The 209,767-nt window shown below is 38.7% G+C and overlaps 4 protein-coding genes and 1 long non-coding RNA gene across 5 annotated transcripts; 2 read left to right on the top strand and 3 right to left on the bottom strand.

Moving 5' to 3' along the window:
- Window positions 1–13,031: 13,031 nt before the first annotated feature.
- LOC139716327 (uncharacterized) lies at window positions 13,032–15,312 on the bottom strand. The gene is made up of 3 exons (XR_011709889.1): window positions 15,197–15,312; window positions 14,656–14,771; window positions 13,032–13,195 (listed from the first exon to the last, which is right to left on the bottom strand). It is a non-coding gene; the product is annotated as an uncharacterized lncRNA (long non-coding RNA).
- Window positions 15,313–22,931: 7,619 nt separating this feature from the next.
- LOC139716366 (uncharacterized) lies at window positions 22,932–29,012 on the bottom strand. The gene is made up of 3 exons (XM_071627911.1): window positions 28,935–29,012; window positions 26,796–26,929; window positions 22,932–24,014 (listed from the first exon to the last, which is right to left on the bottom strand). The coding sequence occupies exon 3, from the start codon at window positions 23,949–23,951 to the stop codon at window positions 22,932–22,934; it is 1,020 nt and encodes a 339-aa protein (XP_071484012.1). The 5' UTR covers window positions 23,952–24,014; window positions 26,796–26,929; window positions 28,935–29,012.
- Window positions 29,013–44,450: 15,438 nt separating this feature from the next.
- On the bottom strand, window positions 44,451–45,503 carry LOC139716364 (carbohydrate sulfotransferase 3-like). The gene has a single exon (XM_071627910.1). It carries the CDS (start codon window positions 45,501–45,503, stop codon window positions 44,451–44,453), a length of 1,053 nt encoding a protein of 350 aa, XP_071484011.1.
- Window positions 45,504–47,751: 2,248 nt separating this feature from the next.
- LOC139716326 (mitochondrial intermediate peptidase-like) lies at window positions 47,752–65,999 on the top strand. Its single transcript, XM_071627882.1, has 17 exons — window positions 47,752–47,963; window positions 49,328–49,532; window positions 50,025–50,198; window positions 50,489–50,577; window positions 51,630–51,780; window positions 52,983–53,165; window positions 54,161–54,366; window positions 57,012–57,072; window positions 57,397–57,449; window positions 58,163–58,316; window positions 59,220–59,383; window positions 60,367–60,406; window positions 62,044–62,086; window positions 62,781–62,926; window positions 63,911–64,105; window positions 64,933–65,128; window positions 65,872–65,999. The coding sequence occupies exons 2-17, from the start codon at window positions 49,359–49,361 to the stop codon at window positions 65,937–65,939; spliced, it is 2,097 nt and encodes a 698-aa protein (XP_071483983.1). The 5' UTR covers window positions 47,752–47,963; window positions 49,328–49,358; the 3' UTR covers window positions 65,940–65,999.
- Window positions 66,000–74,891: 8,892 nt separating this feature from the next.
- Window positions 74,892–177,011, top strand: LOC139716363 (ras GTPase-activating protein 3-like). The gene is made up of 8 exons (XM_071627909.1): window positions 74,892–75,050; window positions 112,856–112,955; window positions 124,608–124,809; window positions 128,641–128,714; window positions 144,832–144,912; window positions 156,181–156,253; window positions 172,360–172,436; window positions 176,879–177,011. Exons 1-8 carry the CDS (start codon window positions 74,990–74,992, stop codon window positions 177,009–177,011), a joined length of 801 nt encoding a protein of 266 aa, XP_071484010.1. The 5' UTR covers window positions 74,892–74,989.
- The last annotated feature ends 32,756 nt before the right edge of the window (window positions 177,012–209,767 follow it).

The raw sequence follows: 209,767 nt of genomic DNA, 5'->3' as shown, positions 1-209,767 counted from the left end.
TGTCTGTCTCGGGTAAGGAGGTGGATGTAGTGTAGAGGGTGGGGAGGTGGTTTAGAGATGAGAAGGACGTTTTTTTTTTTTTGGGGGGGGGTTTAAAGTTTAAAGTTATGAGTAGTTGAGGGTTGGGTATGGTGGAAAGGTGGGAATGAGGGTGGTTTATGTTGTTGTTGTTGTTGTCATCGTTCTTTTGATATAATAGAAATTTCATTTCCTGTTTTTTTAGTGTTTGGCTAAATTGCTCACAAATGCATATATGCATTCTGCTTGTTTGTTTTGTAGTTAAAAAGGAATGATCGGATAATTCATTCTATTTCCTCTCTTCTGTTTGATATCTGCCTTAAAATGAATTGAATGATTATTCTTGTTTTATGGATTATGGATTATGTCTCATAACTGTAGGAATATCTACATGATTTATGACAGATGTTATGTAGAATGTGTGTAATTTTTTTTGAATTGTTATATTCTCAAAGGAAATGGAATTAATAAAAAGATCACTGAAAACAAAAATAGATTACTAGTGTAGCTAGCAGTACAATACTGATTCATTATAGTTATCAATCAATTTGATGTGTGTATAGGTCTTACCACATACGAGGGCATGCCTCGACAGTAGTTCCAGATGAGTGCAATCGTCAGAACAATATGAACAGAAATCTTTTTCACTGTAGCCATGTTTTCTGTCCCTGAGAATTTAGAGAAAAACTATATTATATCAAAAGAAAATATTACAACCTGGATCATAATGATATGAAGACATGAAAAGGGGACACGATGAGGACAATACAACCATGTCAAATCATGAATAACTAAAAGAAGTTTTCCCATATTTTATTGCTGTTACAAGCCTACAATTATCATCATGCGTCCACACTACTCTTCCAAACTACAAACTGAAGATTCTTTGTTGTTGTTGTTGTTGTTGTTGTTAATAAGTATGATAAGAAATCAATATTTGGCATTAGCCAATACTATGCTCCAATGTCAATTTGAAGTATATGCAGTTGTATATATCCAGCACAGAGATTGCAAATACATGTACTAGTAAAGTAAAAGCTATTCAATTTTATTATGTTCAAAGTCCAGACACAAATATGTGTTACCAGTTAGGCTCTAGCCAACATCTAATATAAATTGGTCTATTACTAAGTAATTTATCTATCAGACTGTCTAATCACTCGTTTGTCTAATATTCGATTCGTCCATTCCTCATTCGTCTAATATTCCTTTTGTCTAATTACCATTTCGTCGCTTGGGTTCCACCAACTTGAGGTAATATCCATAAAGGCAATTCATCACTACTTGTCTACCACCTTTTCGGCAGTTTCATTTAGTCTAATACTACTAACCAGTTGGACCACTTATTAAATAGTCTGCTGGACGACCGTTGGTCTAATGGCCAGTCTACTCTAATGCACTAATGATCTAATGACCATTTAGTCTCAAGCACACTTTGTCTAATGTTCAAGTGGTCTAATTCAGTTGTTTAGTGCTGCCATCTTCAACAGATGAAATTATCGTATCAGAGACTGAGAATAATCGTTCTTGGAGCAAATTTTTGTACAACCGTGGATTATTGTGATTGAAACGTGTTTCAAAAGCGCGAGAGAGAGAGAGAAAAAAAGGGCGAAATAGTAAATGATTCTGAAACGATGGTGCATTGCACAAAATCCTGTTAATTTAAGTATTCATGCTATCAATATAATGGCAACAAATAATGCAACGCAAAATAGAACTTTACCACCGCAGTGGGTTTATAAATCAGACCACTTTTGAATTATGGTGCCGTGCTCAAAATAAAAAGTATATATAAATATATATATATAAATATATATACAGTGTGAAAAGAAGAGCCAGGTGGTCGATACCCCTTCTCACAGTCTCTCTCTCTCTCTCTCTCTCTCTCTCTCTCTCTCTCTATATATATATATATATATATATGTATATATATATATATATATATATACACACATAGTATATATATATATATATACACATAGTATATATATATATATATATATAATAATGTCTTTTGATTGAAGAAGAAGAAGAAGAAAATAAAACTTACTTAACACAAGTGTATGTGGTCATATCATATGAAGATGTCACAAGTAATATGATGGGACCTACATAAAAGCTATAACGCTTGTAAAACTGTAGGTTCCCGAATTCATAGGCATATAATTATACGGAGAACGGATATGTTTATCTTGACCAACTAAAATTATACAAGTACAAAAATCGATATAAAGAATAAACTAATACACCACATGGATATCGCTCAAACCAGATTATACGGATCTCAACGTGTTTGAAAAAGAATGCTATATTTGATGTATCGGTACCTTTAAATAACTTGGTGCTGCGGACAAAGACAAAGACTGGGAGCATTAAAAAAAGTTGCTAAAAGCTTGGTAGTTTGTATCCACTAAATAATAGCTGTTTTAATTTGCGTTTGAAGGTGAATAGAGATAAGAAAGAAGTAATGTCTTGAAGGAGGTCATTCCAGTATCTAGGTCCAGTAAATATAATGCGAGCACGGGGAAGGTGACAGGCGTCACTCTGGCGAGTGGGATATTTACTATGTGAAATAGTTACTATGTGAAATAGTTACTATGTGAAATTGGGACATTTCCCCATAAATCACACTGTGTGACTGTGTGTTTGTTCCATAAGGGTAATGGCAAATATTACAAAGTTCAGTTCTTACACCAGGCGCAGTGCAATGCAGTGATTTCACAAATCCAAAATTGTGAAGAAGATATACGACATGGCCCTCACTTCGTCAGCTTACACAGAGCAGGTTGTCATTATAAAACAGCAGCGCATAATTTATATTATGTGCTCGATCTAGTAAACCTCTTGCCATGATTATACTTAGCAGTATTTAGTTGTAAGAATGTTTTTGTCGTCTATGACATAGCATCGGCTTTTAACTTTTAACAATAATAATTAGTAAGTCTAGACAAAGGCAAATACTGCAAAGGTCATATCAGCCGAAGTGCAATGCAGTGATTTCACGAAGCAGAAATCGTCAATTCAATTCAATTCATTTCAATTCAATTCAATTCAATTCAATTCAATTCAATTCAATTCAATTCAATTCAATTCATTTATTTTCATTCTTCTTTTTCCAACAAAAACATAACACAAGATAAATCAGGTATTACATCATAAACAAAAACATTTGCCTTTGCAATAGATAAATGATATCGATAAACATAAGAGCGCATACTGGCAAAAAAAAAAAATAATACAAAGTCATGCTTCAGTTGAAAAAAGAAAGAAGAATAGAGAGGTCCACTAAAAAGCAAAGCTTGTATATTGTGAACCACTCATAAAACTTATGAATTACTTATTTACAGACACTTGATATGATATACGACAGGACGGGACTAAAGAGAAGAAACACAACAACATGACACAACTTGCCAGAATAGATGAAAAGAATGGAAGGAAAGAAAGAAAAAGAGAGAATGAGAGAATGAGAGAAATCATCAACACAAGGTATGGAATAACTGGCCTTCACCTATAGACCACTTCGGTTTGGGTAATGTTTTTAATGGTAATTTCTAACAGGGGTTTCGGGTATGCCTCACAAAAAGCAAAAGCAAAAAAAAAAAAAACCCTTTATGCACTGACATAGCGACGCACCTGGCTCATTGCATAACCCATTGAAAGTGTTTTTGTTCTTCTTTGGAGGCCCCCAGTTATGGCCGCCATGATAAGTTACAGTGCTCTGAAGTCGGATTCATCTATACACAGTAATGTGTTAGGCGTAAACAGAACAGGTTGTGATTATATACATAACAGCGTATATATCCTGTGTTCGGTCTAAAACAACTTTTAGAATGAGGACAGTTAGTAGAATTTTGACAGACAACGGACTTACCAATTCCTCTGAAACCAGTATACGTAGAATGGGCTTGATGAAGGCTCGCATAAGAATGTGAATAATTATAATATGAATATACGTGACATACCAGCTCCTGATATTACGCACGCGCATTTTCTCCTTCATTAAGCCCTATACACAAGCACTCTCATAATAGAATGAGCTGATAAATATTGTGTGATGTATACATTATGCTACGTTCCTTCTATCATGATCGGAACCGAAGCTGAAATCGCGGACTTCATCCTGGAGCAATCGTGGTGTTCTGATCAGATCTTGAGGTCAATCGCGGCAATTGCGTTGATAGTAGAAAACTTTTGGACCGTTCAAACTTTTCTATGATCAAAATGAGAAACAATCGTGGCCGTGCCATCAGTACGTCTCGCATCGTAAAAAAAGCAACAAATCATAATCTATTCAATCATGGTTCTTAATGCTTGTAATCGGAATCAACTTTTTTACTTACAGATTTTACACTTATACTTACTCAAACTACAAACAGTTTGTTTTTCCGAGGCCGCTACACTATTTGTATAATTCAGTCGCCAATTTTGAAGTCTATAAGCAATTTCCTTTGACATTCTTTTCTTTAGAACACACAGTCATATTGAATTAATTGACCCCATAGCTTGGATTTGATTGTTGACCAACTAGAGGCAGACACATGCGCGCAAACTATTTCGATACACTCTGTCAGAAAATACACTACTAGTAGTCCAATTTTTAATGACGCCCTTCCTTCCTTTCTTCGTGCTGTGGCTGTTTTTCGTGCGAGTGGGTGGTGTTCATGTGTGAATTTCGTATTGCATGACCAACTGTGTGTATTTGTATGTATTGTTGTTTTTGTCACCATATTTTCCTGGTACACACGGATATAGCATCTGCGTCGCAACATGCATAATACCTTATTTTCAGTATGTATTTCCTCTTTACTGTGAAATAGATAATTTGTATAATGATAATAAATTTGTTCATTACCTGCATCATATTTTGTTGTGTTTTGCACATTGTTTACAATGTGAAAGAACTTGTTTGATTTCTGTATTGAAATAAAATGAATTGAATTGAAATTGAAATTGAAATATAAATCACTAATCAGATGTTCTACGTGTATAATATATTTTCTTAAAATGTATATTGACTGGATTGTGTCATACGCTCAATTATCATATCAGGAGAAATAATACCAACATAGCCTAGGACAGGTAACTTATACACCGACCATTCCTCGCACTCTTACATTACTATAAATAGGCCTGCATTATTTCATGGATTTCCATATTTTGTATATATTACGATATATCTATATACATTTATTTACAATCAAATTATTTGTAATGCATCATTGGTTTAACATTTTGATTCCCTGTTATGATTATTTTGCTTGTTGTCAAACACAAGTCATACAGCAGCAAACAAGGTCAAGTAGGCCGAAAACTTGGCAATCAAAAGCGCGGTATACAGCAATGTCATCGGATGTACCAGCCCACATTATTGGTACACTTATTGAGACGACATCCAACCTTCGAGTAAAAGATGTTGAAACACTTTACCGGCAATATATATATATATATATATATATATATATACATATATATGTCTTGTCATGATACATCGATTCAATTAAACGATAACATAATAGTGAATCGTGAACACTTAAATCTTTATTGGAAATTGACAATCTGACAAAAGCGTTTTCCACATGAAGCTCAAGGTGATAACAAATAAATGGAATAATTGTTTTGCCAATCAAGCAAGTCTAGATAGAGATTTTTGAAAAAAAAAAACTAGCTTTATTTATTTCTCACTATGAAAAGTTCTGGCAGACAAATCAATTTTCTTGCTATATTTCGATTAGATGTCTTGAAACGTGTTAGGAAAAAACATATAAGAAACATCTGATCAGTAATTGTATAGAATGTCCGTAATCAATGAGTTACTTTGAGAAAAACAGAGCCTTTCACGTGTTATGATTTGTAAATCTTTGGCTGAAGAGGAAGTACCAAATAAATTGAAAATTGCAAAAATGATAGAGATAAAAAAAAGAGGAGCAAGAACACAATATTGATTTTATCACTGTATTGTTCTTTTCAGTTATAGGGCTAAAAAGAGTTTTTCACCGTTTATTACTCGACTACTCAATCTAGTCCACTGCTTGCCCGAAATCGGTCGAGATACATCTGTACTTTCTACGGATGACTGGTTCCAAAAAAAAAAAATATTTTCAACTTGGAGGCGTGGAGGATTGAAAACAAAACTAGAAAATTATGAATAATAATGAATTGGTTGCGTGCTACATGGAACAGATGAACTCTTAAAAAGGCAGCTGCATTATATTGTCAAAATTGAATAGATAAATACTATATATAGGTGAAAAGCTTGAAATATCCTGAAGTCACTGTTGACGACAGATGGTATTCGAATGCTCACATTCAAAATACTATGATAATCAAGTAAACGGATTAGCTCTATAGATCGGCTTAGACAATTTGTAAACATAACTGAAAGGAAGGCAAGGCACAGCTGTAATGTGTTGCCTCATTTTGATTATGAAGATGAAGTGTCACAATTCGCAAATTGTATCTGTCTTTCTCCAACTTCCAAAAACCTAAAGTAGAGTCAGGAGAACTAAACAGAGAGTTAAGCCTTATTCTCATACCTCAGTAAGTGAAGTTCATTAGCGTTTGAGTTGGAATACCATTTATCAGAAAGACAAAATATCTATTTCAATTTTTTTTCAATTCAATTTATTTTTCATGTTTCTCGATGAAAAAAAAGATACAAGAAATATAACAAAATTAAATGAAATACATGATATCCAGCTCTGTTAGGCATACATAGAATATTGCAAATATATTTATAAAACATATAGTGGTCGATCAATGAAAGTTGGAATCTGAGAATGAATGCTAAAGAAATATGATGAAACATACTTAAAATCTAGGCCTATATTTCATTACATATGCATATAAGAAATAAATAATATGATATCAAACTACATGAAAGACATGCTCGAATACAAACATCGCCATAACCCCTTCGCAAATCGAAATTATTTATGTCCATCTCAGCCTACAAGAAATAATTCCAAGAGATTGTTTATACGCAAAGCTGTATCTGCATTATTTTAAAATCCTTATATACCTCTGAAAGTGAAGTTCATTAGGTTGGAATTCTATTTATATCAGAAAGACAAAGTACCTACGTCTATAGTTTATCATTTACACACAAGAAATCGAATAACATGACAGCAAAACACATGAAAGACATTTTGAATACAAACATCGCCATATTCCTACCACAGTCAAATCATTCGTCTCCATCTTAGTCTATACAGCAGATAATTGCAAGAAATCGATCACGCACAAAGCTGCTTCCACACTCACAATGATATATCTGACTATTTGAGACACCTTTCAACTGTCACCGCCATAAAGTTCAACTTTCAGGCCCTCATACCTCTTCAAGTGACGTTCATTAACTTCGGTTTGGAATACCATTATCAGAAAGACAATAGATTGTTATTTACATAATCTGTAAGAAATTACATTACAATAACAATACTGATGACATGAAACTATCACGACTATATGAAAGACTTTACAAAACATCGGCATAATCCCTCCACAATCAAGATTATCTGCGTCTATACCTCAGCCTACAAAAAAATAATTGGAAGAGATCGTTTATACACACAGCTGCATATACATCATAATATCTGATCATTTAGGCTGCCACTCCCCTTCCACCGCCTGAACGTGCGTTCAACTTTAAGACCCTAATACCAATGCAAGTGAAGTTCTAGTTTGGAATACCTTATACATGGCTCGACACTAACTTTTTTGTTTGGTGGCCCGATGGGGCCACCAAAATCCTAAATTTCAAATTTTTGGCGGCCCGAGAGAAAAATTTGGTGTCCCGAAAAAAAAACAATAAAAACATTAAAAGTCCTTTTTTTTTTAATGAGTCAAATATATAAGTTTTATGATAGTAAGAATTAGAAGTTGGACATAATTATCTACTCATAAATAAACTTCAACAAACTAGCAACACTCACTCTCAGGCACTCATTCAGTCCTTTTTATCCATCCTTTAAACAAATTTAACTGCTAATTTCCGTCGTAAAAAGTTGCGAATTTATTGACATACTTTTCAAAAAATTTTGGTGGCCCGAGGCGGGCCACCAAATTCGCCCTTTTTTGAAATTTGGTGGCCCGACTTTCATTTTTGGTGGCCCCGGGCCACCGGGCCACCGTTAGTGTCGAGCCCTGCCTTATATCTAAAAGACAAAATACCTAAAGTTTATCATTTACATAAAAGACGTGTTTGAATATTGATACAAACAGCGCCATATTCCCTCTACAATCAAAATTATCTCTTTCCGTTTAAGCGAAAATTAGATGTGCATAGATGCATAGTACATAACTGCAACCTGGATTGAATATATTTCAAAGAATTGTGTATCTACATAAATTATACCGGTAAGAATGCAGAAGAGCGGACATAGAAGGAGAGAATAGACACAGTGGTATATACAGTACACTGAAGGAATATCTAAGGAGGACTTGTGTTTGACAGATTATTTTTGTCTGATAAAAAAAAGATTTACATGCAGTTGTTTTATGCTTAAAGAAATGATGACTCCATTGAGATGATGAAACGATCCCAATTCGTTGTATATAATAAGATTCCAATAAAAAAGATTTTAATCTAAAGAACTCAAAGTTTTAACTGTTTTAACTGTTATTATATCACTATGAAGTGAGTTCCATTACTTTGGCCCGTGTATCGTAAATGAAGGTGTTCTGAGTCAGCAAAGTTCTCAAAAACGGCAAATGGAATTCATTCGATCACCTTGTTGGATAATTGTGAATGGATTGATTTCTACGAAACATTGTTTCAAACATATTTGGAAGATTATTTTTATTCTAATCATACACAAAATTGTTATAATTAAACAAATAAAAATTTTTAATTCTCAATGTTTTGTGTTAAAAAACAACGGGTCAGTATGAGACAAGACTGCAGTATGATATATGATACGGAGTGACTTCTTTTGTAATAGAAGTAATTTAACTAAGAGTGTTAATGATATGTATTTTCCCACACGAGAATACCATAATTTAGATAAGGCAATATCAGGGATTAATATAATGTAAGCAGCGACAATAAAGAACGAAAAAATTTAAGTTTGTTAATTATATCAATGTTTCGTGAAGTAGTTTTGCATATACTATCAATATGAAATTTCCATGAAAGCTTAATATCGACTGTTATTCAAGAAATTTAACATGGGAAACATTTTCCAGTGGCGTACGATTAAAAACATTATCAACAGGTAGCTGCCTCTGTAGAGTTGCTAAAAAGCATAACAATTATATTTTGTTTTTTGAAGAGTGGGATTTTTTTTTTGCTTTCATCCATTGGGCGACATTTTCTAATTCAGAGTTTATTGTATAAGTATAGGGTAAGAGGAATATTGTGCGAAAAAAAAAATTGAGTCACTCGCAAAGAAAATAAAAGAAAGAACATCTTATGATCTACCAAAGTCATTTATATAGACAATAAACAAGACAATAAAATAATGATAAGCTTTCCAGTGGGGCCCCACATTTGACTTTTAACATTTGTGTTACAACCATTTAAAGAAATATATTGCTTTCTGTTCATGAGGTAGCTCCTGAACCACTCCAGGACCTTCCCATGCACTCCGTAATGATGTAATTTATTAGGTGAAATCATGATTAATGGTGTCGAAGGACTTGGATAAGTCCAGAAACAAACCTGTCAGATGAGAATATTTGTCGATAGCATGTGCCACTTTTTCTATAAAACTCATTAATGTATGTGTAGTGCTATGTTTTTCCCTAAATCCAAATTGAGAATCCGAAAATATATAAAACTTGTTGTGCTCCGTTTCACAACCTAAAACTTGGTTTCACATTCGGCATCCGGATTAGGTTCAAGCATGGCCTCATCCAGCTGAGGTTAAAGCACGGCCTCATCCGCTACTGGTTCCCCATTAATTGCTATCAAGTGTTTCATTTCCTCTGGAGTAGGCCTACTGGTACTCGGCAGTGAAGTCAGTTCTATCTCATTTGCCTGGACTTCAGAAGTAGTATCTCTACTTTTGTCACTCCCACCGCCACTAGAGGAAGCCCCGGCGTTCCCGGGGTCCTGCCGATGAATATGACAAAGTAAAGAGTGAAATGACATGTTCAGAGGTCTCTATCGGTAGATACTCGGAAATGGCGGCAAACTTTTTTTAAAGCTAGAATAACCACCAAATCATCTAATCTGCATACCACATTTCGATGAAACTCATTGACTGATTATCGTTATTGCATTCCAAAAATCCATCCAGCCAGGTTGATCTCTTACATACAATGCAAACAGATGGATCAGTGTAGGCAATTACCTATCAATGCTTTTCAATTACCCATCGTTCACGACTATGCAAAATTTGAAGAATACAAAACTCCAATGAAATCTAGTCAAAAATGCTTTTCCTCCCCATACATTACACGATAAAATTGGAAGAAAATCAAATAAACGATGCAAAATTTGCAAATGCATTTCCTACTGTTGTCCACTTGTCGACCATCCCCTCCCCCCAATTCCCACTTGCCTGGCCTGCATTACCCACTTACCGGTCGTCGAGTCTCAGCATCACCGTCACCGTCCCTGCCGTCGCCACTGGATGAAGCTTGAGGGGTTCGCTGATGAAGATATCATTACAAAAGTAACAAGCAGAAAGACATGAAGGTTCCTACGGATTTCTCTATCGTTTATACTTTGAGACAGCAAGAGATTTAATACAGCTAGAATTCTCAAGGAGTTACTAAAGCGAGCTATAATAACTCCTTGAAATGCTCAAAACATTCAATTAAAAAAAATATGAATAAAGACCATCCATCCATAACAAAGTTGTTGCATTTCAAACTTTCATCCATTCAGGTTGACCTTTTTAACCCTGTCTCAGTCGGATCAATGTGTACAGCCTACAACATGACTGTTCATCACCACTGTGCAACACCACTACAAAAAATTTAAATTAAACCCAGTCAGCAATGTCTTTCCCTACCCATTGTACAATGATATAAGGCAAACAAACAAACAAACAAACAGACTTTAAAAAAACAACAACAAACACCGGAAGATAATGATGTATATAATGCAACATTTGGATGAAATCCATTCCAAAAATGTCTTTCCTCCCCATGAGGTGCACCACAATACAAAACTGAAAAAAAATTGTATACACAATAAGACCCCTTTTTGCCCTTAAAAATCGAGACAATACAGGAGCTATCACAATGAACAATATAGGCTATTGAATTGTCCTATGGTACACATCTACACTGATCTCTAACTCTAGTTACGTAAAGATCAGTGACACCTTCAGCGATATCCGTTAAGAAATGGGACCGTTATCATGTCCACAAGATTGAAGAAATGTGAGGCGGCGTATTGCCGCTGAATTCAAAACCTTTCGTGAGACTCTTCCGGGGATACGCTAGAGAAATTACCCCAAAAACAAAACAAAACAAAGCAAAACAAAACAAAACAAAGCAAAACAAAACAAAACAAAACAACCAGCAAACAAAGAAACACGAAATGATAATGAAGTTTTTCGTAATACGTGTAGCGAAGTATTCCATGTCAGATCGGTTGTGTGTTCATAATCAAGTGCTTGCGACCGCAAATATGAATTTCTGCTTTGGTACAATTAATTATTACTGATGACACGCGACAAACTGCAGAGTGAATAAGCAGAGTACACGAACCTTCGTGCGTAAGGTAGATTGGATTCATAAGTATTGATATATACTTGCGCTGAATTCACTTTCGTTGATTTCGTACTTCATTGTTTCTCTGTATCAGATGACGTAACCAGCTGAAAAAATTAAATTTCCATAGAAGACACCCCATCAGTGCCAGGCACACCACAGTCAGTACCAAGCAAACCACAATCAATGCCACATGCAGAGAATCGAGAGACGAACCTGTCAATGTCAAAAATAGTTTGGGTAGGCCTATCAATTTACGTAGTAATCAACGCATTCATTATGACATATAGCTATTTAATGCTTATAACGTATTGGTTTTAGTTGCAGTTGCTTTGGGTGATTGGAAATTTGTGTTAAGGGTGGAGGTTTGTCTAACCTGCACACCATGTATTCTTGTACACTTGGAACAGTCTTAATCACATGTGTCCATTTCATTGGAATGGTTTTAACAGTGATTTCACATTCATCATGTTGATAATGTCTGCATGCTTTAAACTTTACGTAGTATCTAAATCAATGCTTTCTTTATTTTCAGCATCCTTTATCCCCCCCTTCTTGATCTCTGATTTTTCAATCACTTAAGCTAGCTTGCACTTAGTATATTCCTGCAATCCTAAGAGATTCTGTCACGAATAACCACTTAAATCCAATGTTTGACGCAGCATTTGATTTCTTGTCGGGCAATAACACTAATATTTGAAAACTCTCAATTCTATATTTTTTTCAGTTTCTTGTCTCTTGAAGTTAATTGCAGTAGCAAGGTATTTAAATTGTTTACTTTATTCTACACAGCATTTGCATTTCTTCGAATACTTAAGATTAAGTGGTGGGTTAATTTCGTTTAACTTGTGCTTACAATGTCCAGATAGTGACTATATTATATGCATCCCTCGCAGTATCTTGCCTAAAGTCGTATATGGTGCGGCTTGACGACTCAACATTATCACTTTCTCAGACAAGGAACAGATAGAAAAGCAAGCGATATACACACTTTTGAATTTGTGGGGGGCCACCAAAACATATAATTCATGAAACAATGGGTTCCGACATCTATTTCTGGTGGCCCTGGGCCGCTGGCCCACCGCTAAAAATGTCGAGCCTTGTATTAGACCTATTACGTGATAGATATAAAAACTATTCCTGGTATTCACCAATGGTCATTGATTTAGTATACATTTTCCCTCCGATAAACACAATACCTCGGTCAGGAACATTCTTCTGTCTAGTCTTTTCGGTAGTCACTTTTAACTCAGCTGCAGTAGTTGATTCCGCATAGAGTTCTGTGGTTGATCCAGCACAGAGTTCAGCCGTTGATCCCGTATAGAGTTCTGTTGTTGATTCTTGCGAAGTCGTCGTTGGTTCGGTGTTGATACTTTTACAGACTGTGTTTGACGTATCGGTGCAATGAGCAATGAGTCGTTTGTTCGTTCCACAGTCCGAACATTTGTGGCAAATCGTGCACCGATTGAAATGCTCTTTGAGGAAAAATTTATCCCCACAAGCGTTACATCTATACAGGGGAGAAAAAAAAGACATGTCTATCCCTCTATACACTTAAAATAAAGGAAAGAATTCGATTGACATAACAATTCATAATACGCAAAAACCCATGCATATATATAATCTGTGCTGCAAAAGCTTTTGATATGACAATAACGCACAGTTACAAAAAAAAAAAGTTACAGTTGAAAAATATGCCTTGAGTCTTGATAGAAAGATTGCTACCAGTTGGGGATTTAATCAACATTCATAACAAACGTTTGGAAACTATCCAAATGCTACATCAAGATCAAGATCAAGATCAGTTTTCAAGAATTATGATCATAATCCTCCGCAGTGATTTTTTACAATGTTTTATTCCCTAGACATTTGATACAAAATGCTCTATACACGCGACTTTTACACTCTTGTTTTTACAAAAAGGCCCTACCGTGGGAGGGGGTATCCCCCTCCCACACCGTCCCCCGCTCGGTCGCTTCGCTCCCTCGCCGAGGTTCTCACACCGTCACATAATGTATAACCCCGTATATGTTATAATCATAGTCCTCCACAGTGATTTTCCCACTATGTAAAATGAATAGTTTTCGTAAGTTATGATCATAGTCCAAGTTATGATCACAGTCCTTCGCAGTTTTTTTTTTCACTATGTTTAATTCCTTAGAAATTTAATTTAAAATGCTCTATAAACGCGACTTTACACACTTGTTTTTACAGAAAGTCCCTCGCCGAGGAATCTCACACCGTCACATAATGTACCCTCGTATGTTATAATCACAGTTCATCACAATGATTTTCCACTATGTGAAAATGAATAGTTTTCGTAAGTTATGATCATAGTCGAAGTTATGATCATAGTCCTTCGCAGTGATTTTTTTTGCTATGTTTAATTCCCTAGAAATTTGATTTAAAATGCTATACAAACGCGACTTTACACACTTGTCTTTACAAAAACTCCTTACCGTGGGAGGGGATATCCCCCTCCCACACCCTCCCCCGCACCCTCCCCCGCACCCTCCCCCGCACGGTTGCTTCGCTCCCTCGCCGAGGATCACACACCGTCACATACTGCATAAGCTGTTATTTTCGCAAAGGTTTAATGTACGCAGAAATAACAGCGTACACAGTAATGACCCCCCCCCCATACAGTAATGTACCCCCATATAGTCCTTCAGATTCGTGTATGTAAAAAAATCTCGCAGGTTACATTTAGTGTCAAAACGCACCCCCCCCCCCCTCTTGGAAAAAAAGCTGATGACGCCCCTCCAATTGATTTAAAAAGTAAAAGAAAAGCTTTATTCTGCTTGTGGAGTTTCCTTTTTGTTGTTCTTAGTTGGTTATCTCGTGCGTCAGCCTAAGAAAGTTTAGGAAAGAACCCAGTCTCCGGACCGGCAAGTACCCGCTTGCTTATGCGAATATTGGCGGTTGGACTAGGAATAATGTAGAGTCCAGTGGTAGTTTAGGTTTTCTCACGTATTAGTGTCTTCATCGGCACTGAGACATGAATCGATAATGCTCTGGCTCAACTTGCAGAGTATGAGATGAGTGGCACCGTCCGGGCATTTAGAACTCTCGTTGTTCGTCGATTCCTGTGAAATGAATTCAGAAAAACATATCAAAGAATACCGCTAAGAAGGTTTGAGAATATTACACCATCTTATTTTACTTAAGCTTTATAAGTCCATCGTTAAGCTTCAAGTATTAGTATTGCATTCGTATCCGTGTGTTGTAGCTTACTTTCGAAACTTATCATTGTATTGGATTTATTATGTAATATTATAATACACACACACATACACAGAGAGGAGAGAGAGATATTTCTTTACACACACACACACACACACACACACACACACACACACACACACACACAAGGGGTCTCGACCATGTGGAGAACCAGTGTAGCTTATATATATATATATATTTATGTAATATGTATATAAATGTATGCCATATCACATATTAATTACTTATCAATCAACAACGATCATTTGACATTAATACGTGTACTTACCGCATTCGAAGCCATGCATCTATAGTTCCAGATGAGTGCAATCGACAGAAGAATATATACAGTATTCTTTTTAAATGTCGCCATGTCTTCTGTCTCTGAGATGTTAGAGAAATGTAAATACATTGTGTATATGTATCATAATAACCATAATATATCAAAAAATATCAAAATGACCATATTAATATATCAAAGAATATCAAAACCACCATGACAAGACAATAAAAAAGGACATGCTGATGACAATATTGGTCACATTATGGACTACTGAGAAAGGTTTCAAAAATTGTTATTTCTGTCACAAAACTACAATCATCAACATCATGTTTCCACAATATTCTTCCAGTCTTTACGAACTGAAGCATTATCAGTTATTTACACGGCATCAAAATCGGTCATGAACCAATGTATTGCGTTTTAATGTCAATATGAATTTATCTAACTTGGATCCAGCAAATGAACTGCAAATAACGTAGGATGCGTAAATGTTGCTAAATGAAAACGTAAACACCAACAGTGATGATTTGGGTAGTCATTGGAAGCAGAAAGTGCTAGACAGAAATCGATCACAAAAACATTAAAGAAATTCACAAGAGCCTTGGATACTCATGTAATGTGATAGGACACGATCAAAAAACACACACAGGTCTATACACGCAGTTAAAGTAGCCAGACTTGTGTCGAGGTATGAGTGCTCGCACGAGAATTATTTCAAATAGTCTTTCGCACAGTTTTATTGTTATCATATCAGTTCAAGGCCTGTGCAGGAAATGTACAACACAGATACATGGGCAACACCATTGCTCTGATAGAGTATTTGCTTTTCTCAGTGTACCCAAAATACGACCATAAATGCCGAGCGCATGTTATCAGCCTATATCTTGTACAGGACTTATGTAAGTCAACAACCTGAATAGACGTAGTCCTTTATCATCCATGCTTAAGGAAAAACTAACATTGTATACAAAATATATACGGAATTGGCCTTCACTTCGTTAAAGCTTACTTACGACGGGTTGTGATTACTGGTATAATAGCACCACATGATTTATTCTCTCGTTATGGATAGAACAACGATCGGAATTAGGACATTGAGTAGGATTTTGTTCTAAGAATGCTTTTATCGTCTATAACAGCTCGTGAAACTAATTACTTTACTTTACTTTAATTTACTTTAGTAATCAATGTAGATAAAGGCAAATATTACAGAAGTCATTACTCACATCAGGCGCAGTGCGATGCAGTGATTTCACAAAGTTGAAATCAAAGTTCGTCACATCAGGCTCCCTGCGATGTTTGAAATGCAGTGATTGATCTTCACAAACTTAATGCTCGCATTGTGAATGTGACATGTACACTGATATTGACAATCAGCGTACTCATTCTTGCACAAAAAGAGTCCTTACTTATTCAGACGGAGTAACACTTTGAGCAACATGGACCTTGAACGATGGTACTCCAGCGAGCTAAAGCTTTCTCATTGTATAGCAAGCTAGTGGTGGGAAAGAATGCAGAATACGTTAAGCCAACATACAAAAGATATACACAAAATACGCTATATAGGTTTAGGAATGTACAACTGATCAGCGAATTTGACATCAGTGACTGCCTAGCCTTGTTGATGGGCAGCTGAGAATGCAACGTACAATACCCTTAAATGGCATTTAATTGTCCTATTTATAGTTAGGAAATAACAAAACAAAATGAATGTACCTTCTTGAAATACAATAAAGGATTCAGTTATAAACAGAATACTGATGTCAGATTATATTTGTATCTTATCCACATCACAATAAGCACATAATTATAATAACTGGCTGTCTTTAAGTTATTCTTTTGACATTACTTCCCTTCATGTCGGAACCTATTTTTGTGATATAGAACCCCTAACCGGCGATAGAAAGCATGCAAAGTAAAAAACAAAATCCTTCTTTCGGGAAAACGTCGGCGACGCCATTTATGCCTTCAAACATGTCCTTATCGACTTCTTTTGACATGGGTGCGTATATAGTAAAGTGCAGAGCGACCTCACCGGGGTCAGTTGCCTGGGTAACCATTGTACGAAAACGATATACTGCCACGGAACCCTGTAACATGTCACGCATAATGAAGACAATGCACATCACGCACTTCGCATTTTTTGCGAACATTTTTGTTCAGCTCAGCCCATGCGTGTTCGGGGGGGGGGGGGGACATACAAAATAAGATAAATAAACCTACTAATGTTGTTATGGCGACTGTATGACTCCGCTATATTGCATTATTCTCTTAATAGTTCTTGACAATAGTTGCCAGTGTCAGTCGACAGTTTTCCATGATTGGCAAATAATCACTATTTGGTATGGTAATACATAATTACCTACACACGAATTTTTATGACAATACTTCGAGCCGTTTTTGAAATGTGGGCAAAGATGATTTTTTTTTTTTCACTTGACCTTTGCCAACATGACCCAAATCCCTCCCACAGAATCAATATGCAGTAATGGCATATTTATATAGCCATGCAGTTTAAAAGGTAAAACGTAGTTCTGTGAAGGGCTCAAAATTCATCTCCAACTATTAAGAATTTGCTTGCAAATGTCGAAAGGTTCTACCAGGAAACTCATCTGGTTCATGCGGCTTGCCAGGATATCGAGTTGTTTGGAAGTGTAAAATCGTTAAGATCGGAACAACCAACTTTTATTCCTGAATGAATGTCCAAACGCCCTCTCTGTTTAGTTCTGGGTATTACCAGAACGTCACGTGATAATCGATCGTACCCAAGTAGTAGTCGGGGGGGGGGGGGGGGGGGAGAGCAGGCCCTCATTGGAAGATTGGAAATGGCAATAAAGGAAAAGATGTTAGATAGCCGAGAAAAGGAAAGAAATTAGCAACGAAACTAGGTACGCTGGCATAGCACAGCAGGAAATAGAACCAATTTTCAATATGGATAATAACACGATGATCCTTTACTCGAGATTTGTAGCAACCATTGATACTGCATGGTTGTTTTGTTGCTGTATGGGGTTTTTGGGCAGGTATTCTGTGTGTATGTGTTTGAGCGAAATATGGCTGTATACGGTGTGATGTGATGTGGAGTGCTGTAGAGTGGGAAATGCTGGCAAGGTAAGCGACTGAGGGGTAATGTTCTGTAATAAGTTACGGGCATTGATTACATGCATTGATAACGCATATATATTCTCTCCGTTTGACCCCATATCAATAATTGATTTCATCATTCTATAATTCTTGCTGTGACGAGTATAAAAGTAGAAGTAATTGCTAGATGGATCACCTGATTATTTGCAGTGAATGATGATTAGAAGATTTGATATAGAAGAACCTCATTTGTGAAGGGCTGATAATTCATTTTGTATTATGCTATATTTTATGCAATGCTTGAAATATGTTATGATACTTTTACGTTCACATATATACATCATGAGGCTGAAAGGGTGCAGATAAGGAGGATGGGGCAGATATAAAGATCGGCATCAAAATAATAATTTCAGGGTTTTTTTGTCAATCACTTTTTTTTCAAATAATATTTATTCACTTCCATTCAAAAAATATAAAAGATGTCAATTCACTTTGGTATTACTGTACAAACATAGAATAATAATTTCTTTAAAGGTGCATAGTCCCGGTAGTGTAGAGGGCGCTGTTGATGATACTGCCGATCACCGTTAGCATTGATACGAAGATTACCGAAGTTGAGCTGTCATCAAGAGTAAAGTGCGTATGTGTTGCTAAGTAACGTTGCCTTCGTTGTCTTCTGTGCGCATCGCGCAGTCTGTAGTAATGCCAGGGTGCGTGCATATGTGTTTCTTATTATGACATCACAAAAGAAGTTTGCTGAAGCTGTCATCCCCCTCAGCCGAATCATGAGCCGAACTGTGATCGGATCACTTCTTCGGACTCGGGGAAGTGGGCCAGAGCGTAAGCGCTAGAAGAGTCGATAGCGTAGGTCTCTATAGGAAACTTGCACCGTGCGCCCGCGTACGCATTTGACTAAAACACCGGGACCATGCACCTTTAAAGGTGCATGGTCCCCGTGTTTTAGTCAAATGCGTACGCGGGCGCACGGCGCAAGTTTCCTATAGAGACCTACGCTATCGACTTCTTTTGGCGCTTACGCTTTGGCCCACTTTCCCGAGTCCGAAGAGGTCCGATTCACTGTAGTCAGTGGTCTGATCACAGTTCGGCTCATGATTCGGCTGAGGGGGATGACAGCGTTAGCAAACTTCTTTTGTGATGTCATAATAACAAGCACATATGCACGCACCCTGGCATTACTACAGACTGCGCGATGCGCAGAGAAGACAACAAAGGCAACGTTACTTAGCAACACCTACGCACTTTACTCTTGATGACAGCTCTACTTCGGTAATCTTCGGCAGTATCATCAACAGCGCCATCTACACTACCGGGACTATGCCCCTTTAAGATTATACCCCTCGTCTCAGCGCGCGTGCGCGCGCGCGCACACACACACACACATTTTCCCAATCAAATTTCGTTTTATTTCACCTCCGCCATAACGAATTATTCTTCCGATAGGTCTGCAGTAAGGCCTACAACGTTTCACATTGTTGGCGAATAGGCATTATCTGGTATTAATACACCAATTTGCATGACAAAACATGTACTTTGGGCCAAAGTCAAAATATGGAAAAACATAGTGAAATTGTTAGCATTTTTCTTGACCTTTGACCCCGCTTCTCTACCTAAGTCCAGTCTGGATTAAAACAAGAGAAATATGAGAAAACATGAGGAATGTAAAAACTATATGCACAGGAAATAATAAGCCTCTGAAATCAAGAAAATACATGTGCAGTTGTAGTACATATTGGGTAATCATCACTCAAGCAATTTTATTTGCGAAATGCGAGTACTTTACGAGAAACAGCAAGTATTTAGGCAGGTTGACTCAAGTTACACGCATAACCTTTTCATCTCAGGGTCAAAGATGGCTGCGTTTTCATACGTTTTATCAATCTTTCAACTGTGAAGAAACGAAACTAGACAAAGCATAACCCCCACCACCTACAACAGTTGTTCATCCCTGCACTATAGCCTTGCGTAAAGGCGGCTCACAATGGACGCGAATACGGCGGACGGTGGACTCGCGCGCACACAGCGATCGGATGGAAGATCGCTACTCTCGCTGCTCGCCGGTCGCGCGCTGTGGGTGCGAATCCATTAACAGCAGTCAAAACTATATCTTTGTCCGCCTCAGCCTACGACAAACGTTGATGAATTGCAAGAAATTATACACAAAAACCGCGTTTGCATATAGATACATTATAAAAATCAGTTTGCCTCTTCAAAGTTCACATTTGAAATTGAGAACCTGATGCTGAGTGAAGTTCATTATGTTTGAATATCATACATATAAGAAAGACAAACGTATACATGGTATAATTTATTATTTACATATAACGTGTATGATATGTCATGATAACGGAATACCTGAAAGACATCAGTATTCGAATGCAAAGCTTCGCCATATTCCCTAGCCAATCTAAGTTATCTGTGTCTACCTCATCAGTCTATAAAAGATAATTGCAAGATTTCGTTCACACACGTTTGACGATATCTGACAATGTGTGACAGTTTTCGTTTTCGTCGCCTGTAACTTCAATTTTAGAACATCTCCGGTAAGAGCAGTCTTGCCATCATCCCATTCTTATTAACCTGCAAAAAATTATCACTTTTATAATCACAATGCGAGATATGTTGTACAATTCACGGCTTCGATCACAGTTTCCTCAACATTATTCTTATCTATGCAATTATGTTTTGTAAATCATTGATCTGGAAACTCATTAAAAAAAAATCAAACGAAAGACGGCAAGTATGCCATTATGGTTATATTTCTGAGGATGGCCTCCAAATGTCTACATGTAAAACTTTTTATCTTACATGTACATACAATCTGATGATTTACTTCTTTATATACAGCAGTATAAACGTAACAACAAAATCTAACTTGAAAATCTCTCCAATACAAAGTTCTCTGCAGGTTGGTATAGGAAACATAGATACTTTCTATTTTCAATGGAATGCAATATGATACAACTGTTTTTTGAACGCTTGCAACATAAGTCTTAGAATTTGTGTAAACTTAAAGAAATGAGCTATTCTACAAGTGCAAATAACAATTTTGAGTAAAACTATATCTTCCATTTAGACATCTCACAAGTACATGCATATATCCATATATAATTATCTACTACATGATATATTCTATTCCACAATAATTCACTTTCCAGCATAAAAACAGAGCACTTGATTAATCGCTTTCAGAAAACAGGAGGAATGTAATCCATACCTTATCATCAAGTTGATGGAATGTGTCATTTACATAAAAAATAATTTTTTGTTGAATTCCCATTGTATTTTCGTTACATAGCTGTCCGCACCTGACGCCATAACCTTTAGTAATCTCCCCATCCAATGGTTTCAACACCAAAACTTGAAAAAGAAAATATTACTTTTAAATCGATTGCCCGATTTTCCTTCAACTTTCACTAATGTGTTCTGTACTTATGTTGCTGCTTTCACTCAATCCACATTTTTCTTTCGGTTTTGGTTTCCTTTAAGATTTGAGAGAAGAGGATTTGTAAAGGTTCCTTGATTTAGGGACTTTGTCTGTTTATCTGCCCATCCCGCGGGGTATTGTGCTCCAAGGGACCCTCAAGTGGTGGATGGTGCTCACTTGTGCAAATAATATACTGTATATTTATTTTGTTTGTTTGTTCATTTCCATCTTAGAAGATGGCTGGACAGCCTATATTTACCTACGTTAAGCTGGTCTTCCATGGGGTCCAGTTGGATGTGAGGTGGGACCACTTCACCGGGTTAAACGCCCTGTTCTTTGCGATGAATGAATGAAGTGGGATTTTTTACGTGCATGAGTTGTTACTCGCTCATACACGGGACCTCCATTTTATGTCCTGTCCGAGGGACAGAGTGTTTTGACTCTTGCTAGAGGGGACGGTATGCTTACACACAACATTCATCAGTCCAGACTCGGGTTTAAACCCGGGCCCTTATGATCGTGAGGCAGACGCGCTACACCCTCATGATAATACATGCCAAGTTTGGTAAAATTTTACCTTGCATTAAAAAAAAGAAAAAAAGGAAGAAAATGTAAATTTAGGCCACAATGGACCCCACAGGGCTCCAATCCAAGGGGGAGGGGTGGTAACTCTGGATTCGTCAGGAACAAGCATGAAACTGCAGTCATCAATGTACTTTAGTATAGTATAGTATTAATTTAGCATTATAACTTCTGGTTCTTAGAGAAGAACTTTTTTAAAAAAAGATTCCTTACGTGCGGGGACGGGGGGGGGGGGGGATTTGGGCGCCTCATTGTAACAAACTGAGATCCTATCCCCCTACAGGGATGCTACCTTTCAAGTTTTGTGAAGATCCGTTATAGGATTTTGAAGAAGGAGATGAACATGTAAAAAGTTCTAGTACGACGCACGACGCAAGACATAAGACGGACGCCTGACTTAGGAATTGCTCATTTGAGCCTTCTGTTTAGATGAGTTAAAAATGAGCCCATTATTATCACCACTGTGCACAATTAATTACATCCACTTTTAGGTTTCATAAGAAGAAGAAGAAGAAGAAGAAGAAGAAGAAGAAGAAGAAGAAGAAAGGATATAAAGAAAAAACACACAAAACAAAGCAACAACATTAACAGGTTGGTGTCACAGTCTGCATCCGTCATTCAGACTGAAAGTCAATCATTCGCCTCCGGTCTTGCCGCTGCGTCTCCATTTCTTGGCACTAAGGGAACTCCTTCCGGGTCATTGTCAGGAGGTGCCCCATCGTCCCGAGCGTTTGGCTGTTGCTGGATATTTATTGGCATTAAGGGAACTCCTTCCGGGTCATTGTAAGGAGGTGCCCCATCGTCCCGAGCGTTTGGCTCTTGCTGGATATTTCTTGGCACTAAGGGAACTCCTTCCGGGTCATTGTTAGGAGGTGCCCCATCGTCCCCAGCGTTTGGCTGTTGCTGGATATTTGTTGGCACTAAGGGAACTCCTTCCGGGTCATTGTAAGGAGGTGCCCCATCGTCCCCAGCGTTTGGCTGTTGCTGGACATTTATTGGCATTAAGGGAACTCCTTCTGGGTCATTGTTAGGAGGTGCCCCATCGTCCCGAGCGTTTGGCTGTTGCTGGATATTTATTGGCACTAAGGGAACTCCTTGCGAGTCATTGTTAGGAGGTGACCCATTGTCCCGAGCGTTTGGCTGTTGCTGGATATTTATTGGCATTAAGGGAACTCCTTCCGGGTCATTGTAAGGAGGTGCCCCATTGTCCCGAGCGTTTGGCTGTTGCTGGATATTTATTGGCATTAAGGGAACTCCTTCCGGGTCATTGTTAGGAGGTGCCCCATCGTCCCCAGCGTTTGGCTGTTGCTGGATATTTCTTGGCTCTAAGGGAACTCCTTCCGGGTCATTGTTAGGTGGTGCCCCATCGTCCCCAGCGTTTGGCTGTTGCTGGATATTTATTGGCATTAAGGGAATTCCTTGCGGGCCATTGTTGGGATGTGCCCCACCGTTCCTAGCGTTTGGCTGTTGCTGGATATTTATTGGCATTAAGGGAATTCCTTGCGGGCCATTGTTGGGAGGTGCCCCACCGTTCCTAGCGTTTGGCTGTTGCTGGATATTTATTGGCATTAAGGGAATTCCTTGCGGGCCATTGTTGGGAGGTGCCCCACCGTTCCTAGCGTTTGGCTGTTGCTGGATATTTATTGGCATTAAGGGAATTCCTTGCGGGCCATTGTTGGGAGGTGCCCCACCGTTCCTAGCGTTTGGCTGTTGCTGGATATTATTAAAAGTAAAGGGTGAAATGATCATTATGAAGGGTCATATGGACTTCTCTTTCATTATCTATACCTTATAACGCTATATGACCAAGAAGTCGTTATTGCGAGCTTCATGATATTAATAATAGTGATGATAATAATAACAATAATCATGATAGCGATAATCATAATAACAATAAGGATAATGATAATGATGATGATGATGATGATAATAATAATAATAAGAAGAAGAATAAGAATGGCATTTATACAGCGCTTTATATACCGGTGTTTTAACGCACTGGTGCTATTCATACAAACAACAACAACAATAAACAAACAAACTAGAAAACATTTAGGCCCGAATTCACGAAGGTGGTACAATCTTTGTCCACGGATTAAACCATGAACAAAGACCGTAGTTTTGCATGGGGCGCCAAATGTCGCATGGCCTATTTCGTTACGAAATCAGTCATTTTGTCAACGAAATGTTCATTTCATTATTCATTTCAGATCCCAAAACAAGAGGTGCTGGCATGCTGATAATAGAATAGGGAAGAAGAGAGAGAAAGAAAAAAAAAGAACTGATAACATGGCTTTAAAAAAATACAATGTCGATAGTGAAGACAAAAAGTGATGGGTGAACGGAGCTGCTAATGATGTTTAAGAAAACTAAATTAAAATGAAACGTTCCCATACTTTTAAATTGAAGTAATCCAGAAACCCAGAGGAAATGTTTTCCCTTTCCTATGAGATCTAGATCCTATATCACGATTCAAAACTGGAATAAAACTCTGCATGTAGACAATGCAGAATTTGAATGAAATCTATTTTTTTTTTCAAAAATACCTTCCTTACATATGGTACACCACTTCATAAAACTGGAACAAAATCAAGTATAAATGAGTGCAAACTGTGAATATAACAATTCCATCAACAGTGATCAAAGTTGCATTTCCCGCCAGATGCAAAATTGGAACAAAATATAGTCAAAATGTTGCTTACATGTTGTTTACATTGCAGGCCAGGCACAACTGGATCTTATTTTTAATCTAAAGTTGAGGCGCTGTTACACAGAACAATATTGGTGGTTAAAGGAAGCCATAAGCCAAATATAAGTGTCTATTGAGTAGAAGTAGCATTATAACACACATCAGCCAAAGTTTGAGGAAAAACCGGACAATCGATTCAAAAGTTATGAATTTTTAAAGTTTTGGTGCTGTCATCACTGGATAGAAGACTACTACATAATATTATGCAGTTCATGATGCCATTATGGATAACAATCTTTATAGAAAAAATAAAGAAAATTCAACATATTTTCGCTTTTCTAGCATATTACGAAAGAGCTCATGACTTACCTCCTTCAGACAGCAGGGGGAATAAAGTTACCCGTAATAGTTATGTCAGTTACAAGTTTCTAGAATGTGTCCTTTTCGTGAAAAATGAAATTTCGCGGAATTCTTATTATGTTCCTTATATTGTTGTCCATAATGATGTCATGAACTGTTGTCTTCTTATCCCGCGATGACGGCACCGAAACTTAAACAGTTCATTACTTTTGAATCAATTTTCCTCAAACTTTCACTGATGTGTTCTATTTGTATTCCTACTTTAACTCAATCCACATTTATATTATTTTCACTGTATTTGGGATGTGGCTTTCTCTAAATTATCCCATAGCACACATCCACAGCAAAATGTGAGCGAGATCCTGTCAAGAAATTAGACCGCGTTCACGTCCACAAGAAATAGCGGGCGGCGTATAGCCTTGTGTCAAGGCCCTCTCGCTGTATGGTGAAGAGAGTCCAGCTTAGTGGGGTAGCGCGAGGCTGTCACGCTCGGCTGGGCTCGCTTCGCTCGCCCGTTACAGCGAGAGGGCCTCGACAAAAGGCTAGGTGGCGTATAGCTACTGATTTCAAAGCATCCTCGGGAGATATTTGAATTTATCTACCGAGGGAAGTAAAAACGAAGTGAGAGAAAAAAAAATCAACTACGCAAAAATAATGAAATAGGTTGTTCGTATAAAACGTTCGGTTAAGTGGTCTGTGTCAGATCGTAATTGATTTTGTTATAATCAAGTGGTTGGGATTTTTTTTCTTTCACTTTGGTAGTTACCCGACCACTGCAGGTGTAGACGCGCGACAAACTGTATGAAGTGACATAATGTGGAGAGTGAACGATTGATAAGATAGATCGAATACTCTCATATTGATATAGGTTTTTTCCACCCAATTTCATCACATCATATTTATGAAAAGTTTCACACTAAATATAGCCGCCAAAGTCGAATATAAGTGGATATCATCATAATATGTATGCATGTATATGAGTATGAAAGTTATTTCAGATGACTGTTTGTCGAAGAACGATGAAGTTCAGGATAAGTCAAAGGCCCCATTTCAGAGTGCATTAAGTTTGCATTGTTTGTTCAAACAGACGAAATGCAACAAAGAACATATTACGCAGTAATGGAAAAACACTGCCCATATGCTGTAAATGTTTGCTGTTTGAATTTCTTATTGTTCCTCATGGCAGTGCTGATACGAATTTTAATGCATTTCTCGCCCAATTTTAATTTGAACCCGCTTTTTACACGGGCATGTGAGAAAATCATGAAAAAGAATGCTGATGAAATCAAATTTGATGAGCTAGATAGCACTTTTGAATGTTGATTTCGAAGATCGTTTAAATTCGCTCGAATTTGAATGATCGCACCTGTTAAATCGAACGCAAATCTGATGAAATTATACGGGAAAACCTATATTACGTAAAATATTTTTCTTCGAATTCTTACGTTATTGTTCCGCAGTGGGCAGTTGACCTTCCGTAGAAGACATAATACCACCAGCACGACCACGACCAGTCCCGGGATTACGATGACACAGATCACTACAATGATTATCGTTTTCTTATTACCTTGCGACAAACCTGTCAATGTGAAAAAAAAAACCCAAACAAACAATAAAATGGAAGGTATAGACTGTAAGCCAGTGGAGCAGATGCATATTCCCACTAGAGTTAGATAAGCTGCAGTGCCGTGTACTAGTTTACATGCACGGCAAAGGTTTGTTTGTTTGTTTGTTTGTTTTTTTTGGATAAAGTAAGGTTTTCCTGGTCAATTTCATAATTTTGCCATTCAAGTTCCTATTTCGAGCATTCAATTTCAATATCGGAGCAATCAATATTGATGTTGATTTAGTCATTCAAATCTAAGATAGGAGCATGCATTTCACTGACTGACTGAGCAATGAGTTTTCAAGTTCATTTCAAGCAGGCGCTTGGCAGCAAGAAATATTGTCGGTTATTATGAGAAGGCAACCATAACTTGTTCCAAATAAGTGCATTCAATTCAAAACAGTTTTTGCATTCATTTAGCTTGGGGCCACGCTTGCGTGTCTTTTCCACCACCTTTGAATAGATTGATCTTCATGATGATAATTCATTTTGCCCTATACGCCAACCATGTCATTCTAAAATTGAACATCACGATGTTAAAATGGCAGTCGTATATACAGCCACATCAAGCACTATACTCAAGTATATACAAACGATCATAAACTAAAGAGAGATTGACTGGCATCTTTGAGAAAAGCGATTTCTACTTCATTGAAACTGATAACATAAACAAACGTCTTGCTTGTTTTGTGATATCTTATTGGTTTACACTTGCGGGACTATGTGAGATCTGGATTTTTGTTTTAGTTTGTCTTTGAATTGATGCATTATGTGGTTAGTGTTGGGGCATTGTCCTTTTTTAGTGCATGCAGTGTCACCAAGGAGTATGTTTAAATTGTCATTGTGTTGTTTGGATGCACTGCTGAATGGGCCTTATAATTCAAAATGTCTTGAAATGAATAATAAACCACGAATACAACAGAATAATACAACAACACTGAACATGTTATAATTTAATGCACATAAGCCTTGGTTGCGTATAAACCTCTTTGCTTGTTTTGTAAGAAACTTTCGCCCAATATACTGATACTGTTTGCCCCAGAATCACCCCATTACCCCATTCTTCAAAAAGCTGTTCTATTTACTTTGTTAACAAATTGATTGCACGAAGAATGAAACTGGTCATTTGAAAATGAAATTGAACGCCCCAAACAAGCTCATTGGGACTACCGCGTGAATTTGAATGCACGAGTAGGAAATAACGTGTGTGTAATGCCCGCATTCGGAAATGGAACGCTCATGCGTGAATTTAATTTGAAGGAAACGAAATGGAGCTTCCTTAAATGAGATTGATTGCTCGGATTCTAAATTTGAATGCCCGAATATCTTTGCCTGCGTGCGATGCGTGAATTTGAATGTGCATTTATGAATTGGAATGACAAAGGCATGAAATTGTCCGGAAAACCTATTACTATATATTTTAGGGCGCCCTCTTCCGCTATGTGTATTTGAAATCTATAGATGTGAGGATTAAAAAAAAAACAATTCCAGTGTTGCTTAATGTTAGTCAATCGTGCATTATTTACACTTTGGGACTCCCTAAGTGCATAAAGTTTAGCATCATAGGCATATCTCTATATACTTCAACTTCATAGGCCGTGAAATTTAGGTGAGAAATAAAATGGTTTGACTGAATTTGGCTGTCCGTTTGTCCGTTTGTTCGTGAGGACTCGCGGAGATCTGGAAACATATTTGAAATGCACGCGGTCATCAAGCACTTTGTGATATAGTTCTCTTTGTTCTATAGACCGGGAAAACACATAAAAGCAATGCAGGGAGCCTGCCCACTTTCAAAATTTTGGTGGCCACCAAAACAACGTCTTTTCTTAAACAACATGGTGTTCCGACATCTATTTCCATCACTAAAAATGTCGAGCCTGTGTTAAATAACTGGTATTCATCAATGGCCATTCATCTATAGCGCATTTTCCCTTCCAATCACCGAAATCTATAATGTAACCGAGTAAACTCATTGTACCGTTTTCAGGAGCACGATTTCCAGACCCAGTTACAATTGTCGTCTTGTTACTGCTCTGTGTTGTCTTACAGTTCTCACAAGTTGTCATGGCAACGTCACTTTCGTCTGTTTGGCTGTCCCGGGTGGACACTGACACTCTTGAGGGTGTTGTGGTTGATTCTCGTGAAGTCGTCGAAGTTGTCGTTGTTTCACAGACTGTGTCTGACGCAATAGTGCAAGTAGTCATGACATGCGTTCCATCACATTCCGAGCATTCGTGACAATTTGTGCAATTATTGAAATTAGCCAGGAAGAATTTTAGAGGACAATCTTCACATCTACAGGTGGGAAAATGAAACAAGGTGAGAAGAAAAAAGGAGATAATGTAAACACACTCATAAAGACGCTCATAATTCATTTCATTTCATTTATTTCATTTCATTTCATTTATTTCCACTTTCATAATTGGTTTACAAACTTATGCACTAAAAACAAACAGACAGACAAACAAACAAACAAAAATACATGGTGTCAAATATGATAGTGGCGGAATCATGAGAAGCACAAAGTAGGCTTATTGAAAATGATCCCTTAAGAAATATTGTGATGTAAATATATGTAATCATTAAATTTTATAATCATTGGTTTGTAACTGAATTGAAACAAACATGAATGCAAAATACGATAAGATTTACAACTTGAATCAAGAAAAAACGGATACGTGTAGATATGAAAGTAGAGAAGAAAAGAAAAAAACTCCATATTTAACTATTCGTCAACTTGTAACTTAATTACATCAAAAAGATGTTGTTTATATAATCTTTTAAATTGTCTTACGGTCTTACTGATCTTGAAAACTATATTCAAATTATTCCATAAAATAGTACCTTTGTAAAATATTGATGACTGCCTACAAGATGTGCGATTTAATGGGGGATGAATACTCGGAGCATTTCTAGTATTATAATCATGAATTGAACTATTGAGGGTAAAATAATCAGAGTATACATCGGGGAGAAAACTATTATTAAGTTTAAACATGAATTCTAAGGACACTCTTCTCTTACAAATCCCAGCAAGCAAAATAAAAAGCCCAAAAGGAAAAAATTAGAAAGAAAGAAAGAAAGAAAGAAAGAGAAAAGAAACAATGGGAGACGAAGCAGTATTTTGCCTGCGCAGATCCCAAACTGTGGAATGACGTCTTATCATTAGATGTCAGGAAATCTCTAACTCAAGACACTTTCTTTCTTTTTTTCGTTTGTGAACTGTTCATTATCATCAAGTACATCAGAAACTTTTGCAATGCAGAATATATGTATATAGATTTTGCGCTTTGTAAATTTATATCATTATCATTAAAAAAAAGTTTTTTTTTTCTCCACAGTGGAAACGATGGAATGGAGTCATAACAAAAACCTTTAAACTGTCCCGATTCCACAGCAATATTCCTTTTTACTCTGTTTCAGGAAATTAAAAAAAGAATACGCAACCACTTATGAAAGTCATGTTAATCAACGGTGTCGAGATAATTTGGAACTTCCAAACATGTTATTGGTACCATGGTCACTGTTCGATGATTGTATCAGAGAACACGAAAACGTAATTAAAAATCTAAGAAGTATACAGGGCCTACTGATTGTGGGGTTTCCTTTTTGTTGTTGTTTGGTTATCATGTACGTCAGCTTAAGTTCCTCGAAAGTGCAGGCTCTGCCCCGGCAAGAGCCCGCTTACTACATTTGTATATGCGAATATTGGGCTTTGGGGGTTGCACTGGGCATGTAGAGTCAAGTGAAAGTTTAGGTTTTCTCACATAGTTGTATGTTCACTCGCATTGATACATGAACTGACTTTCTTCTGGCCCGGCTCGCAGAGCATGAGACCTGTGGCACCGTTCGGGCAATCAGAACTCTCGTCGTACGTCATTTGAGAGTCAAACTCACAATCCCATTTCTGTGAAATGAATTCAGAAAAACATATCAAAGAACTCCGCTAGGAAGGTTTGAGAAAATTACATTGGCGCCATCTAATTTTACGTAAGCTATATAGTCCATCTTCAAGCTTCACATATTGTATTCGTATACATGTTGTAGGCTACTTTCAAGACTAATCATTGGGCCGAATGCATAAAACAAGCAATTGCTTCAAGCAAAAGCACAAGCTCGTCTAGCAGAAGGTCTAGCTCAAGCAATTGCTTAAAGCCATATGCATAAACTTTTGCTTGTGCTTATACCTTTTGCTTGACCCGCACAAGCAATTGCTTGCGTTTCCAACAAAAGGGACGTCACGCCTGTGCGAACACAAGAACAAAGGAGTGTGGCAGCATGTATTTGAAAGGGCATGTGTGTGCGAAAACATTTCCTGACATAGCAGAAGAGCTATGAAATGACACTCATAAATGCACACACAGAAGCACACACACAAGAATACACACACATGATTCCCATCACTGTTTTACAGCAGCCCGGATCTTCCAGATCGCACGTAGAGCGGGTCTATTTGCTCTCCACCGAAGTCAGACGTCTTACCTCTTTTTCATCACATTTTGCGTGCTAACCACTAGACATTCCCGTTGTTGAAATAAAAAAGTTTTTTACTCTACTTATGAGTAATTTCTTGTAGATTTATACCACTCCTTCACAAGTGTGGTTTTTCTTTCATGAATATGAAAATGATACTTAAAAGGGAACGTCCCAGCTAAGCAAAAGCTCAAGCTCATTTTACAGAGCTTGGAAAATTGTAAGCAACTGCTAGCAAGATCTAGCAAAAGGTATGTTTTATGCATACGTTTTTAAGCAAATGCCTGGTCTCTAAGCAATTGTTTGAGGGCAGCAAGCAACTGCTTGTGCTTGCTAGCAAGCAACTGCTTGTGCTTGCTAGCAAAAGCTTCTGCTCGCAAGCAATTGCTCGTTTTTATGCATACGGATTCGAGTATTCGAGTATTGTTATGCAAATGAGGTGAAACTGGAATTAATGTCAATTTATAGAGGACAAATAAGAGTAAAAATCTAACACCCAATCACTATTACTCATCCTTCACTTGTAAGAAATCTGCTCAAAACTAATAATTTCTCAGGGGTATGAATAATTTTGTTGTTAACTGTATATAGAGACATATATCCGGTATATACTAATACATTGCATTTGCTCTGCGTATTGGCAGTACTAGAAATAGTAACGATAATGTCTCAGTAGAGGAATTTGAATCAAAATCAAGGCAATTGCCATTTAATGCATTCCTCTATTATGACACTATCATTACTGTATGTAACATACATTTTTATACACATAGAGAGAGGGAGAAAGACACACACAAGGGGTCTCGACCGTGTGAAGAACCAGCGTAGCTTATACACAATATATACACTTGTATGTATATAATATATATATATATATATATATATATATATATATATTATACATATATATATATATTTCTTATCAATCACCAACGATGAATTTGATAGTTCACTTACCACATTCGAGGCCATGCTTCCATAGTTCCAGATGAGCGCGATAGACAGAAGAATACAAATAGTATTCTCTTTCAATGTCGCCATGTTTTCTGACTCTGTGATTTTAGAGAAATGTATACATCGTGTGTATATATCATAATTGCTATAATATATCACAAAATATCAAAACGATCGTGATAATACAAGACAAGAAAAAAAAAAGGACATGATGATGACAATATTGGCCACATTATGAATGATTGAAAGAAGTTTCAAATATCTTATTTCTAAAACTACAATCATCACCACGTGTCCACAATATTCAATATATCAGTCTATGTGAACTGAAGTCTTATCAGTTATTTACACGGCATCAAATTCGGACATGAAATAACGTATTGCGGTTTAATGTCGATATGAATGATATGAACGTGAATCCAGCCAACGAACTGCAAATAATGTAAAGGATGCGTAAATGTTGCATAATGAAGACGTAAATACCTACAGTGATTCGGACTGTCTTTGGGAGCAGAGAACATGATACAGAAAGCAGTCACAGAGACGTTATCGGCAGAGAAAAATTCACGAGGATCTTGGATATTTATATAAAGGCCGTGTCACACCTTTCCGGGCAAGCCTTGCGTGCGACCTACGAAGAACAATTTTTACAACCCGAAGGTCCCCGCAGATGACCCGCGCAGGACAGTACCTAGCACGAATTTCACCCGCAGTCTTCCGGAGGTGCGCGCGCAAATCTTTTTACCTGCAACCATGTTAAGGCCCTGTCACACCTTTCCGGGCAAGCTACACGGGCTTATTGCGTGTAGAGATTTTCCAGCATACCGGACAATTTCTGAGGGCGGACAAGGATTTGGGCGAGTCAGTGCATGTGTCTTACTTGCTGGACGCGTTCTACTTAAATTCGACTTGCGGATATACTGTGTGACCTGTCTACCAGTCGCGTGGGGGCTGACAAATCAGTGAAGAAATTCCTCTGAAGGAATGACAGAAGTCACACAGAATGTCATTATCTTGGCTGCATACGGGGTCTGCAAATTACCTGCGTACGAGTTGCCTGCGAGATGCTGCCGCTAGGGGCCTCCTACTGGCGTTCTGCGTGGACCTCTCCGGGCATCCCAGTGACTCACCCGGAAAAAGTTTTGGTCATGCTCAAAACTTGGCTGCGGTTAAATCGGACTTGCGTGCGCACCTCCGGGCAACTACAGGCAAGATACGCGCTAGGTACTAACAGGTGCGGACCAACTGCGGAGAGCTCCGGGTAGCAAATTTGTATTCCCGCAAGTCAAGCCGCAAAACTTCCCCAGATACGGTATGACAAGGTCTTGAGCATGCTCAAAACTTGTTCCGAGTGAGTCGTGGTTGTTTATTTATTCATTTATTTATTAAAACATCTTTATTCAGGATTACATGATCAGCAAATGTACTGATTTTCATCAAGGTCCTGAGATACAAATATCATATAAAATCATTTACAATATATACAGATACATACTGAAAAAATTCCAAATCAGCTACAGTTTCATCAAAATAAGGAAAATGGGAATTAAATACATAATAAAAATTTTCATTTTATTAATTTACAATTAAAGATAAATCAAAAATTTTTGCACTTGAAAGATGAAACTCTTTTTCAGTTGAGATAAAAACTACCACACATACATACACACAACACACGTACGAGTACATATGTACACACACACACACACACAACACACATACGTACACACAACACACACACACACACACACACACACACACACACACACAAATTGATACATAAAAGCCAGCACACACATACATACACATCAGTCACATCACATACAAAAAGTTGAATGGAAAAACATACTTCGGCACAGCATAACCATTACAATGCAGACACACACTCGCAACATACAATAATAAGCACAGGTTACTCACTGAAAAAGAGGGGAAACCTTTCAAATAATCACCAAACAATGATTAATGATATAAATGAATAATCATATGTATATGAATTGAAAACAAGGATCACAAAGAATAATTTCCTGTAGCTGAGATGTTTACAAAGAGAATAACAACGAAGCAAAACAATACTACACACAAAAAAAAATATAATCAGTCAAAACAATGGTCAAATTATATATAATTCTGACCAAACAGAGATAGTTAAATGTAACAGTCAGTTAACTGACTATGCACCAAAAAGTCAGTTAAAAACACTAATTTGTTTGGGCAACAGATTAAAAATATCTTTTTTTATGTAACATTGTAAAACTGGTTAACGACTGAGCATTTTGTAAATCTTCAGATAAATTGTTCCAGACTTGCGCACCTACATATCTAAAAGATCTTTTAAAACACTCCAGATTAGGGGCAAGACCATGAATACACTTGAACATCAAAGTAGCCAAGAAATAATCCCGTCTTTGTTCAAAAGATTGCCAGAAAAGCTCTTTCACTAAATCTAAACCATGAGTAGTAAGAAAGTCAAAATTCCCTGTAACAAAACGGGCTGCTCTCTTTTGCAATCGAACAAGTCCGGATTTATAGCCAACACAACAATTTCCCCAAACAGAGCAACAATAATCAGTACAAGACTGAATAATCGTTTTGTAAAGGATATTCAGCAATGTATTGAGCATTCAGAAATTTACGTAATATACCAAGAAAATTGATTTTAAATGAAAGAGATTTACAAAGTTTGTTGACATGCTGTTTCCACGACAGGTTCTCGTCGACTTCAATACCCATATATCTTATACTTTTTACTTGTTCAATCTGATGATTTTCAATAAATATATTAAGCTTTTCAGACGAAGAAGATTTCAAAAGCATAACTTTAGTCTTATCAACATTGATTTTTAATCTATTATTTTCATACCACTTGCATAATTCATTTAAACAATTTTGCAATGTAACAGTAACCTGATCAAGATTTTTGTGGGAAACGTAAAATACAACATCATCAGCAAAAATACAATAGCGAGCTGAGTTCAAACTTGTTATGATATCGTTAATGAATACAAGAAATATAGTGTGGCAAAGTGTGCTCCCTTGGGGGATACCTATTTTCATTTCTCTCATACTCGATAAAACACCATTACAAAAAACGACTTGTTTTCGACCCGATAGGTAATTTAAGAACCATTTCAATTCAGTATCCGAAACTCCATATTTAGTCAGTTTGAATAATAAAAGATCATGGTCAATACAGTCGAAACATTTTGATATGTCTAGAAAACATGCTGCTACCATTTCATGTTCATTGAATGCTTCATACCAATCATCTGCTACTTGATGAATGCAAGTATTTGTGGAATGATTAAGTAAAAATGCATGCTGATCAATCGCAATAAAGTTATGTTTTCGAAGATAAGATAAAAATTGGGAATTTACTACCTTCTCAATTGTTTTGGCAATAGGCCAGCAATAGGTCTATAATTAGATTTGTCAGATTTATCACCTTTGCCCTTATAAACTGGTGTAATTTTTGAAATTAGCCAGTCAGTTGAAACATCACCTGTTTTTAAACTAATATTAATTATCTGCATTAATGACTCAGATATAAGCGCAGCTGACATACGCAACAGCTTAGTATCAAATGAAAGTACATCGAGTTTACTATATTCATTCAGATTTGTAAGCTGTCTGCATACTTAATCTATTTCAACACCACTGAAAGAAAATTTATACAGGCTAGGTGGATTATGCCATACAGGAAATTTTCTTTGGAATGAATTAGCTATGGTTCTGCTAACATTTATGAAATAATCATTCATTTCATCTGCAGTTATTTCACTAGGCAAGGTATTAACAGATTATGTAATACCAGTAACTTTATGAAGTTCTTCCCAAAGTACTTTGGGGTTGTTTACGTGACTCTTTGAAATATCATCAAAATAACTTTGGTTTTTCTTCCTAATACACGTTGTTATCTCATTTCTTAATTCACAATATTTTACTAAATCAGATTTACATTTCGATCTCATAGCAACTCTTTAAAAATAATCTCGTTTATGGATCATTTCAATAAACTGTCTTTCACTCAGTCTCTAGATTGTTTCAATGGGGCATGCTTATTACACATATCCAAAAAAAAAGCTTCTTTCCACATACGCCATTGTTCTTTGGCTGAACGATTGGTCTTTTCCAGTGGATCAGTCCCAGATAATATATCAGATTTTCTTATATCATAGAGAAAAGAATCTTTATCAAATTTCTTATAACTACGATAGATTACCATTTTATGTTTACTCGATGGATTTTGCACACCTATCACGGTATAGATAAGATAATGATCACTGAGGGCTATTTGACCAACTTCACTCAATAAGTGCTTTTCAGGAATAGAGCATAAAATAAGATCAAGACACTTAGAAGAGGAGGTGGGGACTCTAGTTGGCTTAGTGATTAATTGAGTTAATATGAATACATTTTCAACTGTTTCCTTGAAATTATTTCCAGACAAATTGGGGGATATATAATCAACATTAAAATCGCCCAAGATTACAACGGCTTTCATTTCAATTACGGCTTTCTCTAAACAATTAATAAAATCATTAAGAAAAATACTCTTTGAGTTTGGAGGACGATAAAAGCTTGCCAATAACATCTTTTCATTTTTACTTAGACTCACTTCAATCCAAATCGACTCACGTGTAGGGTGTTCTAAATCACATCTTGAGTTACATGAAATTGATTTTTTTTTACAAATATGCAAACACCACCACCTCTTTTCTCTTCCTTCCTATCCTTACGGAAAACTGAATACTCTTCTGTGCATAATTGTTCGTTGCTAAAAGAATTATTAAGCCAAGTTTCCGAAAGACAGAGTACATCAAAATCCAATTTATATAATAAAAATCTTATTTCATCAATTTTATCGACCAAACTTCTAACATTTAAACGACCAACTTTGAGACCACTTACAGAATCTAAATAACTTTGACATTTATCATAATCATTCTGAATGGTTTCATCTACAGGGCAAGATTTGTCAGAAAGAGCTTCAGTTAGGGGAAGGTCCTCAGGAAAGATTTCATTGGCACTCTCTTCCTGGCCCAAGAGCTAATACGGACAAGATTTGGATTTTTGACCGTATTGTGAACAGCAATAACATCGTAGATACATTCCATGCCTGCACACAGCATGAGAGCGATGGTTTGGTTCATTACAGAAGTAGCATGTTCCAGTCAAGCTGTTTGTCAAGGGTGGAAGTTGTACAACGGATGCAAACGACTTTCCCTCCGGATTTGAGAAGTAGTTACTCTGTTGAAATGGGAATGGAGGTGGAATTCTCGGGTGTGTGTGGATTTCATTGCTGAACGAGCGAGGCAGGCCAGGTGAAATGACAGGTAAGCTCAGCGATCTGGAGCCAAAGGTTGGTTTGAAGAGGGTGTTCGCTAGCAGAGGTAAACGCAGAACACCAGTGGGAGACCCTTAGCGGCAGCACCACGCAGGCAACTCCAACGCAGGTACTCTCAGTCCCTGTATGTCGCTCTTCAAAACTAAGGCCGTGTCACACCTTTCCGGCAAGCTAATCGGGCTTGTTGCGATGAGGGATTTTCCGCACGCAGGAAAATTTTCCGCGGGCAGACAAGAATGTTTGCGAGTTTCGCACCTGTTTCTTACCAATTAGACACGTACTACTTACCTTCTACTTGCGTGTATTCCATGTGACCTGCGTGAAAGCTTTGAAACCGATCCGTTTTCTGTTACGAGCGACTTACAGGTACTGAGATGTACCTGCTTTGGAGTTGCTTGCGAGGTGCTGCTGGTAAGGGTCTCATACTGGTGTTCTGCGTGTACCTCTGCGGGCGAATCCCCATGACTCACTCTGAACAAGTTTTGAGCATGCTCAAGGCCTTGTCATACCACATCTGGGGAAGTTTTGCGGCTTGACTTGCGGGGGAAACGAATTTGCTACCCGGAGCTCTCCGTAGTTGGTCCGCACCTGACAGTACCTAGCTCGTATCTCGCCTGTAGTTACCCAGAGGTGCGCACGCAAGTCCAATTTAACCGCAGCCAAGTTTTGAGCATGACCAAATTTTTTTCCGGGTGAGTCGCGGGAATGCCCGGAGAGGTCCACGCAGAACGCCAGTAGGAGGCCCTTAGCGGCAGCACCTCGCAGGCAACACCCACGCAGGTACTTCGCAGTCTCGTATGCCACCAAGATAATGACATTCTGTGGGATTTCAGCCATTCCTTCAGAGGAATTCCTTCACCGAGTTGTCAGCCCCCACGCGACTGGTACAAAGGTCACACAGTATACTCGCAAGTAGAATTTAGGTAGAACGCGTCCAGCAAGTAAGACACATGCGCTGACTCGCTCAAATCCTTGTCCGCCCTCAGGAATGCCCGGTATGCTGGAAAATCCCTACACTCATCAAGCCCGCGTAACTTGCCCGGAAAAGTGTGACAGGATCTAAACATAGTTGCGGGTAAAAGATTTACGGGCGCACCTCCGGGCGACTACGGATGAGATACGTGCTAGGTACTGTCATGTGCGGGTCATCTGCGGGGACCTCCGGGTAGTAAAAATTGTTCTTCGCAAGTCGTACGCAAGGCTTGCCCGGAAAGGTGTGACACAGAAAACGAATCGGTTTCAAAGCTCTCACGCAGTTCACATGGAATGTACGCAAGTAGAAGATAAGTAGCACGCGTCTAGTAAGTAAGACACAAGTGCGAAACTCGCAAACATTCCTGTCTGCCCGCGGAAAATTCTCCTGCGTGCTGGAAAATTCCTCCTCGCAACAAGCCCCGAAAGGTGAGATTATATACGGCCTTTAGGTTGGACACGATCGAGAAACACACAGGTCTACACACATAGTAGCCAGATATGTGTCGAGGCATGAGTGTTCGCACGAGAATTACAATGTATTTTTTAAAAGTCTTTCTCACATGTATATTGTTATAATAAATTCAAGGCTTGTGTGCGAAATGTAAAGCACACATATAACATGAACGACTCATTGCTCTGATAGAGTATTTGCTTTTCTCAGTGTAGTAGACCCGAAATACGACCATATAAAACCGAGCAGCGTCAGCCTACATCTTGCACAGAAGTTATCATTTCGATGGAAATAACAGCCTGAATAGAAGTATAGTTCTTATCATCAATGTCGAAGGAAAACCGAAATTATACATAAAGTACGGAATTTGCTTTCACTTCGTTAAACCTGACACAAAACGGGTTGTAATTATTGGTATGTAACAGCGCATTATTATTTTCTTCGGAATTACAACATTTTGTTCTAAGATAGCTTTTATCGTCTATGACAGCGTGTGAAACTTTGCTTTAATAATCAGCAGACAAAGGTTAATATTACAGAAGTTATTACTCACATCAGGCGCAGTGCAATGCAGTGATTTCACAAAGTTGAAATCAAAGTTCGTCAATCAGGCTTCCTGATGTTTGAAATGCAGTGATTGATCTGAACAAACTTAATGCTCGCATTGTGAATGTGACACGTAGACTGATATTGACAAGAGCATACTCATTCTGGCACAAAAAGAATCCTCACTACCTTATTTAGACGGGGTAACACTTTGAGCAACATGGACCTTGATCGATGGTACCCTAGCGCGCTAAAGTTTTCTCATTGTATAGGAAACTGATCGTGGGAAAGAATGCAGAATAGATATTACCAGCATGCAAAAGATATACAAAAAATGCGCTACGTTTACAGAAGGTACAGCTGATCAGCGGAATTTGACATCAGAGACTGCCTATAACCTTGTAAATTGGCAGCTGAGAATACAACGTACAATACCCTAAAAGGCACTTTGAATAAATGTATCTTGTTCTAGTTAGGAAATAACAAAACAAAATGAATGTACCTTCTTGAAATACAATAAAGGATTCAGTTTTAAAAGATGTCACATTATATTTGTATGTTATCCACATCACAATAAGTGGTTGTCTTTTAGTCATTCTATTGACCTTACTTCCATTTAACATGTCGAAACCTATTTTTGTGAAATAAAACCCCTAACTAGTGATAGAAAGCAGAGTAAAAAAACAACAACAACTATATCCTTCTTTCGGGAAAACGTCGACGACGCTGTTTATGCCTACAAACATTTCCTTTCGACTTTTTTCGACATGAGTGCGTAGCAAAGTGCAGCACCGTACACGTGTGCAGAGAGACCTCCCCAGGTCAGTTGCCCTGGGTTACCATTGTACGAAAACGATTACCGTCACGGAACCCTATTTCATGTCACGCATAATAAAGACATGCATATGATATTATCACGCACATTGCATTTGCAAACATTTTTGTGCTGCTCATTCTATGCGTGTTAGGGGGGGGGGGAACACACACACACACACACACACACACACACACAAATGAAATAGAATAGATAAACCTCCAAATGTTGTTATGGCGACTGTATGACTCCGCTAAAGTGCATTATTCTCTCAATAGCTCTTGACAGTACAATTCATGCTGCCAGGGTCAGATTTCACAATGCAATTAGAAAAGAATTAGAATTATAGTCATGTATCTCTGAGGTAGAGTATCGTTTCTTTTGTTGTTGTTGTTGTTGCTTTTCTCTAGTGTGACTTTAATTCCCATCCTATAATGTAGACTGAAAAGCCAATTCACGTTTCTTTTACGGTAGAATATAGTAATCTCACATCAACAGATCTGTTACCGCTTCAGCAAGTTCACACATGGAAATAAGAATTATAGAATGATAAAGATACGAAATTCTAAAGTTTGGTGAATATTATCTGACGTGTAATTTCACTTCAGTATTATATTGCCCACGAGGAGACTGCAAACTTCAAGCAGTCCCCCCCCCCCCATTTCCAAAAATGTAAATTCTAATTCGATATAATCAGAAAGGCCACATTTACAATTGGTTCACAGCATTTTGCTTTGTTACAACATTGCAGGCCCACTGGAATGTGTTAGGAGCCTACTATGTGTATGTAAATATTTAGTGTTGTTGGAAATGAAAAACAAGTGAAATGAAACGAAATGAAATGAAATTGAACAAATGATAACATTTACAAATGAAATGAAATGGTGTTGTCACTGCTGTGCAGGACCCCATCGGCTTAATATGGAAACTAAATTATCTCTTTGTTTAAAAAAAAAAAGAGATAAAATCAGAGAGATTTAAGTTTATTATGAAGATGAACATCATTTGCCTCAATAAAACGCGTATGATTGTATACAATATTCACTATTTCGTGAGACACGCAACACCTTAGAATTCAGTACGATATTTCGAGCAATACACTCTATAGTTTGAATTAACATTCAATAACACTGCGTCATATCGCCACCTACATCTGTTATAGTCATTGTGTCAATGTATCATGGCACATTTTACGTGTTTTGTCAATCACAAGGTGCTAAACGATTGTATAATATCGACTGCAATAACAAATGATGAAAAACACGCCCGAAACAGTTGCATATACATGCAGCGCACACATGGAAGCAAAAAGATAACAGATGTGACGACGATTGGCAACGAAGCCCGTTTGCATTTACCATATAATGCAAACATATAGTTGCTCTTGTCATATTTGCCGTATGAAATACTATCATTTCAGCAGATGAATTCAGTATTTGTATTTGTATTTGCCTTTATCAGTATTGGAAACAGGTCTGCCCAATTTTCGCCCCTCGCACCCATTTTGATTGAAATTAAATGATACTGATGATATTTATATTTATCTCCTATTGGCCTATGACATTCTTCTCAACCTGGTGGCCTGTGTAGGCTATTATAGGGATTTCAGAATTCAGTATGGAACAGATATGTTGGAGGGACTTTTTATCCACTCCTAGATAGTCCAGGCAATCCGTCCTTCCTTGATTTAAATTTGAATTTGAATTCCTCAATCACACACACACACACACATTATACACACACACACATTCATACATGTATATATATATATATATATATATGCGCAGTTACATACACACAACACACACAACACCACACACACACACACACACAAACAAACACACACAGACACAGACACACACACACACACACATATATATATATATATATATATATATATATATATATATGAAATAGAGCCTATTTATACATGTATAACACACATACTTCTTGATATAGAGCTGTGATGTTTCTCAGTAGTTGGGCGCGAGTTTCTCGCATGTGACCGCAAAAAATAAAAATAAAAAAGCTAAAAAAAGATTGCTATTTGATCTAACTAGTCTTCAAAAAAGATCGCAGGAGCCAAAGTGGGCCTCTGGCTAAAGAGAAGAAGAAGAAGAAGAAGAAGAAGAAGAAGAAAAAAGTGTGTGGATGAATAGTATGATTTGTGAGGGTCCATTAGTATACTCAATAACACTCGAGATAAACACAATCAAAGTGAAGACAAAGTTATAACTTAGATACATTGCATCAGCCTGTTACACGAGTCTAGGATCATGATTGTCAACTCTTTAGATTACATTCGACATTGTTGGGGGGTATTTTTTAAATTGAAATCAGGTATTCCCTGTCAACAGCGTATAGATTACAATCGACTTTGTAAATTTACTGATTTAATTTTGCCAAAACAGAAAGAAACTAATGTCCATGTCACTAGAATGCTCAACACAGATCTAAAAAGAGAACATCCGGTACACTTTTGAATTTTGAGAAATAAATGTCCCTTCGTGGTAAAAGCAACAGAATGACCCAAACTACGTTTATAACTCGTATATGCAATTGCCACTAACTCAGAAAAGGGAAAAGACGATTCATTTACATCTTCGTTTCAGTCAGTTTGTACCATTTGTATCATTTATCTTTTACAAAGTCGAATGTTTATGTTTATGAAGTAATTCCAAATATATTATGCGTTATGTTTTGTTGGAAAAAGAAGAATGAAAAATAAATGAATTGAATTGAAATTGAAAAGTTACACATTTTGGACGCGCGCACCTCGAAAATGCTGGTCATTTTATTATCATCACGTTATTCGGCTGCTTAAAGATCTGTATGAAAACAACGTCATTGAAAATTCCGGCGAGAATTAAAAGCCACAGGCAACCAAAAACGATGCACGATCAGTGGCGGATCCAGAGGGGGGCGCAACCGGCGCACGCCCCCCTTTAATTTTCGTAAAAAACAAAAGAAATAAAAAGAAAAACAATGAAATGAAACCCGGAAGTGGCACTAGAAATATTAGTCACGCCCCCCCCCCCTTTACCGAATTCCTGGATCCGCCCCTGACGATACTTAACAGTAACAACTGGACTTTCCTTATTTCAAGTTGTTTATCCTGGCCATTCCGTATGCCTTGGAGCAAGCCAAGAGCTCATCAAAATATCGCAATTGGTCGTGTGATGGATCCTTTGGGGTGAAGTCACAGGCGTAATGTGTAATTTTTAACTTCGTTATCTACAAGAGGTTAGCAGAGAACTTGGTCAAACTAAACGCCGATGAACAGTTATAGCGGGTTCGATGCCTACAGAAGGTCGATGGCACCCGAATGACAAACGCATCATCGAGCTACATGAAGATGTGAATAATGGACACACGAAGGAAAAGGGATGGTTGTACACGAAGATTTTGCATTCGCCCATGGAATTTGCTGCTGGAGCATGAGAAACTCCACTGGCGGTCATACGATGACTTAAATTGCCCTCACAGATGATCAGCTGTTGATACTATATCGCAGCCGAATCGGAACATTAAAATTTCTTTTATCGTATATCCATCTTTGCTGGACCTCAGGGACACAGTGAGGCCTGCATTTCTTACGTTCATGTTTCAGGCTTCTTCCTTTAACAATGATATTGAATTCATGAATGCACTTCGGTCATAATATATATATATATATATATATAAATGAATATATATATATATATATATATATATATCTTAACCTTATTCTGAACAAACAATTTAGGGCATACAATTCTCATAAATGCATTTAATAAAATAAATCGGAACAATCTGCAACGTAAGTTTTTATTTTCTCCATCTTTAAAAATTGGGTTTAAAAATGAAAAATGTTGGAAAGATCTTGTGCAATAACGGCATGTTTCCAACAGCGACATTATTAAACACAATTAAAGATGTTGATAGTTCACTTTAGTCAATCTTGATCACCCTTAATGATATCATCATATCTTTTGTAACCCAGGATAGACATCATATCCATACATTCCTCCTCCACTTGTTCGATTTCCAGTTTGTTGAGATCCGACATCCATTTCCTAGCCGTCGCGCTGGAATCCTTGTTCGTTTCGAAAATTCCACTCCCGGAATTATTTGAAGCAGTAGTCCGCGTGACCCAGTCGACCACATTGCTCGGAAGAGGGAGTCCGGTAAACTTGTACAATCTTTTCGTCACCCCAACAGGATCATCCGCAAAGTCATCGTATCGGACGAGGTAGTAACGGCCTGTCAGCCAGTCTGGGAGCGGATAGGAGTGTTGCACATTCTCCCGAAGCCACTTACACATGCCGGGAATGGAGTCTCTCTCCTTCAATGTAAAATTTAGAAGACCAAGAGCTTGGAGTCGACTGGCCGTGTTGAGAACTTGATCAGGGTCCCCTTTCCGCGCATACTCTATTGTGTAGTGGATGCGTGAGGCAGCCGACCCACGTGGATCACGGACAAGGTGAATAATCCTCAAGTCTATGTTGTCCTCGACGACTAATGTCTTCAGTAGATCTAGATCGACTCGGAGTAGCTTGGTCACCAAACGGCCGCGAAACTTCAAGCAGAGCTCGCGGGTCCATCTTGCGCTGGGCATCAGGCAATCTTCGGCTGATGAGCGGCATATTGCTCCGTTACGTTCCCTGCCACCCCATCCATTAATGCTATCCACGAATCGCGGGCTGAAGCGACACCTCGCGTACCCGCGGAGGAATTTTAGAGATTCTTCGCGCGCTGGAGTGGAGAATGTCCCGCCTGGTAGTCTGCCGGTGCTACGCAGATCATCCACCATCCAAAGGGGCTCGTAGAGATAGAACAGGTCCAGGTTTTGGTTGAAAATCTCTCCGACGATCGTCGATCCGAATCTCCACTGCGTCATTATGACGATCACGGGCCATCTGTGTCTCGACGTCCCTGCCCACAGTGGTCGCTTGTGTCTCCCCTTTTCACCAATCACATGGAAATCCCGTAAGCTGCTTTTGTTCATGACCGATATGAAAGAGGCAACAAGGCATAACAGTCCAACAAATATAAGAAACCATCCCCGCGAATTTCGTAGTCCCCTCAACATGGATGCCATGTTTAATTCCTTCTCGAGTCAGACACAGGCGTTAAAAGTGGCTGGAAGATGAAATGAGATTCTATATCCCGCTGTTTGCAGTAATGATGGAATCAATTCATTTGTCGACACGTCACATTCATTGTTACAACACGACTTATGGCGAATTGTTTGAATAACGCATATCAGTATTAGAAACAATTAGGCCGATATCGATTCCTAGTATGTGCACTGGAAAATGAATATTTGAAGAGTGTGGAATGAGACCGTAAAAACAAATTAGATAGGTTTGACTTTGTTTGCTTTTCAAACTGGAAAGGAGAAAAGAGACAAAGTATATGCATGTGTGCAGTTCTTAAAACGCAACATATCTATTGGATTCTCTCGTGTTATGGTTAAACGACTTATCTCTAGTTACATCCACGGCGCCAGACGTACAAAATTCATAAGATGAAACGTTTTTACGAGCTATAGCTGGTCTGCAGTCTGCCAGATCCTATGGCACTGCAATCGTTTCCATGGAGACGGATTGGACAAGCAAAACTGCCTATCTCAAAGTAACGTATAGTTTTGTCCAGATCAACTGCAAAAAAAAAAAAAAAAAAAAATCTTTAACCCTCCTGAATCGGTTTCCCCATACTCAAATATCATTAGATTTCAGTGTGTTTCCTCTATTTTCTTCTAATGAACATAATGCGTGTGGTAAGTTGATATGTTTCATTGACTGATATTTATTCAATAGTTCATGTATCTAAATCATTTATAGGGCAATGCAGCAATATAGCATTAAGGAGCTCTTGCCGCACAGAATGTATGGGTGATGTTCGTTATTCCGAAGGTCTCGTTAATTCGAAAATGAAATAGAGTTCCTTATTTTAAAATTGAATAGTCTGCATCTGGCGAAAAGGAGAAATAATTGTTCCACAGTGATAATTGAAAAGTTGTATAGACTCCAACGACCAGTTAGGAAGATCGCCCGAGAGGTCACGTCGTTCAAAGCTAATCAACACATGTATATAAAGAGGGTAGACGAATCAGAACAATTGCACAAAGACGTTATGATATAACAGGAGGTTGTGGCTTCTACCAGTGTCATATATAACCTCCAGTTATATCATCGTCCAAAACCGATGAAAGTTTTCTATATCATTATTTATTTATATAATATACTCTATTTTCTAGGTCAAGGTGTTATAATGATGGAACCTATAAAAAGCAAGCTTGTTGAGCGTATCATAGCTCCCAGTATCAAAATCGAGTGTAACGGATTGAGATGACGATAACTGGTATAACAGATGACCAGAACTAGTAAATGAATTTCAGTTTGCTTGACTTTTTAAAGGTATTTTGGTGCAATTTTGAAATTACCCTTGTAGTCTTTTTACTTTTGCACATTCAGTGAACATATTTGATTACTATAGCGTGTTTCACTCATACTTAAATTTTAGCTATCAACTGAATTTCCTTTAGTCCTATTATTGATAACATTGATCGTCTAACATGAAAAAAAAAATGTCCAGGATACCAGATTTTGTTGCAGGTCAGGTGTATCACAAATCGTCCTACCAAGTAAAAAAAAATTGCAGTAAAGCCTAAAATATAAGGAGATATCGCTATATTTATCACTAAACCATAACTCTAGACGGTTTAGTGTAGAAACAGTTTTATTATGACTATTGTTGACATTTTGTATTTGTAACAATACTTCACATTAATTTTACTGATTCAAAATTTTGCATTGGTTGTTTCTATTCCTAACTCATATCTTACAACTATTTTGAAGCACTAAAGCTGAGTTTTCTATCCGCAAATGGTACATAATACATTTAAAATGTGTTTGTAGTTTCTTTCTATCACTTTTCCCTATACCCAGTAGTGTCTTATGATGGGGTCTATAGCCCCGCCCCTCGATTCCCCTCTGCTCCTCCTCTGCTCCATGTGTGTCTTCATAGATGCAGAGATCACTAACAGTGGTAGAGATGGATCAACTCGTCCTCCGCACGTGCTGTACGGATGTGCTAAGATCTTTGATGCGTTGATCTTTGCAACTCCAGCGCACACGGTGCTCTCCCTGCCTGGCGCGGCGCCAAGCTTGCACTTGTGTGCGCTGCATGCGCTGAAGGAGAGCCGAGGATCGAGACGTACACACTCTACATACAATAGCGAACAGTTGTTGTAAATGTTTGGTGCTATTACGAGTACTAAGGTCTGGAATACTAGAATTTATACTCTGTTTTGACTCGTGATCGGTATTTGTAATTCTAAAACCAAATTCTGTCCAATTTGGAACCGTTCTTTCCGTCAACAGGATTCGAAAACAGAACAACTTCATTTTCGTGTGAGTCTGCCTACAAAGAATTACTCGTGTGGGACTATGGTCTTCGGCAGGTGAGCGCTAGCCTAGCCCGACCAGACGCTGTTAGTACGTACAGCGACTGGGCTGTGTATACTAAGCGCAAGACATTATATTTACAATGTTAAAGTACATAAACGTTGAAGAGCGGGTATGGTGCTGAAAGGAGAAACAGTATTGATTTTTGTGAATCTTCCTACTGCTAAATGCTGTTGAGTGTCAATTAATAATTAATAAACTTTAAATCATTAAATATAGAAAAAAAAAAACTCGGCGTGGTGGACTGTGAGTGTGAGTGTCTGTGAGCGTGTGACTGTAACTCGAGACTCGAGAGTGTAACAGTACTAACGCAGTGCAGTGAGAGCAGTTCTTTTCCTTTGCACTCTCATAAAACTACGCATACATCAGTATAGTATCAGCACGACTGCCTCAGTATCACAATTCTTCTGCTGTGATGATCATAAACAAAGATAAGTGCACTAGAGTCGGGGCAGGTCGGCAGAGAGCACGAGACTCCGTTCCAGACCTTTGGGCTCGTGCTCGAGACTGTATGTGAATTATCCTTGACATTAGTTGCGTCACGTGCAAGTGCATAGCCTTGGGGACCAAGGACAAGATTTATATTCATTCATGATTTTTACATATTTTTGATGCAACATGCAAAATTTCAAATTGTAAACCGCCTCTTGCCTTACATTCCATTGAGCTTCTCCAAGACATTTTCCTAACGTGATCCTTAAATTCTCACTATCACTCTCCTTACTAAAAAAAAAAAAGGAAAAGGAAAAATATTAAGTAACAAAGGTAGTTTAATCTACATTGTAGTCCATGGATCACATTGTACAAAGTGGTCCTGTGCACAAGTTGACTGCATGAATATGCATCTTTCATAAACATCTCATCAACAAACACCCAGTACTGAATCCTGCCCAGTGCTTTAGCTGACATCCTTGGAGTCGGACAAGATGCTTTGACCCAGCAAGGTCTCCCTGATCTTGACCAAGGTGTCAACATGAGTATTAACTGGCAGTGCATTGGTAATGATATTGGAAGGGCCCTTTGAACGAACAGTGGTATTACTGAAAAGGCTACCCTGGGTTTAGAAAAAAAGAAAAGAAAAGAAGACTGTAGCATTATATCATAATATTAATCCTTTTCAGCTCAAATTTTTATGTAATCATGCTCACAAATAAAAACAGTCTCTGGGCTGAGAGGTACTTTGCTGTGTGAGCTGTAACTTGCTTTGCATCTTGCTGTAAAGCATAAGATCCCTGAAAAGAATCATTGTAATTGTAGATTTTGTAAAGGTATTGGTTTGTGCAGATTGTATACTTGGAACTTCACTTCAATTTTCAAATGTCACATGGGTCAACTGTATACCCTTTGTCTCTGAATGCAGTCTGTAGCATGTCACACAGAGCTAAACGACAATGGCAGCTTACAGACAGCACATTACAAGGGTTATCAAAAGATTGACCACAGCGCAGGGACTCACTCCTCGCAATGGCAGTACTTCTTCTCGGGGTGTTGCAACATGGTCACCACTGGGATCTGCCTTCAACGCCAAGGCCAGTCGGAAGCTCGAAACATCAGGGAAGAATGTGGTAAGGTGGTGTTTAGAAATCAGTACAGTACAAAATGTGATAAGGAGATGGAGAAAACGTACATCGTCGCAGCTTTGCTTTGATTTACAATCATGCGAAGGATATATCACATATCACGGAAAATGATTGAAAGGAGACTCCTAGGGCACCGCTTTGAAAGGGAAATTATTATCTTAATATTCCTTACTGTGAATGGAGATTATTTCCTTACTCCCATTCCCGTATATATACTTATGGCATATACTTGTGGTTTATGTCAGTGTGGACGAGCACCTTCATTCTATCCAGCGCTGAGTGACCATTTTTGCAGCATGAAACTATTGAGACTTGGCAACTGGCATTCAGTGCATTGTGTAGATAAAACTTTCACATGTTTCAGATCATGGCTCCTCGTGAAATTCCCACAAATTTCTGGTTGTAGAGAAGTAGTTCCTTGTTCCCTTGTGTATGCTGTAATCTTTTTTCTAATTCATAACTCTTCACAATTTTCAGGGCCTGTTTGGAATGCCAGAACTGACGCGACCAGAGGGTTTCTTTGAAGCGCAGGAGAAGTCCTTGGCAGAGGTCAATGACCTTTTGCAACAGGTCATTCACTCCCAGCCATGTCCAGAAATTGTGGTCATCTTTGATAAACTCTCCGATGCCCTGTGCAGGGTCGCTGACCTGGTGAGAAAAGTTTGTGTTTGTTTGTTTTTTCCTTGTCCTTGTAAGACATTCAAACACATATATTAGGTACATTGGGATAAGAGTGGGTATGAATGAGATCGTTTTCGTCAATGATCGTCTTGATAACTGTTGTCTGAGATATGATCGAAGTATTAATAATGAGAAGAATGAGAGTTTTTATTTGCCCAGGGTAGCCTCACCAAGGATTATCACGCTCTTTCAGGGACTCTTACCATTACCATTAATGCAAGCATTGCTGAATTAAAGACTTGCCTTGAATTCTTTTCCAGTCTGATTTTGTAAGGATAGCACACCCAGACGAAAACTTCCGGAAAGCTGCCGAGAGTGCGTGCATGGCAGTCAGTGCCACCGTTGAAGTGTAAGTATAGGCTGCTTGCCATCTCTGACCAATACAGGATACTCTGATAGCCTCTGTAGTGATATATTCCCTTTGGTTGCATTTCATATCGATTCCAACAGCAATATTTGCATAACACTTCCAAATTGTTAAGGCACATTGTTTTTCCTGTAGACAATAGAGCATTTTCGTAATGCTTCCATGATGACAGGTTCAAGTATAGTCATTGTGAATCATCAAGCTACATTTAATTTCTGGTACAAGTATTGGTTGCAGAAAGAGAAAAAAGGAAGAAGGATTGTAAATTTATCCCTCGACTTTGACCCCACACAAAGTCAAAATTTTTACTTCTAACAAACTTCATTTGCACTTGAATTAATTGTACCTGCTGTAAATGCTGTCTGTATGCTGACGAATGCAGTTCACTATCTAAACTGTCTTTGCAGGGAGATCTTCTCGAATCAGAATCATCTTGCTGAATCAAAGCAGAGCTGCCAAGTCTCCCAGATTCTGCAGGAGTCTCCCTGAAAATGTCAAAATCTGTTCATGTCCGAATAAGAGAATATTAAAATCTCCCTGATTTGGAAATTATTTTCGCCCATTGAAATGCATGTAACACACAGATGATATCTCTCTGATCACTGTGTGGAATCTCCCTTATTTGGATGTGGGAATGTTGGGAGACCTGTAAAAGGAATCATACACTGATACCCAGGTCTAGAGTCTAGAAATGGCTAGATTTTTAAAATGACCATTATTTCCCGTGTGCAGGGATGTCTTCTGTCAACAGTAGTAGGGAAATATTGTCATAGCTAAGGACAGGAGCAAAATGACTGGGTAGTCTTTGTACTCCAGTATGAGAGCTTGCTCTCAGTACTATAAAACGAGGAATGCTTGCATGCATTTTAATTTCGCGAATTTTGCGAGAGCCAAGATTTGCGAAATTAAAACGCATGTAAAAGTTCTTGTCTACACTATATGCATTGAATGTTAGAGGCAACTCGCGAAAATTTCATGCCGCGAAAATATCGTGTTGTACAGTATTTTCATCTGTCATCTGTTCTTTCACGCAGACTCAACACGAACGTGGAACTGCACCGGTCCTTGCGTCGCCTCCTGGACAGCACGGCGGTGATGTCGTCGATGGATAAGGAGACTCAGAGGGTGACCCAGCTGTTCATGTTTGACTTTGAGCAGAGCGGAATTCACCTGGAAGAAAGCAAGGTCAGTTGTCCCATATACCAGCTTCTCAATACTGAGTTGATCCTTTAGCAGTAACAGTGACAGTTCATCATGTGCAAATCTGTAACACCTATTTTACCAAGAGAGAAAAAAAAGATGACAACAATAAACAGGCAGATGGATCCAAGAAGCTCAGCTACAATTCTTTTGACTTTGGCACTTGCTCTGTCTGTCTAAAGGTGTGTGTACCTAACTCAAGAGAGAGAATCACATTTTAAAATGCGTTTTAAATGGCATTTATGACCGTGGTTTGAAACATGATTCTCAGGGTGTCAATGCTTATCTAAACATCATATAATCACAATTTGTGTCTTGTTACTGCGGAGCTGCTTTGTGCTGTTCGACCCACGAAGTAGAGGTCAACTGATGGGCACGCCTTTTGGTAAACGACAACGTGTATACGGGAAGTTGACCTTACTGATTGGCAGTTCGAAAATATAAACACACTTCGAAACTGCATTGCATTTATCTACTGGCAGAAAGGCAATCACGGTCTTAGATGCATTTCACATCGTCTTTGAATGGCATTTCAAGTTGGAGGTTCTAAATGCATTTGATAACACGGTCGTGTGTATTTATCGCCGGAAAATACCTCAAATGCCTTAATCGCGTTTAGGATTGTGCTTCTGCCTCAGAAAATTTTTAGATAAATGCATCCATTCTCACATTTGGACTGAAACATATGCCATCTGCTCTGCTCACAACATCAGTTGAATGAAAGGAAACACCTTTATTTTTCGATCGGTCAATAGTGGTGTCTGTGGAAACTGTCACATCTCAGTCCTATCTTGAAGTTATCAACATTTGTCGATACAATACAATTCTGAACTCATCCGGTAGAATGATAGTTTCATGTATGCATAACCTTATGAGTTATGAAAGAGTTTTGACTTTTTCTAATGAAAATATTATGATTTTCCTTTGTACCTTCATGTGAGTTTGCTTTGACAAGTCCAAAACAGTTTTTATGTTCTTTTCCCAATCAACAGAGCACTATCTACTAAAAAAACAAACAGCAACGAATGTATAGAGTGATGCAAGTGTGGGCCTTATACATTAGGAATAGTAATGCTGAATTCACTAAAGATCACATGCTAGCTTTGACAGTGTTTAATCTGTTGTGGCTGAATAGGAATAAAGATTCTGATTGTCCTATTCTATATGTCTGTTTTCTGTCTTTGCAGAGAAAGCAGTTTGTGGCGCTGAACGAGGAGTTGCTGACACTTGGTAGCCACTTTCTCCACAACACCCAGGTGGGGCACAGTGTTGCCAAGAGCAAGCTCCCACAACACCTCCACTACTGCTTTACAGTGGATGGAGACAACGTAACAATCAATTCTCTCAACAGCGACAGTCCCAACGACTTCGTAAGTGGGTGGAGAATCTACTCTATGTGACAAATATTTGGCGAAGTTTTTATTTTTCGCGAAGTTTGTGAGTCGGGTGCTTTTTGCGAATCTAAAAACACACAAAAGCATTAATTCTCATCCTGACATGAATGTGACGTACACACACACATTTCTACGTACTGTACTCCACAATTGCAAATTTTACCACTCTCAAGATTGTCGGGAAGTCCTGACCCGCAAAAAGTTAGAGTCGCTAAATATATGGCATATGCAGCATGTACTTTGGCTTGATTTCTTGTAGAAGATCTTGTGCAATCACAAGCAACTCCCATTATAATGAGGTCCTCAGGACCAGTAGTTTTCTTTTGTTCTACAGAAATTGTGTTATATTCAAATGAATTAGATACATAAAGATATTTAGAAAATAATTACACCTGAATTTCCAATTTGTTGTAATGAAATTTCTTGATAACCATGTTTACTATAATGGGAATGCGCTGCATATGTCCATTTGTACATGGCAACATGTTTTTGCTCTACAAAACTTGTCATACAGAGCAACCAACTTGTCTGTTGGTACCCCATAAATTTTGTTTCTATGTCCAAAATAAGAAAACATAGTGTTGACATTAAATAAATTAATCCAATTTTGTGTACAAAATTTTTGTGACTTTGAAGTATTCCAGTTTTTTCCATAAATTGTATCCATATCACCACATTCGCTTCAGATAAATTGTGAGGAAGCTCTTCTTAAAGTGGTCTGTTTTCTTCTCTCTTTTTTGTTATATTTGCAAAGCATTTTTTTTCTCTTTCTGTTTGAATTCAAATTGTCACTGACAATAAGTATCTTCATATGCAGCTATATTGATATTTATGCAGTTTGATATGTTTCTAATGGATCAGAAAAAGAGACAGAACAAGTACGTATATGAAATGGAACTCATTGATTCATCTTGCAAACTGTCCACCCAAGCCAGACCTATGATAATTTGTGCCTGTTTGGTGCTGTATAGGTGCGTGAGGCAGCCTACAAGATCTACCTGCACCCAAACAGGGACCAGTCACAGATTCTGGACCATCTTTTGTCAGGGCGCCATCGCCTGGCCAACCTCGTGGGTTTCCCGACCTGGGCCCACCGGGCCCTGAGGGGGACCATGGCAGGCAGTCCAGAGAATGTCATGGCCTTCCTCTCTTCAACTTCTCAGAAGCTCTTTGACAGGTCAGGCTGGGGAAGCAAAACTTATGTCTTTCCCCCTCAGTATTTTTTCTAAGTACTTTTTTTTCCCCTTTTATAGCAGGAATCAGTGCATTTTGTATGAGGTGCAGTATTTTCTGGGTCTAGGGCAATTGCCCCCTGGGCAATTACCCTTCCCCTTCCCCTTCTCCTTCCCCTAATCCTAATCGTGAACCTAACCCAAACACTGACCATAATCTTTACTCTAACCTTATCACTAACCAGTATTTAGCCGGGATGGGGGTGGGGGGGGGGGGGGGGGGGTGGGTAATTGCCCTGATATGGTATTTTCCCTGCGTATGAAGCTTGTGGTGTACAGGGACAGATCTAGAGATGTTCCGCAGGCGAGGGCAGGATCAAAAGTTCTGTCTCCCGGAAGCCCCCAGTGAAATCCATTTAGTGGGAGTCAATGGCAGTGTGGGTCACAGTCTAATGGTGGTGGTTACTGTTCCCGACAGGGGTATACCATTCAGACTGTTACCTCAGTAAGTTCAGATTTTTAGATTAATGAGAGGGGAAGTGAAAAACATCGCACATGCCTCACCAAAGGCATGAAATTGAGTTGGTAGGTTTAGGAAAGTCGGTTTTATTTTGTTTTAATCGTTATAAAAGTTATGAAAAATCTAGGTTTATCTATTTATCGGTATGTGGTATTTTGTTGAAAAGACAACCATAAATATGATTTGTGACCTAACGCAAATGATGACAATAAGCTTGCAACAGTAGGGAAACAGTGTTTTACAATCAAGTTATGGAACAGTATGTGGTGCATGAAATGTATAATATTCGGATCTGTCGCCTGCTCTTGAGGTTGTGATAAACCGCTTCGAGTATGAGATGATTCCAAAATTAAAATGCATTAGAACCAGACTGTTGAACATCAAAGTCATAAATGAAATGTTAGCTGTGTATCACTCATTATAAAATGGGTTCAAGAATGTAGCCAATTGGAAGCGCTGAAATGAGTCACGTGTGCATGCATTATTTTCTTCAGGTAAGCACTAAGAAGAGTCTCTCTTCCACCTCCCTGGCCTGACGTACGTCACAATGTTTTACACTAGCAGTGCGCACTCAATCAGTTGTTACAAGTGCGTCACGCGCTACTATACGCGCTGTCAATCCTGTAAACAACTTCTAGTTCGGGCCGCGGGCTGCCACAACAGCCGGCGGCCTTTCTTGTGCATAACAGTACGTGGCGTACGTACGTACAGTACTTAGTGTGCGGGATTTCCGAGTGCAACGTGCGTAAATGTTTGGGACGAACATCTTCGGACATCTGGACTTTCGAGCGAGTGCTACATGTAGCTGACTGGTATTGACCCACAAAGGTACGTGAATAATGCTCTTAGTTTTCGACCCATTTTATAAAACTAATGATGCACAGGATTATTTCGTGGCGTTAGTGAAGGTGCGGCTCACTCTCGAGTATTGACAACGGTTGCAAACATGCACTCGGCTGCGCCTCGTGCATGTCGCACCATTGTCAATACTCTCGAGCGCGCCGTACCTTCACTAACACACTCTATCCTGTGCATCATTAGTATATTACAAACTCGTCTTTGCATTTCTCAAAAATCCTGCAGAAGCAATATTTCATAAACACTATGGTGACATTTACCAAAAAGTAAAAGGGCAATTCCGCGGTTAGTAACGTTACATTTGAACAAATTTAGATATTTGTTTTTACTACTAAATTACCATTTATTCATTTCAAGCCAAAATTATGTCAAAAACATGTTCATCATTCCCAGGTTTATGATACAGAAAAGAATGAATACAATCCAAGAAATAATAGCATTGCTATGGCAACTTAAAGGGCTGGTTAGTAACGTTACGAAAAAAGGACATGACAAAAAAATCAATGTCTTGTAACAAAAAGTTTGCAAAAATTCAAGTTACTTCAAACAAAGTGTTGCATTAATTTCAATTATTGCATCATGACAAATGTTCACACAATGTTTTTTAGCAGTTCGACCAATAATTTCTTAGCTAGACCCCCAAAAGCATGGTTAGTAACGTTACGGTTAGTAACGTAACATTTGTCCGGAGTAATTCCGCAGGTCATTTCACCCTTTTGTAATTGACAAAATGTCACATGACTTCTGGAGTATTTAAATGTATTTATCTTTTACCCTTTAGCAAAACTTCGAGGAAAAAATTTCAAAGGAACCCACTGTAATTTGCATTTAAGTGAATTTCAGCATCCCCAGTCCCACATGTACATTTTAAATGATGGTTTTAGATCTCGCAAAATCAATAAATACGAAAGATAAAATCTACTGAATTTGAAAGACCTTAATGATTGGTGAACATCCATGGCATTAGTCGATACCTAGATTAAAGAGTAAGATAAAGAGGTACATTTCTTTTATCCATGTCATGTCCACCTAACTGCGGAATTGCCCAAAAGACCTACTTTGTACTTAGAACACTTTGGAGGATCTTCCTATTATACTTTGACAAATATCTTACGTACAAGTACTTTCAATCACATTCACTTTAAAGTCTGTGAATCAAATATTACATATCTTTGCACTCAGCGCTCAAGCAGACTATTGCATACACATGAATGTGATGGTTGAATATTTGATATGTGTATGAGTAGAGGGTTGTTTTCTCTTTCTTTGCAGAGTTGAGGCAGAACTGAGTGAATTGAGGAAAGTGAAAGCTCGGTGTAATCCAACTTCTTCGGTAAGTCCTCTGCAGAATGTGTCTTTTGCTTTTAAGAATAAACACTGGAAATTGAGGAATGCTGTTTATATCTCAGTGATAGTTTGTACTTACTTCAACATAATATGCTGGTCTTGAAACCCAGTCATGTCATGTGTAGAAAATGTTGTGATAATTGCAATTACGGTCAAACTTGTGTATACCGCAGGTGGCCACTAAGGCCGGTTTGACTGTACTTTTTAAAAGAGGAGTAACACATTTCAAATGCTCATACATGTATCTCCCAGGTATTTTGTTGATACATCACATTGATATCCAGACTGTCCATATTTACTTTGCTACTAGGAAATCTTCGCCTGGGACCCACCATTCTACATGGGTGCCACACGGAGTGAAAGGTAACAACTGAAAGTAGTGTCTTTTAATCACTTCAAGATCTTGGAAGTACCATAATTGCATGATATCCCCTACAGTTATCAATGAGAAATGCCAGGTTAAATGGCGCCTTCTTCAAAGACTACTACACATTTTGATTTTCATATATCTCCAGATACTGTATAAACTACAAAATTCCAGTAGTGCGTATTCTAACTACTACGTACTTATGACTGTTTTCACATGTCATTTAGAGACTGAGGCCAAATTCTCAAAGGTAGTTTCAAACCAGTCCATTAAGTATGGAGATTTCAGTCGTGCAAATGCATGAGATGCACCACCTATGCAGACAGACATACAATAATAAGTACGCACTGACATAGACGTGGCGTGTCTATTCTCTTTGTTTAATCCATAGATGTGATTTCAGAATTTAAATGAGATATTGTAGTTTCTCTGCGATGAATTTGAGTGACGTTGACATAACTTTTATTTTGATTTTTTATTTTGATATAGCTATTTCTGCTCTTTCAAAATTCATTTTGATTGACTTGGCATGTTTGCACACAGAAATATGCAAATTACAGAGAGAAAACTCTGTGATTGTATGAGCAATTGTCACATCTATGTCATTGCAGTAAATTTAGTCACTGTGGTATCCAAATTCCAGCATACGCTGAACCCTTATATTGGAACGGTGTCGGTGAGCTCTGACATTTCTTCATTCCATTTTCAGGTTTGCCATCAGTCCCTCAGACTACACACCTTACCTCTCCCTCGGAGCATGCATGGAAGGTCTGCAGGTCATTGTGGGCAGACTCTACGACATAGAGCTGGAGAATCTACCACCCGAGCATGGGGAGGTGTGGGCTCCAGATGTGCTGAAACTGGTGAGAAAGTGCTGTGCAGTGATTTCAGTTCAACCCTGTGGCACAGTTCAAAGGGGAAACCCCTCAACTGCATTACAACATTGATCTGGAATAGTTTGCCCTTTAGATTTGTTGTCACTCTGTTTCCATGACACAACATACTTTACATTAGTGATACTGTTCATTTTCTATCATTAGTCACTTGTTTTCTGGGAGGTGTGTGGCATAGACCACTACTCTTGCTTCTTCCACCCCCTCCCCCCGCCCCCATTTTGTAAAAGGTGAAGTATAGTAACCCAGTATTCACATGCACTAGTAGTTGACATTTACAGATTGATTTGTATTTTCACATTGGGAAAAGCATAAGGACATACAACATTGGCTGCATTACTCATAAAGGCACCATTTAACCCATTGAGGATGGACTGATTTTGCTATAACACGCATTTTCATAGACACCTGCCCGAGTATTTTCGGGACTTGTTTTCAACGGGTTAATATTACCACTTGATAAAGCCCTGTCACATTTAACACTGAGTTTAACATAAAGACCTGCACATAACACTGTAACGTACTGTAAAACGAGAAATGTTCGCGTGCATTTTAATTTCGCGAATTTTGCGAGCGCCAAGATTCGCGAGATTTAAATGCACGCGAAATTTCTTATCTACACTATATGCATTGAACGCAAGAGGCAATTCGCGAAAATTTCTTGCCACGAAAAAGGCCGTCGGCGCCAATTAGCGAAAATTTCGTGCCGCGAATATGTCATGTTTTACAGTACATATCCAAGTCCTGATTTAATGTTGGTGACTGTATTATGCTCTACTGTTCACTCACACTCAAACCAAGCTTCTAGTGTGACGGCAGTATTGATTACACATTTGCTACACGTGTATTCTTGTGTGTTTGATGCTCTGACAGGCAGTGAAGCACAAGGAGGAGGGTCTGCTGGGATACATCTACTGTGACTTTTTCGACAGGCCAGGCAAGCCACACCAGGACTGCCACTTCACCATCCGAGGGGGAAGACTCCTGGACGACGGCACCTACCAACTTCCCAGGATCGTCCTGGCCTGCAGCTTGCCGTAAGTTTTCCCCTCCTAGAAACTCCTTTCCTTCTCATCTTCTACTTCTTCCTTGAGGGTGACCACAATCAGCTTGCTGATAATTCCATCACTTTTGGGGAGGTCTATGTGACACTAGTCTTTGAAGGATTCAAATAGTTGCAGAAATCATCCCCCTCCACTCTTCCTGTCTTGCACTCTTGCACACAGGCTTGAATATAACTACAAAACTCAGAATACAGATCTATGTCTGTATGCAATCAGGGAAGACAAATTCTTGTATCAGTTTTGACAAGTACATGGTATGTGGCAAGCCGAAGCTGATATATAGCTGAACGTATTTTTTTTTTTTTTACTGCTGTGATGTATTATCTGGCAATAGATCCTAAGCAACTGTCAAATGTCATTTCTTTATACATGTCATTTTCATAGCATGTGAATGTTTAGTCTTAGAGGAGTGTTTTGTTCTGTTTACCCCACGAGTACAGTTCACTTAATTTCTTCCTTCAATAAGATGAATTTTATACAGACGTTTTGTTAAAATTAATATCTAATGGAGAAATATGTCCTATTAAATGATGTTTTGTCCCCTCTTAAGTGTAAAAAATAGTGTGCCATGAAAATATTACCTGCATGCTATTGTTTTAAAGGGATGCTCTAATCTATCCCAATCCAGAGTACTTGGCAAAGTTCATCATATCATAAACAAGAGGCATTTGTAGAAATCTTGATGTCGCATGATGTGGCTTTCTGGCCATTTAATTTTTGAGGACAGTGTAATTCATGTGCCAGTTCTAAACATTTCAATACCTCTGTGGTGACCACATGCAGAGTTTGGAGCTCAATATGATCTATTCAGATGACATGAATCGACATTATTGCAGTCAAAGAAGGAACAAATTTTAACATCTTATACTGGCAGAGAAGATTCGCATGACAGTTTGACAATGAATAAGTCCAGGAAGATTCTGATAATATCCAGTTTCTGATCATTTTACATACAGATCCTCGAGACCAGGGTCTTTACCTCTACTTACACATGGGGTAAGTTTCTGGAAGCTATTATTTCAGAGCCTTTGTCTGCTTCCATGTCTCATTTCTGTGCTCACAAGATCATTTATTCTTGGCCATCCTTCCAGCATCCCGTAATGTGTAATATGATAATAATCAGTGGGCCGAATGCATAAACGCTAGCAATTGCTTGTGCTAGCCTTTTACTCGAATCCGTATGCATAAAAACAAGCAATTGCTTGCGAGTAGAAGCTTTTGCTACCAAGCACAAGCAATTGCTTGCTGCCCTCAAGCAATTGCTTAGAGACCAAGCATTTGCTTAAAAAAGTATGCATAAAACATACCTTTTGCTAGTTCTTGCTAGCAATTGCTTACGATTTTCCAAGCTCTGTAAAATGAGCTTGAGCTTTTGCTTAACCGGAACGTTCCCTTTTTTAATCATTTTCATATTCATGAAAGAAAGACCACACTTGTGAAGGATGGAATAAATCTACAAGAAATTACTCCTGAGTAGTGTAAGACACTTTTTCATTTCAACAACAGGAATGTCCAGTGGTTAGCACGCAAAATGTGATGAAAATCAGGTAGGATGTCTGACTTCGGTAGAGAGCAAGGAGACCTCTCTCCGCGTGCGATCTGGCAGTTCCGGGCTATTATAAGCTGCAGTGATGGGAATCAGCCAGTTATATGTGTGTGTGTATAGATGTGTGTGTATGTGTGTGTGTGTGCATTTCATAGCTCTTCTGCTATGTCAGGAAATGTTTCCACACACACATGCCCTTTCAAATACATGCTGTCACACTCGCCTTTGTTCTTGTGTTCGCACAGGCGTGAAGTCCCTTTTGTTGAAAACGCAAGCAATTGCTTGTGCGGGACAAGCAAAAGGTGTTAGCATAAGCAAAAGATTATGCATATGGATTTAAGCAATTGCTTTCCGAAGAGCTAGACCTTTTGCTAGACGAGCTTGTGCTTTTGCTTGAAGCAATTGCTTACAAGCAATTGCTTGTTTTATGCATTCGGCCCAGTATGTGCTTCGTAAATCAGTTATTACCATTATCATATGTGACTCCAATTAAAGGTCAACCAAGGTTCAATTGTTTGAATTGCTGTACTCAAGTGACATACTGCTCTTGTATCAGGGAAGTCAAGTCTTTGAATATTGTGAGGGTACTTCTGTCATAAAGTAAAAGCATAGAACTCTGTATCAGGATCTAAAGATGTTATTCACAGCAGTTTGTACAGCATGAAGAGATGGTTCAAGGCATTATTTACCATTTGCAGATGAAAGAAAAACCCAGCATCATTGCTTCAAAATAGTTCTAAAATGTGGGTTAGGGATAAAAACAACCTATGTAAAAATCTTAATCAGTGTAATCAATGTTAAATATTGTAGATATACAAAATGTGAATAATAGTTATATTGAAATTGTCATAGAATAGGCATCTACAGTTATGGTTTATTGAGAAAAATGGTGATATCTCCTTATATGTGAGGCTTTATTGCAAAATAAACATATGACAGGATTTTTGTGATACAACTGACCTACTCATACGTATCAAATTTGATAACTTGAACATTATTTAAATCACTGCTCACAATGGTAAACGATACCTTTCAATCTTACGATGGTTACCTGTCTGATCTATTACTTTTTCGTTTTGTTTTCCAGATGATGGAGAATCTATTTCATGAATTTGGCCATGCACTGCATTGTAAGTTGACATCAGGTCTCTCCGATTATCATACTCTATACATATCTCGGTGTAATGACCCATAATCCTGATTTCCAAGCTTGTATATATCATATTTCATCCAGAAAACAGCCTTTGGCGTCAAATTATCATGGATATGTTCTCAGCCCAAGCAAAATTCATATGAAATGAATGCAAATGTCTTGATTGATTGCTGTACTATTTTTTTATGACTCATAAATCATGGATTAAGCAAACATCTGACCTGCTTCACATTTAGGACATGCCATGTTGCCTTGGAATGGAGGTCCAATACTCAAGATGCTTGTTTATTTAATCAACTCTTCTCCAAAGGCATGACATCATCATGCTTTTTTTATCATGCTGCTACAGTCATATGTTTTTTTTTCTTTGTAGCCGGAAACTTACTTTACTATTACCGGTGCACTTTGAATTTTACGTTAATTTTTATAAAGCAGAAAGCATAAGAATATCCACACCGCAAATTCTCCACGTATGTATTTTGTTTCAGGTGACCAAAGTTTTCGTTTCCCAGCTTGCATGATAAAATACTGAAGAAACAAGAAAGGGAATTATCTATAATTTCGAGGTATTTAGCATAAGCTGGTATGTGCTGTATTCACTAAGAAGTATAACTGCATATTCTTAAAAGATATGTATCGTGCTGAAGGAACTGCCTGTCCTTTTTCCCCAGCCATGTTAGGCCGCACCCGCTACCAGCATGTGACGGGGACGAGGTGCTCCACCGACTTTGCTGAGGTTCCCTCCATCCTCATGGAGTATTTTGCCAACGACTACCGAGTGCTGAGAGAGTTTGCCAGACACCATCAGACCAATGAGGTACAAAATAGCTTGTCTGTGGAAGGAAAATATGATTGAGAGACTGAGAGGACAAGATGGAGAGAAAGAAATAAAGAAAGAAATGGGTGGAGGAGGTTTGATGTTATAAATAGCAAAAGAGAGAGAGAGGCATAGAAAGAGAATGAAAGTCAGAAAAAAAGGTTTAGAGGGTGTGTACAGTTCTGGTGGAGGTGAGGATTTGGCTTTTAACATTTTGCGAGATATTCAGAACCACTCTATGAGATGTCAAAGAGCATGCAATTCTAAAGGGTATCGAAAGTTTATTTGATGAAAATCGGTTTTGAAATAGCTGAGATATCCAAAAACAAGGTGAAACAAAGAGATCCTAATAAAGTTGTGGCATGTTGCCTTTTATTATTATCACTTTTTTGGATATCTCAACCATTTCAAAACCAATTTTAATCAAATAAATGTTGAATCCTTCTTAAAATTACATGCTCTTTCATATTTCATAAGAGGTTTCTCATTATCTCACTTAGAAATGTTCAAAACATGAATCCCTTACCTCAACCAGTACTGTACAGTACCTTTAAAGGGATGATGGAGGTTTTAAAGTTCAAGAGAGAGAGAAAGAAGGGAAAAAAGAATTGGGAGGATGTTTGAAGTAAGAAAAAGAAAGAGTGAGAAAGAGAGAAGGAGAAAGAAAGTAAATGATGGGAGACCTTTGAGGTAAGAAAAGACATGACAATAGAGAAAACGGTTGAGGGAGAGGAAGTCTTACTAGTACTTACACCACTACTGCTGCCACCACCACTATTACCACCTCCAGTATTACCCCCACCGGTGTTACCACCAACAGTAATTACACCACCGCTAACACCACCATCATAACTACCACAAATATTTCTTCATATCTAGACTCAAAACAACTTCTTCAAAATATGTTCTCTCTTCAGTAATGGTTGCTAAGTGCTCTATCTGACCTTTCTCTCCTCCCCCCCCCCCCCCTCCACCCATCACCAGACTCTGCCAGAAGAGATGATAACGAGGTTATGTCAGTCCAAGAAGTTTGGGTCCGCCTACGAGATGCAGACCCAGGTGTTCTACTCCATCTTGGATCAGGTGTTCCACGGGGACCACCCTCTCGGGAAGCCGACCATCGACATCCTGGCCGACATCCAGAGGCAGCACTCCAGCATCCCCTATGTCCAGGGCTCCGTAAGTCCTTTGCTGACCGCATCCCTCAGTCTAATACCCTCCTCAGGTTGACCCTGTCTGCATTGTCCCATAGCAAGCATGCTGAGATGTCAGTTGGTGGGGGTCAAGTTTTCATAATGAAGATTACCTTGTAACATAGGAACCGTGTCACTCTCTTGAGGCAAAACAACCAGATTGGTCAAATCATACGTAACCAAAATGGATTGCATGTTCTGACACTTTCATCTCCCATCTTTCATCTTTCATCTTCTCAAAGCCTATGAAGGTGCAGGATTTGAAGGTAGAGGCATCCTGTTCTGACATCAGTTTCCATTAGCAGGTGAAATTTTGCGAAAACTGAGTTCGTGCATAAAGTGCTGATGCTTCTCATAAATTTATATGAGTTCAAGTCTCCTCAGGATATGTGGGAAATGTCCTAGGTATTTTGTGTTTTGTTTATCACCAAAATAAAATGTTTGTTATACACTTCACAAGATTCTATGAAAAAGTAAAGAGAAAAGGCAAGAGTCTGTAACAAGACATGTTTTTAGTGTAGCAAAAAGTGTAGCCAAAAAAAAAAAAAAACTGCTGAAAACTACTTATCCAATAGTGGTGAGCCAATGGAGTCAAATGGAGTCAAAAGGGGCCTGAGCTTTCGATCCTAGCAGAATCTTCGTCAGAGACAAAACATGTTTTTGTAAGAAAATGTTGTTTCTAAGCCTTTGACATTTTTTCCTGATGATGTTGTGATGCCAACTTGACAGCAGGGCTTGTAAAAGTTTTTCTTGAAGATGAAAGTATTCTGTTTTCTCCATGATCTCTGTTTCTCGTTCCCTTTCCTCAACAAGGCCTGGCATCTGAGGTTTGGTCACCTGGTGGGCTACGGGGCCAAGTACTACTCTTACCTGTACTCCAGAGCTGTGGCCTCGCAGGTCTGGCATAGGTGCTTTGCCGAGGACCCCCTGAGCAGGACCACCGGAGAGCGATACCGGCGGGAGATGCTCTCCCACGGGGGCGGGAAAGAACCATCCTTGCTGGTGCAGAGTGAGTATAGACCAAGCGAACCTGGCAGTACATCCACCATTACTGTGGTTCCCCGCATGCGCATGCGTATGGGACACTGCAGTAATGGTGGATGTTCTGCCAGTTCAGCTTGGTCAGTGTTTAACCGAGAGATCCAAGATCTGACAAAGTTTGCCAAGAAATGCAATGGGTGTTTATAGCAGAGGAGTTATTGGTCATTCCTTTTTTTAGCCCTCTTCTTATTCCTCTTCTTCTCTTTTTCCTTCTGTTGTGTTCTTTATTATTAGTCTTTTCTTAGTCCTCTTAGTCCTATTAGTCCTCTTTTCCTTTTTCTTCTTGATTTGATTTGATTTGATTTGATTTATTTATTCTCTGTATGCCATTTTTTTCAAATACATCAACTTTCTGCAATCTTCTGTACTTCCAAGCAAGCAAGTCAAAGCAGGTGTGATATTTTGTACATAACATTACTGGAAGTACCAGTATATACCTTAACACTTACCACTTGACAGTGCCATTAGTTGTTTCATCCTGTTTTATGATGAAAGTGTTAAAATTCAGAGTAAACTATATTAAAACTTTTGTCATACTTAAGTTGGTAGGACTTCAAACTTGAAATACCTGTACTGTTGAAATTTCATGTTGTTTGTGTTCAAGTTAAGAGTACTAGAGTTCCACTTGGAACACTTTGATGTTAAAGTGGAGTTGTTTTCTTTTCCCTTGTCAGTAATTTTCTACTGATTTCCTTTTTTGTCTTGCTTCAGATATGATTGGCAAGCACCTGACCTCAAGTGAACTGGTGGATGCCTTGATAAATGAAACAAACTTATGAGAAAGAGGAAGGAATTGTGATACTGGAGACTTACCTGGCACCCTGCCTGGTGCAATAAAGCCTCAAACTTTGCCAGTGCAGGATAACTATTCATCAACGTGTCGATGAAGATACATCTGTGTATCTACAATGGATATTCTGAGCAGCAGTGGGGAGTGTGGCTGCGTTTCAAGGATTATCTTTACCACACAAATGACTGCTTGTGGGACTATTGATCTTTGTGTTATTAACCAGCAAATGCCAAGCGATGCAATTGATTGGGTAATGTCAGCCCACCGCTGGTCGACGATATTTTCTTGTGACATCCACTGACAACTCAGAGGAATTTCGTGCTTGATTTGACTTGACTAGAGTGTGATTGTTAGTAATTGTACCGCATTATGGTCTACCTGTGCAAAATTGATGTCATGGGACTCATGTGTACAAACAGAATGGTCATTCGTAAATGCACACCTGAGTGATTGCACAATGTGAGTGCATGTTTTATACATTAGCAAATAAGGATATTAATGTCCCTATTGTTTTGTGTTTTTATACAGTGCACTCCCGTTACAACGAACATGGTTATAACGAAATTTCGTTATAACGAAGTAAAACTTCTGGTCCCAAAATTATCGCCATTAAAGTCTATGATACAAAATTCGCTTATAACGAACATGGTTATAGCAAAATTTTCGATATAACGAAGTTTTTTCCGAGCACCACTGACAAAGAAAAACAAAAGAAATGTGCTCCATTATAACGAAATGTGGATTGCTTTCGAAAATACGTAGTGGAAAAAGGCATTTACAGCTTCTCTGCATGGGCGAATGCATCACATCACTGTGTCTTTGCTTGGTGTGTCACCCACAGTTTCCGAGGGGAACTTGCGTTATTGTAATACAATAATCTGAAATTGATTAACTATTTGTTTTATTGTTCACATAGCTTTCCAGTGTATGACAAGTATTCAACAAACAGAATATCATATATGCGTGGCTTCCTTGTTTTCGTTATATATTGTATTTGTTCGTTTATAACGAAATTTCGTTATAACGAATAAAAACTGCCGGTCCCGAGCATTTCGTTATAACGGGAGTGCACTGTATCCTACAATGATATCCAGAAAATGTTGCATTCTGACAATTAAGATATACCAGTTCTGCAAACAAAAGCTTGTTGTCAAGAGGTTTACATCCTCCATATGCAGCAAAACATTAATGCAGCCCCTGTGTGACTACTGATGGAGTTAGCAAAGTTGTTACTCTACTTACTGAATCAACAGAAGCATACTCTTACCATGACAAGTTCTTCAGAAAAAAAGATTATTTGTTTTATCAAAATTTCCTTTTATCACGATGAACATCACAAAAGAGATTGGATTTGTATAACGAACTCCAAACTTTTCAAACCAACTACATATGACAAAGAAATATATTTGTCGTACCAGGATTTGTATCAGGGTTCTAAAGGAGATGAGATACAAAGAACTTTCCAAAATTTTTGAACAACTTCTTTCATAGTGATGAGATTTTGCCGTATCGGCGTTCTTTATAACAAGTGTCTACTGCAGACGAAAGTCGTCTTCTCTGCTATGCAAGTGAGTTGTTACATAAGATAGCAGGTCATGTGACACTGGCTGCATGTTTAAGAAAAACTCAGGAACCCACTCATCCTGTCTCTCACATTTTACCTCTCTCACCCTGATGCCTGTAAGCTGGTTGGCCTGTCCATTGAAAGTCTCTTAAAGGTGCATGGTCCCGGTGTTTAAATCAAATGCGTACGCGGGCGCATGGCGCAAGTTTCCTATAGAGACCTACGCTATCGACTCCTCTTTAGCGCTTACGCTATGGCCCACTTCCCTGAATCTGAAGAAGTCTGATTCACTGTAGTCAGTGGTTGGATCACAGTTCGGCTCATGATTCGGCTGAGGGGGGATGACAGCTTTAGCAGACTTCTTTTTGTGATATCATAATAACAAGCACATATGCACGCACCCTGGCATTACTACAGACTGCGCGATGCGCAGAGAAGACAACGAAGGCAACGTTACTTAGCAACACCTATGCACTTTACTCTTGATGACAGCTCAACTTCGGTAATCTTCGTATCAATGCTAACGGTGATCGGCAGTATCATCAAGAGCGCCCTCTACACGACCAGGACTATGCACCTTTCACCTGTTGAAGACTAGTCCCATGTATACTTGAGCATGTGTCTATGAGAAGCATGTGTTATAGCAAAATCAGCTCGCCCTCAATGGGTTAAGCAGACATCACCATTCAGTTCTGTCAAGGGCAATTGTCTTCACTTTGTCAAAGTTCTTCCTATTCGTTCGTTCTTTCTTTCTTTCTTTATCTGATTTGTTTCAGTAGGGTAGCTCTGTCAGTAGTTAAAAACATTTTTTTTTTCTCAGAGGCCCTACATAAATTTAAGAAGACAAGATACTACTTCTTTTGTAATTTCTTTGATTCTGTCCTCCCAACACTTTCTTGGTTCTGAGGACCATTTCTCTTTGGGCTTCCGATCTTACATTAATATCTTGGTGCCTCTTGTGTTTGGCATCCACAGTACATGCCTAGTGTACACCGTAATGTATTTTGCAAGTATGTTTCACAAATCAAAGACTTAAAAAGCAGTTTCAGTACATGTAGTTCAATTTGCAATCAAGAAGTGACATAAGTGATTGTTCACCTTAGGGACGATGTGCATTGCATCTTTTGTAATGGGAAGCAGTATTTTGGCATGATGCAAATATCAGTCGACTTCCGAAATAATCAAAAACTGAACCACAGTAGAAACAGCCCACTCCTGTCATGACGGAGTCTTCAGGACCGGCAATTTTATTTCGCTGTATCAAAATTTCCTTATAGTCGAACAAATAAAGTATATATAAGGATACATAGATAATAATTTTCGGACCTGAATTCTTACTTCGTTGCAACAAATTCTTGTTAAAGCTTTGTACATTAGACCTGGAGTGCATTGTATATGCCATATACAGGACATGGTATTCACAGTATACAGTGGACTTCCGTTATAACGAAGTCATTTGGGCTCGCAGTTTTCTTTCATTATATCGAAATTTGGTATAACTGTACAAATCAATGATGAAAATGCATAGAATGGACAATGTTGCAGCCTGAATTTTGACTTCGTTGTAACTTGAATTTCGTTATAACCATGTTCGTTATAATGGGAGTGCACTATTAATTTGGAATTTTGTCCTCGGGGCATAGTTTTCTGTTTGTGCAGGATGGAAGGATACCTTAAAACAGAAGTGTATTCTGTCCTCCAGTGACAGTTTACATATTTCATTTTTTCTTTTTTTAACCTCCACAATTATTGTGTATTTAGAAGTTTTGTCTCCATTCTGTTCAATGGGACGTTTTGCCATCTCAGTCTCTGTTAAATTTGCGGGTTTTTTTATCTTTGATATTCATTTTCACTGGCTTTACATTTCATTGGCATTTCTTGCCTTATAAAAGGGTAATTTGTAGCCAAATTTGTAAATCTTTCCAGAAGACCATTGATAACATGTCTCCCATTATAACCAGAAGAGAAGGTTCTTTGTGATGAAAACAAAAAGATTACAGATGAGTGTTATGAAGGGAAGATTAAACATCACATTATTTATTTATCTTTCTTTTTTTTCTGGGAGAAGGGGAAAGTAAAAAACAAAACAAAAAAGACCTGGTAGCGTGGGGATTCATGGGCAGTCCAATTAATTCACTGCCTGTCAAGGCACATGCTAAAACCACAAATTGCACTGATCAGCGGATACGTACATCAAAAGCATACGCCCATCAGTAATGGCCGACTCCAGTCAAGATTCTGCAGCTGTGTGCGTACTTACATAGAAATCAGTGATAAAGCCATACACAACAATTGGTTATTGTGATTCTCAAATATATCCGAACCAGGCAAGCCTTCCCATTCCACGAATTCCCATGCTATACAGGGTCATTAACCCATTGGGGACGGTTTGATTTAGCGGCAACACGTGTTTACCATAGACACCTGCCCGAGATACTCTGGACTCGTCCTCAACGGGATAAATTGCCATTGTATGGTACCATGATACTTGAAAGGCACTACATCCAAAGCCTGCCTTTATCTTGAGACCATGAGTATGATAAGAAGTGCGCATGGATTTTGCCAAAGTTTTTTCGTTTAATAATGGTTTCTTAACTTGTAGAATTTGCTCAAGACGCAACAAGGACTGTGTGTTTTTTACCTGGTATATGTCAGGAAGGCTGTGATTGATTTTAAACCAAGTCATTTGGAGACATTATGATCATGTGACCCAAAGTGATATCAGAAATTCTGAGTGGACATTGTTGTGAATGATTTGCTGCCATTCATTGGTCAGTTTTTTTCTTGTCTTTTTTTTTTAACGTCAAACTGTTCAAATCTACCTTTAACTTCCAAAGAGGTGAAGCTGTTAGTGAAACTCCAGTGTTTTTATTTGTGTGTGTGTGTGTGTGTGTGTGTGTGTGTGTGTGTGTGTGTGTGTGTGTGTGTGTGTGTGTGTGTGTGTGTGTGTGTGTATGTATGTTTGTGTATTAGTGTGTGTATTGGTAGGGGAATATTCAGGGCAGCAATAAATTGGACAGCAAATAATTTCAGTATGAAATAATTAAGTCTCCAACAGGGCATAAGTGATGGGGATGGAATCTCTGTTGCAACAAGAATTGCGATGACAAATACTTTTCTTGAAAATGAAATAAAGTCTCTAAAGTATGAGAAAATGTTGATGTGACATCATAGCTGTAATGTTTGTTTGATTTATTTGTGTGCTTTGCCGTGTATGTATCTCACATGCCATGCAGCTTGGAAGCGTGTTGGAAGTGGAGTTGTGCAATTTGGTGAATCCATGCATTCAATTAGCCATTGAAAAGCAAAGAGCTGTATAATCTGTTGTTCAGCTAGAATACCCTTTTTGCACTCATTTGATCAGTGAAGATCCTTCATGGATAGCAATCAGAGTTTGTTTTTGAGAGTTGATTGTAAGAGGAAGAAGGCAAGAGAGATCCTAGAGTTGGTAGCTAGAGAGAGAAGAAAGGGGTGGGAAGACAAAGAAAACAGCATGGAAGAATGCATGTACAGTTGAACCTCTATTATCCGGCCTCCCTTTATCCGGATCTCTCTATTATCCGGACGCAATCTCGCCGTGATTTTTTTTGTAATAATTACGGGAAGAAAGGGGGATTCCCAACTCCATGAGAACTCCTACCCAAACACACATGAATTACATATTACTTCCAATATGATTAACATACATTGCATCAAATTTACTTCCAAATTGCTTACCTTCAGACATTTCAACATCCCGAAACATCCCCAAATGTAACAATGAAAAGGTTGCAGTATACACATTACTACATGTGGTACTACAATGGGCTACATCAGTACATGTGTATGTATATGTACATGTATAAAGCATTGAGTCTCCCGTATCCGGCCAAATCCCTTATCCGGATGAGCCCCGGTCCCGACTTGTCCGGATACGAGAGGTTCAACTGTACTGCATTTTATGACAAAGTTTGTTATTACCATTCCATTGTTATCTCTGTTAATCATCTTGTGCCATGCTCTTGCTCTCACAATGGCACAATAAAGAGAACAGAAAATCAAAAGATTGAAGTTAACCTGGGGTGCTAAAGAGTTGTGAGACATCAGGGGCGGGCAGATCCAGGAATTCTGTAAAGGGGGGGGGGGCATCTTTACAACATTAAAGGGGGTGCACGTGCCCCCGTTTTTTGTTATTTCTTTTGTTTTAACCGAAAAAAAAGAAAGAAAGAAAGAAAGAAAGGGGGGGGGGGCATGTGCCCGGTGCTCCCCCACCTGGAACTGCCGCTGGACACTAATAGATGCACATTACGCATGCTTGTGTGTTTTTAGACTCTGAAGCAGGCATTGATCAGTATTGGTACGGATATATGGCACATCCAGTCATATTCAGGAACGCGAACGTACGAGATTTAACGGAATGTTTTCATGCGTGCTTTCAAATCAGAGAATATCAGCCACTGTAGTGGCAGCCGACGGCGTGTACTTCACCGACAGAGAACTAAAGGTGGCGCTATTATATCTAATTCCAGAACCCACTGGTTATTTCACAGGTTCTTCGGTTCCTCTTCCTCTTCCACTTCTTCTTCTTCTTCTTCTTCTTCTTCTTCTTCTTCTTCTTCTTCTTCTTCTTCTTCTTCTTTCTTCTTCTTCTTCTTCTTCTTCTTCTTCTTCTTCTTCTTCTTCTTTTCTTTCTACTCCTCCTTTATGATTTTGATAATGATGATAATACATGTATTGACAAGAACATTGATAACAACTACTATACGATGAATGTATTTTCTACATCTAGACATTGCACATAAGCATTAATAATCTCATCAATGTGTAGCGTTCACAATGTGTAATATGGAGAAAACGCATCGGCGCTAAAATTGAATGCTACATCAACACACGTGGACAACTGCAGTTTAATCGAGCGGGTTGATGTGGCTGTAAATTCTTTCCCTGCTTTTTGTTGAATTTATTCTCTAATATCTTTGTGCGGACGAAATAAATGAGCCAAACACACCCCCACTCGCAGTGCAATACTTAGTATACATTATGGGTCTCTAATTTCCATCAACAATAATGAGCGCTCTAAAAAATTGCATGTGTGTCTGTACGTGTCACGAAGCATCATTTCGACTATAGTTATTGTTGCATTATACAACTCTCAGTCTGTCTCGATGCAAATGAAACAACTAGAGTCATAAATTCATTAATTTTCTTGTAAGTCATAATTGCTGGGTTATTTCAACGCATCAAAATGTTCGTATTTTGATTTCAAGTGAGAAAAGAATTATTTTTATTCAGTGAAGATTTGTGTGTTCTATATGGAAAGTAACTAGCGACCATCACTAACCATCATAATATTTATTTTGCAATGCCACTCGTGTATGTTCAGTTTTGTAAAAAGAAAAAAGATATAAGTGGAAAATTAAGCAAAGACAATGGTATTCTAAATACCATCGGGATTCCATCGGGATTAAAAAAAAAGATAACTTGACAATTGATATAACTGCCTCGTTTACGTCCAACTTAGATGAATTTCTACCATTAGTAGCCTATTTGTTTATTGATTCTTCTTTAGTCATTCAAACAGGCCAAAAAGTGGTAAGGAATCGCGTTTGAGATAATTAAAGCCCATACCCATGAATGATTAAAGTATGATAATCAACAAGTTCTTGGCGGGGACATCAAAAGCAAAGAATGGATACCGTCATGAGAAAATGATTCACAGTTCTTGAAACTATAAAAAAACAAAGGCATAACAAGACAAATTAACGGACATAATTAGACAACTCCCCTGTCCTTATAGTGTGGCCCATACAGACGTCAAATTAACGTGACTAAACCACAATGATTGTCGAATACCTTATCAAACGCTCCCAGCAAGGCAGGTGACGTATATCACTATCACTTACGTTTGCTGAGGAAAATCATTTTTTTTTTTTTATCAACCACAACATCTTAGCCTTCGGTTAGTTTAGTTTACATTATAACCCTCTTCCCTGTATGTATTCTATTAATCATAACCTTTAGTTATAACTGAATTGGCTTTATTTAACGTGTTAAGAAAAATGCAGTTTCCACAGACGCTTCCATAAAATCAGAATATAGATCGGGACGTAGACTTGCACTAACAGGACATTTTCAGTCATGAACAATATGAGTCTCAGTCAGACTATCACGAATTTGAATCATCTCTGAAACATTTACCACCACCATCATTTTATATGTAAGCTTAACATCACATAACACTTTCTTTACCAATAATTTAAAAGAAAGTGAAAACAGGAGAAAAAATATGTCAGTTGATGTTGAATATTGGGGAAGACTGTGCATTTTACACAGACACATCATTACTCGTTCAGACACACAGACAGCGATAGATAGGCAGATAATATACTGTAGATACATTACAACAGATCAGATGTGATATATTACAAAGCCACTTGGTGAGGCGAAATGACAGAAAATGGGAAGACGACACCAATGAAAAAAGATGACTTCAAACAGCATCATTCCACAGAACTTCCGACATCAAAGGCAGATGAAATACTACCCAGTGCACGAGCTGCCTAGAACTACACTTGCTTGAGACCGACATATATTCAGGGATGCGGTGACACAAATAATAAAATTGTAATATGCAGTATTACTTGAACTCATTATCGTCGATGCTAGAGACGCTTGACGGATTGACGTGAACGCGCCGGAAACTTAGGGCCTATGGAAAGTCGCGCGATTTGCAGATGACAAACGAAAATCAGTCAGTCAGTCAATCAATCAATCAATCAATCAATCAATCAATCAATCAATCAATCAATCAATCAATCAAACAAACAAAAGAACAAACGAACAACAACAACAACAACCCGTCTTTAGTGATTAAAAATACTCGCAGTACTTCGAAAATTTGAGTTAGGGAAAAAAGTAACCAACATGAAGAATGTTAATCAGTTTAATCAACTGTTAAATAAACATTTTACCTTGTGAACAATATAGTTTTGTTAATAACTGTCTCTAAGTTAACCTTCACCGTGACGGCTTATTGAGAAAATTTGTGATATCTTTTTATGTTAGTGGCTTTAATGATAAATTTTTGTTTTGACGGTAGGGTGTTATGTGATAAACCTAAACTATCATAATGCATTTTTTATTCGAACATTCATGGTGCTCGGCACACACAATCATGTCCGAAGCGAAACGACGAACCTACGGTCGAACCTAAAGTACATCATTGTCGCACGCGTGCCGCTGGATAGCTATCGTTGGTTATGATCCTATGGGGTTTGTAGAGGAATGATACGTGCAAGCGCAGTGCACGCGTACACCCGGTTCCCACACGTGTGGTACTAGTGCTCGTACATTATTATACACAGTTTAGACGTGTGGAAGAGAGGGAGAGATCATTTAGCCATATATTACACACAGTGCATTGTACTGCTGTGCGAAACGGAGTAACGGCCAACACGAACTCTTTGGAAATAGTTTTTCTGAAAGATAATGGTATTATGGCGGAAGAGGCGGCAGACCCGGTCGTGCGGGTATTGGAAAGTTTGAGGATTAACATTGGTAAGTATTGACTGTCAGTGCCATGTGTTCAAAATTTCGATACAAAATGACAATGTTTTTGGCCGGGTACGAGAAAGTCGGTGGTCGTAACTTGCGCAGTTCTCGCGGCCAGCCCTTGCCCTTTACAGTAGAGTTGTTTCCCGCTAGCGCTACGCAAAGTGAGTGCAAGAGTTCCCGACATTTCTTCCACGGTGACTGAGTTTTGCTTGTTTGTCAACACTGACATCATCGCAAAGTAACGGTCCACCCGCCTCGTCATGATTTGGGCTGGGCCGTTCGGCCATTGATCATGCTCTGTAGCAGCTACAGGGGGAAAAATAATACTAATAAATTGAAACTTTTCTGTACTTAGCTTTGCCTTTGCCTACCAATATGAGTAGTACTACCGGGTACACACTACATGGGTCTGTTTTAGACATCAACGTTACTGCATACTGGTGGTAACTCGACTGGTAGTGGTACAGTCTACACTGCACCACTGGAGCTGGAGTGTAGTTTAAAGTACACCAATATTCCATGACCCGACTAGAGCTAGATGGATCATTAGATGCCATATGAGCACAATGCCTAAATCTTAGCCTATTTGTCCACAGTATATTATAACTAAGTTTATAACTTTGAAGGAGCGCCCAGGGGCCGGGATTAAAGCGATTGTATAGTTTTGGTTGAGACCTAATTTTAGGTTTCTAACATTTTTTGGTGAGATAATACGAAACCTTTTATGAAATATGAAAGAGCATGTAACTCCATGAGGAATTCAATGTTTATTTGATGAAAATTGGTTTTGAAATGGCTGAGATATCCAAAACAGAGCGATTCTAATAAAGTGTGGGACCCACACTTTATTATGATCGCTTTGTTTTACTTTGTTTTTGGATGTTTCAGTCATTCCAAACCCGATTTTCATCAAATAAACTTTGAATTCCTCTTAAAATGGTATGCTCTGTACTATTTCATAAGTGTTTTCTTGGTATCTCGCAAAAAGTTAAAAGCCCAATTCTCATCTCCACCAATACTGTACCATCCCTTTAAGGTATCGGTGTCTAACACATCAACACTGTACCACTACCAGACTGTACATTGAAACTGACACCCTTCTATTGCGCATAAGCCATGAAAAACGAACTTTCATGCATGAGACTATGCGCAGTGGTTTTGCATTTTTCACTGGGGAATTGATGTCAAAATATTACCGAAAACCCCCCCGATATGAAACAAGATCAACAGCAAAACGATACCATCGATTATAAATGGCACATAGGAAAAGCATTATGTGCATTTCACACGTAATGTCGACAATAGAGGGTAGGGGTGTTGGTTTCAAAATACGGCGCAACTGAGCGTGTCAAAATAACAACCCACGCGTTAATAGAAGCAGTGATCTTGGAGCGTGTAACACAAATCACATTTTCAATGTGTGCTTGTGAATTCAGAGTAGTTTCTTTACATATGAGTATAATTTCAGGCAAATTGTGAGATGTTTCAGGCATCTATTGATAGAAAAACATTAGGGTGTCGATGTGTTGGACACCCAACCATATGTGGTAAGAAACCAAAAACTGAGGTTGACACATAAAAATTAGGCACCCTCAATGCAAAGCTTGCTTTAGTGTGTTCCTGAAGTTGAGGTAAGGACAAGAAAGCAAGAAAGATGACTGTGTTATGGTAGTCGGAGCTTGCAATGGTCAATCAGTGGATGTTTACAGCTTGGCCTATTATGTTTTTCTATATGCAATGTGTAGATACTGTCCAGTTTTCAGGATGAGAAGATGAGTGGACGGAAAGAGTTCCGTATCCCCCCCCCCCCCCCCCCCCCCCCCGCCCCCTCTTTCGATTGATCTCTGTTTTATCACTCTATTTTAACCCCCAAACCAACCCAAACCCTAGGAGGAAAGATCAGTCGGCAGTTATCATCTGGGATATGTTTTGCAGAGACTACGTCTGGCTTCGCGGAATCTCTCTCCTATAGACTGAAGGCTCTCACACCCAATACTACTGTAGGGGGATGCTCGAGCACAGAAACCAATTTGCTGCCAATCCGTTGTTACCAAAGAGTATAGAAGTGCACGTAGTGCGTGTGCTTCAATACTCCTTGGTTATCGGTGTGTGCTGAGTGGGTAGCTCTGTCTTTTTCCATGAAAATTCCACCCAAATCTTTGATGTTTCAAACAGCGGACTACCGCACTGTATTAATGAGATGTTAGTTTTACTACGGTGTTGAGTTTAAATCTGCTGATCTGTTCTAGGACTGTGAATTAAACGTAATCGAGGAGGGTGAGGTATGTACCTCACCCTTTAAGGGACAGTGGTTAAGCATCCCCCCACAGTGATGTACAAATGTACATAGTACACTGTACGTCACAGGCTTCTGTCTGTGTATTGAGCCGGAGAAGAGCCATAAACCGCACTGTAGCTCTACATAATCCATTCTCATTACCCTAGCAGGACATCAGAGTTTTGTACCCGAGGCCACTGGGGTCAGTGTACCCGAGGACACTGCCTTAGCTTATAACATCAGGGTCCTTGTACCCTAAGATTATGAACAGGCTATAGATACTGAAACGATCACCAAAATATCTCAACAATTGTAGGTCCAGCAATATTGTTAACTCTAACACATGAATTTAATGTGATGTTTTATAATGATATAAACACAGAATTAAAATGGTATAATATCCCCATGTATATACATGCTTGTACTCTCATTAGTTATATAATTTGTAGTATACTTGTTATATTTATTGTATACTCCTGGTTAGTCCTACCAATATTTTTGTTTGTTTGTTTGTTTGTTTTTGTTTTTTCAGTTAGAAGGTGGGAGAGGGACTGGGGTACAAAACATCCATACACTGTATGGCAGGGAATAATTTTCCTAGTATCGCATCGCAATTTGCAATGCATTTTTACAGCACTGCTACACGTACACAAACTTCCCTTTGAACAGCAGTTTTCTTTCATAGAAGTCTACAGGATACCATACATGTCCATGCAATAAGCTGAATCAGCTAAAATTGCTAATCAAATTTGATTTTGAGAATTATTCCCTGTCTGGAACTCTAGCTGAGAGAACAACTTATTAAAACTTTAACATCTTGTTCAGGATGAGAACTCAGACATTTTGTTCAGGATGAAAACTCATGAAGGGGGACATGCAATGGAATTGACTTTCATCTTGGCCTTTTTTTAAAGTCCCCCCTCCCCCCCCCCCCCCCAAAAAAAAAAAAAAACAAAAAAAAACAACTTGTCTACTTTTAGGAATTTCTCTTCTGGCCTTGCCATCCTACGATGTACACATGACACTATGAAAATGAGATTGGACAAGTCGCTGTCTTGCTGTGCATTCAAACTTCCATACTTACATGAATAGGGGAATGTGATCCAAGTTCACTGTGTGGAATAGATAAGAAGGGCCAAAAGAGATGAATGAATACGTAGTGTAGGTATCTTCATGGCATGGCCACCCACTAGCAGTGGCAGTCTGGCGGACCCGCTCCGCTGAAGTGTCATCTCACAAGTAGTACTCGACTGTGTACTTGAGTGCTGGGCTGAATGTGATTCATAAGCAATGCTTTCCCAGAAATTTCTAGTTACTTGATGCAATGTACAGTGTAGAAGTACTTCTCTGAGTCTGGCTTGGCTTCATGCTATTAAAGCTTTCTTACAGAAAGTATGTAATTTTTTTATTCCTCTGGACGGATTCTTCTTTTTCTTCTTGCAAGGGAAAGGGTTATCTATAAGAGAGAAAAAAGACCTTTGTGTTTGAATCACTCTGGGTGCTTGTGTGTGTTACAGTAGGTCACAAGGCATGGATTAAGACTACAGTACACTTTGTGTACATATTGTTTTCGAGTAATGTACAACATTTGTAAATGTGGAAACTTTTTCCATACTGATTTTTTTCGGTTGGTCAATTGTAGTGAACTTCATTCTGTTCATGATTTTGGGGAATGTTTCTTTTCTTAAAGTAAAGGGCTTCTTTGACAACCGGAAGGTGGGCAGGAGTACTTGGTGTGTGCTTTTATTGAACGATGAAGATTAATGCAAGTAATGCAAGTAACCCATTTTGTTTTGTTTTTTTTTCTCAGTAGAAACGCATCAGGGAGTGAATGATGCAAGGTAATGTGAGATATTCCGTTGTCCCTAAGGTAATGCATGATACAATTTTCAGTAGAAACAGAGCGGGTTTGGAAATTTGCGGTGTGCTAGAAGTCTCATATTTTTTAACTGGAAGAGTCGGCGCGTTGCTCAGTTGATCATCACAGCGACCTGATCTGTGACCTTATGTAATATGTGACTTCTTGCTTCACCGCATTTGCAAGTTCCCTCACTTTACCCTGCATTGGAACAAACAGTTTGGGTAGTACATAGTAGAATATGAGGTGATGCAGGTGACATTCAGTGACACGACATTTGCCTCTGTGACAATTGCTCAGCACTGTGTTATTTTTTGCAAGGACTTACGGTTACGGTTAGGGTTGGTTATAGGGTTTTAGATTTAGTTTGATGTGAGGATTTACGATTAGGGTTAGGGTTATGTTTGTGCGTAGCATATCTTCTGTTTGGCTTAGCATGCAGAATTTTCATTGGAGCAGTTGTCGCAGGAGCAAATGCCATGGAACAGACATAGAACAAATTCACATTAATGTGAGGTACAATATGATGTGTGAATGATTGAGAAACAGCATGTTTAAAGGGATCATATAGTTGTGGTTGAGATTTTATTTCAGGTTTCTAACATTTTTTGGTGAGATAATGAGAAACCTCTTATGAAATATGAAAGAACATGTCGTTCCATGAGGAATTCAACTTTTATTTGATGAAAATTGGTTTTGAAATGGCTGAGATATCCAAGACAGAGCGATTCGAATTAAGTGTGGGATCCACATTTTATTACGGTTGCTTTGTTTTACTTTGTTTATAGATGTTTCAGTCATTCAAAACCCGATTTTCTTCAAATAAACTTTGAATTCCTCTTAAAATGGTATGCTCTGTACTATTTCATAAAGGTTTTCTTGGTATCTCACAACAAGTTAAAAGCCCAATTTTCATCTCCACCAATACTGTGCTATCCCTTTAAGGTAATTTCAGAAACAAAATGAATTCGCATGCTGAAACTGTGGGTTGATGAGATAGTTGTTAAATAGTAACATTACGAGGCAAATGAAAATTGGATTAGGACATACAAAGAGTGTATTTGCAATGACAGAATTAGGCAGCAGTAATATGAAAATATCACAATACCCGCACTTCGAGCCTGTGAATCATAATTAGGACTGTCATGATCACCTCCCCAGTGTAGATGCTATGAAACTTGTGAGCAGTCATCAGTTAATTGGAAATGATCATGTGACTCTGGGGGAGGCTACATGTACAGTATACAGCCATTATGGTGTTGTTGTTGTGTTTTTTTTAATATCCACTGCATCAATGCAATAGAGACAGCCACAAGTGCTGTGTGATGATGGCCATAATAGAAAAGTCCATGCTTTCACGAGACATTTTAAAGGCACTATTAGCATTATTTCCAGTTTGAGAACTCTTTATCTGTGTGGTCTTTTGCCTGCTGCAGGAGTTTTTAATATTATCCAATAAAAAGTATGCAGCTATTTAAGAAGTATGGTTGAATAGTATAGATTATAGATGCTTCAAAAAGGTATTAAAAAAAAGAGAGTTGAATGATCTTTTTAAAGCATAAATATTCAATATTTTCCATTGATTGTGTTAGGATAATCCAGTCAGAAAACAGTTCGTTGGCATGGTGATATTTGTTCATGGATATATCTCTGATAGTGACAGCTCAATTCTCAAAAGTAGGGACTGTACAATGTGGAACTCATGTGAACTGAAGCATTGTTTTTAATACATTTGAATGTGATTGTATGTGGTTGTACACCTTAGTCACAAAGTTCAATAATTTCTTAAACTGACCCACCAGGAAACAGCACGTAATTAATCAAAGATTATGTTAGGCAATGATAAATGGATCAGTAATAGGCATTGTAGAAAGGGAAATAGTGGTAATAGTGTTTCTGGGAGTTTGGTTTCATACCAGTAAACATAGTATGCATTGATCATCACATTCATTGTGTAGCATGTGACATCCGTGTACTCTGCACCTTGAAAACATACATTGTAATTGTTTTAATACATGATGTAGATAAAATATTATTACTCTAAAATTCATGGCTAATGTGTATGATAAAATGCTTAAGGCCTGTGGAGAGGTATACAGTTTGTAGATACATACGTGTATGTAAATTTATGTAAGGTACCTGAGCACATACATGTACAAGTGTACTACAAATGTATGTATCTCGTGACATTATGAATACTACAGCTGTAGTATTGCCACAGCTTAAAAACTGTACAAATGTACAACTCCATAGAGAACAACCCCAGAGACTCCAACCCTAAACTCCTTCTGATCTGGAGATTCTCCCGCCTGAAACCCCTAGCAAACGGGAGACTCCAACTTGATGTGTGCGAAGCGCATATCACGAGCGCAAAGTTCCTTGCGGCCGGGGTCTAAAAGTAGACAAGCTCTAATAATTAGGGTTCTTGCTGCTCTCTCGTGCTATCTAAGGCTTTTTTTTCAACATATGAAGACAAAAAGTAAGAAATCATTTCAAACGAGAGACACAGAGCCAGGGTGGGAGAAATCAAATCTCAAGCGGGAGAACGGGAGATTTTGCAAAAGTGGGTGGGAGATCTCCCGTCGAAAGCGGAGAGTTGGAGTCTCTGCAACCCAAATGCTAGTGGATGCATACAACTAATCCTGTAGACCACCAACTACACACACCTTCAAACTTGACAAAGGTTTTATCAAGGATCTATCAAACTTGTATAATGATATGATTGGCAACACGTATACAATGTAGGTGAAGATGGTCTCAAGCATGCACCATCATTTTTTTAAAATGTAGTTTGTTTTTAGTAATCAATTAATTAATTGATTAATTCATTCATTAGTTAATTTATTTATTTATTTTATGTTATTATTATTATTATTATTTTATTTTATTTTTTTTTTTTGGGGGGGGGGTTGATCTCAACAGTCATTTTTTATAGTAAGCTGGTGCTGGCATACTTCCATTAGAACACAGTGCTATGAATTAAATAACCTTGTGTGAGACCGGAATTTCATTCTCTCTGACATGCTGTTGATACAGGAAGTGTGATGGCAATGTCCAGCTAGAGTTCGCCGCCTTCTCATCTTGACTCCATGCTGGTTTTGCTATTGACCAAAAACACTCATAAATCACACAATAAACCTTGCCCTGTTGTGTGCTATGAAGTGTTACTGTTGCTTCAAACTCTCATTTTCTCTTTCTTCTATCATGAAGTGCATGTTGTACAGAACTGAAAGCAGGGATTCCCTGAATATACTGATGTTTTTATACTGCACGAAGTGGGATACATTTTCTTAGAGTGAGAGCAAACAAATGCAATAGTTACTAAAATTCTTCCAAATTGAGCCTAAAGTAAAACAGAGAAAAAAAAGTTAATATAATGCCATAGTGCATGAATGAAGTTTGTTGTCATGAAACATTGATATTGTCAAATCATTGATATTTCAACGAGTTGTAGTAACCTCATACAATTGTACATACACAATACACTGTAGCAAATTACATTGTACGTTAGCAAGTACACTGAAAATGAAATTATAATGTTTTGGTTTCCCAAGTCTCCCATTTTACATGTAAACCTATACACAAAATTACATGTGAGACGCAATCAAGAAGAAAAAAACAACAACAACATATCCTTCTCATAAAATTTTTGTTGTGTTGCAATATAACCTAGCAATGATCACATTCTTGAGTTATGAAAGGATTGTAATTGCTCTACTAATTACTATCAAAATTAACACAAATCATTTCTGATACTTTTATGCACAAACCAATGGAAGAGTTGTAAAACTGATGGCAGCGCCACTGCAGCCAATACGACTACTGTAAAATGAGGAATGTTCGCGTGCATTTTAATTACGTGAATTTCGCGAGCGCTAAAATTCGCGAAATTAAAATGCACGCGAAAGTTCTTGCCTACACAATATGCATTGGATGCCAGTGGCAATTCGTGCAAATTTCATGCTGCGAGTAAGCCCGTCGGATGCAATTTGCGAAATTTTCATGCCGCAAATATATTGTGTTTTCCAGTATGTGGTTTTGAAATATGTAAAACACTGAAATTTTACAGCTCTTATATAACATTGCATTTAAGTCAGATTTCATTGAACCTTCCTGCCATACAGTGTTTATCTCATTTTATTGCCTGTATATGATAGATGGTCAATTTGAACACAGTTTAGATTACTGTAAAACGACAAATTTTCGCGTGCATTTTAATTTCGCGAATTTCGCGAGCGCCAAAATTCGCGAAATTAAAATGCATGCGAAAGTTTTTGTGTACACTACATGCATTGAACACCAGTGGCAATTCGCGAAAATTTCATGCCACGAAAAGGGCTGTCAGCTCCAATTCGCGAAAATTTCATGCCGCGAATATATCATGTTTTACAGTACTCTACACTTTGTAAAGTATGCTTTTTGCCACTAGGCCTCCTTTTTTATTATTTGAAAAAAAAAAAGAATGAGTATTTTTGATTGGGTATTTTTTAATGTTTTAACTGTTTTCATGAACTCCTTTCTTTTCTAGTTCAAAGGGGTGTCATAATCCAGTCCAGTAATTCTTTTTAGGATGGACAAGTCATGGGCAAGTTTGTTTGTTTGCTTTTTTGTTTTTTTGTTTTGTTTTGTTTTGTTTTGTTTTGTTTTGTTTTTTTTTTTTTTTTGGGGGGGGGTCATCAGTAGTGAAGCTTGCAGTGCCAGAGGCAATGTTAGGTGTCATGAATATCTATCTCTGTTGTACAGTGACAAGCAGCCAATAAACTTGTAGGCTACCTAGCTGTGAAGTCTCCGTGCTGTGCGCAGGTGAATCCCAAAGATCTCTGTCGTCCAGAGTCAGGCGGTAAAAAAAAAGCCGTACCGGAAGCTTCCTTGAAATCGAATCCCGTTCATCTCCACTGCGCCTGCGAATTGGATTCCACAGCCCTTTCACATTCGGCCAAAGGCACACGATGGAGGTGCGAAGTGCCTTGTATCACTCCGGTATACCTCTTTTTGGCTTTTGACTTCTGCATAGTCTGTTTTGTTTTGTTTTGTTTTGTTTTGGGTTTTTTTTTGTGTTTTTTTTTTTTTTTTTTGGGGGGGGGGGGGGGTGTCTCGTGGCAGTTTTGGTAGTGGTTTGCTATCAACAGAGGTACCGTGCATTGTGGATCATGATTTTGCATATGGAAGATGCACTAGTTTTCAAAGCGTACATGTTGTACAACATTAGGGACTGGTTTCGCCGAAATATTTGCAGTTGTTTTCTTTTCCTATGAAAAGATTTTGTTTTTGTTGTTATTTTTTTAAATAATGAAGTCAACCCAAACAACAGGTGATGTGCTCAAAGCTGAATATTTTTATTCTGTCTTGGTCTTTTTGCTGTCACAGTTTATATATTTTTCAAAGATCCTGCAAAGTGTACAACACAAATGCAATCATCTTAAATTTAATACTAAGCATAACATGCTTGTTTAACTTTTCCTTGATATTGACATTTATACACAATCTGTAATATTGCTGGCAGATCTTTAATACATCGTGCAAAATATTGAGTGCAGTTTGGTATCTTTAGGTTCCAAAGACTTGTACAATTTAATCATGCTACCCATAGATTTTTAAAGAGATGCCTTCAATTTGGCTTTCGTACCACAGTTAATCTTTGTTTTTGTTTTGGAGGGCCTTGATTATTTTTCCTCTTTTTTTGACACATTATGAAAGCTAATGACTACAATGCTGATTTGTAAATTTGTTTTTACATTTTATGCACTATTACATTTGTATCTGCAAGGAACTAAGGAAATTCTACCAAGTTTAAATAGGATACACGGGAATCAGTTGGATTTTTAGTGTGTTGCACTATCTAGAACAATGTTTGATACCATGTACACTAGGTTTGTACAGAAAGCAAATCAACTACAATACCCTATGCTTTTTAAATTAATTTACATGTATGTGTTACCATTAGCGACTGGCAAAGCTATCAAGGCACTCGTTACTGTGAGGAGGATATTGCAACTGCAGCGTGAACTTCGTTTTCATTTTGTGATGGAGTATTTGTGCATCACATGATCATTGACCTTGCATTGTGTTGTCTGAGAGTGGTTTATGGCAGTGGAAATGATTAATCAAGATATACCCATTAACATGGCAGCATCCTTCTTTGGCGGAATTGACAGGAGTTCCATTCTTTCTCTGAAAGTGAAAGGAAAAATGCAGTGTAACCAGTGTACTGTGTCTGTAATGCGTTAGCATACAAATAGTGAATGGTCACGAGTGCGATGGTTCAAGATTTCGCACGAGGCGAAAGAAAGAGGTGCTCTATTCAATGAGGCGAAGCCGAGTTGAATAGTGCGCCTCATCTTTCACTGAGTGTGAAATCTTGTTCCATTGCACAAGTAAAGACCATGCACTATTTGTTTAATACAACACCATTGATGTCAACGGATGTGATCCAAACTGATTCTTTAATATAGTAAAGAAATGGCAACCATTTTGTTTTTGTTTTTGTGTGAAAGATGAGTGGATAGCACAGCACAGTCAGTCTCAGTCGTACAGTACATGAAAGCGATCAGTTGAAGTTGTTGATAGTGAAATTGCATTAGCTTTAATACCATCAACAGTAACCAAAGGTACAGTGCACTCCTGTTATTTAAGGAAGCCCTCCGTACCGGTGTTTGTTTGTTTGTTTGTTTTTTGTTACATCAAAATTTTGTCATAGCCAGACAGGAAATTACATTTTTAAAGAAATATAAATGATAATTTTAGGACGTAAATTTTTACTTTGTTGTAATTGTATGAGAATTTCGTTATAACCGTGCTTGTTACATTGTAACAGGAGTGCACTGTACAAGCAATTACAGTGATGATGATGATAGTAATAATGATGATGATTATATTACTACTATTATGGCATACGTGCATACAGTTGTATGACAAATATGAGAACATTAATGGCAAAAAAAGAAAATATCTCATCTTGTGCATAATCTTGAAGTCTGAACAAAATCTGTAGGGTACATGTAGTTTTGTATAATGTACAATGTATTTGACTATCATCAGACATACAATGTACATTTGTACATTGTACATCCTCATTGCATGAAGTGTCAAAATAAAACTCATTATTCGTATCTGTAATATTCAAAACTACATGTATGTCATAATTACAGTGAAAAATATGTGGGTGTTTGACATAAATGAGAATATGATCTCTCTTCAATGTTGATGGAATGAGATATTATCTGGAAGGAGCTCAAGGTGTTAGATATACAGTGTATCATGTTTATGATGTATTCTGTATTATCATGTAAATTTATATGAAATATGATAGTTCTACCGTATGTAGAGTAAACACAAATGTCAGAAGTTGTTCAAATATATCAAATGTCAGTGCTGGTTGGAAATAAGGTATCAAGACACCGGGGTAATAGTAGTATGAATGCGCTTTAAGCACTCTATAGAGTGGATAAATAGCGCAGTATAAATTCATATTATTATTACCCACGCCGATGAAAATCGGCAGGGGGTTATGTAAAGGGTTCCGTATGTTTGTTTGTTTGTTTGTTTGTTTGTTTGTTTGTTTGTGTACAGGATAACAAGAGAACGGGTAAAGGGATTTGCACGAAATGTTATGGGGATGTTTGGATAATGGCAGGAAAGAATCGATTAGATTTTGGTGATAATCGGTTGACCCTTGCAAATTCTGTGTGACCTTGAAGTTTTGACCCCATGGTATAGTGACCATTCCGAAAATTTCCCGTTTCTCACTTTGCGATTTTCCGCTACCATACGAAAACATAAACTCCCCAACGATCCGACTTCGCTGCTCAAATGTTCGTAAGAATTCCGAAATTTACGTTTAGGCCTATTTGAGGGACTACATGTATGTCCTTCTAGATTTATGAAAGTTCGTTCTCCGTCATCACAAACTGGCCCGTACTTTGTATTTTGATGATTTTTCAAATTAACATTGATTGTTTTTTTCGTTGGAGGAGCATTTTGCTCGGTCGCAGTCACACTGCACGATATGTGTGCTCAATGTCAATGCGTGTGCAAGGCCGCTGAAAATGCATCGCGCTCTACACTGTTGGTGCAAAATTGCACCGGGGACGTTGCGGCGCTCGTTGGTGGCCGAATACTGGTGCAGTAGACATTTGCATTCAACCCTTGCATTGAATAATTCCCGTAGACACTAATCATAGGGGTAATTGCCTAGGGGGTACGTAAATTTTGTTTTTCTTTTGCGCTTTTGTGGATACCATCAAAGATCGTACACTCATATGACCTTTGATATCATCACACTCTCAGCTTGCTATAATCAAAATATCCCGCAAGAAAACGGCATATTTCTCGATTTTTAGCGCTTTTTCTGCGACCCGTCGCGTAGACAATACTCTTAAAACTGGACTTAATTCGCGCGCGCTTGGAAAAGTTCCGATTCTGCACTTTTGACGGTGGAATTTGGGATTTTCGATGGATTTTTGGAGGAGACTTAAGGACTTTCCTGTACGTGAATGAGTGCTAATACCGTATGTGTAATGATGTGATTTGCGTGTGATGTGACTGTAGAACCAAAGATCGTACACTTCAGTGTACGATCTTTGGTAGAACTCACTGGCTGGTGATAAAGCACACTGGCAATTAAGTGGCCGAATTCTGGTAGATGACCGAATGCACATTATGTTTACCCCGACTTTGTACTTAGGCGTGGGTCTGCCGCCTTTGACGGCCCCTCTCTAGTTATTATTATTAAAACGGCATTGCATTTTTAACTCTACTCACAGAATTAAAGGTGATTGTGGTCTCAAACGCATTTCAAAATGCCCTTTGATTGGTGTTTCAAATCGGCGTTTCTAAATGCATTTGAAAACATGGTTGTGCTTCACCCCCGAAAATGCCTCAAACACATTAAGGATATGATTCTGCCTCAGAAAATTTTTAGATAAATGCACCCAAAGAAACATTTTTTTTTTCTCTCCCACTACCCCTCAAAAGTATTTGTCATTACTCTTTGTATCAATTTTACTGTCCTATACTGGGAAGTCAGATTTCTTTGCTGCAAGTTTGCACCGGCTAATTCAGGAATATATTGTATCTGTGGTCACTCTGTGAGCAGCAAAGTTAATACGTGTTTCAAGGAGTACCTTTGCTGGATCTGTAGTCACCTGGCAAGCTTGACAGTTATTTTCAGGGCACATTTGATATTATGACATATTATCCTTCCAGCAGTCAAAACTTGTCTGTCATTTTTCCAGCTATTGCTCGAAGACTGAATGTTCAGCTGCTACGGTGTGATGGTTTTGATTCACAATAGCCACATCACTTTAGAGATCATCTAGTTTCTGCCTTAAGGAAGACAGTGACAACCTAGTACCCATCGGCAACAGTGGCAGTCATGCATGCAGATTAAATTTCAGATGTGAAAGTGATTTCGGGGAAAAAAAAAAATAAGGGGGGGGGGGGGAGTTACTGGTGGTCGATCAGATTCAGATGGGCTTGTGTTGAGAAGGATGTGGAAGTTTTCGCTGCGTCTTGCTGACAGTAAACTGCGCCTGGGCCGAAACGGATCTGAGCGATCATGTTGCCAATCGCAGGCGGAGATGGCTGCAGCTGGTGGAGATAGAATGATTTTCCCGAGAGACCGGCGGATGGAAAAAGGGAGCTGCCCTTTTTTGTCGGAACACCCCCTCCCCCCCCTCCTCCCTCGGTGGGTTGTATTGTGACAGAAATATTCTCTCCTTTCAGTGGAGAAGCGCCTGGCAGGATACTCCAGAGAACAAACCAATTTGCACTTCACATTACCTCACATAATTTAATAACTTGAGTTTTAAAAAGAATTGTGCAGACTCCGTCCTTTCCATTTCCAAGAAAACCACACTCAGATTAACTTTCAACATACAGTCCCCAAAATTAAAGATTACACTATGTGATATATTTGGGGGGAGCTGTGATCATATAGCTGATGTAACTTCACTATGGTTATTTTTCTTGTACTAAAGAAAATGGCTTCACTGCTCTTTGTAGTTACAATTTTCATAATGGCTGGGTTATGATTCATTATTTTAAGAGCAGTTTGATTCAGACAGTTTATGATCCTTGTTCCGAACGTGTACTGATTGCACTTGCTTCATCTCTTTAGTAGAGCACTCAAGTGAGGTGATTCATCCTTATATGTTTATGGATATTTCTTCTGTGATTTCCCTTTTCAAATACTGTACAGTGAGATGGTGATTTCTGCAATGTGTGTGCAGTGTACATGTACATATGTATGTTGTGTTTATCCAGCATGTGATGCCTACAATGTAGATGCCTCTGCATCTGTACAGTACATGTATGTTGGCCCTTGGAGGGGGCTACTGTAAAACGAGGAATGTTCGCGTGCATTTCAATTTCGCGAATTTCGCGAGTGCCAAGATTCGTGAAATTAAAATGCATGCGAAATTTCTTGTCCACACTATATGCATTGAACGCCAGTGGCAATTCGCGAAAATTTCATGCCATGAAAAAGGCCGTCAGCTCCAATTCGCGAAAATTTCGTGCCGCGAATATATCATGTTTTACAGTATTCCTGACTTGGAGCCTCATGTCTACCTGTGGAGCCGACCCTGGGTGATGAAATTATCCAGGAAGGTATAAACTCGGAGGCATGCCTTGCTATGTGCAATTATAGGGTGCATTTATCAATTCACTTCTGGTGTAGAATTAAGGTTTCCAAACGACTTTCAGGGTGATTTGGGCAGTTGATAAACACAAAGCTGTTTTGATTATGGGTTAGAAATGCCCTTCTGAAACGCTGAAAACGTGCTACCTCAAACATGCTTGAGCCAGAAATGCGTTTCTGTAGTTACGATAAACGCAAAGTTGTCTTGAAACGTGTTGGCATCTCAGACCTATATGTACCCACACAAACTACACAATCTCTGCTCCTCGGTCAAGCAGCGTAATTGAGCTGCGCAGTAACAAGGAGTTCCTCTCAACTCGCGGGAGAGATGATAAATGAAACAACTTGAGAAAAATGACTTGAAAGGTATTTGCAAAGGTGTTTTGATAGTGGCTGTTGAAACATGTTTCACACATGAGAAAGTTGATAAACGTACCGGGTAGTCTATATTTCAGATTATGGAAGTGCAGTGCTCAAGTTTCTCTGTAGGTGTAATTCATTACAAGTATGTCGTACGGGATGCATTCACATTGGAAATATCATTGCATTAAATACCGCAGTTATTTGTCGGCACCATTCTCGTATAAATTAGCAAAATACTACAGTAATACGTGTAGATAGTGCAGTAATTTACTTGGTGCAGTTCTCATTCACAAAATACATGGTTGTACCTCTATGAGGTATTTCTTGCCCAAGAGTACATCTCTGCTATTCAGAGGTACTGTAAAACGACGTATGTTTGCGTGCATTTTAATTTCATGAATTTTGCGAGAGCCAAAATTCGCGAAATCAAAATGCACGCGAAAGTTCATACTTACAGTATACATGTACATACATTGAATGCCAGTGGCAATTCGTGAAAATTTCATGCCGTGAAAAAGGCCATTTGGCTCCAATTCGCGAAAATTTCATGCCATGAATATATTGTGTTTTACAGTAAGCTCTGTGTATATCTCCATGGAGTATACTGGAGTAGTTGAATCATACAAAACTACAGTACACGGTGTCACTGCCATACTCCTTTATATCATGCAATTGCAAATAGCAAGGGGAGAAGACAAGAAGTATGTCAAGTCATATGAGGAATATAGTACTGTACAATCTGTGTTTTTTTATGACATCATTCACGCTCAAATCTCCCACGTGTATTTCATGCAAAGTGTGAATTCTACCACCCTCAGTACCACTATATCACGCTGTATTTCTAGGTGTATTTTCACTCACATTGTGAATTACTGCACAAAATGCTGTGCTGTGGTATTTTGCTGTATTACCCGTTTGATACAGTATGTGAATGCTTAAGTGAGCTGACCTCCTGCAGTAAGACAAACAGAAGAAGAAAAAAGGAACAAAAAGTTTCTTTACTTTGAATTCGTGGTGCTATTAGCATCACTAATTCAAAGTAAAGATATTTAGAGGGGACTTCTGTATTCTTTATGGGTAGCCCAAGATGATCCTACACCACACAAACAAACAGACAAACAAGCAAACAAACAAACAGAAACAGCATGCAAAGGTGGACCTTGAAGGGTATGTACAATGTACGTGTACCTACATGTACCATGTCACCTTTAAGATCTGGCCAGATTTTTTTCAACTTGGATTCAAGAAATAGGAGAACTTTAAAAAAAAAAATTGTTTGTCTGAAATCATTGTGAGGATTTAGATTTAGATAACCACCTTTTTTTTTCATAACTTGAGATAGCTATAATATTTATCTGAATTCTCAAGTTGTAAGGTTAATGAAAGTGGGTTTGATTTTTTTTCTTCGAGAGAGACTATTACATGTAAGTGTCTGTTGAACATGTACCATGCAACAACTGTAATTTTGTCAGAGAACGAAGTTGACCTTTTCAAAATGGAAGAAAGTTTTTTTCTTAATGACAGTCCTCCCGGGCAAGTTTGACATTTTAAAGGTCAAAGTAGCCATCAAAGTTGTACAATTGTAGTTATGATGTATTCGGACAGCAGAAAATGGTTGCAAATCCCCATTACAATACTGAGCTTCTTTACCAGCTTAGAGATTTGCTAGAACACTGTATATACAGCATAACAAAGCTTTGATGTCTGGGGCAAAACAGTCCAGAAAGCTACTTGTACACTTGTATTATCACCATTTTTAACATTTGTGCCCCATGATGTCAAATTATTGCAAAATCAACAAATATCAAAATTTTCTCAGTCCCCAGTAAACACTGAGGCAAAGTCAAGTCTGTGATATACAGTAGGCTAATTTGACTAGTTTTGGTATCGGGGGGGGGGGGGGGGGGGGGGGAATTACGGGGCTTGATTCAAATAATTCACTTTTTAAAAAAAAATTCTGAGATGAAAGTATCATCCTGTGTTTGACTGACACTTAAATGCATTGATCCAAAATGTCATCATCAGAAAGCTGACTGTAATGACATTTAGCCAATATTGTTGCTCGATGTTTGCAAGCCTTTTGAAGTCAAATACTCAGTGACATTTTATCAGCGTACTGTACTTGCAATGAAAAAAAAAAGTGTGTGGTGGGGAAAATGTCATTGTAGTGTTGCCTCTGTCAAGAATACCAATGAAAGCCATGGAGCTTTGAGCTGTGTTTCAAGGGTGCATTCTAATCAGTGTTTCCTTTCACACAGTTCTACACGTATGCTACTTGGCAGCAATATCGTTGATTAGAGCATACCGGTAATTCATATCCATGCGTGTACCATTTCTTTTACAGGGCTGTACAGCCACCCAATACATTGTACCCTACATCATCTATTCAGTATATAATGTACATGTAGATACATTGTATACTGGTCGTCGGCACAGTTCGTTACTGAGGCAAACCACATACATTTAATGCATGTATTCATTACATCGCACCAGAATGCAACATCCGCCTCTCTTATGACTTCCTCACATGTGCAGAGCAAATTGTTTCCTGTGAAATCCAGTATGCATTCTGGACTTTTTCTGGGAATGCGATTACATTCCATTCTGAGACATACTCTATTACAATCCTACTGTACATGTACACTGTACTAAAACTCCTGGGACTGAAGTAGCAGAGGGCGTTGATGTAGAAATGACTCTTTTAAAATGTCCTTCATATATCTCTCAATTAGGAGAGGTTAAAGATTTTTGTGTTTTTGAAGTGGAATTTACTCAACACATACAACCTGTACTAAATATATGTTTGGATTTTAGTGACCAGCAGAAAGAGTTAGTAAGACACATAAGTGAAGTTTTATAGAATTTGAACAAGCCGCTCAAAAATTATGAAATTTTGCAATTTTGGTTAAAATTTCATATGCTCTTAATGCTCAATGAGAGACTATAATGATATATGATGTCACAGTAGAAAAATTCGAAGAGAATTCCACCAGATTTATTATTATTATTTTTTTCAAACTGAAAAGTATGGGAACCATGACTTACTGCTGCCATATATTAAGGGTAATATTACATTTTACTCTTTGTGCCCTTTTAAGTCAAGTGTTCTTTTGTTCTGAGCACTGGAAAAAATGAAAATTCATGAATTCATCATACACCTGTATTATATGGGAGTGTCTTTGTATTAATTAAAAAAAAACAACAACAGCTGAAAACTGCTCATCCATTTAATAGTAGTGAGTGAGTAGAGTAAAATGGAGGAAAAAAGTCTGAGCTTTCGATCCAGCAGAATCTGACGGAAGATTCTACTGCGGTCGGAAGCTCTTGCCTATAGTCACTCTATTATCTCTGTATTGTTATAAATTGGGTTTGCTGCATCCAATATACAACGAGGGAAGGGTCATTGACCTTGCTGACAGTATGGAAATAAGTTGTGAGTCTTAAGCCAGCATCATGAACATTGTCTGGGGTCGGCCCTCAGTTTGAGACATCAGTTGAAAACATCTATACTTTTACAGCCAGTTACTTCATCTATAATGTGGCCAAATTAATAAAGAAGATGGTTGTCATGACAGCATGGTGATCACCGTACATATTTGCCAGCAATAAGGCTGCACTATTTTCATAGAAACAAAGCAGTTCACATTTGTACGTAGGGTGTGGCCCATATGCCAAATCCTTCAACATTTTATTTCATTTATTTATTATTTGTCGCCAAAGTTGGGATGCGGCTTACAGTACAAATTAAAAAATGTATAGAGATGGGGACTTATTGCAGGCAAATATAGTATAACATTCTAAAGATTTATTGGGATTTTGTAGCACCTTGTGCAGAGGGTATCATGATTATTATGTAGATGGGCTCCCTACTACCAGTGCTTCTACTACTTCTACTGCTACTACTTTGACGTCGACGATGAATACTACTACTACTACTACTACTACTACTGCTACTACTACTACTACGACTACGACTAGATGACTATTACTACTACTACTACTACGACTGCTGATACAACTACTACTACAACTACTGCTACTACTACTACTACTACTACTACTACGTGCATGACTACTACTACTACTACTACTGCTACCATTACTACTACTACTACTATTACTACAACTACTACTTACAGTGTACACAGCTCCTACATTTATACTATGTCTGTAAAGTCTTTCAGTCAGTTTTATACAACATACAGGTGTACATCTAGATATAAACCAAAGAAAGGTATCCAGCAGTGTGCATTATAAGTCTCTGTATATATTGTGGATAATCTAAAATTGAAAACCAGGAGTGGTCGTCCTGTTTGTGGCTGCCATGGATAGAATTAAGCTCTTATGTCGATCGCTACCTGTGATCCGTCGGTTTCTGACACCCAGTGGTGTCTGCCCTCCCGAGATCCTTGATAGTTTTGAGTGGCTCTCATGCAGTGATACGGTCTGTGAATGCTTTTTCGGTCCTGTGGACTCTCCAGCCCCTTACAGTAGTTGCACCTTCTCTATTCTGAAAGTGCAACACCTTGTTACTCACATGAGTATTAAAGAATATGGCAAAGCATTCTATTGTGTGCTTCAGTATAGTTCTATTCCTTCGCCATCTGTATGCACACATGTACAACAGGTCTTATTCATAGTTTGTGTCATGAGGAGCTTGTATATGGGCTGCAGTTGTTGGTATTGTGTTGTTCTATATACTCATACATGATAGAATATGGTGTACAACAATGTACAGTATCTGAGCCGTAGTTCATACACTTCTACCCAGCATCGCGATAATTATAATGATGGTAATGATGTTAATAATGATAGTGATATATTATATTCATATAGCACATTTTCCTTGTGCATGTACAAATGTGCTTTATGATGAATTTATTGATGGGACCAGTGAGTTCTTAGATTTGTTAATTTTTTAAAGATGTTGAGGGATTGCTGATTGTGGAGATGTTGAGGGATTGCTGATTGTGGAGAGGTTGGGGTAGCTGCTTCCACAGTTTGAGAGTCTACAGCAGATTTAACTGTTAATCGACACTCTTCACAACACAATTCCATGGAGTGATAGTGTTTTAGTAGGTCGACACCGAGGCCGAAGAAGCTGAAAAGACGAATTGTGGAGGTTTTGGCAGGCCTGAGGAGGAAGTGTTTGTCACCGAACCATGGAGCTCGTGAAAAGACGATTGTTGGAGTCCCTTTTGTCGTTGATTCACAGCCTTTCATGCTTCTGTCTAATTCTGTCTTCCCACTTGTATCCCACTTTCTCTTGGTCGCTTTCTCTCCATCTCTGTTGCCTTCTTTCCGTCTCTGTTCCCCTCTCTCCTCCGCTTTGCAGTTTAGCTGCTTATTGGAGGTGTAATCTGCACACTAATCCATTAAGGTAACTGGACGCAGGATGTTTTTCCCTTTGATTGGAAGCCTGTTTCACTTATGCATACTAGGGTGGTTTTTTTTTTTGTGTGTGGGTTTTGGTTTGCTTCAGCCACTCTTTTCATGATAGCTTGCCTCGAAACTGTGCTACATGCTCGTACAGTGTATGCTCACTCCGCTGTTCTGCCCAACGCAACAACGACAACTTTGTCAGGAGTCTAACCATGGGTGTCCTTTGCTGGATTACATGCTTTAAATAATGAAATCCTTTTTGCAGTTGTGACCTTAAAAAAAAATCATCTAACGTTGCACGTAAGACTTGAAAACAGACTAAATCTCATAATATTGGTGTATAATGTCCGTAAATTTTACATTGTTTCTGTTTCCTGTGTTTCATCGCTACTTGTATCATAAAATAATAGTATCTTTTTTTTTTATCATGCCATACACACTGTCATCATTCAAACATGCGGCAACACAACGGTTGTACATTTGAAACTGTGTCAGAGGCTGATAAATTTGTGTTTTTCACTGTTTTTATGTTGCATTGCATTGTGATAGTTGTTTGAATGTATTCCCTGTAGTGCGATTATGAAGTCATAACACCTGAGAGCAGTACAGTCAGTCTTTGTGTAATCCTATACCATATTTTTTTTCTTTTGACATTTCCCATTGTACCAGCAGAAAATCTTGACGGGTGACTTGCCACACCTAATAATGAATTCAATAGTATTGCACTTTTCAGTTACATCCTGTCTGCTGAGTTTCCCAATGTGAGAAATTTCTGAAGACAAATGCAAATTGTATTCACCTTGAAAGGCTAGTGCCCTCTGCTACGGGATCTGTCCGGAATCTCCATAAATTCCCTCCGAAAATTCCGCAAATGGGCGAGTATGCTCTGCGGAGGTTTCTGCATAGTATCAGACAGAGTATGTACAAGTGGAGAAAGAAAATGGAGAAGAAATAAGTCTTTAAAGGACAAGTTCACCTTCACAGACATGTGGGTTGAGTGAATGCAGAAATATCAGTAGAACACATCAGTGAGAATTTGAGGAAAATTGGACAATCCGTTTAAAAGTTATGAATTTGTGAAGTTTCTGCTCTGTCACGGCTCGACGAGAAGACTACTATAGCTTGTGATGTCACATGTGTACAACGATACAAAGGAAGAATAAAGAAAATTGAACATATTTTCACTTTTCTCGCATAACAAAAGAACACTTGACTTCTCTCTTTCAGAAGGCAGGGGGAATAATATTACCCTTAAGATGTACATCAGTAACAAGTCGAAGAAATGTGCCCTTTATTAAAAAAGTAAAGTTTTGTGAAATTATCTTTTTATTTTCGTTATATCGTTGCACGCATGTGACATCATGCACAGTAGTAGTCTTCTCATCCAGCAGTGACTGAACAGATACTTTAAAAATTCATAACTTTTGAACGGATTGTCGGATTTCTCCAAACTTTCACTAATGTGTTCTACTCATATTGTTGCATTCTCTCAATCCACATGTATATGAAGGTGGACTTGTCCTTTATAAACCATAGTTGTGGCATCAAGAACGTAGTGGCAGTTTTGTTTGGATGCAAACATTGATCATTTGAATGATATTGTGTCTTCTCTCTTTATAAATAAGATAAAGAAAAGGGGGGGGGGGGTTGCAGTATGAACAATGAGATACATTGTACGCTAGTGCTATTAAAAGTTCATTCCTAATTTTGAAGTTTGACTGTGTATCAGTTTGAGGTGACATGACATTTGCTCCTGTGACAATTGCTCTGGTCTTATTTTCTCTAAGGACTTAGGATTAGGTTTAGGGTCTTGGAAGGGTTTTAGGTTTAATAGTTTCATGTGAGGATTAGGATTAGGGTTAGGGTTACATTTATGGGTAGGTTTTATGTTTGGGTTAGCATGCAGATACATTGTATTTCATTGGAGCAATGTCGCAGAAGCAAATCTCATGGAACCCAGTTTGAATATGATTGCAAATCTGTATCTGTACTTGTCAATACTTTTCAAAGTTTAGATAATCATTATTACAACTACAACCAGCGGTGTGTATATGTCTGAAACCCCTTGTAGTAGTATGTGACATGTTTAGGCTTAAAGGACAAGTCCACCTCCATATACATGTGGATTGAGTGAATGCAACAGTATCAGTAGAGCACATCAGTGAAAGTTTTGGGAAAATCGGACAATCCGTTCAAAAGTTATGAATTTTTAAAGTATCTGCGTATTCACTGCTGGATGAGAAGACTCCTACAGTGTATGATGTCATATGCGTACAACCATATAAAGAAAATAAAAAGAGAATTTCACAAAACTTTACCTTTTGAATAAAGTGCACATTTCTTCGACTTGTTACTGACATATGTTAAGGGTAATATTATTACCCCTTCCTTCTGAAAGAGAGAAGTCAAGTGTTCTTTTGATATGCTAGAAAAGTGAAAATATGTTGAATTTTCTTTATTCTTTCTTTATATCGTTGTACTCATGTGACATCACAAGCTATAGTAGTCTTCTCATCCAGCCTTGAGTGAGCAGAAACTTCAAAAATTCATAACTTTTGAACGGATTGTCCGATTTTCCTCAAACTCTCAATGATGTGTACTACTAATATTGCTGCATTCACTCAACCCACCTGTCTATGAAGGTGAACTTGTCCTTTAAGCTGGTATCTCACTGAGCGGCGAACGTTTGCAAACGTAGCGAATTTGAGATTCGCCAACTTTTCTGACGAATGTTTGCGAAAAATCAAAGTTCGCTTCTGCCATTAGCGACAGTTAGCGACTTTTAGCGATGTTTAGCGACAATTAGCAACACTTTAGCGAATGTTTGCGAAAGTGTTTGCGAACACAGGTGGCGACTATTAGCGAATGTTAGCAAATGTTAGCGACAATTTTGCAAATGTTAGCGAAAATTTTGCAAATGTTAGCGACAGTTTTGCAAATATCAGCAACTGTTTGCAAATCCTTTGCGACAATTTTGCGAATGTTCTTGGACCTAGAAAAGTACCAGGCGATTGTGTATAGTAAGATGTATAGCAAACGTTCGCAAAATTTTGAACATGTTCAAAATTTCTTTGCGACAAGAAAAACTGTTTGCGACAATAAAAACCGTTTGCGAACTTTCTTGCGAATGCTAACGAACCTTTTGCAACCGTTTACGAACCCTGGCGAATTCCCAAATTCGCTACGTTCGCAAACGTTCGCCGCTCAGTGAGATACCCCCTTTAAGGATTACACCAAAGGAATGTAGAGCCCTGTCCAGATAATTAATAGAAGTGACTTCACATTCTGATGCTCTGATACTTCACTGCAATATTTCCTCCCTGTCATGTGAGAACAATTCAGGCAGAGTCTGATACATTGGTGTAATTATGGTAATGAATTTGCCGCATGGTAAATTGAGCCGTGAAGTTGAATCGATCACGTTGTCACGTTGTGATTGCTGTATAGTATACACATGCAGCTTGGTTCCTTCTTACAACTGACTACGTATACTTATGAATGCTATGGCGTCCAATCCGTCATTTCTTCTTTTCTTCAGGTACGACAAGGTAATTTGCATACTGTAAAAGTGGATATTTTCGCGTGACTACTTTTTCGCGCTTTGCCGGGTAAGAAGAGTTTCGCGTGTTTTTAATTCTGCGGAATCAAGACATCACGTACAGGAACATATGGCAAGCAAAAATATTTGTGTGCTGTTATTTTCGCGCTAGTTTCTGGTTGCGCGAAATGCGCGAAAATTTCAACACCGCGAAAATTTCTACTTTTACAGTAGTATGCACATGCAGCTTGTTTCCTTCTTACAACTGACTACGTATACTTATGAATGCTATCGCGTCCAATCCGTCATTTCTTCTTTACTTCAGGTACGACAAGGTAATTTGTATATTGACCTGTCAGACTAACCATGCAAAATATATTGATCATATACGAACAATGTCTATTGACTTGTGCCTTCAAAATTGAGACACAATGTTTGAATGCACTCAGTGTGACTTTGCTAACATGGAACGGGGTGCATAGTGTTTGAGAGAAACAACATAGAATATGATATTCATAATTAAGAATATCATTTATTTGAAACTGTGGACAAAAAAAAATCAAAAAAAAATTGTGCCCCCCCCAAAAAAAAAGAAGTTTAAGGCCATATTTATACACTAGTAAATATTAATATGGAAGGAAGATGTGGTACTTTTTTTTTTTTGTATGAACGATTTCTCATTAATTTCTATTTGAATCAGTGGTGTTACAGTTTAAGGGCGGTGAGTTGGCTCAGTCGGTAGCGCGTCTGCCTCATGATCCTGAGGGCCCGGGTTCGAACCCGAGTCTGGACTGAGCAATGTTGTGTGTAAGCATACCGCCCCCACTAGCAAGAGGCAAAACACTCTGTCCCTCGGATAGGACATACAATTGTAAAATGGAGGTCCCGTGTATGAGAGAGTAACAACTCATGCACGTAAAAGATCCCGCTTCATTCATTCATCGCAAAGAGCAGGGTGTTTAACCCGGTGAAGTGGTCCTACCTCACATCCAACTGGACCTCATGGAAGACCAGCTTAATGTAGCTGAATATGGGCTATCCAGCCATCTTCTCAGATGGAAATGAACAAACAAACAAACAAACAAACAAACAATACAGTCTGCCATTTCCTTTTCAAAAGTCTAAGTCTTCATCCCTAAAAGTTCTCATGTGGTGTAGGTGTCAAGTGGAGTAAATTTCAGAGTTTATTCGTGAGAGTGATTGAGTCGAAATTATGATGCAACAAGGCAACCTGCACAATTTCTTGACCGGATGTCTAAATCTGGTGCCATAATCTTGCAGGGAATTTCCCTTTGCCCCGCTTGTCAAGATGAATCTTGTCACACATGTTTTTTTTTTGTTTTTTTTTGTTTTTCTGTTTACAGAGACTAGGTTTAAGGTCAAAAATTTCACGGGGGGGGGGGGGGGGGAGGGGGGGAGGAGGGGGGGAGGAGGGGGGGGGGAAGGGGAGGAAGAGGTTGATGAATGTGTAAAATTTCATAGCAGTCATTTCCTGCAATTCAAAAGTATTAGGGTGTGTTGCATCGTAAGCTTTGAAGATCATTTCGAGGGTAGCTGTCATAAACTAAAATTTGTAATAAATCATGTCACTAGCTAACAACAGATTTTGATCTAGATCAAACGATTGTACGGATCAGTTTGTTGGGTCATGTTGTTTAGAATGTTGATCATTGATTTTTAGAAGGCAAACAAAATGCTAATCAGAGAGCAATGCTAAACACTAGCACTGGTCAGGTTGTCCCAGACTGGCAAAAACCACTGTCGGACCAGCAACTTTTCAGGGATTGCTAGATTTACTGGTCCGACATGACAAGTCAAATAAGAAAAATAACATTGTCGTGGCCAGTTGAAAAAATGAACAGGACCAGTATATTAATAGGGACTTTAAAGTACTGGTTGAGGTGGGGATTCAGGTTTATAACATTCCTAAGTGAGATAATGAGAAACCTCTTATGAAATATGAAAGAGCATGTAATTTTAAGAAGGATTCAATGTTTATTTGATGAAAATTGGTTTTCAAATGGCTGAAATATCCAAACAAGGGATAATAATAAAAGGCGACTGGCCACGCCTTTTATTTGAATCTCTTTGTTTCACCTTGTTTGTGGATATCTCAGCTATTTCAAAACCGATTTTCATCAAATAAGCTTTTGATACCCCTTAGAATTGCATGCTCTTTGACATCTCATAGAGTGGTTTCTGAATATCTCGCAAAACGTTAAAAGCTCAATCCTCACCTCAACCAGAACTGTACAGTCCCTTTAAAGTTTGGACTAGTAGATAAAATGGGTTAAAGTACAGTCCTGCAGTAGGTGTGCATTACAACCTGCTCTGTGATATCATCATTGAATTAGAGCCAAGGAAATTCTTTGTGCAACATAGTGGTGCTCACTCAGCATCATGAATATCCCGTACTGTATACGCCATATATTTTGCGAGTCTAAATTTTCACGAATCGGGAATTCTCGACGATTTTGCAAACGGTTAAATTCGTGATCGTGGAGTCTTGTACTGAACGGAAAAGTGTACACGCGTACATCACATTGACATCGGGATCAGAGTCAATATTTTCGCGTGTCTTTAATTTCACGAATAGCATCTGACTCGCGAAATTCGTGGAAATAAAAGCCTCGCAAAATATTTGGCGTATACAGTATCACATATAGAGCAATAATACTGTAACCCGTTGAGGACGAGTCCCAAGTATACTCGGGCAGGTGTCAATGGGAAATGGGTGTTGTAGCAAAATCAGTCCATCCTCAAGGGGTTAAATTTGATTTGAAACATCGTCATCTCAGATCCCTGGCTCTGATACAAGTCTTGCAGTCGATGCCTTCTACTGATGCTAAGTAGGTACACTGGGTTGAAGAAACTCCAGCCCTACCAAAAGATTCGAGAGGTGCTGCCCCCTTTCCCTGCCCCAGCCAGGAGAAAATGGTTATTGCACATGAGTACATTGTACCTCATGCTGTATGCAGTGCAGCCGCTGACCCACTGGAAATGCACAGCGATTACGCAATGACCTGAAACCAGTATCAATATCTGTGTGTGTCTCTCTCTGGCTGTTTTCTGCTGCATTTCAACTCCACCACATGTTAATTGAAGTGGATGTGTGTGCATGCATGTGTACAGGTATATGAATGCACACTAAGAACCTGTGTTGATATGTATGTGTGTGTGTGTTTGTGTGTGTGGGTTTCCTAAATAGATTATGTCAGCGGCGCAAACACTCTTTCATCATTAGTGAGACGGAGGGTGCCGACACTGAGCCGGAAGCCGGGGCAGGCATCCTTCGACCGATTCATTTAGTGGTATTGATTGTCGTCTTTCCATTAGGGAGTCCATCATTTTCATCTGCATCGGCGACTGGGGGATGGATGGTGGATGAGTCGGATGGGGAGGGGAGGAGAAGAGGGAGGGGGATGAGGAGTGGGAGGGGTAAGATGGAGATTGAAAAAACAGGAGAAGACATCTTTGGAGTGTGGTGATTAGCACCGTGCCATTATTGAGTGCAACACATGGATTTCATCTTCGTTAGGCGGGGAATTTATGCAGAGGATGAAGCTACCCCTTAACGAAGCACCGAAGCTCTTGAAGAAATGCGTCATTGAAAGTTGGGAAGTCAGACGAATCTTAAACAAGGAAAGTTGGGACTTGAGTTGAGACTGGTGCCAATGTATCATCCAGTAGCAGCATTCTATATGTATAGACCCATAATGATGGCAGTACAGAACACCACATTCATATGTACAGTTATACTTTCATGATCTATATGTATATCTGAAATGTTACCATTTTACTTTACCTTTTTTTTATTGTAAGAGGCTATTTAAATTTCTCAACAATACATCCTCAAACACATTTGCACTGGTGCTATGCTGTAATGCTACTAGCACAGTATTCATATTTTGTTTCACACTGCTATAAAAAAAAAAAATGAAAAAAATTGAAAACACCAGTCTTTTATATTTTCAGGAAGGAACTGTCATCTCTTATTTTGTAAGATCATTTCTTATTTTTGTTTTATGCTGTGGTGCACGTGTTTGCAAATCAGATCTGTAGGTAAGTCATGGCAATCACGTACTGTAAAAGTGGATATTTTCGCGCGACTAATTTTTTGCGCTTGGCCGGGTAAGAAGAGTTTCGTGTGTTTTTAATTCTGCGGAATCAAGATATCACGCACAGGAACATATGGCAAGCAAAAATATTGGCGTGCTTTATTTTCGTGCTAGTTTCTGGTTGCACGAAATGCGCGAAAATTTCAACACCGTGAAAATTTCCACTTTTACAGTAGATCGTAGCCATTTTTTCAACCGTCCAAAACTTTTCTACGATCATCGTGATTGCCTGACTGACATCGAGATCTGATACGATTGATCACCACTATCACTCCACGATTCAGACCACGATTTCAACGTAATCAAAAGTTCCGCGATCATCTTCTACTGGCCAGTCATGGCGTGCGTAGTAGATCACACAACAGTGGGAACCCAGCGTTATGGAGAAGAAGGACAGAAAAGATGTAAAATATTGATACCCCCCTCCAACAAAACAAAAACAAAACATTACCGCTATATTCGACACGCCATCAAGTAGAGTAGAGAGAGCTTGCTATGAGCTGATTTCACACAGTGCTGAAGTTTGCAGGCATGTCCTCAGTGAGTTTCTGCAGGCAGTGCACAAAGAAAAGCAACAACACCAAACAATATTTCATGCATATTTGATGGATGGCATTATTTGTTTATTTTCTACAGTGCATTATGTACTTTTGTCTCCGAAGGTCTCTCGCATTATCGCAGAGGATCTAGTGCATGTCAGCGGGTTTTAATGATAAACTTTAGATGAAAACAAACATGATTGCATGAGCGGGGAGCAGTCTTTTGCGTACTGTGCATTAGACGTAATGGGGTAGTGTCGAGTGGCATGCTGGTATAGGACGATTGTGACCGAAAATCTTCTCGGGAGTTTGCTACACTGCTTTATACTTCAGCTGTGATCATTCTGTGGGATGAGCATCTTGATGATAGGCACATTACGGAGAAAGCAGAAAGGATGAGAGCGAGAGGACCATTCACACACAAGAATGATCAGTTTTTAAATCGCAACTACTGCAAAAATCTATGCGATTCACCATCATTTGAACATCGGCAAAGAAAATACTGTACCTTGGTTGCAAGTGAAGCACTGTTCATGCACTGGAAGGCAAGTTTATATTGCGTGGGCTTTGTAGAGAAAAACCAAACAAAAACTGACTAAGTTTTACATCATGATGCAAATTGCAGTACACTGTAATATGTGATTTTTTTTTTTTTTTAAACGGGGGGGGGGGGGGGGGGGGGTGTAAAAAATGAATTTTAAAAAGTTATTTTTGAGTGTGTGTGAATGGGTCTATTAAAGGAGATGATATGAGAGGGAGGAGTGAGGAAGAGAAGGAGGGATAGAGAGATAGAGAGAAGGTGGAGAATGTTTAGAAGGAGAGAAAGGAAGGTAGGAAGTAGTTCAGCGTGACCGAGTGATAAATGAATGGTATCTGTTTGCTTTATTGGTGGATTTGTTTGTTGTCATACTGCCCTGCTTTCTGGCATTCTGCCTTCATTGTATCGTTGTCCAAACATCCTGTCGCTGACGCTAACCAACTAAAGGACTCCCGTTATCTTCCTAATCATATTTACCATGACTCGATGATTTGAAAAAGAAGAGCCTTCTGCCTATGTAAATCATTTGTTGTGATGATCTCATGGTTAATGATAATTTCGACTCAGATGATTTGCGAAAGAGAAAAAACAGAAGCCATGTTACCCGTACTTATGTTGTTGTTCATTTAAAAAAATTGGGCCCTAGTGAATATCAAAGTGCCCAAGGCAGTACTGAGGTCTAATCAAGTGATATCATAAGCTGTATCGATCAAACATTATGATTTTTTAAATCTATATGCTAATAAAATTTCTCCACAAGGGAGCTCATAGGAATAGGAAAAAAGAGAGAAAAGAAAAGAAAAGAAGAAAATGCCTTCATGTATAGGTTTACCCTTTGCATTCATCTCATTTCACTTTCATTGATATAAAAAACCAAGATGGTATGAAATTTACTTAATAAAGCATATAATTTTTCCCTACAGAAATGTGAAAAGTACAATATTGTATGCCACACTCTTTGTACTAGCAACAACACTTGGTGGATATATACAATATATTTGGTGATCAGCATTTATATTGTCACAAATGTACACACTAGTAGTTATGTACACGTACATGTATGATGTACTGTATGCCGGGCTGTTTTAATGTGTATGTACACAGGTGGACCAGATTAATGGAGAACATTCTATGTGGTATAGATATAGTACATACAGGCTGACCAGATCAGTGGAGAATTTTCTAGGTGGTATACAATGTAACTACACAGTACATGCATGTAAGAGGAAATACATTATAACTCACTCAATTTAGAATGATTTCACCCTTTCCAGAATTTTCTGGGAAGTGCTTACATATTTGGCTGAGTGAGGCACTGTCCCTGTAGCCCAATGTGATTGGTAGTTATTCTTGGTAATGATGTTTTGTACATAGATAGGCAGTGAGTCATCCAGGTTTCCTGGAACTTGGACTGGCTAGTAGGTTGGAGAGAGTTATAGAATGTGCTAGAAGGGGGTGAATGGATAGTATATAAGCCAGAGAAATTCTGCAGTAGGCAGAGTACCCAACACCTCTGCTCTGAGAGTTACGTCACTTCTGGCTCTGAAGCGACTTGTTATAGTCAGTCCTGTGTTACCTGCTGACCTGTTATGTTTGTGGAGATACTTGGCCTGGGAGACATTTTGCCTGCAGAGAATTAATGTGCCTTTATTGGACTCCATGTTTTTATGTCAATGGACATTGCTACGGCAAAGCTGTGACGGGCTGGATTCCTAGCTGGACAATATAAAGTGAATCATCATTCAACGCATCGACTGGACGTGGTCGTTGAATTCTGCACATTTCGCTGGGAACATTATACTGTGGATCTACTGTGGACATCTATGTACCCTGGAATTATAACGCGGACTATTGTAACCTGTGCCTCTGGATTTACGTCGCAGGAATCATTCATCGGTGCATCGCGGATCATTCATTTGTGCATCGAACATCGTATCTGGACACTACCAGGGAATTGTAGCGACTTTGTGATAGTTTGGATGCATGTAAGTGATTCCATTACCGATTTGTAATTGTTTCTATTGATCACTGTTGTACTGATATGACGCCGATTACCAGTCTGTACCCTCAATATCACTGTTAATAAACCGCCTGAACATCAGTTGATTGTTTCTTTTGTGCGATCATTCTCAGAGTGATTTTGGTCGTAACAAAATTGGGGGCTTGTGTCCGAGAATTGAATTTTAAGCCAAAACTTAGAATTTGGAACGTTCCGGAATCCAGAATATTGGTACAGACAAAATACCAGTTGAGTTGATTGTTCAATTGTATATTGTGTGTAATACATTGTGACAATGTCAATCAGTACAATGGATGTTCAGGCATTTGTTCAGAGGACAGATTTGTCCCTCAAAGATTTGCAAAGGTTACGCAAATGTGATTTGACCGCTGTTGCACAGCATTTAAATGTTGATGTTCCACAAGGTGCTAGAAAGGCAGAGATTCTTGACTTAGTAGCTGGTCACATGGAGCTCAAAGAAGAAATTGACACTTCCGATCAAGCTCACATTTCAGATCAAACACGGCTTGAGCTAGCTAGATTGGAAATAGAGAAAGAGAAGATGAGATCGGAAAGAGAGCAAAAGGCTAGGGAAATGGAAATGCTGGAAAGGGAAAAACAAAGAGAAATGGAAATGAAGAAATTCGAAATGGAGCAGCAAATGAAATTGCGTGAGATGGAATTGACTCATGCACACGCTGTTGGAAATCGTGAAAGGGCTCCTTCTGATTTTGATTTGGCAAAGAACATTCGATTGGTGCCCAAGTTTGAAGAAAACAGAGTTGATGCATATTTTGTGTCATTTGAGAAGGTGGCTAACAGTTTGAACTGGCCACAGGAATTTTGGCCCTTGCTCCTTCAAAGTGTGTTTGTCGGCAAAGCAGCCGATGTGTACTCATCTCTCTCTGAAGAGCAATCACGTGACTATGCTACAGTCAAGAAAGCAGTGTTGAATGCTTATGAGTTGGTGCCAGAGGCATATAGACACAAGTTCAGAAATTCGTGCCGCAGACCAGGCCAGACACATGTTGAGTTTGCTCGTGAAAAAGAAATGATGTTTGATAGGTGGTACAGGTCCCTGAAAGTGGATCAGGATTTTGATAACCTACGTGAGGTTGTTCTCTTGGAAGAATTCAAAAAGAGTGTTGCTTTCAGTGTGAGGTCACATTTGGATGATCACAAAGTGACAAATTTGCATAAAGCAGCCTTGATGGCTGATGAGTATGAGCTGACCCACAGAAATGACAACAGACCACCTTTCAGGAATTTCTCTGGAAATAAGAGAGATAAAAATCAGTCGAGCAATCCAAAGAATGCTGGTTCTGAAAAAGGCACGAGTTCTGAAACTTCATCGGCACCAAAGCCTCAATCTGACAAAGGGTCCAGTACAAGTGCAAATGTCATCAAATGTTTTCACTGTAACAAGACAGGGCATGTAAAGTCACAGTGTTGGAAGTTGCAAAACAAAACAAAGAAGGACTTGGGATTTGTCATGTCAAAAAGTGTCCTACCCGAAAACAGTGTCCCGTTCAGTGAAACACAGGCCATTGAAAGTCAATCTCCCAAATTCAAAGATAGGCTGAAGCAGGTGGATGAGAGCTATCGTAGCTTTTTGTTTGATGGTGAGGTGACCCCATGTACCTCTGGTGAGGCAGGTAAGCCAGTGGTCATCCTGCGGGATACGGGGGCCTCTCAGTCGTTGATGGTGGATGGTGGTATGACTTTTCCACCAGATAGTGCAGTGAATGCAAAAGTCTTGATTCAGACTGTTGATGGCAGTTATATGTCAGTGCCACTGTATAGAGTGGATTTGAAGTGTGACCTAGTTTCTGGTCCTGTCACTGTTGGAGTTGTTCCTGAGTTGCCCATGGCAGGCATTGACTTTTTGTTGGGGAATGACTTGGCTGGGGACAAGGTGGTTGCGTCTCCAGTTGTTTCGGAGAAACCAGTGGTGGTTGCTGAAACTGAGCAGTTGCAGGAGGAATTTCCTGGGATTTTCCCAGATTGTGTTGTGACTAGGTCTCAGGCTCGTAGAGCTGTTCAAGATGATGCGGATTCTGTTGATGTGGAGGAGAATTCCGGTGTTTGGTTGGCAGAAACCTTTTTCAAGGATTTGAATGATGGGGTTGCTGTATTAGGCTCCGAGGCTAACAGTGATGGGCTGTTTAGCAAGTCTTCCTTGGTTGAAGCACAGCAGGCAGACTCTGAGTTGAAAGGCTTGTCTCAGACGGCGTGTTCTGAGGCTGAGGCTGAAAAGGTCCCTGAGTGCTATTATGTCAAAGATGGCATTTTGATGAGGAAGTGGAGACCTCCCCATAGGCCAGCTGATGAGGATTGGACGGTGGTCCGTCAAGTTGTTGTCCCTCCTAGTTACCGCGGTGAGATCTTGAGGATTGCTCACGAGTTACCTGTTGGCGGCCATTTAGGCGTCAGAAAGACAAAGGATCGGATCATGAGGCATTTCTATTGGCCAGGGTTGAATGTGGATGTGGCTGAGTTTTGCAAGACTTGTCACACATGTCAGGTGGCTGGTAAACCACAGCATTCAGTGAAGCCGGCGCCATTGATTCCGATACCTGCGTTTGAAGAACCGTTCAGTCGGGTTTTAGTCGACTGTGTTGGACCTTTGCCTAGGACTAGGTCGGGTCACAAGTACCTCTTGACAATCATGGATATGTCTACACGGTTTCCAGAGGCTATCCCATTGAGAAATATCACTGCTAAGACTGTGGTAGATGCTCTAGTGCAGTTTTTCACTAGGTATGGGTTGCCCAAGGAAGTGCAGTCTGACCAAGGGTCAAATTTCATGTCAGGCATATTTCAAGAGGTGATGTATCGTTTGGGTGTGAAGCAGCTGAAGTCGTCAGCTTATCATCCCCAATCCCAAGGTGCATTGGAGCGCTACCACCAGACCCTAAAGACAATGATTAGGGCATTTTGTGAGGAGTATCCCGAGGATTGGGATAAGGGCATCCCTTTCCTGCTGTTCGCAACGAGGGACTCCCCAAATGAGTCGACGGGTTTCAGCCCATTTGAGTTGGTGTACGGTCATGAAGTCAGGGGCCCACTGAAGCTCATCAAAGAGAAATTCATGACTGAGGATGATGAGGTCCACCTACTTGACTATGTGTCAAAGTTTCGTGAAAGGCTTTCAGAGGCTTGTGAGGTAGCTAGGGAACACTTGAAAGTGTCACAAGACTCTATGAAGAGAAAGGCAGACAAAAATACCAAAGCCCGAACCTTCAAACCAGGTGACAAAGTTCTTGTACTGCTGCCCATACAAGGTGAACCACTGAAAGCAACGTTCAGTGGCCCATACTGTGTCAAAAAGAAACTCAATGATGTGAACTATGTGATCAGTACGCCAGACAGATGCAAAGATCAGAGAATGTGTCATGTCAACATGTTGAAAGAGTGCTATGACAGAAAGTCAGTTGGTGTGACATAGGTAGTGGATAGCACAGTAGAAGTTAAGGGTGAAAAGTTTTCACCTCAAATCACACATAGTGTTCAGTTTATCCATTACTGATATGTAATTTGAGTTTGATACGATTGTATAAGCTCCGAGAATCCAAGCAATATCATTGTAAATGGTATCCATGAAAAGAGAACATGGAATTAATACAGCTATCCAAAAGGCATGTGATAGTATGTGATTATTGTAGCTTGACTTGGATTTTACCTCACATTCATTATAAACAATAATAAGAAATTGTGAAGGTAAAAGAAACCCTTGCTACGGCAAGGCTTTCTTTTTCCCATGGGGGATGGTGTCACAAATGTACACACTAGTAGTTATGTACACGTACATGTATGATGTACTGTATGCCGGGCTGTTTTAATGTGTATGTACACAGGTGGACCAGATTAATGGAGAACATTCTATGTGGTATAGATATAGTACATACAGGCTGACCAGATCAGTGGAGAATTTTCTAGGTGGTATACAATGTAACTACACAGTACATGCATGTAAGAGGAAATACATTATAACTCACTCAATTTAGAATGATTTCACCCTTTCCAGAATTTTCTGGGAAGTGCTTACATATTTGGCTGAGTGAGGCACTGTCCCTGTAGCCCAATGTGATTGGTAGTTATTCTTGGTAATGATGTTTTGTACATAGATAGGCAGTGAGTCATCCAGGTTTCCTGGAACTTGGACTGGCTAGTAGGTTGGAGAGAGTTATAGAATGTGCTAGAAGGGGGTGAATGGATAGTATATAAGCCAGAGAAATTCTGCAGTAGGCAGAGTACCCAACACCTCTGCTCTGAGAGTTACGTCACTTCTGGCTCTGAAGCGACTTGTTATAGTCAGTCCTGTGTTACCTGCTGACCTGTTATGTTTGTGGAGATACTTGGCCTGGGAGACATTTTGCCTGCAGAGAATTAATGTGCCTTCATTGGACTCCATGTTTTTATGTCAATGGACATTGCTACGGCAAAGCTGTGACGGGCTGGATTCCTAGCTGGACAATATAAAGTGAATCATCATTCAACGCATCGACTGGACGTGGTCGTTGAATTCTGCACATTTCGCTGGGAACATTATACTGTGGATCTACTGTGGACATCTATGTACCCTGGAATTATAACGCGGACTATTGTAACCTGTGCCTCTGGATTTACGTCGCAGGAATCATTCATCGGTGCATCGCGGATCATTCATTTGTGCATCGAACATCGTATCTGGACACTACCAGGGAATTGTAGCGACTTTGTGATAGTTTGGATGCATGTAAGTGATTCCATTACCGATTTGTAATTGTTTCTGTTGATCACTGTTGTACTGATATGACGCCGATTACCAGTCTGTACCCTCAATATCACTGTTAATAAACCGCCTGAACATCAGTTGATTGTTTCTTTTGTGCGATCATTCTCAGAGTGATTTTGGTCGTAACAATATCATGACTTTCTTCTTGCCTAGTATTTACAAGAGAATTGTTTTCCTTTTTTTTTTTTTTTAATTTGGTCACCAGGGAAGTTTAGCAGGGAAAATGTAATGAACTGCCAGGACAGACATGTGCTGGCCCATGCTCAGATGAGGGAGAAATCTGGAGGAGTATTATGGCTGGATAACTGAACTCAGACTGTATTTCGTCGGCCTCATGCCAAAAGGGCCTTAACACCATAGACTTTGTACACTATTAGTGCCCTTTTGGCATGAGGCCGACGATTTGTGAGCCAGGACATCAGTCAAGGGGAGGGAGATGAGAGTATTCTACAAATTATTCACAGCGTTCAGAAGAACCGCATGACAATAGGGAATTGGCTCATGGAACTGGACCTCCTGAAGACTGTTTAGTAAAGGGGATTAGTTGCTGTCACCCTCCTCCCCCTTCCAGATTTCTTTTAGTCTGGTCTTCTAGTCAAACAAAAGAAAGAAAGAACAAAAAGAAAAAAATTTACAACTCCAAAGTATCAGATGGTAAAACTGTGTGCAGAAAGGCTTGAGATTCGGACAGTCCCTCTGCAGAACTAGTGGAATGTTAACTCGTTGAGGACAAGTCCCGAGTATACTCGGGCAGTGTCGATGAGAAATGTGTATTGTAGCAAAATCAGTCCGTCCTCAACGGGTTGACAGTCGCAAGCATTTAATTGTGAAAGAAGAGAAATTTGTTAAATACTTGAGTCGATGGAAGCTACATGTATGATTGCATCCACTCCTCTACAGTATATGCTGTTTGTGGAAGGGGCAAGTTAAAGGTTTAGGTAAAATTGTAGACACCTCCTGTATATACAGAAATTGCAAATACCCATGAAAAATAAAACCAAGTTACTAATTATTTTTTCCCAGATTGATTAAACATTGCAGGTACTGGTAAGCGAGAGAGAGAGAGAGAGAGGAAATATATGAAAAGTGTGTGACTGCAGGGGTGTACTAGAACCCTTGTTTGTGATACCGCACTTTGGGCGATACAACACGGCTGGCAGACTCTGTCAGCCTGGAGTCTGTGGCTTCATGTCACTCAGTACACGTGTCGTGAAAGATGAAGCGACTCGCGCTAATGTGGCGCCTTCAGCTAACCGAGACAGAGATTGTGGGAGACGGGAATCTTATCAATCGACCTTTTGCCATGGTGCGAAAAAGTGCAGTCACGGCCTTTCTCCATGGAAAGCCTCTAAAACAAGTGAACACTGTCTTCTGTAGACTCAAAGATTAATACTGATTTTTTTTTTCTTGCATTATCTGTTGCATAAATCTTGACACATTATATAAGAATAAAGAAATTGAAATACATTTCCATAATGTCTGCCATTCTTTCTTTCTGTCTTTTGTTGTCATATTCCTCTCTCTTTTCCAAATATGTTATCTAGATCAAATTCATACAGAAAAGTAAGTTCTAAAGCCGAAATGTTATAATGTGGCCTATATGTTATTATCCAGCCAGTGTTTTCGTGTTGTTTTTTCACTCTGACAATGTTCCATGCTCTGTACAATTGTATGTTTGCTGTGATGTGTACCTCGGAGCTTTCAAGATTGTGTAACATGTTAAATTCCTGTCTTTTACTTTAAATATTATTAAATGAATTCATTTCTCTCATCTTACAGGGGAGGCTAAAAATCTCAACGCTAATAGAGAATGTTACTGTGCTGTAAAGTTAGACCAGGAGGAGGTGTACCGAACAGCCATCAGGGAGAAGACGCAATGGTGAGTACATCTATTCATGAGGGGTATCCGTGGTGACGAGTTGTATCAGAGATTGCAGATGATATAATAAGAAAACCAAGGATAACCCCAACTGAAATTTTCAATGTGCAGTCGCTCATGGGCTCTACAGCACTGCTGCTCAGACCGCTTTTTATTATGACTGATCACAAAAAACCATGTTTAAATGTGTCTGAAGATTGTGACAAAGTTAAAGGTGTACTTTACCATTTGCAGATGAAACAGAAACCCATCATTAATGCTTCAAAATTGTTCTAAAATGTAAGTTAGGGATAGAAATAACCAAGATGATGTAAAAATATTAGTCTATATGATTAATGTTTTAAGTATTATTAGATATACAAAATGTGAACAAATGCTACAAGAAAAATGTTTGTAGACTAAATAATGATATAAATAATGATATCTCCTTATATTTTAGGCTTTATTGAGGAATCTTTACATGGTAGGATGTTTTGTGATACAACTGACCAACACATATAATGCATCAAATGTGATATCTCGAACATTTTTTAAATCACTGCTCCCAATGGTAAACAGTATCTTTAAATTGTTTCCAGTCATACACAATATTTATGGTTATGAAGGTATTGTATTTGTAGATATCTTGTACAAATGTGAGAAGATATATACATAATGTATGTTATCGATCTTCATAAGATTGCATGGGTGATGCAGTCACTTGCAGGGATCCATGGCTTGTATTTCTTTTCTTGTTTTCTTTTTTTTTTGGGGGGGGGGGGGGTATCGGCAATGTCTGTTTGGATGCAGACAAATCAATGTATCTTTTGCCATTTTCATGGCAGTGATAAATTACAGATGTCAAAAACCCACTCCATGTTTTGAGGTGTCTTTTTGTTTGAATTTGCTCTCCTCATTGAAGTCAATTGGTTCATGAAGTGGGTTGTCACATTGGTAATCTATCACTGTCAGACCAGAAGCCAGTTATAAAAAGAAAGAAAAGAAGAAAAGAAAAGCCAGTACTAAGGGCAAAATCCATATCATTTGATTTGTGAATCGTTGCCCACTTTGACTTTACTAATATTAATCCATAGTCTACTTGAGGCTACATCTATCATCTTTCCCATGTTTGAAACATGTTTCAATACCCGCAATCAAAACAAAGCCTTTCGGAACGCATTTGTCCAGTTGTTGCGTTTATCAACTCTGTCATGAGTCGAGAGGGAGGCCTTGTCACTGCACAGCCCCATTGCACAGTTTGACCCAAGGAACTGAGATGTGTAGTTAGTGTGGGCAGGTCCGAGCTGCCGTATAAACATGTTTCAGTACGACTTTGTACTTGTACACCTTCAATTATGTGATGATGCAGTCAAACCTGACTTCATAGTGGCCACTTGCCCACAGTGGTTGCCTACTTTATGCCTATGGGACCACTACAAACTCCCCCTGTGATTTACTATGTGCTCAGTTCTTGTATCTTAGATTAGTTTTAGAATAGCTTGGCTTCCTACTTTGTCACTGGGAAGCAATATTGTGCAGTGTTTTACCTGATTACTGATCAATGCTCTCTTATGTCAGTATACCTGTTTAACACCTGTAGGAAGCGCATACACCTGTAACTTCGCAGTGGTGTGGAGCATGACTTCAAAGGAAAGCAATTGTTCTTTCTCCATCTATGTATATTAGCTTCGTGGATGATAGTGTTTACTAGAGAAGATAGTTCAGATCAAGTAGGAGTACTGAGATTATTTCTTCCTTTTTGGCTGCGTTTATCAACTTTCCCCTGTTTAAACGGCTTTCAAAATCCGTTTCCAAAGCCCTTTCCAAAGCCGTTTCCAAAACCCTTTCGAAAGCCGTTTCCAAAGCCCTTTAGAAACGGCTTCCAGAATAGTTGCGTTTATCAACTCTTCACGAACACGATAATTGGCCTGTCACTGAACAGCTGCATTGCGCAATTCGACCCGAGGAGAAGAGGTCATAAGGCGTGCATGGTTCGTAACTGCAGTACAAAGCCGTTTCAAAACAGCTTTGCGTTTATCTCACTTCAAAAGGCTTCTAGAAACAGGTTTCTGGAAACCTGTTTAGGAAACCTGTTTGGGAAAGCACAAATTTGCGGCTTTCGAAAAGGCTTTCCGAAAAGGCTTTCAAAACAGCTTTGCATTTATCAGCTCGTAAAAATTCCCTAAAAGCCGTTTGGAAAACCTGTTTCTGCTGAGAAAAAGAGTTGATAAACGCACCCTGTGAGACTTTCTCCATCACTGCAAACATGGGCTTCCCATACATGTGTATTTCTATAGAAATTAAAGGCAGTGATCAGGTTTGTAGCAAGGCCTAGTTAGAGCTCTCCCTGTCCTTGCTCCCTTTTCCACTGCGTCTACATTTCTTTGCGTGTATCAGTTTCACGTCTCTCATTAGTTTCTCCTCAAGCTTTTGTGATGAACTGTTTGTGTTCTTCCGTGGATATGCACTGACCTTCTAGTGATGACCAGCTGATCTTGCTGGTGATGACCAGGTGTTTCTGATGACGTACACACTGGGGATGTTTGTGCCGGAAAGAGATGAAAACTGTAACGCGAGATGAAAACTGTACTATAGCAATGCGATATTCTGAGTTCCGGGCATGCAGTTTTTGTTAGCGAGTCTTCTGTTCTGTCTTAAAGGTATCTCTTTCTCCATCCCCAGACTTCTGGGCCATACAGCTTGTGAATGTCCATCTACAAGGGTACATGTACATCGCAGTAAAGTGGACCAAGAATGCTATATACAGCTGTAAAAGCTTGTAGCTGTGTGTGTGGGAGCTTTAAAGGGATGGTACAGTATTGGTGGAGATGAGAATTGGGCTTTTAACTTTTTGCGAGATACCAAGTAATCACTTATGAAATAGTACAGAGCATGCCATTTTAAGAGGAATTCAAAGTTGATTTCATGAAAATCGGGTTTGGAATGACTGAAACATCCAAAATCAAAGTAAAACAAAGAGATCGTAATAAAATGTGGGTCCCACACTTTATCAGAATCGCTCTGTTTTGGATATCTAAGCCATTTCAAAACCAATTTTCATCAAATAAACATTGAATTCCTCATGGAATTACATGCTCTTTCATATTTCAGAAGAGGTTTCTCATTATCTTACCAAAAGATGTTAGAAACCTGAAATTAGGTCTCAACCAAAACTGTACGATGCCTTTAATGTGACCATTCCACATCTTTGTGATGAAAAGAAGAAGAATGATTGCTGGAGATTTGCAGTTGCACAGTTTTCATCTCTTGCTGCCACAAACATCCCCCTGCGTCATCAGAAATGGCCGGTCATCTCTCAAAGGTCAGCTGGTCATCACTGGGAAGGTCAGTGCATGCCCGCCAGAAGAATACAAACAGATCATCACAAAAGCTGGAGGAGAAACTAATGAGAGATGTGAAACTGATACAGGCCAAAGAGTCTGAGAGAAAAAGGTGAGCGAGGATACCGAGAGAGGCCTTGCTAACAGACCTCATCAATGCATTTAAAGGTCTTGTTTACCTTCGGGAGCAGTGATTTAAAAAATTTTCAAGATATCATATTTAATGCGTGTGTGTACAAGCGTAGGTCTGTTGTATCACAAAACATCCTGCCATATAAAATTTTTGCAATAAAGCCTAAAATATAAGGAGACAACAGTAATTTTCTCAATAAACCATAACTGTAGATGGTTTAGTCCAGAAATATTCTTATTATAACTATTGTTCACATTTTGTATATTTAACAGTCCATTACTTAACATTGATTATACTGATTCAAACTTTTGCAGTGGTCATTTCTATCCCTAACTCACATTTTTGAAGTATTTTAAAGCACTGATGCTTTTTTTTTTTAAAATCTGCAAATGGTAAACTATGCATTTAATTCCTGAGGGGACATGTGTGGCCTGTGTTTTACATTGTTGGAGAAAGTCTCAAAGAGGAATGCAAGTACTGAGCTGTATAAAAAACAGAAATGTTCACATGCACAACATTTTCAAAAATTTTGTAAGAAGCCAGATTCATAAAAGTGTGGGTCTACACAGTGCATCGAATGCCAGTAGCGATTCGCGAAAGTTTCATGTCCCGAATGTTTCTGGTTTAACAGTACTCGTAGTGATGCTTGCTCTAGATGCACCGTATGATGTTTCATTGCTCCTGTCTGGAACCACATTGATTCCATTCAAGTTTTCATGGAGACCTGACCCTTGAAGAGAAAACATGTTCCATTGAAAGCAATTAAAGCAGTTCTTTCATTTGCTGCAGCGCATACTATTCGCTATTTGGTAGACATGATGATGCGATAGGTGAATATTTATATTATATTGGATGGCTATGAATGGGATACCAGGGAATATTGCACGAGTTAGGGCCAATATTGCACGAATCGAAGATGAGTGCAATATTGACCATAACGAGTGCAATATTCCCTGGTATTCCATGAATCAAGGCCATCCAATATAATTATTATCATCTGTACAATCAAGTAAAGCAAGCATTAAATACTCATCTTGGAAGTTGACTCGGCAGTCACATCCCAGCGCTGAAAAGGGGAAGCCCCTAAAACTGCGTAGGAAACAAACAAAATCAATGAGCAAGATGTTTGCGCGCTTGTGAATTGTAACAAACTGACGCGCACTAGTAGCAAGCGATTGCGCATTCAGCAAGCGCTCGCGCAATAGACGAGACAGAATTGAATATGGTGTGATCTTGAACGGCAAGTAACAACGGTAGCCTTTGGGGAATTAATACGTTGGTCTATGCGATTCGTTCAATATGCTCTGATATTGAACGGTAAAAACTGAGCGGACTGCAATACGCGTTTTTAATGCGCCGTTAAAACGTCCTATGTAGATGATGTTAAACCATTGGCAAAGCATTTCACTATGTTCTCCAATTGGAAACAGCTTTGTGTAAAAGAAAAGAGCAAATGATGCCTAACAACAGGATATATTTTATGGCACACATGGAGGGAGAGGCCTTGCAATCTGTGCAGTGCTTCAAGTGCAGTTGATTAACAATTTACTTTTTTAAAGTCATTTGGTCTTTGGAATTCCTGTAGACAATTTGTACATAAGGCACAACATCCTTTGTATCAATCTCATCGCACACACCGCTTTGTCAAATAATTTTGAATTTAATCTTTGACAAACCTATATGATATACTGTAGTGGATGATTGATATTCCCCCCTTTCTTTTTTTTTTTTTTTTTTGGGGGGGGGGGTGGGAATATTGGAATGTGCATGTTGCTTTCACTTGTTTGAAATGTTATTGTAATGAAGTTATTCAATTATACAACAAAGTCCTCTATAGCATTTTGAAACATTGTACGTTCTGTATACATGTTCTTTACCTCAAAAGTCATTCTGACTTTAAGCATTACATCATGTCACATGAGTAAAAAAAAAAAATGTAATATACAAGGTTGTACATGTAAGTTGACTTATGTGCAGCATACAAGAATAAATTCATTGAATTTGAAATAGGAACTGTAGGTTCCGTGGCATTCCCTTTTGATGGGAATTTCATGGTTTCTTGCAGGTGTTACACCAGTGAGCGCTGTGTGCTGTTAGTGTAGGAGTGGATGTGACATGGCATGATGCAGTTCAAATAATTGCTTTTATTGTTTCCTATTTCTCAGAACTGCAGCCTGCCGGCTTCCTCTGTTAAAGCAAAGATGTTGTCATCCCTTTGTTTCGATTATGATGCGTACAGTAGTGTACAGTATGTATAATACACTGAATACATGTATGAGGAGCCATCTTGAATACCTACATGTACAATGTATACAAATTATGTAGTTCAAAGTAAAATCAACATAGAAACTTTCAAAGTGGATATACAATTGTATGTATGTTCCGTTCTCCGGTAGACTTCAGTGAACAGAGAGCAAAATCAAAGAAATGAAACTGTTGATATTTCCTCGTGCATACAATGTAATTAAAATTGAAATTTAGCAAAGGTATAGATACAGTGCAGTGAGTAGTGAACACAGTGTAGGCCTAAAGCGTGTGACACAACTTTACTTTCATATGGGTTTCCCCAGAAGTATCGGTTTCGACCATGTGTTTTTAAATTGCAAGTGAAGAAACAGTGATGATGTTGTCATTGTCCGTCAACTCTGGTATTGGATCACGCATGAAAGAGATAGAATTGTGTTTTTGGTCAATTAATCAAGCAACTATTACCTGATTAATGAAACTACTGCCATATCGTATGCATTTGATTGATTGAGCCCCTGTTTGTGAGATTCATACCTTGCTTGAGCATTGGGATAGCGTTCTACCATTCTACCGTATTAAAGTGCCGGGGGGGGGGGGGGGGGGGGGGAGGGAGGGAGATGGATTCAGCAGGTATTGTCAATGGCTGGAAAGATCGAACAAATGACGAACAGTGCGAGTGGCTGGGTGTAAAGTGCTTGGTTGTCCAATTGTAGTATTTGTAGTTTTTCTAGAGCCAGTTTCAAAAATGCTCCGGAAATCCAAATGTCAATCTTTTGTCAAGGTTGGAATGAGTTGTTTTCTTTGGAGAAAAAGTGCGTGGGTGTAGCATTTACCTGCATAGAAAGCCAGAAGCAAGTTGTTGTTCAGTCTGTGTATGTACACAGAGACTGCGATAGTGTGGTGTAGCTGTAGTGGTGATGTGATATGTACAGCTTGTAAATGTACGATTAGTTATTTCGATGAATATTTCTACATGTTGTATTATTACTACTAACTACTTCCACTACTACAATGTACTGTAATTGTTATTATTGCCACTCTTATTTTCCATATTTCAGTACCACCATCATCATGTATCTTTATTATGATACAGTTGTACATGCTGATAAAATTGTGGAAAATAATTGAATAAAAACTTTTCTACCCCCCGTCCCCCAATTAATCAACGGTCATGTGATCTTGTGGGAAAGTTATTAGTTGAAACAGAGTCAGTTGCTAACATTTTAGAGACGAAGTTTGTCAGTATGCCATTCCACTTTGGAAGTTACTGTATGTGTGCACCTTTTTTATCACCTCGTTTTGTCTCCTTTTTTTCCCTTTCATTCTCTGTAAACATAGTTTCCTTGTGAGAAGCTTTCTTTTCACAGTCAAAATTTCACCCATCATTTGCACTTTCTCCATTTCCTTGAAGCTGTAATCCGATGATTGTAATGAATACATACTCGTTCCTGTATTAGTGTTCATTGCTATCTATCCATAAAGAATTGCCCATTCATATATCTTCCTTCCTTCTCATGTTTGTATTGGTGTTTACATTTCCTTTTTCTGGGAAAGTGCCAAGAGTTTTGTTGGTATTTATTACCTTTCCTGCCCATTGTCATTGTGTATTATAGAATGGGTAGCGAGAATCCTGCGATCTGATTGGTCGAGAGCTATGTGTTGATTACTGGCCGCACGCTGAGTCACAGTGGTAAAGATGTTATCGTGCACTTGTAGCAAGAGTACGCGTTTTTGTAACAAAGGTTCGCTTACTAAGCAAGCATTCGCGCACTCAGGTTGGCCATGCGTCCAGTAAAAACTAATGCACGGCTGGCGATGCGTCCAGTAAAAACTGATGCATGCTCGTTTACGGCAAACCAAATGGAAATGCATCCAGTAATTTTGTCATCCGGTAACACGATAGAAAAATGGGCTTTTGGCAAGAAAATTACCCATTCTATATTAAAGTCAGATAACGCACATGTCTTTTCGTGCGTCAGTCGGAATATAGTGTGCATGCGATAACTATGGAATTTGGCCTAAAACCCACTCAGCTTCACCTCGTGGGTTAAGCATTCCATAGTTACCTTATGCACACAATTCCGACTGACGCACTTGGACCTTTGCATCATTTGTATACTATTCTGTTCAGAGTTAGTTTTTCCCCCTGTGTGGTTAGACTTCAGGTTTCTACCTACTAGTACTACTCCAAACTATTTAAATATGCAGCATATTTCTGGTTTTTCACTCTCATCTCTTTCTTTGTTTTGACGATTAATAATGACTTTTAAGTTTACTTCCTGTCTGTTTTCACTGGTTCTTGCTTCCCTTTTTCTTGGTCTCATGCCACCATTGTGTTAGAATGATTTATCAGAAATGAGAAATGATAATTCATTGTCCAGAAGTTACACAAATAGAGAGACCTACCATACACAGTATGATGCGACTATACTTTCAATGTTCAGGCGATCTGTAAAATGCATTTCCGCCATCATTCAAACAACAGGAAAGAGTAAACACCAGCACTGGTGACATAGCATTTGTGCAGGAACAGAATACAAGTATGTATGCCTATAAATAGCTTAATATATGGAAGTATTAATACCCTGTTGCGTGGTATTTTGTGATATCATAGGCAAATGATTAATTGACAAGGGGACCAATTCATACAAGCTGATTCAATAAAATTGTTGCCGATTTCTCACAAAACGAAAAGTGTGATGATCATGGGGGATAGAGGATTTTACCATTCAAGGAAGAGGACTGCCATCTTTAATAGCTCGGGGGGGGGGGGGGGGGGGAGGGGGGAGGGGGGGAGGGGGGGAGAAGAAGGTCAGATATTTGCTCTCACTTTCAAGCTATTGCCACCATAAGTACATTTTTAAGTTTTCATGTCCAGGGTAATTAAAACTCATTGTCTTTGAAGTTTCCATGGGGTTCTCAGGACATATTGATGCGTTTCTGTATTGACAACTTATAGTTAGGTGATCCGAGTATCCTCTCGGATCACCTTCTGTATCTGTACTGAATCTTTCTTCTTTCTTTGTTTCTTTCTTTATTTCTCCTCAAAAGTTGTGCAGAGGTTAGCTCAGAAAGTGCATTGCATCTCAGTGTCAAACTTATACCATATATGTATCATGTCACAAAGACGACAGCGCAAGTAAAATCATAGTGATCAGTCGACCGTGACGTCACTATGACGTCATTATATGAAAACACATTTTCATGCATATCTCATTAATGGAATGGAATATTTCAATGAAATTTACGTCACATATATTTCAAGTCAAGCGAATTCTACTCATATTCTCAAAATTCATTTTTATTTCAAAACGCGCGCGTACGCGCGCGTTGAAATATTTGTATGCTCAAATCGAGCTCAAAATTTTTTTGCACACGTTTCAGACCATTTGGAGCATTTTTTGAAAAATTGAAAAAATTGGACGGACGCGTACGCGCGCGCACATATTCGCACGCACAGCTAATATGAAATAGAAATTTTCAATTTTTTCACACGGATCGGATGTCCAAAATGTCAAGGAATATTTCTACCAAGTTTCAAGTCGATCCGATTAAATATGACGTCATACGGGCCCGTCAAATTCAAAATTCCGCGCGTGCATCAATGGGGATACACAGTGCAACTATGCCAAAAAACCGCCAATTTTAAATCGGATTTTACTCGTCAGGATGGACGGTGACCCCCCATTTTCTTGACATATTCTGAAAGATGATGAGTTGTACATGTCATTTCATGGGCTGGCTATGCTGACAAAATGATAAAAAAATATCAAATTTCTTAATAAAGTAAAAAAAGTAAATTTTCAAAATGACGTCATCAAATTTCAAGTTTACTCGAGCGTATCTCACTTATCCTTTGCCAATTTTCACCTAAATTTCAATATGTTGTAGCTTATGAAATGTTCTTTCATGAATGTAATTACACAATTTTGATTAGATGACGACATCACCTCGAAAAAATGGATTGAAGGTAACCTTGTCAAATTTGACCAGTTTACGTGTAATCTCTATGGGAGTTCAATTTTTATGGAAATGAAAATTGACATGACTATCTTTATCGAGCACTAGCTCACTTATGCTTCGGTGAATTTCTCTAAGATTTTAATATGTTGTAGCAGAGACGTAGGGCTATCGTAAATGTGCCCTTCGTTTATTCATACGTTGTCGGGATCACGTGAAAAAACTTGGTTGAAATTAAAGCTTATCTTCGATGTATTGTAATATTTCTTTCTTTTTACAACTTTATGTGCAATAACTCAAGAAAAACATACCCTATCACCACCATATTTTGCACATGTTTAGTTCATGTCACAAACATTATTTCATAAAATAACAACTACTTGATCAGACGCCATCTTGGGTATGTAAATTAGGGTCAAAGGTCATAGATGTTTCATCCTGTATCTTGGTGAATACATGTCTTATCTTTCCCATATTTTGCACACGTAAAGACCATGTTACAGGGATCATTTCATAAAATAACCACTCAGATGCCATCTTGTCTGTGCAAAGTGGGGTCAAAGGTCACATGTACTTCTTTTTCTATCTTCGCTATGACGTATTATCTCTATGGGAGGGAATTTTTTAGATGTGAAAATTGACATGACTCTCTTTATCGAGCACTATCTTACTTATGCTTCGGTGAATTTCTCTCAGATTTTAATATGTTGTAGCTGAGACTTTGCACTATCAGGACTCGAATCATTGATTAAAAAAAATCGGATCACCTTAATTTGTCAGTGATGACAAATTACAATCTCTAGTTTCCTGTGTTTCTTTTCTAACTCGTGATCTACTCCATGATTCCTTGGATGATCTCATGGTAATTCAAACTGGGATTGCACAGACAAAAACAGTTTATTTTGCATTGTGTAAATATATCCAGATTCTTGTAGAATTAAAATTTCTTTAATCCCCCCCCCAAAAAAAGGGGGAAAAAAAAAGAGATACAACCTCATGAAGAGCATCTGAAGACAAATTAATGTATCGTTTATACAAATTGTACTTTCAAAGTTTCAAGGAATGGTCATTTTTGCAGGGCTCCTTTTTATCAAGAACATACTGTAAAAGTAGAGATTTTCATGCTTTTTGCACAACCAGAAGCTTGTGGAAAAATGAAAACATGCAAATATTTTTGCAATCCATAATTATGCTCCAGCCTGATTCCGCCAAATTAAAAACATGCCCAATTCATCTTACCCACCCGAGCGTGAAAAATTACTCACATGAAAATATCCACTTTTACACTTCTGAAAAAGTGGAAATTTTTGTGCATTTTGTACATGCCCAAAATAAAATTGAATGAATATTTTTTCTCATTATATTTACCAATATATTCTCTTTGTGATTACAAGGAATTAAAAGCATGCAAAATTGATTTTACCTGACTGAACATGAAAAATTGCTCAGGCGAAAATTTTTACTTTTGCAGTATTGAGAACACTTGATTTAGCTCCTCCAGAGGGCACAGAAATATTTGCATTATAATTTTGTAACAAGTCAAGGGATTTTGTGTTTTATATTCAAGAAAAATTAAACCACCATTTTTTTTTAGATTGCCTAATAAACTTGAACTGTAAAGTGAAATTTCATTAAATTAACCCAAACCAATTTTCCTCAAATTTTCGCAGATTATTGTTTCACAGATTTTCCTTTATTCAGTGAATCCACAAATGAATGATTTGGGAACCTTCGATAGATTTCCTTGATGCTTTGCCCGAATACAGTATGCTTCATGAAATGTACATGTGCCGAGAAGTGTTAGGCAAAGAAAAGAAATACAAATCAACTGCAAAATCCCTAAAGGTCAAAGGTCAAGGATACGTGTGCTTCTGGCCAAGGGAGTTATCATTTCCTACTGTAACTTTGCTGTGTGATTCTGCAAAATATTTCATGTCGGAGAGAGCCTCCACACTGACCATCACCCCACTCTCTCTCTCTCGTTTTTTGCAGTCCGTTCTGGGGCGAGGAGTACATGTTCGACATTCCCATCCAGTTTCGCATGTTGTCGTTTTACATCTACGAGAAGGACCGGCTAAAGCGATCAGACTCCGCCATCGGCAAGGTGGCATTGCGGCGCGCCGAGCTGCACAAGTGTCAGAGCAAGGACCAGTGGTATCTCCTCACCCCCATAGACCAAGATACGGAGGTTCAGGTGAATATCGTTTTTGAATTTATTTATTCATAGTCTGCAGAGACACACAGAGTTTGACTCTCTTTTTGTCATTTACACTATGTTAACATTGTTTTCATGGCAGCCATGACAACCCTGTTTTGCCCAAAATGTAGCACGGCATGGGTAGACGAGATAGTCTCCCCCCACCCCTTCTGTATTCTAGTCTTCCATATTCTATTCCTTGAGCATGTAGCTTTCAGAATGATGTGAGAATGGAGTCTGGCCAGGCTGGACTACTCATATATTTCCCTTCATGTCCCGCCATGAACCGCCTTCAAGTTTTGTTACGGCCTATTGCATGCTGTCTCGTTTTTTGTTGTTGTTGGTTTCACCCTGTTTTATTACAGCCTCCTAGGTTTCTCATCAGCACCGTGACTGCCGTGGCAAATTTTTTGACACGGCATCTTCGGCAATCACGGCCTGTTAGAAGTATGTTTGCCCAGTCAGTCCCCTGGCGTTATCTTGTGTCCATCCCGTTATGTTCATGGTTAGTGTGAAACGTGATTGCCATGGCCACTGGGACCATGGAGTAAACGTGGCTAGTTTAGCAATGCAACTTTTCACTGGCTTGGAATATTGAATGGAAGGACCAGTGGTACGTTGGTATCCCCAACTCCCATAGACTTACAACATACTGTATACGCCATATATTTCAAGAGTATAAATTTTTACGCGAATCAGGAATTCCCGATGATTTCGCGAGTGGTTAAATTCGCGATCGTGGAGTCCTGTACCGAACGGAGAAATACTATGCGTATGTCACATCCACATCGGGATCAGAGTCTATATTTTCGCGTGTCTTTATTTCGAGAATAGCACCAGACTCGCGAAATTCACAAAAAAATAAAAACCTCGCAAAATATTCGGTGTACACAGTAGGATACAGAGGTTCAGCGGAGTAAAGTGTAAAAACTATACCCTTGGGTTATATTCCTTCTTTGTGTAAAGTTCAGTTAAGAGTTTAGTCTGGCCTCTGGACTAAAATAATTTTCTTTCTTAATTGCAACTTGTCCGCATCCTAAAATATTAAGATTGAAGACCAGTTATTTCATAGTGTTAGGCACTATTGGTTTGTTTAGTTACGGTCAGTAACTCCTCCCCCTCCCCCTTTGCTAAAAACGGTTGTGTTTCTCGTACAATTGTATGTCTACATTTTTTTTTTTCTGCATTCGTGCAGTTCAAAGCACATCATTGATCCTTCGGCTTTAAAACATTCTTCACGGAAAAAGGTTATTACAGTAATTAGTGAACCTTTGTATAAAAGGATGATATTCAACACATTTGATGTATTTACACCTAATATGATGATATTCAACACATTTGATGTATTTACACGTATGTGAGGTGAAAGCAGCATTCGACAATCTTCTGCATGTGAGGCAAGCATGTTGGAGGGTGTTCTACATTTTTGGTCATTTTGCACAAAAGTTTCATGTTTGCATCATGGCAAAAATAGTCCTTTTGGTCACAATTGACAAAATATGACGTACTGAATTCAGCAGCTGTTGAAATAATATATAAGTATAGGCCAAATTCCATATATGGCTGTACCCGTACAGGTTTGCTGTTGTCATAGCATTTTGATGGAGGAGAACTGCCACCGCAGATACAATGTACATTGTGCACTGGCTTGCCTGCCTTGGAATTTGCCTCATCCCCCCCCCCCCCCCCCTTTCTTGCTTGTGACAGATCAAACACAGGTATCCCCAAACAGTGATCCAGGGCATTTGTCACACTGATGGTGTGTGGTGGAGGGATGGATGTTGTTCCGAGGGAATTTTGTTTCTCTCGCCTCCATGTCACGTAGACTTCCGACCCACTTCGAAATCGATGACATCCAAACCTGGTGATCCAGAGCGAGAGAGAGAAAATAGCCATATTTACATTTCTCCCACGTCTGCTCATCGTGTCTGTGAAAGACACCATCAGCTGTGTTCCTCCATCTTCTTCATTTCCAGCACGTTCACTTCACTGGGTGGAAAATAGTACCAATACAGCTTTGGGGCTTTTTTAAAGCATTTTTTGCCTTTTTTTTTTTTTATACCAAGGTGTTTTGATATAATATGCAAGCATCATAGTATTGCATTGACAGTTGGGTGTGCTGGCCACGGATGGTTAAATTTTACATTCTCCATAGCATCCATTCACCGGAGGCGTGCTCACACAATAGTGTTTTTCTGTTTTGTTTTTTTCCCCCGGGGCGGGTATCCTTGTAACGTTATACCTTGACGATGGAAGAGCCTTCAGTCGTTGTTAAGTCAGAGAGATGGCTCTTTTCGTGAATGGAGTCCGCTTCCACTTTAATCAAGTTACGGACAGCGAACTGAATAGTTGCTCCTGTGAGCAGGGAACCGCTTTTCAAGGTGAATCTTTTGAACCAAGGGTGTTCGATCGGAAATCTGATCTTTTCTGATATTTTCTGTTGCCCCTATTCACATGGAAAATTTAGTATTCTCTTTCCTTTCTGTTTTCCTCCATGATAATCCCATTGATAAACTCATCGGGTTTGTGCTACAGTATGATATTCTTTGTTGAATGTTCCTAGGCCGGTATTTTCTTTTGACACATACTATATCGGATGTCTTCATAACAGTATACATCCTCTATTGCAAATGTAATGAGAAAAATTATTCCCTTTTCCCTCCCCCCCACCCCCCCCCCCCCCCACCACAACAATTTTCTCAATCAGTTTATCAAGGAATCATTTTAATGTTACATTGGTATGTCATGCCATTCAGTCATCTTTTCACAAGTAATTCTTTGGTGTTAACTCTTTGTACTGATCAATAGGTGGCTTTGGTATGTAGTGTAGCAGAGACAGTCTCGTTTTAACTTGGCTCGGGGGGGGGGGGGGGGGGGGGGGGATAGAAAATCTTGCTTTTGACACTTTCTTCATACATCTTTTAATACCAAGAGAAAAATATACCATACACACCCGACATCAACTACAATTTGATTGAGGTTCTGCTTATGGATGTAATGCCAGTTGACGAAATGAAAATTTGCATAATTGCGTCAAGTAGCTGAGGATTGACGTTATAGTGTACCATTATGTTACATGTATGTTGATAATGCTTTTATAATATCTGCTGATCATGGAATATTTCAGTTTCATGTCAAAACAGGGTCCCGGTTTCATAAAACTTGTCATCAGTGACAACTGCCACATTTCTATGACAAATTTGCTCTCAGCCAATCAGATGCAAGGATTTCAGTAGCTTGTCACATCTATGACAACTTGTCACTGATGACAAGTTTTATGAAACGGGCCCCCGGTTTCATAAAACTTGTTATCAATAACAAGTTACGATATTGGTTAAAAGCTACTGAAATCCTTGCCTCTGATTGGCTGAGAGCAAATTTGTCATAGAAATTTGGCAGTTGTTACTGATAACAAGTTTTATGAAACGGGACCCAGAAGTTTTGCTAATGTTTTTACAAGTGTGAATAAAAAGAAAAAAGTGATTATGGTCATGAAGGAGTTTTGAAATAGAAATAAGATGTTGCATACTGGATTACTAAATAGTCTAAGATCAGGGGCCCGTTGCATAAAACTTACCATTGAATTTCAATGGTAACTACCATCAAAATTAGGCGTCACAGCCAATCAGCATCAAGGATTGTAAAATTTACCGCTGATTTGAAGACTTACCGCTAGAAAGGAGCGGTAAGTCCAGCGGTAAGGGTTTTATGCAACAGGGCCCTGGGATGAACTATGCCTGTTACGACAGCCAGAGAAGATGCTATACTGCATAGATTCACTGTATTTCTTTTCATCGGTTTGCTTTTCTTTTCTCCTGTTTATCACAGGGCAAGGTCCACGTTGAGATCCGTACCAGTGAGCTCCTGAATGGATCATCGTCCATCACCAAATTAGCCGTCAGGTGAGGAGAAGTATTATTTAAAGCCCCTCATGTCATTTGTCTCGGCAATTTCATCAGGTGCTACAACTTTCACTGCTCAAAAGTCATTGTCGCAGTCACTTGAGTTTCATCAAGCTTTTAGACTTTTAGATTTCAATGCTCCTCTCTCTTTAACCCATTGAAGATGAGTCTAGAGTATACTCGAGCAAGTGTCTATAGGAAAAGCGTGTTGTAGCAAAATCAGCCTGTCCTCAATGGGTGAATGTATGCAGAATATTAGTTTAACTCCTGCACAATTCTTTCCTCGCACCCCCTTGCCCTCAACAGGTACCTTGACAAATTTAAGCAACATCGGATTTCACTTTGCTGAGCGTAGAATGGCTGTGTGCCCTGGGTGCCATGCCCATATGTAGACACCAAATATTGGGCTTGGAGAAGACTTTGAAATCCAAAGCGTTTCTTTTCATAGTTTGGCCGTGCAGAGGGAGTAGTAGGCAGTGAAATAAAGAAAGACCCACCTCATGAATTACCTAGGTAGACAGGTTTCCTACTCACAAAAGGACTCATTCGTAATCATGTTTCAGGAATATGTCTCTTAGAGTGTTTAGAATCACATAATATTCAAACATCTGAAACCAATCTTTTCACTGGATGCTAATATTTCAATGAAAAACTGTCAAGACTTGTTACTGTAAAACAAGGAATTTTCGCGTGCACTTTAATTTTGCGAATTTCGCGAGCGCCAAGATTCGCGAAATTAAAATGCGCGCGAAAGTCCATGTTTACATTATATGCATTGAACGCCAGTGGCACTTCACGAAAATTTCATGCCACGAAAAAGGCTGTCGGCTCCAATTCGCGAAAAATTCATGCCGCGATGATCGTGTTTTACAGTATTCAAAAATGGAACTACAGTTACTGTAAGATAATGTTTGCAATATATGCATGCACCATAGTAGAAGTGAATTCAAGGTCAAGTTCACTTTTTCCCTTTAATCATGTTTTAGAGAGCAAATGAGTAAGAATTCATTTGTGTGCCCACATTCAAACAAAACAAATATCTGGAAAACGATCCACATCTATATGGTTTTTCTGCCAATTGGAAAGGGCTTGTAGATATTCATAAAAAAACAAAAGATGCAAGAATCTGGAATAGGTCTACAAGAATTTACTAGAAGAGTCTGAAACATGCAGCAAATTACTGTGGCTACTACTGTGATCAACAAGAGATAAAGTACCCTGGAAAACAAAATGAGTTTAATTATAAACCAACAGGTGTGTACAAGTTTCTTGAATGATAGTTTTCTATGCCAATCATCTGCAAGGGGATACAATTTGAATTTATGATAAAGATCAGAAAATAGCATTTTAGATTAGAGTTTACAGCTGTGATTGATAGGGAAATATCATTTTACGTAACTGCACTCAATTATTTTTTTCCTTCGAATAAACCATATATTTTGTTCAAGAGGGTTCTTTCTTTGAAAAAATTAGGTTTGAATTTTGATGGTGTGAATGTCGTCATGCATGTCCACAGCAATGCCCGTGAGTCACGGTCGGACAATTGTATGGGGTCACACTCAGTCAGGTCGATGAACATGTGATCTCGCGACAGCTGAGTGAACTCACTTCTCGGAAAATCGACTTTTCTTTGGCTTGCGCGAAATCTGTTTGTAACATGTGATTGTTTACAATTTGATAGCAGTCCAGACTTCCTATTTGGCTTACCGCAACATATGAATGGACAACCATGAAATTGTATTTAAAGGACAAGTTCACCTTCATAGACATGTGGATTGAGTGAATGTAGCAATATTAATAGAACACATCAGCAAGAGTTTGAGGAAAATTGGACCATCCATTTAAAAGTTATGAATTTTTGAAGTTTCTTCTTAGTCACTGCTGGATGAGAAGACTACTAAAGCTTGTGATGTCACATGTGTACAAGTGTATAAAGAAAGCATAAGGAAAATTCACGATATTTTCACTTTTCTCCCATAATAAAAGAACACTTGACTTCCCTCTTTCAGAAGGCAAGGGGAATAATATTACCCTTATGTCAGTGATGAGTCGAGGATAATGTGCACTTTTTTCAAAAAGTAACATTTTGTGAAATTCTCTTTATATTTTCCTTATAACGTTGTACGCATGTGACATCACACACTCTAGTGGTCTTCTCATCCAGCAGTGACTGTGAAGATACTTTAAAAATTCATAACTTTTGAACGGATTGTCCAATTTCCCCCAAACTTTCACTATGTGTTCTTCAAATATTGCTACATTCACTCAATCCACATGAATATGAAGGTGGACTTGTCCTTTAAAGTGAGCTGGTGATATGTCTTATGTGAAATTTTGAATGGGATTTGCCGTCTTTAAGCGCTGTGGTCTGGAATCTGAGGCGGATTGCAAATGGCAGGTGCTGTGGAGAATTTCGGAAGGAGTATATTTTTCACAAGATCAGTTATGTGAGAATGCCTTCTGCCGATGGACGCAGCCAATGTTAGGATGTTTTTGAGTCGAGCGGTTGGAGTTTTGTTTTTTGTTTTTCATGTTGGAATTAAGCAGGAAATCCCACTGGCAGGCATGATGTGATATGGATCAAACCCGTGTGGTCAATGTGATGGTGATGCGTCGTCGTGGCGAGGTATCCCTACTGATGAGATGGCCAGATGCAGCATCAACGTTTCTCCGGGATTTGGCTCTCTTCCGGGGTATTTAATCGCCCATCGTGTATTGTTTCTTCCTCTGGATATCATACATGCTCTGGAATTGAAAGACATCTTTCATCTATCTCTTAATTTACATTTATTGTTTTATTCTCTATATCTCGGATGATTTTTTTTTTTTTTTGGGGGGGGGGGGGGAAGAAGATGGGGAGGCAGAGGGAGTTTGATATGAAATGCCAAGTCGTATTGAAGATGATTATTGATTTGAAATGCCAAGTCGTATTGAAAATGGTTTTACCTTCGTTTCTGCTGCTCTGTGATCATCATGTGTATGTGTGTACTCATATCAATTTCTAGCCGGAGGAATCGTGAGATGGACATTGCACATGTGCGGAGAAATGAGAAAATTGAATTTGACGTCCCGCAACCTCGATTGATAGCGGTTTATTATTGGGGGTATGATTCCCTGTCCTCTTCTATTGTTATCTGCCTTTTGTAGATGACATTTTGTTGAGTTCATTGGTGACGAGATTAGATGTGGGACAGGGATAGCTACATAGTTGTAGTATACTGTGAAAGCAGAAACATTCACAGCAAGAGACTTGCGCCAATTTGACCTGATGACCTTTTTTTTCACATCGCCAAACTTTGTTGAATTGCCACTGGCCTGCAATGCATCGCGTAGATGAAGCCTTCTTCGCGAATTTTACTTCGGCGAATCTTGGCTCCCAGCGAAATTTGTGAAAGTTTCACACTTGCAAAAATTTATGGTTTTACAGTTTATCATATAAACATTATAGGTAGCTGTAAGCGTGAGGGACCTTTCAAAAGTCATGAAAGAACGTACATGGCACAAACGAGTTCCTCCTTGCTGTCTTTGTGACATAATGAAACATATGACACACATTCCAGTATTGAGATGTTTTGGTAAGACTGTCCTTATGATAGAATTTATCACAGAGTATATATTTCTCAATAGCAAAATAAAATTGCACTTATAAATGCATGCCCATATATGGGTTTGCACTACCAAGTATATATTCCTAGAAGGTTTTTGGCCTGCTTGTCCATGATATTAAGCTAGAGTATGCATGAAAGCTATCATTCATACATAAAGAAAAAACATTGCTGGGCTTCAACAAGTTTTTGTCACCAAAACCATCTGTACAGTAGATATATCTTTGCGTCATTGAGGTGAACTTTGGTATGTACACACAGAATTCTTTAGGACTGTATTGTGTGATATGATGTTGATAGGCACTCCATCTTGATATGATACCGTATATCTGGCCAATCATCTGAGCAAATGCTTGAGGGCTACATTCAACAACAATTATTGACTCATGAGAAATTGATTGCCCTGTGATGGTATGTCATTGCCCCTTAGTCCCTGATGTGCAGGACTTACGGTAGGTGAGGATTATTTTTTTTTTTTTTCTTCGGTCATCTTTCCTCTTTACTTCTGAGGTAAATGCCCTCAAAGTTTTTGAAAGTGTGTATTCAATCTGTTCATGTTTGCAAGTACAGCTGTACTGGATGAAACGTTGATGTGGGCATGGTGTAAAATGTCAGTATGTTTTAAATCCTGTTTGTTTCGGATGTGCAAGGCTTACAGTAGTTGAGGGTTTCTGTTTTCGTTTTTTGTCTTCCTTTTATCATACTTCTGGGGTAAATGCCGCTAAAGTTTGTGAGTGTGTATAAGTGGGTACTGTAAAACGAGGAATGTTGGCGTGCATTTTAATTTCTCGAATTTCGCGAGCGCCAAGATTCGCGAAATTAAAATGCACGCGAAATTTCTTATCTACACTATATGCATTGAAAGCAAGTGGCAAGTCGCGAAAATTTCTTCCCACGAAAAAGGCCGTCGGCTCCAATTCGCGAAAATTTCGTGCCACGAATATATCATGTTTTGCAGTATGTGTTTATGTGTGTTTGTATTCGCAATGTACAAGATGAAACAGTGATGTAGGCACATGTCAGTATGTTTTAAATCCTGTTTGTCTCAGATGTGCATCACAAATATTTCCCGAGGTTTTTATTTTTGCGAATTTCGCCAGTCAGGTGCTATTCGCGAAATTAAAGACACGCGAATATAATGACTCTGATCCTGATATGAATATGTGACGCACACGGATACATTTCTCTGTTCAGTCCTGTACTCAAGGATCGTGAATTTAACCACTCTTGAAATCGTTGGGAAGTCCTGATATGCAAAAATGTAGACTCGCTAAATATTTGGCGTATACAGTAGATGAGGGTTTTTTTTTGGTCTTCTTTTCTTCAAAATTCTGAGGTAATACCCCCAAATTTTGTGAGTGTTTATAAGTGTGTGTGTGTATGTGTGAGTGCATGAGTACAGAATGAAACGTTGATGTGGTCGCAGTGTCATTGTTAGCGTGTTTTAATGCTCTTTGCGATGCAGTGATTGAAGATGTTCTAACGCTGGATGAGAGCCACCTCCTCTACGCTACTGGGATAAAGTCTGAGCTTTGCCGGCAGCGAGATGCCCCCCCCCCCCAAAAAAAAGACGCATCCACAAATGATGAGTTTGGAATGATGGGGAAATCATTAATGGGCCATCTGCGAAGCAGCGCTTGTGTGTGCGTGTTCGCTCGTTCGCCGCGGGGCGAGGGAGATAAGGAGAGGAGGCAGCGGACGGGGAACGGTCTTCGGCCATCAATCATCCAGCGGGCTGCGGCGAGCAAATTTGCGGCCTGCTGTTTGCTCTGCCCCAATCACTCGCATTAGAGGGTCACTTGGGTCCTAATGACTTTACGACTAATGTGGAGAAATTGGGGAACATGTAACGCCATGCAGTTGTTTGTCCGTGTCGTGATAGAGTTGCTTTGCTGCATTAATATATTGCTTTTTTTTTAAAGCCCTTTTCCTATGACAAGCAAGACTTCTGAAATGTTATTAAGTGTTGTGATATCAAAGGTTATTTGAGTCTTAGGGCCAGCCAGTATTTTGGGGGAGATAGTATTAGGTGGCATGTTGTCTAAGGTTTAGTCTGTAGAGCCATAATATGGAGCAAACGAGCCATCTTTTTCAAGAACCGAGACAGAGACATTCTAAAGGTAACATTTTTAGCATGTTGTGCCTCAAAGGTCACTAGTTCTTCGGAATTCCCTGTACTGGTATGTCTTCTTTTTGTCCTGTTGTGATGTCTTCAACAAAAATATCGGCATGCAGTTTATACATGAAATGTTTCCCGCTGCCGTTGTATGTTCTGTAAAGTACGCTGCCATGCTGTCTCAAATTGACTATCGGCAAAATGAACAGTGTATGTCAGTAAAAAGTTTAGTGCTTCTGTTTCGTGACTCTCACTTCAAATGTCTTTTGTAAAGTGGTACATTGCCTCTGAGCCCCTTTTCCCCATTGGAAGTTTTGTGAAACGTGTACAAGAATGTCGCATCCACAAGTAGGTCATCATGGAAGTTGAATAGTGGGACCACAACAGAGAACAGACTAAAAAAAAAAAATTACCGACAGGAAGTGGTAGCAAAGGTGACATCAAGAAAAAAAAAGAAGAAATATTGAGGCCGTAATGAAATTACACAAGGTGCAATTGTGATGCACATGTAGTCAAATGTTTTTAGAGTAAGGTGGTTGTTGGTGGCTGGAGGAAGGAATGTTTCCGACGTTGGAATGTAAAGGTCTTGACCATCTGTGCAGCCATTTCCATTTCCCTGGGAACCGCTCCCGCAAATCAATTGGACCTCGTGGTGGTGCCCTCGCGGCCGCCGTCGCATGTTTGCTCTTTGCGCTCATTATGCAAGTGTAATCTGCGAGGTGTGTTTGCACATACAGGTGTGTTTGCCCAGTGTAATCAAATCTCACATGACACACAGTGTAATTGACAATGAAACCAAGATGTGAATATCATATCGCTGCCTCGTACTATACCTTGACCCTGGCAGGCTTGCTGGGAGTAGTAGTAGTAAGTGGGTGATTTATTTCAGTGAGACAAATGTCTCTTTTGAAGGAAGATTGAATGGTGTGAAATTTAGAAATCAAACTCATTCTAAACAAATCCTTTTTTTTTTTTCATGGTGCAGGGAAACCCGGTATAATGAGCTCATTTACAATGAGGTACCTCTTTTAATGAGTTAAACTTCGCAGTCTCAATTTTGCCTTCAAACCATATTAACTGGGCTCCTTTCCAGTACCCTTTACAATGACGTACCGATTATAACGAAGTAAAATCGGTGGTCCCAGCAACCTTGTTATTAACAATTTTTTCTTGTAGTTCAGTTGTCCACTACGCTTATTTGAACACTTGCTTTAATTCTTACTGTTAGGTGTCCCATACATTTGTCGAGGAAGAGGGATTTGAACCTAAGGTTGCCCACGTAGATCCCAGAGCCCTGTCCACTATGCTACAGAACTCACACGGTCTTTCCTTCACGATATCTGTCATGTTACACAGACTACTGTAAGAGTGGAAATTTTCGCGGTGCTGAAATTTTCGCGCATTTCGCGCAACCAGAAACTAGCGCGAAAATAAAAGCACGCGAATATTTTTGCTTGCCATATGTTCCCGTGCGTGATGTCTTGATTCCGCGTAATTAAAAACCACAAAAACTCTTCTTATCCGGCCAAGCGCGAAAAATTAGTCTTGCAAAAATATCCACTTTTACAGTATACAGAAGTGTTTCCAAAACAACTTGATCTTATCCTGAATAATCAACAATGCAAGTTCTAGTATGGAATAAAAAGTGAAACGAAGTCTTTAAAAAAAAATCTTTGTGTAGCGATTGAGGTACCTTCATGGTGTTTTGGATGACACGATTAATACATTTGTGTTTGCAAAAATCGGCAGTGTTAGGGAGTTTCCTTCACCTCTTATTGTCAAAGAGATCTAAAGCTCTAGACTTTGTTAAGTGGAGAAGAGTTGTAGTTGCTGTACTTAATGACTGATTTCTTTTCTTCCTGCTAATTGGATGTACATGTAAAAAACAATGGGAGAGTTGTCAGTCAGTGACGTCATGGTCATGTCTAATTCACATGATATGATCATGACTAGTCTTCACTGATTGTGGTGAAGACGTAACTTCGATCTTCAAACTTCTGTCATTTTCTTCTCTTTTTTTTTTCATTTTTGGTCTGCCTGAATAGAACCTTTCAACTGTTCCCATGTTCATCATCATTATTCATTTGATTTATTCAAGGTACTATGATCAGCCATGACTGTTTTCCAGTTAGTCCTTGCAATATTCTTCATGATAAAGTCAGCATGAACACAGAGTGGTGTTTACCTTTAAAGGACAAGTTCACCTTCATAAACATAAGGATTGAGAGAATGTAGCAATATTAGTAGAACACATCATTGAAAGTTTGAGGAAAATCGGACAATCCGTTCAAAAGTTATGAATTTTTGAAGTTTTTGTGCAGTAACCGCTGGATGAGAAGACCACTGCAGTGTATGAATAACTTAGATGTCACATGCGTACAACAATATAAGGAAAATATAAAGAGAATTTCACAAAATGTCATCTTTTGAAAAAAGTACACATTCCCTTGACTCGTTACCGACATATGTTATGGGTAATATTATTCCCCCTGCCTTTAGAAAGAGGCAAGTCAAGTGGTCTTTTATTATGCGAAAAAAGTGAAAATATGTTGAATTTTCTTTACATTTTCTTTATACTGCTGTACGCATATGACTCACAAGCTGTAGTAGTCTCCTCATCCAGCGGTTCCAACACAAAAATTTTAAAAATTCATAACTTTTGCATCAATTGTCCAATTTTCCTCAAACTTTCACTGATGTGTTCTACTTATATTGCTGCATTTTCTCAATCCTTATGTTTATAAAGGTGAACATGTCCTTTAAATATTGCACTAAACCTATGACAAGGATAGCATTGCTGAGGGTCCTATTGGCTTTGTTTATCACATCACATGATGTGATAAAAACCCAATCTGCCAGCCATGACTCCAGGGGCGGATCTAGCTTTTTTCCAAGGTGGGGGTTTGAGGGGCTGAGCTGAGTATTGCGAGGGAGCGTAGCGACCAAGCCCGAGCGAGGGAAGCGAGCGAGGGGGGAGGGTGTGGGAGGGGGGTATCCATCCTCCCACAGTAGGGAGATTTTTCATTTTTAGGGTTGCCGGCTTGCGATTTTAAGCATACTTGCATGCTCTATTTTTCATCTTTTTCGCCAACCCTGGCTCCGCGGTCCCTGGGTTTGTGATGTCCCAATGGCGATGCAGAGCATCGTCCACAAGGCGATGTCTGTGAGCCGCGTGGAGCCGCGTGGCGTCGCGCCAATTTTTTTTTTTTAAAGCTATTTGAACCCCGTAAGTGATGTTTTCCTGGCATCTACTAACGTAATGGAGAACATAAAAAGCAGTCCATGATATTACGTCTTATTAGAATAAGATCAAATAACAGTTTAAAACAGGCGCGCCGGAAGCAGTTTTGGATTGGGGGGGGGGGGGGGGCAAACATTGGAGGGGGCTCAAGATTAGACCATGCATATTTTACACAATATACACATACACACACATACACACGCACACGCACACACATCTATTATATATATATATATATATATATATATATATATATATATATATATATATGTAAAGTGGCGTACGGTGGGTCGAAACATGGGGGGAACCATAAAGTAATTTTGACGGTCTGTATGCTTGTGCGTGTGTGCGTGAGCAATAATGGGACTACAATACATTACGGAATGTGATACATTCAACAACGCAGTCATTGAGGAACATTGTAAGTTTTCCTTACATGGATTATGGAATGACGGTGTGAAACGATCGACAAATTATATACTGTCAGCAACATATTAAGGTGAATGGCATAACAATAAAATGCGAGCGAGCGAAGCGAGCGAGCTTGAAAATTTTGATATTCTGCAGTTCCAAAACTGGAGTTTTGTAGCTATATATTTCGTTTTGGAAATAAATGGAGCGCATCGGGCGCAACTGCTGGCAATTATTGGCAGCAACATTAGGAGAATGGCATAACGATTCAATGCAAGCGAGCGAAGCGAGCAAGCTTGAAAATTTTGACATTCTACAGTCCCAAAAAGGGGTTTGTAGCTACAGTATATCTTTCACTTTGGAAATTAATGGGGCGGCGCATCGGGCGCAACTGCTGGCAATTACTGGCAGCAACATTATAGGAGAATAGCATAACGATTCAATGCGAGCGAGCTTGAGAATTTTGACATTTTACAGTCCAAAAACTCCCGTTTGTAGCTATATCTTTCGCTTTGGAAATTAAGGGGGGGGCATCGGGCGCAACTGCTGGCAATTACTGGCAGTAACGTTAGGAGAGTGGCATAACGATTCAATGCGAGCGAGCGAAGTGAGCGAGCTTGAAAATTTTGACATGTTACAGTCCAAAAACTCCCGTTTGTAACTATACCTTTCGCTTTGGAAATTAAGGGGGGCATCGGGCGCAACTGCTGGCAATTACTGGCAGCAACATTAGGAGAGTGGCATAACGATTCAATGCGAGCGAGAGAAGCGAGCGAGCTTGAAAATGTTGACATTTTACAGTCCCAAAACTCCCGTTTGTAGCTATATTTTATCTTTCGCTTTGGAAATTAAGGGGTGGGGGCATCGGGCGCAACTACTGGCAATTACTGTCAGCAACATTAGGAGAATGGCATAACGATTCAATGCGAGCGAGCTTGAAAATTTTGACATTCTAGAGTCCAACAACTGCCGTCGTAGCTATGTTTTTCGCTTTAGAAATTAAGGGGGAGGCGCACCGGACTCAACTGCAGGATGCGAGCGAGCGAAGCGAGCGAGCTTGAAAATTTTGACATTTTACAGTCCAAAAGCTGCTGTTTGTAGCCATATTTTTTCCCTTTTATTCATATATATACATATTTATTTTATTTTATTTGTTTATTCATTTATTTTTTTTTTTTTTTTTGGGGGGGGGGCTTTTTTTTTTGGGGGGGGACTTAAATCATAGTAATTTGAATACTTTCAGAGCATTAAAGATGATATTTGGACACAATGTTATTTAATAGTTTTTTGGGGACGTGAATTTCCATGATTAATCACAAAGTTGATGAGTCGGTTGATGAGCAAGGGTCCCGGGAACATACGCTTGTCGATAGGCGATAGCGCTAGGCCGGCGTGTATGTAATGTGCAATGCATCAATACAATACTACAGTACGCGCGCGCACTGCATGCATCCGATGCAATACCGCGCACCGTCATCAGTGCTACATGCTTGCGCCGCGCACTGCATCATAAATGGGTCTAGATACGTGATGGCGTTTTTCTGTGCGCATCACAGTGATGTGCATAGAAAAATGAACACATGTTCTCTTGGTAGTGGGGGGGGGGGGGTTAAAACCTATTGCCCGAGGCTGAGCCTGAGACAGAGTGCTACAGGAACATATATTGTATGCGTCTGGACATTATGGTGGCGTTTTCCTATGCACATTATATTTTTTACTTGGCAGCCCAAGGGGGGGGGGGGGTTTAAACCCCCTAAACCCCCCCTGTAGATCCGCCACTGGACTCTCTCATCTCTTTTTGACCGTAAATCACTTCATATCATGATGGTCAATAATGGTCAGTTCTGGGATGGTCATGTAATTCTGTTCTCACCATTAACTCAGAGAATGGAGGATCGGAGACACAAGCCCCTCCAGAACAAGGTGCAAACTCTTGAGACATCCAGAAATAAATTGTCTGAGAGGAAGAGAGTAGTTTTAGTTTCATATCACCATCACGCATGATTAAAACGGCTTGATAATATGTGACCAATGTCACACCTAGCCGTAACATACAATGTACTGTATGTAAATGCTCCATTGTCTTCTTTACAAGATCACCAACTCTGAGTGGTCTTGACTCTATAGCATTTGTTTCCATTGGGTAGATTGTTTGTGACCCACCACCATGTAGCTCAAGATTTTATAATACAGGTTACATTATTTTGTTGGTTAGTGTCAGTGAGCCCAGTCATGCAATGTGTGTATTTTCTAGCCCATTATGTTGTCTTTGTGGCCACATGGTACGAGTTGAAATGTATCGTGATGTGATGTTTTATTTTCACGAATCTTGCGAATACGCTCTTGAATCAGGAAAATATTACATGTGAATATAAAAACGTGAAAACAACAATGTGCTAAAATATCGTTAAAAAAACAAAAAACAAAACAAAACTCAATCCATGGTAGCACTGGATTGTTCCAATCAATAACTACAAATGTACTACACGTGGGCTGTGATGTAGAAATATCTGGGGCATAAGATTGCTTGAACAGTACTTCAAGTGCAGAATGCATTACTTGTACATAAATTTGTATGTGCAGGGAATCACTGGGTTTATATAACGTTTATCTTACTTTGTGAAAGGTGAAGTAACAAATACTAGACCCTCGCAATTAGGAAATTACATGTGTAACAATGCACGAAAATCCTCGACAGGTGTGCAATTTGTGAAAATATCTACGCAAAAATTTCAGCTCATACAGTATGTTGTTTTCCCAAATTTCATATCTTTAAATTTTGTTGGTGTTTGTTGTGACAAGTTACACATTAGTGTGTGAAGTTGTGTTAACAACAATATCAAATTGAAGAGAAACTGAAGATGATTGTCAAATGTCTTTTCTTTTAGTCTGTGTTCAAAAAATTGTGATTCAAAAGTGATGATTTTTGTGATACCTTTTTATCTAGGAACGAATGCAAGTTTTGTGAATAAATGCTACGATTACCTCAGCTAGTTTGCAAAATGCGATTGTGACCAAGTTGATGTCACTACATGAATGTGGTAAAAACCTTTGAAACTTCAAATAACTTTCATACCTCACTTAATTTTAGTCTGATTTGATGAAACAGCCACCATCCTCCATGTCTGACTTTGCTCCATGTATTGAAGTCATGGAGTGGAATATGGTTTGCCTTGGCCTTGCCCCCCAACAGTACACCCCCTCCCCCAATAGTCTTTGGGGAGAAAGAATAGCGTCGCTGGGGTGACAAGACCTTGTATCTCAAATTTTGGTGAAAATCACTTTTCCTGGAGTAATTGTCAGATAATCAGTTAATGTCCTGTCCAAATCCTAGCTTTCTTATTCCAAAAATGAAGCCACCATGGCATGTCAAAGGAAAGACAATCCCATTTGTTAAAGTGCTTTTGCTGCCATGTTTTTCCGCCCTCCTGAACATTTGACATTTGTGAGATAACAAGGTTGTGTCACCCCGGCACTGATTTGGGACATGCAGCGTAGGAGGTGATGAAGATTCCGAGTCATTTCTGTTCGATTCCATCTGATCTCTTTAAAAGGTTGCATAACACGTTTTCTGTGTGTGTGAAGCCATAGAGTGGCAGGATTTGTATAATTTCTCATCCAGTGCTTTTGCTTTGTGACTTGTGCATTGATTGATTTGACAGTGTTTGTTTGCACTTGTTATTAATTCAAATCAAGTGTAACACTGTTCCAAGTTCCAGGTTAGAAGTGTTTATTTACATTTAAAGGGACTGTACAGTACTGGTTGAGGTAGGGATTCATGTTTTGAACATTCCTAAGTGAGATAATGAAAAGCCTCTTATGAAATATGAAAGAGCATGTAATTTTAAGAAGGATTCAATGTTTATTTAATGAAAATTGGTTTTCAAATGGCTGAGATGTCCCCAAAAGTGCTAATAATAAAAGGCGACATGCCCCAACTTTATTAGTATCTCTTTGTTTCACCTTGTTTTTGGATATCTCAGCCATTTCAAAACCGATTTTCATCGAATAAACTTTTGATACCCCTTAGAACTGCATGCTCTTTGACATCTCATAGAGTGGTTTCTGAATATCTCATGAAACGTTAAAAGCTAAATCTTCACCTCGACCAGAACTGTACACACCCTTTAAGTATAGAGAAAGAAAGTAAAAAAACAAACAAACATGCACACACATACACATACACTGACACACACAAGCAAAACCTTGGTTGATAAAGGCAGCTCTTCATCTGAGCTCTTTGCGTGTGCCTTAATGTAACATGAAAATTGAAGACAAAATTTGGAAGAATACAACATCAAACCTTTAGCTCTAAAAATAAAAATGAATAAATGTTCAATGTGTACATAGACTTTGCACATATATAAATAGGTCTGCATGCTGCATCATATCATGTGACGATGTGTTTTGGATTTTTAAAATATTTTATTTAACAGAAAGCAACTTCCAGAAGGAGCTTAAAAACTTGAGATTGAGCTGTATTTATGTCAGATCTTTTAATTTGAGATGAATCGATTGAGATTCCTATCCTCCCCCTCCCGAGTTAATATTAATTTGTGTTTATTTATTGTGTTTCAAGGTACACGTAGGCAGGTACACAGTACATGTAGATACACAGTAGGCACATTGAAAGTACAGTGTATGCTTTAGTGGGGAGAGGAAGAAAGGAAGGTTACACAAAATGCCAAACACCGTGTACACCTCATTTGCTTTGATGATTGTACACTTGTGAATTAAAAATGTGGCCTTATGCCGAAATGAATTGTGAACTTCAATGATAACATCAGCTGCAAAAGGACTTGTATGATTGGCTCAAGAGAGCCATCATCCAGTTGTCATTTTGTGGTTCATGTATTTGATTGCCCAGATTGAATTTGTTCATCTCTAAACAAGTTTTAAAGATGATACTGCTTCTTTGAAGGTCCAATATATTTGTTGTGTCTCCCTCCAATGGAATTCTTGAATGCATGCAGGTGCATGCTGCTGCAATAAATGATTTCTGAGAAAGACTTACAATAACAAACTTGGTTTAACTAAAACGTACAGTGGTGAGTTTTTTTCATTTTGTCTGTGCAACCTCGCCCTCATATTGGAATAGAACCAGCCATGCATTAGAGGGAATGAAGAATGGTGTATATGAGGCAGATGCAGTATACAGTTGTGGTTATTTTGTCAGAATTATAATTGGTTCATGCCCACTGTCATCCAGGGATTGTTTATTTTTATTTTCTTTTTATTGTACCTTTGCCAAGGAAGCAGGAGGTTATGTTTGTTGATATTGGTTTGTCTATGTGCCAGATAGCTCAAAAAGTTGTTTTTCTTTTTAAATAAGCTTCTCAAGTCGAGGGCTTGTTAAGGGCTTTTTACACTTGTGTTTCTTAACCCCGGACTTTCTCTGACCCAGGACTATCGTTAGTCCCGTACCAATTTTTTCAGCTTTTTACACTCGCCAATTAGTCCCGTACTATCTCTTGTCCGGGGCTAAGGAGAAAACTGACCTTTTTACACTCGTATTTCTTAGCCCCGGACTATCCAAACCACATGAATATTCATAATTACGCTGTGTACTATACACGTACACGCACGCACCGGCAGCACTTGATAACCTCGTTTCTGATTGGTCAGTGAGGGTCGGACTTCGTCTCCGTCGCTTAGCCCAGGATTATTTTTTCGTTCTGTTTACACTCACTTGCTTGGCACCGCAATTGCGGTGCTAACCCCTGCTATTTTGCAGGGCCAGATAGTACCGTACTATCGGTGGGGCTAGCCCACTTTGGCAAAAACGAGTGTAAACAGAAAGTGGGCTAAGGATAGTCCCGTACCAACGGTGGGGCTAAGGCCCCCCCTTAGCCCCACCGATAGTCCGGGGCTAAGCAAAAATTTACAAGTGTAAAAAGCCCTTTACAAAGCAAATTCTCCTCAAAACTGTGGGCGTGCGTAAGCACATAATGTCCTCAAACTGTATTGCAAACAAGTGCACACACACGCACAAACAAGCATAATGAGATGCTGATAAGTAACTGCAGATCAAGGAGTACATCAATGATAGAAAGAGAAGGAGAGAATAGAGACAGGAAAGATAGAAGTGCATACTCTGCTTTTTAAAGTTCTTGTTAACCTTTGGGAGCAGTGATTTAAACAAATGTTCAAGATATCATTTTTTATGCATATGTGTAGGTCAGTTGTATCACAAAACTTCATACAATATCAGATTTTGCAATAGAGCCTCAAATTTAAGGAGATATCACTATTTTTCTCATTAAGCCATAACTGTAAAGCGATTTAGTCTGGAAAGATTTTTATTATAACTATTGTTCACATTTTGTATATTTAACAATACTTAACATTGATTATACTTGTTCCAATTTTTTTACATTGGTTGTTTCTCTCCCTAACTCACATTTAAGAACTATTTTGAAGCAGTAATGCTGGGTTTTTGTTTTATATGCAAAAGGTAAATTATGCATTTAAGTTCATTGTGGTGTGAAAGATACTAAATATTATTCTCTCATTCATAAAAAGATGAAAAAAATTTAGAAGATTTGTAGGGAAAGGGGGAAATATCTTCTGAATTCTTCTGACTTGGGGGTAATAACTCGTCAGCCACTGACACATAAAAATGCAAAGCTTTTATCTTTGAAACTACATATCAAACAATATTTTGATATATTTTGGTGCTATTTGGCAGCTGTTCAGTTCACGTCCTACATTCTGTTTCAAGCTATCTCATCTCTCCATCCACAGAGTCATTGAGGGCAGTGGTCTGACGATAGTCAACGGTCAGTGTGACACGTATGCAAGCGTCCACTACTCGTCAGCGTCCAGGTGAGTGTGAAACATTACCTTCGTTGATAGATGGGGAGGACCTGTGAATGCCGAGTTTCTGTGCTGAGTCAAATATGTACAAGAAAAACTGGTGTCTGTAATTCTTGATTATGATGTTTATGTGAAGGTTATTAGCCATGTTTTATCTTTTATTTTCACAAGTCTATTACAGACATGTCCTGTGATGCAAGTGAGTTCCCCAGACATCCTCATAAGAAGTTATGTGTAAAAACAAAATCAAAAGAACAAAAAATGAACAAATGCCTTTATAAATCCTCCATATTGTAAATGGTGTTAATATCAATTGGTATATTTGGACTAGTATTTGTATGTGTATTCTACAGTCCAACCTCTGCATAATGACCACTCCAGGGAAATCGAAAAAGATGACCACTATAGACAGGTGGCCACTACATACAGGTTGCTTGGCAACCTCATTACGCTACACAGCAGAGATATTCTCGGAACCGAACAAAGACAATGGTTAAAAAATCCCAAGTACATTTGCATAAAAGTAACATAAACAGTGAAACCAACCTGTGTTGGCTTCAGAAAAGGGAAATTTCAAAACCTACATAATGAAGGTTGTTATGGCGGACACTCTGAGCACAATTTACTTTAACCATCATTGGAAAGTACAGGTATGCTCGATAGAAATTCCACTTTATTTGAGAAATTGAAACTTAACAGGCTGTCTCTTACTGTTACACAGTTCCCCCCTCCCATTCCCCCACAAAAAACAAACAAACAAATGAAAACAGAAAAATAGTATGTTCTAGTCTTTATGGATAAGGTTTACAACAACTTCATCATTGCCCAACCAATACTATTATGCTATAGATAGTGCATATATCTGTTATACTGTGTAGTTTTATACATTCGCATCCTGTTAAACCCTTAGCCTTAAGAAGTATGCGTGCAGCTTACTGTAGATATCTATGATGGGAAACAAATGTATGAAATTCAGCATTTGACACCTTTTTATGCAAGAACTTACATTCTAATTAGGGAACTGTTTGTAAATTCCACTATTAAAAGCTTGTATCCTGTAATGGTAATAAACCTGCTGTTTATCCTGGTTTTCCTAGTGATTTAATATGCTATGTGTAATCTTTGTAGCATCGACTTTGCAAACTTGAGAAGTACTACAAGCCACTGAGCAAGGAAGAAAAAAAAATGTTCACTTTTTAACAAAGTCTTGAGCAGTTTAACATGTGTAGGCATTCAAGACAACGTCTTTGGTGTTTCGTTCAAAGTGCAAGTATGCAGGTTAGAGCATGAATGAGAAGGTGTATGTGTGCATTTCCTCAACACCTCCTCATATATGTAGGTCAGTGAGTTTCTCGGGTTTAGTTAATCGGAGCATATCGATGTGCAGCTGTAACCGGAATCAATTTCCTGTTCCACTGTATTAAAGCGAGTGTGTGAGCGAGAGCAGGGTATCGACTTCCCCGCGGCACTTCCGCGACTCTCGTGTCGAAATATGATTTCCCCGGCACGGTGTCTAATGGATGGTGGAATGAAGGCCCCCCGTGGACCATTAGCCCGACGGCTTGGGAGCCGAGGGCGGTAGCAATTGATTGCGGCTTGCGCTGAGGTCCAGTGGAAGGAGAACTGTGCTGTACTATCAATGTCTGCCTTACAATAGGGACTCTTTTTCTCGCTAAGGGATCAGCTGAAACCATTTCCCGAGCTGGAATGGTGCTGATGGGTTTTATTCAATGTATCTAGAATTTTCCAACAATTTTGCGCTTGCTGATAATGTTCCTGTCTCTCTCTGTGTCTCTCTTTTGTGGTTGTGATGGTAGTTTGGGCAGGGGAAATGATGAAAGAGAAAGAGGTACGGTACAGTAAAGTACACCATAAATTCTGTGAGCATATTTTGCAAATTGAGATTTTAAAGGTAATTCAATGCGTGTTTGAATTAATAATTCTTACATCAGGTTTTTTTTTTATAATTCAAATGATTGACAAATTGCCCTTCATCAACATAAATACATGTGATACATGCTGATTATTCAGTGTTTTGAATAATACTTATAAAAGTTTTTGAGTTATAGTGATAAAAATCATAGGCATACAATGTACATACTTCGCTGGGAGTCAAAACCACACAACCCATCAGGTGGAATCCTGGCAATGCCTGTACAATGTAGGTTGGAAGCCCACTGGAATATGTACAGTATAATGGCTGTGCACTTATGAACACTGAATAATCAGTTTGTACACTTTGTATAGTTGCATTGATGAGGGCATTTTTTGTTTTAAACTTATCAGCCAGTTGCAATTCAGTACATAGTTGAATCTTGCAGTTGTAAACCACAGCAACAGAAATATAGAAAGAAATTCTTACCTCTGAAGAAAAAAGTTATATGATTTTGGACCATGTAAACAAAGTAAAAGTACATTGCATTTCTGTTGGGGGGGGGGCAATATCTTCTCAAGTTGTGAATTTTGTGAACATCAGTCCACCCGCAAAATTTGTGAAAGTAAAAACACAACGTATAGTGTATGATTGTATAATCCATTGCCTCCTAGGAGAACTTTCTAGATTTGTTATGATGATAGAAAAATGATTGACCTTTGCTTCCTGATCTGTAAGTTTTATGACTCTATTCAAGAGATGTTTTTGAATGCAGTGTTTTGTTTCCGCTCTGCCGCACAATAGTTTGAAAAGAGAAAGTGGAATGGGCGAACAAAGTCAAGTTTTGTCACTTTGCTAGCCAGGAGAGTGTCCATGCCTACTTTGAAAGAGCTTTTCAACACAGTTTTGCATGCTTACTGTCTACAAAATAGCTGTTTTGATGCGGTTAACAAAAAGTTACCAATCAACAGGCAAGTGCCATTGAATGAATGAATTTTTTTTTTTTTGCCTTTTCAGTTTTTTTTTTTCATTCCTGCCAAAGTTTGAGGAAGGATTTGGCATTGTTTTAGTATGCGATGTTGTATGCCACCCATAAGTATACGTATGCTGTAGCTTTTCACGAAATCTTACCTTTGCTCTAAGACTTTCATTATGCCTTAAGATGAAATCTACCCCAAAATAAATAAACTCCAAAACAGAGTGTTCCAAAAATGACAAAAGTTGGATAAGAAATAAGGAAGGTGTGACATTTTGACGTTTGAATTTTTTTGGAAAACGTTTCTTGATCAGTCCCTATGAATATTGAAATGAGTGAGTTGATGATGTCATGCCCTCACAATTTTTCATTTATGTTATATATGAAATTCAGAAAAATTTTTATTTTTAGCTGATACAGGTGAAAGTATAGTCTCATACCAAAATATGTCATAGTTGACATTTCTTTTTTATTTTGGGCGAGTTTAAGGCAAGATTTAAATCAATACTTGTATATAGCTTAAATAGAGATTTTTGTCACTTCTTCACATGAAATGAATAAGAAATTGTGAGAGCATGACATCCTCAACTTGCTGCAGATTTGAATATTCATAACGACTGGTCAAGAAATGTTTTCTGAAAAAAAAATTGAAATTTCAGAATGTTATAACTTCGTCATTTCTTATCAGATTTTGATCGTTTTTGCACAGTTCTGCAGGTATTTTTTTCTATTTCTTTTAAAATTTACACAAATATTGGAGTGGATTTCTTCTGTAAAGAGATGCTTTGTATCTTGTGGGATAGGGTTTCAAAAAAGATTAAACAAGGGAATGAAAGATGTTGGATCAAGGACACGCTAAGCACAAAAACTGACCGAAAAATTCCAAACAAGCAACAAACAGTTTCTAAGGGTAAGACATCTCCTCCAGTTAGTTAGACCAAAGCACAAATGTGCTTGAGAGAGGTTGGCGAGAAGTGAGAAGACAATCGCTTATTTAAATCTCAACTGAAATTTGATGTGCTTTCAATATGATATGTTGTTTAAACAGGAAGTTGCAGATTGAATCATAAGAGGATTAGGTGTCAAATTGCCACTTTTCATAATGACACTTTGTTTTCAAAGAATGTGTGGATTGTTATCTGCCAGAATATTCTATTTTCGATATGTAATGCCCAATGATAGTTATCTTGATTATGATATTGATAGTAGTAATAGGAAAATGATTGCAGTCACGGCGGTGGTAATTGTAATTATAATGAAAGTAGAGATAGTATTAATTAACGATAGCCATTATCACAAACATTATCACAATCTTAACTACATTTTGTACATTGGCAGCTACAGTCACAATCCTCATCACACTTAATCCCAATCACAATCACAGTCGCAATCGCAGTCATGAAATGTACACTTGTAACTAGTACAATCACAATTGCCAATGTGATTGCAATCCAATCACAATCACACTCATGCTGGCCATCACAATCATGATTACCATTGCAATCACAATCACAACCATAGTCATGATGGAATTTGAGGTTTTAAAGTTGCTGTAAATTTCAAATCTGATTCCCCTAAGTAACTACACTTTGTAACATAAAATATGCTGTGACCATGAGCCGTCGACTTCGCGATCTGCCCAGAACAGTTTTTGTAATATACAATGCACTCAGAAGAAAGCAATGTGGGACTTCTATCTTTCGATTCTGGAACTTCGCTGCGGAAAGATAACATTCATCAAGAGTAAAAGGAAAAGAGCTTCCTGTTTTCGTGCTGCATCCTTTTCACTTCCCCGTCGTGGGAAATGAAAGCCGACCTAAAAATATCCACTCTCGTTCACACGCACACATAGGCCATCCAAGCACATTGTGCGGGTACAAAGTATCATTGTAGGCTGTCGTGCTGCCGGGTTCTATGTACGATTACAAGTACCGAGATGAGCTCGAGCTCAGTTGATATGTGTTCCTCTATGCATTCTTGTTTCACTTCGTGACCAGCTCTCTCCTTTCAGATCCTGCTAGAATGCAAGTAATTCGTGTGTAGTCGTATTTCTTTTCTTTTTTTTTAGGGGGGGGGGGGTGAATTTATTCTTTTATATATGGTATCACTTAGGCATCCGATTGTATGAATCTAGGAATCAATGAACCCTTTATCAATTGTTTCGTTCTATTCATAAAAGTGCATCCATATTTCCTACAAATACAGTAAAACCAGAAATAAAGTATGAAATTTTTGTGAATTGTTACTTGTATTCAATGAATCTGTTTACAAGGATATTCGCATGCATTTTAATTTCCAGAATCTTGGCTCTCGTGAAATTTGTGAAATTAGAATGCACATGAAAATTTCTGATTTCACAGTAAGACTTGCTGTAGAAAAAATTGGTATACAGAGACATATACGCAGACACACAAACAGACAGACGCGCACACACACACACACACACACACACACACACACACACACAGAGGCATGCTCACACAATTGATAACTTCTTATGTGTCACATTACCAAGGCCTGTATGCATCAAAATGTTATAAAGAAGCAGGAATGGAAACCACTGGCTTGCTGTTTACGTGGTATTGGTTTGAACCTTGGGAGTATTTAAACAAGGAAATCTGCAACTTAAAGGTAAACATCCTCCTCTTCTGGCAGCTTTGCAATGCCGTTAGTGATTTTGTTCGAAAGATTGTCACTGAAATGAAGACTTTTGCAGAGTTTAATGTAGAAAATGTAAAAAGAAAAATGTAAGAGAAAAGATGCAAAAAACATGTGAAGCAAAGATTGTTACTGAAATGATGACTTTTGCAGAGTTAAATGTAGAAAATAAAAGAAAAGCTTTGAGAGGAATGATAGCCAAATGACACATCCAGGGAAGTGGGACCTGTGATCACACAAACAGGGTTTATTAAACCTCCCTCGCCTCAAAGGTATTTCATTCAAAAAACACTTTATTAATCTGTCATGAAGCATTTTTTTTTTGGTCCTGATTGTTGTGAATTCCGAACTATTAGTAGTAGAGGACAGCCAGAGTGAATGGTATGTCTGTATGCATGCATTAGAACTTACTGAAGGCTACGTATCACAAAAACTAACCAACAATCAATCAAACAAACAAACAAACAAACAAACCCAAATACCGATATTCTGTGGATGTGTAAGAACTCTTCTTCTGAGTAGAATTTTTCTCTGTGTGGCCTAGTTTTTGTGTCTTAATCAAATATTAAAGCTGACACATTTCACCTATCAAACAAAAACAAAACCCAAACCAATAAAGCCAAAACACTGACATGAATATAAGTATGTGGGACCTGTTGCATGAGGTAGAATTGTATATTTTTATCTCATACCGAAGAACTGAAGCTGATGCATTTCACCAGTGCCAGTGATTTGTTGTAAAGAAGACAAAGAATGAAAGGGCATGCTTACTAAGACATGAATTGCTTTTCGGATCTTCCATACTAGCCCTCTTCATTGGAAGTGAAATCATATTCCCTGGCCATGCGGGAGCATCCTCCTTTTAAACGGCGGCGATCGCTGGAGGGCACGAGCAGAATTACCGGAAATCAGCCATGCCAAGCAATCAATTATGACTCATTTGACACTTATCAGATTGCTATTCTCCCATCTTTCCAAAAATGATGTTATCAACCACCCCCCCCCCCCCCGTCTTTCCTTGTGAAATAACCATAGTAACCGTTAATCAAGTCAGCAAGAACATTGGTATTATCTATCAGTTATAGTTTAATAAATTATATCAAAGAGAGAACAGAAAAAGAAAAGATCAGACTATAGAGAAGAGAGTTGTGCCTGAAATCACGTTCCTGTGGCTTGATAACTTTACTCAAAGGAATGCCTGAACTCTTGAACTGTAGGTAGAAAAAAAAAAAAACAGAAAGGAAAAACTACTGCGGGGATGTTATATTAGTCGTTTGTACAGAGTATAATTGGTAAAGATACAACAGATCTCGCACAGTTCTTCATTGAGCAATTACTCTGATGATTGATATTAGAAATAATGAAACACGGGAAAGACAGATATGTATTTTGTACACCATAATGACACTTTATCATTATACTGTAGATCATGCATATATACTTTGATGTTGTAATGCAATTTCGTCAGCTCTTTAATGGTAGTTTCATATGTACGGCATCTAAAGAGAGCAAATATACTGCATTGTCGTAATGAGAGGTTGAGTAAATATTTTCAAGTGGGGTTTCAGATTTGCCAAAGAACTTGTTTAGAATCACCCCTCTGAGAATGATAACGATTTCAGACTCTCAACTAAGTCTCCTCCTCCACCAATTGCTGCCCACTGCAGTCCATGCCCAAGCTTTATCACAAATTTTATGGCATACCGATCGAATGTTCAGCTCTCAGTACACTTATGTGAGAGAGTATGAACATTTGAAACTCTCCTCAATTCTGTTTTGAACTTAAGAATCCATTAAAAAACAGGAATTTATTGAAACTTGACTGGAAAAGCACCCCCAGACTACACTTGGCCAAGTATAATTTTAGAAATGTGCCTTGGAGAAACTTGCTTCAAGTTTGCTATCAAGGCATTATACAAATGATTGTGAGATACGGATCTCCAAACACACAGTTTCTTGCCAATCTTAAAGGACAAGTTCACCTTCATATACAAAGGGATTGAATGAATGCAACAATATTAGTTGAACACATCAGTGAAAGTTTTGGGGAAATCGAGCAATCCGTTCAAAAGTTACGAATTTTTAAAGTATGTGCACAGTCACTGCTGGATGAGAAGACTACTACACTGTATGATGTCATATGCATACAACCATATAAAGAAAATAAATAGAGAATTTCACAAAATTTCACTTTCTGAATAAAGTGCACATTTTTTTGACTTGTTACTGACATATGTTAAGTGTAATATTATTCCGCATGCCTTCTGAAAGAGAGAAGTCAAGTATTCTTTTGTTATGGGAGAAAAGTGAAAATATGTTGAATTTTCTTTAATCTTTCTTTATATCGTTGTACTCATGTGACATCACAAGCTATAGTAGTCTTCTCATCCAGCCTTGAGTGAGCAGAAACTTTGAAAATTCATACAACTTTTGAATGGATTGTCGGATTTTCCTCAAACTCTCACTGATGTGTACTACTGATATTGTCGCATTCACTCAACCCACATGTCTATGAAGGTGAACTTGTCCTTCAAATTGGTTTGCAGGATTCAGTCAGGTCACTGCTTTCGGCTGTGTTGGTCTTATAAAATTCACACTAAATTCTGCTGTGATTGCTGCTTTCTGAATGCAGCATTGTACACACTGCTTGTCCAAACCCAGATAACACATTTTTTTTGTGCTTTTTAATTATTTGAATTTACTTGATATCTTCTCATGAGATTTTGATTGTTGCATTTTATAAAAGCTAATGGCACAGTGTGAGAATGTGATATGCATGGCTCATAGGTACTTTGTATTTGCCCTCTGAAATTTATTTATACCTGAAGGTAATGTCTTTATGGCACTAGAGATTTTGTACTTCTAATCAGAGTACAGCAACATGTGTGAAAAACCAATAGTGTTCACTGTCATATTAGACACGAGGAAATCATGCATTCCCTTTATGATTAGCCAGCTTTCAGATATTTCAATGGAATTCAAAATGACAGTATATGATATGCATATAATTAAGTTTAGCACTATACAATGTAAATGTCAAATATTTCATGAACTTTTGTGTTTGACTGAATAGTACATGTATTACAAAAACTATAAACTCAAATATTTTTGGACATATCAAGTTTGTTCCATAATAACTTCATTTGCTATGTCACAAACAATCAAAGATCACCCTCATTGGCTCAGTGCAGTAGAAAAAAAAAATCATTGGTAAAAAAAGTTGCCACTTTATTTTATGACTATATTAAAAAAGAGAAATATTTATCAACTCACCTGGTCTGCTTTGGTCTCATTTTGACTTATAGTATAGTATTGTTTTGTGAAAGAATTAAATTTGTGGAATTAATTTTTTTTTCCATGTCTGATTGATTTTGATGAAACATTCGCATGCCAGCGTGCTAGATTTCACTTCACAGAGTACCCACTAGAATCAACTCGAACATGTTCTGTGGAATCTCACTGTTATGGCATTGACCGTTCACATTCGCTTCGGGATGTATCAATATGCACGCACCACTTGTTCAAGATCGTTAGAAGAATATCGCCCCAGGGGGCAAGTAGTGGTGCACGTGTAGTGTGTACATGTGAAACGTATCCAGTGACGGGGCAGCGCTTTTTCGAAAGTTCTTGCCTGTCCCGTAGAATGTACTGGTAGTAGTGCACTAGATAACATGTTGGATATGAAGAGTTTGATGGCAAAATGGATTAAGCGCCGTTTGCTAACATTTTACAGTTAGTCCATCATGAGATAGAACAAAATAAAACCTTTCCAATATTAAACAGGTCACCTGTAGCATATTAATAAATAATCTTGAAGTTATGATTAAATGATCCTATATTTTCATATTATTTTCTTTGTTTTTAAGTAGGTTTAATCACAATATCTAAAACTGACATGTATGGAGTTAACTCATTTTGCAGTCAAACTCTTCATATATATACATATATATGTATATATATATATATATATATATATATATATATATGTGTATATATACACATATAGATAGAAAGATAGATAAATCGGAAAGATGGAGGTAGATAGATAGATGAATATAGATAAATAGATATAGATAGATAGAGAAATAGAAAAATAAATATGGATAGATAGGTACATGTAGATATAGATAGATAGATATGGATAGATGGATAGATAGATTGATAGATAGATAGAAAGATAGAAATAGATAGATGGGTGGGGTAGATGTTGGTTCTTTTGGATGCTATGAATGCTTAAGTGCTGACAGAAAGTGTAAACATCTTCATGACATATCATACCTGTACTTCAAGGGATACAGAAGTGCATGCGAATTCATGAAAGGTTGGTAATTGACATCGAAATGTGGAGTGACATGTGAGTTCCCGATTATGACTGAAAAACGATCGCCCAAATAGGATTTCCTCCTATGTGTGTACATGAATGTAAATCCCAGGTCCTCTTCCGTTACAGTTTCTCCGTACGTGTAGCTTTTCCTTGCAACTAGGCTGCCAAGTTGTGACACGTCCGGTTACCACACGGTACATTTCTGTTGAAATTTGCTCTTTAAATTCCTTCTTGCTTTTCTTCCTGACTCTGTCGGAGAGCAACAATTGAGACAGCAAGTATGCGAAGAGAGCGCAAGCCCAGGCAAAAACAAACAAACAAACAAACAAGAAAAAAGGGTACAGGGCATAATCATTATGAAAATATTTTACTGGCATACCAAAAGCCAGAGAAGTTTACATTGAGGTCTTTCTCAGGCCTCTGCTGGTTTTTGTTATGTTTGTCATTTAATTCTTGTAATTCTCAGAAAAGTTTATATGATAAAAATCGGGTTTGGAATAGCTGAAACATCCTAAAACAAAGTAAAACAAAACGATCGTAATAAAATGTGGGTTCCACACTTCATTAGGATCGCTCTGTTTTGGATATCTCGGCCATTTCAAAACCAATTTTCATCAAATAAACATCGAATCCCTCTTGGAATTACATGCTCTTTCATATTTCCTAAGAGGTTTCTCACTATCTCACCAAAAAATGATAAAAACCTGATGTTAAGGCTCAACCAAAACTATACAATCCCTTTAAAGAGAATGGCATAAATCATCAAGTGCCAGAAACTATATTTTGGTAATTGCATTCTCTTGTAATGTATTTATCATGTTTTTATTATTCCTTATAAAATTAAGCGTATACAAATTGTTTTATTTATTTTCTGTTTTCTGCTCATCCATCATTGTATGTATTGTTTAATCATAGATTTTACAAAAGCTTCTTTTATGTCAAATCTATCACTTTAAAATGACTCATCTTGCAAGGGGGATATTAAGTCATGCGTAACATGAACCTCTGAACGCACCTGCTCATTTTGCCCCTATCAATGCAGTCCCCTTTCCCCCCACCGAAAAAAGAAAGAAATAGAAAGATGAAGAAGAAATTATGAAACAAAGGATGACTGACCAGCCATAGGCAAAGATGAAAGAAACAGGGCAAGTAAAGAAAACCGGTGTGAGTTGAGACCTCACTGGTAAAACATTCAGTAGAGTTTTTTTTTCTCCCCATTCCGTGAGTCATTTCAGTTGGGCTGTAAATGCACTCTATCGCAGGAAACGAAAAGGAAGGGGGGCACATCCTACGTGGAAAGACAGACACATCGATATCCCTAATTGCAGGATGCACCAGTATTGTTGAACATGATTGTGAGACTTGACAATTTGTGAGGTTGTGCTATGATAATTTTTGCTGTGTCATATTTTTTTCCCTCTCTCTTTTTTGAATTCTGTTTTCCAGGTTAGAAACGAAGAGGACGAAAGTGAAGAGGAAATCGACGAACCCGCACTTTGATGAAGTGTTCCACTTTGAAGTGAGTAATCAAGCTGATAATTATGTAGTGGTCATGAGTAAAATATCATGTGAGCTGACCTTTCCATTATGATATCAATATACTATATGCATGGTATATTACACAGCTTTTCTGCCGTGAGATAAAAGAACTGTATATCTTCATTCTAGGCTTTCCATCCATTGTATGGCATTCGTTGAATATTTTGTGATGTTTTATTTTTCATGAATTTTACAGATCAGCAGACACTAATAAAGTTAAACAACATGCCAAAATATTGCCCCCTGTAACACAAGTGGGATCTCGGGAACTCAACTTCATGCTATGACCTTCCCAGCAAGTTCCCCGGTCATTGCATGGAGTTGAGATCCGTCGGGACAATATATTCACTAATGCCCTGAAAAGCATTCCATATGTGCATACCATTCATCTTGAATGTGCACAACAAAATGCAATCAATAGCATTCTTGAAACAAGCTTATACAATAAGATTGCCATTGAATGAAATATTACCCGTTCCTCTCCTTATATAGATGATAAATATCATACTTTAGACAAACACACACACACACACACACACACGCACGTGGACAGACACATGTAAATGCACACTGATAGAGATAAACAGTCAGACAGACTGATAGACACACACACGCAATAAGACACACACAAAAAAGGTTCCATAATTCATTCTTGTTCGGTGATGGGTCTCGTGCACTGCGTTACGCTGGGTCCAGAGCTATTTGCACACTCACGTCACGTCTTCTTGTTCATTCAGAAACAGCGACCTCACTTTTCCCGTGATTTGGATGGACAAGGATGTGAGAGTACCATCAAATATTATAATAATGCTGAAAATATTCTTTGTGTGCTGTAGCTTTCAGCCTCAGTGGCATCAGATAAAGGTAAAAAGCAATCTTTCAAATGGCATTTGTGTTTCTACTCAGCTGACACATGCAGAAGCAACTGAACTTCTATGAAGATTATTATATATAAATTGCGAATGTCAGCATTATCTTCAAGTTAATTATCTGCTTGTTTTTATCAACTTTTGCTGTGGCTTTGATTTGGGCGCAGCAAATTTGGAACTCCCTGCAGTCAGGGCATTTCTTGAGGGAGAGTTCAAACTTACATCAGGGCTGTGAGGTTTTCCTGATTTTACGAAAGGCTCCCACAAAAAGAATGAGATAAACTTGTTTGTAGTGACCATGATATACAAAGTCTCCCTGAAATTGGTAATAGTTCTTTGCCTGTTGGTAATGCACGTAACATAAAAACGTCGCCATGAATACGTCATGGAACTTCCATGATTTTGATTTGTGAATGTTGTCAGCCCTTGTCGGTAAGAATATTTCAGAGTTGTTTTGTTCCCCCCCCCCCCCCCAAGAAAGAAAAATCATTTCTCATAAGAATGATAATGAAACAGTCAAAGCTGTATGTTGTATCGGATGAAAACGTTCAGACACATTTTACTTGCCTCATTCACGATGGAACGAAGAGACCCCCTTCTGATTCGGCGAATTATTGGATGCGTGTGAACTTGTCCAGCCAGTGACACTCAGAGTGTCGACTCCCAAGAAAATGACATATTGTTTGCTTGTAGAGAGGAAATCCTTCTTCCGGCCGTCATGCCTCTTCTCTCTCTCTTATGCACCCCCCGCCTCCACCCCCACCCCATCCTTGTTACTTGCCGTGTCATTGTCCAGCATTAGCTATGTATCTTTTCCAGGCCTCTTCGTTCTCTCTCTCTCTCTTTCTTTCGTTCTCCATCCTCTCTTCTTCATTATTGCACTTCTGTTTTTGTTTTCATTTTTTTTTTCTGCATATCTCATATCAGTCCCTCTCTCTCTCTTTCTCCCTCTGTCTGTATCTCTGTCTGTCTGTCTGTCTGTCTATCTCTTTCCCTCTTTATGTGTCATTGCCTCAACCGATGCCCGTATGCCTCCATTTTTTGTTTCTGCTGGTCTTTTTTGACCGTCTGTGTCTCAGCATATGCCTGTAGCGATGTCATATTTCTGCCTGCATATGTCTTCACCATTTTTTTCTCCCTGTTTTTTCCTTTCTTTCATTTTTTTTTTGTCCGCTTTGACCAGTCTCTGTCTGTGTGTATCTGTCACAATGTCTTGTCTGTCTTTCTGTGTATGCATGTCCTTATTTCTCTGACATTTTTGGAGGCACTATGTTGACCTCCCCCTTTCTCCTTTTTCATTTCTTTGACCTGTCTCCCTCTGTCCTTGTGTATCTCATACAATGTCTTTGTCCTGTCTGTCTGTCTTTCTGTATTTTTGTCTGTCTGTCCTGTTGTATGCCATTTTTGTATATACTCTGGCTTTCATCTTTCTTCATCTCATTTTCTCTGTTTTGACCTGTCTCCATCTGTCTTTGTGTATCATGCACAATGTCTTTGTCCTGTCTGTCTATCTTTCTGTCTGTTTGTTTATCTGTTCTTTTCTCTGTGTCATTGTTTATACTCTGTCTCCATATTTCTTCCTACCTTTCCCTGCCTTTCTCTTCATCTACATCCGTACCACTGACTGCATCTTTTATTCTCCATCATTTATAGTAATCTCTCTTTCTCTTCCTATACATGTATGATACCACTTCCTCGTAATTGCTATAATGTCTGTGTTTACAAAGCCAAACATTATTAATGTCTCAACCTCCTAATGAGTTCTGTTGTAATATGGCGCATAATGCAATTAATTCTTTGGGTAGGAATTAAGACTTTTCTTTTATTTCAATTTGTCTGTGGGAACAAAATGGAACATAATGCAATTTTCATTGTTCAACTTCCAATATTACAGCATGGCATCCATTATTTACTACAGTCAAACAAAGAAATTTTGTGCGTGCATAAAACTTTCACAAATTTCATGAGGAGGCAAGATTCGTGGAAGTGAAATGTAAGTGATTTTTATTTTTTGTCTATACCATGTACTGAATGCCAATGGCAATTTGCGAAAGTTTAATGCCTTGAAAAGAGCTGTTGGCTCCAATTTGCAAAAGTTTCATACCACAAATGTTTCTGATTTTATGGTATTGTCCTAGAAAGTATATTCTTAGAGATTAGATCTTGGTCCACAACCCAATTTTTCTTTTTTCTTTAACTGTGTTGGTCTGTCTCGGTTTCTGTATATCCCCACTCCTTCTTTCTCTATGGTGTTTTCATATCTGCAGTAGAAATGCCAAGTGGACTGCCCGGTCTACCACATGGTGAATAATTCCCCGTTTTCTTTCCTGTCTCATCTTGGGGTGGGGGGGGGGGGGGGAGGGGGGAGGGGGTAGAGATATGTGGCTCTATAGCCAACTCTGCATCTGGGTCCAGTGCGGAGAGACTGTTGCAGAATTCTTGAATAAACATCGCACCCCGGCCTAAGAATGATTGAGCGGGATAATTTAATCTCGGGCTCTTTGGGGAGCTGGAGCAGAAAAAAAAAAAATAGGGAGGGCGAAAAGAGAGTGTGAGAAAAAAAAAAGCATGTACGCAAAACTGAGCTATTCTCCCACACCTCTCATAGGCTCTGCACAGCTGGACAGATTTAGAGAAAGAAAGAGAGAGAAAGGGAGAGAGATGATGGAGAGAGGGAAAGAGGAAAAGATGTATAAAGAAAGAGCGAGAGATGGAGATGGAGAGAGAGGATGGGGGATAGAGAGATGGAAGGTTAGGGAAGGAGAGGATGTAAGATGGAAAAGAAGAAGGTGATGAAGAAAGAAAGAAACAGAGATATCAAAATGCTCCAATACCCTGGAAATCAAATGTATGTACAGGTAGAATACACAAAAACAGCCATAATTCACCTGTGATAGCCCTGAAAGTATACATATTTTGACAAATCAGATCATATCTCTCTAACAATTTGGCACTTGTGCTTTGAGCATTTAAACTTCTGCTCCGTAAGTGCTGGTACTGATGTGTGCGTGTTCTAGCTATACACATATGTTTCTACAAATGATATCAAGATTCTATGTCGATTGGTCAGCTGATTAAGTGTGTGCATTGCATATGACTATTGTTTAAAAAAAATATCAATAGCACAATTGCTTGATTGAAAGGTTTATCAACTAGTCTGTTTCAAGTTGCTTTTTATTTTGTATCCATGCTTTAAAAGTTACATTTAAAGCACAATAGATAAAAATTGGAGTGACAAAAAAAATCTAATTATTTTGCAGAGGGCATGTCTCAAGTACACTATATATTCTACAAAAATAGCAAAACATAATACTCATGGTATTTGTACACTTTAAGAAAGAGAAGGAGGGAGAGGGAGATAAAGAAAAAGAAATGGGGGGGGGGGGGCGGGGAGACAGAAAAAGGGAGAAAAAAAAAGGGCAGAGGAAGAGATGGAAAGAGAAATGTGGAGATGGAAGGATGGGAGCAGCTAGGCAAAAGCGCACAGATGTGAACCCATTTGAGAAGCGTGGCTCTTAGTGAAGACTAGTCTGCTAGCCAGGAGCTTCTGGAATTAAACTGATGATACCAACAAGCTATCAAAGTCAGCGCACAGTCAAGCTTGTGTAAATAGCTCGGGACTTTAACTTAGTGGGAAAATTGAAAATCAAATCAGAGCACAGCACAGACTTTTTAGTAGCTCTGTCATGAAGCTGATTTCTAAACTCCTGCGGTTGTCTTCTCATGAAAGACTGAATGTGACTTCAAGTAACAAGTGACTTTAGAAAGTTTGAGTGAATTCTGATGATGATTTGTAGTCATGACTTTATTATGGAATTAAAATTATGTTCGTCATCTCCTCAAGTGGCATTCTTGGCCATATCCCATGTATCCAGAAAAAAAAAAATTATTTTTTCCCTGTTGATTACTTCTTCAAAGATGGATACAGTTGTATTTCGTGGCAATTGCGTGTCGCTGTCATTAAGCAGGGCATTCTAGAAGGACTAGCATTAGTATATTAGATGAATTAGATTCATTGTACTAATACATAGGATTGTTCTCATAGTCTGTATATATGCAGAACTTACGTACATTGGACAAGTGCAGTTTGGCAAGATCATTAAACTTCAAACAATATCTGGTGAAAGTCACCTTCATTCATAGTGAAAGACCACAATGAAAACTTCCTGCTCTTGATGATTCATGACCCGGATTATTCTCATACTGTCAAATTGTTTCATTTTCTGATTGCGGCTTGGATGTAGAGTGTAAATCGTCGGTTGAGAAAGAATGATAAGGATGTTAAGTTGCCACTAATGCCATAGATTATGGGAACCTTAACGCCCTTTATCTTACTCAACCGACAAAATGAGAGTGCACATCCAGGGAATGAAATGAAGATGCTTCCAGTACCATACAGGCACCAAAGTTTAGGATTGGGATGAACGGGAACTCTATTTTAAAAGGACTAACCAAGGCAACATTCCTAAAATGTGATATGTACTTTGACTGCCTGTGCAGAATGAAACACTGATTGAACTAGATGATTTATTTTTAATGAATTCTTTGTAGAGAATAGAATCTAGTTGTGTTGAAATCATCTCCCAAAGGCAAGACAATCCAATAAATACTCATCAGAGTGCAGCCATGCAGCCCTCAAAATGAAGAATCTTTGCCAGGCATGGAGACTGTTGTGAATGAAGGAAGACTTGCAGAACTCAAGCTCAGGATTTGTTGATCTTCTCATTCAGCAATGGCTGATTTTCGTCAAACTTTGCTGATGTGTTCTACTAAATTGCTGTATACACTCAATTCATGTTTGGGAGATTTCATTCCCCTGTAAGCATTGGTGACTGTAGATAAAAGCGAGTTTCAGATCTGCGACGCAAACGCTGAGACGACGCTATCGGCAAAAAATGGCATTCTGCACATACGTGAAACAGCTGTTTCCATAGTCCAACCCGGGAGGAGGCGTCATCTTGGTGTTCATGTTGCAGATCTAAAGCTCGCTAAGGAGCAAAGAGAAGACCCCTATGTAAATGGTTTCCTCCTCCCTGGAGGCATGGGGTGAATGATCACCTGATCGTGTTTACAGGAAGATGATGGTGATCATGTGACAGAGAGGTGATGATGATCATGTGACGCTTGAGAGATATGCATCGATGATGCCTATCAGTCAGTCAACACTGCCTAGTCATGTTTGAAGTATGGCGGGGGGGGGGGGGGGGATCGGAAGAAAAAGAAGAAGCACAGGGGAAGAAGAAGAAGAAGAAATAGGAGAAACTGAAGAAACGAAAGAAGCAGATGAAGGAAATGAAAAGAAGAAGTAGAAGTAGGAGAGAAAGAGGGAGACAATTGTGGGAGAAAAGTAGGGAAAGAAGAGGAAATTTGCAAAGAAGAAGAGGAAGAAGACAAAAGAGGAAGAAGAACAAATACAAGAAGAAAAGGAGGAAGATGGAGAAAAGATGGAGAGAAAAGAAGACTTCAAATATGGAGGAGAAGAAGAAGAAAATGAAGGTGAAAGATGATGTGAAGAAGAGGATCAAAAATAAAAAAGCCAAAAGAAGGAGTAGAAAAAAAATATGGAAGGGAAAAAGAATTAGGAAACAAAGAAGGAGATTCAAAAGAAGGGGAGGAGGAGAATATATATGAGAATGAAGGATAATTTTTGGCATTGGATAAGGACAATGTTCACAAGATAGAAACTGTTCTGGAGAGTCTGAATCAAAGTGAAGGATGATGTGAGAGAAGCGTTTGATCCAAGGTAAGCAGGAGACATTAGTTGGGTATGTGAAAACAGAGAAAGCCTGAGTGAAGGGAATTGTATCCACAATTCTTTTGAATGGCACTTCACATTACTAGTGATTGCAGAGTTCGACACTAACTTTTATCTGTGGTGATTCATTCCACTTTAATCTTTATATTTGAAATTCAGTGGCCCAAAAGAGAGGTGTATTGGTCCAAAATAAAAGGAAACAAAACAACCAATTTTGAATCTTAGTTACCTCATTGAGCCACCAAACGATAACCTTTTGGAAATTTAGAAGTAGAAGTTTGGTAGTCTGACATCAATTTTTAGTGGCCCCGGGCTACTGCTAATGTCGATCCCTGGATTACTTTCAATGTGTATGTCTTCAAACATGAACTTATAAAAATTAATTTTCAGTTCTTTCCCCAGAAAATGTATAACAACTCATAGATTGTCATAAAAAAAGAAGAAAAAAAGAAACACAAATAGCAGTAGTCATTTCATATATAAGCCATGGGATTTGTGAAGAATTTCAAAGAGGAAATTATCGCGGTAATGTTTCCCACCGCAGCATGATGTTTAACCCGTCAAAGACTAGTCCCAGTATACTTGGGCAGGTGTCTATGGGAAATGTGTGTTACAGCAAAATCAGCCAGTCCTCAATGGGTTAGGCACATGCAATAGCCCTAACCTGTTATACAGTGCAAGTGTTGAGCAAAAGGGAGGTATTGAACCTTTTTTAATACCAATACTTCCGTGCTTGATTAATTATCTCATTTTGCAATTTCTATGTTGTCATTCAAATATGACACCATTGCTAGTGTTCATTTTTAGAGAAAAATTATTCCTTACTCTTTATTCCTATAAGATGAAAAACATAACATTTCTTCCTCCTATGTTTGTTTGATAGTAGTATGCCTTGATTCTTCAGGGGTCTGTATGCTACTACTGGTATGAGGGATTGATTTTCTGGCTTTTTCCCCCCACTGAGAGTTAAAAACAGAGCACAGGCTGATATATTCATTGATGATTATATTCTAGGAAAAAGGGGCCTACTCCTTTGATTGATGAATCATAATAATATCATCTGTTGGTGTGTGTGTGTTTGTGCATCTGTGTGTTTGTGTGATGTTTGCGGGTATGTTGGGATGTTTGTGTGTGTGCACATTATTTAACAAGTGTTTCTTCTCGGTGAGTCATCATTTAGCCTTTCTTCTGCGTTATGTTGTGAGAATACATTAGATCATGACTACTCAAATTAAGTTAGTAACGAGACTGAAATGTGAGTGCTTCTTGTACCCCCCCCCCCCCCCCCCCCCCCCAGTCCTCCAACAACATGTACACACCAAAACTGACAATACCAAACAGAACATAACACAAGCAAAGATTCACACAACTTGGAAGCATAGAAGCATATGATATTTGTCTGGTGCAAAGCGAAGATGAATATTAGGTAATTGATTTCTTTCCTTTTTTTTTTGCAATTAATGTACAAGAAGCAGCTTGTTTTGATATACACATACATATATAGCTTTTGGGTTTTTTTTTATGTCACCTTTATTCAGTGTATTGTGTATGATTTTGTTTTTTTTTCTTTGTTTTGTTTTTGTCTTTGTTCATGTTTCCTTCTTTTTGTTTTTGTTTGTTGTTGTTTAGAGAGGAGGAGTGTGTTTTGTGTATATGCCAGGGCTGCCAACATATCTGTAGAGCAATCGGGAAAATATTTGTGTGTTACTTTGTACATGCATCTGAAAGGGCACAAATGAATCCCAAATGGGGGAAATGTTCGTGTCCTCTTTAATCCAGACATAAAGAGGTATAACTGAATGTTTCTAGGATGCACTCTTCTGAGTCACAGGTAGACTGCATTGCATTTGGTCAAATATTGACAGGAAAGAAATATGTACCTGGTGGAATTGTTGACATATGTCATGCTGGGATGGCCCTATGTGTGTTTGCGGGTTTGGTTGATAGTGACTCCTGCCCAATCGCATTTGAAGGCATTTGATTTGTTCGTGTGGTACAAGAGGTAATAATTGTAAATCTGGATTTGGATCTGGTTCTGGATCTGGATATGAATCTTGATGTGTACAGTGCAGGACAGTTGTGGTATAAATCACCTGAAAAAGGAGTGGGCTAATGAACACTACTGGTACTGGGGAAACTGGTCCTCAACCAGCAGTCTTGACGCTTGCCACTGTTTTGGAGGTTGCTTTGGTGTCTGAAAGATGGTTCCCGTCCATTGTTGTCTTCAAATTCTTCGACGGAAGAATTTCATGAATTTGAATAATTACGCAGTACCCGCTGCATGCTATAAGGATTAGAACCAACACTTGCTGTCGGGCGGAAGCTCGGTGGTTTAGTGGAGATGACGCCTGTCTGGAGATCGGGAGGTCGTAGGTTCGAATCCCGCTCTAGTATGTACGCCCATGATTTTTTATCATGGCTACTACTAAAAAACACTGATCAATTCAGTGCTTATTTACATTGATGTAGGGCAATTTGTCAATCAGTTCCATTGCTGTCTTGTTTGAGAAAGAATTCTTTATTATACAGATTTATATTTAAGCTTTGAACAACATAACACTTACTATGACTTTTGACTTACCTTTTTATGCCTCCGCAACGAAGTGGCCGGAGGCATTATGTTTTCGGGTCGTCCGTCCGTCCGTCCGTACGTCCGTACATCCGTCCGTCCCGTTTTGTTTTTGTCGATATCTCAAGAACCGTGTGGTGGTTGTACATCAAACTTGGTATGAGGGTATATCCTTGGGGGATAATACTTTGTGTGGATTTTAGGGTCACAGGGTCAAAGGTCAAAGGTCACAGGTTATTTTGTGAAAAAAATTGAAATTTCATGTTTTTCTCCATATCTCGCAAATGGTTCAAGGTATCTTCATGGAACTTAGTATATATGCTTGTACCGATGGGCAGTGATTATCTAGGGAAGTTGGGGGTCATGGGTCAAAGGTCAGGGGGTCAAAGGTCAAGGTCAACTCCTCAAAATATCACTACTTTCCTTAAAATGCAATATGCCTGAAGGTTTTTTTTTTTAAAACTTGATGTGTGGCATGTATTACGCAATATATATTTTTGGGGAAGTTTCTTGCCAAAAGGTCAAAGGTCAAAAGGTAAAAGGTCAAGTGAAAGTGCTAAATTGCACTTTTTCCTCCATATCTCGAAAGTAACTCAAGGTATCATCATGAAACTTACATATTTATGCATGTTCAACCTAACAGTGATTCTCTTTGGAACTGTGAGGTCAAAGGTCAAAGGCCAGGTTTAGATAATGCTATTTTCCCATTTGATACTGAAATTATACTTTTTCTCAATACCTTGAAAATTACTCAATGCATAAACTTATATAAAAGGGTCAAAAGTCAAGTAAAAATCATCAGTTCCCCAAATACCTGCACTCTGACATTTTAATCATTCATCCAATTGAACCTAGTTCTAGGAAAGTGAACATTCAGCACATTTGTGTCAAACCTGTCATTTTAATATTTTGCCAATTGTGTGAAACTGTCATCACACATTGTCAAGACATTGTACTATAGACCTATTAGGAGAACCATGCATTATGGCGGAGGCATATCAGTAGCCGTAGCGATATATCTAGTTGCTACATGAAATGTAGTTGCCTCAAACCCAGGAAATTTCTTTGCTGTGATTTGTCTTTTTGTTCTTGCGGGTCTAAGGAAATAATTCATGAGGAGGGTTGGTACCACCCCCCCCCCCACCACTTTGAAGCGGGAAGAAAGCCTTGTGCATCTCTGCATTGATACAGATGTATGAAGATTGAGGATGCAACTGTGATGCAACTGAATGGGGAAAATATTGCAGTTTCCAATAGTATCTTTGGTCTGTAGATTCATCATGAAATAGTTTTATTCAAAAGCCGTGCACAAACACTGATCCATCTACCGGGGAGTGGGTTTCGTTTCTCTTCCCCCCAAGGCCTGGATTGTATGCGAGTGTGCATTTGTGTGAAATCTGTGCGTGTTTAGAGAAACAAGGGACACGGTATTTAGTTTCTCAATGGTTTGATAGATGAGAGGAAGGGAGGGAAAGAGACAGAAAGAGAGAGAAAGGGAGAAAAGGAAGGAAAAAGCAGAAGAAGAGAGTGAAAAAGAATGGGAAGAAGAGGAGAGAGGGAGGGGAGAGCAAGATTGAAGCAAAGGGAGCAGTGAAATGAAGATGGTGCGCGTGAAGAACAGTTTTCCCGGTATTAAGCACTGATTGAACAAATCACTTAAAGTGTGATGGCGGAGAGGGGAGCTCGATTTCATCTTGATGGAGAAGGCAAGAGGGAACTCTTGACGGCGGCTGAAAGCTGCTATTTCCTCTCCGTTTTCTTCCACTTTCCAGGGCAATCCGTCATGTCGAGGCATGTTTGCTGATGGCCTCGGAATATTGTGGATGTGGAATATTGTGGATGAAAAAAAAAAAAGATTGGCTGTTTTATTGGAACAATATGAAAATGGTTCTAGCATCCAAAGGATTGTTCACCGTTATTCAGGCGTGTCATTCACCGCTCTCTTAGGGCCCTTCCCCCTATTCAAGTTGGTAGAGAAACTGCTGAACAATGCCTTCGATAAGATGTTTGGGTTATCTTCCTGGATATTACCATTGCCATGAAGTTTTTGATAATTTGATGTTTGTTTGGGTCTAGGGCAATTACCCCCTGGACAGTTACCCCAGATTCTTCCCCTGACCATAACCCTAATCCAAATCCTGAATCTAATCCTAACCCTAACCCTAAACATAACCCTATACCTAATCTTTACTCTAACCTTATCTCTAACCATTATTTAGCCAGGGAGTAATTGTCCTCTGGCAGTATTTGCTCTGATATGGTTTGTTCACCATTACAAATCAGTTAGTCTTTTTTTTTTTTTTTTTCAAATACTATTCATTCACTTCCATTCAAACAAAATCATAAACAGCAATCAATTTGGTATTACTCTACATCGCAAAAATAGAAAAAAGTTCCATTATTATGTACTATTTACACACATTGAAATAAACAAATTAATGAGGTAATTACTGAAAACACACATTTCATTTTTTCATTAATGAAATGAAAATTGTGCAACAAAATTACCAACATAAAAAAAATGGAAGAATATTACATGTAGGACTAGCAACCCATCATCCAAACAATTCTCGCTATCGCCAATGACGTAAAAAGTACCCGGATGTTGATTTAAGCGTCATTTACGGTGCATTATGGGATAGTCCGGTAGCAAAGTCACTTCCGTTCGTACGCGCGTGATACGTGACTAATGCTATTTACACACACAACCGACTGTATTCTACGTGTACTTCCGGTTTTCTCGACTTGAATTACAGCTTTAGTATGATTTGAAATTTCTCCATTCTTAAGAAATTGCTGTTAATACGACTATTGGTTGTTGCTGCGAAGCTGCCATGTGTTGTTCGCACGACAATAAATGAAAAAAATCTGCAGAAATAGGACCCTTACTGGCATGCGAGACGTGACATGGCCGCGTGGGTGAAGTTTGCGGGTGACTCCACAGCGCAGTATGTGCACGCGCGACTTACTAGTAGTGGTAGTATTATAGTAGCACTATGTAGTAGGCCTAGTGCCTACGTACATTGTACGTACTTACTTGGAAGAAATTGCTTCGGAGACAGGATAAGTTCGAGATCACTGTTCGTTCCCGATTGTGTTCGTGACATTTCGACAGAGAACAAATTTTTAAAAAAAGATGGGCATTCCATGACGATATACTGTATATCCAGGTGGGTGAATATTTTCCAGCATATTTTCAGCGTATGCAGAGATGACTGATCTGTGATGTGCACATCGATCGCATGATCAAGCAGTACGCCGTACCTGTATGTGTTATGTAATTAGCTTATGCGCTGCGTGCAGTGGTGCATGTTGACCGAAAGATCGGTCTGTATCTGTCCGTCGGGGAATGTTCCGCGGAGACTGCGTCTGGCTTCACCGATCCCCTCCGTCTACGGAGGACAGCATTAATGGCAAAATATAAAAGAGTCCTCCGGACAGACGGATCTTTCTGTCTATGGTGCATGCTAATGCAAGGCTGGCCGCCGGCGGGGACTACAGAGTACGAGTATGACAGGCTAGGCCTGGCCACTCGATCGCTGGCATGGCTCGGGCGGTACAGCGGCCTATTGGCCTACTGTACTAGTATCCGTGGTCGGCGCTGCGCTATAGGTAAAGTACACGTACGTGCACGCTAGCGTTGTGCAAATTATGCCCCGCGCCGGAAGTGCCCTTGCTACCAAGTGCACTAAACTTGACGAAAAAGCCACATCCGGGTACTTTTTACGTCATTGGCGATAGCGAGAATTCTCCCTCAGTACCATTTCTTACAATGTCTACCTTTACATCTATAACAGCAAAAAAAAAACCCTCCATACTCACATCCCCCTTCCCTCTTTCAATCCGAATGTTGCCAGACAGACGTCTACCATTCCTCCCCTCCCCAACCCTCAAGTCTAAACATCTTCCTCCCCTCGCCCCAGCACATCGATATCCTCCCATCCTCCCCTTCCCTCCTCAATTTACTTCCTGTTTTTTCGCCATTTTTTCTTTCTTTCAGTTTAATCCTTTTTTTTTCATAGATCTGTTTCTTTTCGTCATCATCATGTCATCATAATCGTCATGTTCCTCTCCCTCTTCTACTCATTTTTATCTCGTAATGAAAGAGTCTTGCCCAACTTGCCAGGCGCCATTGTGTGGCAAGAGTGGTTAGTGCAACAACAATGTACTGACCACAAATAGCAACATTCCGAGGGCGCGGACAGACTGGCAAAAGATCAAGAAGATTAAGTTCGTGATCTTTAAGATCTCGAAGTTTTTCCAGTGTGACCGCAAACTTCCCGCAACACTTCTTGCAAAACTTCTCTCGAAACTTCCCATTCAAACTAGGGATATTTCCCTCAACCCCGACAAACTTCTGTTTGCGGGCGGTTTCTCCGAAGCGTGAGGCCATTGTCATGTACAGATGTGCAGTGTTACATCATAATCACTAGCCATCCGATGGTGCAATCCTTCTTCTTTCTTGCGTGCACATACCAATGACTCAAACTTCGGCTGCCAGTGTGACCGCACGACAAAAGATCGCGAAGACTTCACGATGTTGAACTTCTCGATCTTTTGCCAGTCTGACCGCGCCTAGAGTAAACCTCTTTGATGTTTTCATTGTACCACAGTATTTCTCATTCACTCACACTCTCATGCACACACACACAGACACACACACACACACACACAGACACAGACATACACACACAAATGCGCACTGATAGAGAAGAACAGACAGACAGACTGATAGACACACACACACACACAATGAGTATAAGACAATTATCAGAGTGATAAAACTTGGACAAACTCTTCTGTATATCTCCGTTGTCAACATGATAATTGGAGAAGATAGCGTGTCATAATTGTCATAGTTGGTGTCACTTTTAAGAGTAATCATGTGTATGAATGTTGCTGTTGATTATTCTGTGTCTTTTAGATGTATATCAGGATGATTGGTGGCGATGTCAATGTCATTGTTCCCGTTAATGTTCTCATAATGGTCCTCATTTTGTAGGTACTTGAAGCTGAAACATAGTTCTTGAAAGTGCTCAAAATTCATCTTCCACCACTTGAAAATTGCTTGCAATACATGAAAAGGGTTTACCAAGAAACTCTCCCTGGCTAATGGAATTTGCCGGGATGATGAGTTGTTTGCGGAGTATTTTGAGATCAAAGGTGTAGATTAATCTTGTTTGCTGGTGAAGACTGTTATGTAGGAATAGTCTTCCTTGCTCAGCATTGTAGGACTGTAGGAGATTATGTGATGATTGATCCTGCCCTTGTATAAAATTATATTTTCCAACAAGCTGCATGTGATTTACTATGATGTGGAAGAGTGCTGTGACCCGATTTGTCAATTATTGATAATTGATTATGAAAAAGTGAATAATGTAGCATACGCGATCGGGTAACTTGGTAGATTGTGGACTTCGAGGGAACCTTTTTGGCTAATGTTTCTCATTATTGTTACACAAATAAAATTGTGTTTACATTTCTCGTGCATTCGTGTACATTGTAGAGCAAAAATCAACAGTTCTGCAGGCATACAAGAACAATGTTTTGGCTTTAAGATAACTTGTAATGGGGCAGTGACTATGGATCATTACTGACTTACTGCATATTCATGAGTGCTAAGAATGAAAACAAAAATAGACTGCAAACACATTAATTTTATTCCATTATTAAACAAAGACCACCGTATTGGCTTTTCTCAGAAGCCATTGATTGGTTTTTGTTGGAACTATTAAGCTCCGTTTTATTGGTTTGATTTGTGTCTCTTGCCTGTCCAATCAATAGGTTGATCACTGATATATTGTTACTTCCTGCTATCATCCGCATTATGTTTTTATTGTCTATCTTTCACGGCTAGATATTAGCCCAACATTGTGTGATGTGCCTGAGTTAACTAGGGGATTACATGCGTGGTGTGGTGGTAATAAGGAGTGATTAGATTTAAATGATCACTATTAGTATCAATTTGTTGTTAATTTGACTACTTTTTTTTTATACCAGAAAACAATTTTCCACTAGAAAGAAATCAATACGTCATTAATCAGAGCACTTTGTGAAGTTGTTTACTATGCAGCGTCAGCAGTGCCATGTTGAGTTTGTTTGTCGTGATTGGAAACCGTAGCAACCGCCTCCTGCAAGATGTGGCACTGTCTGTTTTAATGAACTGATGAATACCGCCATGCTCAGTATGAGAGAGATGTGTCAGTATTTCAGTGGGGACAGACAAAGTGTGTAACTTGAGTCTACAAGATATCCCATCTGTCAATACCCATTTAAAGGAATGGTAAAGTTTAGGTTGAGATGGGACTCCAATTTGTGTGTGTGTGTGTGTGTGTGTGTGTGTGTGTGTGTGTGTGTGTGTGTGTGTGAGAGAGACAATGAAAAACTGCTTATGAAATATGAAAAAGCATACAATTTAAAAGGAAGTCAAAGTTTATTTTATAAAAATCTGTTTTGAAATGGCTGAGATATCCAAAAATAAAGTGGTCTTGATAAAAGTTTGGACTCAACTTTTATCAGATACATCCATTTCATTTTTGGATATCTGTAAAACCAAATAAATGCTATATAAGCAGAATTTTTTTTTGCGTAGACAAGACTTTCACAAATTTTGAGAGGAGCCGAAATTTGTGAAGTAAGATGCGCACGATAGTGTTTGTCTACACAATGCATTGAATGCCAGTGGGCAATTCACAAGAGTTTCATGCCGCGAGTATTTCTGGTTTGACTGTGTGTTTTGTGTGTGTGTGTGTGTGTGTGTGTGTGTGTGTGTGTGTATGTATGTGTGTATATATTTGCAGAGGTGTGCAACCCTGCTATAGAGCTCGGGAATCTGTTGGAGAGTACTCATTTACCAAGTCTCTTTTTTTTCTGATTTCTCTCTCTCTTTGCAGTTACAAAAAAACAACTCATATGTGGAGAAGAATCATTTCAGCCCTCCGGAGGAAGACATCTGCAAGACAGAGCTCAAGTGAGTCAAAAGGATGCAAAATTTCAGTTGTTTATTGTTTAATCCTGTGGCACCTAGTGCCTTCTTGCAGTCACGTGAAAGCAATGAATGCAACAGATGTTTAGGTAATTCATTCTTTAATCCTGTGGCACCTAGTGCCTTCTTGCAGTCGCATGAAAGTAGTGATTGCAACAGTCGTTTAAGTGTTTATCCCTGTGGCACCTAGTGCCTACTTGCAGTCACATGAAGGTCACAAATGCAGCAGTTGTTTAAGTTGTTTATTGTTTAATCCTGTGACACCTAGTGCCTTCTTGCAGTCACTTGAGGGCAATGAATGACACTTCAGAGGATTATGCTAAGAATTGCACACCTTTATACATAACTCAAACCCTAAGCATGTCCCACACACCAAAACCCATGCATACACATATGTATAAGACATGCACACATACACCCCCCCCCCCCCCACACACACACATACATGTATACAGAGACATGCATACAGAGGTTTAGTTCTTCCTTAAGAAGATCAACTATTGCTGTGGTTGATGGCCTAATGGGGAATATAGATAGTTATAAAATATAAGATATAAACATAACAGGTAATCATTTATCATAGAACAGATACTAATCAAATGATAGGTTGAGAGCATACGCATATGACCATGCATTTATTTTTCCAACACATAGTTTTGCTTATGACTGGTCATTAGCAAAGTATAATGACCGGTCATTGGCACTTTCATATCGCGCTGACGTCCATGCGAAATTTCATCGTTTTATTTGCTCGCGACGAGGGTGATTAATCAAACAACAAGGATCTGTTTCGTCTAATAAAGCAAATAATACACATCATTTTGTGCAGGCATTAGTATAATTGCCCTCGGATACTTGGTACCATCGAAACAGTTCAAACGCTTTCAGCTGTTGCGTTTGGTGTGTTAGACTGTTCCAAAGGTTTCTTGTGTGGGTAATTCCTACTGATACCCTCACTGATGTGCATTGTTGGTATATCGATAGACACAAGAGTAAAATTTAAATGATTGATTATCATCTGCAGATTTTTGTAACATACATTGTACATGTACCAAAAAAGGAAATGGACTATGCAGGGTGCTTCATAAACACTTGCCGGATTGTCCGGGGCAAGTGAAAGTCAAATTCGTGCAAGTATTTTTGAACAGTGATAACTGCAAAAATTTTTGAAGCCACCTTTTTACCTATTCCCCTAACAAACTCACAAAGTCAACCCTACAGAAGCCCAAAGGTAATGGCTGTTTAGTGATGTAACACTTTATTTCAGCAACTTTCCACCACTTTAAACTGAAGAGCCCACAATGCAATGACGACACTTGATCGGACCAAGTTTGTTACTCAGTGTGTGCTGTTTATTTAAATGATCAGTGTTTCATTAAGCTCTTTACTAACACATGATTTTCTACAGTATTTCCTTATATTTTGGACTTTCTTTTGGGCGAGTAAAATTCATGTTCAGGCAGGTGTTTTGCAGCATATTTGAAAATCTGCTTGCCCGACCGGGCAAGTGGTAAAGTAAAGTTATGTAGTACCCTGCAATGATGCAGTGTCTCATCAAAGTCAGTTTGAGGTAACAAAGAAGTTGGCTGGAAGCGAGGCTAGACCTGAAACAAACGCCCCTTCCCAACTTGACATTGCATTCAAGTGTTTTTGAGCATTGAGTTGATGATATCCCGAGGGAGTTACGCCATTCTTCCCCTTCCCCTTTCTTTGTCTGTCTCTCTCTCTCTCCTTCCGCTTCACATATCGCTCCGTCTCTCTCTACACATTGAAAGGTGACCCAGCAAGTACATTCACATTGTCACACACCTACGCGTGCACACACTCGTCGAATATCAAATTGTACTCATTTGCAACCAGGGGTAAAGTAATCAACCGGAGGTAGTCTACACTTCATTTATATTGCACTCAAACATTCTCCTGTGTTTGTACTTTCGCAGACCTTGAACATAGCTTGGACTTGATTTTTTTTTTTTAAAGAAGAAGCAAAAATAAATACAATTCACAGCAGAATATTGTAAAGTACCAACATGTTATGGGCATATGTAACCTACGAAAATCGGTTTCTGAGATTCATTATGAGTGCTAGTGCTGGAAAGGGTGTTGAAAATCTTAAACCAAACATTTCTTGTCAGCGTTTTTTTTTTTTTTTTTTTTCCCAGCAAAAATGTGATGTTATTTGTAGTAGTATTCCCCATTGGATGATTATGAACAATCAAATTGTTTGAAATAAAAAAAAGTGATAATCTGGAAGTTTCCCCAGACTGTCTTTTACATTTTGAGAGTAGCTTTGCTGATGTAGATGCTCAGGTATTATTTAAGGCTTTACAGTATGGCATTGCTGGAAAGAATAAAAGCATTTAGGGATGGGGGGGGGGGGGGGGGGAGGGGGAGATGCAAGACAGAATAAAGAACTGAGCAACTCTGAATTAGAGCTGCACACAGTTGCACTAAGGGCAGGAAATGAATGTCGGATTAATCTAGCTGTGACTGTCTAAAACTACCCTCTTTGAGATTTACGACTTGCCGGGTGATGCCAAGTCTTCTCTTCAAAGTTTCTATTTTTTTTCCTTTCTTTTAATGGAAGTCGCTTGCCTTGAAACTGTCATAAAAGGCGAGAGAAAATTGCCTGGGTTTGTGATGTCCATGTTTAACATTCCGTGCACATCTAGTGCTAGCTTGACTGTGGCTCAATGGGCATTAGACCTTTTTTGGAAGAGCACAAATGCGGACACTGGGTTGCTAGTATTGGCTACCAAGTCTCTAGACAGCTGTAATAGGTCAAGGTTGATGAATGTCATACACAACAAAAAGGGAGAACAAAGGGATAGAAGAAAATGAGACACAAGAAAAGATATCCGTATTGAACGCACACATACATGTATCTTTCAAGGAGTCACAGAGAATATATGATTCATTTCATTTCATTTCAGTTCATTTTATATTTCGTCACGCTACTGGGCTTGGCCAAATGGCTTCTTTTTTTTTAGCCATTCCATGAATTACAAACATATGCATAGAACACAATTCAGTTATATAAAATACACATAAAATGTATGATGCATGCAAAACACTTAAATCCTTCATATATTTTGTACATTATGTTGTTACAAAAATAAGATATGACTGTGATGGCAAGTGTAGCTATGCCAAGAAGTCTTTTACTATTTATGTGCCACGTTCGCACGTCTGACTCAGTCGACGGCGTGTCAACTTCTGCTCAAACCCACAAACCCGCCCAAACCAATCGATTTAATTGCCAAATGCCGCAGTACAATGAAAGCTTTTCTCGAGCTTCCATTCGTCTCCCATATAGCTTGCATTTTATGTGGTGATTAACTATCAAGTGGTGTTCCCTAATAGATTTGCATGTAAATTCTAAGTTTCTGTCACTGTTTTGTGCGCAAAAGTCATGCCTGTATAGTAATGTAGCTCCTGCCTGGTCATTTCAAAGAAAAGCAATCATCGATTTGTCATACAATTTTCATCAAAGCAAAGCTTCTCATTTTCTCTACAACTCTGCTCACTACATGTCCAGCTTGATAGAAATCTGTTTAGAAGTTACATAGCTTAGAAAAACAGAATGTTTTCTCAAAGTATGACTACTTTGTTGTCTCAGAATAATGTGGCACAGAGGGGGTTTCATCCATGGCACATAAAGAGTTAATGAGCAACAGGCACCAAAAAATCTTGGGTAGTCTTTACCATCTGTGTATCTTGCTGGAAGTACAGTATGATGTTCATAAAATCTTAAATGTTTGTGGTCATTTGTACAACTGTTTTAGAATTGCCAATATGAAGATGCAATACTTGAATTTGATTAGCTAGCCTTTTGAGCAAAAGTACCTGTACTGCATGTCATTCTCTTTAATATTGAATATCAAACACACACACACACACACACACACACAGGAACAAACATACCATGGAAGTTCTGTTTTTATGTAGAATTTGTGGAAAAGTGATTTAAAAAAAAACCCAAATCAGGTTTAGTTGTGTCACAATATCATAAAAGGAGACATAATACAACTTGTATGAAACCATACTTTGGAAAATGAATTGAATCCTCTCTTTTAAAAATGACAATGACAACAACAACAACAACAACAACAACAACAAAAATAATAACAACAACAACAACAGTAACAGCAACAACAACAACAACAACAACAGCAACAGCAAAAGACAACTTGAGCAACGTGGTTTCCTCATAACCAAATTATGCTGGAGTTCTGATTTGATTTATTCTTCAGCAAATTTGATAAAAACTCTAGAGATTAATTTATGGCTGGTCCTTAAGTGTGACATCATGTATTGGGACATCCAATAGTTTCATGACAGTCTGGACCAAATATGGACTGTTTTTCCCCAAGAAGAGCATTAGTTGTTCCTTAACAAGTTTTTTGTTGTTTCCTTCGCCTCTACAGAATTGCCCTATGGAACTCTGTCTCGGGCCTGTCAGGTGATGTGTTCATAGGAGAGGTGAAAATCCCCATTAGTGCCCTAGACATGTCAACGGGAATGCACAAAGCATGGTATGTGTCACTTCGTGTCTTCTAATTCAAAGGGATTGTACAGTACTGGTTGTGGTGAGGATTCAGGTTTATAACATTTTTTTTGGGTGAGATAATGAGAAATCTCTTATGAAATGTGAAAGAGCATGTAATTTCAAGAAGGATTCAACGATTATTTGATGAAAATTAACCTTGAAATGGCTGAGATATCCAAAAAAGCAATCCTGATAAAATTGACAGGCCACGACTTTAATTAGGATCTCTTTGTTTTACCTTGTTTTTAGATATATGTCAGTCATTTCAAAACCGATTTTCATCAAGTAAACTTTTGAGTCCCCTTAAAATTGTATTCTCTTTAACATTTCATAGAGTGGTTTCTAAATATCTCGCAGAACGTTACAAGCTGAATCCTCACCTCAACCAGTACTGTACAGTTCCTTTTAAAAAACGAAACGAAACAAAACACAGTAGTCTCCATGTAACTGACGACTACTGTTCTTGCAAATTTGAATGTGTAGGACAAGTTTGCGAGTGGTTCAATATGTGATCAAGTACCTTATTGGTGGAATAAGATGCAAGTTTTACTGTATGAGCTGGAATTTTTGTGAACAAATCCCCTTGTTTTTATAACACGTTGAGGGGAAATGCGTGTTGTAGCAAAATCAAACCGTCCTCCATGGGTTAAACTGCAACCATTCAGTCCATCTGATGTGTAGTCTATGACGAGCCAGCTTGAATGCGTGATCATCCTTTTCTCTCTTTCGTGAAGTAGCATTTCTTGTGGCAACAACCCCCCCCCCCCCCCCCCCGATCTAACGTGGGCTTTCTTCTTAATCCGTTGAGGACGGTTTGATTTTGCTACAACATGCATTTCCCATAGACGCCTGCCCGAGTATACTCGGGAATCGTCCTCAAGGGGTTAACCTTCAGCTTGAGCAGTTCAGGTCAGTGACCGAATTGTTTAGGCTCTAGTGAGGGTTGATGGATACCGTTGTTTCCCCCACCCCTCCCCCCCCCCAAAAAAAAAAAATAGAGAAAAAAAAAATGGTGGCAAGAACCGCATTTTTCTGTGCCGTGGATCACTCCCATCATTACAGCAGGACGCGGGAAGAATTTTCTGCTCGGCCACGGGGGGAAAGCCGGCCCAGTTGTGCTCAACTCCCCGTGGAGCGATTTTACATGTGATTGCGATTTACACGCGTAATTTCCCTTTCGGCCGACAAGCTTTGCAAATTAGTGTTGGAAAAAAAACCATCCAATTTATCTGCAAATTCTTTTGCCACTTCACAATCGTCCAAGGGAAGGGTTCCAAACTATACTGTACCCATCAATTGACGTGATCTAGTCTTATGCGAGGCTTGTCTATTAATAGTTTGTCCAGTTTAGATCGTATATTGGCTGTATCTCAGTTATTAGTTATTGCACATTTAGATTCTTGGAAATGATTTCTGTTTTCTGAAGTTAAGGGTTCCTACAGACCGAATTTATGAAATAACGACAAGTGTGGGCCTGTAGGATCAAACATCAAAATAAATTAATGGTCAGTTATCATCTGATGAACTTGATTTTCCAATTTGAAGGGTAAAGATGCTGGTCATTCTTTGTAAATGTTTTTTTTTTAATGAAAGTAATGAGTTGTCGGAACTCTAGAAACAGCCGAGTTCACACTAATGTCACTTTTGCCATGGATCATTAATTTTAGTTGGTTCGTGACTTCAGCGATGATACCCATAAACCAGACGTGCCTAATTCTATCACTTTTCATTTCCCCATTCTAACAACACCAACTCGCAATCATGTTTTATGTGCCATGTTTGGTTCCGGAAGAGAATTACCGCCATAACATCAGGACTAATACAACAGAACTTGTTTAAGCCTAACCTCCCTTCTCTGTCTTTGGTCTTCAGCCGTCTGCTTTGGTCGTAATGTATCGTATACAGTGTGTCATTGTATGGTTAGAATCGGCAGAAGTTGAACAAATAATAAGAGCATAGACATTGGAATAGTGTGTACTTTGATAAACATCGACTACAGTAATGATTTTCATCAATACATTTTTAAATTGGGAGAAAAAAGAGGCAGCACGATATTGGGAAAGAATGGCATGAAAAATTTACCTGTGGCAAATAGATAAAGCCTTGTAAAACAAGATAAAATTGGAAAAGATATAGGCTTTAATCAGATCAATTAGAGCCACGCTCCTTGCTCTGATCACAGTGACTCATAGCCGTGGAGTGCATGATATACAAACTAGTCATGTTTGAGGTTACCCCAGTACTTCATTAACTCGTGCTCTTCTCTCTAAAGCCTTCTCTGATGTGTGACAACATGTTAGATCGAGAACCAGGCGTTTCGTCATCGGCCCTGGCTGGCTCCAGCGCAAGACGACCTGTGCCTGTAGAACCGCAAACACAATAAATTAAAGAATACTGCTATGGGTTAACCATCATCTCTTCTTCTAGAAGACTTCATATGGCTAACTTTTTTTTCGGGGGGGGGGGGGGGGGGGGAGGCAATAAACGAAAATAATGTCTGACATCAAACTGCCCAACTAAATTGTTTTTAACTCATCCAAGTAAATTACACTACATTTTAATTTGATGTATATATTTAGCTAATCAATTGTGATTGCTGCAAATGAGGGGAAGAAATTGAATCACAAAATTCATCTTCACTACTAGGTGGGCATATATTGATTGCACTTTAATGGACCTATTTTGGTTGTTTTAGTAAAGATGCACGCGTAAATAAAAACAACAAAAAATCGTACATCCTAAAAGTCAATTTGATGCAGACTTGATAATCGTCCCAGTGTGGATTTTAAAGCAAACATCGCCCTTAAATATAATGAATGATTATATAAATTGTATACATATATACGTTTATCCCTGGAATGTTTGGACCCCAGTGAAATCCACAATATTTGATTTGAACAGAAAAAAAAATGTTGACTATTCTACATACTTTTGCCTTTTTTTTTGCAGCTTTACTCTTTTTGGACAGGCTCAAAATCTATGACGTAAAGGCGTTGATGATTATTTGTTGTTTGTTTTTTGTCGTTGCTTTTTTCTTCTTTTTTGCCAGAAAACAATTGGAGATGGAAGGAATTTAAATAGTTTCGAGTCTTTGTTTGTCTTTCATCATCAAAATGTTGTTACAACGTCCTTTGTCATTTTAGGGTAATGTCGAAATAAAGATTAATGTTGGAAATAACGCGCTTCGTGTGTGAGTGCCCAGGGAATACTGAGACGAATGATCTTCGTTATTCCGAAAGTTCGTTAATCTCAAAATAGAAATAATGTACGTACTAACGAACCTTAGGATTAGCGCGCCTTATTTCATTTTCGGATTAACAAACCTTCGGAATAACTAACCTCATTTAATTTTAGGAATATTACGAACCTTCGAAATTGCACACTTTATTGCACTATCGGATTAACGAACCCTCGGAATTACAAACTTTCGGAAAAACCAACCTTATTTCATTTTCGGATTAACGAATCTTGGGAATAACGAACCTTCGAAAACACGAACAGCAACTCACGGATACACGTCGTAGATTGAAAGCGAAGGATGTCACGACCTGGGAAGATTCTACCAAAATGTGTCGCTTGTCTGAGGTATTTATTGGATTGATTGGTGTAGAAGGGTGGATTGCCGCTGTGGGGCAAAGGGAGCAGAGGTCTCCCCTGGGTCACAACGCCGAGAATGACGGGGGTGGTGTGCAACATGGTCTGGGGATCGACTCAATTGAAAATGTAACTTTTTCTCTCGTTTTTTGCAAATTCTAATAATCGAAACTCACTTTTTATTCTCATCTCTCCACGGTTACGAATATTATATCTGTTGGGCCTAGCGCTGCCTTAAACAATAAGAATTCAATTCAGTTTAATTCAGTAATGATTTTATTTCAATCGTATTGCAGTAGGTGACTGAATTGCACGATATTACATCAAATGATGAAACATGTATAAAACTGATGTAATACCACACGAGTGACAACTGCTACTTCACTTATTGGGATATTGCTAATGATTACAGGCTACTAATAGTATTGTGGAAGTTGGTGAAAATGGTAATGATGACAGAATAGACAACGGATAGGAGTGATAAATGACGATGTTTGCTGTTTGATAATTTATGTTGTTGATTTATGTTCTTTTATACAGTGATAAATCTAGGAAATGATATCAAAGTATTATCTTGAAAATTCATGAACACTAGAATTCCAGACTTCTTTTGCTGGTAATACGTGAGTCTAGTCAAACAGACTATCGAAAGTGATGCAATGAACATAAGTATAGAACTCTGCTATCGTTATGTCGCATGACGTGTTCGCAAGATTGGCACTAATCTTTGAATCGCGTAATCTGATTAAGGAACATAACCGTCTATGTCCATATTTATGTCGTCTGTGCCGATAACTAAATGTAAAGTTTACGTGACCGGTCTGAGTTTCTGGGGCTTAGGATTTTCAGCGTTCTGGATTTTATCAAATAGCAGCTTAATTCTTTTCTGAAGTTGTTTGCTAAAGCTATTCATTATGGCAGCCTATTTATACTATCACAACGCTGATCTTTGGACGCGCTCGACGGGTAGTTAAAAAGAAATAGAAAATCTGGCAAATTCTACTCAGACCTAAAGAGGAAATCTAGTGCACAGTGTAAATCTATACATAGACGCAATAGATACGAAGTGAATAGAAAGACCTGCTGTCTTTTTTTCATATTTCTGTTATCTTGTTCTTTATAGCTGCCTTTTCTTCCCTACAGGCCAAGAGTAAACAGCGTCGAGTAAGCTGAGAGAGGACGCCATGCGTCATGCAGAAAAGTCTGACTGTCGTTGGAGCTCGAGTCGCGAGTTCACTGCCTCATCGGAGTTTGCAGCTGACCTTGGAGCGAAACAGACGACAGTTCCGCCGGCCCGTCGTAGGCTTGTGTTCTTACCGCTCTAACCATAGCGAGATGCTCTCTGGTAGCTAACAACCAAAGAATCGTCTATGCCTTTGATCACCTTCTTCTTAAGAGATCTATACGCATCCGGGAACAATCTAAGTTTTATCCTTCGCTTGCAAAGGATTGACATCGGAAAGTGCAAGGGGTGGAGTTTGGAGCGCTCATGGAGCCTTCTAAAGCGTACTGATGACGCTGTTAGGTTTTCCCACACTGAAATTTTAAAGGGTTACAACAATTGTCTCTCACCTTATTTCATCTTTGCCGACAGACAAACAGCAAGCAGACAGCGTGAAAGGATCTAAAAAGGGTGAGTAAACAAAACAAGGACAATCGGTCGAATACACACAGTTATTTTTCCTTTGCCAATTCCATCCCTTTTCGTTAGCTTGTTTGCCGGCATTCCTGGGATATGGAGCTTGTTCTTCGCAGCAGTAGTTTCACAGTACTATCGAAAAATTGTCGCCAAATTATCATACAAATGTCGCCTCTGTTGTAATGCTCAACCTCGGATGCAGGGTTACCTCCCCCTCTTCTATCCTTTTACTCACTTTTTTGTCAACTTCCTCTAAGTTGCGAGTGGAGACATGGTGTTAACAGCTTCAAAACTAATACCAGCGGGCGTGCATTCCTTTGATGCTGTTGTTGATCTGTGATGGCTCGGGTGAGCTTGTTGACTTTACACTCAAGGCATACACTAGTCATCCTCCTCGTAATTGCTAATTGGATGAGTGTGCAGACAACACCGTAGCTAGAAGACACCCTCCCACTCCCATCTTGGCCCCTGCATACATCCTCTTGACTCCAACTTCGGGACTACATAGGTGAATATCGTGTCCTTAAAAGGGGGAAATGTTTGCATAATAAAGTGTCGGCATTCTCAAGCAGGTACAGGACCAGGATCCTTCCTCCCCCCCCCCCCCCCCCCCCCTCCCTCTCTCTCTCCTTCTTTCACTACGCTCCCACTCAGGCTCATCACATTAATGCTAGCTCAAAGCTTGGAGATTTGTTGGATGTGGCGCAGGAGTGCTATAGGAAGCTTTCGGACTCATTGATAGCTGCCTTCCTACTCTACAGCCGAAATAAGTGACAATAATCAATCTTATTGGGCAGGACAAATTAGGTGAGTGTATAATTCCTTTCTGATTCCTTTATTTAGAGAGGGAAAAACGTTAGGAATCTAATTTTCAGTTTCTAGATTACATTAGGTAAAACGTGTTCATATAAAATATTCAATGAATAGTATACATCATATATTCAGTTTATATAATATTATACTTACACATTTATTTATTCATTTATCCCATATTTGTATATCCATTTGTGTATGCGTGTCTGTGTGTGTGCGTGTGTGGACATTCATTTTTTGTGTATATAGTATTTTTGGTCGGAAAAAAATGAGTCACAAAGTAAGATTGACATTATTCTGTACAATGTTTGCAGAGCTACCAAGTCTCACGCATTCTGCGTGAGACTCAAGCATTTAGGGGCCATCTCACGATCTCACGCATGACACCCATTTTTCTCACGCATCGGGCGAAGTCTGCAACTTGGGCCTATATAATGAGCATAGCTCAAAATATTAAAGTGATAGTTACAATTGAAGGTATATTTTCCTTTTGTCTTTCAAAGTAAGTAAAAACTAGTCACTTAAGTATGCACCTGATCGCAGCATTAAGAGCTAAAAATTGAAAAAGCTCCCTACCGTGGGAGGCCACAGGGGGGGAAAACCCCTCCTACACCCTCGCTCGCGCGCACATTCGCATGCCGAGATGCCGAGTCATGAAAATCTCACTCATAATTTTTTTTTTTAACTTGGCATCCCTGTGTTTGTTTAAAATCTCCGCATTTTGTCTTTGTACAATGTTTTGTTTCGTTAATGTGAAGTTTGTGAAGTTTGTGGTATTAAAAGAAATTCGAATAAAGAATTTTTTTTAAAGTAAGGAGTGTAAACGTGTACATAGATAACTGGAGAGGAGGCGCCCTGATATGGATGTCAAACACACATATGAGCACCGCCAATGTCCCATGATCCGGTTTCTAGGTTTATGCATTATGTTATGACGATATTAATGACATCGTGAAATTATGTCGAAGTCTCTTATAAAATATGTTTCGCTTAAAGAAAAAAAAAACTTTCATAATGACAAGGGAAAGATGCAAGATATAAGCACTGCATTATAGACAAGATGATCAGAAAGGAATCCGCCACACATTATACTCTATCTGTCTCCCGGATTACACGTGGTTACATCGTAATACGATTACGAATTTTCTATCAGCTTAAAGTGTTAATTCCGAGTACAAGAAGGAATTAACAAAGTGTGGTTTTCAATTTTCTTTCCGAACTTTACAGACTCAACCTAGTACATAGTACCTATATGAACGACGTATAGGAAGGTTATTCTGTATGAATAGAGCAGTAAATGAAATGTAAACGCTCTGAACGATTTAAAGAGAGCTTTTTGATATGCAATCATGAGTTTCGTCCGAATGCTGTAAAATCAATTGCCATTGCCATATCGTCTACTGATTCTTAACATTGGCTCTGTTCCATGAAAAAAAAAAAGAATGAAGTTTTAATTTGGTAGAGTGCAAGCATTTCAGAAATTTGGATGATATTAACGTGGAGTTTCTAGAACTGACAGAAGTAGGTTAGGGTATGTGACACTGAGGAATCTCAGCCCAGAGAACAGCATTAATTGAGCACAGTTATGAAACCCGGTCATAAGGTATGGGATGGGCACACTTCCTTCTGAAGATATTATACTGATAATAAGCGCACATTTGTCTCTTCATACAGGGTGAGGGCGTGGCGACCGCCCCCTTTCCTCTGACTCCCCACAACGTCCGCTCCTCCTCATGTAACTTTTTCCCGGATTAGTCCCCCTCTAGGTCAAATCGGGAAACATGCTTTTCCAAGACGTAACCTCCCCCTCCCCTCTTCACTCGCCGAATGTGCCATCGATCACTTGCAATAAATGCAAACAAAGCAAATTGGTATCTAAAAAAAGTTACGTCAATCAGAACAGGAAAGCTAGCCTTAAAACTCTGTTGCACACAGAAGACACGTAACGTAAGCAGGCGTTATAATATATACAATGTATAACATCTCCAGGTATGATGAACTCACGTAGAAATAAGTTAAAGAGATGATATGGTATTGGTGGAGATGATTATAGGGCTTTTAACTTTTTGCGAGATACCAAAAAAAAAAAACACTTATGAAATAGTACAGAGCATACCATTCTAGGAGGAATTCAAAGTTTATTTGATGACAATTGGTTTTAGAATGGCTGAGACATTCATAAACAAAAGTTTTTGCGAGATACAAAAATAAAACCACACACTTATGAAATAGTACAGAGCATACCATTCTAAGAGGAATCCACAGTTTATTTGATGACAACTGGTTTTAGAATGGCTGAGACATCCAAAAACAAAGTAAAACAAAGCTATCGTAATAAAAGGTGGGTCGATCTCACCTTTTATTAGGATCGCTCTGTTTTGGCAGGGAGGTGACTTCTTCACACCTCCCTGGTTTTGGATATCCCAGCCATTTCAAAACCAATTTTCATCAAATAAAAAATGTTCCAAAAGAATTCCTCTTGGAATTACACGCTCTTTCGTATTTCATATTAGGAGGTTTCTCATTATCTCACCAACAAATGCTAGAAACCTGAAATTAGGTCTCAACCAAAACTGTACAATCCCTTTAAGGGCTAGATTACGAACTAGAAGTCATGTCCTATAAAGTCTCATGCGATTTCAATTATAAGCCATTGTAAATTGCACCTATATGTCAACAGTATGGAAAATATTGACGGACTTACTGAAAACTTAATCTGATATCGTATTACATGGATGGTGTTCGTTGATTCAGTCAGCTCTGGTATCTCCGTCCCGTTTCTTCTACCTTCCCAGTTATCCATTCATCTATCTATCTATCACGCAATGTGGATGTGTAATAAGTGACCAAAATCTTGTTGGGTCCAGAAGACCAATATTTGGTCATTTCTTTCTTCTTACTCCGGCGTCACACTGATCTCTTAAGTGATCGGCTTTTATCGATAAAGAGATTAAGACGCAAATATTAGGTTTGCCACCTGTACACGAGATTACAAGGGGCCAGAGATTAAGGTTCTATCATGTTTGTACGTCCAGTGCACAGCTCCAACAACAATAAGAGTGATGGAAAGAAATATTGAGCAAAATTCCACATTCTTTTTTTGAGGGAATGTTCGTATCAGCAATCAGATACAAATAATTAGAATATTGCTTTACATAGGGCCTGATGACAAACGTATTTAATGTAAGAAGTATAATAAGTCGCAATGTACACTCCTTTAATGATTGCTTAATTTGGATGGACTGGCTCTGTAGTCTACATGTGATTGATGCTGATATCATTCTATGATTATGTATTCAAAGTCTTCCCCGCAAGACACATTTCACTAACATTACCTTGAGAATTGGATTATCTTTGGAACTGTAAGTTTCATTGAAAACTGTAAGCTTTATTTTTCTGTAGAAAGATTCAAGGGCTGGTTATACCGGGAGTACATTTTGGACTTGTTTTATATACAGCGCATTCTTGTGTCAAGCATTTTTACTCTCTGTTTGTTTTTGTTGTTGTTTTTTCGCTTCTAGTTAAACTTTTACTCCTCTTTCTCAGTGACTTTATTAATCTTAATTCATCGAACGTGGAGTTTACTTTCACTCTTAAGACTTCAGTCACCAATTGGAGCATGATGTCAAATCTTAGCCCCGTAGAATCAACATGTTAGTTCTGTGCGACCAGATATGGAAAGCTGTTTTATTGACATTTTAATCAAGGCCATCCACTTTGGTACCTCGACGGAATGACGATAGCGGTAATTCCTGTCAATCATATGCAAGATCTCGATGTTTTCAGGGTTCCCGAATTCCCACATTACTTTATGGTTCTTCAGAATTCCCATCGCTGTACCACTGGCGTATACATGTGAGTCTGAGAATATCAAATCCATGGCTGTGCTGTGTGGTAAGGGCTCATCTATGCAAGGTGCCGTTACTGATACCACCTCTCAACGATGTTACGAATAAATCTGTCTACATCATGTTAGCAGCTTACTTGATAATGCTGCGCAACGAATTTAACAACACATTGCTCAGTGAGTGGAAAAAACAACGTTCTTTGAATATCAAAGTTGAAGCGAAGATTCAATAATTATCAAAGTTTAAGTATTGATCAATGTGCTGGAGCTTTTACCACAATTATGTGGGCAAACCTACAATAGTGAAAATTGTTCAAATGTATGTAAGATTGTGAATTCCTTCCCCTACCCCTACCCCCCCCCCCCCGAAAAGGAGAAACCAATTCAAAAGTAATTCACGTTCAATGACAATTCAAACATAATATTCTCAATGGTGTAAGATCAGCTGGGAAAGATTTCGACGTGAGGACACCTCGTTTTTGTTTTTTAGTTCCTCGCACCTTCAACGAGAGAGAGAAAATACTGAGGTTAATTTATAAGTATTTGATGGGTGTTTCAAGCTGTGGATTTGCCCCAAATCAATGCCAGCCGCAACGGCCAAGTGCGTGGATTAAGGTGTCTCCCTGGGGTCGGCCTCGGTCCTTGCTCAGCTGGGGGCGCACTGTAAGCAGAGGAAGAGAAAGAGAGAGGAAAGGGTTGCAATATGTCCCATCAAAATGATTTACAGACGTTAGTTTTCAACGTCTACAATTTGTATTGCAAAGATCACATATCATTTGAATTTCCAGACCTTCCATTGAGAGAAGTCTATTATGTTTGATTTTCAAGGCTTGTGTCAATCTAAAGGAGATTTTCTGTCAGCCACTCAGTTGTTTGTTTGAGACCCTGCCCATTTGGCTACTGGCAGAATTCTTAATTTCGAGGAGAGAATTTAATAGAATGTAGGAAATACATTACTATTTGGAGAGATTTAAATGTTTCCAGGTCATTTTCTCGAGAGATTTCCTCGATATATGGATCACGTTCTTGTCGCAAAGGGAAGATTTCGCACCCCGGACTGTCCGCCTTTTTTTTCTTTCAGTCTGAAGCTTAGACTAACACCAAAGTAAAGTCTTATAGAATGTTTGGAAACTACTTTGTGCGTGAGGTAGCCTTAAATTCCCAAAGGGAAGTCCTTTGGCGCCAGACTTCAAAAGATCGATTCATTCTTCATTATTTTATTTAGCTGCGATTTTTATGTGTGAGAAGAGTCCAAACAGCACTTCGTTATGTGATGTATTATCCCTTGTGTCTGATTATATCATGGTCCATGATCTAATTTGTATGACCTCAATAATGTAGGCCTAGTGATGTTTATTGGTAGTATAGTGTTCTGATCAAGGAGGTATGGTTCTTTATACACGTACCTCCTTAGTCTCATGAGGCTGTACCAGAGAAATGCAATCACAACGTATAGTCTCATGGTTATAGGTATACTAGTACATGACTAGCCACTGATTTGCACTGAATTTATGTATAGTGATCTATAGTCCTGTGCTATTTATGACAGTGTATTTGAAGAGCTGGCAACCAAAAGGCGCTAAATCCATTGAAAATGATGGATTTAGCGCCTTTTGGAAGCAAGCTCTTCATTTGCCGATTTTCTGAGCGCCAGAATTACAGATGTCTGGACAGCACTAGGATCCTTCAAAATCTATCGTCACTCTAAGAACAAGTCATGTCATCATTGAATAGTCAGTCATATCTATAATCCCTTTATTTCACTGAAATAGAAGTTCCTCGTCTAACGTCTAACTTTGAGGCCAGACACAAAACTTGCAAAACACAACAGAAAACATTCAGTCTGTGATTAACCTGTCACAAAACACCTGTGGAAAATCAACAGAGGTAACGGTATTTACTTCATTGTTTATTTCGAAACATGTGATATGGACTGTACTACGACACACAAGCTGATGCAGTATTTGATTTATTAAAGAGATTGAGAAGACCTTTCAAATATCGCATGCCTACTCACAACACAGGCAAGGTCAGACCAACATCAGTCCAATCGAATACACCCTCGATTGTTATCAACAGCAGACCCGGTAATGTAAGAGCGTGGGGAATTGTATCCCAGAAAACACTGCTCTCTATGAGGAGAAATTCTTCCAAGCCATTTCCCCTGCTCTAGTATAGACAAAAGGTATATCGGATCAAGATATGCGAAGCTATAGAGGTCCTGTTTACCTTGGGAGCAATGATTTAAAGAAAATTCAAGATATCACATTTGATGCATATGTGTAGGTCTGCTGTATCACAAAACATCCTACCATATAAACAATTCGCAGTTGAGCCTAAAATATAAGGAGATATCGGTATTTTTCTCAATAAACAATAACTGTAGACGGTTTAGTCTGGAAGCATTTTTTTATTATAAGTAATGTTCACATTTTGTGTATTTAACAATACACTGCAAAAAGTCCGGTGTTAAATAGTGAACACCGAGCTGGTGTTAAATTTTCGGTGCTCATTTATGGTGTTAAATTAACACCTACGGGTGTCATTTCCAAATTTTAAACTGTTTTTTGAAGAGTTTCTTAGTAACTGCACTTCTTGTTGATTTTTAATTTAAACAAGACAATCAAGAATTTTACATTAAAATACTAGATTTTTGAAAAAATGTGAAAATAAATTTACACCAAAGTAACACCAGCTGGTGTGGTCCCTTATTGAAGCTGGACGGGTGTTAAACCATTGATATTAACACCAGCAAATATCAAATCAACACCATGTGGTGTCATTTTTGAATTAACACCAGTACAGTGTCAAAATAACACCAGGTACAGTGTCAAATTAACACCACGAAGTGTCAGGTGAACACTTTTCGACACCATCACAGTGCATTTTTAACACCTGTGGGTGTGGTCCTTTATTGAAGTTTGATCGGTGTTAGATTTAACACCCGTGGTGTTAAATCTAACACCGATGTTTTTACAGTGTACTTAACATCAATTATACAGATTCAAATTTTTACAGTGGTTGTTTCTATCCCTAACTCACATTTTAGAACTATCTTAAAGCACTAATGCTGCGTTTCTGTTTCATCTCCAAATGGTATTATGCCTTTAATATCCATACTCGGGTACGTGCGAGAACGAAACAAGAGAGTTCTCGTCTAAACTTTGTTGATCTGTCTTTTGTATTGAACCCTGGGCGAGTAAACTCTTTGCAAGCTCAACTCTGTGGCATGATTTAAAGACGGACCGTCTGGTCACATCCATGGATTGATTTAAAAGTAAAGAGTGCATAAAGATCTGATGTATCTTCCCAACTCATTATTCTTCACTCTTCGTTCTCGAAGACCCTAGTTGCTTTGGTTTTGACCCGGAAATGCATCACGATGCGCAGGGACCTTCAAGAACTGTCATGCATTTAGATCTCTCTTCCATTTCCTCTTTGTCTGCCATCTGAGCTAGGCGTTTCTGGTTTAAATATAATGAACTTTACCAGAGTAATAGAAAACAGTTCAAAACTCTCCCGCCCTGACATTTATGAACACGTGACTTCAAACTCTGAGCGGTTAAAAAAAAAATGGCCTTTTTACATCAAATCGTCCACTATTCTTTAATTCTGTATATCGTCACTTCATTCCATTTCGTAACCATGGTAACCTTCTTAGAGTTAAATCAACGATGGAAAGTGAATCATAAGTCATGGGTCTGTGTTTCGTCACTTCTTAATACCAAATTTCTCCCATTGTCTATACCGGTTTTGTGATTCATTGCTGCTCTGTATGTGATTTATAGATAAACATGATGTGATTTACTCTGACACTTCAAATCAAATTCGTGCATAACAAAAAAAAAATAATAATAATAATAACATGCTGAAGATGTCATATTATGAGACTAAAATAATTTACCATCTTGGATGCCTTGCTTCAATATGTCGTCACCATGCAGTCCTCATTAATGAGCGTTTTACATGATTTACGGTGACCATTCGCTTTGTATATTTTGTTCTGTGAAAGGAAAAGTCAACTGTCCAGCATGAGTATGGTGAAGGGTCGTTTGGTTACAGCGACCCAACCCTATGGAGCTCTGTGCCGTGCGCTCTGAATCGTTCTCACAAAATAGCTTTAAAAATATATTTCAATGAGGCATGTAATCAAACCATGTTGTGCATTTTCATTAATTAATCATTCCTTCTTCTCTATTATTATTGTGTATGTTCAGTGTAGACCAAATTATTATCTCGGATGTAAAACGAATAGATCTCTGTCAGATCTGAAATGCACTATATAAGAAGGTGTTGTTACTATGATTGTTGTGATGATGATTAGCATCATTATTGTCATTATCATCGTTATCATTATCATGATTGATAGCTTCTTTTCAGACACATACATTAAATTCATGAAAAGGAAATTGTAATAAAATACAATAATGATAGTTATGATGATGATGATAGTAATAATAATAGTAATAATAATAATGATAATGATAATAACGCCGAAAGTTTATATATATATATTATATATATAGTGCATGAGGCTGAATGCACTATAACAATATAAGCACCGACAAATTCTGAATTTGCCCCGAAGGCCAGTTATATTCAATGAGGCCGCAGGCCGAATTGAATATAATTGCCTGAGGGCAAATTCAGAATTTGGAGGTGCTTGGTACTTGTTATAGTGCAATAAGATGTCATGCACTATGTGATATATAAAATAGCATACATACCCAGGCAAGATAAGCCAAGGTCCTGTACTCCTAGATCATTTCTAAGTTACACGTGTCTACACAAGCAATAATACCAGTTTCTTTGAACCTGTGTAGACAAAATCCTGAAGATCCAAATTCAACTATAGAGTCTAGGGTCTACGTGGTTATATCTAACGTTTTCTAGGCCCTACGATAGGTTAGGTCTAGGGCCCTAGAGGCCCTGGCCTAACGTTTTTATACTACTACTAGATCTACGTACACTGTACTGTACGTCACTTTATATACGAGCGACAGAGCTAGTTAACACTTGACCCTACAATAGGTCTACCATGGATCTAACAGTAACACTAACAGTAACACGTTAGACGCCCTACTTACTGCACTGTGGGTCCAGGACCAGGACTAGATGCTGTTTTGTAGGATTAGGGATCTACTGGATTTAAACACAAGGCTCGTGCCAGGCCCCAGGCATTGCTGCACATGCGGATTCCGAGAGTGTGTTGTGAATGTCGCAGTAAAGTTCATAGCGTAGCGTGATCAAAGAGCGCTTAGCGTATACTGTACACACCACACGCTGCCCATTTCCACGGCGCATTTCCGCGTAGAATGTACGGAGAAAGCGGCACAAATCTTGGGTTGACTTGCTCAGTAATATCCGTCGGATTGATTCCTTTTTCAGAACAGTAGGAGTCCAAAATTCGTAGGGCGTATTTGATGGCATCCTTTGTGTCCTTATTGTCTAAGATACTGTTTATATAGATCAGTCTCTCTAAAAGTAGCGAACCTACTGTTCATTTCAGCTTCCATGTTTAAATCTACCGCTGAAAGTCTAGTACTAGTCCCACACAGGTAGTAAGTTGCTGGCATATGTTGCCAGCCTGCGAGAATTGAGAATAACGATAATATCGAGCAAAGCATATCGCGGTTGCGGCGCAATCGCGTTGATAAGGTGCGGGATTCAAGTACTCGATGATTAAAATGAGGGAGCAAAAACCGATATCAAATCGATAGTGGGTTATCGTCTGCAATCGTTATATTTTACGTGCACTATAACTTTTGTCGTGCACTGCCGGCCTGTATCATAAGTATGTATGCTATTTTATATATATATATATATATATATATATATATATATATTCCTATCAGAGAGAGCGGGAAAGGAAGATTTTGAGGATAGTTTTGCTTGAATAGTTAGATGTACTCAAGGTTGTTCAAAGGGCGTGCATGACAACATATTTATATAGTCCGAGTCTTCCCCAGTTTACGTGTCGGGACTCTGCGTTTGTTCTGATGGTGACAAGCAGGCGACGCCTTCCTTTCCTCTCTTAGCGCGCCAGGATATGTTCATGATTAAACTAGACAGCCGATTGGTGGGAAATGTGACTATGTGCGCATCAGCGGCAACGTCATTGGTTGAACGATCAGCAGAGCGAGAGTGTGGGAGAAGTTTGTCTCAACAGGATGTTGGACGATTCAACTAGGAAAAAAGTCAGGAGATAAGTAAAGTAAATTCATGACTTCAAGTCAATCCGAGTTTGCACTTACACATTAAGTTACCTTGAACTTAGTCGTAATGCTGTTTTTGAGAAAGGGATTTAGGATGTTAGAGTTAAACATTACAAAATATATTGAATGTAGATAATAGCATGTATTTCGTCGTCTCTATAAGAACAATTTTTTTTTTGTGATGTCTCGATTATAATCAAGGAGAAAGAGAGGATATATGAACAGGCAAAAAATAATGGATAAAGTGAAGGAAACGTTTTGGACAAAGAATTGAACATGTCAAGAGGACAAGAAGATTCACTTTGAGTGACAATTTCATTAGATAAGTATTGATATTGTATCAACTAATCTCCCCCATGTACACAGCCCAGATGTTTGCTTTACACCTTAACGGATTTTGTTATTTCATGTAGAATTTTATGATAAATTCCTCGCCAAATATTCTGTCCCGTTTTATCTCGAATATCGGTCGAACCCTTTTCGTGTATTGGAGTGGCCTAGGCAGATGGACAGCCCTCACGCCCCCTCCTTGCTGAGAAGCCTGTTCACACAAGGTATCGAGTCTGGCTTGCCAGAAAATACAACATGGGGCAACTTAAACTGAGGCTATATAGTGAGGTGTATAGATTCCTTTTTTGAATCATTTGTAGTGATAAGAATAACGTAGGGAAAAATTAGGAATTTAAAGTCAATTTGGTAAATAAAGATATGGCGTAAATATTCTTATAGGAAGGATAAACACCAAATAAACTCAAACAATAACAACAACGAGACCAGACTCGTACTGACTTATTCCCTTATAACACAGTCAAACTCACATGACAAGTTAACCCGTCATTTCTGTCTGTGACATGTCATTCGGTATCACTTCTCAATCAATGTAAGTGGCAACCTTTCATTGGATTTAAAAATACTCCTTGGAACGTCACTTTCAATTTCACTGAACTCTTGATAACATCTTCTAGTCGAATCGAGAGGAAAAAATATTCATAAAATTGTAGTCTAAACATCCCACAGCGGCAATGCGCGGATTGTAGGGCTATGCGGAACAGACGAGTTATTCACAGTCTCTTGCCTTTCACATTTTAGACCACGAGGACTTCTACTTCCACCTACCCTGATGTCGAGTCGAGCTAATGTAAATCTCTCCCTACATTGCACCGTCTGCGCCAGAATTCGTCACTCAGCGTATCATCCTCCTACAGCCCTTTTATCTTCCTTCTTCTGCTGATCTACTTCCTTCGTCTCTCCTCTCACCCGTTTCATTCAAAAAATAACTCCACATACTTGACATAAACCATGGTGCTCACTTTAGACATGTAAAGGACAATACAAAAGATAGTGTTGGGGCTTTCAACAAATTGTAACATCCACTACGCCGTCTACCTCTTAAAAACCTTTGACTGTTTTATATTTCGGTTTGATGATGTTTTGTGCATGATTCTTGAGATTTCAAGCTTCAGTCTCTTCGACCTCGTCAATTCTATTCACGGTCACTTACTCCGACCATGACATTAGACATCCGAATTGCCCTCTCCCCACTCTCTCACATCTGTGTTACGCCCGACACTCTCAACGTGACTCCTAACATGCAACCTGCCAAGTCTGTTCAAACTCTACAGGTCATATTTCTGCCCCATCCCAAGAGGAGTCGAGTAAATCATAAGCGACACCTCTCCGAACAGAGAGAAATAAACAATCAAATCTAAGGGCATGCTCTTTCATTTCTAACCCCTTACCCCCCGAGATACCAAGTATGGTGATAATCGACAATAAAGACCCAATAATGAGTATTTCCGAAGCTCAAGAAATACATCCGAAACTTCAATTTGTTAGTCATAAACATTCCCTCTGTGTTAGAAAAATTGATAACATCGCGAATACGAATCAAATGCTCCGGGGAAATAAAATACTTAAAAATACGAAAGGGTTAAAGTATAATGTAAGTCCATTTTGAAGCGGTTAAAAAGAGCAAAAGTACCCAAAGTCCACAAACAAAAAGGGAGAGGTTTTCTTTCTTTAAAAGAAAATAGTAGGAAGTGATGGATTTTGTTGTTTAATTTCAGTTTTTAATCACAAGCACATAATGTTAGCCCCTCACAAGAATCCCGTCACACTAACCAACGCGAACACACAAAATAATATCATGACTGTTTTAACATGTTCATTATACTTTTAGTCGATAACTTATAGTAACTACAGTATATAACCTTTACACCTCTACAATGATTAACACCCATTGCTCAGTTAGAACAGCACAACAATGATTTGACGGGAAAGGTACAACTTTTTACTCTTAATTTCAGTTTTAATAATCTACCCCCTCCCCGATTTCAGTGAAGACTTGTGTAAATGGTAGGCCTAATGGAAGCGTTATGTAGAAAATTCGTAAATTCCTTGTCTAATTGTCTGATTTTGATTAAATGTCAACTATTTTGTCTAAGTTTTGTGTACTTATTAAAGATAACTTGATATTGAAGCAGAATTCTACTCCAATACAATTTGTTCAAACTCTCTTTATGCCCTATGCCATCTTGCAGAGCCTGCGCAACACATTCCCCAAAAGCTTAAAAGATAATACTGAAAGGAAAAACCTTCAACAACATCTAATTTCGTAGCACAAAGCTTACTTTCAGGCCCCTGAGCATTCATAGTCTTTCATTTCCCCGCGTAGTACTACAAACTACATGAGAAAACGAGAAATGAGGAGTGAGCACATCGCCTATCAGAGGACACGTTGACGATAAACTATCAGCTGCATGATCCAGTGAGAAATTCAGCAGGTCGAATTCATTAAAAAAGATGTGACAGATGCCAGATAAACACCGGTATTAACGACTTTTAAAACCTAAGTTACATCCATATCAATGCATGTTTATTTCCATGAAGATGTCAAACAATGTTTATGTCAAAGATGTTCTTTTCTATGTTTAATCTTTAATGGGCATTGTAACTAGCGATTCTTCCTCCTCTAGTTTCGATCGCTCGCGAGCTGATGATGTGCTTGTCTCCTGCAAGTTTCCTCTTGTCCCTATCTAACTCTTTTTCGTGTTCTCTTTTTTCTTAAAAGTTTCCTCTTTTTGTGCAACGAGTCTCGTGTACTGTTGTATTCATACCTTTCACTTGATAAACACACAGAAAAAAAAATGTTCTGTATCGTTCTGAGAGGAAGGAAACATGGAAATAATCAGATCACCCGAAGCAGCAAAAGAGGAAGAAGAAAAAGAAAGAAAAAAAGGGCTATTTGTGATGAGGTGGCTGGTTTAACAAGTTCACGTGGCGGTGAATGGGGTCACGAAGAGAGACCGTGTGCTTCTGTTCTTTAAAACTTTGACAGCTTTTGATGAATTGGAGGTGACGTTTTCACAGCGATGGTGTCCAAGATAGGAAATTTTTGGTCCGAGAAATCGCCTTTTCTTCACTGTGATCCCTGACGGATCGGTGTAATTAGGAGTTCACCTTCCTCTTTTTTGATATTCTTTGTTATGGAGTCAATATAGGAAGAGTGATTTTGAAATGTATTGTTCATATTTTATTCTCACAGTCACTCTTATTTTCTTTGTGGGCCCTGGGGAGGTAAAGTTGCTAACTGCCTTTCAGATGGTTTTGGAAGGTGACGGTCAGCACAACTGATGCGGAAACGGATTCAAAACTGAGTAAATGCATCACTCTCAAGCACAATATACCAAGGTCTCTGTAACAAATTAGCCTACGCCACAGTAAATCACATTGAACCTAAGGTCATTTGCAACAAAAGTAAACATTAGAAATTTGTGAAAAGGAAAACAGGCCAAGTCCATACCTTGCAGTTTTGGCCATGTTCTTGGTAAGTTGTGTTGCTTGTGAGTGAACGTGAACTGTTGAACCCGTGAACATTTAATTTCATTTAGTTATCATGTACATAGATGTAGATTAATGCGCATCACAAACTGAATGTAACAGTCATCTTAATCGAAATATGAACTCAGAAGGTACACAAAATACTTCTCGTTGTATAAGGCATCCGTAGCCATAATTCACCGAATTGTCGCAGTATACACCTTTAAAAATGATACATCTCTTTGGAAGCTTGTTGGAATAACATTGCCAACTTTTCCCACGATTCAAGATAATTCCAGTCTGGATATACCTAATCCTAGTCCTGATGTCAAGATGCCAAAGATGTTTTGTCCTCCATGGCTGCCATCTTTTGCCATTTCATTAAACAAGACTTTGTTTAAAAGAAACTCTACAAGTTGGGCATATAAATTATGATATATTCCCGGAATTCAGCAACTGTTAGACCAAACATTGCCACATATAAGGTAAAGAGAATTGGAAAATTATATTCCTTATATTCCACTAGTAGGGCCTGCCATGATTTTGACTGAAGAAAGGACTTCATGGTGAAATCGGTGAAGATAGCTAAGCTCACTATTTTAATGACGTCATGCGTTTGAAAGGAAGAATAAAGCCTTAGCTGACTATAAAATCATTTTTTTTTTTCAGATGCAAGTCGGTCATCTTGATATCTTCAGGTTATGTTTGAGCCTTATGACAAAGCATATAGCAGCAAGAGGGTCACTTCAAGCATCTGTTATTTGGTTATAAAATCAGTATTTTTATTTCATATTCATCTGAGTATGATAGACAATAAATAAACATCGTCTGCATGGTGTGTAATCACCCGCGGTTGCGACGACTGGAGGAATGACTTTAAAAAATAAAGTTGACAGATTAAAACTGATAATAATGATTAAATCATGTATGGACATCTAACGAGATCACAGACGTTGACAATCCTTAGTTATTATAGGTGTGATTTCGGGACAATGGTACGAGCAGACAATTAAAGGCGTAATTTACCATTTGCAGATGAAACAGAAACCCAGCATTAGTGCTTCAAAATAGTCCGAATGTGAGTTTGGAATAGAAACAACCAATTTTAAGAAATTGAACCAGTATAAGTGACGTTAAGTATTGTTAAATATACGACATGTGAACAATAGTTGTAATAATATGTTTCCATGCAGACTAAACCGTCTACAGTTATGGTTTAATGAGAAAAATAGTAATATCTCCTTATATTTTAGGCTTTATTGAAAAAAAAAGTGATACAACTGACCTACATATATGCATCACGAGTGATATCTCGAAAAATTTTAAAATCACTGCTCCCAAAGGTAAACAGGACATATATGTGTAAAAGAATTAATCTTCAGACTTCTATGGAGCTGGACCACGAGAGGGCGTCTGAGGATTCTACTCTGTGACATAAAGATGAGTGCAAGAAGGACTGAAGTGGCAGTGAGTCAACTTTGTTTGCCTTCAAATTGAGAAATCACAAGCTGTTAACAAAGAAAGACAAACTTAGAACCATGAAGTTACATCACATTACTGTATACAGTTGTAGCTCCATCATGTTCGAACTTCGATGTCGCTAATCGCATGTGTCTACACGCAGAGGAAACCCATAATCATTCTCAGGCTGATTCGATTATAAAATCTACCGACTATCATGCACAAGGACATCGCAATATCTATATTGAAATAACCAGCACAGATTAAGATTAACAACCTCTTAGTCAAGCAAACATTAATATCAGTTAATTAGACAAATTCTTGTCAAGTTCATGTTTATTTCCTGCAGAAGATTGAAAGAAATGTTTCATTTCAGTAGAATTTGATGGACTATGCCTTTCTATTGCTTTTTGAAACTCTTTCATGTGTGTTTGTGGGTGTGTGTGTTAGGAGTGCTACAGTGGACCATAGGGATAGTAAGTTACATGCTGATGGAGTTCATAAAAGCACAGTTATTTACGTCTTGTCTAAGATGTCAGCTATAATGAAGACAAATAATCTAAGATTCACGTTTATTGCAACATAATTATTTGTTCTTTTTATTGGCAGAAGAGGGAGAGAAGGTTTCTGAACTTCTTTTAGGCGTGACATTTCAGTGGGTGAAATTTTCGAGTAGTCATGCATTGGTCTGTACAAATTCTATAACTCATACAGACAGTCACTTTATCTTTAAAAAAAAGTAAACATCCTACTGCAACATTCTGGTCAAGATTTCTTGAGGTGGTATTCGACTGCGTGTTACACTGCAAAAAGTTCGGTTTTAAATATGAAACACCGAGCTGGTGTTAAATTTCCGGTGTTCATTTATGGTGTTGAATTAAAGGACAAGTCCACCTTTATATACATGTGGATTGAGTGAATGCAGCAATATTAGTAGAACACATCAGTGAAAGTTTGGGGAAAATCGGACAATCCGTTCAAAAGTTATGAATTTTTTAAGTATCTGCGTAGTCACTGCTGGATGAGAAGACTACTACAGTGTATGATGTCATATGCGTACAACCATATAAAGAAAATAAAAAGAGAATTTCACAAAACTTTACTTTTTGAATAAAGTGCACATTTCTTCGACTTGTTACTGACATATGTTAAGGGTAATATTATTCCCCCTGCCTTCTAAAAGAGAGAAGTCAAGTGTTCTTTTGTTATGCGAGAAAAGTGAGAATATGTTGAATTTTCTTTATTCTTTCTTTATATCGTTGTACTCATGTGACATCACAAGCTATAGTAGTCTTCTCATCCAGCCTTGAGTGAGCAGAAACTTCAAAAATTCATAACTTTTGAACGGAATGTCCGATTTTCCTCAAACTCTCAATGATGTGCTCTACTAATATTGCTGCATTCACTCAAACCACATGTCTATGAAGGTGAACTTGTCCTTTAACACCTTTGGGTGTCATTTCAAAACATGAAATTGTTTTTGAATAGTTTCTTTGTTACTGTTCTTCTTGTTAATTTTGAACTTCAACAAGACGATCAAGAATCTTCAGATAAAGTACTTGATTTTTGAAAAAAAAAATGGGGTGAACAAATTTTCACCACAGTAACACCAGTTGGCTTGGTCTCCTATTGAAGCTGGACGGGTTTTATACAATTGACATTAACACCAGCAATATCAAATCAACACCATGTGGTGTCATTGTTGAATTAACACCAGTGTCCAAAATATCACCTGCTACAGTGTCAAATTAACTCCACGAAGTGCCAGGTGAACACTTTTCAACACCATCACAACATACTTTCTACACCTGTGGGTGCGGTCCTCTATTGCCACTTGATCGGTGTTAGATTTAACACCCATGGTGTTAAATCTAACACCGATTTTTTGCAGTGTACAATTTGTTTCTTTCCTACATTAAATCTTCAAGAATTGGTCCCCAATGTGTGCTCACATCTCTGATCCAAATTATCCACATTCATAAACTATATTCACCTGTTTGATCTTCTCATGTTTCCAACCTTTCTGAGACCTTATTCCTACATTTATGTTAATACTATACAACACAAACGAGATTACTGGTAATTGAGACTTTGATCGTCAGCACGCATGATTTTGCTCATGTGTTACTACCATTTTGTTGTTGTTGTTGTTGTTGCTTATGAGAAGAGAGTCTAGAATAATATGGGCAGTTCATACACATTGTAGTTTAGAGCATTGTCTTATATTGAAATGATTAATATGAACATGATAATGATATATTATGTATATCAGATAGATAAAGGGAAAAAGTTGTTTAGAATAGTACAGCATCTATCATCACTTTGTTCCTCTGTTTCATTGTGTATACTAATGGCCTACTTACTTATAGTAAAGCTTTCGATAACAAATCTTCCTTTTTCGAAAATAGATTTTCTGCAAATCCCTAAGTCGATGTAACGGTTCAATTAACTGTAAAGCCACAACAGAGAAAAGTGATCCCAACCGGAAACGGATTTATCCCAAACAGAGAGGCGATATAAGAGGATTTCCGATCAACAGTTCGACCCTGGACAACTCCGATTTATAGCTAAAGAGCTAAGCAGTATTAAAAGGTTGCTTTGATATTGTGTTGTCAATTTCATCGTTAATCGATAAAAAGATTCCGCATAGTAGAATTGGCAGCTTGAAGAGAATGTAAGAGAGAGATATCAAGATTTTCGTCAGCATTCCGGTCTTTAGAAAGCTAGGAATTTGCAGTTCACTTACTTTCACCTTTGATGCCACGTTTACCGTTCATAGATTTGGGCGCTAAGCTGCATTTTTACTCATCGAATTAAAGGCAGTCGTCAGTCCAACGCAGTGTCCATAAAGAAGTGTGAAATCGGATCTTCCCTATAGGTTTCTTTATGAAGTATATTTTGGACTGAATCACTTTCAATTACTTGCAATTTACCATCATGTCAATCACTCACGATATCGAAATACGTTTGGCACAATGTGTATGTTGATAATAACAATAATTGCATTTATATGGCTCTTCATAGAGGTGTTTCTAAGCGCACTGGTGCTATTCATACAAAAAGATTAGAAAACACAATAACATTAGCAAAACCAGCATAACAGTAACAAAAGAAAAGAAAAAGAAAATGTTAAGTGTTAAGATACGAGAAGTCACCACCTTCATCATTTCAAACGATCGGCTATCATTTTTTTTTTCGTAGCGGAATAAGAAAACTATCATGAGATTACGATTATTTCTATGGATGCACTGACTCTGTTCATGAAGATACCAAAACATACTTTAAAAGGCAAGTGAAGAATTCCCTTCTATGCAAATATGTTTAAGCAATAACAGTTGCATGGCTCTGCCTGCACCCCCACGTAGTTCATAGTTTTGTTTTGTTTTTGTTTTGTTTTGTTTTTTGTTATGGGTACATCACGTAGACAGATAGTAACAAGTCTTTCCATGCCACCAGAATTATTAATTTTGTATACCTTTAAATCACCAAGATGTAGAGTATCCCTCTTATTTTCCTCTCAATCTTTCTTCCTTTCTCTCTCCTTCTCCCATATCCCTTTCTATGAAGTCAATGAACGTGCATAATACTCTTTTTTTTAATGTTTCTGCATGTAATCATGTGTAAGTTATATCTACTGGACGTCCCGGTCAAGCTTTTAATAGCTTATGACGATCCACACATAATGTATATGACATATTCCATGTACAAATTACTAGTATGTGAATATTTGTGTATAATGTATGCACTGTATGCATTTTGTGAATTATTCAAATATAATCTAATCTAATCTAATCTAATCTAATCTAATCTAATCTAATCTAAAGTATTCTGGCGAGAATCGGGCAAATAGAGGAATGCTAAATTGAAAACCCTTAGAATATGGCAGGAAGATATTGTATCCTCCCCTCCGGCCAATAATTCCCCTTGTATGTAGAAATAAGCAGGGACTCGTTATTTGAAGGTGCGATGTTGCGTAGATACAATGTATTAACATCACCAGCACTCTGAGCACACTTTCTTTCCTATCTCCACGATTCGATGTGTCCCCATTCTACAGATACCTGTCCGTCACCGGCCTATATGTAAAACCTACAGACAGGCGGAACTTCCATTAACAGCTGCCGTTGACTTTCATTACATCTAGCTGAGTGATAGTTGAGGTATACTTATTTCACGGTTTGTGTTCTGCCTGCCAAGCTTCACGCATGCGAAAGAGTCTGTCACACCGACGCCACCTGGAATGTCTAATATTCAACACGCCGTCTTAGCTTGCTTCACTCCAACGATCCAGTGTTGATTCTACTGACGCTGAGGTATGAAGAAAATTTGTCTCACAAATATTGTAATATCGAAAAAAAAAAACAAGAATATGTTCTCTTTCATCATGCTATTCAGATGGTGTAGTATCACTTTTCCCTCCAATGAAGTACAAGGTGTGAGTATCGTTTCGATCACACACACACACACACCAAAAAAAAACAAAACAAAACATGAGTTTTGAAGAGTTCTTCCAGAGTTATGGAGAGGTTTTATGTCATAAAATCTTAACAAAAGCTGTTTCCATGGTAACGCTGACAATTAATGTTCGATTGATCTATACTGAAAAATTTTCCTCAGGCTTTCGAAAGGCTCTTTATAACTTGACAGTACATACATGGCCTCAGCAATACTTGCTGGTATTATAGCTTTGTACAATTCTAACAGTGATCACTCATAGATCACAATAATAACGTAGAACGCTCTGTATTTCAATACGATGTTTCAATCTCTGTAAGACTATGCATATTCGTGAAGTAACTCTGAGATATTGTTTTTAGTTTTTGTTTTGGTCACAACATAGCTACAACATAAAACTACGTAATTGGAGCAAATGGGTGTAACCACATAAGCCTCTTTTACACGCTTTAAAAATGAAGTTTGAAGAATGAGTCACATGAACCTACCACCGGCAATACGGACTGAAATAGAAGCTCAGACTGTATCCAAAGTTTTCTGAAGTCGTCTGGCTCGAAATTCATGGGGAAAAAGAGATAGAATGTCATTATGGTGAAGTAAAAAAGTTATGATAGTTTTTATTTCACGTTGTTGAATCCCGACCTGAAGGTCTATCAATAAGGAGTGCGTGTATAATGTTATCTGGAGATAAATGTTTATTCCTTGTAGCATGGCTGGTTTAGAATTTGGTATGTTTTTCATCTTTTCAGCCCTGTGTTTTTATGTTTCATGGTTCCATCGGAGCGTAAAGCTGCACTCGACATTCCCTCTCTATCTTTGACTATAAACACCATTTCGTCTGCCTTATCGACACAGAGGCCGTTAAGCCGACATTATTTCACTTTTAACCGCTGTTAGTATTCTGTGCCTCGCTGCTGCTATGGCCGATAGCAAGTGGTAAATATTTACAATTTAAAGTTGATACGACCACACGAAATTTGGAACAACTCCCGCGCCTGCGTCCCGATATGTCTCAGTCCAACAAAGAGTATCCTGGTGCTTTTCGACGTGTTTACATCGTTAGTCAATCATACAATCGATCATGATCGTCGAACTCAAAAGGGGTTAATGTACTAAATTGCACTATGTTCACTAATGAGCCGCCAGGATTGAGCTCACTGCAAGATTTGACAATAGAACCGGAGTTTCAGCATACCTCAAAGGCTGGTTTCGTACACAGCAGACCTTTCTCAAACATTGATGCCGACTTTCCCGAAATAACTCCCTGCCGCCATACATTCTGCGCAATATACTTCTGATATCAGTTTGAATGTTATTTCTGTGTATATGAAGAGCTTGCTTCCAAAAGGAGCTAAATCCAACTTTTATCAGTGGATTTAGCACTTTTTGGTTGAAAGCTCTTCATATATCTAAAGTGGCGAGGCTGCGACGAATATGAGCAGATTATATAGACGGTCATAATTTATATGTAAAAATTAAGATGATGATCCGTTAAGCATTCCAGAGTCACGTGCTCACAGAAACAGAATTTCCCTGTATTCTTTTTCTTTAAATAAAATCAATTTTCAGAACCTTCTTGCGAAACTTAATTTAGCACAACATATTGCACTGCTAGTCACTCACCAGAACAATTCAAACATTCTTTTCTTTCATTTTGCTACCTCATCCTCCTTTTGTTGTGGTTGCGTTCATTTTTGTACTCTTGTAACCACATTTTCAATCTAATTTTACTCGATGTGTGAACATTGTTCTCGATTTCTGTAAGTTCAGATTTGTCTTCAAAGTTTGACCTTCAGTGCAAGCAGTATGTTGAAAATATGATTTTAAAAAAAAAATGCAACTTCTACAAGTTGTTTTCACGCCCCTATGAAAATAGCGTTGAATTTTTCAGACTGCGCGATAACAAAAGATGTTGATTTTGCGGCTACTGGGCTGTTTCCTCAAAGGAAAAATTCTTATGGCTGTCAGAGTTATGAGCGAGAAACATGGATCATGCTTGGTCTGTGCTAGTGTTTTTTCCTCTCAGCTTGCAATAGTGATGCCAAAAATGCACTGAAATGAAAGGATACCATGTTTCTTGCTAAGAGGCATGGTACACAGCAGCTTTGTGCCATGACATCTCGATATTATGATCGTCTCGTTGGTGATACTCAGTTATGTCTGACAAATTGGTCAGACAAATTTCCTCTCAGCCAATCAGATGCAAGGATTCCGGTAGCTTATAACAGTTTGTCAGAAAAATATCCGACCAAAACTCTTCAGGAAATGCCCCCATCATGTGATGTCTTATGCGCATCGCGTGACGATCATTGAACGTTTTCTGCATTTACCGTTAACAGGAAATTTCATTCAGATTGTTTAATTTTAACCACAACCATTTCAAATCTTGCCACTTGCTTTTCGTCAAAAACAAGAAGTTCAAAAATCAAAAGCACTCGATCTGTTAGCTTGAAACATGAAGGAGTCTCAATTCATAGTTTATTTAAAAAAAAAAAAAATGTCTATCATCTTCCCTAACACTGTCACACCCACGCATGAAATATACCCGGCCCATTGTGCCTTACTAAAAATAGATCGGAAAAAGTCAAGAAAGATTAAAAACAGAAGCTCAATAAAGGTCAATTAACGCTTTTTAATGAGGGAGGGTTCCTTTATTAAATACAATTCATTACGAGGATCGGCTTTTCCTTGAAATTAAGATGGACTTAATTTGTTTCAGCAGTGATGTCAATAGGTCGGACGTATCGAAAGCAAGCTAGTTTAATATATACTTGGATCTTAAACACGTAAGACAGTTACCAAACAGGAGGAAAACAGTGACACTCAATGCATACTAATGTGTGAGACCTATAGCGTATACTCAGCTTTAACATGAATACGCCTATGTGTTGCAGTATTTCCGTTTTTGATTTTCAGTTACCATTATAATTCAATATTTGCGGCTCTGTGTCTGATCCTCAATTTTTCATCAGCGTACTTTGCTTGCCATGGTAAGACACACACCAGGGATTATATACCGCTGGTTTTCATTCTGCGGGGACAAACAAACAAATTTTGAGTCTTTTGCGTGTGGAGATTGGATTTTAACTCGCATGGTTCCAAACCACTGATCTCATTGTTGGGAGTCGTGAAGGATTGGTGAGTGTGGGTAATAACGGTGTCATTCGGGTGTCTCGTCCCGGGTTCAGGGTCGGGCCATAATCAACTCAGACGAGGGAAAAGAAACCATTTTATTTGCATTTTGACTTTTAAAAGCCTTCATGGACAGCTACGTCAATAACCAAGTTGTGTCATGTTTTATAGACACCTTCCTTCACGCACTCTGCCATCCTGCAACTAAAATATTCTTATTTGCTGTTTTGTTTGGTAAACATTATATACTTCCGGACTGTGTGTTCATATCTTTTGGTGTCCTTTGAGCTCCTCGGGAGGTATTCATCAAAGTGAAGGAAATCGGCAGACTTCGTGAAAGGTCATAAGAAGTGTATTATTTTCTCAAAGTCATTCAGGTTAACCCTCAGATTGTCAACCAGTCGTCGTGTTCGACTCATAATATCATCACGCGATACTCATTTGACATCAATCTAATTCGTCCATAAGTCTCGTAATAGTTACTAGTAGTTTTCACAAAGACAGTTTGCTTTCCATTGGGAAAAAAGAGGGGGAATAAACTTCAAAAGGCTAACACTTTCTATAAATGTCTGGGAGTGTCTTGAGTGTTAAGTGATCGTAAAGCGGGATTTTTCTGAAATATACCTTATGCAATGTTACACACGATGCAGCTCTGTTGTCGACACATTATGAAGTATCAGTATACTACCGACAGAAGACGAACAAAAAAGATGAATCTTCCCTTTCTTCCAGGCTCTCTCGATATCCCCATGAGTGCTATTACGTATGACACTCTTCGAAAAGCGTAAGCCTCATCCGCTTCACTATCACAACGGTACGACCTTCCAATAGATCGATCCCATGAAATGAGTTTGCAGACTCTAAAGTTAAGGTGTCATTGATTCCCTTCCATTGTGTTTCGTAGGTTTTTATCATTTCTTAACGAGAGGCATGGAAGATTAATTGCCCTTTAACCTCGTCATGGTCGATTCTGGCTCCTATTAGCTTTTATGATTACCTTCAGCGTCCGCCATCTTTTCTACTCTTTTCTCGCTGACTTTAGGCTAAATGCATTCTCTAGAAACTCATCCTGTTTTTACTCGATATAAGCTCAGAATAAAGATGTATTGTCGAAGTCGTAGAAAAGTTTTGAAGCCTTGAAGTATGCGCAAAATGACTATTCTTGTCTCTGTCATGGAATGGGAAAAAAGATAAATGAATGTGAGTTTCCTCAAACGGTGTGTATCTCCAAGGAGATACCTCTCCCGGTATACCTCCTTGTTATCGCAAAGGTGGTAAACAGTATACATCATACTTGCACCTGAAGGAGTAGAGTCTGAGATCACACTACAGTAGAGGTAACTTTAATGTTCTCTTCCAAAGTGTTGCAGATTTACGCTTTATTTAATGATGATGTACCATGATTGTATGTATTCACAGTAAGTCATAGGTCGTGACGTCACCGGGGTCAAATCGTGTCACATCTCTGAAGAAGGACTGTAGATGTCACATAAAGGCAAACGTTTCATAAAGAGGATACTACGAGTACTAATGATCGATTTGTAATCGATGAGCGGCTTCCCATATACCAATGGCTGGTAGGTGGCCCGTCGAGTTTCTAATTTTAGTTACCACATTGGGGTTTTCTTCAAAACCGCAAGGACGAGCGGTACATTCATGTTCCTCGTTATAAAGCAGACGGCGGATGTGAGGGGTGTTTTTTGTTTTGTTCTGTTTTGTTCTGTTTTTTCCACCCACTGAGTAAGTGGGATTAGGATCACTTTCATCCGCTCCAATTTTTACTTCATTGTAATTCGTCACTTCTGACCATGATGCTATTGTGAAACACTGCGCCTTTTGTATGCAACTCATATTGGATAGAAACATCAGCAAAAAATGAAAGGGGAGAAAAGCGAAAGCATAGAAAGAGAGAGCCAATAAAAAAAGTGACAAAAGAGAGGACTGACAGGGGAGAGAGGGGGAGAGAGAGAAAAGGGGGTGGGAGGAGAACAGCCGGGGAGATGGATTGACGAGGCAGTGGCCAACTTTTACTTTATAACGGTGTTTGAGGAAGCAGTCTAGATGCAAGAGGAGAAAACGGAATGTAAAGATGAAGAAACTCCTAGACCAGTCCAGGGCCCCATTTTATAAAAGATGTTAGGATGGCAACTCTTGATGGAATGGCAACTTCCAATAGCAACAGCCAATCACGAAGCTGGATTCTTGTCGTTACTATGACAATTGCCATTCCCGCAAGAGTTGTTATCATATCAACTTTTTATGAAATGGGGCCCAGATCGGAGGTTCGTGGAGGGAAAGTTCGACCGAAATTTCGTGCGAGCACAAGTTTGACTACCTAGCCACAACGAGCTTGATAAATGATTGGGATTTAATTCGCTTGAGAATACGTGAATGCTGGCAGAGTTTGATAGGTATTTTTTTATGGAACAATTGAGTTTCGTTTAACCCTTTGAGTACCACTTTTATCTCCTGTCCATTGGTTTGTATGTGGAATTTGTGCACATTTTGACTCATTGGTACATACAGAGAGACGAAGAACTTAAACGTTATTAGGTGATCCGAGTATCCTTCGGATCACCTTCTGTATCTGTACGGATTCTTTCTTCTTCTTTGTTTCTTTATTTCTCCGCAAAAGTTGTGCAGAGGTTAGCTCAGAAAGTCCGCTGCCTATCAATTTCAAAATTATACCATGTATGCATCATGTCCCAAAGACGACAAATCTAATGTATCATTGTGATCAGTGGACCGTGACGTCACTATGACGTCATTATGTGAAAACACATTCTCAATCATATCTCATTAATGGAATGAAATTTTTCAATGAAATTTACGTCACATATATTTCAAATTATGCGCATTCTACTCATGTTCTCAAAATTCATATTTTCTCTTAAAACGTGCGCGTACGCGCGCGTTGAAATATTTGTATGCTCCAATCGAGCTCAAAATTTTTTTGCACACGTTTCAGACCATTTGGAGCATTTTTTGAAAAATTGAAAAAATCGGACGGACGCGTACGCGCGCGCGCATATACGCACGCACAGCTCATGTGCAATTGAAATTTCCAGTTTTTTCACTTTGATCGGATGTCTGAAATGTTAAGGAATATTTATACCAAGTTTCAAATCAATCCGACTCAATATGACGTCATACGGGCCCGTCAAAGTTGAAATTCCGCGCGCGCGTCAATGGCGATATACAGTGCAACTATGCCAAAAAACTGCCAATTTTAAATCCGATTTTACTCGTCAGGATGGACGGTGACCCCCCATTTTCTGTACATATTTTGAAAGCTGATGAGTTGTACATGTCATTTCATGGGATGGCAATGCTGACAAAATGATTAAAAGATATCAAATTTCTTAATAACGTAAAAAAAGTAAATTTTCAAAATGACGTCATCAAATTTCAAGTTCATTCGAGCATATCTCACTAGTCCTTTGTCAATTTTCACCCAGATTTCAGTATATTGTAGCTTATTTAATGTTCTTTCAAACATAAAATTACAATATTTTGATTGGATAACGGTATCACCTCGTAAAAATGGATTAAAAGTAATCTTGTCAAATTTGACCAGTTTACGTGTTATCTCTGTGGGAGTGCAGTTTTTCTGGAAATGAAAATTGACATGACTATCTTTATCGAGCACTAGCTCACTTAAGCTTCGGTAAATTTCTCCCAGATTTTAATATGTTGTAGCTGAGACTTTACGCTACCGTAAGTGTGCCCTTTGTTTTTTCATACGATGTCAGAATCACGTCAAAAAATTGGGTTGAAATTCAGGCTTATCTT

Source organism: Diadema antillarum, unplaced genomic scaffold (assembly GCF_040938485.1).
Source record: "Diadema antillarum isolate AM-2024a unplaced genomic scaffold, OU_Dant_1.0 scf00000064, whole genome shotgun sequence".
NCBI lineage: Eukaryota > Metazoa > Echinodermata > Echinoidea > Diadematoida > Diadematidae > Diadema > Diadema antillarum.
This window is presented reverse-complemented; position numbering and strand designations above follow the sequence as displayed.

What these genes read in the sequence shown, in the direction of transcription:
- LOC139716363 (XM_071627909.1), top strand. Translation starts at nt 74,990, where the DNA reads ATGGCGGAAGAGGCGGCAGACCCGGTCGTGCGGGTATTGGAAAGTTTG. An exon ending in ATCACCAAATTAGCCGTCAG is followed by an intron (nt 128,715 to 144,831) that starts GTGAGGAGAAGT and finishes CTCCATCCACAG; the next exon opens with AGTCATTGAGGGCAGTGGTC. An exon ending in ATCTGCAAGACAGAGCTCAA is followed by an intron (nt 172,437 to 176,878) that starts GTGAGTCAAAAG and finishes TCGCCTCTACAG; the next exon opens with AATTGCCCTATGGAACTCTG.
- LOC139716326 (XM_071627882.1), top strand. Translation starts at nt 49,359, where the DNA reads ATGGCAGCTTACAGACAGCACATTACAAGGGTTATCAAAAGATTGACC. An exon ending in TGTGCAGGGTCGCTGACCTG is followed by an intron (nt 50,199 to 50,488) that starts GTGAGAAAAGTT and finishes ATTCTTTTCCAG; the next exon opens with TCTGATTTTGTAAGGATAGC. An exon ending in GCGACAGTCCCAACGACTTC is followed by an intron (nt 53,166 to 54,160) that starts GTAAGTGGGTGG and finishes GGTGCTGTATAG; the next exon opens with GTGCGTGAGGCAGCCTACAA.
- LOC139716366 (XM_071627911.1), bottom strand. Translation starts at nt 23,951, where the DNA reads ATGCCAATAAATATCCAGCAACAGCCAAACGCTAGGAACGGTGGGGCA.
- LOC139716364 (XM_071627910.1), bottom strand. Translation starts at nt 45,503, where the DNA reads ATGAACAAAAGCAGCTTACGGGATTTCCATGTGATTGGTGAAAAGGGG.